Below are 288,358 nucleotides of genomic sequence, written 5' to 3'. Positions count from 1 at the left end.
TCCTTTGGGGGCAGGAGGGGCGGGGCCCAATAGGGGAAATAGAGGTAAATCCTTTAAATCGCTACTAGTCATAGAGTTCTACATGAATTGTAACCAAATTCTGCCACAAACATCCTTGGGGGAAGGGGAACAGAACTTGTATAAATTTTGGCTCTGAGCCCCCGGGGGCAGGAGGGGCGGGGCCCAATAGGGGAAATAGAGGTAAATCCTTTAAATCGCTACTAGTCATAGAGTTCTGAATGGAATGTAACAAAATATGGCCACAAACATCCTTGGGAAAAGGGGAACAGAACTTGTATAAATTTTGGCTCTGGTCCCCCGGGGGCAGGAGGGGCGGGGCCCAATAGGGGAAATAGAGGTAAATCCTTTAAATCGCTACTTGTCGTAGAGTTCTGAATGGAATGTAACTAAATTTGGCCACAAACATCCTTGGGGAAAGGGGAACATAACTTGTATAAATTTTGCTCTGGTCCCCCGGGGGCAGGAGGGGCGGGGCCCAATAGGGGAAATAGAGGTAAATCCTTTAAATCGCTACTTGTAATAGAGTTCTACATGAATTGTAACCAAATTCTGCCACAAACATCCTTGGGGGAAGGGGAACAGAACTTGTATAAATTTTGGCTCTGGTCCCCAGGGGGCAGGAAGGGCGGGGCCTAATAGGGGAAATAGAGGTAAATCCTTTAAATCGCTACTAGTCATAGAGTTCTGAATGGATTGTAACCAAATTTGGCCACAAACATCCTTGGGGGAAGGGGAACAGACCTTGTATAAATTTTGGCTCTGGTCCCCCGGGGGGAGGAGGGGCGGGGCCCAATAGGGGTAATAGAGGTAAATCCTTTAAATCTCTACTAGTCATAGAGTTCTGAATGGAATGTAACCAAATTTGGCCACAAACATCCTTGGGGGAGGGGGAACAGACCTTGTAGAAATTTTGGCTCTGACCCCGGGGGGGCAGGAGGGGCGGGGCCCAATAGGGGTAATAGAGGTAAATCCTTTAAATCCCTACTAGTCTTAGAGTTCTGAATGGAATGTAACCAAATTTGGCCACAAACATCCTTGGGGGAGGGGGAACAGACCTTGTATAAATTTTGGCTCTGACCCCCTGGGGGCGGGAGGGGTGGGGCCCAATAGGGGATTTAGAGGTTAATATTAAAATTTCTTCAGAAAAGAAACAATGAACCTGTATTCAGAACATTACTTGGAATTACAAACCAGGTGAGCGATACAGGCCCTCTGGGCCTCTTGTTTTGTTGTTAATTGTGTTTAAACCATTCGGAACGATTGGCCCAACATTTTATATAAGAACTTATTAAAAATATAGTGATATAGCATAAAATGATGAAAGGTTAAAAATGACATACACAGGTCAGCAGTGAATTGTATCAAGTTTTTTTTTTAAGTCTAAGTCTGTTATTAATGCAATGTTTCAGATATTTAATCCATGAAAATGAAAACAAAAGAAATTCAATAAATCTATTTAACTAAATACATTTCACCTGTCGAAACATGCATGTCTATACCACAGAATGACCTTGAAATTCAAATGATATATCAAATACAAAGGTCAGTTCTTTACTAGTATCTCTCCTTATAATTATCTCCTACATTTGTATCTTGACACACTAAACAAAACCATCCCTTAAGGACACCATACAGGATCTTCTTTACCTCCTATCTAGACACACACAAAACCAACCCTTTCCCCAAGGACACCATACAGGATCTTCTTTACCTACTATCTAGACACACTAAACAGAACTATCCCTTACTCCAAGGACACCATACAGGATCTACTTTACCTCCTACCTAGACACACACACAAAACCATCCCTTAAGGACACCATACAGGATCTTCTTTACCTCCTATCTAGACACACACAAAACCATCCCTTACTCCAAGGACACCATACAGGATCTTCTTTACCTCCTATCTAGACACACTAAACAAAACCATCCCTTATTCCAAAGGCACGATACAAGATCTTCTTTTACCTCCTATCTAGACACACTAAACAAAACAATCCCTTATTCAAAAGACACCATACAGGATCTTCTTTACCTCCTATCTAGACACACACAAAACCAACCCTTAAGGACACCATACAGGATCTTCTTTACCTCCTACCTAGACACACACAAAACCATCCCTTAAGGACACCATACAGAATCTTCTTTACCTCCTATCTAGACACACTAAACAAAACCATCCCTTACTCCAAGGACACCATACAGGATCTACTTTACCTCCTACCTAGACACACTAAACAAAACCATCCCTTAGGACACCATACAGGATCTTCTTTACCTCCTACCTAGATACACTCAAAACCATCCCTTAAGGACACCATACAGGATCTTCTTTACCTCCTACCTAGACACACACAAAACCATCCCTTAAGGACACCATACAGGATCTTCTTTACCTCCTACCTAGACACTAAACAAAACCATCGCTTACTCCAAAGGCACGATACAAGATCTTCTTTACCTCCTATCTAGACACACTAAACAAAACCAACCCTTACTCCAAGGACACCATACAGGATCTTCTTTACCTCCTACCTAGATACACTCAAAACCATCCCTTAAGGACACCATACAGGATCTTCTTTACCTCCTACCTAGACACAATAAACAAAACCATCCCTTAAGGACACCATACAGGATCTTCTTTACCTCCTACCTAGACACACTAAACAAAACCATCGCTTACTCCAAGGACACCATACAGGATCTTCTTTACCTCCTATCTAGACACACACAAAACCATCCCTTAAGGACACCATACAGGATCTTCTTTACCTCCTACCTAGACACACACAAAACCATCCCTTAAGGACACCATACAGGATCTTCTATACCTCCTACCTAGACACACACAAAACCATCCCTTACTCAAAGGACACCATATAGGATCTTCTTTACCTCCTATCTAGACACACTAAACAAAACCAACCCTTACTCCAATGACACCATACAGGATCTTCTTTACCTCCTATCTAGACACACTAAACAAAACCAACCCTTACTCCAAGGACACCATACAGGATCTTCTTTACCTCCTATCTGGACACACTAAACAAAACCATCCCTTACTCCAAGGACACCATACAGGATCTTATTTACCTCCTACCTAGACACACACAAAACCAACCCTTACTCCAAGGACACCATACAGGATCTTCTTTACCTCCTACCTAGACACTAAACAAAACCATCGCTTACTCCAAGGACACCATACAGGATCTTCTTTACCTCCTACCTAGACACACTAAACAAAACCATCGCTTACTCCAAGGACACCATACAGGATCTTCTTTACCTCCTACCTAGACACACACAAAACCATCCCTTACTCCATGGACACCATACAGGATCTTCTTTACCTCCTATCTAGACACACTAAACAAAACCAACCCTTACTCCAAGGACACCATACAGGATCTTCTTCCTTATTGCCTATCTAGACACACTAAACAAAACCATCCCTTATTCAAAAGACACCATACAGGATCTTCTTTACCTCCTATCTAGACACACACAAAACCATCCCTTAGGACACCATACAGGATCTTCTTTACCTCCTACCTAGATACACACTAAACCATCCCTTAGGACACCATACAGGATCTTCATTACCTTCTATCTAGACACACACAAAACCATCCCTTACTCCAAGGACACCATATAGGATCTTCTTTACCTCCTATCTAGACACACTAAACAAAACCATCCTTTACTCCAAGGACACCATACAGGATCTTCTTACTTATCTCCTATCTAGACACACTAAACAAAACCAACCCTTACTCCAAGGACACTATACAGGATCTTCTTTACCTCCTATCTAGACACACTAAACAAAACCATCCCTTACTCCAAGGACACCATACAGGATCTACTTTACCTCCTACCTAGACACACTAAACAAAACCATCCCTTACTCCAAGGACACCATACAGATCTCTTAAGGACACCATACAGGATCTTCTTTACCTCCTACCTAGACACACTAAACAAAACCATCCCTTACTCCAAGGACACCATACAGGATCTACTTTACCTCCTACCTAGACACAATAAACAAAACCATCCCTTACTCCAAGGACACCATACAGGATCTTCTTTACCTCCTACCTAGACACACACAAAACCATCCCTTAAGGACACCATACAGGATCTTCTTTACCTCCTACCTAGACACACACAAAACCATCCCTTAAGGACACCATACAGGATCTTCTTTACCTCCTACCTAGACACAATAAACAAAACCATCCCTTACTCCAAGGACACCATACAGGATCTTCTTTACCTCCTACCTAGACACAATAAACAAAACCATCCCTTACTCCAAGGACACCATACAGGATCTTCTCTACCTCCTATCTAGACACACTAAACAAAACCATCCCTTACTCCAAGGACACCATACAGGATCTTCTTTACCTCCTACCTAGACACACTAAACAAATCCATCCCTTACTCCAAGGACACCATACAGGATCTTCTTTACCTCCTACCTAGACACACACAAAACCATCCCTTACTCCAAGGACACCATAACCTTGGACAATGAACCTTCCCTAATCCCCTATTAACAACAATATAAGACACAACCGAGTTTCGCATGCCCCTGAATATCGACAAAAGTTTAAATGTTGACAGAACTTTCCCAATTATCAAGACACTTTTAGAAAATGTTTCACATGTAAATTCCCTCAGACCTATTCACTGACCTAAAACATCTTGATAATTCCTCAAACCTAGACACCTTACGTAATATTCCTCTCACATACTATTCTAATATTAGACACCTTTTCTACACCTAGATACCTGAAATATAGAGTAGACACACCTTCCCTTCCCCTTAGACACTTAATCATTTTCAATATATTGACTTAAGTACAGGATTTGATAAGACCTTTAAACAAAATTCGATAAAACCTTGATAAATCAATATTTACCCAAACGGATTTTTTATCAAGACTTCAATTGCAAAATATAGATAACAGGGTAGTTTGAAAAGAAAACATTTCCAGGTAAAATGGATACAAATGTGCTTATACACAAAAAGATGTTCAAACTATTGGGCATATCTACCACACAGTATCATATATATATCCAGTAGAAGTTTTGACTGAGAAGACAGTGTATAATTACATAGGAACTCTCCTACTAGGTATAGTTAAACAGTTCAGAGGTCATTTTGTGTAATATAGACCTGGGTCAAAGGTCAGTGTGTGTAATTTAGCCTGAGAGTGAATAGTTCCCCACTGAGTACTGTTTTGTGTCCTAAAGCTCAGGACTGTACTGAACATCAATATGGCCTACACTGTTGGAGGTAAGTTGTGTTTTCCTCTCAGTAGTCAGTTCTGGAAAATAGTTAAAGTTATTTCGATGGAAATAAGGGACAGTTCAAGTATTTTGTAAATTTACCACTAGCCTAGAGTACTGAAGCAGGCATAAGTATATATACAATGCAATCTAGTAATATCAGTACCGTATACTATATAAGTGCCCAGGATACATGAACTAAGCCACAAATAAGTTTGCTAAAACAAAAATGAAATAAACATGATATTCATATTTTAGTCTGCATTTGATTAAATTCAATGAAAGTGACCTTTTGGCCTCTATATGCTTAAAGAATATACAGGTATATATGCAGGTGTGCATATTGTTTCTACAGTATTCACACACAGAGTAACATGCAATGAACTGAAAATAATGCATTACCAGAGTGCAAGTATACTTTAAGTGTTTCTCCATCATCATGAGCACTCCATGCATGGTCAATTTCCAGATTATTCATGGTTGACTGGAGGTATATATTTCTGTATTTTATTGGCCTTAAGTTGGTTTTAAGTGGCCATATACTACACTAATTTTACAGATGAATTCACTGGGTAAATATATACATGTAGTAGTCAGGAAATAGATCCCAGTTATCACCCATACTCATCAGATACTGACAATACTGTACAGTATTTGTTCTGGTGATAAAAAGGTAATAGATTATCTTCTATGTCTTTGAATTCTTCAAGTTCTATGTTTTTGAATATCAAAGAAACACAATTTAACAAAGCATGACAATTTATTGACTCGTGCCCTATCCAGGCCTCGAACTCACGATCTACGGCACCCAATCGCCTAGCCAAACATACCTGCTTTCTACCACTGCGCCACATCCACATCCTTAAAAAAGGATGTTTCTATGACGAAGTGATAGTTGGTTTGATATGCTGACATGGTCACTGTGGAAATTGTCAAATTAATCTTTGGATCAACAACACAAAGTGTATATGATACATTGTGTTTGGTAAATATTAAATATCAAAGAAACACAATTTAACAAAGCATGACAATTTATTGACTCGTGCCCTATCAGGACCTCTATGTTCTATGTTTTTATTTTGAAAGGTGCATGCTTGCATCATTGCCATTTGTATTAGATAAAAAAATCAGATCTAGGTTAAATATACACTCTTTTTCAAAGTGTAAAAATCTAATGGTATTAACCATGCTACCATACATTTTCTTTTATTGAGTTCTCAAGATAATATAAGATTTTACATTCTCATAATTAATAGCTCCCTAACTTCTATTTTTTCATCCTCATGGTCATGACAACAAATTGTGTCATATACAGTAAAAGTTCTGCTGCCATGGAAACCACACTGAAACTGTCACATAGCTTCCTAATTAGGAAATATAGGGTGGCCTTAATCAACGTCTCCTGGGTATGAAAGTTCTATAATTGCCCTGATTGCTCTATTACAGGTTTCTTCGCCTCAGATGGTCACGGCCTCTGGTACCAATGTAAGTGACACTCTAATCACTCAGTAGATGCTGTTTGGCCATTCCACAAGGCCTGCCTCACAGATCTGGTACCACTTTCAGACATGTAATGTGATACAAGGTATGTATAATTTGGTAGATGTTTTCTCACAATATTTATAATTATACGAGTCCATGTGTAGACGAGTCCATGTGTAGACGTGCATACAAGTTTTATTTTGCCAAAATCATGATTGCCATGGTAACCAGGTAACTATATATAGTTTTTGTAAAATAGCCATTTAAGACAAAAAACTCATTAGCTTTTGGATCAATTTTGTTCAAACTTGATCAATTGTTGTAACATGTGGATGTATATAAGTTGACACATCACATATGCTTCAATATAGTTTACCATTGAAACAAAATCAAGAAACATTTGCTTGCCATGCCTTACTTAAATTCACATCTTTTGCTGTTGATAAGAATCAGCTAGGTAAACTTGGCTTTCCTAAGTGTCCAATTGTAAATATTTACAAGTTTCTGTTCTATGTATATTTACGATGTGTTATATAAGTGAGCACCGGATACAACACCTGACAATTCCCTACCTGTACCTATACCTATACAGATAAGGGCAATAGTAAAAGTCGATTTGTCTCCTATCCCAGATCAGACGTTTTTGGTATTTACAGGTATTGATTTATTATACTTTATTAAAATTCACAATATTTATTGTTCTCCATAAAGTTACTGTGTCATAATTCAAACAGTATACAGGTATGTTTTATAAATACTCTTTCTAGATATCTTCTCAATTTGTCTCCTTCATGTAACGAAATAAGAAAAAAAATAGTGTAGCTGTTTCAATGTAGTTAACACTAGCTTTTAATCATTATCTATAATTATAAACATGTTTCTACCACTCACGGAATGTATACCAATATATATGTAGCCGTAACAGCTTTAAAAATATTTTAACGAAATAATAAGGTCAATGACATCAACAAAATAATTAGGTCAATACAACACACATCAACAAAATAATTAGGTCAATGATGGCATCAACAATTTAATTAGGTCAATACAACACACATCAATATAATTAGGTCAGTGATGGCATCAACAAAATAATTAGGTCAGTGATCGTAGCAACAATATAATTAGGTCAATACAATACACATCAACAAAATAATTAGGTCAATGAATGCATAAGAATACTTTTCTTGAGTCAAGTTTCACATTAAGTTTTACCCACTTTACTCAGCAGGCTTTCAATTAGTTTGATTATTTATACATACCAGTATCAGCAGCCACCAAAGGGACTTACAAAAACTAGCTGCTTAAGACAGGTGGCTGATCAAACCAGGTACTGTCAAATCACAAAAACTGGCTGCTGAAGACAGGTGGCTGATCAAACCAGGTACTGTCAAATCATATGATTAATAAACACAAAAACTGGCTGCTTAAGACAGGTGGCTGATCAAACCAGGTACTGTCAAATCATATGATTAATAAACACAAAAACTGGCTGCTGAAGACAGGTGGCTGATCAAACCAGGTACTGTCAAATCATATGATTAATAAACACAAAAACTGGCTGCTGAAGACAGGTGGCTGATCAACCCAGGTACTGTCAAATCATATGATTAATAAACACAAAAACTGGCTGCTGAAGACAGGTGGCTGATCAACCCAGGTACTGTCAAATCATATGATTAATAAACACAAAAACTGGCTGCTGAAGACAGGTGGCTGATCAACCAAGGTACTGTCAAACACAAAAACTGGCTGCTGAAGACAGGTGGCTGATCAACCCAGGTACTGTCAAATCATATGATTAATAAACACAAAAACTGGCTGCTTAAGACAGGTGGCTGATCAACCAAGGTACTGTCAAATCATATGATTAATAAACACAAAAACTGGCTGCTGAAGACAGGTGGCTGATCAAATCAGGTACTGTCAAATCATATGATTAATAAACCAACATACAAAGATTTCTATATAGACTCCAACACAATTTATTACACATGTGTAATGCCAAGTATTTCTAAGTAAACAATGCATACATGTATAGTATATAAACATGTGTTTATTTGATATAAGGTGGCCTTATTAGCTTTAACACAGGTTTAACTGTATAATGTGTCACATCTATTGGTAGGAGATGTAGTATACAGTTGGACAGACGAACAATAATATTCACATATAGATATAGAAACTTCACAGTTAGGATGAGAAACTAAGATTTTGACCACAGGTAGAGGCAGAAAAATGAAAGCAGATGTGTGAAGTTAGGATGATAAATAAACATTTTATGTTTTCCTACACATTTTTTTTTTAAAGATGCTCCACCGCCGACAGAGCATAAAAGACACTAATCATTTGAACAGTAATTGGTGTTTAATTATGTTATGTACATATATGTCTAATAAACACAAAAAATTGATATAAAATAATTCATTTTGCTTTTGGTAAATGTGCAATCAATACTTTATTCCATATAGAACATAGTGCTATGGAATTTTTTCGGGATGCAATTAATTATTTTTAATATTGTTGTCTTGACGTGAAATTAGAAGCTCAAAGTTTTCAATGGTGGTAATGCTCAATCGTCTGCTCCTGTTTTTGATAGAGGAAAAATACCATTTATCAGCTGTATACATCTGTATAAATTAGATACTATAGGTATGAATACATCGCATTAAACCTAATGAATCACATTGTACAATTTACATGTATTGTCAATCACATCATATCGTAACTTGATTTGTACTTGTTGGCAGTCTAGGTACAGATGTAAATGAGAATGGATCTGTTAAAATAATTAGTGACAGAGACAGACATTGAGAAGACAATAATCAATATATATATACATTCTTGTAGCCTTATATAGATGTGTTAATGATAATTCCAGATGACATTGTGTTTGCTATTATTTCAGCAATTTTCACTGCTAATGGAGGGCTGCTGGTGTCATGACAACATGACGTCAGAAAACACTGTGGCTGCTTTTTTTATTGTCATACAATGTCGACCAGAAGGAAAGATCGGAAGCAACGTAGATCTGAAGAAAATGAAACTATCCGACAAACGTGCTGTGTTTGGCCTGAGAATGGATATACAACCAGGGAGAATGTATACTGTCGTCGTCAGTTTGATGAAATGAGGGAACATACTCACATTTCTACAACTTCGTCACTCACTCAACACGACAGACACGACAGACACGACCGACACAGGTTGTCATTAGACTCAAGCATTGTTTCAAATAACCCATTGTTGTCATATCACAAGAGCAGCTATGAGAAGAGATCTAGATCGTTGTCATTGGCTTCTTTAGAACAATCATCAGGTCCTTTCAGTGAAAGAAATTCTTACAATTCTAGTTTAAGTGGAATTGGAGAAGGACATAGGAGACAAGTACCGGGTCATCACAGTAATAGGGGATACTTGTCTGACTACGATTCTCGGAGATGGACAGGGATAACCCCAACTCCAAGTCGTAAGCTTTACATGGAAAAACATATGGCGCAGCATACCAGCCCATCACCAGTTCCCTGGGATACTGGTACGGGGGGCCAAAAACTTTACTCTCATTCATCTCCATTGTCGTCTTCAGGATCATCAACTTTGTCATCCACAGTGCCAATAACGGTGTCATCTCCAATGCCATCGACAGATTCATCGCCTTCTTTGTCAAAGTTTTCATATCAGCCGTTGTCATTATCCTCACTCTCATTGACATCTGACAGATCTTCCCCCTACTCGAAAAATAAATACCAAGAAGCAATAGATACCGACACGGTAAAAATATGTGCCAGTCCACCATTTATAGATTCTGCTAATAACTTAAATAATGATAGTACTGACTTGTCTGAGTTAACTGAAGTCCAGGGTGACAAACTGGAAACAGTACGTTTCAGGGATACAGAGTTTAAGTCTGTATACCGACATAGAGACAGTGATAAAATTCAGGAGGGAAATTGGAGCGATAGTGCAAGTTGTTGGACGGGATATTTAGATCCCGATAGCAACCTCCTGGGCCATGCACTTTTGAGCCCTCGAGGAAGCAGCGGTAGTTTATGTAGTATTCGATCAAGTAATACTGACTCTGCGGTAGACCTTCTCACGCCAGAAGAAGAAGGTCTGGACTGTTCTAGTACAACCATTGAGGAATCTGTGGATTGGTTCAGAACCTCCGATCGGAAGCATTTACTTGTTTCACAACAGGACAAACAGAATAGGCTGAGGCCAAGGGACCAACATCACAACATCAAACTACCATCTGTAGTGATAAGTGACCACAGTAGTGGACCCGTCCCTGAACTGGACAAAGGAAACATTTGTACAATCCATTTTCAGGATGATAAAAGCCAAAATATTGCCATAGACTACTTGACCTTCAATAGACAGAGCTCATGTACTTCCATCAGTTCTAGCGAATCGTTTGTGTCGGATGCTCTCTCAGATTTTGAGGACAGTGTTCCACAAAGCTCTTCACCCAAACCCAAGGTAAGTCAATCTATACAGTTAGATGCTAACTGAAATCCAGATCAAAGAATAATATTTAATTGATGATCCCATTGTTTTGACTTGAAATAGCCAAACAAATGTAGCTGTGATAAAAAAGTTAATAATCAGTGGGAGATAGGGGTTGAATGACACCAACTACAGTATCAATGAAATGTACAATCCATATCAGTACATACCAATACAGTAATATAAGAATTACGAGGACTGCATAATATTTTAAATGGAAGATCTGACAACTACTGCTACGATGAAATAAATTTACTGAAAAAATTAATATATTTTGTACTGGTTTAGAGAAAAAAACATGTTGATAATTGGACTCTGTATTTAAATTAATTAGTATACAGTAAAAACTGCCTTAATGAACACCTGTGTATAAGGACCACACTATCTTGGGGTCCCATTGTAAGTGGCAAATGTTATTACAAATTGACCTTTGTTTAAAGATCATTTGGCTATAAAGACCATTTTTTCTAAGACCCTCGAACTATCTTTACAGCATTGTTTGTAAATGACATATTAAATCAAAGAACTAGACAACTTTCCATAAAATATATCTTTATCATGATGGCATTTAAATCCTTAAAACAGAAAACCAGATTGGTAATTGTTCTTAATTCATACAATAAACAGATAGACAATTGTTCTTAATCTAAATACACTTTGAATGAAATTATTGTCCAGGTGAAAATTCAAAAGTGTAGATCTAGATTAATAACTTAGCTAAAATATAGACAGAGAACAGACACCAGTTGACTGTTATGGCATATGTTCAATTCCTATTTATATGGATGTCACATTGGTCTAGTGATGTTGGGAAATGAGATAGACGTATTTGCTCCAGTATAGATTCTAGTTTCATTTATAGATCTTGTGTAAAAAAGGGTAAAAGTTGGCAAATTTTATCATTAAGACATATATACAGTACATATATATAACACATTATAAAAAAAAAACATCTTCAGTCAAACTTGCTATGTCCACTTGGTGTCCTTTATAGACAGGTTATACGGTATATAAAACACAATGTTACATGATATAGATTACAGGGTAACAAATACTAGAGTCAGATTTGGTTTATTATAGACAATGGATCAGGTAAAGTTTTACATAGATACATTGTAGGTTAGTTGTTCCCTAGCAATTAGCTGAAGAAGTAAGAAAATTTATTCTCTGCATGCACCTGTGTATACCTGGCAGCAGTGTGGTATATGTTGTTGCTATCACATGTACTAACAAATCATTAACTACTTTAATTGTTGGACCAACGTGGATTTGAAATGGATGAGTATAAATATTTCAGCGTATGATTAAAAGAAGACCTATTTATTCTGTTGTATCTACGAGTGTTACAGGACCACTTAGCTGTCACTAACACTTTGTATAAGGATTAATATTGAGGACTGTGACTCTTGTTGGCTGAGATACAAGATCCCAGTAGGTCTGATAGACAGGAAACACGCAAACCTTGAGAAAATCTGGCTCAGGTGACATGTGATATGTGGGCTTTGACATCCTGTTGTGGAATTTAACCTGTGGGACTGGGATCACCTGTATCATCACCCAAATATATGGCATTCTTAGATAATTCACCTGTCATATTATTCTACTTCATCATATAAGGGGCTTGAAAATTCAGTGTCAAATTCAACATATGTACTACCTTTAATTTTGGTTGTGAAATATTGGGGTAACTGATACAATAAAAATTTTGTACAATTTGAAGGACGTGATTATTTACTAATCCCAATTAATTCCAACGTTTTTAAATAATCAAATTTCAGGTTTATAACTATGGTCATATGGACTTTTGAGTTAATGAGATTTGACTGTATACATGTATCACATTGTCCATCACATTGTGCTTTAGTCAAATATGTCCGTTAGAGTAGTAGACACCAGTCATTCAGAGGTGCCAGATTTGATTCCAGCCAGATCATGCTGTAATCATAGATCTATATCAAGACACTCTTAATCATGCAATTCCTCATGTGATTATATATGGACTTTGCCAAAATATGGAACCATTGCTGTAAATCCAGAACTGTAGCTTAGTATTTGGTTGAGTTGGTTGTCTTGAACTCTCCATATCACAAAGGCTATGAGTTGGAATCTTGCTCTATATTGAAGGTTGGAGGTTTTCTTCAAGAATTATGATTCAAGTCGTTAGAACGTATATTAAAAAGAGAAATCAGAATGGTTTAAGTTGATTAGATGTTATTGTGTTCTGTGTTTTACTCTAATCAATATGTATATTTTCTTCATTTTATTGGTAGTATAGGGTTGAGGGAGAATTTCATTTTATTGTTGAGATTTTGTCTTCCATTGCATGAGACATTGTCTTTATGGAAGACAGCCACAAGAAATATTGACTCTGCCAGTAAGGACATGGAAGTCAGCAACACTGATGACACAGACACTTGTTGATATCTAAATATCTGGTTAAAGAACTCATAAAGATAATTCCCAACAACGTTGTTTAATTTGTCAGACTGCAAATAATAAGCAATAGCGTTGCCATTGTTGGTTGACGTTGCAATTGACGGCATGTCATGTAATTAAGTTTCATCCAATCAAAATGTTCTAAATGAAAGTGAGGTATGATAATTGTAATTGTTACTGGACTCTCTGTATAAATGTAAATGAAGTAATTTTGCCTATTAAGCAGTCAATAGCTTGACTGTTGACCGGGGCAGAACTTTTGCTTGTGTTTATTGTTGATGTCATAATCAATTGTTGATGTCATAAACACTAGTGCCTGATCGACCCAAATACTGGTATTCTTTCGGCGAAAGTCTCTCTCAACAGAAGCTCTGTGATAAGTTTAAGATTGCGGTTCAGGTAACAAAACAGTTGTTTCATGCCTTTTCAGTCAACAGTCAAAAGGTTAACTCTTTCCCTCAGTGTTGGGACCAACCCGATAAACTGTTTCCCTCACAGTTCATTGGGTTGGTCCAAACACCACAGGAAAGAGTTTTGATTGTTATACCCCTATAAAATAGTTCCTATATAAACTCCAAAAATGCCAATAAATGAACTGTTTCGTTGAGCGGAACTGTTAAAATCGACTGTTAAAATGTGCTGTTGGACCAGAGTGACGTCACACCTACAATTTGTGACGTCAATGCATTATTTTGAGTCAATGTGGTATAACAAACAGTTATCGACTGGGTTTTCGGGCAACAGATGATTTGTTTGACCCTCACACAAACTCGGGCAACAGTTTGTCTTCAGGTTCAACAAATCATCTGTTGCCCTCAACCCCAGTCGACAACTGTACTGGGTCGCGACCAGTTACCGTGATGTACCAATTACCGTGATTTCTGCACACACTCTATCTCCCGCACATTTTTTTTTTGGATTTTTTTGAACAGCTAAATCACGGTAGCCATTCAAGTGTTCATTCAATAAAAATTTTTCATTTGCAACCGATATTGACAACACATCTACGTTTTCCTTTTGAAAAGTTTGCAACACTAAATCACAGCGGGGGATAGCTTGAAATCATGACTTACTTGCATTTTAATCCTGAAATTTCATAAAAACATCGTTTATTTTGATTGTCAGTCGTTTCCAAAATTCGTCTGCATCAAAGTAGGTCAAAGTATGCAAAATAATGGGTATATGGCAAATTACCGATCGGGCATGGATGGACAGGATCGTAAAACAGAAGGTAGTTTTTACCTGGTTAAGACGTCTTGTGTTTACCTTTTTTTCAAACAAAATAAATTAATATGTATGCATTGAATTTCTGTAAGTTTTAGGTCGTTTACACTTTTGTTTGTCTAATTTTACTCCTTCCCAGAGCTGAATCCTGGTTTAAGTGATTCCCCGGTCACCTATCGAACGCACCTTTAGACAGTCCTTTTTTCCGTGATTCTTTCGATCAGAATAACCATGCATTACGATTATATTATTCCACTAATAGATATCAAATAGATGTTGGTCGCTTTAGTGAAATACAAACTAAGTTTTGGTGCAATAAGCATGTTTTAAAAGCGCATTTCCTTTCCATTTTGAAATCACGGTAACTGGTCCTGTTAAGTCTCGTCAACTGTACCAATTAGCGGTGAAAATAGATAGCGTCTGGTCAAAAAACATATTATCAAACTTAAACAACGACTATTGTTACTGAAGTATCTTGGACTAAAGATAATTCATGTCGATTTTCAACGCCTTCTGTGTGTTGGTTTTGACAAAACCCTTAAAAAACCTCGATAAAATCACGGTAACTGCATGGTCGCGACCCAGTATGCTGTTGACTGAAAAGGCATGAAACAACTGTATATTGTCAGTGTGCCTAGGAATAGCACCTGATTATGTCATTTCATAGTCTTAAGATAGCTGCTGCAATATATTGGCACAAACTACATCACTATTGGGGGTTGTACAGGGCTTTCCCTATCTATAATATAAGCTATATTTATCGGAACGAGACATACAATGGACATGTACATAATTACAACATGGATGATGCTGTAGATGTGTTCATTAGCGTTGTCAGTTGGTTTTGAAAATTGTCAAATTATGTTTATTTTTTAAAATAGATGAAATAATCATCATGTTTATGTTTGTAAATTGTCATTTAGTTTATTTCTAGTAGGTGTCGTTCATTAGGTGTGTACAATATCGAAACCGGAGGATACTGTATGAGATTAAAAATTGAAGGCTGAGAGTGTTTAGTTCAGTGTTATAGGTATGCTTGTGGAAATGTGAGAAAAATGGTATGGTCTTACCAATCCTTTATTATTGACAGTTTGGTATAAATATTTGTGTGGGCTGCAGGTTGTATAAGTGGTTATTTTTTTTTATTAATGAACTGTGACAATATTGCCATTAAGTGATCGACTGATGAACCATGTTCAGTCTACGAAGGTGTGGTTTTATCACTAGTAAATGGGAAATGTTATTATCTATCTATCAATTATAATTACAGATGTACAGATTTTTCTTGGTATGAGAACTTAATAAAGGTACAAATTTAGCCATAGAAGTCACACTTAGTATGGGTGCCACCTCTGGTTGTGGAATAATTGAGCAAATGAACTGTTATTAATTTGTCTTATGAATTTATATATTCTCTCGTACCTACAGGTGCAATACTGGTTTATCTCATGTATTAGACTTATGTCATTTGAGGCTGTATCACATGGGTAGAATCCAAGCAATACAATCTGGTGACGTTACGGCAACATGAAAAGGCTGGTTTCCTAGGGATCACTAAATGTTGTAAATCCTTAGGGGAAAAAAATTGAATATTATTTACAACATTCTGGTACCGACATGTAGAATATCCCTATCCTTTCTATCCACAGATGAAAGGTCTTATAAACTAAAACATGTTCCTTATGTTTCTCAAGGGACATTTGTTTTGGTTTTTATCAATCTGAAACTGAAAGACTCGTTTTATCAAAAGACGTAACTAGCTGTTCAGAGAATAATTAAAACCTATATAATTCCAGGTTTATTATCTCTATCATAACAAAATTATAGGCCATACACATGCCCTGCCACGCATAATGTTCATATAATGTACGTACAGTAATGCAAATAGAACTGAGGAATCCTTTAATTTCTTCCTGTTTATTTCAATTAGAAAGTCAATGGAAGGGAGCTAACTTTGTCAAGATACTTGATACGCATAACATATAGGATTTAAATTAATATTTAGATTTTTAGCAAAATTTTAATACTTTGGTTGAATTTTATTCATACCTTAGGCTTGGAATCTATTATGATGATGAAAGCTATGTAAAGTTAATATGTATGAATTACAGAACTTTTAGTGCCACATGTTTTTTGTTTCCAAGGACAACTAGCTATAGGTACATGTTTCATGTAAATCACAAATTTATGATTAGACAATTATTTATCTAGGAAATAGCTGAGCGAAATTCTATGTAATTGTTTACTATATATACTTCCATCTTGTAGATTGTCAATCTACTTAACACACATACATGTTTTGCATGGAAAGGGAGACAATTCAAATATCCTACAGAGTCTACAGAGTATAGAAGACAAAGTTTTGTTTAATAGACAAGAAAATTCTGTTGTGTTTTATGATTTGTAAAGAAACATTGATTTAAGTTAATTTAATGCTTTCTCAATGAATAAATACTAGACATATCAATAATGAAACTGTATCTTTTTAATGATTGGTAATTTATGGAATCAGTATGGAAACAGTAAAATATGTCTTAGTTGTCACCTGTGTATATATAGACCACCTCCTCAATTAAATCAATATATTTTGGTTTGGAAAACTTTTAACTACAAAATATTTTTAAGACCATTTATCATGAATAGTTCTGACTGTACTAGATTTTTGAAATTCAGTCTCTTTATATTGTATTGAAACTTTTATATTTGTTTGAATTTCTGGGACAGATTTCCATTGATATTATCTATAGATTAAGTTAACCTGTCATGCATTGTGTTTATTTGCCTGATTTGCTCTATCTGGTATTCTGTACTGATTTAGGGATGAATTAACCACACCATTTAGGTGGCTAATATCGCCACTGTAGTTAAATGTCCCTGACTTACTATAAGTAATAGTGGTGTTCACACATGAATGTCTGACAGATTAAGTGAGCTGATCCAACAGTCATCAGTTTATAATACAAGTGATTACTGGTATATGTTGACATGATAGGTTTATACTACTACAGGAGTTGCTGTTGGTTCGGTTATGTAGATTATTGTATTTCGTTAAGAATCATTTAAATATACAAAAAAGGAGGGGGTCCTTAATAGGATCAAATCTTAACTAACCTTTCATAAAATTGTAAAAGGAGTAGGTGCAATAAAGGTCAATTTTGGCCCCAACAGAAATTGCCTTTATTTTGATACTATATATATATCAATATATGGGAATTATAAAATGCACACTTTCAATACATTCTGTTATGTTGTTGCCTAGCAACAGGCCTGGCAACGAGCATACAGTATTGATGCAAAAACAGACACTTGAATTGCTTTTAAAAATTTCTAACGCGTAGATTAAGGTAGAAACTTTAAGAAAGTTAGTACTTTGTGATGTGTATAAGAAATCATCGAAACCATGTCATGTTTCATAACACTTAACCATATTATAGCCCATAGTTACACCATAGCAACCATTTTCTCTCCATAGCAACAGCACTCTAGACACTAAAAACACAAAATAATGAGATTTTAAAGATATTTAATCAATCTAATTTTACGTCTGTTCATTCCATTTCTGTATTTCAGTTGTCGGTATTATTCTGGCATTATTTAATCATCTAATTCTATTTGAGGGTAACGTAGAAATAAAAACAACAGGGTAGTCTTCACATTTCTTGAATTTTATATCAAAGTCCCAAAAGGATAGCAAAAAGGTAATATTATCACAATCTTATGGCACTACTACATATGTACACTACGGTACTACTTTACGATATGTATTACATGTGTACGCTCGCTATTTACAAAAGTAAAATCGACAATACTTTAATTCATGTAAATATTTCCAAGTGCAATAATGGAAGATAAGATTTAGATACATGTACAACAGGTCATGTTTAATTTACAAGCATTTTTCAACCGCGCAAGTGACTTCGGACTTACACCTTTTCAATGTGTTCCAGAGGTTTGTATCCTGTTCTGGGAATTACGTTACGTCACATCTACCCTTTCTTATCGATTAATAAGCTGTTTTTATGTTATTTTCTTTCAAGCATGATCTTTTAATGTAAGAAAATACTTTTGACAAGCAACGCCAGTGTCCTTGCAGTGGTTTATTCCTAAATATTTAGTATTAATACTGGTAGCATTGCAACCATACAGTCTTTTGATTTAAACATAGTTTATTTGTAAATTCATACACAATGCATATGTATATGCATTTTAACATTTTATCACAGTAAAGTCAATGGTTACATGTATCACTACCGGGAAGTATGTACATAGTACATATGTTGACTATGGTAATGGTGTCCTTATTATTATTATTTTTGTAATTCTGTCAACTTGAATAAAGGAGAAAATAGATTGAACAACATATTCACATACGGTTATATAGGTTAAGAATGTTCCTGGTTCAATATTTCTAAATATAATATTTTAAATTGTAAATGGAACTACAGGCCTACTAAAATAACACATGTAGGTATAGGCCTAACATATTATTACTGAAAGGCCCGCTACCTTTCCGAAAGGGCTCTTTATTCTTAAAATTGGAAAGTAAAACGAGATTGATAAGTTTGTAGATTTGCAAAAGTTATTAGCGTTCTGTTAATACTTCAATTGGCAACACATTCTGACCAATTTATTCAAAATAACCCTAATGCTATTTTCATAACGCGGGTCGTATTATGTTTTAGCCGTCGTCCTGACTGCGCCAGACAGCAAAACAGCCAAGTGTACTTCACTGTTAGAATAGATTACGAAGGAAAGCTTGCATTTGTTAAATGTTGAAGCCTTGTGTTAGGTCATCGATAAATATAATTTTCTTACACAATTAATGTTATTGAAATAATATTAATTCTTTATTTCGGAAAGGTAATTGGTCTTTAATATATAAATAGATATATTTTTTTAGGAAAGGATGAGTTGATAATTTCCTTAAAAGTTGGGGTTCAGAAATTAAAAAAATATATATACCGTATTTTCCCTATTAAGAGCGCCTCCTCTAATAAGGGCGCCCCCACGTTTTTTGCTGAAAAAAATCAACTAATTTCATACAATTTTTGTGCCAGATTGTGACGATTTGTCTCTGCAGACGCTAATGAAATATAGTTTTACATCAATCTGATGCCTAACAGATATCTAATCAGCTTGTATAAACAATAAATTTATTGCACTGAATAACTTGCCAAGTATTTACACATAGAAATAGCTAGAACGCCATGTTCAAAACAAAACGTGTCACTTGAATGTCCCACACACGTGTATGGATGAAGACTAACTGGCATCAACATTTTAGCGATGTCTGTACAGGTTTTATGAATACTTACTGTATATCTATGATAAAGGTTCCTAACTAACAGTAATATTATCATTTATAAGCATTTTATTGTGTGCTCTTGTCGGTATTCCCCATCTGCCACAAAACGAAAGTAGCGATCGAAAGCACCGTCCGCCATTTTGTGTACGCAAGGTAAACAAACAGGCTAGCATGAAATACAAAAATTCCGTGAAACAGACATATTTAACCAATGTTTAATACTTCTAGTGCATACATTTCTTCATTATTATGTAATTTCAATACTTACTTGACTTCAAAACGAAAGTTGGTTATCATAAGTTTCAGAAAAATACGAAACTAAAAGCAAGATGACTATAGTCTGTTTCAGAAAAAAACATCTAAAAATGGTCTCAAATAACCGCGCCCCCCTCAGTCATTTACCCGCGCCCGGCGCCCTCATTAGGGAAAATACGGTATGTATAAATGTCGATTCGGACTCACTACCTTCGGAACAGGGGACAGAACGTCACGACTGCCATGCATGCTTCGTAATTAGTTGAAAAAATGAAGATATGTATCCTTAATAATCTGTAGCACTCTAATGTAAACAATTTTTTGCTAGATTAGATTTTATTATATAAAGGTATATAACGCCTTTATGATTACATCTATAACATATAGAGATAAAATAACTACAGTAGTTAAACCCATGTCCAGTGTCCTACCGTATTGCACTACTCTAGCCTAGCTAGTAGGCTTAACTGTAGAATCGCTTTTCAGATTTTCAAAATTAAAAAATGAACATTTTTCACATAAAACACACAGGCTTATACATGAAAATGGTGTCAATGAATAGGATTTACTGTATGACGGAATGATCTATGTTGAACTGAACGTTAACGTTACTGTACTTGGCCTACCAACGATACATGACTTCGAATTTTCAGTGACGTAGGCCTACCGAAATGTCAGGTCATGGACGGGGTCCCATCTATGATCAAAATACCTCTCGTGAGATATACAGTAGTAAATCTATAGACTATATATATCAAGAAGAGTATACTTGATTCTTCATTGAACATCACGATCCATGTTGAAACGACCGGGAAGACAATGTATATAGAAAATCAGCGTAAACATCGCCAGTTACGCCGTGTCAAAACACCGAGTACATTATAAAGGCGGGACCGTAATCCGGGCAAAAGAATACGGACACTATTTTATCGCAACGTTTTCGCTACAGAAAATTGAGAAAGGCGCTTACTGCACGGAGTAATAATTTTATACATCGTCATAAAACTATTCAAAATAATTACTAATATTATCGTTATTTCTTAGTTCGTATATGCAAACTTATTATGTTTCCGATTTATTTTTTCCGGATAAATAATAGCCGTGCCCGATACCGTTTTATGTTATTATTACCGCCGCTGCGATATCTCTGGTTCGTTAATTTCATAGAATTTTCTTTTTTTCGGATTGGCCGCATTTGTGTCCAAATTCGACATTTTGCATAAAGATTTAAATTTTTATGTTGGTTCTGTTGACAAAAAATGGTGTTTGGACAAAGCTGCGGCCAATGTGAAAACTACGCTTTTTGAAGCCATTTTTGCAAGAAAATGTATAAAAATGCATGAAATGGCCTAAATATATCGTTTTTTAACCCATCTACAAATACTATAAGTGGAAAATCATCTTTGATTGCGAAAATATCGATACTCAACTCTTTTGGAAAGCTTTTTTTGTGAGATTTGACATTGTTTGAATTTCTATACATTCTGGGGCCATAATTGCCCCTTATTGTACCTACTCCTTTCACAAAAAAATAAAATCAATCAATTTGCAATAGAAATCAAATAGAAACTAGTGGTTTACATATTTTCGGTCTGCATTTGATGATATAGTATGTGGTGATGAGATATAGTTAGTTGTATGAAATGGCATTAATTATTCAAGATCAATATTAGAGGTTTTTAATTTCCCTCACTGAGTAAATTAAGGTACCGAGTTGTGAGATAATATGTATAGCTAGTTATATATATGGGAATAGAAATGACATGGAAAAATATCACTGATGTTTAGAATGTAAATATTTTTAAAAGATCGGTATTAGTTTGTACCACTTATTATAGACTTGTCTATTACTATATTCATGATGCTGCACCTTCATATACAGCTGGCTAATTGGAGATCACTATCCCCTGTTTGTATATCTATATACCTAGGTATACCTAGGTAGGTATATACATCGTAAGGTAAACATACACAAAGGGTGTCCTCAACTTCTGCTTGTCTTCTCAATCGTGGTGGTCGAGTAGTTAAGATGTCCCATCATATTACCACAAGCCCTCCACCTCTGGGCCGTGAGTTCAAATCCCATATGGAACAGTTGCCAGGTATTGACCACTGATCAGTGATTTTTATCCTGGTAATACGGTTTCCATCCACCATCAAACTTGATATGTCCTTATATGACCATTGCTGTTAATAAGAGCGCAGCTCTCTGCGCGGCCGAAGGCCGTGTTGAGCGAAGCTCTACTAACCATAACATGTGTATAAGCATAAAGATCCAATACATTCCAGTACCCCTTGAACTTTGAAATCGTGTCCTGCGGGAAAAGTCTCTCGCCTCCATGCAGGCAGCCATGTTTTAATTCTCGTTATTAGCACGACGAGATTTGAAATTTTTTCTTAAGACAAAATGTATCACCAGGGTACACTTTGAAATTACTGTAAGTAGTTTTAGATAACTACACAAAGATACGAACGATACAAGAAATGTACTAGTCAAATAATATACTGTCTGTGTGTTGTCAAGCGCACCGTCAGCCGTGACGTCGGGAAGCTTGGTGCCAAAGATGACGGCACATATTCCCGCGCTTTTTTTTATACATGGCATGTTGCCAAGTTTTCCGCCTTACAGAGAAACAAGATGGAAAGGAAATTGAACTATTCCAGTTGAATATTTCTTTCTGACCTGTATATGACGACTGTCAATATATTGCTAGACACAAAACATCAATCTATAGTATTGAAGAATAGCATTTAATAAAAATCAATGATCGGTCTACAAGTTTAAACAGTTTTAATCTCGTTCTGAGGTTACTATCCTAACTATATTTACATTTTACATGTAGCTGCGCTCTTATGAGACTTTGTCTTAAATTAAAATTATTGTATACTGTGTGTATTGCTCAGTGTTAAGTGTAGTTTTATGTCTGTTTACAGAGTGTCTATCTTCATCATCATTATTGACTGTCATTGTCTGAGTGTTGAAGTAAATAAACGAACTGATCACGACCGGGTATTTGCCTCTGTCATTAATACCACTACGGTTACAAGAGCACAGCTCTCTGCGAAGCTCTACTAACCATAACACGTTTGTGAGCATATAGATTCCAATACATTCCAGTACCCCTTGGACTTTGAAAGTGTGTCCCGCGCGAAAAGTCTCGCGCCTCCATGTAGGCAGCCATGCATGTTTTAATTCTCGTTATCAGCACGACGAGATGTGAAATTTCTGTACTAGACTAAATGTGTTATCAGTATACGCTTTTAAATTACTGTAAGTAGTTTTAGTTTACAAATATACAAGAACAGCAATAAATGTACTGGTCCAATATATACTGTATGTTCTCAAGCGCACGGCACCGTCAGCAGTGACGTCACAAAACCTGACGCCAAAGATGACGGCACAGATTCGCCCGTATTTTTGATAGCATGGCACGTTGCCAAGTTTCCTCTGCATCTGATAAAAATAAGATTGAATTTTATTGAACTATTCCATTTGTATTATTTTGAATTCTTTCTAACTATCGATTGCATGTGCATGTCAGTGAAATATTTTATTGTTAATCTCGTAGAAAAAATATAGACAATATAAAGTTATGATGTTATAATCATTTATCAGGTTACCTGTTTACATGTAGCTGCGCTCTTCTGAGGCTTTGCCTTAAATTCATATTAAGATGTAAAACTAAACAAACCAAAATGGATAGCAAGAACCAGACCTGTACTGGGCAATTTATACCAAGCAATACCAGTCTCTGAAATACGCCACCAAAACACTGACTTCAGTTAGTGAGATAAAGCCAAGTAAGAGGTAGAGTCATGTAGCAAACCAGTAAATATAGGCTCTAGAATATCAACATTATCTATAACGTTGGACATACTGATCGCTATCTCTACCATTTGCCATATTAAAGAGTCTTGTTAGCCTATTCCTCAGGGTTTGGTGACCCGTCTCAGGGCAATTGGAAAGTACTTGCTTGAGATGTAGAGGTCTTTGTTTTCTTCTTTTTAATCTTTGTTTTTACACTACAAAACCTGGCACCTTGATCTGTCTGTGGTAGTAACAGATAAATCAGGACATAAAGCACTTATCTCATCTTTTAAAACAGGCATGCCACAGTACTCAGAACTCTTTCTTTATGGAGTTACAAAACTGTGAGGTGCTGGCAAGACACGCAGACCATACCTTAAATAGCAGACACACTTGATACTATATTCATTATCAACACTAATTGGAACTTCTGATAATATTTTGCTATATATAGAATGATCTATATGCAGGCGCCTTTTGATTCTCAAATAACCTGATAGGTTGACCATTCATTGAATCAGACCAACCTTTTGTACCTGGTTGTATTGTTCTGATTGCTATCTGTACCTGGGTTATCATCACTGATTATCACCTTAACTGTTTGTGAACAGCTATATATATACAGAACATAACTAACAGATAACAATATGACTACAGCCCTATATAGACTGTATACTTTAGAAATAGCCATACCTGTGAATTAGGTATATTGGTGCTTTGTGTCCCTACTGACAAATCTCCAACCCTGTGTGTAAACATTATCTTTCTTTTCGGTAGATAGAATCTTGTGTAAAGATTGGAATCATTCAAGTGTAAAGTGTGACCACGGTCACCGCCTTCACACTCGGGGCGGGAGGTGGCATAACATACCTTTATTGTCTTCATCTGACATTATAACAATAGTTGCATGGATATATGGTAAATACCCAACAATTATGTGATTTAAAATTTTAATTAATTCAATTGTAATCATTTTTGATAGGTTTTTTAAAATCTATACTAAATCTTGATACAAATTATGCTTTAATAAAAGAAAGAATACTATATACTTTTCCATGTTGATATGTTCACACTTTATTCACGTAGATTTAAAGAAAGTAAAAATTTCCACACTGCAAATTATGTCACATTTACAGCTGGTATTATAAACAACAAAAAATAAAACACTTACAAAATACCATTGATTATTATTACCATTAATATGAATTAAATGAAAAGTGGGGGAGGGGTATTTTATTTAAGTCCCTACCTATATATGGATCAGGGACAGCATACATCAACTGCTGTACTAGATATTTACCTGGAAGTAGGATGTCCAAGTATACATTGTTGTTACCAGTTAATGATCATTAAGTACTATAACAGAGAAGTCAGTTTCTAATTATATATTTACTGAGGCATCCACAACTTATCATTTTGATAATAGATAAATTACAACACAATGAGGCATTCTATATCAAGATCCAAAGAATGGCTGCCTCATTTCAATAGTCCATTTAAAATTGAACAGCAGAGGTATAGAGAACTTGACAGAAGAATGTGTTGTATATATGTACCCTGCACAGTATATATCAGTGATCAATGTCTACAGTTAATTGTTCACCTGACAGCTAACCTGAACAAATGGTAAATACCAACACCTATTGTTTTATAATTGCCTAAATGCACAGGACTTGTTCATACTTATTGGAATAGCCAAACTCTGGGGATTCAAAGTAATGTATACTGCTAGTGAATTTGAAGACAATTTTGGAAGAAGTGTGATTAATTGAATATTTCCTGGTGGAAACACTGTGGATAATATTTTGGATTTAAAAGGAAATGACCTAAGAAGATTGTTGGATATTGCAATAAGCAGGTGCCCTATTAGCTCAGGTCTGTACAAATATGTATGTGATTTTAATATTTTGGAGTGTTATATGAGGATTTTAATTATCAACAAGATAAGACAGGTCCCATTGTGATTATTAAATGGAAAAAGCAGATTAGGTATATAAGAAACAATGTCGGTTGTTACCACCGACAAAGGTTCATGTATGGGTGAAGGTATAGCCAACGGATTAACTCATGTACTTTGTCCAGATAAAGAGATTTGCTCATGTGAGGGATGTATATTGGGATATGGTAGAAATACCATAACTGAAAATGATTTAGTCAATGAAAAGCTGTCTACATGTGAAGACCGTGAGACCTGTCCTTGTGAAAGGTGCATTCTGGGACAGAGGAAGACGCAGGATATTTGTGAAGAAGTTGATCCACCATGTGAGGATAAGGAGACATGTCCATGTGAGAAATGTATCATTGGCCATACAGTGGTGGTGGTGAAGAAAGCTCCTCACAAGGTCATCAATAAAACAGCTGGCAAGGAAAGTTCTCTTGTACACAAAATTCTGGAGGACATTGATGATCTGAAACGGTCAATCTGGGCTCTGACTCCAGACATGGATATGGAAACTGTGTCCAGAGATACTACGGATAGTGGTCAGTACCATTCACAGCCACAGGACCAAAAACCTCGGCCAAATCAAGGAACACAATCCAACCAAAAACCTCGGCCAAATAAAGAAACTCAACAGAATCAAGAAACTAAACTAAACCTAGAAACTCCCTCCAATAAACTTATAAGAGGTGAGAAGATAGAGAAGTCTGCCTGGCAGCAAGGTAAAACAAGAGGTATACCTTCCATGCCTATTGTGCAGAAAGTCTTCAATGCTGATGCAATCAGAGAACATTTCAAACAACAGCAACAGATGTTTATAGAACTGAGCAATTCTGATGTAAAGCCAATGGAGATCAAACCCAGTCCAGGTCCTGGTGGTGGTACAGACAACGTTGAGGACATTCTCAATAAACAGTATAAACATATTGACTTGGACAGTATTTTATCTGGTTCCGTGGTGATTAAAACTGAACCAGCACCTGTCAAGAAGACAATACCTACAGAGAAACAGACTGTATTAACTAGTGAACATTGTCATGAAAAATTTAAGCCTCAGAAGCAAGAGGTCGTTCATCCGCGACCTCACAGCATTTTAAGTAAGCCAGGTATGCATAAAGAGATGAATCGCTGCAAAAAGAGTGTTCAGTTTTCGTTTGATGATGAGTGTAAAAAGCCAGTAGTACAGTTTTCATTGGAGGAAGAGAGTAGGGAGTCTAGTTTGACAGCTGCTGATGGATTAGGTAGCTGCACGCGTGGGTGTGACAAAGTGTCACCTACGATTAACGAGGCAACCACAACAAGAACTGCTGTGTGTGACAAGTCAAATGAAGGCTACAAACTGGTGTCAGGTAATGAACAGAGCAATCATCACCCACCCTCCACTGGCCCAATAATGAAGAGTGTGCCCGAGTGCCTGGAGGAAGCTACGTGTACTGATAGTTCTGATGGCCAGGAGAACACAGACCAGAACAAAGTACCAGTGACATCACAACATCGTCAAAATCCAACTAGCCACAATGTACTACATAGCTCCGGCAAGGAGACTGTCAGACTGAACACTGATACTGAGGAGAGATGTCGTGATGCTGGAGAAAAAACTCATTTAAAAAGTAATGGGAAGGAATGTCTGGTACAAAAAAATATCAAGGGTATTCTTAAGTATATCCAGCCTCCTTTACAGAGTGGAGAAAGCTGTGACATTAACACAAGTTTAAAATCGAGTGACGCACGGTGGCCTAGCAACAGTAGTGGAGGTACTAGTGTTATTACAAGTCACAAATCAAATCCTGTGATATGGCGAACACACCAGTCAGATAAGCAACAACTGAAATCTCAGCAAATTGCTTCTACTGATGGCACTAGAAGTGGTTTATGGGCTAAGAAGTCGAGCAAACCTTGGCTACAAAATCGAGCTAGACCAGCTCTATCAGACATAAAGAGCAGAGATTCTGGAAACCTCACTCGTCATTCCATCGTTCCGTCAAAGTGGGCTGTGAATTTTAAGAAAAACATTGTGACAGTCTGTAACAGCAAAGATGAGAGTGTATCCGCCAGGAAGGGTGATATACCTACCAAGCAATTAAGCCCATCACCTGAAAATTACCTGGATGTGTGTGGTAGGCATAACAATGTAGATTCTACAGGTAATTCTAATACAGGTGACAAGTATTTACACCTGGTCAAAAGCCTGTCATCAATTGCTGACAAATCGGTCAACTCTTCGCCTCTAGCTTTTAATGAGATAAACCTTTCTAAACAAGACACACCAAAGGAAGCCGAATCTACCTGTCCCAGTGATGAGGAAAAGGACATAGGTGACAACGAAAACACAGGTGATATTAAATCTGTACCATACCCAGAGGTTACTGGCACAATATCAGGAAACACCCAGGAGCATACCAAGCATGAAAAGTGTTCTGATCATATCACCAATCGGCAGGGGGATGGGATAACGTTTTCGGGACTGGGGTATGTTTCATCGCCTAGTTTATCTAAATCTAAACCTAAAGGGGAAATACCTGAAAAACAGAACACGCAATGTCAGGGATTAACTTGGGTTCACGTCTCTCAACCAAAACCTGGAGCTACTCTACCTACTGATGGAATTTCAGCTAGCAGACCTGAGCAGATTGTAGATAAAAAGGATTTACCTGTGGGCAAATTGTCTAAAGAAGGGTCTGGTTTGGACAGGTCAGCTGATAATAGGACAACTTTAGGCCTCCCAAGACAAGCTAAAGTTAATATAGGCACACCGGATTTACTGCAGGTAGAAAACACTAACAGCAGATTAAGTGTGGATAAGTTAGGTAATGACAAAATACCTGTAGCTCTATCTGGACAGGTGGAAGCAATTACAGGTAAAACTGTTCTTCACCTGACGAAACCAGTAAACGGAAATTCAATCTCGTTACCTGTGTCAAATTATTATGGAACTGGTCATTCTGAAAAGGAATTTAATAGTTTTGTAAGAAAGACCTGCCCTATGGTCAGTGGGGCCTGGACTGGACAATCAAACTCACCTAACGCTGATATAATATCAACCGTTACATTAGATACACATAATGAAGTAAACAGACTGAACAATAGACAGGTAAAGGCTAACGGCCATCAGTGTATTGATACACAGGTCAAGGGGTCAGGCTGCATACAATTCACCTCTACTACACATAGGTCATCCTCACCTCCAACCAGGCCTGCCATACCACCAAACCATGTAACACACAAGGATCAGGCAGGAAAAACACCAGCAAAAAGTTTTAGTAGGAAATCCTATTCAAATAGTTTGGAGCCATCCGTTTCTGGTAATAGCTTTAAATACACAGCCATTCAGGGGTGTAAAAAGCTGACGCAGACTAGTGGCCTTGACCTGAAAGGAAGAAAAGCTATAAGTCGTGGGAGTGATATAAGTACAGCCACGGCCCTTTGTACGAGTGTAGGTAAACACCCGGGGTGGAAGATACAACACGAGTCGACTCTCCAATCCGGTGTAAACATGGAGGCTAGCAAAGCCAATACAACAGACAGTGAAACTTCTCAACGTTTAGGTAACGCTGACGACAAGATCAATTTAGTGCATAAGAATAGGCACAGTATTACGAACAGTTCACAGGAGAACACGGAAGGTTTGAACGGAAATGTCAACGATGGTGACGAGACCAGTGATATTGTTACCCCCCTGATGGGGAGTGAGGAATATGGACAGTTTGAGGAAGGGGACCCCCCTCCATGTGAGTGCGATGAATGTCTACTGGACAAGGACGAAGACATGTCCACAGTGAAACACAAGTCTTACAAGAGGGTAAATATATATTGTGTATAGTTATATACATGCATGTGTGTATACACATGTGGTAAAACAAAGTAATTTTCATTTAATATGGCATGCTTGTATACATAATGTTAAAGCTAAGACATGTAAATCTGTAAAGGATATGAGGGTGGGGGCTCAGTCATTTAGAGACTAGATATAATGATGTTACATATTTGGACTAGGTAAGTCTTTGTCCGATTAATACAGCAATAATTCGGTGTGTATATGTACAGGTCCCTGTATATAGCCACATAAAATATGTTACTTATACAGCTTTATTGACATGTAAATAACTCGCCGATCTGTGAAATGACATTCGCTCACATATGAAAATGAGCATAGAAGTGACTCCAAGGCGGATATAGAAATTTGAAAATAGGAGGGGGTTGGGGTGTCCAATTACATTAAATATAGATGAACATCGAAGGTTGATGTGTTTCAGCATGGGAGGTCCAGGGAGAGGGGAGTAATGGGTCATCCCATGGGGAAATTGTAAAAAAAAAGTTGCATCGCTGATTATAACATGGTTCTCAAATATTGATTTTATTTATTCTTGTTTTGTTTAACACAACATGGTTTTTAAATTGAAATCCATCATAAAGATTATTAGTTGATATCAGATACCCCGAAGTAAGCCATGAAGATAAAGCAGCTTACAAGGTATGAAACTCCTACTGGTTTTCAGGAGATACAATTTTAGCAAGAAGTTGTATGACAAGTATTATTACATATATCTACCTATCTTGAATAATTCAACTTTAGAAGCTAAATCTTGTGCAATAAATTAGGTACAAGACTGGAAATCTTGGTCATGATCACAAAAGGAGGCTTCTGATTGGACGATCTAACATTTACCTCAAACTTTTTAGCGATTTTACAATCAGTATAATGTGACCAGATGGGGTGAATATTAAACTATGTTTTTTGCTAGACTGTAGATCTTTTTATAATAATTGTATTGTTCTGTCATACATAAATGCTGACATACAGCGACACCCCAAAACACCCACTTCATCATAATATGCAAGCATCATGAGCTAAAGTTAGTTCATCTTTGATAAATAAAGTAAACTGAATGGCTTATCATTTCGATAATATTTTTATTTCAATTTCTATAAATGTTATTGCAAATAAGATGCAAACGGATTTGGCATCAGCCAAGCCTATATTAGCCATCTCCAAAGTCTGATGCCAGATCCATTTGCATGTTATTTGCAATAAAATTGGTTGAAATTGAAATATTTTTCATTGACCATAACAACAATGAAAATTTCTACAGCACCACATGTGCGTATAAATGTGGAGGAAGGAGAATATTAGTATACATGTAGTTAGGTAGGTTTAACAAGGAAATCGTATACGTACAGGTTATTTGATGTATACATAGCAGTTCAGGGGATCCTACTAACCCTTGTAATATGAAAGAAATGCAGGAAATATATAGGTGACATTATAGTACTAACACAGTGGTAACAGGTCACAGATTTAAACCTGTTGTGTCATGATAATTGTGTAATTATAAGCTGATATACTTAGTGATAACTTATATAATCCAGCAATATGACCTTCTTTGCTAAAACATTCTTTAATATCCACAGATAAATACATAAAAATATAATCAAATAAATTCCAAGCATATCTAGTTAATACTTATTCACCTTTTTGTTATAAAATCCCAATTAAAAGTTGAGCATGTAATAGATCAGTATTGATCATCTCACAAGGATAAAGCAACTGACTTAAGGAATTGCCTTAATTCTCTTTCGATTTCCAGAGATGTCTTTATGCCCACTGAATGTGTATCCACATTTGGTATACCCACAATCGATTTAGGCAAATAATGAACTGTTGATCCCTGCATGAAGACTTCTCTTTTTAATTGGAAAATCTTTTGGCCTGATTCAATTTCCCAATTGTAAAAAGAAAGATATGTAATATTCTTCTTTTGCTAATTAGGTCCAAATTACAGAATTTGTACATGAAAGCTAAATTCTAAGAAACTGCAAAAGGAACCTCCCACATCCCTCCCATCAGATAACACAAACAATGTCCTATTTTCAAGCCATCAATTGAATTTGATAACTACACAATTGCATTAGTTTACTGAATTTTCACAAGTCCACTGTGTAGAATAGTCGGCCAGCTTTATGTATGAATAAACCACTTAGCCTTACAAGTCTGGATGTAGGCCAGTATTGCCAATGGGTTTCCTTCTTCATCAAAGGTCTTCAGTGTATTAACATTACATGTGAATACTATAAATATTCCACCGGGAGAGTGCAGTTTGTATACAACTGCATAATAAGATACATGACGCTATACAGATCTGGCATGATTTAAGAAATCAGAGCTGTCATCATTAAACTGTACATGAATATATTTTCATATGTTGCTGCGGTCAGAAATCATGAAAATTAATCACTGTAGAAAAAGTTTCATACATAGGTAGAGTAAAACCTTATGAGATTGTGAAATTTAATCACATCAGAGAAAAATAAATCACTGAAAGCAAAGTAGATTTACAAAAGTTTGTGCCTGAAGGAGACATGAATGAATTATAGAAAAATATGATAAAATGTCTAATATCATGTTATATCTCCTGTTGGCTGTAGGAGTATTTAATTTTGTAGAATTCTGGGGACATCTCATATTAACTCTGTAGACATCTCATCTGGCTGTAGTTGATAGTAACACTGTAGATATCTCATCTGTCTGTAGTTGATAGTAACTCTGTAGATATCTCATCTGGCTGTAGTTGATAGTAACTCTGTAGATATCTCATCTGGCTGTAGTTGATAGTAACTCTGTAGATATCTCATCTGGCTGTAGTTGATAGTAACTCTGTAGATATCTCATTTGGCTTTAGTTGAGAGTTACTCTGTAGATATCTCATCTGGCTGTAGTTAAGAGTAACTCTGTAGATATCTCATCTGGCTGTAGTTGATAGTTACTCTGTAGATATCTCATTTGGCTGTAGTTGAGAGTAACTCTGTAGACATCTCATCTGGCTGTAGTTGATAGTAACTCTGTAGATATCTCGTTTGGCTGCAGTTGATAGTAACTCTGTAGATATCTCATCTGGCTGTAGTTGATAGTAACTCTGTAGATATCTCGTTTGACTATAGTTGATAGTAACTCTGTAGATATCTCGTTTGGCTGTGGTTGAGAGTAACTTTGTAGATATTTCGTTTGGCTGTGGTTGAGAGTAACTCTGTAGATATCTCGTTTGGCTGTAGTTAATAGTAACTCTGTAGATATCTCGTTTGACTGTAGTTGAGAGTAACTCTGTAGATATCTCGTTTGACTGTAGTTGATAGTAACTCTGTAGATATCTGATTTGGCTTTAGTTAATAGTAACTCTGTAGATATCTCCTGGGAAGAAGGAATTTACTGACCATTGTTGAGATAATGACATACTACAGGTAAAATAATGTTTCTATCAGATGACAAGATCAGTGGACAAACAGTCATTTTATCTTTGAAAACTTGTTATTCGTAAATTTTACAACTTGATAGGGAGGCCATTAATGGTGGAGATCATTTATATAGCCTTGGGACTGTTGAAGACTTGATTAGGATGTTTACATTAAAACAAAGACGGAGCACTGTTATCACCTGAGATGTTTAACTCACCTGTGGGCTAATGTATATATGACCTTTGTACCTACCCATCACAGCTGCTTGTATACAGCAGCCCTAAACACACCACGGGGACAGCCACCTTTGTCGCTGAAACGTAGACTTTGTTTCTGACAGATGAGACGTAAACATAAATCAACCAACAACTGTCTCATCTCCAACATCTTTTTTTTTACTGCTGACTTCAGCAAACTTATATATACGGCCAATCTCTTAACATATACCAAGTTTAATAGCCAATCACATATGAAATTTAAGCAGTCAATTAGTTATCTCATATCAAACTCCTACAGATATTTCAGCAGCCAATCACATTACTCGTATCCTACTCCAGTAGTAAATCACCGCATTTATGCTCTACTTAATTAGCCAAACATTTTACAAAGGAAATTTCTTCTGCAGTCAATCCTTTAACTTAACTTTGGCAGTGTGTCATATTTTTTAGCCCATCATCAACAGATGGTGGGCTATTCAAATCGCTTTTTGTCCGTGGTCCGTCGTCTGTGGTCCGTCATCCGTCGTCTGTCTTTCCGTCCGTCCTTCCGTCCGTTAACAATTCTTGTTACCGCTATTTTTCAGAAAGTACTGAAAGGATGTTTCCCAAATTTTATATGTAGGTTCCCCTAGGGCCCTAGTTGTGCATATTGCATTTTGGGACCAATCGGTTAACAAGATGGCCGACAGGCAGCCATCTTGGATTTTGACAATTGAAGTTTGTTACCGCTATTTCTCAGAAAGTACTGAAGGGATCTGTCTCAAATTGAATGTGCAGGTTCCCCTAGGGGCCTAGTTGTGCATATTGCATTTTGGGACCGATCGATGAACAAGATGGCCGACAGGCCGCCATCTTGAATTTTGACAATTGAACTTTGTTACAGCTATTTCTCAGAAAGTACTGAAGGGATCTGTATCAAATTGCATGTGCAGGTTCCCCTAGGGGTCTAGTTGTGCATATATTCATTTTCAGACCCATCGATGAACAAGATGGCCGGCAGGACGCCATCTTGGATTTTGATAGTTAAAGCTTGTTACCACTATTTCTTAGAAAGTACTGAAGAGACCTGTCTCAAATTTCATGTGCAGGTTCCCCTAGGTCCCTTGTTATGCATATTGCATTTTGGTACCGATTAGTAAACAAGATGGCCGACAGAACAAAGTTTTTTTCCGCTATGTCTAAGAATGTACTGAAGGGATCTGTCTCAAATTGTATGTGCAGGTTCTTCTAGGGGTCTAGTTGTGCATATTGCATTTTAGGACCGATCGGTGAACAAGATAGCCGACAGATAGCCATCAAGGATTTTGATAATTGAAGTTTGTTACCGTTATATATCTCAGAAAGCAGTCAAAGGATCTGTCTGAAATTTCATGTGTAGTAATATGTAGTAAAAGCTTGAAAAGCAGAGAAAAGATCCCTCTTTCCTTTGTCAGACAAAGATCGTGGGCGCCAAGATCCCTCTGGTATCACTCAAAACCTTACTGCAGTAGTGATCCTGGTCACTAAAATCAGCAGCCAATCAGATAGCTTATCCAACTTCAGCATCCAATCAGACAGCTCATCCAACATTAGCAAGCCAGCCAATAATGCAGTTGATCCAACTTCAGCAGCCAAATAGAAAATTTGTACTTAAATATTCAATAACTAAATCTCTGCATCAAAGGCTATATTTCCTACATTCATACATCTACCTTTCACATTGTGATAAAATAGAATCAGGTGATTTTTACCTTGATAACATCAAAAATTGGCTTACATGGAAGTTTAGACCACCTTTTTCTTTTGTCTTTACACATCTTAATTGATAGTTGTGATTTAACAATTTGTCCTTTCCTATTACCTACCCGCTGTTTCATTTAACAATTTTCCTATGACCATTTTATAATTTACTTATTTTTATCATCCCATGATATTTATACTATGCATTGCTCATTTTCATTGTACTGTGATAATTCACAAATGTTCCATAATGATCAGGACCACTACTACATTCTTTACAGTGGCATTTGGAAAATGAAGCCATCATCACGGTTAGTAGCTGCACTTAGATAATGTTGTACCGTTATTACAACTTCTAATGGCTATTGTAATGTGATATCATTGATGGATGATTCTGGTTTTATTACTCCCCAAATACAATTATTTCACATGCAGTGCTATCATGGCAGATGGAAACACCATGTGATTTATATTTCAATCCTAAGGTAATGTCTGGTCTATAGTATGTATTGAGTACACACAAAATGATAAGACTGATTCACTGTTTCCTTAATAACTGCACTAGACAATAAATATAGCCTAACTAAAGCACTATATATGGATCAGCATGCATGCACACCCCAAGGGTAATGGTTGTTGAAATTATTAAAACTGATATTTACATAGGGACGGGCTGTTACCTCCACCCATGGCTCCCTAGGGGCGGGCTGTCTTTCTATCGCAGCAAATGCTTGTCAGATATATGAGATAAGGGTACCGTAGTCAGTATCATTGTATTATATTTTATCTTCATAATCATAGAAATCGATATGGAAATTTATCTATCAAATCAGTGTAGATTTCATATTCAAGTAATTTGTGATTTAAAAAGTATAATATATATACAGAATTACATATTTCCATATTCATCCCGAGATAAATGTGAAAATAATTCTTTGTAATGGTCCCCAATGTATTCCTCAACATATCTCAGTAATGTTTTATATCCAAAGTCTGGCCAGGTGTAAGTTTACACACCTGAGATATCTGATTAGGTAAGCCTATTGTAGGAGTATATGTTAATAGCTCGGAGAGACAAATTTCTGGCTACCAGGTGAATAGGTCACAAGTTTGCGGTTTCTGTGTGTAAATATTAGATCTTCAAAGTCCCATACAGAGTCTACAGTTTATATATGACTCAATCTGTTTTATGTGTGTAATTCCTCTTGCTTTCAGGAATTCAAAATCTATTCAAATATAAATTATGTGATTCATTTTCTTTTAGTTTTAATCTTGGTGCAGGAATAAACATTAAGGTCTATTTACTTTGTGACTTACGTCAGCCAGGCTTTTAATATTAAGGTGTCTCAGGCTAGAACCAGGCCAGATCTGTGGTTTAGACAGACCCTTTGGTACATCTGATAATCCACTCACCTCCTTCAATACTGTAGGGTCTTATACATGATATGACTACCATAGGTTCAATATATGTTAACAAGAGATAATAGGTTTCAAATACATGTTTACTGGTCAATGGTTCTAAATGTTTAATCACTATTTCATCTCAGGTATGCATGTTGCCATGGTTTCCCCAGTTTGTCTTCTCAATATGTTCCATGGATTCCTCAATATATCTTCCCAAAGACTTATCATGGTTTCTTAATATAACTGACCAGGTATATTGCCATGGTTTGCCTAATTTGGCTTCTCATGATGTTTTGGATTCCTCATTATGTCTTCCCAAGTTGTTGCCATAGTTTCTCCAGTTTATCTTCTCAATATGTTCCTCAATTCCTCAATGTATCTTCCCAAGATGTTGTCATTACATCCCATTATGACTTCCCTAGTTGCTGCCATACTTTCCAAGATTCCAGAGAAATTTGTCCATTTCCAATACCTTAATTGTTATAGATTCCTCTGGGAGTTCAGCAGGACCCAATGGCTGCCCGTAAGGTCTTCTACCATAATCCATTCTATATTGTCCTTTAATATATGACTTAATGCCTTTCAACAGGATCATATTATCTATAGCTATTTTACCCTAAATGAATAGGAACCAGTGGTTCCCTATGGCATATTGTTATTACTAATTACCTCCATCCATGGCTCCCTAAGGTTTTACTTTAGTTACCTCTACCCATGGCTCCCCAAGGTGTTACTTTAGTTACCTCCACCCATGGCTCCCCAAGGTGTTACTTTAGTTACTTCCACCCATGGCTCCCCAAGGTGTTACTTTAGTTACCTCCACCCATGGCTCCCCAAGGTGTTACTTTAGTTACCTCCACCCATGGCTCCCCAAGGTGTTACTTTAGTTACTTCCACCCATGACTCCCCAAGGTGTTACTTTAGTTATCTCCACCCATGGCTCCCCAAGGTGTTACTTTAGTTACCTCCACCCATGGCTCCCCAAGGTGTTACTTTAGTTACCTCCACCCATGGCTCCCCAAGGTGTTACTTTAGTTACCTCTACCCATGGCTCCCCAAGGTGTTACTTTAGTTACCTCTACCCATGGCTCCCCAAGGTGTTACTTTAGTTACCTCCACCCATGGTTCCCCAAGGTGTTACTTTAGTTACCTCCACCCATGGCTCCCCAAGATGTTACTATCGTTTCCTCCAATTCTGAAGGACTTACAGCTTCTGAGGGTGTTCAGCATAGTTTACCTAGTTAAAATTGATTTATTATGAAATAAAACGAGAATTAAATAGCACAAGAGATGAGTAAGGACATGATACAATGTATTGTGACTGACCTGTGAAATATCTTGATAATCTGATTTGTATGTAGAATTTTTTGTAGATTAAGGTGACGTCAATACCTGGGGTTTGAAATGGTATGGTCTTTCTATTTATCAAATTTCAATTGCTGGTGAATATAGATATAGAGTATGTGAATATTTATGTCTATCCTTTAGTCGTCATCAAACAAGAGTGATGAAACCCAAATAAGGTCATTATAATTATAATAGCCAGTGATATAATAAAAGAGGTCAGTGATTTCTGTGATATAAACAACAAGTATTATGTTGCATTTTTCATTTATTACCCATCTATTCCCCCAGAACCAACAGAACAGATAATTTCCATTACATAGACGTCATTTACTACAGTACAACAGGCATGTTGTGTTAAACATTTATATTCTACTTCTGTCTGCTGCTTACTCCTGTCCCTTACATGTGAGGGATGTAACTTAATTTGATAATATAGCCATTTTGTCACCATTATGGGCTGTCCATGCAAATGAAGGGGATGTTGTGGGAATCTTTCAGACTGTTTGCAACAAAGTTGTGATATGTGGTTTCATTTGATACCATTATAGTTCCTCTGCCTATACATGGTACAGATTCGTATTAGCATCATGTGAGATTTGATGTTATCTTCATTTGGATACCACAAAGTCAGGGTACATGTCTAGTATGCATGGGGTACTTCACATAAACTTCCTCAATAAAACATGTAGGTCAAATATCAGCAGTATACACAATAACAATGAAAAACAGATTTAATTGTTCTCCATGAGTACAGTATAGTCATGAATTGGTATGATAATCATCTCAAGAATGTCCAATAAGTAGACAACTATTCACTCTTGGCATCCTCCTCTGAAATGTAATATTTAGTCATTTAATTTTTAGTAATTTAGTAACAGAATTTTTTGGGTCTGTATCTACCAAAATCTTACCATGACACTCTAGTACGAGGACTTAATCTGTTGTCTAGCGATTAAGTTGGCTAATATAATGTAAAATTTACCCCCACTACGCCTTACACATGTACTTTGTAATTTGGTCATCCAATAGTACATTGTACACTGGTATGTGATTTAATGTCAAAATACTCGCTGTACTTGTTTTAATTTAGATGACTATGGGAGTTAGTTTTGTCATTTCTTTAATATGTAAAAAGCAATTATTGAATTGACTATTGATGTGTAAGACATTTCTTATAAATGTTGATCATTATCATTGAGGAACCATTAATTAACTTGACATGTAATGTGTAGAGGTTCAAGGTCGGCTGAAGTGATGAAAGTGACCCAGAATTGATAGAACAGTAAAGCTATTGTACCTGAGACATGTGATACAACTAATTAATCTTTGTTGTGGTAAAACAATTAAGGGAGCCTGATACCTGGGACTGATCACCACTGACATTTACAAGCTGATAAATGCTATGAGGGAGTCATTGAGATTCTGTCAATGTAAAATGAAGGTTCATCATCTGTAGACGATGTGACAGACAACATCACACACTTCTGCAGTTCTACGTCACTCTGAACAGGATTTATACCATCTCACGAACCTGATGCCTGACCTGTGTAATAAATTCTTTGATAATTAGTGGACCAGCTTATGTAATAGTTCATTTCACCACTATCTAGTCATCATTTTTATACACCTCCCGTCCCGACCACCACCTCTGGGATATAGTTTAGAAGGCCATGTAGTGTTACCATATCCCAATCTCTGGCTTTGATATAATAATCTTGCAGGAACATTAATGCCTTAAAGACATGTTCTACCTTTTTAATTTTGCTTTTATAAGGTTGAAATAGTTCTGAAATACTAATGTATATGTTTAGTGTGGAATGTTCTGGATGATGTGTTCAACCATTACCGGTATGTAAGAAACCACATTAGAATTTGCTTCATTTAAAGCCTTTGGAGTTATTATCAGATTTAGATTGTTATAAAGAGCAAAAACAGATGCATTTTTTTTCTGGTAATATGTACACAGACGACACATTGTGACATAATATACCTGTCACTCAATTCAACCACACATTTCAACATGAATGTTTACAAACGTGATCTCAAAGTAAATACTCCTTGCACATGGTGATCATTCAACACTGCAGCTAATAACAGTCTGCTCTCCTACACACACAATATTATGTGTATTACCCTACTGACCCTGTATATATGTACACCATGGTGGTATATATCCTGTATGGGGCCTGAAGACCTGTGACCTAAATAAATGTCCACTGCAGATGGCATGTCTCTTTTAAAAATTACCATACATGTATAAAAATAAAATGGACAAATACTTGTGTGTTTATGGGTATAAACTTTTGAAAATAATTTTGAAAACTGAATCATGGTCATCACGATACCTTAAGCATCTGATGTTTGAATAACATGTGCTAGTTTTCTGTTATGGCCACCTCATGGTTCTATGTTTGAATATTTTACAGAGTTGTATCATGCTGAAGAATAAAGATGATGAGCTTTATCAAAACTTATCTCCATGACTGAAAATGAATCAAATACCTTTCACCATATAAAAAAGACAGGAGATATGATAAACCCTGTCCACGACCCAGAAGACAGGTTTCTCCTATATCAATCACAGTGGGTAGCTGTAAAATGAGATCTCTATATCTTAGGAAAGGACAGATATCAGCGTGTTATCAATCTAAGTTTTACCTGAGTTACGATATTCAGTGAAGCAAGCCAATATTAGATTTCTATATTGACAGCTTCACAATTAATTTCTAATGGTATTGTAATATTCATACATGATGGCATATTTGTTACTAATATAGACGTCCGATCACTATATTTTTTATTACCAAAAGCTCTCCTCCTCTTGGTTTGTGAGTTTGAATCCCATGTGGGGCAGTTGCCAGGTACTGATTCGACCGCTAGTCTGTGCTTTTTCTGTGGCTACTCCGGTTTTGCTCCATTTATAAACCTGCTTCGTCCTTATATGACCCTGGCTATTAATATGACATTTAAAACTAATCAAATCAAAGCAAACTATGATTGTTTATTACGCCTGATACTTTATACTTCTTTATAATTATTATTGTTTGCAGGCTAGACCAGGTATTGTTCTCAAACTACATCAAGTAAGTAACAGTGAAAGTACAAATTAAGTACTGGATTCAAACAAACAAAAGGTTGTACAATACATACTACTGTACTGGAAATAGACTCCAGATTGAAACTATTTAGTCTATAAGGTGTTTTGTACTTAAAACTTATTATGTAATTGAGTTGAAAGGTTGAAGGGGGAGTGGTCCCTGGCATGTCATTTGATTGACAGTAAACTTTTATCATCTTCACACATTAATGTGACAATAACAGACCTATAAAATTGTATAATTAGGATTCGGTGCCCTTTCCCAATTTATTATCTAACAATACCTGCACGATCTATTGTACAGATTGCAAACACTGCATTTTAAATTGCTGACAATCAAAAGAGCCTAGATGAAATGATTTATGGTGATTTTAAGAATTATATAGATCACGATGAAGGTAAGATATGGAGCTCGAGGCTGCACATGTCAGCTATAACACCAGAGTGATTTACTACTACAGCAGACAATTTAGTATTACGTTCATGCTATACCCTGTCAATGTTATAGTTGTCATGCTTGCGATGATTGGTATTCCTAATTACAGGAGATGTGATCAGTGCACTAAGGTCAAGGTCACTATGTCAAAGTTTTCATTTGAAAAATGTTGTCTTGTCTGCAACAGTGCTAAAGTGATTAACTGTTCTGAGACATGGCGCCAGTAATAGCATTTATCAATCTAGTAAATCGTTCTGGTGGACATATCAAACATTCATCATAGCATACAGAATTCATTCTGGATGTAGCATTGCTATAACTTACTCCAGTACCCTTCTGATGTCTTACAATATTGTCTGATTTTTCCTTTCTTGTAAAGATGCAGCATCTCCTATAATCTGTCAAAATCAAACAAACCCAGAAGTTTGTACCTCTGATTGCTATGATTCAATAAAACAAACTACTGGGGCTGGCAATAAGCCCATGTCTGATGGGATGACAAACGTTGTCCTAGAACTCGTCCAAATTATAGTCATGTTAGAGGTTCCTATGGTTTTATTCTAGGGCAGATGTAACATCATTATTTTGGCCGCAATGTTGAACAAAATGAAGTTAATGTAACAAGCAATTTTGTCCACAGTGTATATACTTATATGGCATGCTGAGGTAAGAGTTTTGCCAAGTAGGCATCAACTTGTAGGTGTATATACCAGGTATTTCTTTGGTGTAGATGGAAACTGACCTGATATGAACTTTAAAGCTAAAACCTTACATAATGCAATCAATACTAAATCAGGGAAATTAAAGATGGGTCACAACAGAGACTTGTATAGGGCAGATATTGAATCAGGATAGAGGGAGATATAAATAGGTATTCAAATTAGAAGCCTATAGATATTCTTTATACTGTATTAGATATTGTCACTCTGTCGTTAGATTAAATTAGTAGTAATCAATCAGCTGTGGATTTTTATCATTCAATAATTAAGTTAACTAAGGTTATCTTGTGAACCAAATTCAGGACATCATACATCCATGTATCAGTTACTATGATTTGTTCACATTTAAATCTTAAGTCCTTTGCCCTTTTGAACTCATATATGCGTAAACTTATATTGCAATGTATGAAACCCCTGCTTACTTATGTCTGTCAACTTGATAATCTTATGTTTTCTGTTGAGTTTATCTATCAGTGACTCCTTATACTTGGGTAGTAAAAGCAAGACAGTGAAATTCACCTAAAGTAAAGGTTTAAAGATTAAGGAATGAATATTCAACTCCAGCATGTAGTTGAAACTTTCTACCAGCATTTATGTCACAGATTCACCTAAGGTAGCTACATATACTTTATTATTAGGTATTGTTATTTATTAATTTCTTACTAAGTGTTGCAATCTGAATTGTAGAATTGTCTTGTTGGAAATAGGGATATATCAGTAAGGAAAATATCAAAGCTATGGAATTTTGTTTAATTCAAAGGAAAAATGAAGTTGAAATTAGACCAAGAAATGTGAAAAGAAACGAGTCACCAACATATAGTGAATATTGAGGGAGGGTAAAGTTGTGTCAAAATGTTTAATTGCTACTGGTACTCAAAGAGGTTAATGTACTGGATACATGTTTAATTAAGTATTAAATGAACATTTAAACATATTTTACAAAACAATATGCAGGAGATATATACAGAGGACATACGATGGAGTAGGCACACCTGTGTATATCATCGTGTCTGACTAGTACCAGGAATATATTGATACCGTTCTGGCTATTGAAGCTATATTATTATAGACGATAATGAAATAAATCACTGTATTATGATGTTCTGGTGCAAATAGTCCAAGCTTGACCCTATAAATGACAGATACTACTGACGAGCATGCTGTCAGGCTGTACAGGTAGGGGACAAACAGGTAGCCATCAGGTAAATGATGGATGATAGTATATAATATCTACACAGCGCTAGGTGTGTAGGTGGCAAGCTGAGTGACAGCGAGAGAGGCGGATACAGGAGCAGGATAATCGGATCTCACAATACATATACGTTTATACCATCGTATAATGTGACAGTTCTCAGATTTCCAACAACATCACTGATATTGGTGTAGGAGTGATACGAGGAACTGTTAGAATGTCAATAATGGGTGAACACTGACCTGCTCCCATCATTGATAGACAAATACTGCAGGAGAACTGATGGACAAACACAGCAGGAGAACTGTTTCAAGATATGGAATCATGTGTGGACCTTTTTGAAATATTTTGTATGTAAGGATAAATTTTCTGTGATTTCCACTGCACTTAAACTGTGATCAATAGAAACATTACTGAAATATTTATTGGGATGCCATCTGTATATTATCAGAATCTGTCGAACACTATGACTTCAGAACTGGTGTCATGTGGTCCTTCGGAATCTAAATACCAGGTTCATGGTAGCTTCGTCTTGGTACCAATGGATACTAACAATAATTTACCGGAAGCAAGCTCAGACTTTACAAAGGTAATATACGTCTGTGGTAGTTCTCTTTTCTAAGCTGGTTTATAATTAGCTAGGATAAAAGATGATTCTCTCATCCTCAGACAAATTGCATCAAATCACGATTATCAATCTGCATGAGCAGAGTTTAACCCAAATGTATATATATATATATATCCTTCAGTAAATTACCATATATGTCAGTACAGCAATGTTTACATTACTTATGTTAATGTTTGATACATGTACCTTTGTAAACTCCCATTCAATTTGAATCTATACCACATGACAACCCAGACGTATAAAGGTAGATGTAGGACAGAGTTGGCGTCTAAAAGGCAGACGTTTGATCAAAGAAATGTTTCACCTTTCAAATCTTTGTCTACTAATTATATTTTTTACAAGAATTAAGTTAAGAGTTCAGTGGTAATTTTATTCCTGTTCAGCAACAGATTAAGTGTTTATATTCTATCCTGTTTGTTCTCTAGAAAACAAATATTACAATAAGGAAACAAAAGATATGACAGGTAAACCACCTGTTGTTAGATCTTCCAACTGTGACTTCCCTGTTACAATTAGTTATAGCTTACAGGTATAGGTTCTCGATAGCTGACAAATAAAGACATTGATGGCCTCCAGTACTTATTTCAGAAACTTCTAAACAAGTGATCATATCAAAGGTATAACAGTGACCTAGTACTGAGGATTTATTATTGTTATATGAGGAGTATTTTTCTAGGTATTCTGTTACACAAACATGATAGTTTACTGCCCCCATAAACTCTACAGCATGATAGACAAATGTCAAATTTGGCTGATGTATTATTGTTTTTAAAGCCGATTTATACTTCCTGTTCTAGATGTCTTTTAGCTTTCATGTCAAAATAAACGTAATTTAGGTTTTTCCTGCTATATCTTATAGACTTTCACTTCAAAGTTAATTAATTGTCGTATGAATTTCATTAAAGCATAAAAATTAATATATATATGAATGAGAAAAATACAAATTACCTCCCCCCAAATAAATGTGTTGATTTAATAACCTCATTTGCATAAAATAGGACATAATGAGACAAACGAGGGACAAGTGAAGGTCGCGGGGGTAGAGCGGTGCGGGGGAGTGACCTGTGTGAGGGCACAGGTCTTTATAGCACACTAACCGACAAAAACAATAGCCTTTCCATTGTAATGACCAGGAAATATGCCGCAGGATATCGCGGGGACAAAAAACAATACAACGTATTCACATAAAGGGGTAAAAACGTAGGTGAAACGTTGATGTGTGTTAGGAATGATCAATCAAGGAGATGTCAGCTATTTGTTGAAGCTTTACATAAAGACATAAAGTGCTCGTTTGATTTACACATGCTAGAGACTTTATATCATAACAGTCCGATTCAGTGGGTTTTATTATTGGAAAACCAAATTGCTATCAATTTGACTTCAATTACAAGTTTTATATTTGTTATTGAAATGTCACATTTAAATATATGGTGAATATGTTTAAAGGTCGTTTTTTAATTATTTTGAATGGAAATGTATCAAAGCTATTAAAAAAGTTACCAGTACATACTATAATACTGTTAACCTTATCTGATAACGTTTATATATTGTATCAGTATTGGATTTCTTATTGAAGATGGAACACTCTGATTATGATGATTTCTATTTCATCAACAATGGTTGGATTAGTCCTATTAACAGCCAGGGTCATATGCTGTATATTGTATGCTAATTTCACTGTAACGATATGTCACTTAAACATTTGATATTTGAACATTGACATGTAACTTGATGAATTAGCTCCCCAAAAGAATATGTCGGTCTATAAGAGAGCTGAAATCTTGGGATCATATATTCCTGGTTTTGAATAAAGCACCTTCAATCACCGCCATGTTCAGTGACTTCGGGTTTTGTCCGATTTCAAATCATATTACATGACTGAAGTTCGACAAGCCCTGCACGTGGTGAGCCAGGTAATTAGCGTAAGCGTACATGTGTTTGTTTACGTTTTCCTTCTGGCTAATATGAGCAAATCATGCTGGTATATGTCCACAGAATGAGTATTTGAAACATCCAATTCATACATTGCCGTGAAATATTGTGTGTATCAAATATTGTAATGTGCAAGCATTATTTTCTTTGTAGATCCAGTCTGCTTAGGTCAACCTCATATTTTGTTTATGAAAAATTGTTGACATTTTCTCTAGGTTTCACTACTGTTGTGTTACTTCGAGATTGTTGCGATGATGTTCGGAAGAGATCAGAATCTTTCGAGCCTATTTTTCATGTGTACAAGTTTACAGATTTTTTATTTTTATGATTAAAAATACTTCCGGTGCTGCAACTTTATAAAAAGTGGTAAAATTAGAAAGTTTAAAACTGAGACAGATGGAGAAAAATATGTAAAACACTTAAACAGTTTTCACTATGACAAAAAGAGCGAAAGTTATAGACCATACAACTTTAAGGGCAAGTTTAAATAGTGGAGGAAAGCAGGAGTATCCAGAGAAAACCACCAACAAGCGGTCAGTACCTGGCAACTGCCCCATATGGGATTCAAATTTGTGACCCAGAGGTGGAGGGCTTGTGGTGAAATGTCAGGACATCTTCACTACTGCATGGGCCACCGCGGCCCTGTGGTCAACAATAAACCAAAAAACAAAGCCACCTTTGTGTCAGTATAACACCCCAAGGCTTTGTGGTTTGTCAGCCAAATAATATGTCATATATATGTTCTAATTACCTGGTTTCATTTTCCTCCAGTCGCCCCCGCCTTTAATTAAATTTTCTTTGTTAGTTTAATAACAATGTTATTTATCGGCTATTCATTGTGATAAAGTATATTCCCTCCAGCAAAGATGTCATGTTGATATTAATATCTTAATACCTCAAGCTTTATACTAACAAACATCAACAGCTGTTTATAGATGAAAAGCTTCTGTTTGTACAACTTGGCAATTTATCTTCACCAAATTGATGTTACAAACTTTCTACAATCATTGCTTCCTTATTGGTCGCCATGCAATAACCAACACTTTATTGGTAGATCTTGATCTAAATATTGAATTGTTTTATGATTATGATCAGTATAATGACAGCAAGCTGTCCGTGATGTAGCATGGAAGATGTTTGGTATTATGGTGATCAGAGTCTTGATAAGTTTCTCAAAGTTGTAGTTTCTAGTGAGACCAGAGGAAAATTGCTTATGAACCCATAACTGTCATTTGCTGACAGGACTTTAATGGTTATTAGACCACACAAGATTATGGTTTAAGTGTTATTACGTACCACATGTCCTCAATGTGACATTGATTGTCTTTGGTTATTTTTTACTTGATATCAATGCACACCTGACCATTTTGTACCTGTGATACTGATGATCTAATGATTTCATGTATCATAAAAACAAATTCTTTGATGTAGGAAGTATTGCTAATCATTGGATTATGTTTAACATGGATTGCTATAGTGGATGATGTTTGAGAATGTTAGGTTATCATGCAGTAATGCAGAAGATTGTCCCTGGTAGTGGGTGATGTTTGCCCATAGTGGGCCACGTTTAACAGGGTCCCCCAAAGTGGGTGATATTTGATACCGATGGTGTTTGTTGTTGATGGGTGATCACCTGACTTTGACACTCTCTAAATTTGTCTGTACATGGCAGTGATAGTGATAGTCTACTGACTATCTGCCCCTCAGGCTACCACGGTAATTACACTCTAATGATTTGATGATGGTTGTTATAACCAAGTAACCTTTCTTACATATAGGCCTAATTATAGTTGACTTATGGACGTCACACGATCATGTCGCCTAACTACAGAAATAACTCGTCACCATGCACACTGATGTTGTGTTCTACCACAACTGTCGTCAAACATATACCACCTCCGAGATAGTGTAGCAGCACATGTATCAGTATTGTTACTATAGGCCCTCACCTAACTAAATAATCTGTATTGGTACACATTACTATAAAGGTCGTGGAGCTATAGTCTTTTTTTGTAATGAACAAGAAATTGAAGAGTAAAAATGGTAGGTAAAATTCAGTGAGTTCATAAATTTAGCACAAAATATGTAAACTCTTGATTTAGGATCTTAAAATGAAACAGAGATACTATAGTATAAGTTTTATTTTTAAATATATCAAGATGTTGTCAGCTTTCTCTATCTTGTATATATAAAGGTAAGAAATTCCACCAAAGACTTACCATATGGTCAGTTACAGCATGAAAGGTTTGTATGGATAGATAGACTTCAGTATTAACAGTGACTCAAAATGTATGTACACATCATAAACTTTCCGTCTACATTGATAAAACTAAATATTTTTATATCAATATTTATTTGTCTTTACAGCAAAGTTCCTGGCGAAAGATTCGAAACATAGTCCACTGGTCACCGTTTATACAGCAGTTCAAAAAGCATCGGTATCCATGGATACAGTTAGCAGGACATCAAGGTATGACATAAGTTTAGGACTTCCAATTTAATTGTTGGATGATAGTATCATTCTTTGAAATCTTATCAAGTTTATAGTTATCTATTACAGTAAAACCTACGTTAGCAACCACTTCTGTATGTAGCAACCATCTGCTTGATAAAACTGCTTTTTTGGAGTCCAAAATGAACTATTTCAACATAATTTAATTCATGTTTTAAAGACCATCTTACTATAAAAGATCACTTTGTTATGTTCCTAAACTTATATATTAAATTATGAGTGATCAGATAGTGTGGTGATACAAAACTTTTTTCATAACGACAAGTCAAAGTTCCTACTCTGGTAAGAGACAAGGCAGTCACCTTCACCAATAATAACTCAACTAAATATACCTAAATTATCTGCATCACCAATACATGCATACTGTATTTAATTATAACATATATGTAGATATACTTGGTGATACTTGTATGATTGTGCGTGGGAAGGGAAACACTTGTTTACTTAAATCTAGATGATAAAAAATATATGATTTATGTAGTACATGTCAGAGAAAGAAAAAAACCATACATAGTGTTGATAATAAAATGAGAGTGTGGGAGTATAACTGTCCATGGAGGGTAAAAACAATATAGCTGATCAATCAACACATAATAGGGTCAGGAACACAGGTGTATTGTCTGTAATAGGTTCTGATTAGTGACTGGTTTTACACAGGCAATTTCCAAGCTGGTGAACCAGGAGGTGTTTTAAAGAAGTTTGATCCACATGAAGAAAAGGCCCTGGTGAAGTTGATGAAGGATGTGCTGCGACCATATGTACCGGAGTACAGGGGGCATGTGTTGAAAAATAATGACAGTATCCTTTTTATCTGGACAATGACTGGACAGCGTACTGACCACAAAATACAGCGGTCATTCAGAGGAACGCTTCTGTCCATAGTTGTTACACAATGTAAATCTTTTATAAGATATTATGGTTAGTGACATGCTATTTTAAACTATAGGATGTGTATTGACCCTTGTCTATTTTTAAGTTTCCTACAGGAAATGATCCTTCAAAATGAATGTTAGAGCAGACAAATACTTTCCCGTGGAAGATTGGGGAAAAACAGAGTCCAGAACAGTAACCTTTGTCTGGTTAATGTACCAGTCACGATAAAATATTTCCTTCCGAAACCTACTCTGAATGATAAATTATTCCCAAAGTAACTACGGATGCAGTGCCTCATCACTGTTTATGTTATTTCAGTTAGTCGTTAAGATGGTGATGTCTCCTGATTTCTGCTATCATATTGTCTATTTTCAATTAATAAAAACAATGCAATAATTAAAGTTCATAATAGTCAGTTCTATTTTTCTCCTTAGTCTTTTGAATTATCTATTCAAGGTCACCACGGAAAAGAACATTTGTTTACGAGACAGGGTTTTGACTCCTGAATAGTTTTTCTCTCATCACTCTTAATCTTTGATTCCAAAGTTTCATGTCCTTTTGTACTAAACTGTAGAATATCATACCTAGATTATCATTGGCCTTAATCTTATATTAGAATACAACCAAATGCAGGATTTATTGTGCGAGTTTGATGCTCCATGTGTCATGGACATCAAGATGGGTACACGGACATACTTGGAGGAAGAATTAGAGAAAGCCAGGGAAAAACCAAAATTACGCAAGGTGAGAACTTTGTTTCCTTTCTTGTCTTTACCACGCTCAAATCATCCTCATTCCTCTGCTTTCTATTTCTTCCACCTGTCTATCTGTCCATAATTGGTTTTCAAAGATTTTTTCTTAAAGACTGTTTTTGAAATTCCATATATTATGTAAATTTTCTATGTAATCCAAGGATACAGTCACTAAAAACTTCTCAGTGCTTTCTCAATGGGAGAGGGGGTCTCTTTCTGAAGCTTAATGTCAGTTATTTAAAATTTGAAATATGAATCTTTTTGCGAAGTTTACTGAAACTGATATATGAAATCTGACTTGGTGTTACAGGATATGTACCAAAAGATGATGGAGGTCGACCCGTCGGCTCCCACGGAGGAGGAGCACGCCCAACAAGCCGTCATCAAACCTCGCTACATGCAGTGGAGGGACGAGATGAGCTCCTCTGTCAATCTTGGCTTCCGTATCGAGGGTATCATGGTAAGCTTTGTCCTGTAAACATTATATATTTTAATATCGTAATCATCTAATATGTATGAAAAATAATCCAAAAAATTATAGGGAGACACAACTGAAATTGTGTTCAAATTTTTTTTGTTTTTTTGTAACAAATTAATTTTATCAATCTGAAATATTTTATTAATAGTTATTTGCTGATGTATCTTTTCTGTGAAGTATTCTGATTTAAAGTACCAGTATGCTTTTTCTGAGGAATTTTAGTAACAATATAGCTAAAAAGATTCTAAATACAGCAGTAGTCATTAAACAAAATGTGACAAAAGACAACGATTTGGAGGACAATTGCAAATTATGTCATAAAAATGAATGTATTTCTATTAAACAGAAAATAAATGGAGGCTCCAGTAAAAATTTCAAGAAGACGAGAAATCGTGAGGAAGTGAAAGAAGCGTTGAAATCCTTTACTGGAGATAACCAGGAGATTTTGGTGAGTGTGCTAAGGAATTGGAAACATTTTTGAATGGAATATTTTATTTTTCCTGTTGTACATATATCACTTAATGAATCTTCTTAAATCGCATTCATTGGATGTTTTATTTTTAACACAAATGATGTTAATTATTCATGTGTTTAAATGGTTTTGGGGAAAAAAACTTACTGGTACTTTAACCTTGTTTTTTAATTTCCAGTCCAAATATATACGACGGTTAAAAGCAATCCGAGCTACTCAAGAAACATCAGAATTCTTCCGTTTACACGAGGTACATATTTCTTTATTCTGTACTAAGGGAGACAACTTGATTGAGAAGAAAATTTGATATAAAGTTTTTATAAAAAAATCAGAATAAAATGTTGAGAATTGTTTTTGAAATAAGACTGCCATTCTTTATTTATTTATTCTTTTCTAATATTGTGAGACTTTGATCTTAGCAAAAAATTTCTAAGATAGTAAAAAATACCATTAATTAAATGTATGTGTATGTATTTGTTTAGGTCCATTACAATTTTTATAAAGATTTGTGTTAAAGAAACTTTTACCAGAAATAAGTGTCTTAGGTAACGGTATTTTAAATAGACCTTTGAAGTTGCATCTCTATGATTATTTTCAACTATTTGATAACTGCTATATACTCATGCTGACGGACTTCTATATTTCAGATCATTGGCAGCTCGTTATTATTTGTGCATGATAAATCAGAAAAGGCGAGTGCCTGGATGATAGACTTTGGTAAAACAATGCCACTCCCATCTGGTGTGAGTATAGATCACAGATCACGATGGGTGGAGGGTAACCACGAGGACGGCTACACCACCGGGCTAGATAACCTTCTCTCTATACTGATGGAGCTCGCCAGCAACACAGACAATGCAGATATAAAGGAGTCGGAGTGATCCGTGACAGGAATCGTTGATCTACACAATCCTTATAGACTCATACGACATCTGAATCCTTCCTACAGCAATTCTTAAAGTAGTGACATTGGGTTACCTGAAGCTGTAGTAAGATTCCGATAATGATCATTGACATCTTGTCCCATCTTCCGATTAAGGGTTTTGATACTCATCTAATACGCTACCGATACATTAAGAAAGATCTAGGATATATCATTATCAAAGGTCTTCATATTACACTCAAAAGGATATGACAGAAAGCAGCAAGAAATTATAAATTAGGATACTGTTTGACATCCCAGGAAGATCATAAGATGAGGATTTTACAGACTGTATACCAAGATTGATTCAGAAGGAATGTGTTTCTATGGACCAAAATATACTTGTACTATGTACAGAAACAGCATTCCTGACTCTTATGGAGTCTCTTAATGTTACTTAATTACTGTGCAATTTGACTGAGAGAGCTTCACCGTGATGTCTTCTGCTTCTTGAACCCGGTAATCTATTATGACTTTATAAATTTTACTGGTAAAAGCTTCTTTTGTATATGAGTGATTGGAGCAGAAAAAATTATCTCCAAACATTATCGTGTTAGTTGCACTTTATTCTTGCCTGAAACTGAAAGTTTCTTTAAATGCCATGGATACTTGTGCTTTCATACATTTTTGGTGGTGATTTCCACAAGGGGATTTTCTGCTGATTTATATCTAAGGTATATAACTATAATTATTTGCTGTGTTTGTTAAAGAGACTGTTAATTATTTGAGTTACCATTATCATGTAAAATGTGTAGTACTATGTCCGATAAACCATGTATACAGTATATCACAGTCACATTCCAATGAGATGGTAGTTATGTCCCTTAGTGCTGTAGTCACTGCAAATAGTTTGTCCCAAAACATGTTAGAGTTATCTCCCCTAAGTATTCTATGTGCATATGGTTAGGCAATGAATTGCTTACAGTAATGCACATTTGTATTGCTCCATGTTTGTTTTATTTTATTTTTTTTTTATTTAAGAAGGAATCTGAACTCATTTAACAAATGCTTCATTTTGTTTTAAAAAAGATACCCAGGTAAAAAAGTAGGCAGCTACCTGTAATACATTTTTAGAGGAGGTTAATTTCTCTCTGCCTAAAGTATCTTACAGCAAATTGGCAGACTGGATGATATGCCAGTTTGTTATTCCTTTCCCAATAAATACAGGCTTTATTAAACACATAAAATTACAAAATTACCAGTAGTTTATTTTCATGATAGAGTGAATCTCATATTTTCTACTTTCCAAAATATTTCATACTTTTTTTAATATCCATACTATTCTCCATTGAAAGACGACTTTTGGAATTTTTTTCTTGTATTTAACTTAGATACATTTTCTCAACTATTTGTCCTAACTATATTTCTTCACAACATAATTTTGTATTTTCAATTTCCTCATGAAGAAATTATATTATTGATCTGTAATTTTCATTGTTCATCTTAAACTCTTTTACAATACTTTTGACATTTCCTTTCAAATTACAATGAAATGGTTGAATTATCTTTATTCTCTTATTTAATTTAGATCTCTGCATATTTACAAATCTACATTCCTGTAGTTTAAAATCATGTTTTCAAAAGTTAATGCTTAAGGGGTTGTAGAGCCAGCACTTCAAACTACTGTACATCATGAATAATATGAATGTTGAATGAAGTTATTTATTTCTTTAAATGAAAAAAGTTAATTAAGTTGTATATTTTAGTCATGATTTACATAGGTTGACCTGAAACCTGTACTTCTAACTGTGTAATTTGTTATAAAATGGTACCAGGTACTTAGGTATAATGTTTGTAAAATCTAAGAATTCTCACATCGAAGAAATAGCACTATTTGCCTTATTGGTTAACATCTTGATCTTATTTTGTAAATGAATTGTTGCCAGAATACCTCCATGTAAGAATTTATACTGAAGATGAAACAACAAATAAAGCATATATTCTCAAAGAATACATGAATGAAAAGCTAACTTTTAGATTAGATACATGACGCACAAGTATTTTTATTTCTAATTCTATTGTTTAAGTTTATATCTCTGTATATATATAATTTATTATAAAGTACTGTTTATAAAAGTCAACACTTTCTCATTATTCACATCTAAATGTCTCGTTTATATTGACTTCTACCGATACTCATGGTCATTCCAAATCTGTAGATGTACAATTTACTTGTGTATTCATTCCAGGTTTGTAGATATGTACAATTTACCTGTGTATTCATTCCAGGTTTGTAGATATGTACAATTTACTTGTGTATTCATTCCAGGTTTGTAGATATGTACAATTTACCTGTGTATTCATTCAAAGGTTTGTAGATATGTACAATTTACCTGTGTATTCATTCCAGGTTTGTAGATATGTACAATTTACCTGTGTATTCATTCCAGGTTTGTAGATATGTACAATTTACCTGTGTTTTGTTTCCATTAAGTTTGTACCTGTTGACTGACAGGATACGGTATCTCTAACTATCAACAACAGTTGTTACAGTCTTTGTATGTATTTTTACTGTCTACAAAGGCTTGTAAAATATTTTTTGTGAATATAAACAAAGAAAACTTTTCCAATTGTTTTTTTCAGTAAATTGAGAAATGAAACATAATCAAGGTGTTGTTTTTCTTTTTAATCAATATAATTATGACACATATCATTACTTGGAAGATTTTAAGTATTTGAAATTCTTGCACATGTGCTACTTCATGTGCAATTTTCTATTTACATTTGAATCAGATTGTATACATGCACAAACATATTTTGTTTTAAATAATGTTGGTCTCGTCATTACCAAGAAACAAAATGAACAAGTACCTCCTGTCGGCACCAATCAAACGTCAATTTTGTAAGAAACAACAGAACTAAAACCAGTATCATACTTTATGGATGCAGCTAGTTAAAGTGAATAGTCGGGCAAAGAAAACCAGTCTAAATGCGTTCATTGGCCTTCCAAAAGTTCTCACATATTAATACGACGGTCAAGTTCTGCTTAGTTTCCCAGTTCTGACCATTAAAGTACAGAAAAGTTGAAAGCATTGAAAGCGAGGCTGCGTGGAAATGTAACCACGGACATAGTGAGCCGGGAGGACGTTTTAGAATTTCCATACTTTAAATTAATTTCTTCGTACGCAGACAGATTTTGACGAGAGATTTTATTTTTCCATTTCATAAGAAATTATACTGGATACATTCACACCATTTTACCGACTTTAACCATCCTTGCCCGACTGTTCACTTTAAATGCAAAGGAAATAAAATGCAATTCATCATTTGATAGGATAGATATATTGATTTCAACAAAATTCCAACATTTATTTCTAGTGTAGGGGGTTTATTGCCTGTACAATACAGTAAGTAAGAATATACAGAGCATAACAAGAATGTGGATATATGTCAAAGTTTAATGGCAGAACTAAACGCAACTCTTGATGTAGAAATATGGGTCAGACCTGCCCGAGTTTTTTGGAGATCGGAAAAGATACAGTTGTCCGTCCTTCCGTCCCTCCTTCCGTCCCTCTGTCCGTCCGTTAACAATTCTTGTTATCGCTTTTTCTCAGAAAGGACTTAAGGGATCTGTATCACATTTCATATGTAGGTTCCCCTAGGGCCCTAGTTGTGCATATTGCATTTTGGGATCAATCAGTCAACAAGATGGCCGCCAGGCAGCCATCTTGGATTTTGATAGTTAAAGTTTGTTATCGCTATTTCTCAGATAATACTGAAGGGATCTGTCTCACATTTCATATGTAGGTTCCCCTAGGGCCCTAGTTGTGCATATTGCATTTTGGGACCAATCGGTCAACAAGATGGCCGCCAGGCAGCCATCTTGGATTTTGATAGTTAAAGTTTGTTATCGCTATTTCTCACAAAGTACTGAAGGGATCTTTCTCAAATTTCATATGTAGGTTTCCCTAGGGCCCTAGTTGTGCATATTGCGTTTTGGGACCGATCGGTCAACAAGATGGCCGCCAGGCAGCCATCTTGGATTTTGATAGTTAAAGATTGTTATCGCTATTTCTCACAAAGTACTGAAGGGATCTTTCTCAAATTTCATATGTAGGTTCCCCTAGGGCCCTAGTTGTGCATATTGCGTTTTGGGACCGATCGGTCAACAAGATGGCCGCCAGGCAGCCATCTTGGATTTTGATAGTTAAAGTTTGTTATCGCTATTTCTCACAAAGTACTGAAATGATCTTTCTCAAATTTCATATGTAGGTTCCCCTAGGGCCCTAGTTGTGCATAATGCGTTTTTGGATCGATCGGTCAACAAAATGGCCGCCAGACAGCCATCTTGGATTTTGATAGTTAAAGATTGTTATCGCTATTTCTCACAAAGTACTGAAGGAATCTTTTTCCAATTTCATATGTAGGTTCCCCTAGGGCTCTAGTTGTGCATAATGCGTTTTGGGATCGATCGGTCAACAAAATAGCCGCCAGGCAGCCATCTTGGATTTTGATAGTTAAAGATTGTTATCGCTATTTCTCACAAAGTACTGAAGGGATCTTTCTCAAATTTCATATGTAGGTTCCCCTAGGGATTTTGTTGTGCATAATGCGTTTTTGGATCGATCGATCAGCAAGATGGCTGCCAAGGAGCCATCTTGGATTTTGATAGTTGTAGTTTGTTACTCCTATTTCTCAGAAAGTACTGAAGCGATCTGTCTCAAATTTTATATGTAGTATGTTTGCAAAAGTTTGAAAAGCAGAGAAAAGATCCCTCTTTCCATGGTCAGACATAGATCATTCTTTGGTGGGCGCCAAGATCCCTCTGGGATCTCTTTTCAATCTTCTCACCATTTGGCACAGAGACTTTGTTAACAAAGTTTGTTGAAATGACCTTCAAACCCCCTAAACCTTCATTTAGGGCCGCAGATGTCAAATAGGCGGGACGAGTTTTAGACGACTACAAGTGAACAACTGAAGAAGACCAGGGTTTCTATACTGAACCAGTATCATGCCAGGATGAAAGTCTTCCGTGTTTGTTTTTAAATGAATTGCATTGACCTTCATTCTTCCATCTTTTTTCATTTAAAGTACATGTACATTCCCTAGAGAAACCCCCACCTGCTGTGTTTTAACTCTGGGATGATGTTTCCTAATCCAGATCTGGCCAACTCATTATAAGATGTCCTCTTATATAAAAGCATCACCCAAAGAGAAAACATCGAACTTACAATTGTCTAAGCGAGTCTCAAAAATCACTAGCTTTTTCCCCTATTCTGGTGTTTTTAAGTTCCTCCTTCACGTCGCCATTGAATTACTTTACGCCCGCAATGTATTTAACTTCATCTGAAAGGTCCCTCATTTATGCTGATTTGGTAGTTCTGAAGTTCAGTTCCATTCCAGCGGGCTATCCTTTTGTTATTTTCAACAATCTTTTCGTCTCCTCTTGCACCCATTGATTTGAATTAAATGTACAACGAATCTCATATCAATCTTATTACAACTAGACCTTGGCTTACACTCCGATAACTACATTCCAGTACAGATCGAAGTTCTGGTTTTAATTAGATTGAACTCATATGAGAAGCAATTGTCGACCGCCTTACTACTTCGAATATCTACAACCATTAAATACATCACAAAAGTAAAAATAAAGTCTCAAGTCTTGAATCCTCATAGAAAATGGAACGACTAGATATATAAAACACCGTCTGTGACATCTAGGAACATTCTGATCGATGCTAGGAAAAATAAATTTGAAACTAAAATACCTGACTTACATCTTAGTGGTAAACTGATTGTAAAATTGTAAAAACTAAGATTAACATCTAATATGAAGAGCCTCCTTTTGTCAATTATTTAAAGATAACAACATACGAAAGCAACAGGTCTTTGATTGAATATTTATGAATTAAACATCTGTACTGTATAAGTCAAAACATCACAATCTTTGAGAACACCAAACCCAACAAAACAGTTCAATTATCTCATTGAATTCTTTCTATCAATCGCAATTTTTTAATTCTAGCCAATCAGGGCGACCTAGTCCAAGCAGTGAGGTTTATTCAATTTTTTTGTAGTTTACAACGTCAGGTCCTTTCCTGATGTTTAACAAAGTTCACAAGTTCAATCCACGAGATTACCATGCAGCACACTTATTCATAGCTAATGCATTGCGACATGATTTATATGTCAGCGTTAGGTACCCTTCTTTGTTGTTTCTAAGGAGATGTCAGGGATATATGTTTAATTAAGATTTCTTATCTATGTTAGAAAAATTAAGAGGCGGCGCATTTCCTGTCAGCAGTGCTTAGGCATTTTGGCGTGTTACTATGTAAAGGCTATAGAAAAATTGTAAATATTTTGAAAAGCATTTATCAATGGATTGGATATCTATATAGATTAGAAATTTGATGGACTGGCGATGAAATGTATAGAGAAAGCATCAATCTTCCTTTACGTAAGTGGAATGTCTGATATCCGTATATAATAGGGAACACGTCGATACTGGGTTCAGACCTATTTCTCTATGGTTGTGTATGGCGACAGACTGCCAGGGATGTCGACGATGTTGTCTCTTCTAAGCTTTCTTGTGTTGGTGGTGGCAACTCTTGGGCGCCAGGTAAGGCAAGAGATCAGATAGATGTATTCTGGAAGGTAAGAAAAGGGAAAGACACAAATGTTCATGCTCAAGTTTACAATTACGTCTGTATTTTGTAGTGCTATAAAAAGAATATTATTTCTGTTTTTCAGTTCCATGAACAACTGAACAAAGAAGATTTAATGTACTACTTTGGTGTACAGGACGAACAACGGGGTAAGTCATACTATGTTTCTCCTATTTGATACATAACCAAGCTGCAACAGGAGTACGAATACTAATATCCTAGCTAAATCTGCCACTTTTTTTGCGATTAGGACATTCCTTTGTACATTGTATTCCAATTGTCAAACAAATAGCTTTCTGATTCCATATCTTTACATCCGCCTAGTCGCGATGGAAACATGCTTTTTTTAATCTAGATTTAATCATATGTGTGTTATCCAGTGCCTTCATACATGTTCGTTGATAAACCAACCATGACATCGTCGAAAAGAAAGACAAGAGACGTGTTTTTCAACTTGACCGCATTTGGAGAGAACTTTATTTTTGAACTGAGGGTTAACACGAAGATTTTATCTAATGGTAGGTACATCATTCTGCTTGCTTGGAGTTGAAAGCTCTGAGGATAACTTTACACTGTCATGTACACTATTATGTTGATTAAATTTACCTGGTATCATTCTTTATCATCAATCACCCTTTAAAACGTTTGATTTGATCCTAACTAAAACACATAGCCTAATTTAAACATTATTTTATTCGTCGTTCGACAACATTTATATACATACAAAATATTGAATAGTTGGTTTTGCAAAACGACATTAAACTTACATAAATTCCTTTCCCAAATAGTTTACAAATGTTGATCAGCATGTTATGGTTTCAATAATCTAAAACAAAAATAATATATTTATGCAAAATATGTAATTAGCTTTGTAAGTTATGATTGACTGAGTATTAATCTGTATTATTGCCAGATTGTGTCCTACAACAGTTCAACATCAATGGTGTGGTGACATATTCTCCCTGCCATGACCACTACCGGCCATGTAACTATCTCGGTCAGTCCCAAATACGTTCTGACCACTGGGCAGCCGTCAGTTACTGCGATGTACTAGTAAGGATACGTTATACTTAAAAGAATTATCTTCATATCGATGAAAGTTAGTGGAAATAATTTTACTACTTAATTACCTTTAATTATACTAATATTTGTTTTAACAAATTGACTTATACTGTGACCGTTCTAATTTTGGTGCTATTAACTTTTGATGACTTCGAAAATTCGCTTTAAATATGCATTAGAGTTTTTTACACACGTCTTTAAAGGTTGACAGTACAATAATAATACATTACCTTTTCTTGTATCAGGTAGGGGTGATCTCGACCTCAAGCCATGATTTTACTATACTGCCATTAAAAGCGAGCCATTTTCACCTTCTCCATTCTTTAAATTGGACAACACCTTTTGGCAGTACATACATCATAAACAAGTTAACAAGAAAAACACCAGGTAACACAGACGTCATATCACATTGGTTACTATTCTTTGTCAGAATGATGAATAACGTTTTCTGTTTCCGAGCTTGTCCTATCCTCTTTAGACCAAATCATTTCATCTGGTGTTAAGAGTGTTATCAATATGGTTGTTGTGACTGATAAGTTCAGTTGTCATCGATAAAACCAGTATCTTTATTTAGCACAAATTTTGTAACATTTTGAAACTGTGGGAAATTATTTCAAAGCTGAAATAAAATTTTCTTATTTTTCATGCTAGATTTTTTCTATTTCTAATGTTTAAGCCTTTATTTTGTACGGCTTATGATTTTAAACAGTTGTTTACGTGTGTTTGGCCGTACATATAGATACATAATCTGAATTGTTGATTGAGTTAACCTTGTGTTCTACAGGCGACAATACGAACCGTGCTCGGACTCGCCCAGACATACCGGTTACCGTGGAGATTGTGACGGGACCTCAACTGGTGGCTAACCACTCCAATGACGTCAGTCTCTACGGTCTCAACCTCACTTCCTTCATCACCATCAATATGAACATTGTACGGAACCTTACTTCATTAGATTTTGTTTTAAATCAATACATAGATCATAGACATCTTGGTCAATGAATTTCAATTTCAATAGTATCTTAAAGCCTTATTTCATACATGTCTGTGAGGATACTTGTTTCATGTTATCGACGGTGCCTTGCATATTTTGTCTATTTTACGTAACATGATTCGTTTGCCATCTTAATTTCTTTCAATTGCAATGTTTCTGGATGAAATATTTTTCCTTGTCCTAGACCAGACCTAACTTCATATCTGATGCTGCTACCTAGCAGGGTATATTTACAATAGTTAACCTCACCATGTGATGTTGACATTTTTCGTCCCCTTGTATAAATATTGCAACAAGACCTCAAGCTTAATGATATAACAAGTTATGATACTGATCATGTTGACAGGTTTTCTCTTTATTCCACGATAAGACGCTCTGGTACCACCTGACTCCAACTATTTCCCGGATAACAGTACTATCTAATCCACAGGTAGATGCCACACCCAAATGGTCTGTAAAGATGACATAGTAACTATATACAGAAAACATAAAATACATTCGTATATGAAGAATGTTGCGTCCATCGACTTAGTTGTAGACATTTTTAAAAGTAAACAGAGACGATACAAACGCTTCAATGTAATTTATATATTGAAAAAGTTTTATTTTCAATAATTTCTTTATCAGAAATGAGCTAATAGTTGACAAATACCAGGTTTTATTTTGTGTAGTTCCTGAAAGCAGCTACAAGTGATGCCCAGATACTGGAGAACTTTGCTGACTGGTACTCCATCACTTACCCGCTCTACAGGGCGGATCTCTCCATACTCGTTATTGGGTCAGTCAAATGTATCGTAGAAATCTTTTAATGGGGATAAATATTATTTCTTATCAAAGACCGTATGAATTCTGCTTAACTGAATATTAATTATTCTGCATTTTTATAACTGTTGATTCTTAGGTCGTGTGTTTATAGTACGACCTGTTTGTCAGAGACTGTCGTATGTTCGTGCCGTGTTTCCTTGTAACAGTGAAACTCTTTCACATTTTCACATGGAGACATACAGCCAAAGATACCGAACAATACACCCAACACGGTCATATTATGATGATAAGCGGTACACCATGCGTCTCACTTCCTTATGTTGAGTCTGTTCACTTGGAACGAAGTGAGGCTATATCAATGAGGTCGTTCGAAAAATAATGTTATTTACAAGTAGGAACAATTAAAAAATATTAGATGCCAAAAGCCGCGCCTTTTGTAAACAAACGCCATTCCTGCATATTAGTCAATATCTAACAGTATGAACATGTTACTCTGTGTCATGCAAAAATAAATATACTCATATAAACTTCTAATTTCTGTCAGAAAAAATGATGTCGTGAATACAGAGAGAACCGAATATGACATAAATGGTTTTGCCTACACCGAGGGCATGTGTCATGAAAAATACGGGAAATGTATAATGGTCAAGGATATGGGACTAGGGACAGCCTTCACCATCGCTCACGAGATAGGACATACGTAAGTTTTGAGTTTTAGAACGATTTAATTCTTTAATTGATACCATTTTTAAAAAAGTACGATATCTTAGCCATTTAAGAAAACGTTCCTTTTATTCTGGATCAGTGATGATAAATGTTGTATTAATTTACTTTTCAATTGTTATCTCCAGATTGAAGATGAAACACGACAATGAGTTTACCGAATGTCAGGACAGTGGGAATATTATGCAGAAATTCGCAACATATGGTGAATCAAGTTTCCATTGGTCAAACTGTAGTGATAGAGCAATGACGAAGTTTTTCGAGTGAGTTTCTTGGCAGCATATTTACTGTGAAATATTTACTATGGAACAGATAAAAATGATACTTAACGTTATTATATCTCATTTAATTAAACCCTTATGTAAATTAATTCATCTTTCACAATAAAATCATTTGTAGGACTGTATAATAAAATTTCATTTTATTCCATTTTACTGAAGCTGCAAAATTAGAAAACGATCATTATAGTTGAATCAGGAATGTACTAAATATTTAATTACAACAAATTAATCACTAAATAACAGTTTTGAATATTTGATGGATTTGGGGACCAAAAAGGGCATAAACCATACATAGTCCTTTGTTTAAACTGACACAAACCATACATAGGCTTTGTTAGAATGTGTGGATAAACTACCTATGTCATGTTTTATGTTTAAAACGTTGTCCTCTAACACCATAGGTCCGACGATTCCACTTGTCTGAAGAACAAAACCAGACCGCCGCCCAACAATAAAACGTTACCGGGATGTCTATATGACGAGGAGGCACAATGTAAACTGACCTTCGGACAAAACTTCTGGCCAAACAAGTACAGGACGGTAAGCTTCAGACCAAATCACAGAAGAAACATTAGCGTAAGGCAGAAATAGAACGATAAACCTCAGAGGCAATAGAACGATGTATTTCAAGCAATGTCACGATACAATTCAGCCCCAACTACTACAACCGGCAAAACTTATACAGAAAGGCTACACTTTCAATAGAAACGTATAACATTAGAACAAAAGTTATTTGGCACCATTACCATCATTGAAAAGTTCGAGCTTCTAATTTACTTCAAGATGAAAATGTATAAAAATAATAATTGCGTCGCAAAAAAATAAAATAAAAAAATCCGTGGTACTATGTCCTATATGGAATAAAGTACGGATTGCGCATGTACTAGAAGCAAAATATTTTTTTCTTATATTATGTTTGTGTTGATTAGACACATATATATATACATAATATACATATATATAATATACAACACCAATTATTGTTTAATTGATGATTATCAGTTATGCTCTGTCAGTGGTGGAGCATCAATATGAGTAGGCATGGGCACAATTACTTCAAAATGAAATTAATTAATAATCGATTACTTGGAAGAAAATGCTGCAATCGATTAATTAAATTTTATCTTCTATCACAATATTTTCAATTTTTCCTTTTTACGATTTGATAGCATTCCAAGACCAGTTATATTTATATACTTTTTTAAACTGGTGTGTCTTAGAAATGACCATGTGCATTCTTCTAGTGAGAAAGCGGAAATCTGTAGCAGTGTAATTTTTCTTATATTTATAATTTTCATTTACAATGCAATGCATGTTAAATATATAAAAATGAATCAAGTATATAATTTAAGGATTTTTTTAAAGCAAAAGTGTGACTTATGCTTCTGAGCTAAACAGATAAATCTTGGTTTACTGTACAGGTAAAAAGAACAGTTACTGGGAATATCAAACAGAATTGACATATTCCCTGAAACAACTGAATTGATCTTAGTCAATGCCTGTTGAAAACAATGCTTTCCATTGTTTAATACAATATGCTCTTATGCCCATGGGCACACTGGTGAAACTTAAAATTAACTATAAAGTGTACCTGTATAGACAATTCGTTTGTATTCTTTATTTCTTTGAGCCTTACAGTTCATCAGAAAACTAATTATAAAAAAATTATAGACCAATAATAAACACTGTTACATATATCTTCAGTTTTAGTTGAACTACAGCAGACAAGTTGAACTTTACACTTTCTAAACTTAGTAAACTGGCTGCTAAATTCAACTTCATCATAGGTATAATGTAATTGAAAAGTAATCGAAATGTAATTACGATTACATAGTAAATTTTTACTGTAATCGATTACGATTACGATTACAAGTAATCGAAATAGCCTTCGATTACTGATTACTGTCGATTACTTGAGAAAATGTAATTAATTACAATCGATTACGATTACACGATTACGATTACCCCGTGCCTGTAATGAGTTCTGATTGATAAGATGCTGACTGATTCTTAGATTTGCTCTGTGTGTTTCAAAGTGTATATTGAGTTATTCTTCATTTTACAGGGAGATAAATGTGGTAAACTTTCTTGTTGCTATAACCAGAGGCATTGTATCAACATCGGTTATCCCTTGGTAGATGGTACTGAGTGTGGAAATCGCACAAGAACGGTAAGAACAAGTTAGAAACAAACTAATCAAATCCTTGAAGTAGGGAAGCATGGGCATGGTGCGGTCACTGAAAAACGTTTCAAGCGTGCTGTAAATAATCCGGTAGGATTGAATCTAAATTTATGCTCGGATCATGTTTTACAATTAACTAAATTTGTGTTCAGTGGTGTATCAAGGGCCGGTGTGTGGATATTGGACCTGACGGCCCCCCTCCCGTTCATGGAGGATGGTCTACTTGGGGAGTGTGGTCGATTTGTTCTAGAACTGCTGGAGGCGGAGTCCGCTGGCGCAAAAGGCTCTGCAACAATCCAAAGTAAGCCATATAATACTTTAGCTTTAAGAATAATGGAATGACGTTCATCTAAAAGGCATCCCTGTAACATTAGGTTAATGATAATTTATATCTAGCAACAAGTTCTCGTTTGCACATAGACGCCATTTATTGGTAAGTATACTAGGATGTTAAACTGTTTGTGATTTTGTTCTGCAGGCCACGTTACAGTGGAGAAAGTTGCCATGGTAATTGGAGTGAAGTACGCCTGTGTAACATTCAGGTATGATCTGGAATTGAATACATGTAGGACTATAATTGTTAAAACACCGTAATAAACAGTCAAATAACAAATTGTTGGATAAATTTTGAAGTGTTAAAGCATTTTATTTACGTATAGAGCGATACAGGTTTTTATTTATTTCTATTCCAGCCGTACGGCTTGTCTGATGCTGAATACAAAATGCAACAACGACGTCAAAACCAAGCTGTAATAGGTACACTATTGTATATTGCTGTTCTGTTATCTATTTCTGCATCGATAAGTAGTATCTGAATGCTACAGGCGTTTGTGTCTTTTGTACAATTGCATGAAATATTTCACAAAATCTTTTCCTATTCCAATAATAGTTTTAACTCCAATTTTATAACAGTATGTTTAGCAACGTGTTATTGACAATATATTCTCCTACCATTCACTGATTTATCACCGTTTTTAGCCGTGGGAGATTTCTCTGTCAACCCCTAGGGTATGACAGATTGCGCGCGCTAACCTTTTGAACCTGAAGACAATTACGTGACGTCATGACTTCATGTGGTGTGACCGTGGCGTGCATTGTCGATGACGTCATCAATTGACGTGCAGACGATGGAACCATGTTCATGTCGCGATGAAAATGCTTCTGTTTAGGCTTTCATCTCTTCTTTTTCTTTTGTATGTGAGAAAACGAATCATTCCCTACCCATAAGGGTGTGACAACAAAATCACAACCCTCGGGGGAATTCCTGAATGTCCAACCCTCGGCAAGCCTCGGGTCCAATGGACGTTCATGAATTACCCCTCGGGTTGTGATTTTGTTGTCACACCCTCATAGGTAGGGAACGAGTCTATTAGTCTTTACTTTGTAGGCCGACATCCATGCACTATGACCAGAACCGTAGACAACATTACAACATGGCCGCCTTATATCGATGGATCAAACTGTATCAATAGAGACCCAAACCACATATCTAAGTGTTACGAAGGGCGCTGTAAGGTTGGTGTTACCGAGTATGCTGTGAAATAGAGGAAACATAATTTAGACTAACAGAAATGAATCTTATCTTGCGTCAACAACAATTATAGGAATGCCAATATATCAATTAATTTCAACCGTTTATGATTCACATAGCTTCAAAAAAAATTACCACAATCGAGTTGCTATTCCCCATGTCTTCATTTTGCAGTTTTCTTCTGATGGTAAATAAAAGACAATTCTAAGAGACTAATTGCAAAGTTATCAGTGAAAACTGTATTACAATGAACATGTTTCTATGTGGAAGAAAAATCTATTTACAAACATTTTGGTGACGTATGTTTAGAATTTTGGATGTGACGGTTTTTTGGGATCTCCCGCCACATTTGATGTATGCGGAGTGTGCAACGGAAAAGCTACACGGTGTCGCCCTGTCAATAAAGTCTTAGATTTAAAACCAAATAACCACTCTAAAGGTAAACATTTTACCATGACATCATTCTGTCGACTTAATTAAATCATGTTGTTTTTCTTTCATAATTATATACATATATGTGAACAACATTGAACATTGTAGTTAATCATTTCTTACACATTTTTGTAACTGTTTCCTTTTTAAGATAAGGCCGTGTCATTTAGGATACCAGCAAATTCAACGGGGATCCTTATAAGGAATAACAATCGACATATTGTCAAACTGGGTAAGTATTGAGACTTATTACTCAACAATATGATTGCTAATGAGGTTACAAGTACAGATTTGTCTCTTCAATGACATATATAAACAAACCTCGACTCGCTAAACCACTGTACATAGTCAAACCTACCATAGCGACCACCTCTGTATAAAGACCACCTATTTAATAAGACCAGTGGTTCCAAATGGTCAATATAAACACAATTTGATCTACGTCTATCCTGCTTTAAAGATCATTCTTTTTCATTCCATTGGAAAGTCTTTATAGACAGGTTTTACTGTATTTACTGATTACGTTTTAAAGTACAATCATTTCACCTCAAGTCCTAATGATCTGATTTTCTATTCTTTATAGTTAGCCAAATATACACTTTAGTATGCTGTATTTATACAAATGTGGTCAATTGAAGACGGACATTGTAGCTCTGTTATGTAATTCATATCCCATTTCTTGGATGAAACCTGTTTATCTTTATAGCTTACAACAGGCGTTCATACCATGTTCTAAACCAACCAAAGAGAAAATCTTATCAAGTTAAACTGTTAAATTGTATATTTCTTCCTACATAATTATAATCAATAAAGACATAAATAGAATTTACTTATATGTTTGTAGACTCTACCCAACTTCCTATTGGAGACTATTACTACGATCGTTATGATATTGTTCTGAAACGCTATAGCAACGCCACAGAAGACATTCAAATCGTTGGACCACTGAAACAGGATTTTGAATTTAAGGTACTATAATATTCACGAAATAAGTCTATATTTATACATAGATATACAAATGTAAATGTTTTTGATACAAAAGTATAAAAGAACATAATTCAATGAATAATATCAATAACTAGGATACCAATGATATCTTTTGACAAATATATATATTCTTTTACAACCAAACAAAAATATATTTTAATATGCTTGGATTGAAAATGTAATTTGTGAAATATTGGTTTCCAGATAAAAATTATCGTCCAAAACGTCAATGCGTTATACAACCTGACGGTGAACTATAAATACTACATTCCTCTGGACTTTCCCCGTTTCCATCGATACGTGTGGAAGTCCATCTGGTCACCGTGTTCTGTTACCTGTGGTACAGGTGAGGGTGTTGTTATTATAAATAACAAACATTTATCACATAACCCTTCCGATATCCAGTGACTTCGCCAATGATATATTTCTGCATATGTCACTATATAAAGTGTTCTATAATCTGAAGCGCTTTTCATTGACTGTTATACTACTATGACGTCAAAGCCAAATAAGGCTTGTTACACAAAATCTGATATGAAGTAAAAAAATTCATTTCAAAATCTGTACATATGTTTATACAACGTAATTCAAAAAGGTGTCGTATCTTACTGTTTTAATGCCAAAGAATGGCCGCCTTATATAGTTGTCTCTGTTACTGATTCTGTATCTATCAGAATTATAGATAAAGGGGTCCAGTTACAATATACATCCCTAGTTTGTTCAAATCAAACAGGCTACAGTTCCCTCGAACATAAGTGTATAGACAGACAGTTACAGGAAGCTGTAGACGATACCAATTGTGAAGCAAAGGAGTATCCAGCAGACAATAGGACTACATGTGTTATGAAAGAGTGCTCTGTTGGGTAGGTTATAAATTATTCTGTAATTTTAGAAATATAAGCGCTTTACTTTTCTGTTGGCGATGATAAAATTGTTTTGAAAGATTACCGTGTTAAAGGCAATATGTTAAAGTACGATTAATGAGAAATTGGGTTGTCACCGTGGTACATTGTATCCCTCCATGATATTGCTGTAACAAACATAAACACTTTTATAGCCCTTATTTGCATTAAAGTGACTTAACCATATATAGACTCTAAGATTAGCTAGCATTACAGATGTTCTCGAGGGAACTATCAGAGAACATATTTTAGTCTCATTATTCTTTCGGGGCAAATCAACAATTATTTTCATATTTACATTTGATAAGTCGAATTTTAATCTAGGTAATGACTTTGTTAAATATTGGTATTCATTGTTATTTACAGATGGTACACAAGCGCTTGGAGCCCGTGTTCCAAGACCTGCGGTGAGAGTACCTCTAACAGAACAGTGAAATGCGTCAATAATGCTACGGACTGTGAACAGGGTGGTTGTACTCCTCGTCCTTCGTACGAGTGTCGACACCTCCTCCCCAAACCAAACCAGACCAGAGCATGTCATGACCAACCCTGTCCCCCTGTCTGGGTGATAACGCACGTGTCCAATGTATGTAGCTTCTAACTAGCAACACAGAACAAAATTACCTTTATTTTTTTCAAATAGTCTCTATGATTTTTTTTTTTATTTTTTTTTTATCGGTAATAACGATGATCTTTATTATATTTGCAAAAAATATTCCTTTCGAGTTTTCAGTTATTAAAACGTATCCGATAACAGGTTTTGCTTTAATATGAAATGCTTTAATACTTAATAAAAACAGAGCTGTATCATTTCCCCAGTGTTCTGAGCCGTGTGGAATAGGAATGGTTACACGCACAATCAAATGTGTTGATGGAGAAAACGACAGTATTGTGTATAACGACGCCCTCTGTGAATCGGCTGATAGGCCTGCCGAGAATTTCGCGTGTTGTAATAAATACTGTCGAGAAAGTAATGGTGAGTGGATTTAAAATTAAGAAAAACACGCCGAAAACGTTTCCATTTACTTTTATTGAAGTATTCGTTTTTCTGTCTCATTTGTTCATATTTGAAGTCTACCTCGACCATGAGTTATCTAAAATTTGTTATCTATTCTAATTTGTTCAATTTGGTCTTCTGAACTGAAAACCATAAACCTTCACAAACCTATTTGAGCGGGTTAAGATGTACAAAAGGTCATTGAAACTCAATCTATTCAACATTTATGATGAGTATTAGCGTTCCATATACAAGTACTTATGCCATTGCGACTTCTTGCTGTTACAAGTTTTAGATAAAATGGCATATTGTTTGATTTAAGTACAAAGAGATTGTCACGTTACACGAAATAACGTTCTAAATTTTAGGGACATTAATTTATTGTATTTTATAGGTTACTCTCGTTTATTTAAACTTTGAGTAATAATTTCTTTGATGTGTCCACTTGACTCTTATCTAACAGACATCTACAATCCTACGTGTGCAGACGATGAGTGGTTTTGTAGTTACTTCAACAGCAGTGATTGTCGCAATGAGATAATAAGAAATACATGTCCAGAAACGTGTGGAATCTGTAAGTATAGGTCTATAGCGTTTAATATCCATTACCCAATAACGTTGTAAGTCTTTAAGTATCTTTAAAATGGTCAACCGGCCAAATAACAAAAGAATAACAATCTTACGTAAACCCTGTACAAAACTAGAGTCGATTTCAGATGATTATTTAGTAGACTCCGTTATAATGCGCGACACCCGTCATTTCAATTTATGTAGTATCAATTTAAAATACAATCTCAGAAATGAGAATCCAACAGGATTTTTCCTATACAAATCGTTGATAAGACTAACCCATTTTCACTTATTAGGATGATCATGATACAAGCCGAAGATTGCTCCGTCATTATAACATTATATCATGAGAGATCAGTGGCAAAGCAAGTTTAAAAGTTAAATTTAGCCACCTTTAAAATGCTATCAAGATGATTGGTCACTACTGTATATTTTTGCGCGTTAATGAATGTTGATGGCGTGTTATATTGTGTTTAGGTACTGGCTGTGTAGATAAGGTCCCGGTACACTACTGTCAGAGCGTGGGAAGGGATGACTGTGCTAGGTATCGCCAATGGGCTTGGGCAAAATGTCCTAAAACATGTGGACTTTGTGTGGGTAAGTTTATGTTGAAATAATGCTCAATATCCATCACAGCCGTAAACATATTCGCGAGTTATTTCATCCTTATGAAAAATAGCACATGAATACCATAATGAATGGACTAATTCCTGCTTTTTACAAAACTGTTTTTAGCAAAAGTGACTTGCGGACCAGACTGAGCTATCGTCGTTGTCATCAGTGACTTGCGGACCAGACTGAGCTATCGTCGTTGTCATCATCAGCTTGTGAAATAAAATGTTTGGAGAATGACCAGACGTATATTTGGTTGTGGATGTTTCTGCGTTATATTAACCCTATGAAGGATGGAACCGACTGACAAAACCGATAACCGTACATCTGATGAAAATGAATTATGTTTACTTCTAACCCGACTACATACTTCTAACCCGACTACATACTGGATTTGCTTTACAACATCGCCAAGGTTTGGCTACCGTAACTCAACTACTCGATGATTATTTTAAATATCTGCAATATGGTTTTTCCTCAACTATTAACAATATGACGGATGCTTGGATAACCAAGCTGCTCAGTTGAATTGCTTCTGAACATGTCTTTGACTAACTCGATTATAAAACAGATTTGCCAAGTCTTTACATTTAAAACATGGCTCTGATGTCATCTTTTGTTATAGCTTGAGGTATAGTCGGTGCAAAGTCTACTATTATCACCTACTACTTGTGGAATAGTTACCTTTTGCTGTGGAATAGTTTGTGAACTATTCCACGAGAAAAGTTGACTATTCCACAGTTGAAGGTGAATGTAGCGACTGGTGAACATAGCCTAGCATGTAGTCAGAAATACATCATCATTCATTAAATCCTCGGAGAAATGGAATAAAGATTAACCCAGGTACTTGTCAACATTGTTGTGATGTATTTGTAAACTTATTTTCACAATATTTACATACATTTAAGGATTACTTTCTCTTTCTGATGGTTCTATCGAAGGATAAAGTTGAATAGGGTAGCGATATTTGGAATGGCAAGCGGTCCATTCCAAATATCGATACCTACTCAACTTTATCCTTCGATAGAACCACAGGGACGCTCACGTAGTTTAACCATCACCGCCATGTTCATTTTTTTCTCGGAACCCTTCTCGATTTGACATATCGTGACTGCATTATTCATATTATGTAGTGTTGGGCTTGTCAGTAAAATCGAGAAGCGTATCGAGAGAAAAACAAGAGGCCCAAAGGGCCTGTATCGCTCACCTGGTTTGTAATGCCAAGTAATGTTCTGAATACAGGTTCATTGTTTCTTTTCTGAAGGAATTTTAATATTAACCTCTAAATCCCCTATTGGGCCCCACCCCTCCTGCCCCCAGGGGGTCAGAGCCAAAATTTATACAAGTTCTGTTCCCCTTCCCCCAAGGATGTTTATGGCCAAATTTGGTCACAATCCAAGTAAAACTCTAGGACAAGTAGTGATTTATAGGATTTACCTCTATTTCCCCTATTGGGCCCCGCCCCTCCTGCCCCCGGGGGATCAGAGCCAAAATTTATTCAAGTTCTGTTCCCCTTCCCCCAAGGATGTTTGTGGCCAAAATTTGGTTACAATCCATGCAAAACTCTAGGACAAGTAGCGATTTATAAAATTTATCTCTATTTCCCTATTGGGCCCCACCCCTCCAGCCCCCGGGGGGCTAGAGCCAAAATTTATACAAGTTCTGTTCCCCCTTCCCCCAAGGATGTTTGTGGCCAAATTTGGTTACAATCCATGCAGAACTCTAGGACAAGTAGCGATTTATAGGATTTACCTCTATTTCCCCTATTGGGCCCCGCCCCTCCTGCCCCAGGGGGGTCAGAGCCAAAATTTATACAAGTTCTGTTCGCCCTCCCCCAAGGATGATTGTGGCCAAATTTGGTTAAAATCCATGCAGAACTCTATGACTAGTAGCGATTCAAAGGAAATGTTGACGGACGGACGGATGGACGACGGACGCCGCGCCATGACATAAGCTCACCGGCCCTTCGGGCCAGGTGAGCTAATGAACATGGCGGTGATGGTTAAAGTAAGTGAGCTACACGATGTTTAATTGGAGTTTCTACAAAGTACGGGTCATGACACCTCCAAAGGAGATTGTGGATGAACACAGTTATGGGTACTGTTTACCACCACAAGCGTAGATTTTGTGATTTTGGCTTGGTTTTTGAGGTACCCATTAGAGGGGAGACGACATTTCGACTGGACAGGGAAATGTCTACCTAGCATATTTTTCGTAAATTTCCCAATTCATCAAGCCATAACTTCGTCATTACTTGGCCAATTTTGTTCATCAAGCACTCACTGGAAAGATAAATTATTCCTCTTTAAGGTAAGATATAAGTCAACGGTGTACAGAGCCCATTTATCAAAATAATCAATGTTTTGAAAAAATAGATCCGTTTTTCTCGACCGCCGAGTTCATACCCTCGATACTATATATATATATCTATACTGTTGGTTAAAAATTTTCGTGCCAGGTCCCTGTGGATAGAACCATCAGAAAGAGACTTTAATCCTTATATTTACAGTCTTAAATATTATTTTCATAGCTCAAAATTTACCCTTAACCCTCTTGCTGCCAGAGTGTACATATATGTACATTGTCGGCTGGCTGCCAGAGTGTACATATATGTCCATTTCAAGTAATCCCGTGTGCGTGGCGTATAGCTCGCTTGATTTTCAACAGACTATCGTTATATTGGTCTCCAATGAACCTAGAATCACGACTCCATCATATATACAGCGAAAATATTTCATTTTGAAATAATTCATGGTACACAGTGACTTTTTAATGTCCCACTTTGTCAAAAAAAAAAAAAAAAAAAAAAAAAAACACATTTTAACACATGACGTAAAGATTAGGATATATGACGTACGGAACAATATGATGAACAAGGCAATGGTTTTTGAGAAACCCATTTACTTTTCAGCAGAGGATAATTTGTTAAAAATAGCAGAAGTCTTTTGGATTACAGTGATAATGTCATTACGATAGAATATTATAGAAGAAATACACAGCGTATTTGCGGGTTTTAACTCTGCTGCGATAGGAAACGGTCGCAAAATAATGACGTTATTGAAGCGGTTGTTCTAAAATGTATCATTGTATTGGGCCATATTATGTTTCTCATCAAAATAAGATACAGTAGAAACACAAAATGAAAAGAAAAAACTCAGTGCAATTACAAGGTTACTTTGGGTAAGAGGGATCTAATTACTGACGTCTGTATATCGTAAATCGTAAGATGTTGCACAGCGTTACAACTTCGGTACTTTATATAACTTTTTTATCTCAATTAATGTAGTCACTCCGCCGATTAGCACGTAACTACGTAATTTAGATGAGTGACACCATATACGAAACATGTTGATATGGAATATTATTTAGAAAACGATTCTGATATGGAATTTGATATATCAAACGAAGATAATTATTGCTATAGGCGAGGACCGCCAGATCTCGAGGACAATGGACGAGATCTTCGTGACGTATACACTTATGTGAGTTTGTGAAAGACATAAGGTTCATCGACTCGCCAGATATCAAATCGGATTCTATTGACTACTTTAACCTGTTTTCAGTTCCCGGAACGGAAACTCGTTTAAATGAGGTTATGTCCAAGATATTAACATATACAAAAGGAAGTATTTTGATCAAGACAACACCGTGCTATGGATTAAATGCATGAATGGCAGGATACAAATCCAGATAAAGTGACATGTGTATGGCTGTATCTCTTCGTCGTGACCGTCAAAAATGCATATTATCTTATTGAACATGTCCGATGATATGGTTTTTATACCATAATAATAATATTAACTGGAACAGGTAGTAGAACTATAGGTAGGCACATTAACATGTAGATAAATATCTGCTACCCAAGACACCAATTCCCCCAACAAATATTGTAGATTCAGGATATACAAATATTGGTTTGTTTATTTTTACGTCCTATTAACAGCCAGGGTCATGTAAGGACGTACCAGGTTTGTTGATGGAGGAAAGCCGGAGTACCCGGAGAAAAACCACCGGCCAGCGGTCAGTACCTGGCAACTGCCCCACATGGGATTCGAACCCGCTTCCCAGAGGTGGAGGGCTTGTGGTAATATGTCGGGACATCTTAACCATATACAAATAATATATGGGCTACGTAGGTAACTTTTGTAAACAAGCCAATATGTAAAAGCAATTATTATGATTATAGTGTAAATAGTTCATCTAGATCTACATACCTTTCACTGATAGCAATATCCGGTGTAAGAATATGCATACACATCGTGTAAAACACCCCTTTCCCGTTCCACAATTACACAACGGAAGCAGTATATTGTATCATACAATGTAGCACCACACTAGCAGACTTCAAGGCAGATATCCCTATAAAAGTCCTTGAATCCTTTACAACGATTCGCTAGCCATAAGATTTCTTGTTTTCTACATTTTTTCTTCTTTTCTATCTAGTTTTTTTTCTTCATTCTATCACGTTCAACAAAAACCCTTACTGTGTATAACCCCCCTCATCATTTACCAGACTCAAATATCCGTCGATATTGACGGATGGAAAACAATAGCAGTCATACCGATTCATTTCAATTTCTTTATTTCCAACTGCATTATTCAGCATATAGGATTAATGAAGAATAAAAAATCTGGCTTTATTCAATCGGACTTTCAAAATGCGTTATAAAATGTAGCCCGGGATTTGACAATCGACGAAAGTATTGTGAGTTTCAAAAGTAGTGTTGAACTATACGGATTTCCTAACTGTAAATTGGCAAAAAATGTAAAATAGAAATGAAATAAAGACGATAGAACATTTTGATCAGAGGGATATGAGAATTATTAATTGATACAGTATTATAAATTTGGACATTTATATATCCTAGCCTTCAAAGACCAGTTTTAGTCGTGGTTGGGGATATATAAAAGTAGGTAAACATCATACCCTACATGGCCGGATACACAGCGTGTAGAACGCCTAAAAAAAGAAATACAACTAATTCTTAGATTCATATGATTCTGGCGAGAGCATTTTTAATTTAGAATCATTATCCATCACTGTACATTTGAGAATAAATAAAAACCGTACAATATGGTCAGACAAGCCTAGATTCCATTATTTATTTTAACACAGTGTAGTCTAACCACGAAAATACTCATAGGTTAAATCTAAGCGCGTTTGTTAACTTAATTTTAATGTATCCATGCTCATTAGAAAACGCGAGTTTGTTTTGCATAAATGAGAATTATTGTTTTTTATTACAGGAAGACAAAAATACAAAGATTTGACTCGTTTTGGCCAAGTCGGAAACAGGCTATCATACAGCTGTATGTATTTCTCTCAAAACACTTGGAACCTACATAAGTGCAGAAATATATACATGTAATGGTCCTCGTTATTGTGACCCGAAAACTGACAATTTGTTTCCTATGGGCTCCCCACGGTAAATCTTTGAAACTACAAATTACTGTTTCAATAAAAAATAAAAGATTTGATACAAATGTATTCAAAAAGTTATATAGTGTAATGATACAAAATATTGGTTTACACATATTTACGAATATGACGTGACAAGGAGAATCAAAAGATCAATAAATTATTATCGTATTTTTATTCATCGACAAATCGTCATTATTACTTGCGACATAAAAAAAAGAAAAGAAGCTCAATATCCCTGTTGTAAATTTCAATATAAAGTATATGTAAGTGGTAATAATGGGGTTTATTTTAGGCCTAAGACCCAAAAGAAATTTTGTCAGATAGGCCTAAGTCAAAGAAGAATTAAGTGTGTTTCTGGAAAAAATGTTTAGGAAATAGCTCTCTTCGCGAAACTTCAAGCGTGCTTAACCACTGGGATCTGAGAATAAGTTACACATTATGTAATCATGGACCCACCTACCCTCTAGATGAAAAAACGATAAAAATCATACATGGTAGAATATACATTCATTTTTGATTTTTTTTTAATGATTTTTACCGTTTTTTATCTAGACCTCTAAAACGTCTAAAATGGTGTTAGGACACTCTGGTGGGTCAATGAATTCTCAGATCCCTGTGTGCTTAACAAGAATAATAAATAATGCACATTGTACAGTTCCATCTCTTCTCTCTTTTATTGTAAAATATCATCGAGGTTGATGACGTAAATGATTGGGATCGTCAATACTAAACTGGTACTGCACCTGCAGCTGCATGTACATATACAACGTCGCGAACTTGACGTTACGTCATTAGTTCTGGCAGTGACGTCACATATTTCAAACAGAGTTCTGGCAGCAAGAGGGTTAATAGTGTTTATGGCATTTATAAGACTAAATTTGAATTATATCGTTTGGTTCAGACAGGCATTTGGAACAGCCACTCGAAGTGACGGAAATTCCCGCCAATTTATCAATGAACATACAAATAAAACGAGTTCCGTCTGATGAAGCATATATCTTGGGTTTTTCCCTGTATGGAACTATAAATCGTTTTATTTATCTGTTGTTAAAAACACCATGGTGCAAAACAGTTTGGTTTTAATCTTTTGCTTCGTATGATTACACACGCTTACACAATTCATAACGTGGCAGGATATTTAACATAGTTGTGACGCGGCCACCGATTCAAACCGCCTGTGTCAAGAAGGTGTGACAAACAGAGAGTTTCTTCAATTTTGTGATCACTTGAGTTCTACTTAATTAGTTCACGTTTGAAATTTCTTGAATACACGGATGTTTACATAGTTCCATGTCATTATTTCCGGATTTTGGAGATTTTCAAATGTATCGGACGTCGTTTCGAAGAACATGTACAAACACAGGTAGGCCCACTAGTAAACGTTTACCGCTCTCAAAATCTTAGCTTATATTTATATTGTTGTTTCAAACACTTCAATAAATATAAAGATATCTATTACAAGTGTTGTAAAGCTAGAATTGTAGGACTCCGTTTCATTGATATTTCGAAACACCCAAACGTACCTACATTGTATATGTAAGGTTACTCTCGCCGATTCACAGTAGAAAACGTACAGGACTTGTCTGTCCCCCGAGGTGAACAAAAATGCATATTGTCGTGCTAGGTCGTTTTGGTTAAACTTATCCAACTCAAAGACTGATGGTGTCCTGACATATCTTATCCATTTGCGTACAACCAAAGATGTTAAAAATACAAATAGGATGTAGATCTACATGTTGTAGCGAACAACACTGACTTAACACACACAAATTGTAAAAATTGCGACGTCATCGGAATGTGCAAAACTGTACAATGTACAACATTGTTTATCTATCATACGCGAGGAAGCATTGCTCAAAGAGGTACGGTAGTAACATAAACAATGTAACGTTTCTACATTTGCATTTACACACGTACATGTATATGTGTTCAAACCTATTTTGATATATGTACATGTTCATCGAACGTACATTTTTTTGTACGTTCGGTACTGAAAACACCAAAAGATTCTGATTTAGACCATCATAAATTCATTTGCGCGGCTCCAAATTGCGCGTGACATAGTCAATCTATCGAGAAATAAAGTTGAGTAGCCTTTGGTTGAAATCAACGGGTTTTATACTATTAATTCACAACTGACTGTATATATAAAAATATGTATACAATTTTCATCACTTCATTCCAAAAACAAAATCATCAGTTCTTTCACAGCCATTGTATCCATAACCAAGAAAAGAATTATTGAACAAATCCAGAAGAGAGAAGATTAAATCCCATTAGACAAATACTGAATTATCTTCCAAAATGAAATTAAAGATGCTTGACATTCTTTTTCCCATATTTGTACATTGTATATCTTAATCACTTCATATTCCATAACAAGAGATCCCAGAGGGATCTTGGGGCCCACCGAAGAATGATCGTTGTCTGACAAACAAAAGAGGGATCTTTTCTCTGCTTTTCAAACTTTTACTACATATTACTACATATGAAATTTGAGAAAGATCCTTTGAGTAATTTCTGAGATATATAAAAGTAACAAACTTCAATAATCAAATTCCTAGATGACTATCTGTCGGCCATCTTGTTCACCGAACGGTCCCCAAAAGCAATATGCACAACTAGACCCCTAGGGGAACCTGCACATGCAATTTGAGACAGACCCCTTCAGTACTTTCTGAGAAATAGCGGTAACAAACTTCAATTGTCAAATCCATGATGGCGTCCTGTCGACTATTTTGTTCATCAATCTGTCCCAAATTGCAATATGCACAACTAGAATCCTAGGGTAACCTGCGCATGCAATTTGAGACAGATCACTTCAGTAATTTCTGAGAAATAGCGGTAACAAATTTCAATTGTCAAAATCCAAGATGGCGTCATGTCGGCCATCTTGTTCACCAATCGGTCCCAAAATGCAAATTGCACAACTAGGCCCCTAGGGGAACCTGCACATGCAATTTGAGACAGACCCCTTCAGTACTTTCTGAGAAATAGCGGTAACAAACTTCAATTGTCAAAATCCAAGATGGCGGCATGTCGGCCATCTTGTTCACCAATCGGTCCCAAAATGCAATATGCACAACAAGGGCCCTAGGGGAACATACATATGAAATTTGAGTAAGATCCCTTCAGTACTTTCTGAGAAATAGCGGTAACAAGAATCGTTAACGGACGGATGGCAACGGCCAAAAAGCGAATTTAATAGCCCATCATGGTGGGCTAAAATTGGCGTCATTCAAATAAATTTACATCACAACACCTTTCAAGAAGATAAAAATTCCAAATGAATTCTTTAAAAAAACACACTCTTTTGCTACACGATTTCACTATTTTTTGCATATATCCAAAACATTGGGGAGTATTTTGTTGTTGAAAAGATTTTTGCCCAACTCACCTTAAATTTATATCCAAAAATCATCCCTACTGCATATACAGAGCTACATATTATTTTGAGCAGTAAACAATTTCAGTGTGAGTGCCATATAGTACCTGTGCATAGATATTTAAAAAAAAAACACATGCAAATCATGATTCTTGTTCACCAAGTGAGGTAAATAAAAAATTCACAAATAGGTCTCAAGTTTTAAATAGGTGATAAGGGTTACCTGGAGCTGTGGAATAGTTACACAATAGTAATAGTTGAGAGTGACAGTGACATTCAGTGCCATGTTTAAAGTATGAGAAACACCTCAAACTGTGGAATAGTCAAGATAATGAATTGTTCCAGGCCCGTAATTCTCGGCCCTTACATGTACGGGCCTCGAACAATTAATTATCTTGACTATTCCACAGTTTGAGGTATTTCTCCTATACTTAATGCTACAGTATAATTTTATCAAACTCTACAAAATGACATTGCAATGGAATTATACACGTCTTTCACTACCCCAGTTACGTAGGGGTTGTCATAAATATCGCAATAACATGTGTGAGATTAATCCCGAGAAATATTGGAATTGCCGTTTTACAAGATGACAAGAGTTGACATGCCTGATATGATTTGTTGTAAGTTTTAAGTGTGATTGCAATCTTACTGAGCCTACTAAATGATTGTTAATTACAAAGTTGGATAGTTTGTGAAATAAATTTTTTGCTTTATTTTGACAAAAAATTAGTGTAATTCTTTTTCAGAAAGCCGATAGATTACAACATGATTCACGTTACAATCAAGTAGTTCACATTATACAGAATTAATAGGAATTGCTCTCTTTAAAGATTGCGCCCTTACACATTCGCAGTATAATTTGTTTTTGATAATGACAAAAACACATTGATTTATGACAAAGGTTTTATTTACATGGTATTATACATGTCGCGATGTGTTCCCGCTATATACATTTGCACTAGATTAAGTATACATATGGCCTTTAGAATCACCAAATAGAAAGAGAAATATTCACCATTCTGTAACCCCATTACTGAATAGTATATCATCATTTCCAAAGCTAATGCGATATATGAGGTACATGTATATAGATTTTCAAATAAATATGTTTGGATATCCTAAACTGTGATTGATTTTTTTTTCAACTCGCGCTTATACTGAGATTTTGATTATTGCATGACGGAGACTTTGTCATTTATTAACAGAAATAATCAACAAATTGTTTAGTAATACAGTATGTATTCTTTAGTTAAAATTCACCAAAATATCAAGAAAACGATTGTGTATAAATTGTGTATTTTCACAAATTTAACCAGTTATACTTATCTAGTATAAATTTCACTGCAAAGTAATAGGCAATTTCACCTATAATTACAGATCATATTACGCCCACATTAGCATTGTTAAAGCAAAAGAAATGTACTGTATATGATTAAATAGCAATATATACATACAAGGATTGACAGAAGTTATATATACAAAGACTTCCTCTGATGATGGCTCCATACAAATACCACTATTTACACTCCATAAATAAATACAAAGATTCTCTCATAAAGCATTCGCACAATATTTCACTACTCCCTTATAAAGACAGTTACACAACAGCTACCTAATTCCTCACACAACTCCTTTCATGACTAACAGACTATTATTATCAGATGATTAAAGTCGTACACAACCATGTAACTATAGCAATAAAATGATGTAAATTTGAAAGTTGGAGGTCATTCTTCATCTTTTTATCTAATCTTGGCATTCAATACTTGTATTTACAATGTTATCTTCATTGGTTTGATTTAATGTAACGTGTGTAATATGCCAATATTAATATTTTCATGTTAAATACTTGTGAATTTAAGTAAATCCAAAAACCACAAAAATTTACTTCCAGTATGTAATTCAGTATATATGAAAAATCGCTTAATTTACACTCAATCTCATCTAATGACTTGACAGTAAAAGTACTGAGGTCACAAATGAAAAGTTAAATGAGAATAATGTATATAGCACATACACACTCTCTCAACACACACAAAGTATCGCTCAAAGAACATGGTAATGGCTTTTCACTCAATACATGTACACAGTTAATGATGACAATATTAAAATGGCGGTATATTATCTTCCTCTGATGCTGTATCATGATTTCTGTAGACAAACCGAGTTGTCAATTGCACAATCAAATGTTTCAATCATCACGATACATTGACTTCTGTGGTACTATGTGCACAGAACATGTAGAGATCGAGCACTATTTATACGTAAAACACTTAATGGAAAGAAACAATTTGCAGGATGTCTACAAATCAGTTGCCATTATCTATCAATGTATTTATGTGTTTCAAACAAACTTATCAATGTATTTATGTGTTTCAAACAAACTTCTCTTCAACACCAAACATCTAAATGTAATGCAAACATGCCAACTTTCAAACTCCAACTTTATATAGTGTCAAGAGGTCTAGAAATTCATTTATTTTGATGAATTTATCAACATCAATAACTCATAAAAAAATATTTCAAATTTGCATATTGCAGAGTTGTCTGCCATTGAGTAGGTATCGATTGTGACGTCATTACATCATGAAAAAAATTACGTCGTTTTCTCTAAAAAGGACGTGCACACAAACACCTGCTGTAACAATCGATACCTACCTGTAAAGGCAGATAACTCTGTAATATACAGATAAACCATAGGATAAATTAACCAGGTAAGTAGTTTCGATAATTAGCAACCAATACAGATATCCCGCCAAGTGCAGTTACAGTATTAAACAGCTTTGTATAATACTGCCGATTTGACTGAACAACTTCACTCGATTAATTTAAACATGTATGCCCAGTTACTGATCAATCCACAGTACATCATTACCATACAACACAATTCATAACATATGATTATTTAATAATATGATTAAGCTACATTAACAGCAAGTGTCAAAAAAGTTTAATAAAATAATATATTAATTTGCTTTCATTTGAAATAATGATAATTTGTTCATCACATTTAACATCAAATAAAAAAAAATTGGATTGTTATCAGCCAGATATGCTTAAACAAAACAGAAAACAAGTATTATTGTGCTATATGGCACAAAAGAAAAGGTATTGTTTCATTCATATCATAATTATGTCATAATCTCCAAAGCAAATCTTTTGGAGCATGCTCAAGAAAATTTGATGAAACCAATGGAATAAAAAATAATGAAATCTAATTGGAATATTAAAGATATATAATCGTGCAAAATGTACTTTCATTTAAATGATTCCAAAAGGTGTTTCTTTACCTGCTTTCTGCAATTTGCTATATTAGAGTTATTCCTTCCTGAAAAAAAGGTATTGACTGAGACGTCCTATGTGTGAATGTAATGTCATACATGTATTTGCCAGAGAAATAATGTTTACTTACATAATAAACTTTGCTTAAATTGAGACAAGTTTTCACTCCTTTTGTAAACAAGTAAAATAGTGTAATGTTCGTTCAGAAACTAATATTGTAACAATCCAATGTCTATCCTCAAAATAACTAATATGTTAAGATGGAATACAGGTATATGTATACAGTCATTAGTACTAAAGCCAGTACACACCTAGTCTACAATCCTGATATCGACAACCATATACAAAACTGTAATGACTTTCAAGGAAAACAGACCATTTTGATCTGAACTTATTCAACATATCATTTTTCTGAAATGCTTTGTAACAGGATAAAATAATGTATGCTAATAATCCTGCTTAAATTGAAAGCTTAAATGTCTGCACCTTATACAAGGTTTTTTCACTAAGGTTACTGGAACAAAATTCACACAACATGGATTAAAGGAATCTAAATATTTCTTGTATTAAGGTAGTATTGGACCTGTCTGAATTTTGTTTCAGTTTTTGAATTGTGAATTAGATAAAGTTTTGAAACTAAGTGGAACCATGTGCAAATACAACATAATCTTAATCAAAAGTCTAAATTTAAACAGTAATATCAAAACCTTTTCAAGATTCTGACATTGAAATAAGAAAGACTTCATACTTTCTCCAAGACCACATTTGTAAAATATTCTTCAATATCATATGCATGACATTATTTGAATAAGGTGCTGCTCTTTTACAGGGACTCCATAATAAAGGAGACTACCAATTAGGCCCCTATATCTGATACTAGGATTTCTCAGTAATACTGCTACAACAATCATCTGATAAAAAGATCCATGCCAACTGGATCTATCACATGTTTACGATATTAAGCAGCTTCTCATGGTTGAAACAGGTGTTAGATTCTCAGGACACACATCATTTGTAGTGAATTGAAGTTAAAATTCACTAAAACAGTATATTATCTCAATATCACAAAAACAGTTGGCTTAAACGATACGTTACAATTCTCACTATTGCATCTTGTTGACTTCATATTTTGCTGTCATCATTTCTTCTTCTGAGTCATCCAGTAGGCTGGGTAGTGCCCTGAAGAGAAATATCAATTCAACATTATCCTGATGACTTTGAAATCCATGCTAATTTTGCGAAATACAAATTATCACATAATTTGGTGAGACCTCACACACGAGTTAATTTTTTTTAAGGAATTATAATATAAAAAGGGAATTACAAAATTTAAAGATACTTTACAGTCATGAATCGTGAATTAATGTGAAAATAAAGTAATGTAAAGTAACCTATTTAGTAAATAAATTGTACCTCATTACTGACAACAGTGGTGGTTGCAATAGCAGTTGAGATAAATAATTATGTAAAAACGAATGTTTGGTACATTATCAATAAAGCACTACAAGGGTATTTGAAGGACATTAACCCTGGATAGTTTTGGCAATAGGTTATCCTGCTTACAACTAGCTTAATTTATAATTAAATTATCAGAATGGTTCTAATCCTTATAATAAACATGACTCTTACTTGTCAGTGATAGATGTTGGAATGTTTTCTTCCACCCACTTCAGATCATCCTCCTGTAGATAAAATCGGCAAGAGTACATACAATTTATCATGACATTTAGAACTTTGTTATTTTGTCGGTCAAGATGTCAGTAATTAAAGTTTTGTAAACTTATTAAAAACACCAAAAGGTGTAAATCTTACTACATAACATGAGATCCCAGAGGGATCTTGCACCAAAGAATGCTTTTCAAACTTTTTCAAACAAACTACATATAAAATTTGAGACAGATCTCTTCAGTACTTTCTGAGAAATATCGGTAGCAAACTTCAACTATCAAAATCCAAGATGGCGGCCTTTCGGCCATCTTGGTCACCGTTCGGTCCCAAAATGAAATATGCAAAACTAAGGCCCTAAGGGAACCTACATATGAAATTTGAGACAGATCTCTTCAGCACTTTCTGAGAAATAGTGATAACAAACTTTAACAATCAAAATCCAAGGTGGCTGCCTGGCGGCCATCTTGTTGACGGATCGGTCCCAACATGCAATATGCACAACAAGGGCTCTAGGGGAACCTACATATGAAATTTGTGGTCTCTTTGTTTAAATATTGTTAATATTGTTACACTATATACACTTACGATAGTGGCCCTGCCATCTCTCTGCTTCGGTGATCCATTCACAGGACTCTTTACACCCCTCATCTTCATGCCATCTACAGAAAAAACCAAACTAGAAATTTATTTTAGAAGAATAACAGTAACAGGAGATCAATATTACACTCAACAACTTATTTACATATTACAGAACTTCTATAATTTTAAGTCTAAGAAAAAGGACTGCTATTAAACAGGGCTCCTAAGTACAGTATCAAGGTTTTGCTTTATCCCATAATTGGAACACTCACCAAAGGCATCGTTCATCAACGACTCATCATCCTCCTCATCAGCAGCATCTAACAGAGGTGAGAATGCATACCTGTAAAACATAACAAGGATTAGAATATATACCTGTGTAACATAGGGATTCTGATCTGAAGATAAAGGGGTGAAAAGAAAACTCTTAGAGATCATAACAGTAAATTGAGAATGAAATGATGTTGCTTTAATTACTGAATCCACGGTTATTCCAGCTTCAATACTGTAAAAATCAAACCAAGAGTTTACTAGAAGTGGGATTATAAATTATACAGAGAATGTTGATGGACAACAATCCAAAGTATAGTATAGACAGACCATTAGTCTGACAAGTAAAACATGCTGTTGTGTGTAATGTGTACTCAATATTAAAGAATATGTATTGTTTAAATGTTAGCATATATAAATAAGTCTATAAATGCAATAAAGACGTTTGATTTCCACTTGACTACCAGTATGATCTCCACTCAGGTGATACAAACCTCTGGTTGTTGATGGATGGTCGCCATAGCACCATGATCACTAACAGCATCACAGAAAACAGTAAGTGCCAGAAAGCTTCATCCACCCACAACTCTCGCCAGTCCTGAAAGTAGTGTTTACATTGTTTTATCACAAAACTTTTAGTAAATTTTACAACTTTAGTCATCTTTTATAGTGGTTTCAGCATCTTTGCTAACAGCAATTCTACTTGCTGTGTAGGCTGTGTGTGTTTGTGAAAATATTATTTTTGTGAGAAAAACTTTTAATTGGGAGCAAAAGGCAAGGTCAATTTACATTAAAGTAACCAAACGTCATTGGTTCTGTAACTACAGGAGAATACTTACTGTTATACAGACTTTTAACTTGTGTGTTGATAGAGACCAGATCATATACACCACAGAAGCTGAAACACATCAACGGGCAGACCATTGTCAAACATTACCAGATACAAATATGTTAGTGTATAATATGTTATAATGGTATTATTATAATCACGTCAGGGGGAAAACATGGTGTGATTGAAATATCATAATCACGTCAGAGGAAAGCATGGTATAATGGCATTATTATAATCATGGAAAAACATGGTATGATAGTATTATTATAATCGTGTCAGGGGGAAATATCATTATAATCAGGTACAGTGATGTGGGCGTATAACACGGTATAAATGTGCCATCGTCATCACAGATGATTTCCTGTAAATCTTACCTAGAACAGCAAATATGAGTAAGTTTGTAAAATGTCTGTATAAGGACAATTTGACGATGTTCCTCCTCAGTCTCAGTGTCCTTGTAGTCTGGATCAGACTCGCAAAGATGTGATGTCAGTTAAGGATAAAAAAAATTCTAATATGGTAATGTATGATAATCTTTCATTGTTAATACATGTATATCTTATCTTAAAGTGAAAATTTCGGTAGGTTTATCCATTTTTAGGATTCATTGTTAAAAATACCCAAATGACATTATCGAGCAGAAGATCCAATAATTTTTTAGGATTCATTTGTTAAATACCCAGTGATATTATCAAGCAGAAGATCTGATGAATAATAAACATTAAAGGATATCCACCAGCAGATGGAGGCATCAATAACAGCTAGTGGAATCTGTGCTGCCAGGATGTCTTTAGAGTTGTCTCCCTTGGTCTGAAATGCAAAAATCATACCTTGTTTTGGGAACTTTACCTTCAAACCTTTTATATACCAATGAAGTGGCAAATAGACTTATATTTCACATCAAAGGCTGTAAAACTAGACAACAGATTTTTTTTTCAAACAAAATCACTTATTACACATTAGCTCTGCATTATTAATGACCAACCTTAGAATAAGAAAACAGTTATTTTATTTTAAAGGGACAATTCAGTCTAAGAGAACATTAAAATTTGTACATATTTCGGAAAAAACTAGTTCTAATGGAAATTAGATTATTCAGTTTTACTGTGATATGCCTGAAAAGCCCATGGTTGTGACATGTGTGTAGATGTTCAAACTCGCTCGCTGTCCGCCATTACACATTGTGATCGAACTTCTTGTATGCCGAACCCTGTCCCTTGCTCGTAGAGTAATGCAACTTTTGTCTAGAACTGCTCAAATCGCTCTGACAGTAGTGTGTTTACCTTATTAGGTGAATTGTCTTGCCTAAAAACCATTTCATCACCTTCTCAGTGGTTATGTAGTTTATTTGCTTAACGTGCGTGACTTTGGCTCATGCATGGGTACAGCGGCCATATTGTACCTACTTAATCGTATTGATCAACGATTTGATATTTCAACGATATTAATTGAAATACTAAACAATGACGTGGAATTTGTCAATATTTTATGTTATATGTTTCATAAGAAATGTAGAACAATACATTTATGCCATATTTTGCTTCTTGGTTATGTAAAAGAATTAGCCTGAGCGAATTGTCCCTTTAAATCTTTGTTATTGGGCAAAACCCTAGTAGATCCATACAGCCTGCTGTATAGCAACAATATATTGTATTCCCCTTTTCTAGAGAGAAGCTGAAGAGTTGAATGCCCCCTTTCCATGGATTTAACAATGTTTTACAACATGTGATGCCTCTTAACATCAGAATTGTATCCCATATTACATCAACTTGCGAGTCTTTTACATGTGAATCATGACCTAGTAATGCATCTCAAAGGATAAAAGACATAGTAATGCGTCTCAAAGGATAAAAGGCATATGCATGTTTTACTGTAACAGATTATTGTACCTTGAGAACAGAAAGATTTAAAATATGGCTGACTTTTTTGTCCAAAACTTACATTTTGGTTCATTAATATGCGACCCCTCCTTTGTTACAATTATTTAAGCGGTAAGTATAGTAAGTTAGAGGACTACCTGAGAGTATCTCCTAAAAAGAAACAAAATTAAATTAGAGGATTACCTGAAGTTGTCTCATACAGCCCTCAATCAAGCTGACAAAGAAGTAGAGTGCTCCCACACCTATCACTTTATGGAATGTAGGTCCCAGTCTAGGTCTGAAACACAAGTCATTCCATTTCATATCAAATGACTCAACTTTAACAAGTCCTTAGTGAGTGTTGAAGATATTCAGTATAGTTTCAGAGTGCCACTTTAACAAGGCATGTGTTATATATACTGTATAGTTTGAGTGTGTCACTTGCCCACATTAACTTACTTCACAATACCAAATCCTAGACTGACTATGATCACCAGGATTCTAGCCAATGTCCTCTTCATACATGACACAAACTCAGCAAAAATCACAGCTCCTTTTACTGAAAAAAAAAATTCTGTCATAATATGCAGTAATGCTATGCTAAATTTGGAACATATCAAAGAACAAGAATTCCACGGAAGTGGATGTGTTGCCTGCACAGCAGTTTAAACCATCACAAAAAAGTTATTTACAGTTGAAAATATTGTTAATAACTAAGTGAAGTTATCAAGTCCTGTAACTCTTGCAAATATTGACGGATTTTGACCAGTATCAAACCATCTGAGATCTCATTGATACAAAGCAATATACCAAATTTAGTTGAAATTGAACAATAAATACTAAAATCATCAAGCGGAAACCATGGATTTATCTGTTTAGACGATTTCAAAGTCCCGTAACTATTGCAAATATTGACGGATTTTGACCATTGATCTCATTGTTATAAAGCAATATACCAAATTTGGTTGAAATCAGACAATAAATACTTAAAACGTTTTCCAGATGCCGCCGCTGACATAGTGATATCAATGTGTCACCCTTGCGTTGCAGGCGACACAAAAATTGAAAGTCTTCATTTAAACTTGAGCTTTATCTTAAAGATGCTCCACCGCCGACAGAGCATAAGTGATACCCATCATTAAACAATACCTGTCAAATGTTTAATCATGTATATATATTTCTAATCAACACAAATAATACTTTAAAATTTTGCTCTCGGTGCATGCGTAGTCAGTACTACATTCCATATAGGACATAGTGCCACAGATTTTTTTCGGGATGCAATAAATTATTTTTAATATTTTTATCTTGAAGTAAAATTAGAAGCTCAAACTTTTCAATGGTGGTAATGGTGTTAAGTAACTTTCGGAACTGAAGAAAAATGCTAAATCGTCTGCTCTTGTTTTTGATAGAGAAAAATTTCCATTTGTCAGCAGTGGAGCATCTTTAAATTCAGATAGTGCTATGTAGAATTTCTAACTTTGTATATTCCTGTACATCACAACATAGCTATCCAGTTATGTACCATCAACACTTTACATTTAGTTTTCATGAAGTAAAACTATTCTATAAGTTATATTGTAGCATTAAAGAAGGTAAGACATGATATAGTGAAAAACACAGGCACCTTTGGACATAGAATATGGGTGATAGCATTATACTGTAAATTCTGTCGAAATATCTCCAGTGGTTTGAATGATATAGTCTGTACAGTTTAAGTTTGTCTCCCATTTTTCGAGGGAAGACACAATACCATGGACATTATACAATGGCTGATATATTATCTACATTTTTATGTTTTATTTACCTGATTGGCCTGTGCTTGAAATGCTTTGGAACTCGGCATAGAACACAGCCTTCTCCAGCATACCTGTAATGTTACAATATAACACAGTAACCAGACAATCAGTGAAACAAATATCCTACATTAATTGTGGTTTGCTTTTAGCAGTTTGGCCTTATATATATCCTTACTATACATATTTAAACATTTACAAATCAAAACACTCCAGTTATATCAAACCTTACCAAATGATACAGTATAGTTAAGGCTGACTGCTCCAACAGAATAATTCACCCTAGTTTTTACAGAAAAACAACATTATATATTTAACTTGTGTACACCTACCCAGTGCAATGACAGCTCCGATCCAGAACTGTACTCTGAGGAGGTCCCTCCAGCTGCAGGCCAGCATGATCAGCCAGGCAATACCGTATGTTATATATACAAGGCCCATCACACCGTAGAACTATAAAACCAGAACCACAATCTCAGGACTAGCATCACAATTAAATATCCCACACTCATGACAGCATGGATAGTATAACCAGTATAATGTAACCTTCTCAATTAATGGATTTTATCCATACCACATCATAACATCAATCTCTCTACCAGATTTGATTTTCATGGTTTTTAGTTGTACTTTAAAATCAAATAAAAAGCTTTGTGAATAAAGTATACTTACAATCAATAGCGGCCAATCCTGGGCAGAGATATACTCATGGTCCCCGATCATTTCAATTGTAACTGTATACAACAAAACATTTAACCATTCAGCATCTTAATACTACATTATATCTTATCAATTCTATAATAACAGGTTTAAAACTTTTAGTGGTATGAGACTAGGCATCTTGACATGGAAACTCAAAACACTTTTCAATATTGTATTTTTTATAAAATGATATGTTTAAGAGTACTTTCTTCAAAAGTAGTATTTCACGTTATGCAATGAAATCTTGATAACCATTGGACTGTTGGAAAATTTGTTTTGATAAGTTTCAACAATAATGTGCCTCAATATACTAAAATGCAGTTGTAGCAGATACCTTTCATCACATCCTATAAAGATATTATATTCTATATGTTACATTGAAACATGGATTGTGTAAAGTGTTAGCTTCACATATCTGTTAAAACATTTTTTATAACTGCCTTACCTTCTACATGGAATGGTTTTGGGGGTTTGGGGGAGGCGTTATCAGCAGTGTCTAATAAGCTGTCGGCATCTTTCCTCTTGATGGAGAGGATATAGGCATACACACCATCCTTCCAGGCACTCAGATAGAAATGTCTGTCCACCTGAAACAACATTAGGTCATATATAAATCTAAATTATAAACAATTGTAATGTCAAACTGAAACAACATTAGGTCATATACAAATCCAAATTATGAACAATTGTATATGTCTATGTAAACCAAAGAATCTTCAACTTGTTTTAAGCCATATATTCTATCCCAAAAGGTCTGAATGCATGAAAATAAGATTTTTTTTATTTGAAAACTCTTCTGAAGTATGTCTAATAAAATAATAAAATTGAACAATTATAATTAGATTGACAATGTCTTAGTTTTAGTATTTGTGTTGACAGAATTTCCATTACCTTTTCTCCTGCCTTTAATGTGGATGCTCCAGATGTTTTGTTTACCTAATTTAAGGACAAAAAATGTTTTTTGAAAAAATAATATTATCAAGAAAAGTAACTGATGTTACAAATAAGAATTACATATTCATTATCTGTCTCAACCATTCTGTGATAATAGTGTTAGTTTTCTACTGATTGCAGATTCACCGATTCTATATTTATCCAAACATGGATAAATCAAAGTCTAAGTGATTTCCTGTAACTATATTGAATATCAGATTCTAGTCTGATCACTTTTAACAAATTTATCTAAAAACAAAACTTTAAAAATTTTGTGTGGTTCAGCATCTCTAATTATAAGTCTCCTTGCATCTGATTCCCCCACCTAGGATCAAATCCTACAACCTCTGGGTGTGTTGATGTGCTGATGTTGTCAATTTCTACAGAAAACCACTCTAATTTTCAATTACGATTTCAACAAGATTTTATTGATATTATATACATCAAATGGATTGGACATCAGGATATGCCTATTAACCTCCTTTCCACTCTAATTTTCAATTACGATTTCAACAAGATTTTATTGATATTATATACATCAAATGGATTGGACATCAGGATATGCCTATTAACCTCCTTTCCAAAATGCTACTTTATGTCCACTAACTATATTCCAAATTAGGTAAATGTCAAATTACCGGGGTATATGCAATTCAATCAAAGTCATTTGAAAAAAAAATACAAATGTACAATTGAATCGGAAAGTATTAAAATTTTAAAATGTATTAATGATTAAATGTGTCAGCAATACAGTATGTGAAAAAAATTAGTCAATATGGAAAACAAAGTAAATATCAAAATATGAGTAAATCTGTTAGCACCAGACTTAAATCCCTATAAATCACAAGAATAAGAAGTAGAAATCATGATGTCTTGCCAAACAATTTATGATCAAAGTAGGTTAAAATGGAAATTAAGACTTGACTAAAACACAAAAGAAAAGCTATGACTCACTCAGTGTTATGTTACAAACATCAAAATATTTCTCATTTTCAAATAACATGACATTTAGCTTATTCATGTGATGTTTTGGCCTATCAACATTTTAGCTTAGTAGCTTCCTCAAAAGGAGCTACCTTTTATGAGTTGATTATATACCTGTTTTACAGGAGAAGCATTCTTGGTGATCTCTCTCTTCCTCCTGGATGCTGGTTTGGCTGGGGTTGGAGATTTGGCTGTATCTCCAGGTGTGGTTTTTGTTTTCTCGGTATCAGAGACCTCTGGTGTTTTATCAGATTTGTCATCCTCAATTGCTCCTGTCTGAGCAGAACTATTTGTTGCCTTGAAAGTCAAAATTATATTTTGATAAGTTCTAATTCTAAGAAATTACCTCAATCTTATGATGTACATTGAATCTTACTTATTTGATGAGCGCACTTTTGTGATGTTTTCTATTGGATTTAATTAATACAAGTACCAATAAGCACAATGTCCAAGAGGAATTGGAGGCTTTTCAAAGCTAATCCTTTAAGGGTTTTTACCCTTTATGTGCAAGTAGTGGGTTCTAACTCTTAAGCACAGACTACTATTGTGGATTAATGTTTAGATAAGTTAACTCACAGATTTTTAATGTAGATTGTAGTCTATATGCAGCTAACTCACACATGGATTATCATTAAGATTATTGTCTAGACACAGCTAACTCACAGATTATCATTGTGGATTATCGTCTAGATACAGCTAACTCACAGATTATCATTGTGGATTATTGTCTAGACACAGCTAACTCACAGATCATCATGGTGGATTATCGTCTAGATACAGCTAACTCACAGATTATCATGGTGGATTATCGTCTAGATACAGCTAACTCACAGATTATCATGGTGGATTATCGTCTAGATACAGCTAACTCACAGATTATCATGGTGGATTATCGTCTAGATACAGCTAACTCACAGATTATCATGGTGGATTATCGTCTAGATACAGCTAACTCACAGATTATCATGGTGGATTATCGTCTAGATACAGCTAACTCACAGATCATCATGGTGGATTATCGTCTAGATACAGCTAACTCACAGATTATCATGGTGGATTATCATCTAGATACAGCTAACTCACAGATTATCATTGTGGATTATCGTCTAGATACAGCTAACTCACAGATTATCATGGTGGATTATCGTCTAGATACAGCTAACTCACAGATTATCATGGTGGATTATCGTCTAGATACAGCTAACTCACAGATTATCATGGTGGATTATCGTCTAGATACAGCTAACTCACAGATCATCATGGTGGATTATCGTCTAGATACAGCTAACTCACAGATCATCATGGTGGATTATCGTCTAGATACAGCTAACTCACAGATCATCATGGTGGATTATCGTCTAGATACAGCTAACTCACAGATTATCATGGTGGATTATCGTCTAGATACAGCTAACTCACAGATTATCATTGTGGATTATCGTCTAGATACAGCTAACTCACAGATTATCATTGTGGATTATTGTCTAGACACAGCTAACTCACAGATTATCATTGTGGATTATTGTCTAGATACAGCTAACTCACAGATTATCATGGTGGATTATCGTCTAGATACAGCTAACTCACAGATTATCATGGTGGATTATCGTCTAGATACAGCTAACTCACAGATTATCATGGTGGATTATCGTCTAGATACAGCTAACTCACAGATCATCATGGTGGATTATCGTCTAGATACAGCTAACTCACAGATTCATGGTGGATTATCATCTAGATACAGCTAACTCACAGATTATCATCGTGGATTATCGTCTAGATACAGCTAACTCACAGATTATCATTGTGGATTATTGTCTAGATACAGCTAACTCACAGATTATCATTGTGGATTATCGTCTAGATACAGCTAACTCACAGATTATCATGGTGGATTATCGTCTAGATACAGCTAACTCACAGATCATCATGGTGGATTATCATCTAGATACAGCTCAGTATGTGGATTATCTCTAATACAGTAACTCACAGATTATCATTGTGGATTATCATCTAGATACAGCTAACTCACAGATTATCATGGTGGATTATCGTCTAGATACAGCTTACTCACAGATTATCATAGGGATTATCGTCTAGATACAGCTAACTCACAGATTATCATTGTGGATTATTGTCTAGAACAGCTATCACAGATAATCATTGTGGATTATCGTCTAGATACAGCTAACTCACAGATTATCATTGTGGATTATCGTCTAGATACAGCTAACTCACAGATTATCATTGTGGATTATCATCTAGATACAGCTAACTCACAGATTTCATTGTGGATTATCATCTAGATACAGCTAACTCTCAGATTATCATTGTGGATTATCATCTAGATACAGCTAACTCACAGATTATCATGGTGGATTATCGTCTAGATACAGCTAACTCACAGATTATCATGGTGGATTATTGTCTAGATACAGCTAACTCACAGATCGTCATGGTGGATTATCGTCTAAATACAGCTAACTCGTCTAAATACAGCTAACTCACAGATTATGGTGGATTATCATCTAGATACAGCTAACTCACAGATTATCATGGTGGATTATCGTCGAGATACAGCTAAATCACAGATTATCATTGTGGATTATCGTCTAAATACAGCTAACAGATTATCATGGAGGATTATCGTCTAGATACAGCTAACTCACAGATTATCATTGTGGATTATCGTCTAGATACAGCTAACTCACAGATTATCATGGTGGATTATCGTCTAGACACACCTAACTCACAGATTATCATTGTGGATTATCGTCTAGATACAGCTAACTCACAGATTATCATTGTGGATTATCGTCTAGATACAGCTAACTCACAGATTATCATGGTGGATTATCATCTAGATACAGCTAACTCACAGATTATCATTGTGGAATATCATCTAGATACAGCTAACTCACAGATTATCATCGCGGATTATCGTCTAGATACAACTAACTCACAGATTATCATTGTGGATTATCGTCTAGATACAGCTAACTCACAGATTATCATTGTGGATTATCGTCTAGATACAGCTAACTCACAGATTATCATGGTGGATTATCATCTAGATACAGCTAACTCACAGATTATCATTGTGGAATATCATCTAGATACAGCTAACTCACAGATTATCATCGCGGATTATCGTCTAGATACAACTAGCTCACAGATTATCATTGTGGATTATCGTCTAGATACAGCTAACTCATAGATTATCATTGTGGGTTATATACTTATTACAGCAGCAATCTTGATATCATTTGAAGGTGTTAATACAAATAGTTAGATTTAATAACAGATTTACTAAACTAAAGGGTTACTTACAAAAACAAACTTTAGTCTATTAACAGCCAAACAGTTCAGTCCTTTTACATTGTTTACTTACTTTTTTCTTAGGACCAATTACTGTAGGTTGGGTCTTCCTCAAATCCTAAATAAAGAATCACAGTGCTTGAAAATCGTTTCAAAAACCCAATAAATACACTATTAGGAAAATAAATAATTTAATATTATCAAAATAAACACTTCACTTCAGATATATTTTTGAAAATATTAATGTTGTTCTGTACAATTTTTGCATAGTTTATTAAAACCATATAATGAATAGATTTAAATAGTTGGAGAGACACAAGCTTAGCTTTGCCCTTAAAAAACTGTTGTCAACTGCAGATTGACTGACAATATTGATGTGTACGGATGCTGCCATGTGGTGATCGTGAATCGGTCTCTTGCAACCGACAGTCCAACAACACACACTTTACATTACTGTGAGTAAATTCATTGTGCATTATATAAATTTACCATTGTTTATAATATTTACAACAATTATTAAAATTACTGAGATATTTTTCATGTCATACTCACTGGTAGTACAATCACACCATCTTTACAACTTGTAACATTTTGGCCATAAAAAAATTCAAAAGTATCATATTTGTTTTGGAACTCTTTGATCATCTGCAGGTCTGGAAAATCCAAGTATTGCTGTTGTAATGACTGAAACAGATAAATATGTACATGTATACAAATATTTTAATATGATAAAATCAAAGCTGTTATATCAATTCTCAGTATTTATATCTCATTACCAGTTATGGCTACAGTCAGCAAATTATGGTGCATGTAACAACAATATATATGTAATGTCATAGTTTCAGTTGTATAAGAATGAATTGAACATCTAACTTCATTTTAATCAAGAAAAATATTTAAGTTATTAATTACAATCATGTTTGAAATTAAATCACTAACACTTAATCTTTATACTGAATCAGTATTAAGTATTCTTTCTTGTTTTAGGAAAAAGTCTAATTTTATTTAAAGCAAAACATTTGCAATTAAAAAATGTTGTCCTTACTGGATTAGACTCAAGTCCGATGTATTCTTCTGAACATGGCGAGTACCTCAATAGCCAGCGAATTTCAAGATCACCCTCTTCCTCTCCTTTACAATCAACTGTTGTATAAGAAAAAAGTATTGATTCAATCTTCCGTGCAGCACATGCTTAATTTCACAGTCACTTAAAAATTAAGTTATTTTCTTTTTGTTATAAAATTATATAAAATAGTATCATAATTATATATATGATATGTACAATATTTATGAAATTATTTGGGTTGATAGGCAAACTTACTTTTCACAGCAACATCTGTTCCTTTGTACATGCTCTTCATTACTCCAAATACTTGATGATCCTTTAATACAAATAAAATAAGCAATTTCAGTTAAACATTAGACACTCAATGTTTGTAATATTTATACATACCAGACTGCCGGTGTCGCTAAAGCCTTACAGGTAAATCGGTACTGATGCTACATTCAAGATGTTTAAGGCCTTATAACTGTCATCTAACAACTTGGCTAAGTAGTATATAGGAAATATATATTAGATAAGGTATCATGGTTGCTATCTTGGATCTAAAAATAATAACACTTAGTCGGGACTAGAACAAATTATCATACCCTGCCTAGGTCTCCACTCTGTTCCCGGCAGGGTATGAATTCCACCCCGTTGCTGATAGTGTAGCAAGCCCCGATGTTTTGCACTCTGAGGCTGATAAAAATGTATTGTTTTGACAACTATGATCAATATTCATATCACAAACCTGCCGATTATAATGTTTCCTCAACTATTAGTGGTAATTATGAAATCCAAGGTAAACACAACACACATATAATTCTGTTTATATATGCCGCCATGTTTGATTTTCCGGAAATTGTGACATAAATAAAACACTAAGGTAAAATGATTTGCAGTTAAAAAAAAAATCAACAAACTAAGAATAAACTTTGAGAAACTGATCATATGTAAGGTTATATTTAGAAATTACCAAAATTTTCAATTCAGGTTAAAACCTCTTTGACATTATCTTTCTGTCGTAGTAAAAATTTGTAGGACATTCCATATATGGTACTAGTTGCCATATTAAGAGCGTGAGACTTTCTAACGAGAAGCATCATGGCCGCCAAGTGAGCCGTATTGGAGATGTGAGCCATTGAAATGTGCCTAATTTAGACAAGTTAGTGGGTAAGTAAATAATCAGCTTATGTAAGAAATGTTTGAAATTGTTGAATTGAATTACAAATTTACTTGACACTGGTGAATAATATCATTTTCACAGCTGAATGTTTTGCAATACTATGGTCAATGGGACGGAATCGTAGCTCTGAAGACAAGCAACCTGCTGTTGGAAATTGTCCATCAATTGTTCAGAGCTATGTCATCGCAGCTGGGTCGGGATTATATCACTCAGGATCATTTCATGCAAAATTGCACTGGTAAAACTTGGCCATCTTGAATTTCGAATCAAGCCAAAAAATAACAACAGTTGGTCGCAATTGGGAGTCCCGGACCCATGACAGGATTATTTCAGGCAAGATTCAGCCAAATCACACCAGTAGAACTTAAAAAGAAGTTCAAAATATGTTTTCAAGATGGCGGCTGTGACGGCCATCTTAGATATCAGATTGACCTGGAAAATTTTAACAACACTTGAGGTCAACTTGATTTGCGCTCTTTTATGAAGAGAAGTATTCTCAGAAGATCATCCACATCATTGATAGAAAAACTTCCAGAAGCAGAGAGCTACAAATCGAGTTTCCGGAAGTTATATTCTAGTAGTACATGTAGAAGAGGGCAAAACGAGTTAACAGGATCTGGTCGGGCAGGTTGGGCACATGTACGTTTATTGCTATTATAGCGATATATAGCTATAATAGCTATTTATAGCTATACAAAATTGACGGTAAATAACATTTTTAAAGATAAAAATGCTTCCGCTCAAAACCGACCCCTGAAACTTGCAGCAGTTGTTTATAACGATCATTCAAACATATTGAAAGCAGTTTTGATGAGGTATAATTAAGCTAATTAAGTTAATTATTGCTCTATTGTTTCGAACGAAAAGTGGTTGCATGGTGATCAAATTATCCTTATATACATTCCCTGCACGTTTCAGGAGTCGAATTTGAGCGCAAGCATTTTTATCTCCAGAAATGATGTTTTTCGCTAGTTTTGTATAGCTAGATACTGTATTAGCTATTATAGCTATATATCGCTACAATAGCAATAAATTTACATGTGCCCAACCTGTCGGGACCATGTCAGGATCATATCAGGCAAGTTTCAGTTCAATTCCTTGAAGTTTATTATGTGAAAAGTTAACTGACAACAACGAACGAAGCACGACCACTTTAAAAAACATAACTGGGTTGCCGACCGTCTATCTATTTCGATAGATGACAGGTCATCATCCGACGTGACATGGCAGTTGCTATGGACGTCCTAAATAAATGTTGCATACAGCACGAAATTTTAAATCATTTTCATAACAAAGCAGTTCATTGATACCTGATCAAACGGGACAACCCATTTTCCTTGTTCTGGGATGCATAAAACACCTGTTACAAGAAAAAGTAAAGGTACGCTGAGTCGCAACATGATTTCCGTCATGCTGGAAACTGAAAGTGCAGGGCGGCAGTAAATAAAGTTTGTTTACGTGTAAATTAATAATTACGATTCAAAGAAGTACTGGGCATGAACTCAGAACTATTTAAGTTTTATTTCGGTAATTCGTTAAGATGGCAAAATTTTCAATGATCAACTGCAAAAGATATTTTTATTTTCACCAATCAACAGCATCCACGATCTCCTTACTTTGTTCCTGATTACAAAATGGCGGCCTCCATCGTTTCATTTTCGTCTGCTTGCTTGCAACACGTCATCTAAAGTTGTTTCGTTAAATCTGCACCCTTCAGACGCATATTTTCATCCGTCACTGTAGACACGATATATTCACCGTTACACTTAAATATGTTTGGAATTAATATGGTTGCTATTGTATTGTTTTTAACTGTAACATTTACACTGTCTGTTTTGACAACTCTGGCCTTCAATCCTTTCATGGACAGTGATTTACACTCAATCGACTGGGCTGGCCATGCGCCAGTCGATCAGGTATGTCTGCGAGAAAACACATACATGGTATGTGTTATTCAAATACAGTGATTAAACAACTGCATTTTAGTTTTTGTTATAGCTATTACAGCTGTACATGTGTAGCCTATACAACAGTATGAAAATGTAGGTATAAAAAGTAGGCTAAATAAAATTTATTTTTTTCTAATCCTGATAAGTTAAGAATATGCTTGTACTTTACATGGATTTGGTTCCCAGCAGATTATTGGTGTCTAGATCTACAGAGTTTGTACCAAAATTCCTGATTTTGTGAAAAACCAAACAAAAATACATGTTGTTATTTGTTAGCCCGAGAGACTCTGGCCCTGACACCAGACTTAGACATTATTCTATCTGTCATAATTTATACCGTAATATATCGTCCCACGGTTTATAGTTGCAGCACTAAATCATAACACTATCACACCACATTATATACACATATCACATCTATCATACTTTTCTTTGCTTATATTTATACAGATTGAAAGTCATAGTAATGTTGTAACTATGAAAACAGCAGCAAATGAAAAGTACAAATGTGTTCTGCCCAATACTAAGGATTATGAGGATGATGTAAGTGCAAAAATTTACCATGATGATTAATGTAGTTCATCTATCATTGAATATAGATGAAATATTAACTGAATTGTCATTCAAGATTCAAATGTCCTAGGTACTTTATGACTTAAAAGTGCATGTTTTAAATTAATTCATATAGTCATATAACTTTCTTTCGCATGCAATATACTTTAATGAATTTCACGATCCAAGTACATTCGCGTTCATTTCTCCCCACGAATTAGTATTTATATCATTGACACTGATAGGCATGTCCAGTCAATTTTCAAATCCGCAAATGTTAATTTTCGCGAACTTCTTTTAAAATAGAAGTTGCAAAATTTTGTAGTCGCAAAAGAAAGTTGGTTTACAGTTATATATATAATATAACAATAAAGAATATTTTACTGAAAGCTTGTACTTTATATGGTAATGGTCAACATTTGCATATATTTTTATTACAGTATATATTGGTATAATTTTCTAAAACGAAATTGCAAAAGGTGTTCCTACCAGAAAATTTTTGTTTTCCTATTGATTGAATGCCACATAGTTATTTTGTTTGACTTTTGACCCATTACAGTCTGCTAGGAAGAATTACGCAGGCCCTACACCAGATGAACTAATGGAATCTCTATTTCAACAGAAAACTTGTTCATATAGGGTGAGTTGTATGACTTATTTATTTTTCATTTGCTTGATTTTAAGTACATATATTATACAGTATTCTCTGAATTAAACATAGTAAAATTGTAACGCACATGGCTTTTGTAACTGAAGAAAAATACAAATTCACTTGTTCTTTTTTTTATTGATGAAAAAGTATATTTGCCAAGAGTACTTGTGTAGCATCTTTAATTTGATATCCTTGTGATAATAAGATTAATTTAGGCAGCATATGTCTCTGTATTATAATTATATATCCATTATAGATATTGATGTTATAAGTTCTGCCATTTCAGATAGAAAGTTACTGGACATATGAACTTTGCCATGGTAAACACATGAAGCAGTATCATGAAGATAAAGAATTAAGTAATGTGAGTAAAATTTGTAAGTCTGGCCTATTATAATTGTACAATGCATTGAATAATGTTTGGATTAATTACTACAAACATGGACAAGGAACATGGCAAGAGACATGAAATACATTGACAAATATTACAGTTCATCGGTACATGTGTAGTTCTTTTGATAAATATCATGAAATTGCATTCAAAGGAAAGTATTTGTAAAGTTGTACTTATCGGTAATCATTTATTTTTGAGGCTTCCACTTCTCAACTTTTTTTTTCTCCACAAAATATTATTTTTTACCCTCCTTATGACACTTATCTACATTTGCAAATGTAATTGTTTATGGGACATGGTATCATGATGTTTCCTCCTTTTTTTCCTAGAAAAAAGCTCCCCCACAGGAGTACTTTCTAGGATTTGCTAAACGAGGTATGTTCAATTTCAGATTATTGAGTACTAATTTGTTTAGATCATAGTCTTCATTTGCATATTACAGAGTTACCTGGTATCTGTCATTGCGGATAGAAAGCGTTATGTCATATGAGATGTCACAATGGATACCTACCCACAAGGAAGGTTACCTGTAATGTGCAAAGACAATTAAAATAGACTTTTAGAAACCATTTTCCAAATACCATAAATATATATTTAATTCAAGTGTGATTAGGAGTTCTTTAAAAATATCAATAGTTGACAAATGAAAGGCTTTATATAATTTAGATGTGTAATATATTCAGGTATTTCAAACTCTATATCCAGGTAAAACGAAAGAGGGTGAAGAGGTGAAAGAAGAAGTAAAGAAGCCAACAGAGGTAAGCTTAATTCACTCTGAAGCTTGTACATTTTACTAGGTTTGTTATGAAATAGATTCTGTCATATTTTACTGATCATGTGATAACAGATTTTAATCCTTTAGTATATTGAATTAATTGATGATGTAGTCACATGTGATTATTGAGTAAATTGTATATTGGTAATATTATGGAGATATGTAGATACTGACATAACAATGATACTGTATTGATTAACTTGTACTGAGATTGAATTATATGTACATATTGGAATCTCGTTCCACCTTATGATATTTTTCAATTTGTGCCTTATTTATCAATTATTACCTTTTGGGAAGACATTTATCTTTAATTTATTTAATCCATTGTCTTTACATTCTGTTAAACATTTGCTTCTAGCTGGTAGCAGGTACTAGTTTTCACAACTCAATTACTCTTCTATCAAACAATATAGACAGGGATTGAAAATCTATTTAGCTAATTCCATTAGATGCAATCTGGCTGTTTCATTATCAAAAGGGTTTGTAAAATATTAATGGAAGATATTTGTTTTTCCAGATTAAGATAAAGAAAATTGACAATATTGATCTACCATACTTTGAAGTAAATATGACAGATGGAACAACATGTGACCTGACACAACAGCCTCGGAAGAGTCGGTTCCTGTATGTGTGTCAGCCTGACGGTCGAGGGGAAATCTACGAGTTTAAGGAGGTGTCTACTTGTGAATATGAAGTTGTAGTCCTCACTGCTGTATTGTGTTCAAATCCAATGTTTAAGTGAGTGGAAACTTTAATTTTTAAATGGATTTTTATTTAAAATGGATTCTCATTTGACAGGTTTTAGGTCCTTATTTATCTTTTTTTCCTTTTCCTCTTTGAGACACTGTATTATGATGCCAGGAAGATGATGCATACTAACATCAGCTGTAATAGTAGTATGATTGTTTTTGCAATTAATGAAGCGAAGATATATTTTACTTTTGGTTTACACAAATTAGGGAAAGAATGGAGATTTAAATCCTTCTAAAAATTTATTTTAACTTTCTTACTAAATGGTGTAATTCAACTCATAGAGTATATATATATATATATTATATTTCAAAATTCTATTTTTAGTACATTTAGAATTGTATTACTGACCTTTAAATGATATTGCAAGATTTTGTTTACAAAATCTGTTGCCATGTAGCATACCGGTATCATTGAAGTTGAGATGAAATAAATGATGCATTTTAAATTTTGACCAGACCGAAAAACCCACCAGTGTCTAAGATAGCATGTCATCCTATTGATGGCTCTCCGGATAAACCAACAGTCTTAAAACAATGGGATAACGAACGAAACAAACTGCTGCCTGTAAGTAAAATTATCAAGTGTAAAAAAACCACTGATATTTTAGTTCCCCCCAATGGAGTGGGGAACTTATTGTGAAATTTTGCGAGGTCATTTCTGGTGACCTGCAGATGAACTTAGAGTTCAGCAGGGATCCATTTTAGGTCCAAATTTATTATTGTTGTATTTTTCTGATATAAATGATGTTGTTTCCATTGATATAACACTATATCTATTTCTGCGAAACAGAATTTATTTACCGGTAAAATGATGTCACATCATCATTCAGGGGAGGCCACTCTTGTCAAATTAGGCTCTGTGGAGATTGGGGGAACTTTATAAATGATGTTGTTTCCATTGATATTACACTATATCTATTTCTGCGAAATAGAATTTATTTACCGGTAAAACAATGTCACATCATCATTCAGGGGAGGCCACTCTTGTCAAATTAGGCTCTGTGGAGATTGGGGGAACTTTATGTGACATCACCCGTCACAATTAGATCTTGTTAAAATGAAAATAAGATGTATTCATGGTAATACACTTACGGATACAATACCTATATACCGGTAGTTTTGTTTATGTAATGTTTCTTCTAACCAAAAAACAATGTACTTTAAATCAAGGACTCTTGAATGTCCTACAACTTTTTATTTTATCAGAGTAAAGACAAACTTGTAGTGAAACCTGAAATTATCCCAGATGATGCTGAAGAGGAAGAAAAGACTGCTCCAGAGCCTCAAATACAGCCTCCAAAGTTCTCAGTACCAGACAAAACACTAGGAGACACCACGGACAAACAAGTCCTCCGGGAGTTCCTTTCTGGTAGTCACTGTCTGCAAGGGGTAAGGTGTCCACTGGTTTGTGAGCTCCAAAATGTCATGTTCTGGACCAATCATTAGGATTTTATGAAATAAAACTGGAAGCATTCCTTTATGGTTGGGACTCAAGATTGTATAAACCATCTCACAATTAAAGTGACTTTCCTAGGACCTGAAGTCAATTTGGCGATATATAGTATATTTCTGTTCATTTAAGAGCTTTTTCCAATAATAAAATTAATTATGTGTCTGTACATTTTTTAATTTATAGTTCTGTATATTTTAGAACCCTTAACAAATACTCCTCATAGATAGAAAGGTCTCAAGGCCCTCTACAAAACTTATGAATTATAAGACCCTGGGGTCTCCAGTTTCCCCCTGGGGAGGGGGTCACTATTATTATAGTTTATATAGGGAAACACATTTATGAACATTATTTGCTTAGTTTTCATAGAAAATCAGTCAAACTGGTTTAGAATTATTAGTCTAAAATAGCATTTTAACACCATATCAATATTGATCCTGGCCAACCCCCAGGGGCCAGAGCCAAAAGGGGTCAAAATGGCTAAAATTTCAAAAATCTTCTTCTGAATATACAGATTTGATGTAACCAAATAATCTTCATAGATTAAAAAGTCAAATTTATAAAATCACTGACTGACTTCAAGGCCTAATGGGCCAATATACAGTGTGTATTATACAGATGTTTCATGCCTTTTCAGTCAACATTAAAAACTCTTTTCCGGAGGCGTTGGGACCAACCCGATGAACTGTTTCCCGAGGCTGGAGGGGAAAGAGTTTTGACTGTTGACTGAAAAGGCATGAAACAACTGTTTTGTTACCTAAACCGCAATTTTAAACTTATCACAACATCTGTCGAGAAAGACTTTCACTGAAAGAATACCGGTATTTAGTCTGGTGCACCGGTGTTTATGACATCAACAATTAATTATGACGTCAACAATATAAAGCACATACAAACGTTCTGTGCCGGTCAATAGGCGAAATTACTTCATTTACATTTATACGGAGAGTCAGGCAACAAATGTCTTTGTTTCATTCTGTATCCGAACTCATGTGACTGTTAAGGCCCGTGGGCCTCTTGTTTTGCTCAATCTGTGCATCGTCTGACCCTTTACAGTCTAATGTATATTCCTGTACATTTCAGGGCTCAGGCTGGTGGAAACATGAATTATGTTACGGGAAATATGTTAAACAATTTCATGAGGTAAGTGCATTATCCTGACTACTTCCTGACTAGAGAAGCCATTTCCTGTTTACATCCACAACAAGCACTTTCTTGGAAAATATCATTGAACGTTTCCCGTCGAGTTACTATCTTACAATGTCATACACTATACTTAGTTTAATTTGGTATCAGAATTTAATCTTCAAATTCAATATTTTTAAATTTCTGATTTTATGTAGTATTTAAAAAAATATACAGAATGTTAAAATACAATGGATTAAGTGGAGAAATTTGGGGGTTTTGAGAATAATTATGTAAAATGATTTGTAGGATCCATCTGGAAGAACTGATGTTTTCCTTGGCTATTGGAATGAGGAAAAACATCTAGAATGGTTAACCAATCATCCTTCAAAGAGACCAACAGAGATTGGAAAAAGAAAGTAAGACACCTTCACATATTCTCTCTTTCCTCAAATAAAGAAAATTAGATGCAAAGATTTAGCACTGCTTCTGATTGTTACAGATATATTTTAGTACTAAAAGTTAAGAAATTATTGTTAATCTATTAATTGTTATGCTGTATATTAACTACTAGTAATTTCCCACCCTTCCCTGCAACAGAGTAAGGGGGATACTGGATACAGGTTGTCCGTCTGTAGACACAATGATCAACAGACTATACAGCTACTACTCCTAAACTACTGGAAGGATTTAAACTTTGTGGCAATAATCCTTATACATTGTAGATTCTTGACATATATAATCTATAAATCTAGTATATCAAAACAAGATACCTCCACCTTTTTTCATAGTTGTGCCATTTATTTACAAAATGATAAATGACTACTCCACCTAAACTACTGGAGGGCTTTCAACAAAACTTGGTGACAATAATCCTTATACAGTGAAGATGTGTGTAATTTATATTAAAATTGCGAGGATGGGGAGTATGATTTGGCCTCCTGGACGATAGTTCTAGTTTTATGTTGTGTTGTATCATACAAACACTATTTACAGGTACATGTATTTTAACATAGCAGGCATATCATCAAAGTCCATGTTGATACAATCTGCAAAATATGAAGCAATATAACATCATTCACTTTCCTTTCTTTAATATACAGAATCACTACATAGATTTGTTATACATGTAATGTCAGATAAATTGTGACAAAATACGGTTATCTAAATAATGATGACTTTTTTGTTCTGACTTATGAAACAATAACAAAACTTTATGATTATTAGATGATGCACATCATTATCGTTAGAACACAGAGTATTGGAAAGATACGATAATCACTAACCATATCATTTACAGATCTTTACATTACCTTTATGTGGATGGAGAAGTTTGTGACATTACTGGTAAAAAAAGATTAGCAGAAGTTAGATTAAAGTAAGTATCATATAGCATATCCAGCTATTGTCACATCAACATGATTTATTATTCATTACAGCAAGATAAACATTCGTTGACATCATTGCACCCATTTGCCTTTGCTTGTCCTTGCACAAGATTTCAAACATTTGCTGTGTAAAAAGTTCACATATGATTTTATGTTAGAATAACCTTTGTATCACAGAGCTCCACAAACAAAAGCAAACAGGTTCTAATTGAGGTGACTTAATATATATTATGTTTTGTCTGTTTTACAGATGTGTACCTAATCCTGGTCAGCCCCATTCTGTCTCTATCTACTTAATGGAACCTAAAACTTGTGAATATATTTTAGGGGTGAGTATAGTCCCTGTTGTCTGTATAATTTGTAATGCTATTCATAAAAAGAAAAGAACTTAACATCTCTATACTGTAAACCAATTTATTTTCACATCTGATTAAATGTTGCGTATTTTGTGATTGATAAGAAATTGTGAAATTTAATTGCTGCTAAAATGTTCACAGAGACAAAGAACAAATTTCGCTGGGATTTTATTTTCTTCCTGTCATAGCAGTTGTTTTGTAACACATGTAAAATTTAATATTACATTTAATTAATACCTAAATACAATGTACATATAAACTACAGAAAACCCTTTTGTGAAGCTAGATTATTTTAATAGTCCAGAATGCAAGAAACCTTGTGAAATATTGACCTTATATGGTCACTGTGATAATTAATAAACAATTCATTTGATTGATGTGTTTTTATTATTATTTACAGATTGAGTCTCCACTGTTCTGTAGTATACTGGATCGTGCTGATGAAAATGGTATAATTAAGGATAAAATCAACGTTTAACCGGACACAGAATACAATAGATGACAAATGGGATCTTATCTTCAGGACTATAGCATTCCTTAATCCTTAATGTGTGTTTGTGGAAGTGTTCAACACCTTACCAGAGAACCCCCACATTATACAATCAGTTCTTAATGAAGTCAAAGAAACATAAACAACGAAACTCACAGAGAGGAGGTGTGTCATTATAAACAGATGTGTTTCTATTGATGGAAATCAAGTGCCTTACAAGTGATCAGACACTAGCTTTGTGATGTTGTGAACACGTACAGGTATTGAATCAGAATAGATGCTAAGATGTTTTAGTTGGCACATTGGTATCACTGCTTGACCTTCCTGCTATAAAAGTGTATGTAGTGGTACTGGATAATTTGATACAAATACAATATATAGACCAGTGTTTGTTGAATCCTAGCAGTTTTTAGGGAGGAATAAGATATTCATCAAAAGTTATTGAATTATTTTCACATTAACTTGAAAAGAAAATGAAACAAAAAATAAAAACCTTGCGTTATTTTTTTATAATTTGTAGAATGTGGCAGAAAACAACAATCATCTGAATAATTTTCAGAATCTAAGGCTTTACTTAAATTGTTTATACATATGTATCAGTCCTATATTTGATAATTCATACTTGTATCAAACAGCGATCTGAAAATGTTTACATAAATATATTTGTTTGTGAGTGGCTAAATATTACTGAAACAGTCTCTTATTTCAGGCTAGGAATAGATTATCTAAGTAGAAAATCTGTACTGTAATATTCTCTTCAATTTTTTCTTTATTTAGAAAAATAATATGTTTCTATAATATAGTCTACATACATAGATCAATTAAAAACAGACAAACATTTACTACAGACTGTAATGTTTTAATGAAATGAGGTTACAGTTTTATGACAGAATCAAGACATTTGTATAAGAAAATTGTACTAGGTAGATTATATACATAGCTTAGTTTTCTTTGAAAATAAAATATTGAAGAACATAATATAAAAAAAAATTCATATTTCCATACAGATTTAAAATTGGTTTCAATTTCATGTAAAATATATAATAACATACATTTAAAGATGCTCCATTTTTTCACTATTAAAAACAGGAGCAGAGGATTTAGTATTTTTCTTCAGATAAAAAAGTTACTTACTTTACACCATTACCACCATTGAAAAGTTTGAGCTTCTACTTTTACTTCAAGTTAAAAATATGAAAAATAATTAATTGCATCCCGAAAAAATTCTGTGTCACTATATCCTATTTGGAATGAAGTACTGATTGTGCATGCACCAAAGGCAAAATAAATTATTTTAAATTATTTTTTGTGTTAATTAGACATATATATATATATACACACTATTAAACACCAATTATTGTTCAAATGATGAATATCATTTATGCTCTGTTGGCGGTAGAGCATCTTTAAATGACAAATACCTGTATTTATTTTCGAGGATTTAAGCCACCAACAAAATCATCCCTAAAAAGACTTATTTTCACTAATGATATCGTTTTTCATTATCTAAATCAAATACACATCGTAAGTCAGATTCAATCATTGGTAAACAGTTAATGTGACAATGAAATGCTTCTGTGATATCATTGACTGAACAGTTAAGTTTGAATGTTAAATGGTATAATTTCCTTTGCTTCCTTATTTTGCTGTAATTGATCCAAAATTGTTTCCTGTTTTTGAAAGCACTTTGAAGATTTTCTATGCAATACAATTGTTAAATGATACACTGTCACAAAAAGTGTTATTTTTGTATTGTTATATAGCCATTAGTGGTCCACATCTACTGATGTATCCAACACTTTGTAAGTTTGTGTTAGGCAATATCAGTCAATGTTTCCTCTGGTCCTGAGTTTGTTTACAATACAGTACCTACATACCTTTCTTTGTTGTGTTATGTTAAGGTCAGGTATAAAACTACCGCCAATGTAATAACAAATCTGAAAAAGAAAATGTTGAACAACTTCATAAGAAATTTTTTACAAGGCATAGCGATAAGTATAATACAGACAACTTAATTATCAAAACATGTTTTATCACATAATCCGCCAGATATCCAGTGATTTCGCCCGTGTAATATTTTTGCGTATGTCACTAGTGTAACTAAGGCTCCTAAAAATAAAAACTTCTTAGACTCGTTTCATTGAAACCTCATATGAAATGAACACTCATGTAAGATCCTATATATATGAAATTCAGACAAGATCTAGCACTTGGGCTGGAGGAAAGCAATAATAATGATACATTGGCATTGTCAACAATTTCTTGAATAGAGCATATATATATATAAAGCTGTATATCTTTCAGTGAAGAAATTCTACAGAAAATTTGTTAAATCAAACATTGTTAAACAGTCTTTATGGATTAAATAAGTTCATGCTTAAGATATTGCAATTGGATAGCTACCTTAATTTGGAATGAATGGGATATATTGTAGAGAACTGTGGTGTTTTCCATGTATAGTAAACTTCAGTAAAGCCCTAATAACTACCCCAGGTTGGATGGTGTGTATATATCTGTATACAGAGTAAGGGTGAATCATTGCTTTACCGGGTATTTGCATTATGTCTTTTTGACAGTAATGCTTATTTAAGTAGTTTAAATGTTCAATCATGTTTCAAAGTTTGGAAATCCACATTTCATTTTTTTTTAAATAAATTGTGTATTTTAAGACAATATATCAGTCTACATCTATTTATATTCTTGTTTATTAAGCTTTGTGATTTCATCATTAACAGTTTCAAGTATGTAATTCAGGGATGAGCCCAGCTATTGCCTAATTTACCAATGCATAGATCATTTCTGTCTTGACTAGCTAATGACTTTCATCATTCATGTAAGAGTTTCTTCAGTCTCTAATATAACCTCCTGTTTGACATTTAAATAAAAACAATGTACTGGTATAAACAGATATGTACAATTGTACTAATAAATGTAAAAGCACTTGCAAAATATGACTTGATGTTAAATTATTTACAGTACTATAAAATTCTATATGTCCCCGATATCTGTAGCAGGATCAGATTAATTGCATATTATCCGATGTGATCGTTTGTTCCTAGATGCTAAAGTGTATACCAGGTATATGAAGGGCACTTGTAAAATTATTTCCCTTAATTGATATGAATAATTGTTGTATATTTTATAATTATACTCATAGCAGTTTGAGTTAATTTTAGTTCAGATTCATAGTATTCTGTTGTACATAACGTTAGGTTTCAAACTTTTTACAAACTTACACCTTGAAAGCATTTTTAGATATCCCATATAACTAAATCCAGTGTAATTTTTATTTTTTTGTTTGTTCTTTGATTATGAGTATGATGTTAAAGGTTTTTTTTATTATTATTATTTTCCATCCTTGCAAACCATAGTCACCTTCCACGAACTGGTTATAGAGTAAGATATAACACAAAAATGTAATCATCTGTTGTTTGGAATATCTTCACAAATATTTACCAAAAGGTCAATCAAAATTATATTCTTCACATAGAAAATCTAAATAACAAAATAGTTCTCCAGGTTTGAAAAATATGTTTTATTCATTCATATAAATATAATTAACAAAACATCATATAATATTACATTCCTGTATCAAAAGATTAAAAAGTTAAAAACAAAATGCTTGTACTGTGCTCATTAGTTTTGAACAGGTGCTGTTTGTTACAATATTTGACACACTGCATTTTAACAAGTAACATTAACAAATTGTGTTTTAAGAATTAAATTAACAAATGTAAATTTCTGCACATAAAGTAATGACATACAACACACATGCTGTGGATCCATACAGCTGATAACCCTTCACTATAAAAGGGTAATACAGTAATGTATATGTAAAATCAATGCCCTTCCTTAAACTGTTGCTGTTTGTATCACATGATCATTGTATAGGTGAGGACTATATTCTTGTTGATGTTATGTACAATGTATAATTTTCATTATCATGCATAATACAATCTACTCCTACTGGGACAACAACAGGCTTCCATTTGTGTTCACCTAAATGTCTCCTAATGTCACACTGAGGGTTTTGTAATCTAGATATTGCTTCAGTGGAATTTCTGTATTTGAGATTGTGAGGACATGTGTGTATAAATTATATTCTTTCATACCTACGGGTGTAATACTGGCTGGTCTAGGGCAATACACTCATGCCGCCTGAGGCTGTATTGCATGGCTACCCATGCAATAAAGCCTCGTTATGTCAGGGCGTCAACAAAATTACTATTTCCTCGGTAAAACGTTTCCATTTTTTTCACAACCTTGACTGGTTTTTACTATAAAAGATGCAAACAATGTAATTTGTGTTGAAATGTTCACATACTTTTTCATGTATGGAAAATCGACTTTCAGTCTTGGATTTCTTCGAATTTATTTCAAAATGGCGGGATATTATAGTTGTAAAATTGCAATAGAACGTCGAGGTATGAAAGAAAAGTACTCTTCCATAAGTGGATATGAAGGATAGAGATATTCTACCCTCGGGATCACAAAATGTTGTAAAATCCTTGGGTAGAATATCCCTATCCTTCATATCCACATATGAAAGAGTCTTATATTCCAATATTTATAAAAATCTATTGTATGTCAAAAATATGATAAAAACATGTTCACAAAATTAATAAATATGGAAACAAATACAGTTTGTGTTTGAGTGTTCATCAAATACTAGAGTAAAACCTGTGTATCTCGAATAGCAGGGGACCAGGTCAATAGTTTGAGGAATATGGAGTATTCGACTCATCTGAGGTTGGTCACGATCGACTGTCAAAATGTCCGGTCTCAAACTATGACAATGCATGGCAATGAGATTTTTTTACCCCATCTTTCAGCATTTTGGATTTCTTTATTCAAGTGTTTTATTGATAGCATATCAAGTTGAAACTAGAAATATGTCTGTTAGTGCTCGCTAAATACTTCCTAACCTTAATTTCCGCTATATGAAATCATCCTCTGCAACAGGTGTAAGTAGCACTTTCGCCATTATCCTTGGGACTTTTGCAAGGAGATGGTTTACGCCCTTGGTGCATTGTAATAAATACTTTCCTTTACGCCATCAGAACTTAAAATGTGAAATTACTTTGAAGTTCTTTGTTACATAAAAGTGTGTTTATTATCATATTGATATTGACACAATAACTTGTTTCATTGTTCAAAATAGTCGTCCGCTAGAACACGGTCCAGTCTTTGTGCACGTGCCCATGGTGTCATGCTTGAACGCCTTTCTGGGGTACATTGGATCTAGAGCTCAGACTGATATTTTATAATGTGTTTTTTTTATTCTGTTTCTCTCATGCAAAGCTGTCTAATTTTATAAATATTAATTAGAACTGCAGCAATATATATATTTTTTTTATTAATTGCTGTCTATGGTCACAGGGTTTAGTAAGCGATAGTATAATGTACACCTTAGACCTAGGATGATGTGAAATAAATTGAATAATATATTAAACAAGAGGCGGACGGTGGACGGTGGACGGTGGACGACGACGGACGAAACATGATGACTATAGGTCATCAGGTCAGATGACCTAAACAAGAGGCCCAAAGGGCCTTAACGGTCATCTGACTACCTTGGCAATAGTAAAATTAATTATATATGGTGTTACTTTGTCAGGACCATGTCAGGATCATTTTCAATTTCTTTCAACAAATTTTATTTCAAACAAGAGGCCCAAGGGCCTTAACATATAGGAAATTAATTAGATATAGTGGCATGGTAGCCATCTTCGATTTGTGATCAACCAGAGATGTAACAATACTTTGTCTGGCCTATGTCAGGATCATTTCATGCAAGTTTCAGCCAAATCGCAACGGTAGAACTTGAGAAGAAGTTCAAAATGTGTTTTCAAGATGGCGGCTGTGGCGGCCATCTTGGATTTCGGATCGACCGGAAAAATAACAACACTTTGTCGGGACCATGTCAGGATCATTTCATGCAAGTTTCAGCCAAATCGCACCGGTAGAACTTGAGAAGAAGTTCAAAATGTGTTTTCAAGATGGCGGCTGTGGCGGCCATCTTGGATTTCGGATCGACCTGAAAAATAACAACACTTTGTCGGGACCATGTCAGGATCATTTCATGCAAGTTTCAGTCAAATCGCACCGGTAGAACTTGAGAAGAAGTTCAAAATGTGTTTTCAAGATGGCGGCTGTGGCGGCCATCTTGGATTTCGGATCGACCCGAAAAATAACAACACTTTGTCGGGACCATGTCAGGATCATTTCATGCAAGTTTCAGTCAAATCGCACCGGTAGAACTTGAGAAGAAGTTCAAAATGTGTTTTCAAGATGGCGGCTGTGGCGGCCATCTTGGATTTCGGATCGACCCGAAAAATAACAACACTTTGTCGGGACCATATCAGGATCATTTCATGCAAGTTTCAGTCAAATCGCACCGGTAGAACTTGAGAAGAAGTTCAAAATGTGTCTTCAAGATGGCGGCTTTGGCGGCCATCTTGGATTTCAAATCTACCCGAAAAATAACAACACTTTGTCGGGACCATGTCAGGATCATTTCATGCAAGTTTCAGCCTAATCGCACCGGTAGAACTTGAGAAGAAGTTCAAAATGTGTTTTCAAGATGGCGGCTTTGGCGGCCATCTTGGATTTCGGATCGACCCGAAAAATAACAACACTTTGTCGGGACCATGTCAGGATCATTTCATGCAAGTTTCAGCCTAATCGCACCGGTAGAACTTGAGAAGAAGTTCAAAATGTGTTTTCAAGATGGCGGCTTTGGCGGCCATCTTGGATTTCGGATCGACCCGAAAAATAACAACACTTTGTCGGGACCATGTCAGGATCATTTCATGCCAGTTTCAGCCTAATCGCACTGGTAGAACTTGAGAAGAAGTTCAAAATGTATTTTCAAGATGGCGGCTTTGGCGGCCATCTTGGATTTCGGATCGACCCGAAAAATAACAACACTTTGTCGGGACCATGTCAGGATCATTTCATGCAAGTTTCAGCGAAATCGCACTGGTAGAACTTGAGAAAGTTCAAAATGTGTTTTCAAGATGGCGCCTGTGGCGGCCATCTTGGATTTCGGATCGACCCGAATAATAACAACACTTTGTCGGGACCATGTCAGGATCATTTCATGCAAGTTTCAGCCAAATCGCACCGGTAGAACTTGAGAAGAAGTTTAAAATGTGTTTTCAAGATGGCGGCTGTGGCGGCCATCTTGGATTTCGGATCGACCCGAAAAATAACAACACTTTGTCGGGACCATGTCAGGATCATTTCATGCAAGTTTCAGCCAAATCGCACCGGTAGAACTTGAGAAGAAGTTCAAAATGTGTTTTCAAGATGGCGCCTGTGGCGGCCATCTTGGATTTCGGATCGACCCGAAAAATAACAACACTTTGTCGGGACCATGTCAGGATCATTTCATGCAAGTTTCAGCCAAATCGCACCGGTAGAACTTGAGAAGAAGTTTAAAATGTGTTTTCAAGATGGCGGCTGTGGCGGCCATCTTGGATTTCGGATCGACCCGAAAAATAACAACACTTTGTCGGGACCATGTCAGGATCATTTCATGCAAGTTTCAGCCAAATCGCACCGGTAGAACTTGAGAAGAAGTTCAAAATGTGTTTTCAAGATGGCGCCTGTGGCGGCCATCTTGGATTTCGGATCGACCCGAAAAATAACAACACTTTGTCGGGACCATCTTGGATTTCGGATCGACCCGAAAAATAACAACACTTTGTCGGGACCATCTCAGGATCATTTCAGGTAAGTTTCAGCTCAATCCCACTGGTCAAACTTGAGAAGAAGTTCAAAATGTGAAAAGTTAACGCACGGCGGACGGCGCACGGCGCACGGCGCACGGCGCACGACGACGGACGAAACATGATGACTATAGGTCATCCTGACCCTTCGGGTCAGATGACCTAAAAATGTACTAAAAGTTATCTGTTTCGACACTTTCTTTTATTGACTATATAAACCTGAATTGCATTGTATTGTTCCGGAAGTTTCCAAAGTCAATCAAATGCATAGAATACCGTGCCGAGGCAAGAGTTTGTATGATACGCCGCTTGAAATTTACACAAAACGAATGTGTTTATCACTGTTTAATGTCACTGTTGTTAATTTACAGAAGAACATCGCTGATAGGTATCTCTTATTTTTTAAAAGGTTGGTGTCACTAAATCACTAAACGGTATAAGAAAGTGACTTCCGGTTTCACGTGCACAGTTGGAACCTGTGCATAGCGGATGTACACAGATATCTCAAGGGCCGGCGGAACACCTGTTCGACAAATACATAGGTAAATACTATGTACATGTATTTGATGAAACGGGGACATTTGTCTGTTTGAGGAATGAAGGGTATTGGGCGAATAGCTGTTCGAGCTATCCGGTTTTTTTTTTACATAGATTATATAATGACTCGGTCGGGACCGTGTGACCAGCTCGACGAATAGGGGGTATTTGAGGGTTCGAGTTAGAGGGGTTATACTGTATATCATATGGACATGCATAGCCATACTGTGTACAGTCAAACCTACCTATAAATCCACCAAAGAGACAAAGGAAAATGGTCTTTATACACAGGGCAAATTGTGGTGAAATTGACTGTTTAGGACCTTGAGAAAGTGACCTTTCAAGAAGGTGGTCATTATAGAGAGGTGGTCACAAAGGCAGGTTTGACTGTCAATACTAAAGAGCATGTCAATGGAACCTATATCTATCAACCTGTATTCCCAGCACACGTATCCACCATGATTGTTTCAATAAGTCAGTGTTACTATAATTGACTATGTCGTTTCCCCTGATCCAATCACTGATACAGGGAAGATTAATGTAATACATCTGTGGCTGTCCAACACACAATTTGTTTTCCTGTATACAAAATGTATTTATATTTGTTAAGAATATGCGACTCGGACAAGTTGTTTTCCTATATTCCCTCCCTTCATCATGGAAACAAAGGCCTTGCCAGCATTCTCTAATCCTTCCTCTATGGTTTCTCTCACCTGTTGATCAATAAAATATAAAACAGTTACTGGGTAATGAATATACTTGTTAACACGGTAACCACTCATCATTATTACTTGATCTGTTGATTCCTTGAATGGATACATGTGAATCTTATGTTACATTATCTGATTAACTGTGACAGATTGTTTTAACACGTACATATCAGTCCAGTGATGACTTCATGGGATGATGGTAAAACATCATTTCACTAGAGTAATAACTGTTGAGGCTATAAAAGGAGACCACTGTACACAATAAACAAGCAAAAATGGTTCAAACTTTCAACAAGTTTCATCACTTTGATGTTAAAAACAAACTGTAAAATATATTAGGTGCACACTGAATGTCTAATGATCTAAGCTTATGATGATATATACATTGTATAGAAGTATTTCTGGTGATCGATGCTCACCTTGATCTTCCCTTGGACAGTCCACTCCACAAGCTGTTTCATACCCGACTCAAACTTGTCTTGGTAGTTAAGTACCAGGTATCTGTCCCTACAGTAATGATACAAGTCAGCAATGACAGATGATCATAATAAATCTCTGATAAAATGGTTCTGAAGATAGTTTTACTGGTAAAAATGGTTCTGAAGATAGTTTTACTGGTAAAAATGGTTCAGAAGATAGTACTACTGGTAAAAATGGTTTTGAAGATATTAATACTGGTAGAAATGGTTTTGAAGATAGTATTACTTGGAGAATCAACCAAGTCTTGCAATTGAAATACTCCAAGCAGATGTAATATAGTTGGATCGTTTGTACCATAACCAATTTTTAACTAATGAATTTACTTAAGACACATGAAGATATTATTTAAAAGAATCACTTTAGCTTGCATGCACATTTTACATTGCAACAGTTGTACAATCCCTACACATGACAAATTTCATGGTATCAAGGGGAATTTTGAAGTTACTGAAGAATGTAATGTGGGATCAATGGTGAACCGATGGTAACAGGTGGTAGATTGTGATGGATTAGGTACCTTGTGATGTTTTTGTCAGTAATCATTCTCTGTATATCGTCGGGTATAGGTGGAGGGTAGGGTACATCCTTGTTGTACACAGCTATCTGACCACACAGTATCACATGGGAATTGGTATTCATCTGAAAAAATCAACAATTTAAATATATGGTATACTTGACAAAGGCATCTTCATTCCAAAATTTTAATAGGCATAAAAATGCAAATGCATGAGAACAATCTATTACTAAGTACCTGAGAAAAGTATTTATAAAAATATACAAAAAGGGGAGAAAATGAAGGGCTAGACTTGGATTTGAACCAAACACCCTTGCATTGTCGGAAACCCACGAGTCACTGCTCTACGTAGAGCGGTGACTTGTGGGTTTCCGACGATGACACCCGTGGAACATTAGACAGAGGCTCTACAAAATGAGAAGAGATTCCCCATCATTTGACTATAGTTGGAGTTTTAAAGGTTACAGTTTCTATACAGTAGCAAAAGCAAAAACTGCATGAATAGTACTAAACTGAAGCTCTAAAAAGAAGCTCTACTTATTGTGCTATAGCTAGTCACTGATGGTTGACCAGGTCCAGTACCCAGTAATACCATGATGTAGGTTTTTACCTGTTTTATAACAGTGTTACTGAGATCGCCTCCCACATTATCAAAGTACACATCTACCCCAGAGGGACACAGTTTCTGTAACTCAGAGGAAACATCCTGCGTTTTATAATTAATGGCAGAATCAAAGCTAAGCTCTTCTGTCAGGAAGCTACATTTCTCTTCAGATCCACAAATACCCACAACTCTTGAACAGCCTTCTAGTTTTCCAATCTACAAAACATAAAGAAGAATTTTTAACATTTGATATTCTTAAAACAATATTTTTGTATAAATAATACTTAAGGTTCAATAAAAATATTATCTACACTTTAATTTTGAAAACAGAAAAAATATCTTCGAATGCTTAAAGTGAATAGTCAGGCAAAGAAAACCAGTCTAAATGCGTTCATTGGCCTTCCAAAAGTTCTCACATATTAATACGATGGTCAAGTTCTGATTACGTTTCCCAGTTCTGACCACTGAAATAAAGAAAAGTTGAAAGCATTGAAAGCGAGGCTGCGTGGAAATGTAACCATGGACATAGTCAGCCTGGAGTACATTTTAGGATTCCTATACTTTAAATTAATTTCTACTTACGCAGGCAGATTCTGACGAGAAAGTTTATATTTCTATTCAATAAGAAATTATACTGGATACATTCACACCATTTTTACCGACTTTAGTCAACCTTGCCCGACTGTTCACTTTAATTACCTGGTGTCTTACTTTGATGTACATTATTTTAGTAAAAAATTAGGAAATTTACATAACACTAAATATAATTCTAACTAGTGTTGGAAATCGGTTGTAAAATCACAATCGATGATTAGTTTAGGACAACCTACTAATTATCAATTTTATAATTGGATAACATTTATAGAAAATTTTCCTAGTATATTTATGTATTTAACTTAATATTTTCTCTGAAGAATTATAGAAAAATATCCTTTGCAAACAGTACAAAGAAGTGTTTTTGTTAATTCAAATTATTGATTATCTAACATGTCTAAGACATTTTGAAATGTGGTTTTTCATCAATATACACTTAATAAAGGTTCAGAACAATATAAGATAAGCACAAGTTATCTCCCATTTTCATAATCAATTATTGACTTTCATAATCGATGGTCTTTAGGAAAATCATAATCGATCATCAAAATCGAGAATTAGTCTAACACTAATTCTTTATTGTTCCCCTCACCTGTCCAGCCAAGGATCCACAGGCACCTGCAGCTCCACTCACAACCATTGTCTGATTGGCTCCTTGGGTTATATGACCTTTCTCTTTGACCCCAATATAAGAGGTCAGACCAGAGGTCATGGACAATATACTCAGGTATAAGGAAATATGTCCATTTACCAGTGAGGAGTCAATCTGAAATAGAACGAGTCATTTGGTTTGGTTTAATTGTTTAACATCCTATTAACAGCCAGGGAGATGTAAGGACATGCCAGGTTAACAGGTGGAGGAAAACCAGAGAACCCAGAGAAAAACCATGTGCACTGACCAGTGATCAGTCCCTGGCAACCGCCCCACATGGGATTCAAACTCGCGACCCAGAGGTAGAGGCTTGTGGTAATATGTCAGAAAATCTTAACTACTCTGCCACCACGACCCAGAACAAATCAAAGAGGGTTTAAAACAACAGATTCACTATACTGTATAACAAGAATTATTTGTTGTGTAGAAATTGTCATTGCTGTTGTGGTTAATTTGGAAACTGTACAGCTATAAAAACCAGGAGTTTGTTTGATACATTACTGGATAATAATATTCCACCAGCTAGCCATGGTTATTTCATTTTATTTTCATATTTTATGTTACACAGTATACCTAGAGAACTTTTAATGATACTTATTAATGGTCTACCAGTGCGGTTGATAAGTACAGTATATGTTATTGTCACATGAAAGAACATCGACCATCTGTGATGAAGGTGACAGTGTACACATCGTTCTAGTCATAGTAATGACATCATTTGTAAATGAAATATTCACCGGTTGTGTGACATTACATAAATCAACCATCTCTGTGCTGAACACTTAGATCTCAAAATATTCACAGAAGCAACTATAAACAAGGAGCCGCAAAGTGTGGCATTATCCCCCGCCCCCTGCAGTTGGTATAAAAACCCAAATACATCAGGGTCAAAGTAACAATTATTCAAGTATAACTTTTAATGTATGCATGTATTGTAAAACTGAAAAAAAAATGAAACAAAAGGATACAGTAATTTGGTATTTTTGATTAACTTTCCATGGTAACAGGAAAAATTCCAAAAAAGAAAGGTCTGCTATAGCAAAAGGCACAACTAGGGCACTTGTCTGATGTATACAGAAAGTTTCAAGGAGCTGCGTTATAGCCTAGAAAAGAATCTCAAATAGACGGTTGGACGTAGGGAGCCCAAATTAATATCTCAAGCAAACACATTTCGCGGGGGATAATAAAGTTATAAGTTTTCTTGAGATCTCAACTGATATACTCTGGGTATATATTTATCTGTTGACAAATTAGACCTTTCAAGTATTAAACAAGTTACCTTCTGTAGAGGGAATAGTTCTCCTGGAGTTCCTAGGAAGAATTTTGTCCACTGCCAGTTAAATACAGCGGAGACTACATCTCCTTCCTGGAAAGCTGAGTTTGCTGATTTTACCACCAGTCCCACTCCCCCAAACCCTCCAATACAGTCTCCAATCTGGAATGGTCCGATGTAAGTAACTCCAGTCTCAGGATTCATCCGACACCTCTGTATAATATAATGTTTAATACAAGATCTACATAGACAGCTTATCATAAAGCTAAGGTCATACAGTTCTGCCATATTGATCATGTTTACAGTATAAAGTTCCTATGGATCTTGTCCAAGGCAGTACAAAAGATTCAAACTTATCAATGAGGACCACCCAAGGGATAAACACAAGAGGTCTTTATACACAGGTGAACATCAAAAAGAGGTCTTTATACACAGGTGAACATCAAAAAGAGGTCTTTATACACAGGTGAACATCAAAAAGAGGTTTTACTGACTGTATTATGCGTGGCTAAAATGACACCTTATTGCTGGATTATGGAAGATTATGTGCAGTCCTACAACTTAAATCTAGCTTAATAGAAGGAAATGAAACTATACTTTTTTATCTATTAAAACTTTCTATAGACCTGCTGCAATGAAATAGTACTTAAGTCTTAAATTTCAGACTATATGAAATAGTTAATCAGATATTACAGCTTTATTACTAGCCCAAATGCATAATCACGATTGCACACAGTACAGGGTTCTTACAGGGTTCTTACAGTATATAACTTATTAAAATGTTTCAATATGTCCCTTACCATGGCTGGATCAATAGATAAGTATAATGTTTTCAGGAGAACTTCCCCAGTGTTTGGATCACTAGGATAATCACACTCTTCATATCCAAAATTATCTTCAGCTGGCTCGCCATTAACACCTGTTAAGGTCAATAGGACATAACTATAATTAACACAGGTGTGGCTCAATAACATCTTCAGGATTCTTGATTAGATAGCTATATATAGAGTCAGACTGATGATGATTGGAGAATCAATCAACTACCGTACTAGACATAGATAAACCTAAACCAATCAGATCGTTGATTCAAATGTTTCATAATTGATTATTGGGTGATTAATTAAATATAACCCTAAATAAGAAAATCCTCTTTTAATGGTTAAATATTGTCTGATTGAATCATTCATGTCTCTAATTTAAACATTTCCCCAATATCTTTTTAAAATATTATCAGAACAAAAATGATTAGGCCTTTTAACAAGAGGCCCATGGGCCTTAACGGTCATCTGACTCATTGCACAAAACAACAAAGTCACAGTAAAAAGTATTAGTTAACGATTAATATAAACAATACTAGGAACTCCTTAGTTGAATATGTAAGTTTCTGAAATAGGTAAATGTCATTTGTTGAACAATCTTGGTAGCCCTTCATCCATATATGGTTGTAACCTATTCAAGGATTAATATAAAGAGGAGTCAGATTTTAAAGCCAAATTTCAGCAAAGCTTCCGTTTTGGACATCCGCCGTACTATCCCCATGGGTCTTAGCTTTGTCCTTTATAAAATATGATTGTCCTCACCTAAAGTTCCCCATTCTGAATCAATAAAAACCCCTATCAGACCAATTTTCCTTGAGATCGGAGACTGAAACCTGAAAGCAGGAAGTGGGCCAGCGGCCATCTTGGAATACCAAAATCTTTACGAAAATGTTTGCATGTTGTTTGGCATCAATTTAAACCCCTATAGACCAATTTTCATTGAGATCGGAGACTGAAACCTGAAAACAGGAAGTGGGCCAGCTAAAATTAAGAAAATTTGCCTTTTGGGGCCCCACCCCTCAGCCCCTAGGGGTCGGACCAGACTAATTTAAATAAAATATGATTGTGTTTCCCCAATGATGTTTCACAACAAATATGGATGAAATTCATCCAAGGATGAAGGAGGAGTAGGATTTAAAAGCTTAAATTAAGAAATTTCCCCTTTTAGGACCCTGCCCCTAGGGGTCGGATCTATCTCATTTATATAAAATATGATTGTCCTTTCCCAATGATATTTCACACCAAATATAAATGAAATCCATTCAAGGATCAAGGAGGAGTAGGATTTTAAAACTAAAATTAACAAAATTTGCCCTTTTGGGGCCCCATCCCTCAGCCCTTAGGGGTCGGATCTAACTCATTTATATAAAATATGATTGTCCTTCCCCAATGATGTTTCACACCAAATATTGATGAAATTCATCCAGGGATGAAGGAGGAGTAAGATTTCAAAGCTAAAATTAAGAAAATTTGCCCTTTAGGGCCCCGCCCCTCTGCCCCTAGGGGTCAGATCTATCTCATTTATATAAAATATGATTGTCCTTCCCCAATGATATTTTACACCAAATATAGATGAAGTGCATTCAAGGATGAAGGAGGAGTAGGATTTTAAAGCTAAAATTAAGAAAAATTGCCATTTTGGGGCCCCACCCTTAGCCCCTAGGGGTCGTACCAGGCCCATTTATATAAAATGTGATTGTCCTTCCCCAATGATATTTCACACCAAATATAGATGAAATCCATTCAAGGATGAAGGAGGAATAGGATTTTAAAGAAAATTTGCCCTTTTGGGGCCCCATCCCAAAGCCCTTAGGGGTCGGATCTATCTCATTTATATAAAAAATGACTCTCAATCCTCAATGATGTTTCACACCAAATATGGATGAAATTCATCCAAGGATGAAGGAGGAGTAGGATTTAAAAGCTTAAATTAAGAAAATTTGCCCTTTTAGGGCCCCGCCCCTCTGCCCCTAGGGGTCGGATCTATCTCATTTATATAAAATGTGATTGTCCTTCCCCAATGATATTTTACACCAAATATAGATGAAATCCATTCAAGGATGAAGGAGGAGTAGGATTTTAAAGCTACAATTTAGAAAATTTGCCCTTTTTTGGGCCCCTTCCCTCAGCCCCTAGGGGTTGGACCAAGCTCATTTATATAAAATATGATTGTCCTTCCCCAATGATGTTTCACACCAAATATGGATGAAATCCATCTAAGGATGAAAGAGGAGTAGGATTTGAAAGCTTAAATTAAGAAAATTTCCCCTTTTAGGGCCCCACCCCTCAGCTCCCAGGGGTCAGACCAGGCTCATTTATATAAAATATGATTGTCCTTCCCCAATGATGTTTCACACCAAATATGGATGTAATCCGCTCAAGGGTTAAGGAGAAGGCTTTTGTATAAACAGTCTTACGCACGATGCACGGCGCACGGCAACGGACGAAACAGGATGACAATTAGGTCATCCTGACCTTCGGTCAGATGACCTAAAAATATGTTCTACATTCCAAGGATTTATAAGCGAAAAGGATTTGTCACTCAGGTTTGGATGAATTTATTGCGAGCGCTTTTGTGTTTATCCACTGACAGTGATGTTGAAACAGGCAGTCATTTCATGAAGTGTCGTATTTTGTCAATGAAAATTTAAGTCTTTTCTTCTTAATTTTCCGTCCTTAAACCAAGGACTAGACATCATGAGATTGATTAAACTTTACATCCAGCGTCTTTCGACTCAATAAGACATGTATTTGTTGAGAAAAATGGTTTTAATTCCGGTTCATAGGCGTCGTGTGTGGTGTTTAGTAATGTAAAGACAGTGACAAATCCTTATCACTTATATCTGTGGTAAATTCGTGTACATTCTTAACATTTACTGTCACAAACTACATGTCATTAAATGCAAAATGACAGGAAAATCCAACTGCAATCCTAAATTTGGTAACTCAAATGCAGGTCTGTTACTCAAATCCAGGACTATTCCCCATATGGCATTATGCGGGAGTGTGCTCAACCTATAGTGTAGAAGTTACATGCACATTCTGTAGGCTTAAGTACTTAATACCATAATTGTCTTATTTTATCATTTCACACGCGGCATATTACGATATACATGACAAATTAATTATCTTCAACATAAATTAAGTGAATGATATAGATGTCATTATTCTTAGGAGGTACAGACCTGGTCTTTTCTTAAATACAACGTGATGATTCTTAGCCATTTTGCCTTTTACTTCTACTTTCACTTTACAATCTAAGGGCAGATAACTCGAAACTGAAAAATCGAGGTCATTTGGAGACTTGAATGATCGTGCCCAAAAACTCTTTTGACAAGCGTTCTATCGACCCTTTTAACAAGCATGGCTTCCAACGTGCCAGTCAGGAAAAACAGACTGGGGAAAAACAAGAAGAAAGCATGGAAGGCAATCGATATATCAGAAGTGGAAGAAGTCTTAGAGGACGAACGAATGCAAGAAAGAACAGGGTAAGATTTGAAAGGCCATTTCCTTTTAGAAATGTTGTTTATCATAATCAGTGCCCAGACTGTTGTCAGAGTTGTGCAATATAACGTAATTTATTGATATTGGTTGTCCTCTGTTGGCACATCAATATTTTGCAATAAAGAAAATATGTCTTATCTTCTTCTTCTTGTTCTAAGATCAAGCTGTCAATAGTGACGTAGGGACGTGTGAAATATTATGTACAGTGCTGAGGTTAAGGATTTTTTTTATTAGTTTTTGTGCAACTTAAGATAAAAGGTATGGAGTTTAGTTTGTTGTGAAGGCTTCAAGGACTGTGTATCAGTATGGAATGTGTGCCGTGAAGTTGTCGAGTGTTGTGCTCTGTATTGCTGCTACCGGTAAGAGGTTCCATTGTGTGATTTTATGTGGAAAAAAGTAGTATTTGTATGTGTCATTGGTAGTAGATATGTAATGGTATGTGTGTGGGTGTACATGTCTAGTTCTACAGTCTTTTTTTTATAAGGAACAGTGTATTAACTATGACTTGTGATTTTGAACAAGAGTGTTAGTCTTGACTGTAGTCTGCGTGTGAGTACTAGTGATGGTAGTTTGAGTTCGTATATCATGTCAGTAAGTGCAGCTTGTGTAGTGGTATCTATTTTGGATGTATCATGCTGCTCTGCGCTGTATTTTTTCGCTTTGTTTGATCTGATTGGCACAGTAGGGTTCCCATACGGAAGAGCAGTATTTCAGTTTGGGTAGTGTAAGTGCCTTGCATGCGTGTTCTATGATGTGTGGTGAGTTTATTTTAAATTGCGTTTCAGAAAGCCTATTGATTTGTTTGCGTTTGATGTTATGTTGTTTATGTGTTTGTCCCAGCAAAGGTTGTGTTGTAGTGTTACGTCTAAGTATTTGCTGGACTGTACAATTTCTAGTGTATTATGTTTAGCAGGGTGTAGTTGTGTATGTATTTTATTACATTAACACTGTAGTGCACTGGAGTTCACATCATTGTGAACTATAGTGCACTACAATGTTTAGTCTAGTGCACTACGTTGTTCACTACATGTGCACTACAACATGCTCTAGATACCAAGTTTAGTTTGCTCCCAACTGTAGGTGTGATGCTAATAATGTTGCATTTGTCGGGGTAGAAGGACATGAGCCAATTCTGCGCCCAGTGTTCTGCTGCATGTTGGTCTTCTTGTAAATGTAGTGTGTCTTGCTGGTTGTGTAATTTTTTGTAAATGATGCTGTCATCTGCAATATAGCATATGGTCTTGATTTTGTTTTCAGTGGTCTTGTTGCTGAGAAATCGGATGACCAGCTGTTTATGTTTGATAAAGATGCATTTGATCCAAAAGAAAATGGTAAATATGAAAAAGTACAGTCACGTACATACATATGTATAATAAAATATGGGTATTAAAGTCATATTAACAGTCACAAAATGGTGTATTATCCTTAATAACGACAACAAACAACAACACGTTAAATAGGTAGAAAAGTTAGTGACAATTTCACGATATCAACCTATCCAGCTGCTGATCTTGTAACATTCAAACTGCTATAAAGTCTTCATTTTACTCCAATCTTCATAAAACTTGGTAAAAATGTTTATTTTAATGTTTTGAATAACATATCCTGTGTTGTCACTAACTTTTCTGCATATTAACGTGTTGTTGCTTGTTGTCTTTTGTTGTCGTTATTAAGGGTGAACCATCTCGACTGTAATAATCGCATACAGAATGCTCTCAAACTGTGTTGAAAAATGCAATTGACCACCGTTCTTGTAATTATAGCATTTACCAATAATAATCGGGTGGGGAGTCACTAGTTCAATCGGACTACATGTAGTTCATTACAGTTTGGGCTAGTCTGCCATAAAATTATTAATCATCATGACATGGGCATTAGACTAGTGCTTAAAGTCGCAGACTTAAAAGATTTGTGCAGCCAATTTTTTTTTTTGATAATACGTCAGGATATTGCTTTGAATGAATGAAAAATTAGGTCCCACCGAACGAATCGCCTATGTTTTAGTGCTATCGGTTGGTTTTGGTTGTGATTTACGTGTAGTGTCAACTACGGTTTAGAGATAATGAGCTAGGCAGTCACGTGGTCTTGTGATGTCTCAGTAGTCCGCGGCTACACAAGGTAAGCCTAGTACTATACATCTATATACAGCACATATACATATACGTTAGATCTACAATTTGAGTTTTTCGAGTAAATGGTTATTCTAGTTATTTATGGTGTAGATATTTTCAGTTTCAAAACATTCCATTTACACCATTTTAAACATTCAAACAAGCATATGTCTAACTTTAGATTAGATAATCAGTCCAATTTGATAGCGATATCAATATGATGTTCGGATCAGTCTTGACTGAGATTTAAATAGCATGTAATGTAAATTTCTGTGTAATAAAAAAATAGTATAATGTAACACTATCTTTTTACGAGTAAAATCCAAAACTTTAACATAAATATATCTAGAATCCGTGCCTTTGAAACTTTGTCCATAACGTTTACTAAAAAGCAGAAATACATCAATGATATTTCTGATATATGTTTCTAAATTACAGTATAAGTGTAGATTTAAATTCATTATCTCAAACTTCTGCTATAATGATGCAAACACAACACAGTTTTTGAGTAAAAATAAAATGTGGACGGTTATCAGTTATGTGATATTGGAGTAACAGCTAGTGCCGAACTAGCTTATACCGAAAATAATATGTATATTGATATTGTTGCCTTTGAAACTTTGTCCATAATGTTTACTAAAAAGCAGAAATACATCAATGATATTTCTGATATATGTTTCTAAATTACAGTATAAGTGTAGATTTAAATTCATTATTTCAAAATTATACTAAATCCTTAAAATAGTATACTCGTTGTCGATCCTTTTGTATATCATACCGAGATTTGATAGTATGATATATGATCATTTATCGTATAATCCAAAAAGTAACCAAATATAGTGTTCAAATGAAAAATGAAATTGCTTATATACAGGCATTATAAATAGATATAATATCTTGTACCTTTTTAAAATTAAACTTAGTGATATTTAGATAGTATATTTAGTGTGGTAATGTTGTAAACCTTCTTGTATGACTATACATGTACATGTAGATTCAAAACGGTGAAAATACATGCTTAGAATTTTTACTAATACCTTAGAAATTACGGAAGATTGCTATATGCCACGATTCTGTAATTACAGTACTAGACTGGAATAATTTTTAAGGTTAAACCTTTAGTTGAAATAGTTCTTAGAACCATTTTTATTTCTGAATAAGTCAACTTCCATTATTGTTTTACCTGTGTATGACATATGTATATATGCAATACATATTCCTAGGTATGATCAGTAATATTTTATTTCCATTTGCTTTTACATCTTCAATGCTGATGCTTTAATCAAGGATTTCTTAAATTGTTACGTAAAATTTCATTTTACAATCACAAACTTAGCAATTCACAATATATTAAAGATATATATACAGACTACAGGAAAATATTATCTTATTAAAGCTACTGAACTCCTCGACACAAAATCCGAAACTTTTGTTTTTGTGTGGATTTTCTTTAATAATTACTCGAAGATACCTGCTATTAGAGCATAAATTAGAGTATTTCGAGTCAAAGTTATTGTACGATTAACTTCACTCAAAAATAACCATAAAATATCGTTGATCGGCTTTTCCTGTGACCGTCAATGTAAGTGATAGCACATCAGTTATAGTACAGCTATAAGCCACGGACTTAAATGACGTCACATGGTTTAGAGCTAGAAAATATGCATAATCGGGTGGTCAGAAAATTTGACCTCGATATCGGCGGCTTACAAGTTATTCCGGTGGCGCTTGGCACGGAGAGATTTCTACTCATGCTAATAAAGCCATTTCCAGCATAACTGAAATTGTCATTTTTGACTGCACAAATCCTTCAAACTATGATCAAATGACAGGAGTGTGAATTATAATCTGTATGATATCTTTCACTTATCTGAAAGCTCTTGAAAGCTTGCACAGTTAATCATTAAAACATCTTTTGGTGTTTTTTTGTATAGGTGTAATTATGTGTGTAAATATGCTAAGCATGACAAATTTAAAATGTGTATATATATATATATATAGATACTATTATTACATTAAAAAAAATAGCTGCCTCAATGTTTGAAACAATGATGATTTCTCATCCATTTATAGAATTATACAATATCTATAATGATTAATTTCAGATGCCAAATATCAAAAGAAAAACAGAAAAAGAGCCCTCAAATGCCATGCAAATCTGGAACCAGACCCAAAAATTAAGCCTATATCCATGTGAGTTACTGTCTGTTTAAATAAGAACAAATTTTTGTCAATAATGAAAATATCTTTACTTCGCATCATCTCTATATATAGCACATGTCTACACTGTTTGATTTGATGTCTGTAAACTACATTGGAACCAAAGCTAATCTTATAGTCCTTCTAGTTCACTAACGGGAATACACTACCCAATATGTCATTGGATATCTATGTATTAATAAAAATTGAAATTTAACAGAATGGAAAATCATGCAATTCAATATTAAATGTTACAATAAATAAATGCTATCTATATATCTTAAACAGAAAATATTTTTGATTGTAGATGTACATATTATTTTAGATAGAACCCCCCTTCCCATTAAAGAGAAAACAGATTAACTACCGGTAATAAGAATTCACTGTATCCATATTTTCAGTTCTCACAATATCAGAAAAACACAACCAGAAGTTGAACGGCTGACAAGAAAAATAAAAAGTGGTAAAAAGACACTGACAGAGAGAAAAGCAGAAAAACAGCGTATAGCAAGAAACAAACAAAGGGCACAGACAAGGAGAAACAAGAATGTGTTGCCTGAAGCTAGCTTCGACTTATGGGAGACAGGTGTTGTTGATTATCTTTCAAGATGATTTAGATTTGTTTTATGTTCTACTCACTGGCAGGTTCATTTACACCCGGTCCACCCCAACTGCGAACGATGCGTGTATATAAACCCCTACCGCTCTACCGCTGACTTGTATCGATGTATTGAATGAGTGTAGTTATTTATAGACTCCAGTACTGTCGCCAAATCCACAGGTAAACTGGTACTGGATGCTACGCTCGGGCCTCTCATCCAGCTTAACGAAACTGAATGGCTAGTTAGCTTAACCGATCTATATATCATCAACAATGCGTCTGTATCTACTTAAAAACAAAACAAATATTCTTCAAATTGCATAAAAATTCACTTGACTAGTATTTCTTTATTTTAGATATTTTAACAAATCTTCATATTTCTAGTAAAATTGCATATGAAACTCCTTATAGATCTAGCTATGCTCATTACGTAGGAAACCGCCATAACATGTCCCGGCTGCAGGCCGTGTGCAAAAAGTCAAAACACACGTGGGATTTATAAGACGAGTCCTAAACTGTCCTATATTTAGGATTTTCAATAAGTGGTTTGTAATATTATTACAGCAAAACTGACAAGCTAGAAGGTTAGTGGCATTTTAACCGTACTGTTATATATAATTAGCCATCAGCTTGGATCTGGTGCCGTACAGATAGTGAGTTCACTCACGATGTGATTATTGCAAGCCAACGTAAATGCTATCGGAATGCTCTTTAAAGTTTGTTAATGATCTCAAACACACTTAAAACTTATTGTGGCAATATTAAAGTAACTAAATTATAATATTTTCAAATAGTTCTGATAACTATTCATGTGTAATATCTCCAGACATTGACATGTGTACGGATCGAATACGGCGGACTGCCAATGTTTTTGACATGTTCTGCAAGATATATTTCACTGTTTCAGTTACGGTGGCCAATAAAAGAAAACAAGCACAGTGCAATTATATTATGTTATTTCTTCTAAATACAACACTTTTTGTGCAAGTTGTCAAGCATTTATTGTGAATGTTTTGCAATGAAATTACCACCTTTATAACACTGAATTTGTGGTTCCCCGGACATCGTTTTCCCCCAAATTTTTGAATGCGCAAAATATACCGATAGTAGATTTTTTTCAGTATTTAAAGCCATAAGAAAAAATACATGTGCAAAGTACACTGGTGTGTAAGTAACACAAGATTTTACGGTATTTGTAACATTTACGATTGTGTTTGGTATAGCTGATGTAGCCAGAGCGCCCCGCGATTTACCTGTGGATTTGGCGACAGTACTCGAGTCTAAAAATAGCCACGTTGTGTCGGTAGAGTGTTAGCGTTTATCGCTACACGGTACAGAATTTCTCGCTGTGTTACAAATCAATCGATTGACGGTAAGGAACTTCATAATATTTATCATTCGCAGTTGGGGTGGACCGGGTGTAAAGACAACAGATTTAGGAAGAAAGAAAAATTGACATATAGCCAACCAGATTCCCTATTTGTACATGTAATTTGTGGTCAAGTGATTGAAAGCTATGGATAGAATGTTCTACTCCTGAACCACTAGGTCATGACAGTTCTAGAAAGTGAAAACTTATTGTATTTCTCTTCTTTGAAGAACAATAGATAGAAGCTATAGATGAAAAAAGAAGTACCAGTATTACTAATTGAAATGATATCATCAAATGTTAACAACTAATGGTATACTATCTTTAATAGTACTTCTTTGATTCAACTCTAAAAGATCTCACTAGAAAATATATTGATTATTTTGATTGTGGTTTTTAACAGATGTAAATGCAGATATCAGGAACGAGGACCCTCACTACTGTGTGGTAACAAAGAGAAGGAGAATTAATGTGAGTACATTTAGTGGTATTAAAACTACATTTCCATTTAGCTACACTCTATCTTCTTATGTACTGTAATGATGTTTTGTATGGTTATTTAAGATAATGATCACTAAACACTTTCTCCTGATATGTAAACATTTAGTTTTACATTAAGGTGTTCTTACCAATTGTTCATTGCAGGTTCCGAAACATTACAACCAAAAACCGTCAGAGATCACAGGTGTTCAGGTCCCGGATCCTGGAGCATCTTATAATCCTTCATATGATGATCACCAGGTGAGACTTTGTCCGTACTGACCTGGTAACCCATAGATTTGTATACAGGTAAAGGAAAAAAACATGTCCTAATTACCACAGTGTGTTGAAAAATGCTTATTACAATGTGACCAAATATTGTCACAATATTGATGAAAACAGGGAAAAAACTTGTCCTTACCACAGTTTCTTGAAAATGCTTATTGCCATGTGACTGATTTTGGCCATTTGCAAAGGCGTTATACATAAGAAATAGAATTGTTTTTTATCCTCAGAATTTACTAGCTAAAGCTCATGATATAGAGGTGAAGCGTGAAAGGAAGGAAAGGAAACTCTACAATGCTGTTGAGGCCCAGTTTAGGAAAGTGTCTGCAGAGGAGCTAGAGGTAGGTCACTTAATACCAATACCCAAATATATTCCTGTATGCTTCCTTAAAACACAGAAAAATGAAACAAAACAAAGAAAGTTTGCAAATTAATTTTTGTTTTATCAAGATAATGCGATGCTTTATCATTTAATGGGCTTGTTAGTTTAGGTCAAACAAAGACGATCTTGGAAAGGTATTTTTTACTTAGCTTCAAGCACTGTAATTACTCCTGATTATTTTTTTATAAACAGGCAAATCTTGAAGCAATTCCTCTGTATTGTAATATATGACCCATTAATAGTGAATCTTCAGTTATCTCTCCTTTGGCTTGTGTTATATATATACGACTCATTTACAGGCGAATCTTCAAGCAGAGATGTCCGCAGGACTGAATCAGGAGGATGAGGAGAGGGTCGAATTCACAGAGGAGGAGCTGGAAAAACTGTCTGTAGCTCCTCCAGTCCGCAGGGAGGACAAGAAAACCAGAGTTCAGAGAAACAAGGAGAAAAATATTAAAGACAAGGTATGAAAACAAGTATTACTGTGGATTTCTGTAAATACAAAAACGTTGCTATCATTATCAGTGACACATAAGTCAATGTGATTTCTTATCATTAATGAGAATTTAAAAAACCAAAAACAAATACACTATGTTCACATTAATTTAATATTTTCTTTCTGTATAGGAGTTTCTATAATATCTGTGAATAATGTTCTTTCTGGTATGTTCATATATACAGTATACTGGTAATACTGTTCTCTTTCAGGAACATGGTAAAATGAAAGAGAAATTTGCTAAAACACGAGAAAAGGATATATTCAGGTAAGAAATTATCAGATACAACAATCAGGTCAGGGATGATGATGCTCCTCAGAAAATACATATTATAGAGGTCAAGGTAGTATTTGAGCTTTTCAGTAAACAAAATCATGATTCTTTCATTTATGGGCCATGTTTTCCTTAAATGAATGAAGTTTAGTCAGGGCCATGGATGATTTAAGGTGCCCGATATTTAATCAATAACTTTTGACTAAGTGGTTAATTTGTCTGGTGTTCAATCAATAGCTCTCCATCTTCAGGTCATGTTGGCTAAGTGGTTAATCCCAAGACTACCAAAAGTTAGTCCAAAACCTGTCATATCCTTATACATGCTATACTTACAACACAGGTATATTTGCACATCAATTTTTGTGTATTTCTCGTTGCAGGTTAAAAACAATTAAAGCTGAAATAAAAGCCCGTGAGAAGGATTTATCACAGAGGGCGAGACTGAAGAAAGAAAAGTATGAAAAGTCGGGCATGAACACGAGGAAGCTGGGGAAAATCAAGTATCCTTTACAACACTTTCTCATAGAAGTGATAAACATTAAGATAACTTGTTGTCCAATCTCAAAAATCTACAAATTATCCTAGCATTTTCTGAATACATTGTTGCAGTTAATTACCTGAAGAATCATGGTCAAATTTAAGTAATCCATGTATTATTTAATATGCAAGATAATTACCAATTTTATCAGTCAGTGTATGTTTGAAAAGGATGTGTAACTTCAAGCATTATATATAATACATGTAAGTCCAGATGACATAAACTGTTGATTCTTGCTACTGTTAGATGTTTTTGTAAAAACAGGATCTCAAATGTCCTGAACAAAATCATGTCATATTAGTTAAGTGACCTTGACCTTGTTCAGATTTGAAGAAGCAGAAATTGAACTGAAGTTAAGTGATGAGCTTCCTGGATCACTTAGACTGTTAAAGGTAAGACATTTAAACTTTAACACCCTTGTACACTGGAGTTAACACTGTTTTGTAGTAATACCCGGTATGTACTTGTGTCAATGTCACAATGCATTCCACAGGGGTCTGGAATATTTTTTTAAACAACTAGGCACAGGTCCGAATCATTAAATTAGTCAATTATTTTAAATGAATTTCTGCAGTTACTACATTTTCTTGTAAATGGAATTACTTGAATTTTAGGAATTAAATCATTAGATGTACATATTCCTTATGTCTCTCTAATTCAATTTGTAACACAACTTTGTTCTATTCTTTTCATTTGTGCTGCTAGATAAATCAGGAAATTCTGTAACAGTTTGTCACTAAGTCATAGGCCTATTGCAAAATCATACAACTCCAAGACTGCATTTAGTCAACATGTCCATTCTCATAATTTATTTTTTGTCCATTCTCATAATTTATTTTTTGTTTTTACTACAAGAACATCTGTTCATACATTATTTTATTTTATTCTGGAACCCCTTGCCCAGTTCTGATGAAGACTTTCTGAGTAACTTTTTAGGTCATCTGACCCGAAGGGTCAGGATGACCTATTGTCATCATGCACCGTCCGTCGTCGTGCGCCGTCCGCCGTCCGCCTACTTAAACATTTCATTCAAAGGACTTCTTCTCAATAACTGAAAGGCCCAGGGTGCTGATATTTGGCTTGTAGCATGCTTGGATGAAGGGCTACCAAGATTGTTCAAATGAATTACCTTGACCTTCATTTAAGGTCACAGGGGTCAAAAAGGTTAAAATCCTTTAAACAACTTCTTGTAAATAACCAAGAGGCCTAGAGACCTGATATTGGGCCCCTGACATGCTTGGATAAAGGGCTATCAAGTTTGTTCAAATCAAAGACCTTGATCTTCATTCAAGTTCACAGGGGTCAAAAAAGCTAAAATATTGAAACGACTTCTTCTCATTAACCAGAAGGCCCAGGGAACTGATATTGGGCATGAAGCATTCTGGGATGAAGGGCTACCAAGTTTCTTCAAATGAATGACTTTGACCTTCATTCAAGGTCACATGTGTCAAATAGGCTAAAATCTTTAAATGACTTCTTCTCAAGAACCGAAAGGCCCAGGATACTCATATTGGGCTTGCAGCATGCTGGGATAAAGGGCTACCAATTGCAAGTTTGTTCAAATGAATGACCTTGACTTTCATTCAAGGTCACAGGGGTCAAATAGGCTAAAACCTTTAAACAACTTCTTTTCAAGAACGAAAGGCTCAGGATACTCATATTGGGCCTGCAGCATGCTGGGATGAAGGGCTACCATGTTTGTTCAAATGAATGACCTTGACTTTCATTTAATGTCACAGGGGTCAAATAGGCTAAAACCTTTAAACAACTTCTTTTTAAGAACGAAAGGCTCAGGATACTCATATTGGGCCTGCAGCATGCTGGGATGAAGGGCTACCATGTTTGTTCAAATGAATGACCTTGACCTTCATTTAAGGTCACAGGGGTCAAATAGGCTAAAAATTTTAAAAGACCTCTTGAGAATAAATAGGAGGCATAGAGAACTGATATTGGGCCTGTGACCTGCTGGGATGAAGAGCTACCAAGTTTTTTCAAATCAATGACCTTGATCTTCATTCAAGATCACAGGGGTCAAAATGGCCAAAATCTTTAAATGACTATGTTGTATTGTGCAAATAGTCAGATGACCGTTAAAAAAATTTCTCCGGGTTGACCCGTTTTTTTAGACATTTTAGAATGCATAACCCGATTGACCCAACGGGTCATCAAATAACCCGGTTTTCAGCACTTTGACCAAAGTGTCAAAAAAACTCACAAAAATTACTCCAGATCAAGCCATTAGCGCAATTTTACTCAGGGCTTAAGACTCATATCAGCTCCTTGTATAACGCAGGTAGCTATGTTTGTGTTTACACAAACTTAAATAAAGGTGTGAAATTGTAGCAATTACTCTATTCAGTCATGCATCACGATGTCCATGATCGTTTTTAGCCAGAGCAAAATTAGACATGGCCAATTAATACTGTTCAAAATCAGAAATAATATTTTCAAAATTCTACAAAAGCACAAACACTTGTGATCTCAGACAAAGATTTACTCACATGAATAAAACATAGTCAACGTGAATTTTATCCTGTTGCCGGAGGCATGCAAGCCAATCATAATGGCCGCCATTTTGTTTAGTCAAAGATAATAATGAAACCGGACATGTGTAGAACAAAAAATCCGGATTTTATTAATTTTTTTTGTTTTTAAATTTATGATATTTTTATTAATTATCATATATTAATTATATTATTACAAAAAACATCATAATATTATTGAATAACAATATGAAAATAATAAATACATGCATATTTAAGGCTTTTAAAAAGTGTTAAAAATTACACTAAAATGTTGTTTCGCACATGACCCTTTTTTGTACCCTTTCACCCGTTTTTTTAAGGGTGATCACCCGATTTGACCTCATCAGAGGTTGGCAATACTGTGACATTGACCTTTATCCAAGGTCACAGGGGTCTAAAAAATGACTTCTTCTCAAGAATCAAAAGGCCCAGGATACTCATATTGGGCCTGCAGCATGCTGGGATAAAGGGCTACCAAGTTTGTTCAAATCAATGACCTTGACCTTCATTCAAGGTCACAGGGGTCAAATAGGCTAAAAAAATTTAAACGGCTTCTTTTGAAGAGCCTAAAGGCTCAGGATACTCATATTGAGCCTGCAGCATGCTGGGATGAAGGGCTACCAAGTTTGTTCAAATGAATGACCTTGACCTTCATTCAAGGTCACAGGGGTCAAATAGGCTAAAATCTTTAAATGACTTCTTGAGAATAACTAGGAGCCTAGAGACCTGATATTTGGCCTGTGACCTGCTGGGATGAAGAGCTACCAAGTTTTTTTCAAATCAATGACCTTGATCTTCATTCAAGATCACAGGGGTCAAAATGGCCAAAATCTTTAAATGACTATGTTGTATTGTGCAAATAGTCAGATGACCGTTAAGGTCCATGGGCCTCTTGTTTGTTTTTTAGCCCACCATCATTAGATGGTGGGCTGTTCAAATTGCCTTTCGTCCGTGGTCTGTCGTCCGTCCGTCCTGCCGTCTGTTAACAATTCTTGTTACCGCTATTTCTCAGGAAGTACTGAAGATATCTTTCTCAAATTTCATATGTAGCTTCTCCTAGGACCCTAGTTGTGCATATTGCATTTTGGGACCGATCGGTCTACAAGATGGCTGACAGGCGGCCATCTTGGATTTTGATAGTTAAAGTTTGTTACCGCTATTTCTCAAAAAGTGCTGAAGGGATTTTTCTCAAATTTCATATACAGGTTCCCCTAGGACTCTAGTTGTGCATAATGGATTTTGGGACCGATCGGTGAACAAGATGGCTGACAGGCGGCCATCTTGGATTTTGATAGTTAAAGTTTGTTACCGCTATATCTCAAAAAGTGCTCAAAGGAACTTTCTCAAATTTCATATACAGGTTCCCCTAGGACCCTAGTTGTGCATATTGCATTTTGGGACTGATCGTGAACAAGATGGCCGAGGCGGTCATCTTGGATTTTGATAGTTAAAACTTGGTACCGCTATTTCTCAAAAAGTACTGAAGGGATCTTTCTCAGATTTCATATATAGGTTCCCCTAGGACCCTAGTTGTGCATTTTGCATTTTGGGACCGATCGGTGAAAGAGATGGCCAACAGGCTGCCATCTTGGATTTTGATAGTTAAAGTTTGTTACCGCTATTTTTCAAAAAGTGCTGAAGGGATCTTTCTCAAATTTCATATACAGGTTCCCCTAGCATCCTAGTTGTGCATATTGTATTTTGGGACCGATCGGTGAAAGAGATGGCCAACAGGCTGCCATCTTGGATTTTGATAGTTAAAGTTTGTTACCGCTATTTTTCAAAAAGTGCTGAAGGGATCTTTCTCAAATTTCATATACAGGTTCCCCTAGCATCCTAGTTGTGCATATTGTATTTTGGGACCGATCGGTAAACAAGATGGCCGACCGACGGCCATCTTGGATTTTGATAGTTAAAGTTTGTTATCGCTATTTGTCAGAAAGTACTGAAGGGATCTTTCTCAAACTCCATGCATAGGTTCCCCTTGTACCCTAGTTGTGCATAGTACCTTTTAGGACTTATGCATAATGCCTTTCGGGACTGATCGGTAAACAAGATGGCCAACCGGCTGCCATCTTAGATTTCATTGTTGAAGTTTGTTACCACTATTTCTTAGAAAGTACTATAGCGATCTGTCTCAAATTTTATATGTAGTGTGTTTGAAAAAGTTTGAAAAGCAGGGAAAATATCCCTCTTTCCATTGTCAGACATAGATCATTTTTTGGTGGGCGCCAAGATCCCTCTGGGATCTCTTGTTACCTCATGTGTTACGTGTGAAACGATAGATACTGTTGGTCTTACTGGTTGGATTTTGTCATGTCATTATTTTTATCATCACTATTATATCTTGAACAAGGTTTAATATCAAATTAACAAACTGTCAGTGCCCAACCTGTATGTCATTATCTTCTTTCACTTTGTTGTTATAACTTTATCAGCAGCGCTTTCGTTTTTGACCGCATTTTGTTGTTACAGATTCGTTACATTAACCCGGATGACCATTAGGAAATACTCTGTTGTCATTCATGGGATAGATGATAAGCATGGCTGTCATAATCATCTGTGATGCAGGCGCAACTTCCGCTTCGCTTACACAGAAAATTGGAGATTTTGCTTCAAATTTTTCATTTAAACAACTTCTTCTCAATAACCGAAAGGCAAAGGGTACTGATATTTGGCATGTAGCATGCTGTGATGAATGTCTGCCAAGTTTGTTCAAATCAATGACCTTGACCTTCATTCAAGGTCACAGGGGTCAAAAAAGCTAATATCTTTAAACAACCTCTTGTGAATAACTAAGAGACCTAGAGACCTGATATTGGGCTTGTGACATGCTGGGATTAAGGGATACCAAGTTTGTTCAAATGAATGACCTTGATCTTCATTCAAGGTCACAGGGGTCAAATAGGCAAAAATCTTTAAACAACTTTTTGTGAATAATTAAGAGGCCTAGATACCTGATATTGAGTCTGTGATATGGTGGGATGAAGGGTTACCAATAGGAGTGTAACAATACATCGAACTACCGATATATTGCGATTGCATGCCTCTCAACTCAATCAATCGATGTCAATTTCAAAAAGTCGATAACAATCGCTGATAGTATGCCAACCAATCAATAGTTTCAATTGTCAGATATTTTCTGTAACTTGAACTAAAATCATGTACTCACATAGGATTGACAAACAAACTAACAGTATGATAAAATGTTACTTTTTCCATGATATTTAATCAAAATGCAAACACCGACAATGTTCTCAATCATGATCTTCATTGCGTTTGAGTTGGTACTGACGTTAGCAGGTAAAGGGAAGTAACTTTAAACCAATACTGGGCTAGATATACGTCATGGCGGCCAATTCATCGACTGGATTTTAATATAATTCAGAATGCAATACTATCTCAATACTATTGCAATTGAAGTATGCAATAGTTAAACTATCACAATAGTGTTTTCCCTGATAGCAATAGTATTGCAATAGTTAAAATTGTAGGCGATACTCACCTTTAGTTACCAAGTTTGTTCAAGTGATTGACCTTGATCTTCACTCAAGGTCACAGGGATCAAACAGGCTAAAATCTTTAAAAAAAACTTCTTATAAATTACTTAGAAGCTTAGAGTCTAAGTTACTGAAGTTAGAGACTGGATAATGAATTTGTAGCATGGTGGGGATCAAGGGTCATGGTCTAATTCATCAAATATATCAGAACCTAAACTTCTTCTATTAAAAAACTTCTTTTTTAATGCCTTAATTGTTTGCCACTACTATATCCTTTGAGGTGTGGTATTGTGCCAATAGTCAGATGACCATTAAGGCCCATGGGCCTTTTATTTCAAAACATTGTCTAATTTTAGTTTGTGTTCATATGTTGAATACTTGGGAAAATATCGAAGTCATTTAAATGTAAAAAAGTACACCTATAATTAATAGGCACGATATATACTATTTATCTCAATATGATAATATTATTTAGATAAAGATTTGTCGAATTTCTGCTCTTATTCATACAAATGAAGATCATGGTAGCTACAGCATAATGCTTGAAAAATTGAAAAAAATCATGAATTTTGGCCCATAGTTGCAGACAATGTGCATAACACTTGTTCGGTTTATGAGTACACTTCAAACGTTTTTTTTTCTAATTTCAGCACTTAACATGAAGCAAAAATAAAATAATTGTTGTTGCAGTGGCTTTTAATGTCATACTGACATAATTCTAGTTTATCTTTAATTTGTGTCGAAATATACTTTAATAGAATGTATTTCATTTAGTAACATATTCAGTTTTTGTTGTGTGATTGGTCTATATTTGGGGAAAAAATTGAAATAAATTGTTTATATTATAGCTTAAAAATTCCTTTTCGAAATCAAGTGATGGATTAATTCAGCAGTGTCAGAAACCCCTCATCTACACACATCTCTTTCTTTAATAATACACCATACATGTACTCCTATTTATCTTACCATATCCTAATGTTGTGTCTGATCTTACAGCCAGAAGGACACCTATTAGTGGACAGATTCAAAAGTTTACAGAAGAGAAATGTGATAGAGCCAAGACTTGAAGCAAGGTAAGACTGAAAATGTGATGTTTTAATATAAACCATAAACAAATACCATGAATGAATTGTGTTAAAATTTTATTTTAGTTTCTTATATCAACTTACATTATGATTATTTTTGTTCTAACAGCAAGAAGAGGAAATATAAGCCGAAGGTGTTCATGAAAAAAGGATACGAAATCGAAGAGTAAGTCTAAAATTCTACCTTTTCAAAAACCCATACTTGAATGTAATGTAGGAAAGTTGGCAATCTATCCCAGAGTTTTTTGCTGTCTCCAGATTTCACCTCTGTGATTGGCCCAGAGAAATTTCAAGATTATCAAAAAACTTATTTCAGAAGCATAAAATCTTAGATATGTATTTTAAGTTTCTTTTGTGTCATTTGCTTATAAATAACTGTTAGTTATGACAAAATGTAATTTGATCATTCAATTTAAAAAAAAACCCAAACCAATATGGATTGTTTGTGTTGTGTGTAAATTGTCACAATTTGTATACAATGCTTGCCATTTTATAAGACAATTTTAGATAGAAGCTTACACAGAATATGCAAATTAGTGCTGTTAGTACAAAAGTTTTAAGGCCAGACTTTTAATTTATTTGTTTATAACAGCTACCATGTAATAACGTTTTGAAAACAAATTTATAATTTCCCATTTTGTTTCATTGCAGGGTGGGAAAAAGGTGAAACAAAGACAATTCTAATTAAAAAAAGAGATAATTAAAAATGTTTTCTCTTGTGTTTTTTTCTTGTCAAAGTAGGAAAAATTAATTTGAAGATGTTTTATATCAAGAAATCTATTAATCTAAATAACAAATCGTGCATAAAATATTTCAATTATGAGGAGGCAATAGTAAAGCAATTACATCCGATTTCCTAATTTAGGTGGGGAAGGGGCATGGTATATAATCACATTAATTTGATATCCTAATTCAGGGGAGATAATACATCTTATATGACATTGTTTAATATATAGATGAATTTCATTTGATATTTTAATTCAGGGGATTTTAATACATCCTGATTCAGGGAGAAAACAACCAAAATGTTTCATTAATCAAGTTCACATTATGCAGGGGAGACAACCAAATTCATTGATATCCTGAACAAGTGGAGACTACCATGTATATTCAAAGTGAAATCGGATGCGTGCTATGCTTTTGATACCCTTGATCATGAGGTTGTGAATGAGCAAACTTGTTGAAAAAGGAAATAAATGAAACATCCAGTCTTCCTTTTATAGTACGTGCCTCTTTAAGAAATTCCATGCGGGCATATATCGTTTATAAATATCATCTCCAGCTGGTAAAAAGAAAATAGAGCACCTACCAGTCAAATAGGGGTTCCAATATTACCTTCCAAATTCTAGTGGAAGCTCTCCCTGGTCACTGATGATAAAACTCCTTACTACCACCATGGGTATTGAATTTGTTCTAGTGGAGGCTCTAGATCTCCCTGGTCACTGATGATAAAACCCCTTACCACCACCATGGGTATAGAGTTTGTTCTAGTGGAGGCTCTAGATCTCCCTGGTCACTGATGATAAAACCCCATACCACCACCATGGGTATACAGTTTGTTCTAGTGGAGGCTCTAGATCTCCCTGGTCACTGATGATAAAACCACATACCACCACCAACATGGGTATTGAGTTTTTTCTAGTGGAGGCTCTAGATCTCCCTGGTCACTGATGATAAAACACCATACCACCACCATGGGTATTGAGTTTGTTCTAGTGGAGGCTCTAGATCTCCCTGGTCACTGATGATAAAACCCCATACCACCACCATGGGTATTGAGTTTGTTCTAGTGGAGGCTCTAGATCTCCCTGGTCACTGATGATAAAACCACATACCACCACCAGGGGTATTGAGTTTGTTCTAGTGGAGGCTCTAGATCTCCCTGGTCACTGATGATAAAACCCCATACCACCACCATGGGTATTGAGTTTGTTCTAGTGGAGGCTCTAGATCTCCCTGGTCACTGATGATAAAAACACATACCACCACCATGGGTATTGAGTTTGTTCTAGTGGAGGCTCTAGATCTCCTTGGTCACTGATGATAAAACCCCATACCACCACCATGGGTATTGAGTTTGTTCTAGTGGAGGCTCTAGATCTCCCTGGTCACTGATGATAAAACCACATACCACCACCAGGGGTATTGAGTTTGTTCTAGTGGAGGCTCTAGATCTCCCTGGTCACTGATGATAAAACCCCATACCACCACCATGGGTATTGAGTTTGTTCTAGTGGAGGCTCTAGATCTCCCTGGTCACTGATGATAAAACCCCATACCACCACCATGGGTATTGAGTTTGTTCTAGTGGAGGCTCTAGATCTCCCTGGTCACTGATGATAAAATCACATACCACCACCATGGGTATTGAGTTTGTTCTAGTGGAGGCTCTAGATCTCCCTAATCACTGATGATAAAATCACATACCACCTCCATGGGTATTGAGTTTTTTCTAGTGGAGGCTCTAGATCTCCCTGGGCACTGATGATAAAACCACATACCACCACCATGGGTATACAGTTTGTTCTAGTGGAGGCTCTAGATCTCCCTGGTCACTGATGATAAAATCACATACCACCACCATGGGTATACAGTTTGTTCTAGTGGAGGCTCTAGATCTCCCTGGTCACTGATGATAAAACCACATACCACCACCATGGGTATACAGTTTGTTCTAGTGGAGGCTCTAGATCTCCCTGGTCACTGATGATAAAACCCCATACCACCACCATGGGTATTGAGTTTGTTCTAGTGGAGGCTCTAGATCTCCCTGGTCACTGATGATAAAACCACATACCACCACCATGGGTATTGAGTTTGTTCTAGTGGAGGCTCTAGATCTCCCTGGTCACTGATGATAAAACCACATACCACCACCAACATGGGTATTGAGTTCAGTATTAATTTTGTTATTGGAGAGGGCATATAATTGTAACAGGGTGCAGGATTTATCATAAAATCACTACCTCTGCCAAGGATCAAATTCAGGATCTCCGGATTACTTGTCTGACGCTCAACCAATCAAGCTAAAAAGAAGTTCACTCTTGTCGAGTGTATATTACAGCTATTATTGACCAGGGTTACATAATGACTAGAATTTGTCAAAAACCTGGAACCCTATGACTTTTAGATAGAGACTCTACTCAATCAAGCTGTCTGTTGGCTACAATGTTTGACCAGGTCACAATTTCATTGTTATTTTGTATTTGCTAATACAGAGTTATTAGTTATTGCATGTAAGTATTCATTTTGATTTCATGTTTTTACAAGCTAAAGGTCATATTTTTAAGAGAAAACGATGGGTAATGTACAATTTACCGTCGATTAGTCCCACCTTTCAGAGATTGTGACGTCACAAAATTCATGTCGAAAGATGACTTCACAATCACCAGAAGGACTAATTGACGGTTAATTGTACTTAATCCACATCGTTTTGGGGATCTCAAAACCCCTGCATTGTTGCACACAAACTAATTATGTTAAACTATTTACCCACAAGGGCAGATAACTCTTATATGCAGAGAAGGGATAATGCATTTTTCTTGTTTATCGACAAGTAAAAAAAACCAAGAGGCCCATGGGCCTAAAGGGTTATCTGACTATTGGTACAATACAACATAGTTATTTAAAGATTTTAGCCATTTTGACCCCTGTGATCTGAAATGAAGATCAAGGTCATTTTTTAAAACAAATATGGTAGCCCTTCATCCCAGCATGTCATACGCCCAATATCAGGTCTCTAGGCCTTTTAGTTATTCACAAAAAAGTTATTTTAAGATTTAAGCCTATTTGACCCCTGTGACCTTGGATAAAGGTCAATGTCATTGATTTGAACAAACTTGGTAGCTCTTCATCCCAGCAGGTCACAGGCCCAATATCAGTTATCTATGCCTCCTAGTTATTCTCAAGAGGTCTTTTAAAGATTTTAGCCTATTTGACCCCTGTGACCTTGAATGAAAGTCAAGGTCATTCATTTGAACAAACATGGTAGCCCTTCATCCCAGCATGCTGCAGGCCCAATATGAGTATCCTGGGCCTTTCGGTTCTTGAGAAGAAGTCATTTAAAGATTTTAGCCTATTTGACACCTGTGACCTTGAATGAAGGTCAAAGTCATTCATTTGAAAAAACTTGGTAGCCCTTCATCCCAGAATGCTTCATGCCCAATATCAGTTCCCTGGGCCTTCTGGTTAATGAGAAGAGGTCGTTTCAATATTTTAGCTTTTTTGACCCCTGTGAACTTGAATGAAGATCAAGGTCATTCATTTGAACAAACTTTATAGCTCTTCATCCCAGCATGTCAGGGGCCCAATATCAGGTCTCTAGGCCTCTTAGTTATTCACAAGAAGTCGTGTAAAGATTTTAGCCTATTTGACCCCTGTGACCTTAAATGAAGGTCAAGGTCATTCATTTGAACAAACTTGGTAGCCTTTTATCCCAGCATGCTACAGGCCCAATATCAGTACCATGTGCCTTTTGGTTCTTGAGAAGAAGTCTTTTAAAGATTTAAGCTTATTTGACCCATGTGACCTTGAATGAAGGTCAAGGTCATTCATTTGAACAAACTTGATAGCCCTTCATCCCAGCATGTTGCAGGCCCAATATGAGAACCCTGAGCCTGTTGGTTGTTGAAAAGAAGACGTTTAATGATTTTAGCCTAATTGACCCCTGTGACCTTGAATGAAAGTCAAGGTCATTCATTTGAACAAACTTGGTAGCCCTTCATCCCAGCATGCTACATGCCCAATATCAGTACCCTGGGCCTTCTGGTTCTTGAGAAGAAGTTGCTTAAAGATTTTAGCCTATTTGACCCCTGTGACCTTAAATGAAGGTAAAGGTCATTCATTTGAACAAACTTGGTAGCCTTTCATCCCAGCATGCTACAGGCCCAATATCAGTACCATGGGCCTTCTAGTTCTTAAGAAGAAGTCGTTTAAAGATATAAGCTTATTTGACCCCTGTGACCTTGAATGAAGGTCAAGGTCATTCATTTGAACAAACTTGATAGCCCTTCATCCCAGCATGTTGCAGGCCCAATATGAGAACCCTGAGCCTGTTGGTTGTTGAAAAGAAGACGTTTAATGATTTTAGCCTAATTGACCCCTTGACTTGAATGAGAAGAAGACGTTTAAATATTTTAGCATTTTTACACCTGTGACCTTGAATGAATATCAAGGTCATTAATTCGAACAAACTTGATAGTCTTTCATCCCAGCATGTCAGGGGCCCAATATCAGGTCTCTAGGCCTCTTAGTTATTTACAAGAAGTTGTTTAAAGGATTTTTGCCTTTTTGACCCTTGTGAACTTAAATGAAGGTCAAGGTCATTCATTTGAAAAAATTTGGTAGCCCTTCATCCCAGCATGACACAGGCCCAATATCAGTACCCTGGGCCTTTCGGTTATTGAGTAGAAGGTACCCTGGGCCTTTCGGTTATTGAGTAGAAGTCATTTGAATGAAAAATTTACGCACGGCGGACGACGACGGATGGTGCATGATGACAATAAGTCATCCTGATCCTGCGGGTCAGATGACCTAAAAATTACTATAACACATGATACAAATAAATATTGCGACGTTTATTTTTAAAAAATCGCTTCAACAACAACATTGTCATCAACCAACAGTACAATGATATGTCATAGTGATCTCCTTCACAGTGATTTCGATGTAACAGCAATTTTGTAGACTTTTATAGATTTAATGAAACTGTCTGTAACTGAAAGTATTCTTTAATTATCTTATAATGACTAGAACTAAGAAATCCAAAATTATACTGAACCAAATAAGTTGCATTAGAAATTGTCATCAAAACAGCGTAATATCTCATTTTAAGTTTGGAGATGTTTAACTATACACACATTTTTGTAGAAATTCAACTTTATACAAGTACCAACATATTTTCATGTGTGATTCTTTTGTCTGCGCATAATTCAATTTCAATTAATAGAATTAAGTAAATTATTGTACAATTGTACGTCAGGCCCTTTAAACAAAACCTATCTGGATAAAGATAAAATCTGGAATCTAAACCATTCTGAACTGTTCAGCATGAAAATATATTGGTTTTTACAAGATTTTTGTGTCATTTAAAGGTTTATAAATAAAGTGTAAATGAAGTAGGAATCTGGATATATCTGTAAATTTTCTATACCAATTAATTTTGTAGGTTTAAAATGATACAATAAACATTAAACAGATAGATTTAGGGAAATGTGTTCTATACAATAAGGTTTGATTTTTAGGCCACTCTCTCACTGAACAACTCCAATGTTTTGTGTCACTAGTTTTATATCTTTTAAAAAAAAATGTGAAAATAAATTTGTGTATTTAAACAAGAGATCCCAGAGTGATCTTGGCGCCCACCAAAGAATGATCTATTTCTGCCATTGGAAAGAGGGATCTTTTCTTTGTTTTTCAAACTTTTTCAAACATTCTCAACATAAAATTTGAGACAGATTGCTTCAGTACTTTCTGAGAAATAGCGATAACAAACTTCAATTGTCAAAATCCAAGATAGCGACCTGTTCGCCATCTTGGTCACAATCAGTCTTAAAATGCAATATGCATAACAAGGGCTCTAGGGGACCCTGCACAAGAAACTTAAGACAGATCCTTTCAGTGAAACATTCTGAGAAATAGCGGTAACAAATTTCAATTACCAAATTCCAAGATGGGAACCTACATAAAAAATTTGGAAGAGATCACTTCAGTCCTTTCTGAGAAATAACGGTAACAATCCTCAACTATCAATATCCAAGATGGCGGCCAGTCGGCCATCTTGTTCACCTATCAGTCCCAATATGCAAGATTAGGGGGCTAAGGGGAATCTGCACATGAAATTTGAGACAGATCTCTTCAGTCCTATTTAAGAAATAGCGGTAACAAACTTTAACTATCAAAATCAATTCGGCCATCTTGTTAACTGATTTATCCCAAAATGTAACATGCACTAGGGTCTAAGGGAAACCTGCATATGAAATTTGAGAAAGATTCCTTCAGTACTTTCTGAGAAATAGCGATAATAAATTTTAACTACCAAAATCCAAGATGGCGGCTGGTCAGCCATCTTGTTGACCGATTGGTCCCAAAATGCAATATGCACAACAAGGTCCCTAAAGGAACCTGCATTTGAAATTTTAGAAAGATCCCTTCAGTACTTTCTGAGAAATAGCTGTAACAAACTTTTTAACTATCAAAATCCACGATGGCAGATGGCTGTCTGGCGTCCATCTTGTTGACCGATTGGTCCCCATATGTAATATACACAACTAGGGCCCTAGGGAAACCTACATATGAAATTTAAAAAAAGATCGCTTCAGTGCTTTCTGAGAAATAGTGGTAACAAGAATTGTTAAAAGACGGACCACAGACAAAAGGCAATTTGCATAGCCCACCATGCTAAAAATCCAATACTTCAGTTATGCTATTTTATGTTGATTAAACTACTTCTGAATTCTGATTTTATAAAAATAAGATATCTAAGATATCTTCATAAGTAAAGAATCAAAATTATAAGAGATTACAATCTTGATTCAGATAGTTGTATAATGAAGTGGGTAAGATTCAATTGTATAACATATCTAGATAGAATTAACGAATGGAATGTCATAAACTGATTAAATAAAAAACAAAAAAAACCAGCCTAACAACACTAAAAGTTTATATAACTATCACAAGAAAACGTATATTGGTATCACATAAAGAATACAAACTTAAATACAACATATGAAATAGTATGCATCAGTCAATAGACAATATCTATATGTTTACATGTAATATATATAGAGACAATCAAAAGCTTTACTTAGGAGGAAATTCTCTTTCTGGAATAATATGAAGATAGCTAGTCATCAAATAATCTTTCATTTCTTTTAATTCATATCAAGATTGCAATCGTAATTAGAAAACATTTATACTTGCAAATGGATAATTAGAATGGAAGAATCGTGTATAGTTTACAACTTGTCTTGGGGAGATTACATATTTCACCCACTATGTAATTTCGTCATCCCCACATACACTTACCAATACAAACCAGGATAAATCTCTATAACTTAGCTTTATTTGTCGATATAAATAGTGGAGTCAAGGTATTTTTTTTCATAGACTTGCCAATCTCTATTCCATGATTGCACCTATGACCAGCAAATTTTCATAAAATTGCCATAACACAATATAGTTCACTTGCCCTTTGCTGGGGTGGTGAGCTGAAATGTAAAGACATTTTGATGTGCCAAAGTAATTTCCCTTTGTGATGTTATATCAGGTAACCTGAATGTCTGAAGTGACCAGTAAGTTTTTTGAAAAGAAAAGTGAGCTAGAATCAAGATATCTATATTTTGATACACTACAACTGATTACCAAATAATAATTCCAAATTGTACATATGCCCCACTCCGTAATGCAAGTTTACAGGTGGTGTCCTTGATAGGCTCGGTTATAACGGGAAGTAAGGATGTTAAGCTCCATCAATCAATCAATTGATTTAAATGTTTTCTGGTATTGAAATAAAATAACACATCAGAAATAAAACATTTTAACAAATAAATTTGATATCTTGATTTGTTCTGAAATCTCTCTCTCTTATCTTTGTGATTTCCAGCAATTAAATAATACTACATCAAGGAAAACATTCATTTTTCATATCCTCACATTCTTCCCCATTCATACCAATCATACTTAACATTTATACAAGAGTACAGGACTTTTACCTCTGTACGAGTCAGGAGACATACAACTTTTGGCCAATAGCATTTCCCCATGTCTTTGTTAACAGGAGCATGGACTCCCTCCTAGTCAATGGAATATTGCATTGAGCACATATTTTTCACATAATAGTCATAATTGCATCTTTTAAGGACCTGTCTTTGCCAGGCCTGACCATCTTTGAAGGCTGCCACATGGTAACCAGAACACAGCTTTTTCACACTTTGAGGTCGGTTAACTAGTATCACATTTTATCAGGTACCGTTATGTAAATCACCAAAGGTTGGTGGACTGGACCATGTCCGATCTCAGTGAACTTTTAGGTCCTAGTACATGAGGTAACCAAGGACAAATAAAGTGTGACCAGTGCCCAGATAGTTATGTAGTCCATTATTTTACCCCCCTAGTAACTGTCAAGTTCTACGTGGCTCTAACTTGTATGAGAACTGTGTAAGTAATCTTTGGTTGTCAATCACATTGAGGTTCCTGAAACACCAAACAGTTTTATATTAGTACACGTACTTGTACTTTACAATGGGACGTTATTTGTTTCACTCATAAAATAATAAGAGAGATACATGTAACTATATTAATAATAGACAAAAACGGAATAGCCTGCTGATAACTTGTTATCATGTTGTGTTGATAGAATAGCCTGCTGATAACTTGTTTTCATGTTGTGTTGATAGAATAGCCTGCTGATAACTTGTTATCATGTTGTGTTGATAGAATAGCCTGCTGATAACTTGTTACCATGTTGTGTTGATAGAATAGCCTGCTGATAACTTGTTATCATGTTGTGTTGATAGAATAGCCTGCTGATAACTTGTTATCATGTTGTGTTGATAGAATAGCCTGCTGATAACTTGTTACCATGTTGTGTTGATAGAATAGCCTGCTGATAACTTGTTACCATGTTGTGTTGATAGAATAGCCTGCTGATAACTTGTTACCATGTTGTGTTGATAGAATAGCCTGCTGATAACTTGTTACCATGTTGTGTTGATAGAATAGCCTGCTGATAACTTGTTATCATGTTGTGTTGATAGAATAGCCTGCTGATAACTTGTTATCATGTTGTGTTGATAGAATAGCCTGCTGATAACTTGTTACCATGTTGTGTTGATAGAATAGCCTGCTGATAACTTGTTACCATGTTGTGTTGATAGAATAGCCTGCTGATAACTTGTTATCATGTTGTGTTGATAGAATAGCCTGCTGATAACTTGTTATCATGTTGTGTTGATAGAATAGCCTGCTGATAACTTGTTTTCATGTTGTGTTGATAGAATACCTGCTGATAACTTGTTACCATGTTGTGGTGATAGAATTCCAGGAAGCAGATTTTGTTTAATGACAAAGAGAAATACTCTCATTGTTAATGAATAGAATATAATGAAAATAAAACAAGAGGCCCAGAGGGCCTGTATCGCTCACCTGGTTTTTTGTTAGTAATTATCACAAGACTCAGACAATTAGAAAAATAAGCAAAATTGACTCCCAAAGTTTAATTTTGAATCACAACCATACAATGATGCTATTGATACCATACAAATATGCTATCCAATACATAGGTTCAGAGACAAAGTAATTTATATGAAAATAGCAGCCTAATTGACCTTTTGACCTCGCATCTATTGCCGTCTAAGACCCCGGGGGTCAGCCCTATCATTTGTACAATTTCAAATCCCAACCCTATAAGGATGCTACCATTGCATTATAAGTGCTCTTCCATTCTTAGTTGCAGAGAAGAAGTCGTTTATATGGAAATAGCTAAATTAACCCCTTTTGACCCCACCCTTCAGGCCCCCAGGGGGTCAGCCCCATCATTTGCAAAATTTTGAATCCAAACCCTATAAGGATGTAACCATTGCATTATGAGCGTAATCCCATGTTAAGTTGCAGAGAAAAAGTCATTTATATGGAAATTGACCACTTTTGACCCCGCCCCTCAGGCCCCCGGGGGGTCAGCCCTATCATTTGCACAATTTTGAATTCCCACACTATAAGGATACTACCATTGTATTATGGGTGCTATACCGTGCTTAGTTTCAGAGAAGAAGTCGTTTATATTGAAATAGCCAAATTGGCCACGTTCGACCCCGTTCGACCCCGCCCCTCAGGCCCCCTGGGGGTCAGCCCCATCATTTGCACAATTTTGAATCCCCACCCTATAAAGATGCTACCATTGCATTATGGGTGCTATACCATGCTTAGTTTCAGAGAAGAAGTCGTTTATATGGAAATAGCCAAATTGGCCCCTTTTGACCCCGCCCCTCAGGCCCCCCGGGGGTCAGCCACATCATTTGTACAATTTTGAATCCCCAACCTATAAAGATACTACCATTGCATTATGAGTGCTATCTCATGCTTAGTTTCAGAGAAGAAGTCGTTTATATGGAAATAGCCAAATTGACCCCATTTGACCCCGCCCCTCAGGCCCCCGGGGGTCAGCCCCATCATTTGTACAATTTTGAATCCCCACCCTATAAGGATGCTACCATTGCATTATGGGTGCTATCCCATGCTTGGTTTCAGAGAAGAAGTCGTTTATATGGAAATAGCCAAATTGACCCCTTTTGACCCCGCCCCTCAGGCCCCCGGGGGGTCAGCCACATCATTTGTACAATTTTTAATCCCTACCCTATAACGATACTACCATTGCATTATGAGTGCTATCTCATGCTTAGTTTCAGAGAAGAAGTCGTTTATATGGAAATAGCCAAATTGACCCCATTTGACCCCGCCCCTCAGGCCCCCGGGGGGTCAGCCCCATCATTTGTACAATTTTGAATCCCCACCCTATAAGGATGCTACCATTGCATTATGGGTGCTATCCCATGCTTGGTTTCAGAGAAGAAGTCGTTTATATGGAAATAGCCAAATGGACCCCATTTGACCCCGCCCCTCAGGCCCCCGGGGGGTCAGCCCCATCATTTGTACAATTTTGAATCCCCACCCTATAAGGATGCTACCATTGCATTATGGGTGCTATCCCATGCTTGGTTTCAGAGAAGAAGTCGTTTATATGGAAATAGCCAAATTGACCCCTTTTGGCCCCGCCCCTCAGGCCCCTGGGGGGTCAGCCCCATCATTTGTACAATTTTCAGTTAGTAGCCCATAAGGATGCTACCAGCCAAATTTTGTTGAAATCCGACCAGCGGTTATGGAGAAGAAGTCGATTGTTGACGGACGGACGGACGGACGGACGACGGACGACGGACGACGGACGACGGACGACGGACGGACGCCACGGTATGGCATAAGCTCACCTTGGTCCTTCGGACCAGGTGAGCTAAAAATGAAAGTACTTATTGAAGAAAATACATGAAACATTTTATAATTTAAGGGTTAGAAGATTAGCATGCCTCCTATTGGATAGGGAGAATACATGGATACATACCTGATGTACTCAATAACTTCTGACGAACACTTTAATGAGGTGGGTGCTTCCAAATCTGTAGATAGTTTAGATAGGAAAATTAACAATATTATAACTACCAAACCTCAAATTACATCAAGAACACCAGTCTATGTCAGGCAGGACTAGAAGACCTGGCAATAAAATCTCTAATGATTGCAATGAAACCTTATAGAGTTTTATATATCACGTAGGTTCATTTGGGAAATCAGAGGAAATATAATGTCACAATTATTTTACTATTTGTGAATGACAAAGATTACGTTTTAAGTTAGAGCTTAATTAGACAGAAGATTAAATATCTTATGCTAGAAAACTTGAATAATTAAGAAAATGCACAATTGAAACATACCTAAATGTTGACTTTTACAGAAACGAACTGTCCTCATGGTCTGGGCAATCATATGCTGTAAAATAAAATTTGTTCAAGTAGTTAACAACCCTGATTTTTAAGTCTGGACTTCCTAAAACAGCCTTCTATTTTATAATCGTTTTTATCATAATTTTTCTGCTTGTTTGTTTGTTGCTGGGGATGATTATAACATACAATTAAAAGCAATAGATTCTACTATTTTTATCGAGGAAACACTTTTTTCAATATCTTAACTATTGCAGACTACCTAGTATTGGCAAAGCATTGCTGCAATTCTAGCACACCAGTAGATAGAATTGTCTGACATGCCATCTATTTAAAGCATTTTTGTGTTACTTAGTGATGCCTTAGTGATAATGACTGAATTATCAATGTTTATTTTGTTAATTTTTAAGCATCCTGTTATCCTGTTATCATTTCTGTACTCCATTTTGGTCCAAAGTAACAGAACATATGGACTTCATAGATTGACATACAATCAACTATTGTTACTGACCTGTTGAATTTGAGGCATACCATTGCAATTCAAAATTTATTGTTACTTACACCATTATTTTGTTGATTTTTTTTCCTTCTCTTTTTTATTTTTGTAAACTTTAGGCTTACCATTTTTTCAAAGTTAACCAGTTCATCAAAATAAGTTTTGTTTCCTTCGTGGGTAAAGGTCAAATCTGTAAACCAAAGAGTAAATGTTTTCAATTAAGACAGAGTCACAATGTAGGTCACATTGACCTACTTGTGTTACATAGTACATTATATCATCTTGATGCAAATATTGTATCCAGATAGACCATTTTTCAGCTTTGGTGTAAGACAAAGGTCAAAATGTATATCCAATATGGTCACAGTGACCTACTTTTGATACCATACACACTACATTATCAACACGAACGTGAACCTGTGACCAAAAAATGAAGTTCTACTGAAAATATTATCAAAAAGAAATCTGGCAAACATAATCTGTATGATATCATGCAAAGCTTACATGTTTCACCCAAGAAATGATCAGAGAATCAAAATTAATACAAGCCTAATCAATTTAAAAATTTTGAAAATTGACCCTCTATCAGTAACAAAATTTAGTATTCAATAGTAAGACTTTGAGTACACTGAAGGTAAATACATCTACCAGCACAGGTCGTACCTTTCATGAGGAGAGGCATAAAGGGTATGATCGGAGCAGCCAGTTTAGCCACTATCAGTCGGTATACATGGTGATTTCTAGACGGGTCCATCAGTGTCTCAAACTCTGCAAACATCTTCTTGAACTTACTAGGTAGTTTCTACAGGAGATAAAAAATCACATGTTTATTAGATATGAAAATTACAATAAAACACATTCATAATGTACATACTTACAAGGAATTCATGGCTATAAGGTAGTAATTTTTATTCCCAATCAAGGTTTCTACAAGATGTTTGTTACATGTGTATAACAAACTACTGTATGTCTATAACAGTGATTTTGCTGGTTCCCAAAAGTTTGTTATAACCATGTTTTACTGTATAATTTACCATACCCTGATTTATAAATCAAGCTAATATTCACTTCAAGTTCTAGCTTGTATAAATTTTCTCTATTTAATTCTACTCTTAACAGAAAATGAAATAAAGCAGTTCAGTACATGAAACATTAGACTGGCCACTAGACCCTAAGTTGTTGCTAAGACTTTTCTCAGCAGAGCTCACTAGATTATCTACCCCTAGTTTGAAACCTAGAATCAGAAATGTAGTAGCGACAAAAACAATCACGCCAATATTTAGCGATTATTCTTTTCAACATTCTAGAGACTGGAGGCCAGTCTAATGAAACACCTGCTATTGTATATATCAGTAATCAAAGTGTGTTAAGAAATGGAGTTACCTCCCATGTCTGTGACAGTCTGCTCACAGCGATGTTACTCAGCCCCATCACAATAGCAAAGAAAGAGTTCAGGTTCTGGTACTCTTTACAGCTGGAAAACAAGGTAAGTCTTACCACACAATAATCACCCAAACACAGATTTCTATCTTAAAATAGCATTTTAACTCCCCTATACAGAATATGTTAAATATGGATTCCAATATGGGGTTTTTTTTTCAAGTACCGGTAAGTAATTAATGGAAATTGTACATCATCATTCTCTAACAGGTGTTTATTTGATTATTTTTCATGATTTGTGCATTGCTACCAGATAGACAATTACAATGGAATAGAGTTTAGGCATATAGGCTTCTATCAAGTAAGGGACATAACTCTAGTATACAGACAAATAGAGAAGGCAAACAAATGTAGAATGACTATAAAATTAACAAACATGTTTTTATATTCTATATATTTACTTCAATTTGGCTAATACTGTAGTTTATAAACTTAGTGAAGAATTATGATATGACCACTTACTGCGAAGCTAGCTTGATAAACTTCCTCAGCAGCTGTACCCGTTTACTGACATTCTGAGCTAGCACCATCTCCGTGATTACCCAGAACTGGACCTCGTTAAAGCGACGAAGAAGCATGTCGAGATTAGAGGTAATCTTTCCAAAATTGTGACGACCAAGTACTTGATAGATCAGCTCATACTGCAAAACCAAGTCACATTAGCATCAGTTAAGCATTTTTTTATATAAAATAAATGATGATATTCCAAACTAAAAACATCTATAGACATTATTCCCACTTCGATATGAAACAAGAATTGGACAGGACAGTGCAGGAGATCATTAAATATGTGTGTATGTGTGTGTTGGGGGGGGGGGGGGGCATAAAATCAATTTACCAGTTACTTTGATACACTAAACTCAACTTAGACATAACATTTGGCCAGGTGTATCGACATTATGGAACCACCATTTTATCACATATATATAATATACCTACCTCGTCCACACAGACGAGCAGTTCCCAGTCATACAGCGTCATATAGTAAGCCACTTCTTTGGTACTCATCATCTCAAACATGGACATAGTGCCAGTCGCTGGCCCGTCCTGTTCTGGTAATGGAGTCTGAAATACAAACATTCAACTTCACATCCACACTCAGTTTCTCTACATCTTAGCTTTAGAAATCAAAGTCTTGTAAGATTTATGTATGTCTAACCATCAAAGGGTCATTTTCTTTTCATCATTACATCATTTGCACATACACTGAAGTAAAAAAGGTAATACAGTTAAAACGAACACTCTTAAAACATATTCATGGTTATGATAATGTAGTATTTGTATTCCCCGTCAAGGTTCATATAAAATATCTGCAATTTGTATATAACAAACCTTGCTTACCACAAATGGTTTTGTTGGTCCCCAGAGGTTCGTTATAACCGTGTTTCACTGTATACTAAAGCAATAAGGAAACCTACATGATTTAGCCTGTATTGCTTTCTAAAATGACTCCTCTTCTAACATTACACAAGTTAGTTTTATTTTTGTATTACAGAGTTATCTGCCATGCAGGTAGGTATTGACTGTTTTTGTGAGCCTGTCATGTGTTTTTAATGTTTTTCAGAATAATTGGGGTCAAGTTTCCCTTACAAAATGGATACCTAGCCACAAGGGCAGATAACTCTGTAATATACTTATATATAGACTAGTATCTTTGCTACTTACTAAAGCGTCGATGTGTTCCCGAGGAGCAATAAACAGTTGTCCATTGACACTGAGAGAGGTGGTGATACAGAGGTCGTTGTCTTTCAATATAAGACGCTCTGGAATATAATCAAATATTAGTCGTCATCATCATACACCTTCATCTAACACAGAAAGTTGTATAAAACATAAATGCCCTTGGCTACTTTATCAACTGGGATGAGACAGGAACTGAAATTATACTACATATGAGATTTTGCTTAATTAAATGGTTACTGTTTATATCCTGTGTCCTCTTAGCATTTTGTTTCATATAGATCTATAGGATGATTTACTAGTACGGCCATACTTGATTCAAATACAAGCGCAGACTGCTCCAGAGATAACACAACCCTTATATGAAGTTATGTACATTTATTGTAACAGTAGAAACAATCCGACAAACAATATGCTTGGCATGTTGGTTCTTAGTTGAAATTTAGGCTATAATACTAATCCCGCTTGACCATAGTTTATGAATCGCGCACGCAAGCGATTGTATGAGAAACGTGGGAAACGTGGGTTTCTTAAGGTATTAAAAAATATCCATAAAAGTTAGAACCATACTTGCTGCACCATAGAAGTAAAGTCCAATTAGGAACACAGTCTTATGTGATCGTAGTTGAAAGAAGTAATAAGGAAATAAAAACGGAAAGCACGTCAATCTCTTCACAAAGAAATTCTGTAACTGAAGCTGACCCCCAGACTACTAAGTCACGTGGTACGGCTGGACGTTTTGATTGGTCAGTACAGTTTAATGATATCAATGCCTAAGGGCAAGGGTCATCTATATATATACAAAAATAGCATCTATTGAAAACATCTAAACCTCACAGGAAACACCAATAGTTCTGAAACAGTCTGTGCTTGTATATTGCAGTTCTATTTATATCTGAACAGTATACATTATTGAGAGAGATGTACATGTAGAAGACTAGAGAATATACACACAACATATAAACAAAATTATACGAAAACATATAATCAAAAATTTGTCTCAATTGAATTACCAGCTATGTTCATTTATAAGTACCTGCCAAATTCTGGTGGAGAAGGAATTTTAAAGACGAGAATTCAGTAGTGCCTTGACTATTTGGGCAACAAGGCCATTTATCTTAACATAAATATGCGAAATATTTCCAAGATAAGAAAAAAAAATTATGCATGACCATCATATTTTATTGAAAAAGGAATGAAGACTTACAATAAGGTATAACTACACTATAGTATTCAGGTTGGAAACACTATCATGTTGTACACCTACCTCCAGTAGACTTGACCTCACAGAGGACAAGATCATTTCCAAGGCACAGCTTATCTCGGGCTTGTAGTATAATGTCCTTAACTGTACTATACATTGGTAGTCGTAGCGTCGTGTATGTATGGTCAGCACAATATACTTTAAACACATCTGAAACACAATTGTTTGATTTAGAAAAAATACCCAATGCTGAAGGGATGCTACTGGCCACATTTCAGATAAATTGTAATCTGAGGTAATGAAGTTCATTAAACTGTTGTGGACACCACACTAGGCAAGCTTAAACTGAAAGTATATATTTGTGAATCTTAGTCTCAGGTATGTCAACTTGATTTCTTATATCAAAGGAATAATCATTACTATGTCGTAATCAAGAAAATTTCTTTAAACTTTGCAAGATAGGGATTTTATAGAAATGGGTAATGACAAAACATTATCATTTCCTACTTTCATCATCGGCTTTGATTGGTCGACGTCGGGTCAGTGTCTCCACCATATTCTCCTTAGAACATCTACGCGTGATAATGACAGTCGGTGAGGTTCTCTTCTTACTAGCCTTCTCAACCTGTATCTGACTGTCAATGGAATACAAATACTTTTTATATGTGGGAAGATTTGCATATTCTAGCCAATGGGTTTCAATATGTGATAAAACCTAAATGAGTTTGCTAAATGTTTTATCCCTGTTTTGATGAGCTCAAGATTACAATACAACTAACCTTCATATCCGCGACTTAAAAGTGATTTCATCACTTTCCTCTTTCAAACATAGAGCTATAATCTAATTTTGAAATTTCTCATTTAATCAATCGTTCAATTTTCAGAAAAGCCTGAATGGCAATGATATACTGCTAACACCCTTTACAGTAAACAAACCAACACTTACTGAAATCTGTGTAATAGCTGAGAGAGTGTGGAACAATAAAATTATCTCTGTTAATTAAAATACATTGATTAATAAATAAAATACTATACTCTTTGTCGTATTTCATAATGTCTTCAAGTGATGTAAGCTCTTGTAAAAGGGACGGATATTCAGAACTATCAGCTTTCAGAGAGGCATATAATTTCTGAAATGAAAAGAAATATGTTAAATTTTACACTTTTTATAGCTAAGAAGCTTGTCCAGACATCCCTGATAGTGACTTTTTTGGCTTCCCTATCATCAGCTCATATTCACGTTAGGGTATTCATGTCAGACATCCCTGACAGTTACCTCCCATGTAATAAGTTAGTATTCACATCCCTGACAGAGTAATCTCCCCGATCTTAATAATTTATTTATCTTTTGTGTTGTAATTCATGTTCAATAGTTATTTATCTCCCCTCTTGTTATTTATAATATTTTCAACTTATCTCCCCTATTGCGAGCTATTATTTACCGGGAAGAAATCCCTGATGGCAGGGTCCTCCTTAAATCCCTCAGGTGCAATATCAAACCATTCTTGTACAAACTGGACCACACACTTGCGTTGTGTTACAGCATAATCAACCATGTCCTCTTCCTCAGACTTCTGGTTGACCTTAGCATGGTAACTGTTCTATTGTCAAGGTCAAATCTATTATGTCATGTTCTCCAAGAAGTTAAATGATGAGGTTTAAAAGTACCTGTACATGCTTACGTTGTTTTTTATGATTGCTAAGATGATCTAGATATAAACATGCAGCTATCATACTGCCCTGATAAAGGATACTGGGCCAGGAGGGATGGACAGAGCTGGTCACTTGGCATAAATATCACATGTGTAAGTAGGAATACCTCCAGGAAGTTATCTATAACATAAAATTATTAACGAGGTTATCTAAGTCATTTACATACAAATATCAGAAATAAAACTGAAGATGTTGTTTGAAGCTAAAAGACCAAATGACTATGATATGATTTTTTAATGAAATAAAACAATTAAAGAAACAAATCTACAAGTAACAAGTAAGGTATCTGACACGTCTTAAATATGTATTTTACTCAAATTTACATGGTTTATTTAGGTTCGTGTCCCTTTAACGATATTACAACAGCAATGGTTTAATGATGAAAATCGGTGTAGAAATGGAGCTTATAGAGTTATGACAGAGATTTTTCATAAATATTATAATGGTGAACTCAGTTTTGATTGTAAACATTAGAAAACCGAATTGATCAAGATGTTCAGGTAAATTTATTTTTATTTTTATCAGACAACAAAACATAAACAAGAAATTCATGTACTGATGACACATTTGAAGGTGGATGATAATTGACTGAAAAATTAAGTTGCTTGAGTGACATAACAAGAAAAGCAATTGTTCACATGCGCACCTGAATACCTTATATCCCCTGTGTGGTGACTAAGAGGGTACTGTAACGATCCAAGTTAAAATGACAAATTTGAAAGTAATTCATGTGGCTCTGTTGCTTTTTATTTAACTAATGTTTTCTTTAAATCCAGTTATAGGCCTTAGGTCAGTCTATTGAAGCTATAATATAGGTTTGGTGCCTCCTTTGGGAGTAAGAACACAAATATCACCTGTGGCTTCTTCTGTTTTACTCTCAAGACTTGTCTCTAGTAGATGTTCTAACATCTTCTCTGGCGTCCCAGCCATAACGGAGTACCTACAACACAGCATGAGGACATACCAACATATTCATTTTAAATGATGCATTGCTAATTGTTTGGACTTTAGAATTATTTTACAATTTTTCTCAATATTGAACCATTTTATCGTACTGATAATAAGTGTCTTCACTTAATCATATTTATTATATCACTGCAGAGACATCTTAAATTGTGCCACAAATCTATAATGGGCTATTGGGTATTCAGTATCTTTCCATGTGAGAGTCTTTTACAACACTTTGGAGAGTATGCATCAACAACTGTCATTTTAGCTGCGACAGCTTTGACGTTATCTAACAGCTTCTGACTACGGTATTTACTATAATTAGTGCCTAGGGCCCTTAAAAAATTGTTGCAAAAGAGATGCTTAAGACTGTAAAACATTCTTTAATTCATGTAATAAGAGGCATTTACATAACTTCAACTCCTTCTTTAGAGGGAGGGGGGAAGGGTGATTATAGGGGAAGGACGCTAATCATGTCATATTCGTTAAGTCATGTCACCTTGAACTAAGGAAGCCGAATATGATGCTAAAGGATAACACAAAGTGACAGTGCAGAGATTTCACAAAGCCCAGACTCCACATTTCTCAATTCTCTCTGTACCTGTAGTGGGTTTGAGTCGTGCCATCAGGACCTTGACTGTTCATTGGAATCTTCTCCAGAACCAACACATCCTTGCCATGTTCTTTTAGTCGTACTGTATTAGCCTCCACATCCTGTTAGATTAAAATACATGAAAAATGTTGCCAATTTAATCAGCATTTCTAAAACATTTTTATTCAGCAGTTCTACCAGATAATTAGTAATTTGTTAAACAAATATCTAAATGACAGAACTGTTGGTGATGGTGTAGTTACTTAGCAATTTTCCCTTCGGTGTTACCTACCCTAAGTATCCTGTTGAAGTCATCTTTATCTACCCGGAGGAAGTGACAGTTGTCTTCTCGGAGGACAATAGTGGCTGCTCTGTAATACACAACGTTAACAAAGGGCATAATAACTTAGCACCAAATAGAACTACCACAGTATCCATTGCCAAAATAGGACAGTGAGGTACATCTTCTGTAAAATTTCACTTTCTAATTTGGATCAAAACTTTATTATCTCTTACTTTTGACTAACTAATTTTATCTTTGATACTAAGGAAATATAAGAAAGAACCTATAAATTTTCAACATCAAAATCCCAAATTGCCACCATTTAGCTTTTCTTCAACTAATCTAACATGAAAAAGAAACCTACATAGGGAATTTCAAGAAAACTTTCTGTACTTTCTGAAATAAAGTGGTCATAAACTTAAATTGCCAAAACAAAATTGTGAATAATAATAATTTTGTTATGAAATGGAAGTACGTGTACACAACTGCCATATATTCAACACTTTACATAGGTTTTTTAATGAAACAAGCATTTTTATGTAGAACAACTAATACCTAGGAGCATCGTTCAGCAAAGCCAGCTTTCCAAAGTCATCTCCTTCATGTAATGTGCAGACAACTCCCTGCAATGTTTTAAATGTTAAAATATGATTTCTTTTTCAAAATTTCAGCTTTGCTAAATAGCATCATTATGTATATTCTTGGAGAAATGAGTTCTCCAGATGATATGATAAATGAGAAGTTGTTTTTATTTGGGGTAAAAGTATGACTTACAGTTGATAAGTCCCACTTTCAGGTGATTCAATACATCAAAATATGAGGCCACATTTTACCTACATCATTTTGATATCTTGAAACTGATGTATTAAAACTTAAACATCTCACATCTAATCAGTCATTGTTGTGAAATAGAACATTTAGTACAATCATTGTAAATCTAATGCCAAACAATTCATCATGAAAATCAATCACATCACACAATTTCATATATAACTCCAAAAAAATGTATTATAAATATCCACCTAAATAAAGCACACTGATACTTACTCTCCCATATATAACAACATTTACTGATCCCTTCAGTATAATATACCACGACTTTCCTTCATCTCCTTGATTGAACACTGAAAGAAATAAAACAATTAAAGAAACAAATCTACAAGTAAGAATTAACTCATATGTAACATTCCTGAATGTTTGACTCAGTCAAAACTCTAGGTTGTTCTAGTATCCAGGTCTTCAATAGCACAGTAGGTTGTGGTTCTTGTAGTTTTATGGTGAACATTGTTAACCTTACAAAACACCTCTAGTACATCTATTTTATTGAATCTAAACAGTGCAGAATTAAGATGACAGCCCCAAATAATGAATTTATGAAAATCAATTTTAAAATGAAATTGCTACACAGATTAGAAAGATTTTCTATGAACAATAAACAGGGGACATTGGTACCAAGCTTGGAATGCTGAAGGTTATTTGTTAAAGATATTACAATGCCTAACAGCAATAGTTTAATGACGAAAATCAGTGGAGAAATGGAGCTGCTACAGTTATGACAGAGATATTTCATAAATATTATATCGATGAACTCAGTTTTGACTATAATTGAACCAAATTAAAACCAAATTGATCAAGATGTTCAGGTTTATTTATTTTTATGCATTTTCAAACATCAGACAACACAACATGAATAAGAAAATCAGGTACTAATGACACATGTGAAGGTGGAAGATTAATTGACTGAAAAAAAAGTTGCTTGAGTGACATAACAAGAAAAGCACATTCACATGTGCACCTGCATACCTCATATCCCCTGTGTGGTGGCTGAGAGGGTACTTTACCAACCCAGGTTAAAATGGCAAATTTGAAAGCAATTCATGTGACTATGTTGTTTTTTTAATTTTAACTAATGTGTTCTTTAAATCCAGTTATAGGCCTTAGATCAGTCTACTGAAGCTATAACTATCGGTTTGGTGCCTTGCTCGACCTTTGGGAGTAAGAACACCTATAAACTTACAGATGGAGTTAATAGGAGTTTATTACCATGTGACACCGACTCAGTAGACCCTACATTGCTGAAGAAAGGTCAGAAGTACAAGGCTAAAATAATCATTACAGACCAACATCTGAACTAAAAGTGGGACTATAACCAGGTTCCCCTGGAATAAACATGTTAGCATATATATTGTACAGTTGATACAGCTATTACTTCAGGTTCAATAGTACAGGTAACTATTTTGAGATATCTGTAATTTGTGAAAACTGTTTCAAAAGGGAACATAATTTACAGTTTGTATATATTTAGCCAAAACTGTTCCAAAAGTCAATTATGCTCCCTTTGGAATAGTTTTGGATGATGGAAACTTGAAAAAGTAGTGGAAAATGTTTCTTTGCAAAGGCTTTGTAGCCAAAAATTTAGAAAAAAATTGTTATACCTTGGTAATATACCATGGTATAATATCTTAAGATACAAGGTTTATTTTGGTGCGAGAAATAAAACTTTTGTTATATTGGAACTAACAGTGTGTTCTCTTTATCGTACAACCATTTGATTGCAAACATAAGCAACTTCTGTAATTACCCATTTCCTTCTTATATCATCTTATATCTTTGAATCATGTTTTTTTTTTTTTTTTTTTTTTTTCAAGAACAGAATTATTTCTGCTGTAATCATAACACACAGCTTCAACAAAGTTCATTATTTTAGAAATCAAATTGTTTATTAACTTCGTTTGTACATCACGATCTTTCAATATTGTTTTAACAATTTATCAAACTACCAATGATCCTCAGAAATATTTCAAACATATGATTATGCCAGTGTAGTAACACAAAAGAAACTGATTGAAATTTTTATCATAAATTTCAGAATGAATCACCAAACTTTCCTATTTTGTATATACAATACAGTTACAGTCATAACATTTCAGATCTAATAAGTAAACAGAGCAGTGCTGGTGTCCTGGGAGGGACCAGTACTAATTAATATTGGAATTACTATGCCATCACAATCAATGATGTGGACTACATTGTCAGAGGTCAGTGTACTAACTAATATTGGAATTACTGTGCCATCACAATCAATGATGTGGACTACATTGTCAGAGGTCAGTGTACTAACTAATATTGGAATGACTGTGCCATCATTATATTGGTTACTGTATTAACCAGCCATGTTTATATACTTCTGGTGATCACAGCAATTGTCAAATTAGTGGTTCTGGTCGTATATATTGGTCAGGTCTGGTCAATTGTCCAGTGTGGGGAGGTCCAGTAGGGCAATGTCTGATGAACTGACACAGAAACCCTGCTGTGACTTCTGTAAACAATCCTCTTACTTGGTCAGTTTGAATATGATTTCATAGTTTGTCTAGATGCAAAACTTTTACTTTAACCAAAACACACACACATCAACTCTACACACACATGTTTACTTTGTTCACATATACATACATTTTTATACAGATTCATACAGCTTTTGAATGCTTACAATAGAACAAAATCATATCTTACCTCATCTAACTATACTATTTGTTTTGCTTTATTGATGAATCTATAATTTGTCCACATTTTATCACTTTATTGTCAAAGGTTCAGAAGTTAGTGCCCAAACAAGACCTTGACCTTAGATGTCCTTCATGTTCCATCAAGTATATTGAAATAGGAAATTATTGTAAAATTTGGCAATTATTTGACATTTGACCTTGAGGTCAAGGTAAGTGACCTGAAGGTAGTGCATTGTATATCAACTAATGATGCAAGTATCCATCAAATATTATGACCATATCTTGAATATTAATGTCCTGAACAAGAAATGATTTGAGAGATCTAGAGCAGGAAAAGCGAAGGAAAAATAATCAGTATAAATACCCTATAATGTCCCCATTCACAATCATTTCATATAATGGAGAATAAGCTCATTATCTATAGACAGCCTCGTGACAAAAACAAACAAACAGTAGATTTATTTGTTTTGAAGCACTTTTTAGTTCGAAATTCATGGAAAATTTGTGGTAGCCTTCTAGGACTGCATGTTCATCTTCATTAAGAATTGAACATACACTTTTATTTTGATGTTGGATTCTTCAGGCAAACTATCAGCTCTCCAGAGAACCATGCCATGTTTGTTTCCATTTCAAGGATAGCTCGCTTGTTCTTTTGATTGATTCTCTTCAGCTCAAACCAACAATATCCAAGTCTGACACAGACATTAGTCAACTTCTCCAGATAAATAATTAAATGTTCTTTGCAGACAGAAAATAATTACAAATGATTAAAGAGATATTGTTGTAGCTTTCATCCCAGAGGCCATGGCCAATATTCGCATACCCAACGATATTGTTTTCCACTTAGCAGGTGGAAATAACAGATAAATTTACTGACTTTTATAGTCAAGAAATTTTAACCCTCAAATGCATTAGTCTTAGAATGATGTCTTCTCTTTATCTACTAATATTTACATTTTGCCACAGCGACTCCCATTACTCTAATGATAATTGTGATCTGCATTATGAGCCAATAAATGCAGCCTAGACTTTGTGTTGTGTAGTAATATCTAAATAAATGGATGTGTGTCTTGTTTACTGACACCATGTTAGTCCGCGCGGAAAAATTGACATTGTAGTTGAATGAACCAGTTTCGTTATGAATCTATAAAAATTCTTTTGAAAGTCTGGATAATTGAAAGTAAACTGAAAAGCAACTGAAAAACATTGAAACTTTGTTGTCTTTTCATTTTTTATAGGGACTATTTTTTATCGCATTGAACTTGGCTGACTAGGTTAAATGTAAATATAACAATTAAAGGATAATTAGATTGCATTTATTGGAGATAGAAATGCAATTTGGGTGGCAGATAAATAGGGCGCTATGAATATTTATCTGCCACCCAAATTGCATTTATATCTCCAATAAATGCAATCTAATTATCCTTTAATTGTTAAATGACTGCAGACCACATAGGATATAGACAACCATTTACTCTGTGTCCTCTTTATCTACTAACGACTGCAGACCACATATGATATAGACAACCATTTACTCTGTGTCCTCTTTATCTACTAACGACTGCAGACCACATATGATATAGACAACCATTTACTCTGTGTCCTCTTTATCTACTAACGACTGCAGACCACATATGATATAGACAACCATTTACTCTGTGTCCTCTTTATCTACTAACGACTGCAGAACCACATATGATATAGACAACCATTTACTCTGTGTCCTCTTTATCTACTAACGACTGCAGACCACATATGATATAGACAACCATTTACTCTGTGTCCTCTTTATCTACTAACGACTGCAGACCACATATGATATAGACAACCATTTACTCTGTGTCCTCTTTATCTACTAACGACTGCAGACCACATATGATACAGACAACCATTTACTCTGTGTACTCTGTGTCCTCTTTATCTACTAACGACTGCAGACCACATATGATATAGACAACCATTTACTCTGTGTCCTCTTTATCTACTAACGACTGCAGACCACATATGATATAGACAACCATTTACTCTGTGTCCTCTTTATCTACTAACGACTGCTGACCACATATGATATAGACAACCATTTACTCTGTGTCCTCTTTATTTACTCTGTGTCCTCTTTATCTACTAACGACTGCTGACCACATATGATATAGACAACCATTTACTCTGTGTCCTCTTTTAGTCCTTAAAGGTCATTTATGGGCTGGATACCACCATAACAAAATCATCATCATTGGAATTACCGATAGCCTCTTGACTTGAGAAGAAGTTGTTTTAAATATTTTAGTATATTTAACCCCTATGACCTGGATGAAGATCAAGGTCATACCTTTTCACAAACTTCTATTCAATCTTACTACAGGCAATGATTTCTTAATCTCTTGTAATCCTTTAGTAAGTTATTCAGAAATAGTTGTTAAGAGAGAAAATTTGATGTTGACTGGCCAGCCATAGGTAGACATATGCTCACTAAATAGCTCTCAGGTGAGCATATAAAATTGATCTGGTGACATTTTATATTGGTTAGAATGACATTGACAAATTCAATTTAACAAAATGAACAACAAGAGATATAGGTTTTGCTGCCTCATTATGATTTATATTCATCTTTCAGGAGTTAATCAGAGTAGCTGTCTTAACGTTATTGTTCTTGCTCCTATGTCCATTAATTATACTCACATGCTGTGCCTGACTTGGTATGAGATTCAAAGATCAGTACGCTGGCCAACTCCCGCTTCACCATTGTAGACAGATGAGATAAGGCCTTTATATGTAGGAGCTCTTCAAAGATGATCTCAAGATCTTCTGTAGTCCGATCATGTGGTCTGTAAGTAACAAATCAAAACAATGTTAGCTATGATCATGTGATATGCAAACAGCCAATCAAGATAATGTTAGCTATGATCATGTGATATACAAACAGCCAATTAAGATAATGTTAGCTATGATCATGTGATATACAAACAGCCAATCAAGATAATGTTAGCTATGATCATGTGATATACAAACAGCCAATCAAGATAATGTTAGCTATGATAATGTGATATACAAACAGCCAATCAAGATTATGTTAGCTATGATCATGTGATATACAATCAGCCAATCAAGATAATGTAAGCTTTGATCATGTGATATACAAACAGCCAATGAAGATAATGTTAGCTATGATCATGTGACATACAAACAGCCAATCAAGATAATGTTAGCTATTATCATGTGATATACAAACAGCCAATCAAGATAATGTTAGCTATGATCATGTGATATACAAACAGCCAATCAAGATAATGTTAGCTATGATCATGTGACATACAAACAGCCAATCAAGATAATGTTAGCTATGATCATGTAATATACAAACAGCCAATCAAGATAATGTTAGCTATGATCATGTGATATACAAACAGCCAATCAAGATAATGTTAGCTTAGTCATGTGACATACAAACAGCCAATCATGATAATGTTAACTACGATCATTATGGTTATTATTGTGGAGGTGATATTTTTGCAATGTTTTTGGGGGTTAACATCGAACTAAGGACAACTAAAACAGATACGGGTATAATTCAGTAGGGGACATTCAAGGGACCTATTAACACTTTCAACATCATTTTTTCTGTTATGATAATGATGTGACCCCTAAAGATGTCATCAAGTATAATCATTTTTTATCTATTGGCCCAGTAAACTGACATATCGTTGGGAGTAAGACAACCCAGAAAACATAAAGCTTTTAACATAAGAAACATTCTGTACATATAACAAACATTCTTACTCACAAAAGACATGATCTGGCAGCAATTTGAGCTGTCAGGATCCAGTATATATGAGGAATCACAGGTAAGGAATATGTCAAATAAAAAAATAAATCCTTGAAATTGATGATACCCCCGAGACACATAAATATACAGACTGACAATAGCTCTTCTAATGCAGTTAGACTGGTATAATGTACCAGGCGAACTCCGCAAAATTGTTGGAATTTGTACAATATTTCCAGATTTTTGTAAAGCACAACAATTTCCTGTACACAACGATTAGGATACTTATCGTCACCAGTGGTCTTCTGCATATAAAGCAAAAATTAGGCTTGTCAAAATCATAAAAATTACATAAAATCCATTGTATTTTTTTTTATACAATTTTTCATCAGCTTTCTATATGTTTTAAGTTTGGTATATTTTAATGCTCATCATTATGTTAAGTAAATTTGAAAATTTAAAATATTCATTTTTACAACCAATCTCTCTGATATAGGTATATGTTAAACATATCATCAATGTACTGTGTACATTACTGGTACATCTATATGACTCACAGTGACAGCTAGTGCACACGTACATGTACTTTAATTACACTGTGTATAAATCTATATGACTCACAGTGACAGTGCACACGTACATGTACTTTAATTACACTGTGTATAAATCTATATGACTCACAGTGACAGCTAGTGCACACGTACATGTACTTAAATTACACTGTGTATAAATCTATATGACTCACAGTGACAGTGCACACGTACATGTACTTAAATTACACTGTGTATAAATCTATATGACTCACAGTGACAGTGCACACATACATGTACTTTAATTACACTGTGTATAAATCTATATGACTCACAGTGACAGTGCACACGTACATGTACTTTAATTACACTGTGTATAAATTTGTATGATTTAGTGAGAGTGCACACATACATGTACTTTAATTACACTGTGTATAAATCTATATGACTCACAGTGACAGTGCACACATACATGTACTTTAATTACACTGTGTATAAATCTATATGACTCACAGTGACAGTGCACACATACATGTACTTTAATTACACTGTGTATAAATCTATATGACTCACAGTGACAGTGCACACGTACATGTACTTTAATTACACTGTGTATAAATCTATATGACTCACAGTGACAGTGCACACGTACATGTACTTAAATTACACTGTGTATAAATCTATATGACTCACAGTGACAGTGCACACATACATGTACTTTAATTACACTGTGTATAAATCTATATGACTCACAGTGACAGTGCACACGTACATGTACTTTAATTACACTGTGTATAAATCTGTATGATTTAGTGAGAGTGCACACATACATGTACTTTAATTACACTGTGTATAAATCTATATGACTCACAGTGACAGTGCACACGTACATGTACTTTAATTACACTGTGTATAAATCTATATGACTCACAGTGACAGTGCACAGGTACATGTACTTTAATTACACTGTACGTGTATAAATCTATATGACTCACAGTGACATTGCACACGTACATGTACTTTAATTACACTGTGTATAAATCTATATGACTCACAGTGACAGTGCACACATACATGTACTTTAATTTAATTACACTGTGTATAAATCTATATGACTCACAGTAATTTAATTACACTGTGTATAAATCTATATGACTCACAGTGACAGTGCACACGTACATGTACTTTAATTACACTGTGTATAAATCTATATGACTCACAGTGACAGCTAGTGCACACGTACATGTACTTAAATTACACTGTGTATAAATCTATATGACTCACAGTGACAGTGCACACGTACATGTACTTAAATTACACTGTGTATAAATCTATATGACTCACAGTGACAGTGCACATGTACATGTACTTTAATTACACTGTGTATAAATCTATATGACTCACAGTGACAGTGCACACGTACATGTACTTTAATTACACTGTGTATAAATCTGTATGATTTAGTGAGAGTGCACACATACATGTACTTTAATTACACTGTGTATAAATCTATATGACTCACAGTGACAGTGCACACGTACATGTACTTTAATTACACTGTGTATAAATCTATATGACTCACAGTGACAGTGCACACGTACATGTACTTTAATTACACTGTGTATAAATCTATATGACTCACAGTGACAGTGCACACGTACATGTACTTTAATTACACTGTGTATAAATCTATATGACTCACAGTGACAGTGCACACGTACATGTACTTTAATTACACTGTGTATAAATCTATATGACTCACAGTGACAGTGCACACGTACATGTACTTTAATTACACTGTATAAATCTATATGACTCACAGTGACAGTGCACACGTACATGTACTTTAATTACACTGTGTATAAATCTATATGACTCACAGTGACAGTGCACACGTACTTACTTAAATTACACTGTGTATAAATCTATATGACTCACAGTGACAGTGCACACGTACATGTACTTTAATTACACTGTGTATAAATCTATATGACTCACAGTGACAGTGCACACGTACATGTACTTTAATTACACTGTGTATAAATCTATATGACTCACAGTGACAGTGCACACGTACATGTACTTTAATTACACTGTGTATAAATCTGTATGATTTAGTGAGAGTGCACACATACATGTACTTTAATTACACTGTGTATAAATCTATATGACTCACAGTGACAGTGCACATGTACATGTACTTTAATTACACTGTGTATAAATCTATATGACTCACAGTGACAGTGCACACGTACATGTACTTTAATTACACTGTGTATAAATCTATATGACTCACAGTGACAGTGCACACGTACATGTACTTTAATTACACTGTATAAATCTATATGACTCACAGTGACAGTGCACACGTACATGTACTTTAATTACACTGTATAAATCTATATGACTCACAGTGACAGTGCACACGTACATGTTCTTTAATGACACTGTGTATAAATCTATATGACTCACAGTGACAGTGCACACATACTTTTAATTACACTGTGTATAAATCTATATGACTCACAGTGACAGTGCACACGTACATGTACTTTAATTACACTGTGTATAAATCTATATGACTCACAGTGACAGTGCACACGTACATGTACTTTAATTACACTGTGTATAAATCTATATGACTCACAGTGACAGTGCACACGTACATGTACTTTAATTACACTGTGTATAAATCTATATGACTCACAGTGACAGTGCACACGTACATGTACTTTAATTACACTGTGTATAAATCTATATGACTCACAGTGACAGTGTACTTTAATTACACTGTATATGAATCTGTTAAGGTTTTAACACATGTTACACAGCTATCTAACCATAGATGTTTGTCAGCTTGTCCTTGTATGTTTTACAGAGTCAGAATATCATTATCTATTTTACAAACATGTGTATTAGGGTGAGCTTAGTAAAACTCTTCAATCCTCATTAGATGTTTCTGAAGCTTATTTTTGCCTGACAACAAAACCCAGCCTTCAATTAAACCATCGACACCTCTAATGAATTAAGCTATTTCTAGGATGGTTGGCATTCTCAACAGAATCAATGTCAACTGACTTGGATCCTTAACACAATGGAAAAACACACAGCTACATCACTAGATCCACACATCAATGACAGTAAAAATACATATTTTATTTGAGGTTATAGTGTCAATTTAAATTATCAATATTTATAACAAATTATTTTTACATATCTACCAGATCTTCTACATACTGCACATCTACTTAAATCATTAATGTTTATAAAAAAACAAAAAAACATTTGGTTTACACCCTTACCTTCAAACTCTCAACACTCTGATTTTAATCAATGATATTTCAAATAAACTCAAATATTTCTAACGTTGAGCAAGTGATCTATCATTCTAATCTAGGCTGTCGATTATAATCATAGCAACATATGGAACTGTTAAACTACTTCAGAGGGGAAAACAATATCAACATTTCAGCTGTTATCGCATTTATTCATGTATACACAACATCCGTCTATATAGCAGTCATATTTGAATATGTTTAGCTGTTCGTATGTTTTATATGTGTTAAGTTGTCCATATCTAAGTGTAAAGCTATATCCATCATTGTAAATAATACAATATATCTCTACAAGCTTTTTTGGCTTTCCAATAATGTTGGACTGATGTGAAACTGATGAGAAATACATGTGTTTAAATGTTCAAGTAATAAGATATATTTGTGATAAGCTGCCATCTAATAAACAATGCCCATGTGTAACTAGCTGTTCATATGTTCAGATACTCCTATGTTAAGCTATTCATGATCATCTGTTCAGATACTTCTGTGTTTAGCTGCCCATGTGTTTAGCTGTTCATTTGTTAAGATACTCCTGTGTTTAGCTATCCATGTGTTAAGCTGTTCATCTGTTAAAATACTTCTGTGTTTAGCTGTCCGTGTGTTAAGCTGTCCATGTGTTAAGCTGTTCATCTGTTCAGATACTCCTGTGTTTAGCTGTTCATCTGTTAACATACTCCTGTGTTTAGCTGTTCATGTGTTTAACTGTTCATTTGTTAAGATACTCCTGTGTTTAGCTGTTCATCTGTTCAGATACTCCTGTGTTTAGCTGTTCATTTGTTAAGATACTCCTGTGTTTAGCTGTTCATCTGTTCAGATACTAATGTGTTTAGCTGTTCATCTGTTCAGATACTCCTGTGTTTAGCTGTTCATTTGTTAAGATACTCCTGTGTTTAGCTATCCATGTGTTTAGCTGTTCATTTGTTAAGATACTCCTGTCTTTAGCTGTCCATGTGTTAAGCTATTCATCTGTTCAGATACTCCTGTGTTTAGCTGTTCATCTGTTCAGATACTCCTGTATTTAGCTGTTCATCTGTTAAGATACTCCTGTGTTTAGCTATTCATGTGTTTAGCTGTTCATTTGTTAAGATACTCCTGTGTTTAGCTGTTCATCTGTTCAGATACTAATGTGTTTAGCTGTTTATCTGTTCAGATACTCCTGTGTTTAGCTGTTCATTTGTTAAGATACTCCTGTGTTTAGCTATTCATGTGTTTAGCTGTTCATTTGTTAAGATACTCCTGTCTTTAGCTGTCCATGTGTTAAGCTATTCATCTGTTCAGATACTCCTGTGTTTAGCTGTTCATCTGTTCAGATACTCCTGTATTTAGCTGTTCATCTGTTAAGATACTCCTGTGTTTAGCTGTTCATCTGTTCAGATACTCCTGTATTTAGCTGTTCATCTGTTAAGATACTCCTGTGTTTAGCTGTTCATGTGTTTAGCTGTTCATCTTTTCTGATACTCCTGTATTTAGCTGTTAATCTGTTAAGATACTCCTATGTTTAGCTGTTCATCTGTTCAGATACTCCTGTATTTAGCTGTTCATCTGTTCAGATACTCCTGTGTTTAGCTGTTCATCTGTTCAGATACTCCTGTGTTTAGCTGTTTATCTGTTCAGATACTCCTGTGTTTAGCTGTTCATTTGTTAAGATACTCCTGTGTTTAGCTATCCATGTGTTTAGCTGTTCATTTGTTAAGATACTTCTGTCTTTAGCTGTCCATGTGTTAAGCTATTCATCTGTTCAGATACTCCTGTGTTTAGCTGTTCATCTGTTCAGATACTCCTGTATTTAGCTGTTCATCTGTTAAGATACTCCTGTGTTTAGCTGTTCATCTGTTCAGATACTCCTGTATTTAGCTGTTCATCTGTTAAGATACTCCTGTGTTTAGCTGTTCATGTGTTTAGCTGTTCATCTTTTCTGATACTCCTGTATTTAGCTGTTAATCTGTTAAGATACTCCTATGTTTAGCTGTTCATCTGTTCAGATACTCCTGTATTTAGCTGTTCATCTGTTCAGATACTCCTGTGTTTAGCTGTTCATCTGTTCAGATACTCCTGTGTTTAGCTGTTCATTTGTTAAGATACTCCTGTGTTTAGCTATTCATGTGTTTAGCTGTTCATTTGTTAAGATACTCCTGTCTTTAGCTGTCCATGTGTTAAGCTATTCATCTGTTCAGATACTCCTGTGTTTAGCTGTTCATCTGTTCAGATACTCGTGTATTTAGCTGTTCATCTGTTAAGATACTCCTGTGTTTAGCTGTTCATGTGTTTAGCTGTTCATCTTTTCTGATACTCCTGTATTTAGCTGTTCATCTGTTAAGATACTCCTATGTTTAGCTGTTCATTTGTTAAGATACTCCTGTCTTTAGCTGTCCATGTGTTAAGCTATTCATCTGTTCAGATAATCCTGTGTTTAGCTGTTCATCTGTTCAGATACTCCTGTATTTAGCTGTTCATCTGTTAAGATACTCCTGTGTTTAGCTATTCATGTGTTTAGCTGTTCATTTGTTAAGATACTCCTGTGTTTAGCTGTTCATCTGTTCAGATACTAATGTGTTTAGCTGTTTATCTGTTCAGATACTCCTGTGTTTAGCTGTTCATTTGTTAAGATACTCCTGTGTTTAGCTATCCATGTGTTTAGCTGTTCATTTGTTAAGATACTCCTGTCTTTAGCTGTCCATGTGTTAAGCTATTCATCTGTTCAGATACTCCTGTGTTTAGCTGTTCATCTGTTCAGATACTCCTGTATTTAGCTGTTCATCTGTTAAGATACTCCTGTGTTTAGCTGTTCATCTGTTCAGATACTCCTGTATTTAGCTGTTCATCTGTTAAGATACTCCTGTGTTTAGCTGTTCATGTGTTTAGCTGTTCATCTTTTCTGATACTCCTGTATTTAGCTGTTAATCTGTTAAGATACTCCTATGTTTAGCTGTTCATCTGTTCAGATACTCCTGTATTTAGCTGTTCATCTGTTCAGATACTCCTGTGTTTAGCTGTTCATCTGTTCAGATACTCCTGTGTTTAGCTGTTCATTTGTTAAGATACTCCTGTGTTTAGCTATTCATGTGTTTAGCTGTTCATTTGTTAAGATACTCCTGTCTTTAGCTGTCCATGTGTTAAGCTATTCATCTGTTCAGATACTCCTGTGTTTAGCTGTTCATCTGTTCAGATACTCGTGTATTTAGCTGTTCATCTGTTAAGATACTCCTGTGTTTAGCTGTTCATGTGTTTAGCTGTTCATCTTTTCTGATACTCCTGTATTTAGCTGTTCATCTGTTAAGATACTCCTATGTTTAGCTGTTCATTTGTTAAGATACTCCTGTCTTTAGCTGTCCATGTGTTAAGCTATTCATCTGTTCAGATACTCCTGTGTTTAGCTGTTCATCTGTTCAGATACTCGTGTATTTAGCTGTTCATCTGTTAAGATACTCCTGTGTTTAGCTGTTCATGTGTTTAGCTGTTCATCTTTTCTGATACTCCTGTATTTAGCTGTTCATCTGTTAAGATACTCCTATGTTTAGCTGTTCATTTGTTAAGATACTCCTGTCTTTAGCTGTCCATGTGTTAAGCTATTCATCTGTTCAGATACTCCTGTGTTTAGCTGTTCATCTGTTCAGATACTCGTGTATTTAGCTGTTCATCTGTTAAGATACTCCTGTGGTTAGCTGTTCATGTGTTTAGCTGTTCATCTTTTCTGATACTCCTGTATTTAGCTGTTCATCTGTTAAGATACTCCTATGTTTAGCTGTTCATTTGTTAAGATACTCCTGTCTTTAGCTGTCCATGTGTTAAGCTATTCATCTGTTCAGATACTCCTGTTTTTAGCTGTTCATCTGTTCAGATACTCATGTATTTAGCTGTTCATCTGTTAAGATACTCCTGTGTTTAGCTGTTCATGTGGTTAGCTGTTCATCTGTTCAGATACTCCTGTATTTAGCTGTTCATCTGTTAAGATACTCCTGTGTTTAGCTGTTCATGTGTTTAGCTGTTCATCTTTTCTGATACTCCTGTATTTAGCTGTTCATCTGTTAAGATACTCCTATGTTTAGCTGTTCATCTGTTCAGATACTCCTGTATTTAGCTGTTCATCTGTTAAGATACTCCTGTGTTTAGCTGTTCATGTGTTTAGCTGTTCATCTGTTCAGATATTCCTGTACTTAGCTGTTCATCTGTTAAGATACTCCTGTGTTTAGCTGTTCATGTGTTTAGCTATACATCTTTTCGGATACTCCTGTATTTAGCTGTTCATCTGTTAAGATACTCTTGTGTTTATCTGTCAATGTGTTTAGCTGTTCATGTGTTTAGTTGTCCATTTGTTCAGATACTACTGTGTTAAGCTGTATCTGTTCTGATACTCCTGTGTTTAGCTGTCCATATGTTTAGCTGTTCATCTGTTCAGATACTCCTACTCATGTGTTTAGCTGTTCATTTGTTCAGATACTCCTGTACTTAGCTGTTCATCTGTTAAGATATTGCTGTGTTTAGCTGTCCATCTATTTAGCTGTTCATTTGTTCAGATATTTAGCTGTTCATCTGTTAAGATACTCCTGTGTTTAGCTGTCCATGTGTTTAGCTGTTCATGTGTTTAGTTGTCCATTTGTTCAGATACTACTGTGTTAAGCTGTTCATCTGTTCTGATACTCCTGTGTTTAGCTGTCCATGTATTCAACTGTTCATCAGTTCAGATACTCCTGTGTTTGGCTATCCATTTGTTAAATTGGGTTGTCCATGTGTTAAGAAACTCCTATGTTTTAGCTGTCTGTGTGTTTAGCTATCCATGTGTTTAGCTGCTCGTCTTTTCAGATACTCCTGTGTTTAGCTGTTCAGGTGTTTAGCTGTTCATCTGTTCAGATCCTCCTGTGTTTGGCTATCCATGTGTTAAATTTGGCCGTCCATGTGTTAAGAAACTCCTCTGTTTTAGCAGTTTTAGCAGTCCATGTGTTTGGTTGTCCATGTTTTTTAGATGTTCATGTATTTGGCTGTCCATGTGTTCTGATAATCATGTATTTAGCTGTCCATGTGTTCAGAAACTCCTGTGTTTAGCTGTCCATGTGTTTGGCTATCCATGTGTTTAGCTGTCCATGTGTTTAGCTGTTCACGTATTTAGCTGTCCATGTGTTTAGCTCTCAAAGTATTTAGCTGTCCATGTTTGGCTGTCTATGTGTTTGGCTTTCCATGTCAGACTTACTAGAGAGGACACTAAAGGTGACAGACATAAGTCAGACTTACTTGAGAGGATGCTGTAGTTGACAGACATAAGTCAGCCTTACTAGAGAGGACACTGAAGGTGACAGACATTAGACAGACTTACCCGGTACTAGAGAGGACGCTGAAGGTGGCAGCAGACATTACTCAGCCTTACCAGAGAGGACACTGAAGGTGGCAGACATAAGTCAGCCTTACTAGAGAGGACACTGAAGGTGACAAGACATAAATCAGCCTTACTAGAGAGGACACTGAAGGTGACAGACATAAGTCACACTTACTAGAGAGGACACTGAAGGTGACAGACATAAGTCATACTTACTAGAGAGAACACTGAAGGTGAACGACATAAGTCAGTCTTACTAGAGAGGACACTGAAGGTGACAGACATAAGTCAGCCTTACTAGAGAGTACACTGAAGGTGACAGACATAAGTCACATAAGTCACACTTACTAGAGAGGACACTGAAGGTGACAGACATAAGTCAGCCTTACTAGAGAGGACACTGAAGGTGGCAGACATAAGTCACATAAGTCACACTTACTAGAGAGGACACTGAAGGTGACAGACATAAGTCAGCCTTACTAGAGAGAACACTGAAGGTGACAGACATAAGTCACACTTACTAGAGAGGACACTGAAGGTGAACGACATAAGTCACACTTACTAGAGAGAACACTGAAGGTGACAGACATAAGTCACACTTACTAGAGAGAACACTGAAGGTGACAGACATAAGTCACAGTTACTAGAGAGGACACTGAAGGTGGCAGACATAAGTCAGCCTTACTAGAGAGGACACTGAAGGTGAACGACATAAGTCACACTTACTAGAGAGGACGCTGAAGGTGACACACATAAGTCACACTTACTAGAGAGGACACTGAAGGTGAACGACATAAGTCACACTTACTAGAGAGAACACTGAAGGTGACAGACATAAGTCACACTTACTAGAGAGAACACTGAAGGTGACAGACATAAGTCACACTTACTAGAGAGGACACTGAAGGTGGCAGACATAAGTCAGCCTTACTAAAGAGGACACTGAAGGTGGCAGACATAAGTCACATAAGTCACACTTACTAGAAAGGACACTGAAGGTGAACGACATAAGTCACACTTACTAGAGAGAACACTGAAGGTGACAGACATAAGTCAGCCTTACTAGAGAGGACACTGAAGGTGGCAGACATAAGTCAGCCTTACAAGAGAGGACACTGAAGGTGACAGACATAAGTCACACTTACTAGAGAGGACACTGAAGGTGACAGACAAAAGTCACACTTACTAGAAAGGACACTGAAGGTGACAGACATAAGTCAGCCTTACTAGAGAGGACACTGAAGGTGGCAGACATAAGTCACACTTACTAGAGAGGACACTGAAGGTGACAGACATAAGTCAGCCTTACTAGAGAGGACACTGAAGGTGGCAGACATAAGTCAGCCTTACAAGAGAGGACACTGAAGGTGACAGACATAAGTCACACTTACTAGAGAGGACACTGAAGGTGACAGACAAAAGTCACACTTACTAGAGAGGACACTGAAGGTGACAGACATAAGTCAGCCTTACTAGAGAGGACACTGAAGGTGGCAGACATAAGTCACACTTACTAGAGAGGACACTGAAGGTGACAGACATAAGTCAGCCTTACTACACTGAAGGTGACAGACATAAGTCACACTTACTAGAGAGGAAGCTGAAGGTGACAGACATAAGTCAGTCTTACTAGAGAGAACACTGAAGGTGGCAGACATCAGTCAGCCTTACTAAAGAGGACACTGAAGGTGGCAGACATAAGTCAGCCTTACTACACTGAAGGTGACAGACATAAGTCAGCCTTACTAGAGAGAACACTGAAGGTGACAGACATAAGTCAGCCTTACTAAAGAGGACACTGAAGGTGGCAGACATAAGTCAGCCTTACTAAAGAGGACACTGAAGGTGACAGACATAAGTCAGCCTTACAAGAGAGGACACTGAAGGTGACAGACATAAGTCACACTTACTAGAGAGGACACTGAAGGTGACAGACATAAGTCACACTTACTAGAGAGGACACTGAAGGTGACAGACATAAGTCAGCCTTACTAGAGAGGACACTGAAGGTGGCAGACATAAGTCACACTTACTAGAGAGGACACTGAAGGTGACAGACATAAGTCAGCCTTACTAGAGAGGACACTGAAGGTGGCAGACATAAGTCAGCCTTACAAGAGAGGACACTGAAGGTGACAGACATAAGTCACACTTACTTGAGAGGACACTGAAGGTGACAGACAAAAGTCACACTTACTAGAGAGGACACTGAAGGTGACAGACATAAGTCAGCCTTACTAGAGAGGACACTGAAGGTGGCAGACATAAGTCACACTTACTAGAGAGGACACTGAAGGTGACAGACATAAGTCAGCCTTACTACACTGAAGGTGACAGACATAAGTCACACTTACTAGAGAGGAAGCTGAAGGTGACAGACATAAGTCAGTCTTACTAGAGAGAACACTGAAGGTGGCAGACATCAGTCAGCCTTACTAAAGAGGACACTGAAGGTGGCAGACATAAGTCAGTCTTACTACACTGAAGGTGACAGACATAAGTCAGCCTTACTAGAGAGAACACTGAAGGTGACAGACATAAGTCAGCCTTACTAAAGAGGACACTGAAGGTGGCAGACATAAGTCAGCCTTACTAAAGAGGACACTGAAGGTGACAGACATAAGTCAGCCTTACTAGAGAGGACACTGAAGGTGACAGACATAAGTCAGCCTTACTAGAGAGGACACTGAAGGTGACAGACATAAGTCAGCCTTACTAGAGAGGACACTGAAGGTGACAGACATAAGTCACACTTACTAGAGAGGACACTGAAGTGGGCAGCCAAGAGTAACCTCTATAGAAGAACCTGTCAACCACAGGTGTAAAATATTCACCTGTCAACCACAGGTGTACAATATTCATCTGATACTTATACCTGTCTTCATTCTTCAAACTCCATCATTGTTTTGATGATAATGTAAATATGATATCTACCCTATTGTAACATTGTGAACTGTATAGTTATGTATGTCTCTTTGTTATTGTTTATTACTTGACACCAGTTTCACCAGGAGTATGACTGCTGAGGTGTCAGGTCACTGAGAGAGGGAGTGAAGGATTATGTGTTCTTAGTCTATTTATTTCAAGTTTTTAAAAGCCTTATAAAAGCCCAAAAATCACCAAAAATAAAGCCAAAAGCATTCTTATACAAAGACGCCACCCTTCTAGTTAACACAGATGTATATATGAACGTTTATCATCAATTTTTCCATATTTTCATAAATAATACTGATTTATCTCATGCAATACACTCATGTCACTGTATTACAACCTTGTGTCAACAAAAATGTTGTTTTCTCAATAAAATGTCAATGCCAAATTAAGAAATTATGCTTATATTATTCTAATAGATGCAGTAAAATTTCTGTTAAAAATATCAAACTATTGTCATGTTTTGAAACTTGATTTGGAGTGGCGTCTTCCTTAGAAAGTTTGCTTTTTATCTATCCTACATTACAAATCTTTAAATATAAACTAAAATGAAAACTGGGCATGAGTCATTATTATAATGACATATACTCCTGTATGATAAGGGTACATGTAGATCTGTTGGTTTTGATACAGAATTGAGGTCAGAGGACCCATTATGTTGATCAGGCTGAGCTGACATCACTCCATTATAGATCTATGGACATATTAAAATCATTTTAACATTAAACCAGTTGAGTACCTGTCCTGAGCTTTTCTACTACCAATGTAAAATTTAAATCCATATTTGAAGAAAATACTGCACTTCTTTAACTTTGTGATCTTGGAAAGCCATTGGCATTATAACAAAGACAATACCAAACCATTCATGTATCAGCTACATGTACAATGTATGTAAGAAATGGCCTCGTAAAAGTAGCAATAATATATGACTCTTTCATATGTACATATGTAGGATAGAACTATTCCACCCGAGGGTACAGAATTTTGGGTCAGAACCGAGGCTTGCCGAGGTTTCTGACCCAAAATTCTGTACCCGAGGGTGGAATAGTTCTATCCAACATAATTTACATATGAAAGAGTTATTTTCTCACATTGCTTGTCGAATTACTTGCACGAAAGGTGAGGCAGCCATTTTGTGACAAAATCTTAACTTCTTAAATAATCGATCGATTTTAAAAATAAGAACGCCATTCGAAAGAGCTCATCAAAGTTTGGTTTATATTGAAAATATAAACAAGAAATCTTAGGTAAAACGGTTTGAAATGCAAATTAAACAAATGAAATGGTAAATAAATCCGACAAATCAATCGAAATAGAAGAAAATGACGTCAACTTTGGCTGACATGACGTCAACTTTGGCTGACATGACGTCATCTTATTGTTTTTACAATATTGTGACGTCACAGCTATGTAAGCTAGATTTATCTTACATAGCTGTCTTTCATGGGACAACTCTATCTTACATGGCTAGCTATGTGAGAATATTAGTCATATGTACATAAAAAAGAAGTTCTTCCATAGCTCCTAAAAGACCAATAAAACAGGTCTTTATTTGATTAGGATCTCCTTATAAAAAGACTCAGAGGTTCAGAATGGCCATAAGTTAATTGTTTTAAGTTCCCTAATCTTTGTCTGCTTTCCTCTAAATTTTGACCAACGTAAGCTTTTCAACAATACATTAGCAGCATTATTACATCTTTGATATAATTGTCTCTATCATTTAGTAATCTACCGTTTAAAAACCTGCTTTAGTGACCACCTCTGTATGTGGACCACCTGATTAATAAGACCATTTTCTTGAGGTCCAAAATGGTGAATTTCACAACTTGACCTGTGTTTCCAGGCCACTTGGGTGATCTTAATAGACAGTTTTGACTCTGCCGTGAATGACTTATTTTTGTAAAACAAAAAAAAATTACGTATAGGTAAATATGGATTATTTCTAGTCAACTTTAAATGAGGGTTTCAACATACCAAAGTGACGTGGGTAAAGTATAACTCACTGTTAGTGATTAGTCCAACATTCTAGTGATTGTGATGTATGTATATGTGTGATTTTCGTGATTTCAAATTCATCGAGAGGTGGGACTAATCAATAGTAAATTGTAAATCACTTATGTCAATTTGATATCTCAAAGTCAAAGTATTAAGCAGTTGATATGATCTTCAAGCCAAATATATCAGGTTTAGGTTAGAATAAGTTTGTTAATGTAATGCACATGTTTTTTGTAACAATGTGAATTTGTTTTGGTAGATTAATACATTTTGTAATGTGATGAAAGTCTTGATCATTTTTTAACTGGTATAAATTGCTACATAAATCTCGAAAATATAATATGACACAGAGCGAAAACACTAAAATACAGTACAAAGCACAATACGTGTATGATAAACCATACATTGAACATATTTGATTATGGCCCAAAATTTTCAAATAACACATTTTCATTGAATTTACGTAGTATGTTCTTTTTACAGGACAACAATAAGTAGCACACATGTAGCACCAATTGGCTTCAAACTGCTTTTCATAGCAACTCATCCTTTACAAACCAGTATTTTATTAGGTTTGCGACATTATACCCGTATCTATGAAGAGTTTCCATACAAGCACTTGATTTGCACAATCACACATTTTATACCAACCCATCCCATAATTAAACCCTAAGGATTTACCACCGACTGTTGCGGGTTTTAATGGAATAGCTATAGCATTGATTCCTTCCCATCTATAAGCTTTCTGATGTCTTCTTTACAGATAAACACTCAATATTTTACGCATTGAATGCGAAAAGATGCATATTTTTTAACTTTGATAATTGATTCGTTCTGACTACAATTTGGTTGAGGTTGTGAGACTGTATAATCCACATTGAGGCGTTGTTAGAACAAATGTGTGGATGCCATGCCCTTCTCCATCTCCAGCAGCCGAAACAACAATACCTGTTTTACAAATTGAAATCCATTACATGCGGCACCTAATCGCAGACAAGGATCTGTCTGAGACTGGGCAGCTATTACCAGGGATTTTATAATCCCGGAGATACTATCTGGGTCAGCTTACTATCAGCACACCCACTAACGACAAAGTACACATACCATGTCAAGCTATAGCAGGTGTCCTGTCAAATATGGCATGCAAAAGCGGCCATTTATTGCATGCTCTCAAAGAGACAAATGATTTTGATTTTTATCAAAGCAATCATAGCGAGACCTTTTCATTTCCCAAAAGGATTGGAATGTTGTCATCAGAGTAATGTGTCCTTGTCAGGAAAGGTCGGTCTGACCTGCAGCATGGCTCGGCCAATTCACAGCACACAACCATCACTGGCTTTACAAAACAATAATGTAATTAACTCTCTGTATTTCAGAGTGTTAATAATGTTTAAAACTGAGAAAAAATAAACCATTCTCAGGCTTTAATTGAGCAACCAATGATGGATTAATCTTGTGGTCGTAAGAAATGTGTTAAACAACTTCCATTTATTTATTATTCATTGATAATTAACTTGAGTTGTATGCAAGATGCCCCAAAGGAATTTCAACACCTACCCCATTCCCTAACCTATGTTAATTTTTTCCTCGTTTTTTTCCCTCTAATTATTACAGTTGTTCCCATTTAATTATCTGCAGTTTTCCCGTTGCTAACAAAACAGATCATCATTTGTTATTGCGATCACAGTTCTTAAAATGAACATTCTGTAATTACAGCCCTACACTGGATGAAAAATTGTTTGTAAAGAATATTCAGACTCTGGGATCATGTAGAAACCAATTCTATCAATGCATGGATTGACAGCCCTACACTTTAGATATAAATGTAATTATAATCTGTTTTCAAAGCAGGAACTAGAGTTTTAGTGTATTCTCAGAAATGTTTATCAAAAGATTTTGAAAAGCTACCAGCCAGGTTTAGTTCATTTTTGGTTTTATAACACTGCATGGTGATTTAAACTTGATCCCCCCAACACTTTTTTCCTAAATCATGTAATAATTTATGTTATACCGAGGTATGTATCCACACTCAACCTGAGAAAAACCTTCTAGTACCATAGTTAAAAAGAAAAAAAAAGTCCCCACAATTCTTTTTTTTTTTTTGACAGAAGTTAACAGAAAATTGTTCCCATTGACCTCAAAACAAAACAGCTAGGTTACATCTAGAAACAAGAGGAAAATAAAATAAAGAAATTAATAATAATGACCTTGTACAATGGGCTGTACAGTAGGGCTACCGAGATCTTGTATGATAATAGGTGTAGCCAGGTGGGCCATTATGTCATAAATATCCCCTGGAAATAATAGAATTAATATGGATTCAGTATAGATAGACAAGATAAATGCTTTAACAATGGCTGTGCCTAATGGGAGTGGGTGTTCGATACCTGTGTATTAATGATAGGATATGGTAATCAGGACGAGCCGCGGGTATTTACAGTAAATGATGGGAGGCTGAATGTCTGACTTAATTGTTTAATCAATTTACGGCCAGAGTCATAACGATGAGTTCTAACTCAAAGAGACTACTGTCATGAGCAAACAGAAGCATTTCCATGTTTAAATTAATAAATCACTTCATATTTCTTTCCTCTTTTTGAAATATTGCACATACCGTATTTGACACAATAAGTGCCTAGGACGACTAAAAACTTGAAAAAAGAGGACACTTAACAGAACCAAATTTGGACTAGATTTTAATAAAATAATAGCATGAAGGAAAATATAAATCAATTTGCAAAAGAAATCAAATAAAGAAATCTACACAGTTCTCATATTTTCAGTCTGCTTTTAATTTGAGGTAAGTGAAATTAAGGCCTCAAAATGGGGGAGTGGAGCTATAATAAGGATGGGGCGCTTATTGGGGGAGTGGAGCTATAATAGGGATGGGGCGCTTATTGGGGGAGTGGAGCTATAATAAGGATGGGGCTCTTATTGGGGAAGTGGAGCTATAATAGGGATGGGGCGCTTATTGGGGGAGTGGAGCTATAATAAGGATGGGGCTCTTATTGGGGAAGGATGGGGCGCTTAGGGAGGGCTATAATAGGGATGGGGCTATGGGGAGTAAAGGATGGGCCTTTGGGAGGGAGCAATTATTGGGGGAGTGGAGCTATAATAAGGATGGGGCTCTTATTGGGGAAGTGGAGCTATAATAGGGATGGGGCGCTTATTGGGGGAGTGGAGCTATAATAAGGATGGGGCTCTTATTGAGGAAGGGGAGCTATAATAGGGATGGGGCACTTATTGGGGGAGTGGAGCTATAATAAGGATGGGGCTCTTATTGAGGAAGTGGAGCTATAATAGGGATGGGGCGCTTATTGGGTTGAATACGATACTTCATAAAATGAAATGCAGATTCAATAAGGTTAAGTCTCTATATCATTGATATGTAAATAAGAGTGCTATTTTGTACACAGGTAGTCATCTGACTTTATTCCAGTAACAGCAGGTGTTACAGTGTTAACAATCACTGTACCACCCTCCCACCTACTCCACGTAATTTGTAGGTCTGGATGTTAATCACACCCGTACTGTAACTGTTCAACTGGAAACCATTCACTGGTCAGGTCCGAGGTAAATATTACCTATATATCCCCAGGTAATATACAAACAGCCTTTCAAATCTCATCAGTTATCACACAATAGTTATACTTCAGGAGTAAAGAATAACAAACCTGCAAACTTTCACTTCCTCACTCAAAATTTTAATATACTCAACAAATGGTGCATTATAGTATTCTAGCATTCAGTTTTACAAATCAATTCTTATAATACATTCTTGAAGGTTATCTAAACCCTAATTCATTCACATGCACTTGCAGTAATTAAGTTATTTTGAGCATTTGTCTATCTACGGAAAATTCTGGGTTGTATTTTTCTCTTCACAATCAGCAAAGAGAAAGAAAGGAACTCTTTGCTCTTTGCCAGTAAACTAGCCGTAACAAGGGTTCATGAGTGTTTATTTAATATATTTACAGCCGTCTCCAAAAAAAACCCACACTTGCAGATCACAACAAAGAAGGCTACTCCTTATAAATGACCTCGTCTATTGATAAAACAGCAGTAGGTTAAAAGCAGCTGAAGTTTTATTTCTGTCTAACACTTTCCAACAGTAGCTGTCCTCCCCTAGAAGTTTACTAGTGTTAGTCCTCACAACTCACAAGCCCAGTGTAGTGTTTAACTTCCAGTCTCATCACAAACTCCCTCGCTCGCCTGACGCTCAGCCAACGCCTTAATTGTTATTTAAGGGTATCTAGTTAATAGGATTCTGTCACATCTTCTGACATCAATGTAAACAATAGCAGGCAGAAGGCATCAATAACAAACAACAATTATGTCAATGTTAACAGGCAAACAGAAAGTAGAAAATTACATTAAAAGTCAAAAATGGTAACAGGGAAATGGTAAACAGAAATAGCATCAGCTTCTGTTGATGATGGTGACAAACACACAGTAATGATACATCAACAGCCAGCCATTGATAGTGTTGATCTAGTGAGAACAAACGGTAAACAGTAAATACATCAGTGGCCACACACCGACACACCGACGTGTGATAGAGTTTGAATGATATATGCTATGATGGTGTAGCAATGGTCATCTCCCTCGCGTGACTTCCTGGCCAGTTTGTGGGAAAGACTATAATGTATTAGACCTCAAGTAATTACTAAATGTATTAATTGCACAGTGACTAGGTAGAGTAGCCTAGTCTTCAATAGGTTCAACATTTATATTTAATAAGTGCATTCTGGTTTGATGTGGAAGTGTAAGCCTTTCACTATGACAACTAGGGTTTAATTCCTGATGTGAATAGACCTAGGTATGAAATCCCCGACCCTCACTTCATGGGTTTTCACACCAGGTATGAAATCCCCGACCCTCACTTCATGGGTTTTCACACCAGGTATGAAATCCCCGACCCTCACTTCATGGGTTTTCACACCAGGTATGAAATCCCCGACCCTCACTTCATGGGTTTTCACACCAGGTTTGAAATCCCCGACCCTCACTTCATGGGTTTTCACACCAGGTAAGAAATCCCCGACCCTCAATTCATGGGTTTTCACACCAGGTATGAAATCCCCAACCCTCACTTCATGGGTTTTCACACCAGGTATGAAATCCCCGACCCTCATTTCATTGGTTTTCACACCAGGTATGGAATCCCCGACCCTCACTTCATGGGTTTTCACACCAGGTATGAAATCCTCGACCCTCACTTCATGGGTTTTCACACCAGGTATGGAATCCCCGACCCTCACTTCATGGGTTTTCACACCAGGTATGAAATCCCCGACCCTCATTTCATTGGTTTTCACACCAGGTATGAAATCCCCGACCCTCACTTCATGGGTTTTCACACCAGGTATGAAATCCCCGACCCTCACTTCATGGGTTTTCACACCAGGTATGGAATCCCCGACCCTCACTTCATGGGTTTTCACACCAGGTATGAAATCCCCGACCCTCATTTCATTGGTTTTCACACCAGGTATGAAATCCCCGACCCTCACTTCATGGGTTTTCACACCAGGTATGAAATCCCCGACCCTCACTTCATGGGTTTTCACACCAGGTATGAAATCCCCGACCCTCACTTCATGGGCTTTCACACCAGGTATGAAATCCCCGACCCTCACTTCATGGGTTTTCACACCAGGTAAGAAATCCCCGACCCTCACTTCATGGGTTTTCACACCAGGTATTTTTACTCCCACATTAACTTGTTCACCCTTGAAAATTCCTAAAAAAGTTTTAACAGAGTTCAAATGAGTCTTCAGGACTGAAGGAGTTAAAATCATTTATATGTATGCTTCCATCACGGCCAGCAAATCAACATTGGAATGTGATTTGTACAAATGAGTATGATTATATTGTACAATTGAATTACTGGTACAATGTATCTTTATATACGAGTTAATCGTAAATGTTTCTACTTTATAGTGGTATATATAGTAACACATTACCCAGTATATCATCCTCTAAATCAAGTTTGCTAGCATTACACATCATATTGCACTGGTGTATCAATCATTTATTTTTCTCTCAAACACCTTCAAACTGTCATTCACTCTATTATACAGACAGATGACATTGGTTTATGTCAAAGGTCAAGGACTGATTAACACCAGCAATGATATCACAATAGATTACATACAAAGATGGAATACTGATTTACTGTAGTCTGTATACAGGTGTACTGATTACATGTAGCCTGTATACAGGTGTACTGATTACCTGTAGTCTGTATACAGGTGTACTGATTACCTGTAGTCTGTATACAGGTGGACTGATTACCTGTAGTCTGTATACAGGTGTACTGATTACCTGTAGTCTGTATACAGGTGTACTGATTACCTGTAGTCTGTATACAGGTGTACTGATTACCTGTAGTCTGTATACAGGTGTACTGATTACCTGTAGTCTGTATACAGGTGGACTGATTACCTGTAGTCTGTATACAGGTGTACTGATTACCTGTTGTCTGTATACAGGTGTACTGATTACCTGTTGTCTGTATACAGGTGTACTGATTACCTGTAGTCTGTATACAGGTGTACTGATTACTTGTAGTCTGTATACAGGTGTACTGATTACTTGTAGTCTGTATACAGGTGTACTGATTACCTTTAGTCTGTATACAGGTGTACTGATTACCTGTAGTCTGTATACAGGTGTACTGATTACTTGTTGTCTGTATACTGGTGTACTGATTACCTGTAGTCTGTATACATGTGTACTGATTACCTGTAGTCTGTATACAGGTGTACTGATTACCTGTTGTCTGTATACAGGTGTACTGATTACCTGTTGTCTGTATACAGGTGTACTGATTGCCTGTAGTCTGTATACAGGTGTACTGATTACTTGTAGTCTGTATACAGGTGTACTGATTACTTGTAGTCTGTATACAGGTGTACTGATTACCTTTAGTCTGTATACAGGTGTACTGATTACCTGTAATCTGTATACAGGTGTACTGATTACTTGTAGTCTGTATACAGGTGTACTGATTACTGTAGTCTGTATACAGGTGTACTGATTACCTGTAGTCTGTATACAGGTGTACTGATTACCTGTAGTCTGTATACAGGTGTACTGATTACTGTAGTCTGTATACAGGTGTACTGATTACCTGTAGTCTGTATACAGGTGTACTGATTACCTGTAGTCTGTATACAGGTGTACTGATTACCTGTAGTCTGTATACAGGTGTACTGATTACCTGTAGTCTGTATACAGGTGTACTGATTACCTGTAGTCTGTATACAGGTGTACTGATTACCTGTAGTCTGTATACAGGTGTACTGATTACCCGTAGTCTGTATACAGGTGTACTGATTACCTGTAGCCTGTATACAGGTGTACTGATTACCTGTAGTCTGTATACAGGTGTACTGATTACCTGTAGTCTGTATACAGGTGTACTGATTACCTGTAGTCTGTATACAGGTGTACAGATTACCTGTAGTCTGTATACAGGTGTACTGGTTACCAGTAGTCTGTTTACAGGTGTACTGATTACCCGTAGTCTGTATACAGGTGTACTGATTACCTGTAGCCTGTATACAGGTGTACTGATTACCTGTAGTCTGTATACAGGTGTACTGATTACCTGTAGTCTGTATACAGGTGTACTGATTACCTGTAGTCTGTATACAGGTGTACTGATTACCTGTTGTCTGTATACAGGTGAACTGATTACCCGTAGTCTGTATACAGGTGTACTGATTACCTGTAGTCTGTATACAGGTGTACTGATTACCTGTAGTCTGTATACAGGTGTACTGATTACCTGTAGTCTGTATACAGGTGTACTGATTACCTGTAGTCTGTATACAGGTGTACTGATTACCTGTAGTCTGTATACAGGTGTACTGATTACCTGTTGTCTGTATACAGGTGTACTGATTACCTGTAGTCTGTATACAGGTGTACTGATTACCTGTAGTCTGTATACAGGTGTACTGATTACCTGTAGTCTGTATACAGGTGTACTGATTACCTGTAGTCTGTATACAGGTGTACTGATTACCTGTAGTCTGTATACAGGTGTACTGATTACCTGTATTCTGTATACAGGTGTACTGATTACCTGTTGTCTGTATACAGGTGTACTGATTACCTGTAGTCTGTATACAGGTGTACTGATTACCTGTAGTCTGTATACAGGTGTACTGATTACCTGTAGTCTGTATACAGGTGTACTGATTACCTGTAGTCTGTATACAGGTGTACTGATTACCTGTAGTCTGTATACTGGTGTACTGATACCTGTTTTCTGTATACTGGTGTACTGAATACCTGTTTTCTGTATACAGGTGTACTGAATACCTGTTTTCTGTATACAGGTGTACTGAATACCTGTTTTCTGTATACAGGTGTACTGATTACTGTTGTCTGTATACAGGTGTACTGATTACCTGTAGTCTGTATACAGGTGTACTGATTACCTGTAGTCTGTATACAGGTGTACTGATTACCCGTAGTCTGTATACAGGTGTACTGATTACCTGTAGTCTGTATCCAGGTGTACTGATTACCTGTCTTCTGTATACAGGTTATTGATTACGTATTCTGTATACAGGTGTAAAGATTTCCTTTAATGTGTATACAGGTGCAAAGATTACCTGTAATCTGTATACTGACATAGGTATTACCAGGTATAATGTTACATTTGGTCATTATACCGGTTTGGATAACTTTTTTATTAGGAACTTGTGCAAAAACTGATGATAGTATTCAAAACTTTTTGGAAATCCTCTGAGCTTCATCATATAACTGTCCTCACACTAAATTTGCACCAGATTTATGTTGCATTACATGCATTCTAAATCCATATGTTAGTATAATAACATAAATACATTATCTTCTTTACACTCAAGTTGCTAAACTTGGCTATCTGACTGATGCTTATGAATGGATTTTAAATACTGATGATAAAAGTTGATTTGGACATCTTAATTGACTAAAATTTAAAAAGCAATTAAAGGTGTTTTTGTACCAAAACAAACAAGACCGAACACTTTGGTAGCAGCACACATGTGTTTGTGATGGTTACTCAATCTTACTTACCTTTTACCAAACGCCAGCTGCAGCAGCGTATCCTGACTTAACACTGGTGACAACATTAGATTCCTAATGCCACAAGACATGGCGCTGACGGCTAAGGCAGCCATGTCCTCATCTACAGCACTGTCTAATCCAACAACACATGTGTAGTGACTTACGATTTACGGAGGATCATCCTCATCATGGCATCAGGCCCTATCTGAGCCAGCGACAAGAGTGTGTCCTGAAGCTCCTCATCACACTCCTTCCTGTCAGCGTGACTTGGCGTCGTGCCAACCCCTTGGTCATCCTGGCGGAACCGATAGAACAGGTACCTATCCTTGAACTGGTGCTCATGGCATACTGTGGACAGGTGGAAATGGCATAGGTGTATCAAAATTTGGGAAATAATAGGAGTGTTAACGTTTTATATATTGAGAGTTAATTATGTCAGACATATCAGGTTTATTTATACTCAACAGGTATGCTTTTCGTCAGGTAGGAATATTAATTATACCCAGAATAGGACCATTTCAAGTCCTGAATAAGAGGCAACAATATTTTTCACTTTAAATACAAGTAAAAGGTAGTAATTTGTTCACACCATATCAACCATGTCTATTGAACTTTCCACTTCACTGACTCTATCCCCTGTTGACAGTTATAGCAATGTATGTAAAGCTACTTGTATCTGAAGTTATAGTTCAAATATATTTAACCCAAGTCACTTAACATCTGAAAATATTTACATGCAGAATTAAGTTTGAATACCATTATCTAATTTTAAAACTGCATCAACCAAAGAATTGAGTGGGGCACACGATAGTTAATCTTAGATAATCCCACTATATAAAGGAAACTGGGAATTACAACATATCAAACTTCTATACCAAAGGTATATATCAATCTTTCATATTTTCTTTCACAACTTTGTTAGAACTAATTAAAGTTGTCAACTGACACCTCCAATAAAAAAATGTTAAATCGGTGCTGTATAGAAATAAAGCTATCTGAAAAGGACTGATGATGACTGAAATGTCAGTTCTCCAGAGGGAACACCCCTATATATACCATAGACAGAGTGGATCTGATGGCTCATCTTACTGTAGTTCACACTGTGGGTAACACTTGTATGGCAGAACCAAAATAACAAGCACAAGTAGTATTGTGTTGAAGGAAAAGAAGGGGAAAATCCCTGGAGTGTTTAGTCTGACAAATCCACACATGAAAATCAATATGTTAACTATGCTTGTTAGGCATTAGGATAATATCTATCTACCTACCAAAAACCAACAATACTTACAACATCACATACAGCAGGAAATCATACTAAAACTGTCTTAGTGACCACCTCTACATAAAGACCATCTGCTTAATATGACCACTTTTTAGTGTGTTTGGTTTTATTAGTTTAACGTCCTATTAACAGCCAGGGTCATGTAAGGATGTGCCAGGTTTGTTGGTGGAGGAAAGCCAGAGTACCCAGAGAAAAACCACCGACGAGGGGTCATTACCTGGCAACTGCCCCACATGGGGTTCGAACCCTAATCTCAGAGGTGGAGAGCTAAAATGTGGTAATATGTCGGGACATCTTAACCACTCGGACACCGCAGCCCCTACTTTTTAGTGTCATGATTCTTTTCAACAAACATGACCTGTGTATAAAGACCACTTGGCTATAGAGACCAGTATTTCCATGTACCTTGGAACCTCCCGAAACCGAACCTTCTCAAAACCGATCACCTCTAGAAACCGAACATGGATGTCATGTACGGAATGAATTCCTCTTTATTAATAGTATATAAAACTTCCCAAAACCGATCCCTCCCAATTCCGAATACCGGACCGATTTTGAGATCGGAATAGTCAAATGTAACTAAAATACACTTCTGAAAACCGGCCTTACCTGAGCGACACCGATAGATTGCATTGAGGTCTGAGCAACCGACCGTGAAATACACACGTACCTGTACAATAGTTGTCGCATGCCATGTCCTGGGGCATGTATACAGATGTGAAGGCTATAGGTACACGGTAATTATACCCGAGATAGTGGTGAAATTATTTAATCATGTCTATTGTTTAGATATTTAACAAAAGTCTACCACGTGCACGCGGTTTGTTTACTGTATGAAAACAAGCAGAGCTAGTAATAAAGAGATAGTTTCGTATTCAAATCACACGGGTTTTTTTATTTACATATGTCGTAAATTATCTGTATGAAGAAGCCAAAGCCATGTAATTGTTTTTAGAAAATGACTATGTCATATAATGACCGACATCAACTGATCATCATGTAATTAGACTATTTAATTTGATTCTTGACGTAACCGGAAGCGATCGGCCGTATGTAGGTTAGTGCAGACGAGAACATCCACAAGAACATTCACGCAACTAACTAACTAAACTACGTTTATAAAACGGTAACAAAATCAAGATTGTTGTAATCCATTCCTTTTAAACGTATGATTCTCTCTTTTGTGATAACATTCACATTAACAATCAATATCGGTCGGTTTTAACGAACACTAGGCATACATGCGGTACACTAGTGTAAAAAACGACTTCCAATCGATTAAATCCGGATCGTAATGATCGGTATTCGGTTCACTTCTCCAAACCGAACCCTCTCTAAACCGGCCGAAATTATGTGCACCGACCATGATCGCTATAGAGACCAGTATTTCCATGTACCTTGGGTGGTCTTTAAAGAATGGTTTGACAGTACATCACCAAAATATCACATATATGCATCACATACATGGACACAAAAATTAAAACACACAAATATGAAACATCCCTATCTCACTAAAATGTCCTCACCAAAACATCTCATTCTCACAAAAATGTCCTCACCAAAACATCTCACTGTCAATAAAATGTCCCCAACAAAACATCTCACTCTCACAAAAATGTCCTCACCAAAACATCTCACTGTCAATAAAATGTCCCCACCAAAACATCTCACTCTCACCAAAATGTCCCATCAAACCTCCACACTCTCACCAAAATGTCCCATCAAACCTTTACACTCTCACCAAAATGTCCCCACCAAAACTTCTCACTCTCACCAAAATGTCCCACCAAAACATCTAACTCTAACAAAAATGTCACCACCAAAACATCTCACTCGCACCAAAATATCCCACCAAAACATCTCACTCTTACCAAAACGTCCCACCATAACTTCTCATTCTCACCAAAATGTCCACACCAAAACATCTCACTCTCACCAAAATGTCCCACCAAAACATCTAACCCTCACAAAAATGTCACCACCAAAACATCTCACTCTCACTAAAATGTCCCACCAAAACATCTCACTCTCACTAAAATGTCCCCACCAAAATATCTCACTCCCACTAAAATGTCCCCACCAAAACTTCTCACTCTCACCAAAATGTCCCCACCAAAACATCTCCCTCTTACCAAAACGTCCCACCATAACTTCTCATTCTCACCAATATGTCCACATCAAAACTTCACACTCTCACCAAAATGTCCCCATCAAAACTTCACACTCTCACCAAAATGTCCCCACCAAAACTTCACACTCTCACCAAAATGTCCCCACCAAAACTTCACACTCTCACCAAAATGTCCCACCAAAACTTCTCACTCTCACCAAAATGTCCCCACCAAAACTTCTCACTCTCACCAAAATGTCCGCATCAAAACATCTCACTCGCACCAAAATGTCCCACCAAAACATCTCACTCTTACCAAAACGTCCCACCAAAACTTCTCACTCTCACCAAAATGTCCCCAACAAAACATCTCACTCTCACAAAAATGTCCTCACCAAAACATCTAACTCTCACTAAAATGTCCCCACCAAAACTTCTCACTCTCACCAAAATGTCCCCACCAAAACTTCTCACTCTCACCAAAATGTCCCACCAAAACTTGTCACTCTCACCAAAATGTCCTCACCAAAACATCTCACTCTCACCAAAATGTCCCACCAAAACTTCTCACTCTCACCAAAATGTCCCACCAAAACTTCTCACTCTCACCAAAATGTCCTTACCAAAACATCTCACTCTCACCAAAATGTCCCACCAAAACTTCTCACTCTCACCAAAATGTCCCACCAAAACATCTCACTCTCACCAAAATGTCCCCACCAAAACTTCTCACTCTCACCAAAATGTCCCCACCAAAACTTCACACTCTCACCAAAATGTCCCCACCAAAACTTCACATTCTCACCAAAATGTCCCCACCAAAACTTCACACTCTCACCAAAATGTCCCCACCAAAACTTCTCACTCTCACCAAAATGTCCCCACCAAAACTTCACACTCTCACCAAAATGTCCCATCAAAACTTCACACTCTCACCAAAATGTCCCCACCAAAACTTCTCACTCTCACCAAAATGTCCCCACCAAAACATCTCACTCTCACCAAAATGTCCCCACCAAAACTTCTCACTCTCACCAAAATGTCCCCACCAAAACTTCTCACTCTCACCAAAATGTCCCCACCAAAACTTCTCACTCTCACCAAAATGTCCCCACCAAAACTTCACACTCTCACCAAAATGTCCCCACCAAAACTTCTCACTCTCACCAAAATGTCCCCACCAAAACTTCACACTCTCACCACACAAAATGTCCCCACCAAAACTTCTCACTCTCACCAAAATGTCCCACCAAAACATCTCACTCTCACCAAAATGTCCCCACCAAAACTTCTCACTCTCACCAAAATGTCCCCACCAAAACTTCACACTCTCACCAAAATGTCCCCACCAAAACTTCACACTCTCACCAAAATGTCCCCACCAAAACTTCTCACTCTCACCAAAATGTCCCCACCAAAACTTCACACTCTCACCAAAATGTCCCCACCAAAACTTCACACTCTCACCAAAATGTCCCACCAAAACATCTCACTCTCACCAAAATGTCCCCACCAAAACTTCTCACTCTCACCAAAATGTCCCACCAAAACTTCTCACTCTCACCAAAATGTCCCCACCAAAACATCTCACTCTCACCAAAATGTCCCCACCAAAACTTCTCACTCTCACCAAAATGTCCCCACCAAAACATCTCTCTCTCACCAAAATGTCCCCACCAAAACTTCACACTCTCATTCACACAGTCAACAGAAACACCACACTTTATATCTCACTAAAACATCTTCTTTTCATCCAAACATCATGTCACCAAAGAAGAATAAAAAAGATTCACATCAAAATTGGAAAAGAGAGAAAGCAACAAAATCTTAAACAGACATTTAAATGTTTTCAAATTAAAAAAAAAAAAAACACAGAAAAAAAAGTCTTTAAAACAAGATATGGATAGATCAATCATAGCAGAACTACACGGTCAGTTAGGTGAGTGCTAGAACACAAGAATACAGGTGAGACACTTTGAAAGCATGACTATGGCAGAACCCAGTGGTAATATGGTAAAGTAATTAAACTCTGTAATAATACACATCCTGATAATGACCATTCTATCATCAGTACTAATTCTCCATGTAAAGAGATGATTACTGTTACAGATCAAGATTTATTGTCATCAATTAACACCCAATTATTGATTTGTGTTGTGGTAATACACTTGTATGTACCTAGAACTAAACCACAGACATGGAAACAAACGACTGACAAAGAAACTACTGACAAAGAAATAAACAACTGACAAGGTAACAAACAACCGTTGACAAATTAACAAGGGACTGATAAATAAATAAACGACTGACAAAGAAATAAATGACTAACAAAGAAATAAACGAATGGTAAAAAACAAAGTCAACAAGAAACCAACTGGCTGTTGAGAGAATAAGCGGACGATGAAAGGCATTACTGATGAACAGCAGCATAGAGTCTATTAAAATCTTGGTAATTAATTAAAACCTGATCGCTGGAGGTGGTTCTGTAGATAAGAGCCCGGTGTGCCTTGTGTGGGCTGCAGGGCTGTGGTGTTCTACCACTAATAGTTATTAACTACTGTCGTGGTGCTGTGACCTTTACTAGACCTTCAACATCAATACATGTATAACATATGACCGATGGAAGCAATTCTCAATACCAGCTCATCATTGGTGCATCACTAAATTTTTCTGTTTTTTAATTGAACTAAAGGTCAAAGCAAAAGAGCACATTGTCTTTAACTTCCATATAGTCGCCTTTGTTTCTTAATAAAAAATCATGAGTTTGCATATTGGTTGAAATTGGTATGCAATAAATACTGAACCTTGTAGCAAGGACCCCAGTAAAGTGTTCTTTTTGGGTGATTACAGTAATTAACATTTCCTTATTCTGAAACATTCAATTCTGCAGTGTAAGAGTTTTAGGTCCTGCTGTCTATACATTATTTAACAAGGTATTTGGAGGTTTTTTTTATCAGATTATAAGGGCGCAGCCCTTCATGCCAGAAGGGCACAAAGTGGGAAGCACTTCTAAATAACACATACATAAAAATATAAGCAAAAACACAATTTTCAAAATTCAATCCTAGACACTGACAGCTTTAGTTTGCGGCCGCCATATTTTTACCCACTGTGAAAAAAGCCATCAGCCTGAATGCGATGCTTTGAAGTCAGCTCATCATATAATCAAGCAATTCAAACGCTTTTATGATCCATCGAACGTAATCTTCATCAGACAGAAGCTCAGTACTATTGCTCTTTATTTGCAAGCGTTCAAGTGATAGACCACCTTCCAATATAATCAGCTGACCAAAAACGGAATATCTGTTACGGAAATAAAATTTCTTCTTTCTCTTATGTGGATTCCTTCTAAAATGGGGGTTTTGGAACAAAGATAGAGTGTGAATATATGCATAAAAAATAAGCAGAAAATTTGGCCCCTTTATTTCCATAAATTGAACTTTTTAACATTGCATAATTAATGATTACTGAAACATCTGGCTGCGTCCTTTAAGGCCTTGCCTTCAGTCATATTAAGGTCAGTCACTCTGTGCCTGGTTATGAATGGACAGAAATCAAATGTCAAACTTATGAAAACTTAAGGATGTATTCTTCTGAGGTTTCAGTCCCGTTGAAGTCTCGTTTCGACATAGATTAAAAAAGTTATGAGATTTTCAAATACTAATTATCAATATCTGTAGCAAGTTGGCAGTTGCAAATTTTATCAAATAATTACATTTCTATTCTTAGTAGATTCTTTTATATAGGGATTTTAAGAAACGGCCCATTTGGCGGCCATTTTGAAATTGTCTTTTTTTTTCGCTTTGAGTAGAGCCACAGTTTTACCATTTCTACTTCAATTGTTTTTAGTTAAATCATCACTGTGCCAGCATTTTTAGCTGTATCGAGCTGATTTTTGCTGTAAGTCTTTTCTAGGTTCATGGTTATTAAAATATTGAGCATTGAGGTGTGAAATGATATATTTTGGCCAACTTATCTTAACATTTGATGGTTATTTGGGCACTTTTATTTTTCACTCTAAAATATTGAAAAATAACAAATATTAAAATTGGACAAAAAAGTAAGCACATGAACCCCCCCCCCCATTTTTCTGCCTGATTTAGAAAGAAAAACCCTTTCCCTATTGATATGCAAAATTTTGACAAAAGTTTAATACTAGAACTTTTTCTATAAAGGGTTGGCAAAAATGGCAGTAAATGTTGCAATTGCAATTTGTAGCTCAAAATTAAGGGGTTGGGGTAGGATATGTTGTTATTCTGAGAAAAAATATGAGTCTTATTAATCATAACTGTTATATTTTTAAAGAAAACTACTGGAAAATAAATTTTACAAACATCCATACATATCAAACACATCATTAGGAAATTTTGGCTTTAGTCTCTCATGTACATGGTCAAATGGCAAAATTCCCATAAAATCCAATATTTTGTCAACTAGGTATCTTTGAGTGACAATAGCTCAAAAACAAGCACACGGACATATGTTTTTTCTCCCATTTTCTTTTATGGTATGAACTCCTATTTCCAAAAATCTATATGAGAACAAAAGTTTAATACAAGAAAATTTTGACTTCTCAGAGGAGTACATCCTTAAAGTCTCTTAAAGTCCAAGTGCTTATAGTTCAAACTTATATTATAGTCAAACCTGTCTTATGTGATCATCCAATGGAAGTTCAGAAAAGGTCACATAAGACAAGTGGTCACTTATCAGGGTCAATAATGAAAATAATTATGGTTAATCGTAAAATGCTCCTTTGGGGACGCATAATTATGTCTTGATTTACATCAGAATAATCTAGGTAAAAGTGTCTAAAAGAAATAATATCAACTGGAAATATAATAAAGATGAATATAATTATGTACCAGAAGCATGATCAATCATAAATTGTTATAATTCATGCAATATCATGCTACTGAATCGGAGCTGTTTATATGGCAACAAATGCTGGACTCCATTTGGCTTCAGATTTCTTGGAGATCATTTTCAAGAAAACAAATTTATAATACCATCAAAAATGATGAAATATCAATACACAAGCTACTTATATTATTTAAATATCACATGCATTGGTGAAATGTTTGCAGACAGCTAAAAAAACATTATTATGAATGACTGCTAAAATTGTACATATGTGGCACATATGTTGGTCAATAGGTTATTTCCAGGGATTCTATCAAAGAATTTCACTGAGTTTCCAATGAAATAATTGGAAATCAAGTTCATATGCGTACATTTCAGATAATAAAGGATACAATAGCCACGTTGTATTCATCAGTCAGTCATAAAACATCACCTAATCAATCTCAATCTCTCCCACAGTTCATTGCGGTCCCCACATTCACCTCTGTCAACGGCTCACAGACTGACCGTCTGTTGACCTCACGTCACAGAATATTACGTCATGACGATTGTTCAATTCATTGCCCCCCACCCCTAACCCCCACCCCCTGTACATATGACGTCACAGTGATTGTTTTTGAAACAGCAGACATCGTATGCAAATCGTGACTATTTATTTACAAATAAATCTAGTGTATCTGCAAAAGAATCAGTTATTGGTTTGTTTAAAATTAATGATCAAATTATATTATGTCAGAAGTGACAGTCATTTACAGGAAAATGATACAAAAGGAAACTTACAATATGCATTAACAAGAGATCCCAGATGGATCTTGGCGCCCACCAAAGAATGATCTATATCTGACAAAGGAAAGATGGATCTTTTCTCTACTTTTTAAACTTTTTCAAACATACTACATATAAAATTTGAGACAGATCACTTCAGTACCTTTTGAGAAATAGCGGTAACAAACTTCAACTATCAAAATCCAAGATGACTCCTTGGCAGCCATCTTGTTGATCAATCGGTCCCAAATCACAATATGCACAACTAGGGCCCTAGGGGAACCTACATGTGAAATTTGAGAAAGATCCATTCAATACTTTCTGAGAAATAGCGATAACAAACTTTGAATAACAAAATCCAAGATGGCTGCCTGGCGGCCATCTTGTTAACCGATCGGTCCCAAATCTCAATATGCACAACTAGGGCCCTAGGGGAACCTACATATGAATTTTGAAACAGATCCCTTCAGTACTTTCTGAGAAATAGCGATAACAAACTTTGAATAACAAAATCCAAGATGGCTGCCTGGCGGCCATCTTGTTAACCGATCGGTCCCAAATCTCAATATGCACAATTAGGGCCCTAGGGGAACCTACATATGAATTTTGAAACAGATCCCTTCAGTACTTTCTGAGAAATAGCGATAACAAACTTTGAATAACAAAATCCAAGATGGCTGCCTGGCGGCCATCTTGTTAACCGATCGGTCCCAAAATTCAATATGCACAACTAGGTCCCTAGGGGAACCTACATATGAAATTTGAGACAGATCCCTTCAGTACTATCTGAGAAATAGCCATAACAAACACTAACTATCGAAATCCAAGATGGCGACCTGGCAGCCATCTTGTTCACCAATTGGTCCAAAAATGCAATGTGCACAACAAGGGCCCTAGGGGAACCTACATATTAAATTTGAGAAAGATCTCTTCAGCACTTTTGAGAAATGGGGATATCAAACCTAAACTATCAAAATCCAAGATGGCCGCCTGGCGGCCATCTTGTTTTTCCTATCAGACTCAAAATCTGTATGACACAAATAGGGACCAAGGGTATCCTCCATGTGAAGTTTGAACAAAATCCCTTCGGTAGTTCTCAAGAAATATCGATAACAAACTTCAACTGCCAAAATCAAAGATGGCTGCCTGGCGGCCATCTTATTTTTCCGATCAGCCTCAAAATCTGTATGGCACAACTAGGGACCAAGGGTAACCTCCATGTGAAGATTGAACAAAATCCCTTCAGTAGTTCTCAAGAAATATCGATAACAAACTTCAACTGCCAAAATCAAAGATGGCTGCCTGGCGGCCATCTTGTTTTCCCGATCAGCCTCATAATCTGTATGGCACAACTAGGGACCAAGGGTAACCTCCATGTGAAGTTTGAACAAAATCCCTTCAGTAGTTTTTAAGAAATAGTGAGAAATTTTGCTGGGCCGTTTACAAAGGTGAAATTGTGGGGAACGCAATGCACCCTGGGAGAGATTGAATCAATCTCTGTAGAGACTTTGCTCAATGCAGTAAAACTCTTGTTGACTAAGCTTGGCGTAATGCATTGTATCAAGCGTCTGATTGACTAAAACACTATTCACAACAGTCACACAAAATCTCGCAAGATTTCATTCCAAAACTTCTTATTTCAGTTTCAAAATAGTCGCTTGAGACAGGTTATGAACATGTTATGGTGTGAATTTTTATGATTGTTAGTCGCGTTAGGCAGGTGGTTGTTGAATACAGGTTTGACTATATACTGTATTCGACCTAAACATGGCCCTATCCCTGTAAGCATTCCCTCCCCCTTTATGTCACCTAAGTTTGGAAGTACTGTCAGGTTTGGCTATTAGACATTTCCACCAACTGAGCGGATGTGAGAATGAGCTGTGAATGTGAACTCTGACGGGGGTCATCTCAAAATGTTATTTGTTATTCTTATGCATTTAAAAGTATATTATGTAATGTTGTTGTTCGAACTTAAAAGCGCGCTTAGCTCAGTCGGTTAGCCAGCCGTTCAGTGACACGAGGGTCCCTAGTTCGAAGCACAGCTTGTGGGGACGATAAATACTTTTTTTATATAATACATTTTAACAAAATGAATATAAAACAGATAACCGATTTATTTTATTAAGGACAACGCACAATTTGGACTTGTCACACTACAATATACATATAAAAGTATGGACACCTTTTATTGGTTAGTTAGCGATCTTGTGTCCAATGTACAGTGAGTAATTCAGGCAAGGGACTGATAGAATAGATCACACTCTTTGGGGCGACACAGAAAAATCTAATCATCCCGGGGGGGGGGGGGGGGGGGGGGGGGTGGTAAGATAATCGTAAGTTGTCAAACACGAGGCTGTACACCGAGTGCTTTGCAGAGTTGAGGTTTCCTGTCGTAGGCTAGTCCGCTAAAAATGCCTATATTATTAGGCTTTTTTAATTTTTTTATTTTTTTTGCCTAATATATATTTATTATATATATATTAGGCAAAAAAGAAAAAAAAAAAAATAACAAGAGGCCCATGGGCCTTAACGGTCACCTGAGTTAGAATATATAATGAAACAAATAATGAAACAAATTAAAGACATATAAACACTATATGCTGGGCCTTGAAGTTGGTCAGTGATTTATAAATTTGACTTTTTAGACTATGAAGAGTATTTGCTTCCATCAAACCTGTGAACTTCAAGGTATTTTTTGAAATTTTAATCAATTTGACCCTGTTTGGTCCTGCCCCTCTGGTCCCCCAGGGGGTCATCGTGGGCGGATATGGATGTTAAAATGCTATATCTTAGGCTTATAATTCTAATCAAGTTTGACTAATTTCCTACGAAAATTGGGCAAATAATGTTCACAAATATGTTTTTCCTATATAAACTATAGTAAACTTGAGCCCTCCCCAGGGGGAACGTGAGACCCCAAGGTCATATAATTCACAATTTTTATAAAACACCTGAAGACCTTTCTATCCATAATTATTTGATTCTACTATATCCACAATTTTAGAAGATTTTTGAAGTTTTAGCCTATTTGACCCTTTTTTAGTCCCGTCCCTCTGCCCCCAGGGGGTCGGCCAGGACCAATGTGGATATGATATTAAAATGCTATCTCAGGCTAATAATTCTAACCAAGTTTGACTCATTTCCTATGAAAATTGAGCAAAATATGCTCATTAATGTGTTTTTCCTATATAAACTATAGTAAACTTGACCCCCTCCCCAAGGGGAAACAGGAGACCCCAGGGTCATATAATTTACAATTTTTATAAAGAAACTTTAAGACCTTTTCATCTATAAAGTGTATTTGATTATGCCATTTCCAGACTTTTAAAAGAATATTTTTGAAGTTTTAGCCTATTTGACCCTTTTTTAGTCCCGCCCCTCTGCCCCCAGGGGGTCGGCCAGGACCAATGTGGATATGATATTAAAATGCTATCTCAGGCTAATAATTCTAACCAAGTTTGACTCATTTCCTATGAAAATTGAGCAAAATATGCTCATTAATGTGTTTTTCCTATATAAACTATAGTAAACTTGACCCCCTCCCCAAGGGGAAACAGGAGACCCCAGGGTCATATAATTTACAATTTTTATAAAGAAACTTTAAGACCTTTTCATCTATAAAGTGTATTTGATTATACCATTTCCAGACTTTTAAAAGAATATTTTTGAAGTTTTAGCCTATTTGACCCTTTTTTAGTCCCGCCCCTCTGCCCCCAGGGGGTCGGCCAGGACCAATGTGGATATGATATTAAAATGCTATCTCAGGCTAATAATTCTAACCAAGTTTGACTCATTTCCTATGAAAATTGAGCAAAATATGCTCATTAATGTGTTTTTCCTATATAAACTATAGTAAACTTGACCCCCTCCCCAGGAGGAAACGTGAGACCCCAGGGTCATATAATTCACAATTTTTGTAAAGGACCTTAAGACCATTCTATTTATGAAAAGTATTTGATTCTACCATTTCCAGAATTTCAGAAGAAGATTTTTGAAGTTTTAGCCTATTTGACCCCTTTTGACCCCGCCCCTAAGGCCCCTGGGGGTCAGTCATAGAAAATTTGTTAATAGGATTAAATGGCCATCTCATACTGATAATTCTGACAACATTTGACTCATTTCCTATTACAAATGACCAAATAATGCGCAAAAATGTGTTTTCTCAATATAAAGTATAGTAAACTTAACCCCCTCCCTAGGGGGAAACTAGAGACCCCAGGGTCATATAATTCACAATTTTTGTAAAGGACCTTAAGACCTTTCTATCTATGAAGAGTATTTGATTCTACCACATCTGTGAGTAGAGAAGAAGATTTTTGAAATTTTACTCAATTTTACCCCTTTTGGCCCCTCCCACAGCCCCCTGGGGGGTGGGGACCATATAATTCACAATTTTGATTGGCCTTATGCCTTAGAAGGTTTGTGCAAAATTTCATTGAAATTGCTTCAGCAGTTTTGGAGAAGAAGTCGAAAATGTAAATTGTTTACGGACATACGACGGACGACGCACGACACACGACGCACGACGCACGACGACGGACAAAAGGCGATTAGAATAGGTCACTTGAGACTTCGTCTCAGGTGACCTAAAAAAGCCTAATAATATAGGCAGGTTTAGCGGACTAGTCGTAGGCCTACACAAATGAGGGTGAAAGATACTTTTTCTCTTACCTTGTGCGCCACGTCGTTGTCTCTAATAGGAACGGGTCAGCAATGCAAGTACTGATGATACTCATAATTTTTTTGTTATCCCAGGACGAGATAGATAAATCGATAAAATTAATATCATATTAATAAAAAAGAAAATCCCAGCCGAGGCGTTAGCTGATCACTTACAGGTAATAGATTTTATTAATCTTTCCTTTAGCAACCATGGAATATCCTTGAATGATTTAATTTCATTTGTTACGCTCATTTCTATTGCTTAGATCTTTGAGGTTATTTTTCCATAGACCGAGAGAGTATAAAAATTGTTTCGCGGGAAATTTTAAAAGCGGCAGTCATTAGCCAAATTGAATTATTGGATAAGATATCACTGCGCCACATCTCAATTTGTTTTACTGTAAAAGTAAGTAAATTCACGGAAATTTATGCCTACAGATTGAAATATCCTCCATTGCTGAGATATGCGCTGCTCCCTGCTGTACGGCGACAATTTCTCTTCAATTTATTGACACAGAAGTCAAAAATAAAAGTTGAAGTATGATTGATTTTCTTTTTTTACGTAAGCTACACATACGTATGTTTTTTCTTAAATTTAATTTGTATTACATCTACTGACTGCCCTAGATTGATTCATGCATTGTGTAAGTAAACGACCAATCCGTATGTTTTTTCTTAAATTTAATTTGTAATTCATCTACTGACTGCCGTAGATTGATTTGTAAATTGTGTAAGTAAACGAACCAATTAACTAACGTGGCCCTATAATATTATTACACTATAACGTATAAATTTACATTGATGATTTTTCAATAGATGTAAAGCGTATTAGTTTTAACAATTGAAATGAGGTTGGGATAGCACATATCAAACTTTATATTACATGATTAACTTTTGAGACGACCCCCGTCAGAGTTCACATTCACAGCTCATTCTCTCATTCGCTCAGTTGGTGGAAATGTCTATTACTATTGCTAGTATAGCTAGAATACTAACAAGTCCAAACAAGAGGCCTATTGGCCTTAACAGTCACCTGATATTTAATACAATTAGTAATGTAATTTACTAGCCAACTGATGTCTTTTGTTCAACGAAATATGAAAATATATTTAATAGGTCTACATACAAAGTTTCATTAAGCTTGGTGCATATTTACTCACATTACTGTGTTCACAAGGTTCAATAATTATCATTGCAAAGGGCAAAATTTCCGTAAGTTACAATTGAATAAAGCTGTTCTTCAAACTCCTCTGAGATCTTTCTGATGTTACTCTACATACAAAGTTTCATTAAGCTTGGTGCATAAGTTACCATGTTAACAAGATTCAATAATTATAATTGCAAAGGACAATAACTCTGTAAGTTACAATCTAATCAGGTAGATTTTTCGAACTTCTCAAAGATCTTTCCAATTTTAGTTGAAATACAAAGTTTCATGAAGCTGAGTGCATATTTATTCAAGTTATCGTATTCATGTTATTGTGTTCACAAGGTTCAATAATTATTATTGCAAAAGGCAATGACTCCATAAGTTATGATCAAATCAGGTCAATCTTTAAACATATCTAAGATCTATCCAATGTTAATAATAATAGTCTACATACAAAGTTTCAATAAGCTTGGCTTATATTTACTCCAGTTATCGCCTTCACAGGGCCCAAAAATAATTATTAGTGCAAAGGGCAAAAACTCAATAAATTACTGTCGAATCAAGCTGATTTTCAAGCTCTTCCCAGATCTTTCCTATGTTAATCTACAAACAAAGATTCATTAACCTCTGTTTATATTTATTCAACATATCGTGTGCACAAGGTACAATAATAATTACTAGTGCAAAGGGCAATAACTCCGTAAATTACTCTCGAATCAAGCTGATTTTGGAATGTGTCCCAGATATTTCCATTGATAGTCTACACACGAAGTTTTCTTTAAGCTCTGTTCATATTTATTACTAAAGTTGTCATGTTCACAAGGTCCAATAGTAATTATTAGTGCAAAGGGCAATAACTCTGCAAATTACCGTTGAATCAAACTGATTATCGAACTCGTCCCAGATTATTCCAATGTTAGTCTGCACACAAATTTCCATTAAGCTCGGTTTATATTTACTAAAAGTTATTACGTTCACAAGGTCCAATAATAATCATTAGTGTAAAGGGCAGTTACTCCTTAAATTAATGTTGAATCAAGCTGATTTTTTAACTTGTCCAAGATCTTATCAATGTTAGTCTACATACAAAGTTTCATTAAGTTCAGTTTATATTTATTCAATTTAACGCGTTCACAAGGAAATGTTAACAGACATCGCACGAAGGACGACAGAAGACGGACGATGCACGATAGACGAAGACGGACAAAAGACTATCACAACAGGACACAATGACCTATGGTCAGGTGACCGAAAAACTATAAATCAGTGATCTTGGCCTACCATGTTATAAGAACCTGTTTGATTCTAAGCAATAGTTTAGTAACGGAAGAGGAATATAAATCAAAAGATGATAAAAATTTCCCAAAATGTTTGACATAATGACCTTGTACCCTGACTCAATATCCTTGACATATTGTCATTTAACTTCACTTATGAAGTCATAAAAACAAGAGTTCTAGAAGACTTGTATTGCTCATTGTTAAAGCCAAACAAAGCAATGTTTATAGTATTATGGTAATCTTCTTAAACAAAACTAAAACTGTCGCCAGAGTGGGCGACTAATACCCCCTGCTGCACAAATTTAGTAATTACTCCATTAATAGGGGACATTGCGGTCATTAGGAGTTGGAGATACAAATCTCGCACACATACAAATCTCACACACATAAAAATCTCACACATATACAAATCATCACACACATACAAATCATCACACACATACAAATCTCACACACACAAATCATCACACACATGCAAATCTCACATATACAAATTTCACATACAAATCTCACACACATACAAATCTCACACACATACAAATCTCACACATACAAATCTCACACACATACAAATCTCACACACATACAAATCTCACACACATACAAATTACCACACACACACATATCTCACACATACAAATCTCAAACACAACCAAATTTCACACATACAAATCTCACACACTTACAAATCATCACACACATACAAATCATCACACACATACAAATCATCACACACACACACATATCTCACACATACAAATCATCAAACACATACAAATCTCACACACACTAAAACAATACAAGTGCCAAATATAATAACAGAAAAGCATTGCAATCAAAAACACCTGATTCTCACAGAAACTTCTCAGACTTACATCACACTCTCATCAAAACACAGTACTCTAGCTATTACATCTCCCTCTAAAACATCATTTTTCTCATTCTCGATACTCCAGGAGTTCCGATCACTTACAATCTCTAAAATAACCCCATATTGTCAACATATCAGCAACAAACTGAATATCTGAAGCCATATAAATTTTGGTCTTCAAGGTTACGTAAAGTACAAAAGTTCAGTATATTTACCATGTACAATAATGCCATCCTCTAGCAGTGCCTGCCACATCCCCACTGCCTGGTTCCGCGAGTGGACCAGCGGACCCTGCTGTAACAACCAATCCACCATCTCACTTCCCACCATGCATCTGCGGTAAGTTCGTAAATGATACTTCCTGTCTCTTATCATATGAGCAGCTCGACACATGAGAATTGTACGCAAGACATGACCAGCTCGGGACAGCTTCACTGATGGGATCTGTAGTTAAAGAAATAAGAAACTAGAAATCTGTAAATCTTCATTCCCAAATCCTGAATAAAAACTTTAACAACAGTTTTGTAGAACAGAGCAATATGTATTTGTCACATATTAATACAGTCCAATCTGTATGAAGAGACAAACCAAGGGAAATTGAAAAGCGGTCACTTAATAGAGAGTGGTCTCTTAATAGAGAATGGTCACTTAATAGAGAGTGGTCTCTTAATAGAGAGTGGTCTCTTAATAGAGAGTGGTCACTTAATAGAGAGTGGTCACTTAATAGAGAGTGGTCTCTTAATAGAGAGTGGTCACTTAATAGAGAGTGGTCTCTTAATAGAGAGTGGTCACTTAATAGAGAGTGGTCACTTAATAGAGAGTGGTCACTTAATAGAGAGTGGTCACTTAATAGAGAATGGTCACTTAATAGAGAGTGGTCACTTAATAGAGAGTGGTCACTTAATAGAGAGTGGTCTCTTAATAGAGAGTGGTCTCTTAATAGAGAGTGGTCACTTAATAGAGAGTGGTCTCTTAATAGAGAGTGGTCACTTAATAGAGAGTGGTCACTTAATAGAGAGTGGTCACTTAATAGAGAGTGGTCACTTAATAGAGAGTGGTCACTTAATAGAGAGTGGTCACTTAATAGAGAGTGGTCACTTAATAGAGAGTGGTCACTTAATAGAGAGTGGTCACTTAATAGAGAGTGGTCACTTAATAGAGAGTGGTCACTTAATAGAGAGTGGTCACTTAATAGAGAGTGGTCACTTAATAGAGAGTGGTCACTTAATAGAGAGTGGTCTCTTAATAGAGAGTGGTCTCTTAATAGAGAGTGGTCTCTTAATAGAGAGTGGTCACTTAATAGAGAGTGGTCTCTTAATAGAGAGTGGTCACTTAATAGAGAGTGGTCTCTTAATAGAGAGTGGTCACTTAATAGAGAGTGGTCTCTTAATAGAGAGTGGTCTCTTAATAGAGAATGGTCACTTAATAGAGAGTGGTCTCTTAATAGAGAGTGGTCTCTTAATAGAGAGTGGTCACTTAATAGAGAGTGGTCACTTAATAGAGAGTGGTCTCTTAATAGAGAGTGGTCTCTTAATAGAGAGTGGTCTCTTAATAGAGAGTGGTCTCTTAATAGAGAATAGAGAGTGGTCTCTTAATAGAGAGTAGTCACTTAATAGAGTGGTCTCTTAATAGAGAGTGGTCTCTTAATAGAGAGTGGTCTCTTAATAGAGAGTGGTCTCTTAATAGAGAGTGGTCTCTTAATAGAGAGTGGTCACTTAATAGAGAGTGGTCTCTTAATAGAGAGTGGTCTCTTAATAGAGAGTGGTCTCTTAATAGAGAGTGGTCACTTAATAGAGAGTGGTCACTTAATAGAGAGTGGTCTCTTAATAGAGAGTGGTCACTTAATAGAGAGTGGTCTCTTAATAGAGAGTGGTCACTTAATAGAGAGTGGTCACTTAATAGAGAGTGGTCACTTAATAGAGAGTGGTCACTTAATAGAGAGTGGTCACTTAATAGAGAGTGGTCACTTAATAGAGAGTGGTCACTTAATAGAGAGTGGTCACTTAATAGAGAGTGGTCACTTAATAGAGAGTGGTCACTTAATAGAGAGTGGTCACTTAATAGAGAGTGGTCACTTAATAGAGAGTGGTCACTTAATAGAGAGTGGTCACTTAATAGAGAGTGGTCACTTAATAGAGAGTGGTCACTTAATAGAGAGTGGTCACTTAATAGAGAGTGGTCACTTAATAGAGAGTGGTCACTTAATAGAGAGTGGTCACTTAATAGAGAGTGGTCACTTAATAGAGAGTGGTCACTTAATAGAGAGTGGTCACTTAATAGAGAGTGGTCACTTAATAGAGAGTGGTCACTTAATAGAGAGTGGTCTCTTAATAGAGAGTGGTCTCTTAATAGAGAGTGGTCTCTTAATAGAGAGTGGTCACTTAATAGAGAGTGGTCACTTAATAGGAGTGGTCACTTAATAGAGAGTGGTCACTTAATAGAGAGTGGTCACTTAATAGAGAGTGGTCACTTAATAGAGAGTGGTCATCTTAATAGAGAGTGGTCACTTAATAGAGAGTGGTCTCTTAATAGAGAGTGGTCACTTAATAGAGAGTGGTCACTTAATAGAGAGTGGTCACTTAATAGAGAGTGGTCACTTAATAGAGAGTGGTCACTTAATAGAGAGTGGTCTCTTAATAGAGAGTGGTCACTTAATAGAGAGTGGTCACTTAATAGAGAGTGGTCACTTAATAGAGAGTGGTCACTTAATAGAGAGTGGTCACTTAATAGAGAGTGGTCACTTAATAGAGAGTGGTCACTTAATAGAGAGTGGTCACTTAATAGAGAGTGGTCACTTAATAGAGAGTGGTCTCTTAATAGAGAGTGGTCTCTTAATAGAGAGTGGTCACTTAATAGAGAGTGGTCTTAAAGATGGTCACTTAATAGAGAGTGGTCACTTAATAGAGAGTGGTCACTTAATAGAGAGTGGTCACTTAATAGAGAGTGGTCACTTAATAGAGAGTGGTCACTTAATAGAGAGTGGTCACTTAATAGAGAGTGGTCTCTTAATAGAGAGTGGTCACTTAATAGAGAGTGGTCTCTTAATAGAGAGTGGTCACTTAATAGAGAGTGGTCTCTTAATAGAGAGTGGTCACTTAATAAAGAGTGGTCTCTTAATAGAGAGTGGTCTCTTAAATAGAGAGTGGTCACTTAATAGAGAGTGGTCACTTAATAGAGAGTGGTCACTTAATAGAGAGTGGTCACTTAATAGAGAGTGGTCTCTTAATAGAGAGTGGTCACTTAATAGAGAGTGGTCACTTAATAGAGAGTGGTCTCTTAATAGAGAGTGGTCACTTAATAGAGAGTGGTCACTTAATAGAGAGTGGTCTCTTAATAGAGAGTGGTCACTTAATAGAGAGTGGTCTCTTAATAGAATAACTCCTACTGATCAGAATTGAGATGACCAGTCACCAATGTTTTACTATGGATGTCTTTCACATGTGTTCTAACTTCTAGAATAAATAAAAATATTATAGAATTAAACAGTGTTTTTTTTATATTGTTTTAATTTATTTTAATTCAATTTTATTTTGAATTAACATTAAACTCTGTTATATAAATTAAAGATAGGTGTGTACATTCAGAACTCCTCCAATTATTATGTTTGTATATGGCAAACACTGGAATGGGGGTCATTTTGGAAATTTTCTGGTCGCCACATGCAGATTTCGGCATCTGCAGGGAAAGAAAAATGTGTTCACTGTTCCCTTAAAAGAAATTGTTTGTTAATGGAGTTAAAATATAGAGGAAAAACGCTTGGGGGGGTCTACTGTGTTCACTAATAGACACAATAGACCTGCACAAACATTATCAGATATTAGGTGGTACATGAATAGACACAATAGACCTGCACAAACATTTATCAGATATTAGGTGGTACATGAATAGACACAATAGACCTGCACAAATACACAAACATTATCAGATATTAGGTGGTACATGAATAGACACAATAGACCTGCACAAATACACAAACATTATCAGATATTAGGTGGTACATGAATAGACACAATAGACCTGCACAAATACACAAACATTATCAGATATTAGGTGGTACATGAATAGACACAATAGACCTGCACAAACATTATCAGATATTAGGTGGTACATGAATAGACACAATAGACCTGCACAAACATTATCAGATATTAGGTGGTACATGAATTAGTCCCATTTGATAAGATTGGGTAGAAGTGGATGCAAGCCACGCAGGGGACTATGTAGAAACATATTTTCTATCTTTAGTAACTGTGACCCTGACCTTTGGCACATGTATCTGAAATAAATCCTAAACAAGCACTTTTGGTAAGGATGACCTGCTTGAAGTTTGACCAGACCTTTGTTCATTTAATTAACATATGGAACATATTTTTTTATTTTTAATAACATTGACCTTTTACACCAGAGCTTAAAAAGCAATGTCAAATACTTTACAAAACAAGGAATCAAAGACGATGATAAATGATAACAAACGATAAGGAGTAATTGACAAATTATCAAATTACCATGGAGATGGGTGCTGCAGGGTTTGGTGGGGTATCCTCTACAGTGTTGTGGGACTGACTTCCTCTTCGTAACTTTGATGTCTGGTCAAACCGAGACTGGGTACCGCCTATAAAAAATCAACAGGATGAAAAAAGTACAATACATTTTTTTCTGATTGTTAGCATTTATTTCATTTCTTGTTTTTGCCTTTAATGCTTACAAACTTATAAACGTAAAACCAAGTAATCTAAAAAGACATAGATCTCCATATATAAACAGTCTGTAAAATACATGATATTTTGAATTTATAGAAATGGTAGATTTAATGTCAATATACAACTTTCTTCACTTATTAATCAAACATCAAAACTTATTTTTAGATTTTGATTTACATAATTTAACTAGAAAATGTACTATGCATTATATCAGTGGAAAATCTTAGCATATTGAAATTTAACATCTGGACACCACTCAGTATGTCTAAAAGGCTGACCTGGTTATCTCCCTTATATCTAGCTAACAGACACACCAATGTGTGTATACCAGGTTAACTATACTTACCCTGAGCAGTTAGAGAACCAAGTGATGTTAGAACACTTTCCAGGAGTTTCTTATTTCTCTGAAATAGAGATCGGATGATATACAAATCAGGGTTTTAATGAAAGATAATAGAGATTATTTAAATTAACAAATATTCCAGGAATGGGGAACAAAATGTGAGCAGGGATAATCTTTTTGAGCAGTATTTCATAAAATCAAATAAATCATCCTAATGTAACAGTATCAAGACTGGCCGACAGGATAGATGCAGCAAGTAGTTTCCTGGTGTCTTAGGAAATATTAAAATTGGTGGAATATATAATGGATTTACACTATAGGCACTCAGCCATTTAGATCAAAAGCATGGGTCACTTACAGTTTTAGCTTCAACTGATTGTAAAGCTTATGCTAAACTTGGGTCTTCAATTTAGCGAGATTATCTGTAAGTTTTCGTTTTTCTTATCTATTATATATTCCATCAATTTTAATATTTCCTAAGATTAGGAACATCTCTGCTGCATCATACACATGTAGCTGACCCACCTCCCACAGTATTTTGAAGTCTCGTTGTTCCACCCGAATAAGTTCTGTGAACTCCCTCGTCATGACGGTGGCTTGGTGAGGTTTACTGTGTAGTATAGATTCTCCAAATGATGTCCCCATACCCAGGGTACAAATTACCACTGCATCCTGTATACAGCAAGAAAGCATATGTACTGGAAACAAACACTGCATTAACTAGTAAAGACTAAAAGTATTTTACCTGGGTTTGTCAGGTGCACAGGGATATCTCAACCCAAGTGAAATATTTTGGCTTGAGACTTGCTGTCTACTTGACACATTCCTGTATGATTTTTTTTCTCCTATACTTAAAAGAAAAATATATTTCAGTTGCTTTCCAACTTTTTCATTGCGCCATTTTCACAGGAACATTGTTATGTGACCAAATTGATTATGTCATCGACAATATACACTGCAGTTATGCCACATGATGACATCACATAATTATCACATTAATTAGAAGTAGTTTTGGGCGATTATGTGATAACAATTACACAGGTAATTATTATATCTACGTTATTTACCGACATCTTATTCATGTTTAAAGTTTAAAAATTTGAATTTCTTTTTCTCTATTTAAGGATTAGCTTGAACAAGAACTGTAGCCAGATGTCAGACTAATATCCCCCACTTGGACTGACTAGGATGTAGTTGGTAATAACTCCATAAATAGGGGACATTGCAGAACTCTATACAGTTTACTCAACTCCCCTTTATGTTTGGGCACAGGTATGACCTTACCTTACACATGTATGACATTACCTTACACAGGTATGACATTACCTTACACAGGTATGACCTTACCTTACACATGTATGACTTTACCTTACACAGGTATGACATTACCTTACACAGGTATGACCTTACCTTACACAGGTATGACCTTACCTTACACAGGTATGACCTTACCTTACACATGTATGACATTACCTTACAAATGTATGACATTACCTTACACAGGTATGACATTACCTTACACAGGTATGACCTTACCTTACACAGGTATGACTTAACTTCACACAGGTATGACCTTACCTTACACAGGTATGACCTTACCTTACACAGGTATGACCTTACCTTACACAGGTATGACCTTACCTTACACAGGTATGACCTTACCTTACACAGGTATGACATTACCTTACACAGGTATGACATTACCTTACACAGGTATGACATTACCTTACACAGGTATGACCTTACCTTACACAGGTATGACCTTACCTTACACAGGTATGACCTTACCTTACACAGGTATGACCTTACCTTACACAGGTATGACCTTACCTTACACATGTATGACATTACCTTACAAATGTATGACATTACCTTACACAGGTATGACATTACCTTACACAGGTATGACCTTACCTTACACAGGTATGACTTAACTTCACACAGGTATGACCTTACCTTACACAGGTATGACCTTACCTTACACAGGTATGACCTTACCTTACACAGGTATGACCTTACCTTACACAGGTATGACATTACCTTACACAGGTATGACATTACCTTACACAGGTATGACATTACCTTACACAGGTATGGCATTACCTTACACATGTATGACATTACCTTATACAGGTATGACAGTACCTTACACAGGTATGGCATTACCTTACACATGTATGACATTACCTTATACATGTATGACAATACCTTACATAGGTATGACATTACCTTACACATGTAAGACCTAATCTTATAAATGTATGACAATACCTTAACACAAGTATGACCTTACCTTATACAGGTATGACCTTACCTTATACAGGTATGACCTTACCTTACACAGGTATGACCTTTTCTTACACTGGTATGACTTAACTTCACACAGGTATGACCTTACCTTACACAGATATGACCTTATCTTACACAGGTATGACTTAACTTCACACAGGTATGACCTTACAAAGGTATGACCTTACCTTACACAGGTATGGCATAACCTTATACAGGTATGACCTTACCTTACGCAGGTATGACCTTACCTTATACAGTTATGACCTTACCTTATACAGGTATGACCTTACCTTATACAGGTATGACCTTACCTTACACAGGTATGACCTTTTCTTACACAGGTATGACTTAACTTCACACAGGTATGACCTTACAAAGGTATGACCTTACCTTACACAGGTATGTCATAACCTTATACAGGTATGACCTTACCTTACACAGGTATGACCTTACCTTATACAGGTATGACCTTACCTTATACAGGTATGACCTTACCTTATACAGGTATGACCTTACCTTACACAGGTATGACCTTTTCTTACACAGGTATGACTTAACTTCACACAGGTATGACCTTACCTTAATGTTAGTGGTCTCCGACACCTGTACTTCTAAACAGCCAGACAGAACAGTATACCAGTTGGTGCCAACATCTCCTTGCCTGAACACTAACAAACACAAACAAAATAGAAGAATGGATTAGGACTTGCATCTGTTCAACATCAAAAAGACTTTATTTTTCCCACTGCTTTGGAAAATAAGTGACAAATCAAGATTAGCATAAAAATTATGCAGCTTTCTGAAGCAAATGAATATAAATTTAAACCCTTCTCTGACTAAGCTTGACCAAAAATTTTTGATAAATTTCAAGTTGCTTTGATTTAGAGAAATTAAAGACTTGAATTAGAAACAAAATACCCAGGGACCTTAGCGACCACCTTCGTTCTGATACAGAATGCCTAATACTGTAGTTCTGATACAGAATGCCTAATACTGTAGTTCTGATACAGAATGCCTAATACTGTAGTTCTGATACAGAATGCCTAATACTGTAGTTCTGATACAGAATGCCTAATACTGTAGTTCTGATACAGAATGCCTAATACTGTAGTTCTGATACAGAATGCCTAATACTGTAGTTCTGATACAGAATGCCTAATACTGTAGTTCTGATACAGAATGCCTAATACTGTAGTTCTGATACAGAATGCCTAATGCTGTAGTTCTGATACAGAATGCCTAATACTGTAGTTCTGATACAGAATGCCTAATGCTGTAGTTCTGATACAGAATGCCTAATACTGTAGTTCTGATACAGAATGCCTAATACTGTAGTTCTGATACAGAATGCCTAATGCTGTAGTTCTGATACAGAATGCCTAATACTGTAGTTCTGATACAGAATGCCTAATACTGTAGTTCTGAACAAATTTTACCTATTTCCTGAGAAAACTTACAAAATTAACAACGCAAAAAAATTTTCCTACAAAGGGAAAATTTTGAGCAAGGGCCATGAAATTCACAGGTAAAGTACTTCAATACCCTTAGATCTATTAAGATCATTTGTCACATATGTGATTAAAGAGAAGATTTTTGAAGTTTTAGTCAACCTTTCGTCAGCTCCAACAGCCCCCTGGGGGTGGGACCATATAATTTACAATTTTATACAAGAGGCCCATGGGCCTAAACAGTCACCTGAGTTTGGATACTGAATGAAATAAAGACATTTGAACACTATATATTGGCCCATCAGGCCTTTAAAGTTAGTAGTGATTTTATAAATTTGACCTATCATTAAATCTTTGTTTGGTTCCATCAAATCTGTGAATTCAGAAGATGATTTTTTGAAGTTTTAGTCATATTGACATTGTTTGGGCCACCCCTCTGGTCCCTGGGGGTCAGCGAGGATCGGTATGGATATGTTAAAATGCTATATCTCAGGCTAATAATTCAAACAAAGTTTGACTCATTTCCTACAAAAATTGGACAAATAATGCTCATATAAAAGTGTTTATTTCAATATAAACTAAAGTAAATGAGACCCCCTCCCCTGGGGGAAATCTGATAACCCCCAGGCCATGAAATTGAATTCAGAAGATTTTTGAAATTTTAGCCCTAATTTTGACCCCTTTTGGCTCCATACCTATGACCCCTAGGAGTCAGCCAGCAACAAAGTGGATAGGATGTTAAAATGATACCTCAGGCTAATAATTCTAACCAAAAGTGACTCATTTCCTATGAAAACTGAGCAAATAATGTTCATAAATGTGTTTTTCTTATATAAACTATAGTACAATTAACCCTTCCCCAGGAGGAAATGTGAGACCTTAGTGTTATATAATTTACAAGTTTTGTAAAGGACCTTGAGACCTTTCTAGCTATGAAGAGTACTCCCTTTGGCAGTTGGGGACCTATAATTCACAATTTTGATTGGCCTTTAGGGCTGGATCAATATATTGATACGTATCAGTTTTCAGCAGTGTATCGAATATCGATACTCAAACATGCTGTATATCGCTGTATCAATTTAACAATCCACCCTACTGTTTTCGTTATAGACATAGGAAATTTCAAACAAAATTTATTCTTAAGCATCATTCAAGTAACAGCATTTCAATCAAAATGAAGTTTTTAAAGCATCTGTGTCACCTAGATGGATTACAAAAGCCTTTTCATAACTAAGAATATGAATTGACAGAAATTATGTCTTATATTATCACAATATTCAAAACACAATGGTCAACTGAATTGGAAAAAGAGGTCCACTGTATCGTCAATATGTATCGTGTATTGTTTCAATGTATTGTCAATACGTATCGTATTGTTTTAGACCTTCCAATACCAAGCCCTATTGGCCTTATGCCTCAAAAGGTTAGTGGAAAATTTCATTAAAATTGCCAATCAGACAAAAGGTGATTAGAATAGGTCATTTGATCTAAAAATCTGATGGTCTCTTATCCTAGAATCTTATGTTTGATTTTGCTTTATAAAACGTCTTAGTGAGAACTGTCTGTACAAAGGGAGATAATCATTAAATGACTGCAAGTCTCTAAATATGTAAAGCATCATTTATTGATTTCACTCACAGCTTTTGATAGCTATAAGCTTTGTGAAGCATTACAAATTACATATATAGTATATACATGACAGGACTATCAGAATACCAGTATCACTCTCTAACTATTTAGTGTCTATACTCATAAATTTCAACATCAAGATATTTTAATTACCATTTCTATTACCACATTTGTCCTATATCTAGATAATATATAAATGCTCGGAATATACAGTAAACCTGTGTTGTCTGAATACTTATTGCCAGCCTATTTACATTTTGTATTGCCATATTATATAAATCCCACATTATAATGACAATAATATGCCGTTTCTAGACAGCATTAAAACAAAGCACAGTCCAACAGACATATGACAAGTCCTTTGGGACCAATCAGATTTCTTTATCCAATATTGGTTTTGAGTGTTAAGGATAGTGAATATTTCCTTTTTGTATTAGGCAAGGCTTTGCTGATGTGGTTTATTTTTGTTTCCTACTGACAGCCAGGTTTATTTAGAGATACGCCAGGTTTTAGTGGTGGTGGAAAACCATAGTACCCCAAGAACAAGAGATCCCAGAGGGATCTTGGCGCCCACCAAAGAATGATCTATGTCTGACAATGGAAAGAGGGATCTTTTCCCTGCTTTTCAAACATTTTAAAAAATACTACATATAAAATTTGACACAGACCGCTTCTGAGTACTTTCTGAGAAATAGCAGTAACAAACTTCAACGATGAAATCCAAGATGGCAGGCAGTTGGCCATCTTGTTGACCAATCAGTCCAAAAAGGTACTATGCACAACTGGGGCCCAAGGGGAACCTGCATATGGAATTTGAGAGAGATCCCTTCAGTACTTTCTGAGAAATAGCAGTAATTATCAAAATCCAAGATGGCAGACACTCAGCCATCTTGTTGACCGATCGGTCCCAAAATGCAATATGTACAACTAAGGTCCTAGGGGAACCTACAAATGAAATTTGAGAATGATCCCTTCAGTACTTTCTGAGAAATATCAATAACAAGCTTTAACTATCAAAATCAAGATGGCTGCCTGGCGCCCATCTTGTTGACCGATCATTCCCAAAACGCAATATGCACAACTAGGGCCCCAGAGGAACCTACATATGAAATTTGAGAATGATCCCTTTGGTACTTTCTGAGAAATAGCGATAAAAAACTTTAACTATCAAAATCCAAGATTGCTGCCTGGGGGCCATCTTGTTGACCGATCAGTCCCATAACGCAACATGCACAACTAGGGCCCCAGAGGAACCTACATATGAAATTTGAGAATGATCCCTTTGGTACTTTCTGAGAAATAGCGATAAATAACTTTAACTATCAAAATCAAAGATTGCTGCCTGGGGGCCATCTTGTTGACCGATCAGTCCCATAACGCAACATGCACAACTAGGGCCCAAGAGGAACCTACATATGAAATTTGAGAATGATTCCTTTCGTACTTTCTGAGAAATAGTGATAACAAACTTTAACTATCAAAATCCAAGATGGCTGCCTGGCGGCCATCTTGTTGACTGATCAGTCCCAAAACAAAATATGCACAACTAGGGCCCCAGAGGAACCTACATATGAAATTTGAGAATGATCCCTCCAGTACTTTCCGAGAAATAGCAATAACAAGAATTGTTAACGGACGGACGGACGGAAGGACGGACGATGGACCACGGACGGAAAGCGATTTGAATAGCCCACCACCTGATGATGGTGGGCTAAAAACCAACAACCTACATTCACTTCCAGGCCACTATTTCCAATTCTTGGCCTAGAGGAAGAAAGCCATATATACCGATAAGTAGAGTCTGAATTAAGGGTATCCTACTCAGCCAGACATACTGTATACTATACATTTCATCAAGGGAAGGACTGTAATGCTACTACAAGTATTACAATGTATCTTACAACTTTGAAATGACAAAGGAGAAGCAGCCAGTTATGTGATATTTAGTAAAAAGGGAATATATAAATCTTCAGCTGACCTCTGAGGTCACAAGAAAACTGAAATCAATACAAGATTATACAAATGTGTGTTTGTCCTAATACATCTCCAATCTATTTGGTCTGAAAGGTTGGTTATCATACGATTACTTTATGTGGTCCATAAAATCTGAATGTGTTCATAGACTGGTATAGGGTCTACAGAATAAGGGAAAGTTATCAGGTTTTACAAACACATCACCATAGACCCAAGGGACATGATGGTCATCACACCATATTTAGTACATCATCTATGTCTTTGATATACTTAACATGTATAGTAGTGCTAGAAATAATAAGGAATCCATGATGGACAATTGAGAAGAGATATCATGTGATAGTGATGTTAAGTCTAGAAATGTGGCACATATACCTGTCCATTATTTACTTAAGTTATCGCATTCACAATGTCCAATAAATTATTATTAGTGCAAAGGGCAATAGCTCCCTAAATTACTGTCGAATCAAGCTGATTTTTGAACTCATTCGAGATATTTCCAATGTTAATCTACAAACAAATATTCAATGAGCTCAGTTCTTATTTATTCAAGTTATCCTGTTCACAAGGTCCAATAATAATTATTAGTGGAAAGGGCAATAACTCTGTAAATTACTCTAGAATCAAGCTGATTATCGAACTCGTCCAAGATCTTTCCAGTGTTAGTCTATACATACAAAGTTCGGTTTATATTTACTAAAGTTATCGCGTTCACAAGGAAATGTTAACGCGCGCACAACAGACAATGCATGACAGACGACCCACGACGACAGACAAAAGACTATCACAATAGGTCACCATGATCTTTGGTCAGTTGACTTAAAAATCTCCAGTTTCTACTGATTATGGGAGAAGATTAACAAAAACACAATTTATCTAGTATTTTATTTTATCACAAAAATACTGAAAGGTTTACCTTTTGATAAATAATTTATTTAAATAGCATTTTGTTTTAGGTAATATGTATAAAAAAATTAAAAATAAAGTGATTTTCACATCCATATTTTCATATTTCTACCTATGAGTATGCCTTGATATGGTAAACATCTTGCTGTACATAATCTCCAGTCTGAGAAGCTCAGTAAGCTGGAGATCTCCAGTTTGTCGACAGGGATGTGGTTGAAATCCTGAATCATTAAATATTATTTTTCACAGATTTTGATCAAAGCTGTGAAATTTTAGAAAACAAAGTTCTAATATATATTTAAATGTGGGTCGATCCTTAAATAAAGAATGTTGATCAGTTGATTAAGTTTGTCTCACACTGGGGGACATAACAAGAGGATTCCTTGAGTTCCCTGGAGAAGGCAAACTCCCAAGTACAGGTGGAGGTGAGATGATTAGTTACAACCAGGCAGTAGGTAAAATTCTTATCAGTGATTAGTTGCCTCATACAACCAGGCAGTATGTAAAATTCTTATCATTGATTAGTTGCCTCATACGATCAGGCAGTATGTAAAATTCTTATCATTGATTAGTTGCCTCATACGATCAGGCAGTATGTAAAATTCTTATCATTGATTAGTTGCCTCATACGATCAGGCAGTATGTAAAATTCTTATCATTGATTAGTTGCCTCATACAACCAGGCAGTATGTAAAATTCTTATCATTGATTAGTTGTCTCAAACGATCAGGCAGTATGTAAAATTCTTATCATTGATTAGTTGCCTCATACGATCAAGCAGTATGTAAAATTCTTATCATTGATTAGTTACCTCATACGATCAAGCAGTATGTAAAATTCTTATCATTGATTAGTTGCCTCATACATCCAGGCAGTATGTAAAATTCTTATCATTGATTAGTTACCTCATACATCCAGGCAGTAGGTAAAATTCTTATCATTGATTAGTTGCCTCATACAACCAGGCAGTATGTAAAATTCTTATCATTGATTAGTTGTCTCAAACGATCAGGCAGTATGTAAAATTCTTATCATTGATTAGTTGTCTCAAACGATCAGGCAGTATGTAAAATTCTTATCATTGATTAGTTGCCTCATACGATCAGGCAGTATGTAAAATTCTTATCATTGATTAGTTGCCTCATACAACCAGGCAGTATGTAAAATTCTTATCATTGATTAGTTACCTCATACAACCAGGCAGTATGTAAAATTCTTATCATTGATTAGTTGTCTCAAACGATCAGGCAGTATGTAAAATTCTTATCATTGATTAGTTGCCTCATACAACTAGGCAGTATGTAAAATTCTTATCATTGATTAGTTGTCTCAAACGATCAGGCAGTAGGTAAAATTCTTATCATTGATTAGTTGCCTCATACATCCAGGCAGTAGGTAAAATTCTTATCATTGATTAGTTGTCTCAAACGATCAGGCAGTAGGTAAAATTCTTATCATTGATTAGTTGCCTCATACAACCAGGCAGTAGGTAAAATTCTTATCATTGATTAGTTGCCTCATACATCCAGGCAGTAGGTAAAATTCTTATCATTGATTAGTTGCCTCATACAACCAGGCAGTATGTAAAATTCTTATCATTGATTAGTTGTCTCAAACGATCAGGCAGTATGTAAAATTCTTATCATTGATTAGTTGCCTCATACATCCAGGCAGTAGGTAAAATTCTTATCATTGATTAGTTGCCTCATACAACCAGGCAGTATGTAAAATTCTTATCATTGATTAGTTACCTCATATGATCAGGCAGTAGGTAAAATTCTTATCAGTGATTAGTTGTCTCAAACGATCAGGCAGTATGTAAAATTCTTATCATTGATTAGTTGTCTCAAACGATCAGGCAGTATGTAAAATTCTTATCATTGATTAGTTGTCTCAAACGATCAGGCAGTATGTAAAATTCTTATCATTGATTAGTTGTCTCAAACGATCAGGCAGTATGTAAAATTCTTATCATTGATTAGTTGCCTCAAACGATCAGGTAGTAGGTAAAATTCTTATCATTGATTAGTTGCCTCAAACGATCAGGTAGTAGGTAAAATTCTTATCATTGATTAGTTACCTCATACAACCAGGCAGTATGTAAAATTCTTATCATTGATTAGTTGCCTCATACAACTAGGCAGTATGTAAAATTCTTATCATTGATTAGTTGTCTCAAACGATCAGGCAGTATGTAAAATTCTTATCATTGATTAGTTACCTCAAATGTTCAGGCAATAGGTTAAATTTTGATCAGTGATTAGTTACCTCAAACGATCAGGTAGTAGGTAAAATTCTTATCATTGATTAGTTACCTCAAATGTTCAGGCAATAGGTAAAATTTTGATCAGTGATTAGTTACCTCAAACGATCAGGTAGTAGGTAAAATTCTTATCATTGATTAGTTACCTCATACATCCAGGCAGTAGGTAAAATTCTTATCATTGATTAGTTGCCTCATACAACCAGGCAGTATGAAAAATTCTTATCATTGATTAGTTACCTCAAACGATCAGGCAGTATGTAAAATTTTTATCAGTGATTAGTTACCTCAAACGATCAGGCAGTATGTAAAATTTTTATCAGTGATTAGTTACCTCATACAACCAGGCAGTATGTAAAATTCTTATCATTGATTAGTTACCTCATACAACCAGGCAGTATGTAAAATTCTTATCATTGATTAGTTACCTCAAACGATCAGGCAGTATGTAAAATTTTTATCAGTGATTAGTTACCTCATACGATCAGGCAGTATGTAAAATTCTTATCATTGATTAGTTACCTCATACGATCAAGCAGTATGTAAAATTCTTATCATTGATTAGTTACCTCATACGATCAGGCAGTATGTAAAATTCTTATCATTGATTAGTTGCCTCATACATCCAGGCAGTAGGTAAAATTTTTATCAGTGATTAGTTGTCTCAAACGATCAGGCAGTATGTAAAATTCTTATCATTGATTAGTTACCTCATATGATCAGGCAGTAGGTAAAATTTTTATCAGTGATTAGTTGCCTCAAACGATCAGGCACTATGTAAAATTCTTATCATTGATTAGTTGCCTCAAACGATGAGGCAGTAGGTAAAAGTTTTATCAGTGATTAGTTACCTCATATGATCAGGCAGTAGGTAAAATTTTTATCCCTTATACCACCAAAATCAAATCGGCACAGGACATAAGGTGGTGGTATAACAAGGGACTACTGTGCATCATGTACTCGAGTGCATGATCATCAGAAAGTATCACTGTTGGCAGATTTATATATTTAAGACTATGTTGAAAATTATGAAGACAAGAAATGATGATGAGAAATACATTGGTTGACAGTACATATGACAGGCTATATCAGAATTATCTACACATGTAATTACCCAGCCATAGTTGGAAAGACATGCAGGTAAATGCAATTGAGCAATTAACTATCCACAGATCTGCTATCCCAAAGGCATTAACTATCCACAGATCTGCTATCCCAAAGGCATTAACGAAAGTTGAATATATATATAATACAAATTGACATCAATTGATAACTCCCTTTTCAATTACTAATCCCTCTTTCCAGCATTTTCCCATTCTTTTCTACGCTTTCTTGCTCCTTTGCATATGCTGCCCAGTAAAAGGCGACTAAATTTAAGACTTTGCTCCTTTGCACACACAGGGGAGAAAGACAACTAAATTTGTATCCTATACAAATGAGCACTACATATAAATTTGACACACATTTGACATCACACGTGGCACGCTTTCCAGTCACTGCTCATATTGTAGCGTTCTGCCAAACATCATGACTACATTTTGGTAGATCCGACCTTCATCTGCCACTTGCCAAAGTGTTAATTGCGCTCCATTGTGCTGCTATATATTTGTCTACTTTGATTGTCTCGTATTACTGTTCATATCATATTATGTACCTAATCATGTTCGTTTTGTGTGTCTTTACACAAATTGCCTCGAGAATTTAAAAAAAAAAAAAAAATTGTCAACACGGTTGGAATTACTTCTTTGTCCCATATATATATATATGTATTCAAACAATAAAAGTATGCAAGAGCTACAGATGTTCATCTAACTGAGGAAGAGGTGTTACACATATAGGTACAACTGTTATCAAAGAAGAGCTGTATTCAAATTCTGTATACTAAAGTTCTATTACCTTCAAGGAGCCTCAACAAATGTCCAATAAAGGTTTATCTATCTAGACAATGAAAATGTAGCAATTCATAGCTGACAAAGACGATGATTGTCTTTGTATGATGATCAAGGTTTATGAAGGCTTTAAAGGATTTCAGGAGATAGTGTGTCAGGTATAAATAGCACATCCTTCTGTATCGGTGTCAGCCTCTTGTTCATGTCTCCGTGGGGACCAAAGAGCCACCACTGCAGGCAAACATTACTTTTTGATGGCGAGAGTAATCACATTATACAATGGGACAGCTTAACAAGTCTAGTCAGCTTTACAAATCCTAATGATATGGCAATTCTTATAAACAAAACAAAATATCTTTTTCTTTAATCAATATTTTCCATTGCTAATCCTGCTTTAATTGCTGCAGGTTTTTGAGCAGTGATTGCTGCGACAAACTTACATGTAATCCCCTTCTCCAGGTCTTCGTAGTAACCATAGTAACAGATCTGCTGCAGAAGAGACGGGTGGAATTTATCGAAGGCTTTCACACTTTTCAGTCGAGAATAAATGATATCCAAATCTTCTCTGCTCCGGTCACATGGTCTGTAGAATCAAAGCAAAAAGATACATTCAGATTGATAAAACTGCATTGTTGGTTTGTATATAGGACAGTGATAAATTTTTAGTCTTCACTTGAATTTCATGCTCAGCACAAATGTCCTTTGATCTCTCAACACATCCCCAACAAATATAGATCAAATTGAATTCTCATCAAAATGCTGAAAATTACTCATCATAACTATAATAAATTACAATGTAAAACTTGCCTCAATGACCACTTCTGTGTAACTTCCACCGCCTCATTAAGACCACTTTCTCAGACCACAAATGATTTATTTCTAGACAATTTGACCTGTGACCAGTTGGTTATAAAGACAATTTGTTTTCTTTGTCTTTTGAGTGGTCATTGTAGACATACAATACTAAGTTGCAGCACAGTAAACCTGTGGTTGCAGGGTAAAATCATTCAAACTTGGGGCACGGGTGGAATTTCTCCCATCCTGATAATTAATATATTAACATTAACCATTAAAACAATACTTAAACATTTTAATCACTATAGTAAAATACTGTAAACAAACATATTCTCAAGTGTGATTTATTTTTCTGTATTTTCTCCATCCTAAATAAGTATTTTCCCCATCCATCTTAAATAAGTATTTTCTCCATCTTAAATAAGTATCTTCCCCATCCTAAATAAGTGTTTCCCCATCCATCTTAAATAAAGTGTTTTCTCCATTCTAAATAAGTATTTTCTCCATCTTAGATAAGTATTTTCTCCATCCTAAATAAGTGTTTTCTCCATCCTAAATAAGTATTTTACCCATCCATCTTAAATAAGTATTTTCTCCATCCTAGATAACTTTTTTCTCCATCCTAAATAAGTGTTTTCCCCATCCATCTTCAATAAGTATTTTCTCCATTCTAAATAAGTATTTTCCCCATCCTAAATAAGTATCTATCATTCAAGTAATTATATACAGTCAAACCTGTCTATAACGACCACTGAAGGGGAGACAGAAAAGCGGTCACTATAGACAGGTTGTCTTTATAGACAGGTTGGGGCTTTCGTGCCAACCAACGAGCCAGTAAATAAAACAGAATTGAATTAATACAAAACAGACCTGCTACTGGATGTGTATGTATTTATTGCCATGCATTATTTAAGAAATAATTGTGTCATTACATTTCCGTGATTTGTGTTCGTTTTATTTTAATGCAATCGGAAATTTCGATCATAACAAAATCAACTCGTTTTGATACATAGTATATTTTTTCAGCTATGGACATAATTATTACCTAATTACTGACTTAACATGGCCTATCTGTGAACGATTATTTTCAGACAATGTATGTGTGTAATATCTTTTTACAACACATTCTCGCTGGCAAGTCGTATGGAATGTTGCCGTGTAACCAGTTTTGACGGATTAATCTCGGAACATGAAAGATCGATTTGGAGGCGTTTTCTCACAATATACAGCTTCAAAACTATTAAAATCACAATGCAGGTACACATATTAACTTTCAGTAACATTTCTACCAAGAAATTGGACCTTATTTTATTTATAAACCCATCGAGAATACCCGGGTTACATCAGGCGATAATCCGACTGACTCTAATCGTAAAGAAGAACTTAAATTTATAGGCCTAATTTGAAATAGCCTAAGTACAGGCCATTTCTTAGTAATAAAACAATGCTAAATATCGACAATGAATAACGGAACACATTAAATAAATCGGCATGTTTTATTTTGCCTACCGTATCATCCGAGTTGTGGCTTCAAAATCACGCTTTACGAGTGATTTTGTCGTGCACATGGCGTTCGCGACCAAACATAATTTCAGTCTTTGATAGGCATAAACGGTCGTTAAAACTTCCATCCTTAAGTTGGCAACCATATTTGTACCTCAAATGTTACGACCGCTTGGTTATAAACCAAACAGTACTGTATAAACAATTCATAGCTTGGGCTTCAGAAATGGCTGCCATTTGCTTACAAAGGGAGTTAATTACCGGAAGTAGGTCAAAGGGACGCTACTACACACACATTGTACTCGGTTCTCGAAAAGTCGATCTCAGCGACCAGTCGTTATATAACTTTGACGGGGCTATAACGACCGGTCGTTAGCCAGATTAGACAGGTGGTCGTTATGCAGTGCCATTATAGAGTAAAAACGCACGGGGAATCTAACAAGAGGCCCATGGGCCTTAACGGTCATCTGACTCATGGCACAAAACAACAAAGTCACAGTATAAAGTATTGGTTAACGATTAATATAAACAATACAAGGAACTCCTTAGTTGAATGTGTAAGTTTCTGAAAAAGGTAAATGTCATTTGTTGAACAAACTTGGTAGCCCTTCATCCAAATATGGTCGAAACCCATTCAAGGATTAATATAAGGAGGAGTCAGATTTTAAAGCCAAATTTCAGCAAAGCTCCCATTTTGGACCTCGGTCATACTATCCCCATGGGTCTTACCTCGGTCCTTTATAAAATATGATTGTCCTTACCTAAAGTTCCCCCTTCTGAATCAATTAAAACCACTATAGACCAATTTTCATTAAGATCGGAGACTGAAACCTTAAAACAGGAAGTGGGCCAGCGGCCATCTTGGAATACCAAAATCTTTACGAAAATGTTTGCATGTTGTTCGGCATCAATTAAAACCCCTATATACCAATTTTCATTGAGATCGGAGACTGAAACCTTAAAACAGGAAGTGGGCAGCGGCCATCTTGGAATACCAAAATCTTTACGAAAATGTTTGCATGTTGTTCGGCATCAATTAAAACCCCTATAGACCAATTTTCATTGAGATCGGAGACTGAAACCTTAAAACAGGAAGTGGGCCAGCGGCCATCTTGGAATACCAAAATCTTTACGAAAATGTTTGCATGTTGTTCGGCATCAATTAAAACCCCTATAGACCAATTTTCATTGAGATCGGAGACTGAAACCTTAAAACAGGAAGTGGGCCAGCGGCCATCTTGGAATACCAAAATCTTTACGAAAATGTTTGCATGTTGTTCGGCATCAATTAAAACCCCTATAGACCAATTTTTATTGAGATCGAGACTGAAACCTTAAAACAGGAAGTGAGCCAGCTAAAATTAAGAAAATTTGCCCTTTTGGGGCCCCACCCCTCAGTTCCTAGGGTTCAGACCAGACTCATTTATATAAAATATAATTGTGTTTCCCCAATGATGCTTCACACCAAATATGGATAAAATTCATCCAAGGATGGAGGAGGAGTAGGATTTTAAAGCTAAAATTAAGAAAATTTCCCCATTTGGGGCCCCACCCCTCAGCCCCTAGGGGTCGGACCAGGCTCATTTGTAATATGATTGTCCTTCCCCAATGATGTTTCACAACAAATATGGATGAAATCCATCCAAGGATGAAGGAGGAGTAGGATTTTAAAGCTAAAATTAAGAAAATTTGCCCATTTGGGGCCCCACCCCTCAGCGCCTAGGGGTTGGACAACGCTCATTTACATCAAATATGATTATCCTTCCCCAATAATGTTTTACACTAAATATAGATGAAATCCATCCAAGGATGAAGGAGGAGTAGGATTTTAAAGCTAAAATTAAGAAAATTTGCCCTTTGGGGGCCCCGCCCCTCTGACCCTAGGGGTCGGACCAGGCTCATTTATATAAAATATGATTGTCCTTCCCTAATGAAGTTTCACACCAAATATGGATGAAATCCATCCAAGGATGAAGGAGAAGTAGGATTTTAAAGCTAAAATTAAGAAAATTTGCCTTTTTGGGGCCCTACCCCTCAGCCCCTAGGGGTCGGACCAGGCTCATTTATATAAAATATGATTGTCCATCCCAAATGATGTTTCACACCAAATATGGATGAAATCCATCCAAGGATGAAGGAGGAGTAGGTTTTTAAAGCTAAAATTAAGAAAATTTGCCCTTTTGGGGCCCCACCATTCAGCCCCTAGGGGTCGGACCAAGCTCATTTATATAAAATATGATTGTCCTTCATCAATAATGTTTCACACCAAATATGGATGAAATCCATCCAAGGATGAAGGAGGAGTAGGATTTTAAAGCTTAAAATAAGAAAATTCGCCCTTTTGGGGCCCCACCCCTCTGCCCCTAGGGGTCACACCTATCTCAAATAAATAAAATATGAATGTCCTTACCTAATGATGTTTCACACTAAATATGGATGAAATCCATCCAAGGATGAAGGAGGAGTAGGATTTTAAAGCTAAAATAAGAAAATTTGCCCTTTTGGGGCCCCACCCCTCAGCCCCTAGGGGTCGGACCAGGCTCATTTATATAAAATATGATTGTCCTTCCCAAATGATGTTTCAAACCAAATATGGATGAAATCCATCCAAGGATGAAGGAGGAGTAGGATTTTAAAGCTAAAATTAAGAAAATTTGCCCTTTTGTGGCCCCGCCCCTCTGACCCTAGGGGTCGGACCAGGCTCATTTATATAAAATATGATTGTCCTTCCCCAATGATGTTTCACACCAAATATGGATGAAATCCATCCAAGGATGAAGGAGGAGTAGGATTTTAAAGCTAAAATTAAGAAAATTTGCCCTTTTGGGGCCCCACCCCTCAGCCCCTAGGGGTCGGACCAGGCTCATTTATATAAAATATGATTGTCCTTCCCCAATGATGTTTCACACCAAATATGGATGAAATCCATCCAAGGATGAAGGAGGAGTAGGATTTTAAAGCTAAAATTAAGAAAATTTGCCCTTTTGGGGCCCCACCCCTCAGCCCCTAGGGGTCGGACCAGGCTCATTTATATACAAGAGGCCCATGGGCCTTAACGGTCATCTGACTCATTGCACAAAACAACAAAGTCACAGTATAAAGTATTGGTTAACGATTAATATAAACAATACAAGGAACTCCTTAGTTGAATATGTAAGTTTCTGAAATAGATAAATGTCATTCGTTGAACAAACTTGGTAGCCCTTCATCCATATATGGTTGTAACCCATTTACGGATTTTAAAGCCAAATTTCAGCAAAGCTTCCATTTTGGACATCCGCCATACTATCCCCATGGGTCTTAGCTCGGTCCTTTATAAAATATGATTGTCCTCACCTAAAGTTCCCCTTCAGAATCAATTAAAACCCCTATAGACCAATTTTCCTTGAGATTGGAGACTGAAACCTGAAAAAAGGAAGTGGGCCAGCGGCCATCTTGGAAAACCAAAGTCTTAATGAAAATGTTTGCATGTTGTTCGGCATTAATTTAAACCCCTATAGACCAATTTTCATTGAGATTGGAGACCGAAATCTGAAAACAGGAAGTGGGCCAGCTAACATTAAGAAAATTTGCCCTTTTGGGGCCCCACACCTCAGCCCCTAGGGGTCGGACCAGACTCATATATATAAAATACGATTGTCCTTCCCCAATGATGTTTCACACCAAATATGGATGAAATCCATCCAAGGATGAAGGACAAGTAGGATTTTAAAGCTTAAATTAAGAATATTTCCCCTTTTTAGGCCCCGTCCCTCTGCCCCTAGGGGTCGGACCAGGCTCATTTATATAAAACACGAATGTCCTTCCCCAATGATGTTTCACACCAAATATGGATGAAATCCATCCAAGGATGAAAGAGGAGTAGGATTTTAAAGCTTAAATTAAGAAAATTTGCCCTTTTGGGGCCCCACCCCTCAGCCCCTAGGGGTCGGACAAGGCTCATTTATATAAAATATGATTGTCCATCCCCAATGATGTTTCACACCAAATATGGATGAAATCCATCCAAGGATGAAGGAGGAGTAGGATTTTAAAGCTAAAATTAAGAAAATTTGCCCTTTCGGGGCCCCACCCCTCAGCCCCTAGGGGTCGGACCAGGCTCATTTATATAAAATATGATTGTCCTTCCCCAATGATGTTTCACACCAAATATGGATGAAATCCATTCAAGGATGAAGGAGGAGTAGGATTTTAAAGCTTAAATAAAGAAAATTTCCTCTTTTGGAGCCCCGCCCCTCTGCCCCTAGGGGTCGGACCAGGCTCATTTATATAAAATATGATTGTCCATCCCCAACGATGTTTTACACCAAATATAGATGAAATCCATTCAAGGATGAAGGAGGAGTAGGATTTTAAAGCTAAAATTAAGAAAATTTGCCCTTTTTTGGGCCCCATCCCTCAGCCCCTAGGGGTCGGACCAGGCTCATTTATATAAAATATGAATGTCCTTCCCCAATGATGTTTCACACCAAATATGGATGAAATCCATCCAAGGATGAAAGAGGAGTAGGATTTTAAAGCTTAAATTAAGAAAATTTGCCCTTTTGGGGCCCCACCCCTCAGCCCCTAGGGGTCGGACAAGGCTCATTTATATAAAATATGATTGTCCATCCCCAATGATGTTTCACACCAAATATGGATGAAATCCATCCAAGGATGAAGGAGGAGTAGGATTTTAAAGCTAAAATTAAGAAAATTTGCCCTTTTGGGGCCCCACCCCTCAGCCCCAGGGGTCGGACCAGGCTCATTTATATAAAATATGATTGTCCTTCCCCAATGATGATTCACACCAAATATGGATGTAATCCGCTTTAGGGTTAAGGAGGAGTAGGCTTTTGTATAAATAGTCTTTACGCACGACGCACAACGGCGCACGGCGCACGGCGGACGGCGGACGGCGCACGGCCGCACGGCGCACGACGACGGACGAAACACGATGACAATAGGTCATCCTGACCTTCGGTCAGATGACCTAAAAATATGATTGTCCTTCCCTAATGATGTTTCACACCAAATATGGATGAAATCCATCCAAGGATGAAGGGGGAATAGGATTTTAAAGCTTAAAATAAGAAAATTTGCCCTTTTGGTGCCCAACCCCTCAGCCCCTAGGGGTCGGACCAGGCTCATTTATATAAAATATGATTGTCCTTCCCTAATGATGCTTCAAACCAAATATGGATGAAATCCATCAAAGGATAAAGGAGGAGTAGGCTTTTGTATAAATAGTCTTAAGCACGACGCACGGCGCACGGCGGACGGCGGACGGCGCACGACGACGGACGAAACACAATGACAATAGGTTATCCTGACCTTCGGTCAGATGACCTAAAAATACGATTGTCCTTCCCCAATGATGTTTCACACCAAATATGGATGAAATCCATCCAAGGATGAAGGACTAGTAGGATTTTAAAGCTTAAATTAAGAAAATTTCCCCTTTTTAGGCCCCGTCCCTCTGCCCCTAGGGGTCGGACCAGGCTCATTTATATAAAATATGATTGTCCTTCCCCAATGATGTTTCACACCAAATATGGATGAAATCCATCCAAGGATGAAGGAGGAGTAGGATCTTAAAGCTTAAATTAAGAAAATTTGACCTTTTGGAGCCCCGCCCCTCTGCCCATAGTGGTCGGATCTATTTCATTTATATAAAATATGATTGTCCTTCCCCAATGATGTTTCACACCAAATATGGATGAAATCCATTCAAGGATGAAGGAGGAGTAGGATTTTAAAGCTTAAATTAAGAAAATTTCCCCTTTTGGAGCCCCGCCCCTCTGCCCCTAGGGGTCGGACCAGGCTCATTTATATAAAATATGATTGTCCTTCCCCAATGATGTTTCACACCAAATATGGATGAAATCCATTCAAGGATGAAGGAGGAGTAGGATTTTAAAGCTTAAATTAAGAAAATTTCCTCTTTTGGAGCCCCGCCCCTCTGCCCCTAGGGGTCACCAGGCTCATTTATATAAAATATGATTGTCCTTCCCCAACGATGTTTCACACCAAATATGGATGAAATCCATCCAAGGATGAAGGAGAAGTAGGATTTTAAAGCTAAAATTAAGAAAATTTGCCCTTTCGGGGCCCCACCCCTCTGCCCCTAGGGTTCGGACCAGGCTCATTTATATAAAATATTATTGTCCTTCCCCAATGATATTTTACACCAAATATAGATGAAATCCATTCAAGGATGAAGGAGGAGTAGGATTTTAAAGCTAAAATTAAGAAAATTTGCCCTTTTTTGGGCCCCATCCCTCAGCCCCTAGGGGTCGGACCAGGCTCATTTATATAAAATATGAATGTCCTTCCCCAATGATGTTTCACACCAAATATGGATGAAATCCATCCAAGGATGAAAGAGGAGTAGGATTTTAAAGCTTAAATTAAGAAAATTTGCCCTTTTGGGGCCCCACCCCTCAGCCCCTAGGGGTCGGACCAGGCTCATTTATATAAAATATGATTGTCCATCCCCAATGATGTTTCACACCAAATATGGATGAAATCCATCCAAGGATGAAGGAGGAGTAGGATTTTAAAGCTTAAATAAAGAAAATTTCCTCTTTTGGAGCCCCGCCCCTCTGCCCCTAGGGGTCGGACCAGGCTCATTTATATAAAATATGATTGTCCTTCCCCAACGATGTTTTACACCAAATATAGATGAAATCCATTCAAGGATGAAGAAGGAGTAGGATTTTAAAGCTAAAATTAAGAAAATTTGCCCTTTTGGGGCCCCACCCCTCAGCCCCTAGGGGTCGGACCAGGCTCATTTATATAAAATATGATTGTCCATCCCCAATAATGTTTCACACCAAATATGGATGAAATCCATCCAAGGATGAAGGAGGAGTAGGATTTTAAAGCTAAAATTAAGAAAATTTGCCCTTTTGGGGCCCCACCCCTCAGCCCCAAGGGATCGAACCAGGCTCATTTATATAAAATATGATTGTCCTTCCCCAATGATGTTTCAAACCAAATATGGATGTAATCCGCTCAAGGGTTAAGAAGGAGTAGGCTTTTGTATAAATAGTCTTACGCACGACGCACGGCGGACGGCGCACGACGACGGCGGACGGCGGACGGCGACGGACGAAAACACGATGACAATAGGTCATCCTGACCTTCGGTCAGATGACCTAAAAATCTTTACGAAAATGTTGTATGTTGTTCGGCATCAATTAAACCCCTATAAAATCATTGAGATCGGAGACCGAAACCTGAAAACAGGAAGTGGGCCAGCTAAAATTAAGAAAATTTGCCCTTTTGGGGCCCCACCCCTCAGCCCCTAGGGGTCAGACCAGACTGATTTATATAAAATATGATTGTCCTTCCCCAATGATGTTTCAAACCAAATATGGATGAAATTCATCCAAGGATGAGGAAGGAGTAGGATTTTAAAGCTAAAATTAAGAAAATTTGCCCTTTTGGGGCCCCACCCCTCAGCCCCTAGGAGTCGGACCAAGCTCATTTATATAAAATATGATTGTCCTTCCCCAATGATGTTTCACACCAAATATAGATAAAATCCATCCAAGGATGAAGGAGGAGTAGGATTTTAAAGCTAAAATTAAGAAAATTTGCCCTTTTGGGGCCCCACCCCTCAGCCCCTAGGGGTCGGACCAGGCTCATTTATATAAAATATGATTGTCGGTCCCCAATGATGTTTCACACTAAATATGGATGAAATCCATCCAAGGATGAAGGAGGAGTAGAATTTAAAAGCTTAAATTAAGAAAATTTGCCCTTTTGGGGCCCCGCCCCTCTGCCCCTAGGGGTCGGACTTATCTCATTTATATAAAATATGATTGTCCTTCCCCAAGGATGTTTCACACCAAATATGGATGTAATTCACTCAAGGGTTTAGGAGGAGTAGGCTTTTGTATAAATAGTTTACGCACGACGCACGGCGGACGGCGGACGGCGGACGGCGGACGGCGGACGGCGCACGGCGCACGACGACGGACGAAAACACGATGACAATAGGTCATCCTGACCGAAGCCTAAAAACCGGTCGTTATAGACAGGCGGTCGTTATTTACAGGCGGTCGTTAGAGCAGGTTTGACTGTAACTATAATCACTAATTATCCGAAAAATATTGCAGTTAAATACAACATGGATCTCTGTTTGCCATCATTTTACTTTTAAAATCTATGTGATCGGTGGCCTACATTTCAGAACTGTGTGCAATTGTAATTAACACTCATGCCCATAACCTAATTTTATGCTTTAATAAATCATGTCTCGTTCTGAATCACTGGTACAAACTTGATTTATACTTCTAATTAAAGATGAGGATCTCAAATCAATGACTTCAGTTCAAGGCTGGTGATATTAAATGAACACATTCCATGCATTACTGAAATTGGCATCACTGGAAATGACGAGTCATAATGAAGGAGTCAAACTCGATACTTGGCAATAAGCCTATAATTCTTCCTCATAACCAGTACAGGTATACGTATGGTTCAGTTACACATCAGGCCATTTTATATGTACACTTTGAAACATTTCCCTGTCAAATTAGAGTCTTTAAAATCAATGACAAAGCCTCCAGAAAGACATCAGCTATAAATCTTGTCTGCGAGACCTTGGCTGCAGGCAGGCAATGCTCCTGAGGAACTAGGGTCCAAACCTTAAAACAAATGACAATTTTGGCATCCATTTCTGAGTTCTTTTATAGTGAAAATCCCTGGATACAAGGTTTCTCTAGTGTATGACATTCAAAATTCTATATTACAATTAAACATATCTTCAAAGCGGTAAATATTAGGCATTAAAGGTAAACTGGTTGATTTAACATTAAAAACTTCAAAAGTCATATATACCAGGTAGTCATAATCTGCATAGTAGTTCATAAATGTAAATCTTTCTAGTAGGTTATAAATTTAATGCCATGATTAAAGTTAATTATTTAAATTATTTATATCAAAAAATGTAATAATGCCCACATGTATATATATGTATTGTGATGGGTTATATATATTTACAATGTAACTTCCTACATTTTGTATGTCTAAACACATATGTACATGTACATACATTTGTACCCACAAAGACGGTCCACACTTCATATACACATATAGATTTTTTCTCTTACTGATAGTGTTAATATTTTGCATATTTCTATTGTAGCAATGTATACTGTTCTATAAAAATATGTCTGTGTCACAGAATCGCATGAATGCATGTATAAACACAAGTACTATGATTACCACAGTCAGCGTTTATTATATAACAGCTGATTTTATACTGACTCTCACTGTGGATAAAAGATAACAGCTTATTTTATACTGACTCTCACTGTGGATAAAAGGTAACAGCTTATTTTATACTGACTCTCGCTGTGGATAAAAGATAACAGCTTATTTTATACTGACTCTCACTGTGGATAAAAGATAACAGCTTATTTAGATAACAGCTTATTTTATACTGATTCTCACTGTAGGCAAAAGATGACAGCTTATTTTATACTACATCTCACTGTAGGCAAAAGATGACAACTTATTTTATACTACCTCTCATTGTAGTCAAAAGATGACAACTTATTTTATACTTCCTCTTATTGTAGTCAAAAGATGACAGTTTATTTTATATTGAGTCTCATTGTAGGCAAAAGACGATAGCTTATTTCATACTGAGTCTCATTGTGGACAAAAGATAACAGCTTATTTTATGCTAACTGTAGGCAAAAGATGACAGCTTATTTTATACTGACTCTCATTGTGGACAAAAGATGACAGCTTTTTTTATACTGACTCTCATTTTAGGCAAAAAATGACAACTTATTTTATTATAACTCTCATTGTAGGCAAAAGATGGCAGCATATTTTAGATGACATGATTTTTATAAACACTACTGGGTTTGCTATGCAGGCTTCAGTTGTGAGAAAAAATGATATGATAATGGTATTTTATATTATTGATGAACAGATGATGTTTCATACAGACTTCCATTGTTGGTATAGTGACCTATTATTATCTATAAAGACTCCAGTAGTGAGTAAACGACTCACAAGGTCCATTTTAGATCATACTAATTAAGGTGACTTGACATCCTACAAGACCACCCCTCCATCGATTACCCACCAAATCCATGTGGAGCAGCTGCCATGTACAATAAACCGAGAAAACAAATCAGTCAGTCTATTCAGATTAAGATTGACAAGCAAAACATTCAAATCTTTTACCCTTGTGTTCAACTGGATGACTTATACAGTACATTTAAACTCTGGATGATAAAAATCTAGTTCTATTTTCCCCCAACCCAACAAACACAATCTGACATGATAAACTGTTGTTACGTTAAAAGCCTTTCCCTAACCCAGAAACTTGTATCGTTAGCGACTTCACATCCTCTGCCATTCTAATGAAGTATGTGTGACACTTCCTTATAAGGTAAATGGTTGAGATTGGGACATCAGATTAAATAGAAAATCAATGCTAGTGGCAGGTGAAGAACGAGACACTAGTTGGAAGATAACAAAGTCAAACATTGTATCTCTTCTATATTGTCTCGGTTCATCTCTGAACAGGTGGAGTCATTCTTCCTTAACGCTGAACTCGTCCTCATCAGTTAACGAGCACTTTGAGACATCACATACATCAATATGAAATATAACCATGGACTTGAGTGTCCTGCGTGACAAAAATAAGAAATAATCCAAGCTGTCCATTAACCGGTAAGATTGCGATGGTCCATTACAAATATTTGTATTGTACTTTCTTCTGCACTGCGGGATATCGGATTACAATAATAGCGTATCAGAGTAAGCCATTATCTATCACGGTAGTTGGTCGTACAGAGCTGCGATCCGGACATAACCATTTTGTGATGTATGTGTTACTTAAGGAGCTTAGTGTAAGTGATTACCTCTATACATACAGATCATGACTTTATTTGGGAATGTAAAGTGTAACAGTCCACAACCATCTCTATACCATTAACAGAGCCCAGCTGTAGCTCAGCATCAGATCATTATAATTCTGTATCATTTTTATGCATGCATTGGATATATGGATATACTGTTTTTTCTTTCTTTTTATTTTCTGAAAACCAAATCGATAGTTTAAATTTTCTTCATAGAAAGCAACTGTATGCTTGTTTGATTAATGTCTACTAATTAACAGCTAAGTTCTGCTTATGATGTGACAGGTTTTGGAGGTGGGGGAAAATTTGGAGTAACCAGAGAAAAGCCACCGACCCATGTACCATCAGCTGACAGCTGCACACATATTTCTAACTCACAAACCAAATGTATAGCTAGAGCCAGTGGTTTAAAACATTGGAATACCTTATCCACAATACAAATACTAGAACAGCATTGGAATTACGTATCATCAAATTTTATATTTTATGATCTCTCTACCAACGACCAATGCAATATTTATGGTAAATATACCGTACCCATGGCAGCATGCATTGTTCACGAATTTGCACATAGAAAGCTCTACCAAACACAAAAACAGTAAGAATACAGAAACAACTAATTGTTTGCTGGTACCAGTATGTCCCGTGAACAGCACATAGTAACTTCAGCTGTAAACATTCTCATTTTTAAAACTTAATCAGGCATTTCTTGTTCGCATCAATATTAATAAGGCAAATTCCCTATGGAATCTGCTGACAAATAAAGTATTGGAGCTACAGGAATAACAAAACATTATCCAATATCTCAATGTTTGTGTCAATCCAGATTAAAAACAATGCATCTTCCATGCAGCTAATTCTCAGCTAAACAGTTTCTCTATGAATGGTTATACAGTGAGATATTACATTGAAGCTTTGCCGCCAGCTTTAAGTGTCAAACAAATTATGGTTAGCTATTTAAAAATATCTAATTGTGAAGATTTAACAAGAGCAATGATGAAACAAGAAGAGAATATTGATCTTTGAGTATGCCAAATGAAGTCAAAACAAGGTTTTTTTTCCTGAGCTCTTGAGGTGAACACATGCAATTGATCTAGGTATGAAAGGCCCATCCTTGCAGGTAGAGAGCTTGAGTGCTTGACTGTTCCCAAAATAAACTGCTACAATATACAGAAGCTTCCCAGTAATAGGGTTAAGATTTCTCAGCAAAGAGATTTGTAGAAACCTTCCTAAACCTGTATTTCCTAATTTCCTAGTTTGTCTTTTGTGTCTGCAGGTGTTGTTTAAGCCAAATATAAATTTCAATGAACCCGAGGGAGAACCAACCTATATTGGTGCTTTGATACATTAAGGTGGTAAATAAATTTCCCAAAGGAAAGTGGAACAGTATGGTTAGCATTTTACTGATCAACAATAGACTATATATGGGCCTATTATTATAACTGATATGATCTAACGGCAAAACATCTCAATATATGGAATTTCAAAGGCATTTTCTCATACTTCTGTACTAGGTTACAACCTCTTATGTCATTGAGACAGATGGCTTTTTACAGGACTATACTTATCAGATATTCCCTAAAATCTATTGACTTAATTAATGACCTTGGCTTTTTATGTAATGGATAATTTCCGAAAACCTGTCCATTATTAGAGAGAATGGATAGTACCGAGCCCGCAGGGCGAGGTACAATCCATTCTCTCTAATAATGGACAGTTTGAGGAATTTATCCTACTTAAAACCCATCATACCACTACTCACTACCTTGCGTACCCTGTTTGAGAAATGGGACATCCCATTTCAGGAATTGCACAGGTGTTCACTCACCTGTGACAAATAATGGACTAACAATGTTGAGATGCATGCACAGTCATTTAGTTTTACACCTTTGGAGGTACAACAGTGTTTTTGAACATGTCGGATAGTGATATTTTCCTTACTCGGCCATCATTTACATGTAGGGATGTACGCAGCTGTGATTCAGATTGTTTGCCTGTTTGAAGTGACCTATTTATTCGCACAAGGACAGGTGCATTGTCTAACTTTACATCAAATACATACAAGCAAGGTGAGTTTTCGCTACAATTTAAACATAACTTTTTTTCCTAAAAAAAATCTACCATACGCATGTTATAGATATGATAAAAAAAAAACCCATATCTGATTGCTATGATAGCATTGCACTGGAATACAATGAAACCTGTCTAATCCGACACCACGTGGGTGTTTGGTCAGATTATTCAGGGTGTAGGAAAGTCAGATACTGTTGTATACTATTGTTGCTATTGTTGAATACGGAACAGTTACAGATAGGATAGGGAAAGCAGGTGTCAGATTAGACAGGTTTCGCTCTTAAGTATATTATGTTTAACCATAATCATCAGATTATATGTTATAAGGGTTGTGAGATATCTGATCTAAAAGACTGCATATTATCCCACCTCAGTCAAGAATCTAGAGTTCCTATTCCTCGTCAATTACAAGTTTTAAAAAGATGTAACAAATAATAATGCAAGAATCTAATTAAGTTTTTTTTTTTATTTTCAGAACAGTAACAGCTAGGAAGGGGAAGTAATAAGTAAAATTTTGGATAGTCAAATAAACATGTTTAGTTTTCCATACAGCAGCGTTTTTTTTTCCTTTGTTCAAAATAGACTGTCCATTATTTTGGGGGAATAATGGACAGGGGCCCTATAATAATGGACAGTGAGTTACATAATGGACTCCTAGGTGTCCATTATGTAATATAATGGTCATATACAACAAAGGAAATTAATGACCTTGGCTTTTTATTGGCTGTTAAACCTAATAAAGTAAAACAATAGTAAATGAACAAAACAGTATACTCTGTGCAGCATGTACAATTTGACTCGACTAGCTCTCCACCTCGAGTTTTGAGTGTTGCCAGTTCTGCTGATTATATATACTTAAGTTAATGGTTTTTATCCTGGTACTCCAGCTTTCCGCCACCTGCTTAACCTGGCCCATTCTTTAATGACCTTTAAAGCCAGTATGATTTTACAGGGCAGTATAGGTTGTAGTGTGGTTAATACAGTAGGTGATATTCTGTTATACAACCCTGAACACTGAGGTTTCCACTAAATTGGTATGTATTACAATCACCTTCATCACACTTAAGTTCAGTCAAACGACCATCACACGGCAATTAGGTCGACTCTCCACAGACTGTCTGTAAAGTTATAGATCTATCTATCATGAATAAATGCATTGCCTCTTTGTGGCATTACCCACTAATTGACTACTGGTTTAACATTTGAAAACCAATCGGAGTAGCCACCAAGACGGAAGATTGTAGATGTCAACTTCCATTAGAGTTTCCCGAGGGCAGTTTAACCCTTCACACGTCCAGCATTACACGACATTCTACCATTGATCTGGACCCCACCATCAGGAGTTTTGACCACGACTGAAATGAACCGGAAAAGTTCCATATTCTTTGCAGTACATTTTAGCCTGATAATACAGATACATGATTTCAGTCCAACTTCACTACATAGACCTATAATGATCCTTTATAGATGTTCCAAAAATTTATCTATCTTTTTCCGGAATGAAAGAGCGGTCTATTAATCCCGATATAACAAAGCAAAGAATTGTTAATCATTTCATCCTAACAAAGAATTGTGAATCATTTCATCCTAACAAAGAATTGTGAATCATTTCATCCTAACAAAGAATTGTGAATCATTTCATCCTAACAAACAATTGTGAATCATTTCATCCTAACAAAGAATTGTGAATCATTTCATCCTAACAAAGAATTGTGAATCATTTCATCCTAACAAACAATTGTGAATCATTTCATCCTAACAAACAATTGTGAATCATTTCATCCTAACAAACAATTGTGAATCATTTCATCCTAACAAACAATTGTGAATCATTTCATCCTAAAAAACAATTGTGAATCATTTCATCCTAACAAAGAATTGTGAATCATTTCATCCTAACAAACAATTGTGAATCATTTCATCCTAACAAAGAATTGTGAATCATTTCATCCTAACAAAGAATTGTGAATCATTTCATCCAAACAAAAAATTGTGAATCATTTCATCCTAACAAACAATTGTGAATCATTTCATCCTAACAAAGAATTGTAATCAACAACAAAAAAATCAATAATGATCTTTGTATAGAAAATCACAATACTTAATACATATTGGCTCTATAGCAAGAACATTCTCCATACAAAGTTTTTGTTTTATTTCCTTAGAAGTTTATGTTTCCAAATAGATCTATAAGCGCCTTAGTGCGCATTATTCACTACCATATACATTTTTTAGTTAAGTAAAAATCTATGAATAAATAATGACAACCGACTATGAGATGTATAGTTACAAATTAATTCCAGAGAGAATACTACTAGATTTATGTATGTCTGTGTTTGGTTTCTATATATCCTTCCAAGGTCATTGCAGCAAGTAGTTTACACATTGGATCTTACCATTAAAACATACCCCACGCAGATCTGTAGGCTTAATGAGTTAGCTTTATTCTCTAACAACTCAACTTATAACAGACCAAGGGCTGTTAAACCAGAGGATGGGGCATAACTTTTTCAAACCTTCCTTAAAAGGCAATCAATATTCCAATAAAGGCAAAGGGACAAAACTCAGATTCTTAAACTTTCAAAGGGGCAACCATTCAACTTAATGTCAAGGCCAAAGTCTTCCTCACAGGGGAAACCATTCAACTTAAGACCAGGAACATAACCCGAAGCCTTTCTCACAAGGGTATATAACCACTCAACTAAAGGCCAGGGACATAACAAATAGCCTTTCTCACAAGGGTATATAACCACTCAACTAAAGGCCAGGGACATAACACAGAGCCTTCCTCACAAGTATAACCACTCAACTAAAGGCCAGGGACATAACACAGAGCCTTCCTCACAAGGGTATATAACCACTCAACTAAAGGCCAGGGACATAACACAGAGCCTTCCTCACAAGGGTATATAACCACTCAACTAAAGGCCAGGGACATAACACAGAGCCTTCCTCACAAGTATAATCACTCAACTAAAGACCAGGGACCTAACACAGAGCCTTCTTCACATGGGTATATAACCACTCAACTAAAGGCCAGGGACATAACAAAGAGCCTTCCTCACAAGGGTATATAACCACTCAACTAAAGACCAGGGACATAACCCAGAGCCTTCCTCACAAGGGTTTATAACCACTCAACTAAAGGCCTGGGACATAACACAGAGCCTTCCTCACAAGGGTATATAACCACTCAAGACCGGGGACATAACACAGAGCCTTCCTCACAAGGGTATATAACCACTCAACTAAAGACCTGGGACATAACACAGATCTATCCTCACAAGGGTATATAATCACTCAACTAAAGACCAGGGACATAACCCAGAGCCTTCCTCACAAGGGTATATAACCACTCAACTAAAGACCTGGGACATAACACAGAGCTATCCTCACAAGGGTATATAATCACTCAACTAAAGACCAGAGACATAACCCAGAGCCTTCCTCACAAGGGTATATAACCACTCAACTAAAGGCCAGGGACATAACACAGAGCCTTCCTCACAAGGGTATATAACCACTCAACTAAAGGCCAGGGACATAAAACAGAGCCTTCCTCATAAGGGTATGTAACCACTCAAGACCAGGGACATAACCCAGAGCCTTCCTCACAAGGGTATATAACCACTCAACTAAAGGCCAGAGACATAAAACAGAGCCTTCGTCACAAGGGTATATAACCACTAAACTAAAGGCCAAGGACATAACACAGAGCCTTCCTCACAAGTGTATATAACCACTCAACTAAAGGCCAAGGACATAACACAGAGCCTTCGTCACAGGGGTATATAATCACTCAACTAAAGACCTGGGACATAACACAGAGCCTTCCTCACAAGGGTATATAATCACACAACTAAAGAATAGGGGAATAACCCAGAGCCTTCCTCACAAGGGTATGTAACCACTCAACTAAAGAACAGGGGAATAACCCAGAGCCTTCCTCACAAGGGTATATAACCACTCAACTAAAGACCAGGGACATAACCCAGAGCCTTCCTCACAAGGGTATATAACCACTCAACTAAAGACCAGGGACATAACACAGAGCCTTCCTCATAAGGGTATACAACCACTCAACTAAAGACCAGGGACATAACACAGAGCCTTCCTCACAAGGGTACATAACCACTCAACTAAAGACCTGGGACATAACACAGAGCCTTCCTCACAAGGGTATATAACCACTCAACTAAAGACCCGGGACATAACACAGAGCCTTCCTCACAAGGGTATATAACCACTCAACTAAAGACCTGGGACATAACACAGAGCCTTCCTCACAAGTATAATCACTCAACTAAAGACCTGGACTGAGTTTCACTAAAGGTCGTAAGTCTACACGTAGACGTAAACGTAGACGTAGACGTAAGTTACGTCTAAAACGTGTTTCACTAAAGGTCGTAACTTTACGTGAAGTGAAGTTACGATTAATTTTACACGTAAATCTACGTCTACTTTGGAGTACACGTAGAATTAAACGTAACCCACTTCACAACAACATTGCGCTATTTTTCTGACTGAGAGAACATCGAATAAGTTTCCAGTCGAGTAGAAATCGATATTTTAGATACTTAAGCCGGTCATTTACAACACTGACCGTTCAAACAGGTTTAAAATCAGCAGCAGACGTCTTTGTTGATTACGGATGCAATCACGTCAAACTAAAGGAAAAACCAAGTGACGGATCTTTGATCCGGATGCATTATTCACCCAACACTTCGAAAATGCGAAATAAAATATAAATAAATAGAAATACCCATGTCCTATGCAGCTGTAATAAATGGTATTTTTTCAGAACAATAATATTGTAATGGGACCAAAAAGGTTTAAAACTATTTAGAACTAATTCGCCTGTTATGAGTATTGTACATGTGCATATGTACATGTAGATGTACATAATGTATCGTTACTCTACCGAAGAATACATAGAGATATAAGTAAATCAAACTCTCTCTGTTGAATGTTAGCCGAAAATGTGTAGTTTATTATTGCATTGCATGATGTTATAACAAATACACATTGTACATTTTCTGAATTGAATATGAAACTGATTGAAACGATAACGAAGTAAGTCTTCTCTAATAATGAGTGCCATACATGACCCAAGAATCTGTTATTTTTATCATTCTAGCATTGATAGAAGTTTATATTATAGTAATCTGTCTTAAAATTATAGATTACATAACATCGGAGACACGCATTACCTTCCGCGGCTTAATTCTTACAATAAATATCAATCAGAGATTGCTTCTAAATTACATTTATTAGTGGTCAGTTGAAAAAACATGTAAACAGCAAGATTAAATTTACCATGCTTTTTAATCACATAAGAGCGAATATCTATTCTATTTTTGAATATATCAATTGGTATACAGGTGTCTTGTTGATTTCGATTATTAGTCAACGATTTGCCGATTTGTCATAATTTAGATTTTAGAATGGCAGACATGAGTTAAACGATGCCTTTTGTTGAATTTGCGAGCGCCGAAAAAGTACGATTTAGAATGGCTGAGATGAGTTTTACAATTCATTTTGTTGAATTTGCGAGCGCCGTAGTTCGTGTCACGTATTGAATTTTCATTATTAAAAATTTGAACATTACGTGCTTGAACGTTTTAGGAAACGCGCTGCGCAGCGGAAAATGTTCTAAATGAAGCAGGAGGACCCTTTTTTCTTTAAATGTGCATTTTTAAAACAATTCACTCGGCAAAAAAAAAGGGGGGGGGGCAATGCCCCCCATGCTCCCCCGCTTCTTACGACCCTGTCAAATATTAGGATATCCCGATAAATGGTCGATAGGTAATTATATATCCGTTACATGGTGACCAAATAGTAGGATAATTCCGATAAATCTCTATCTCTTTTTAATAATAATTAACGATTTTTTAATACATGTTACATACATGTAAATTCAGTCCTACAAAAATCATCTCCTGGCAATTTGTAAAAATGGAGTAAGCATCGATTTTTATACAAATATTTTTTCATGTCAAATATATGGCATGTTTAGTTTTGTACACTATAAAACATATCAAATAGATAACAAGCCGGAATACAAAAAGTTTTAAAACACCCGCCAAATTTGATCGGGCACCAAGTCGCATCAGCCAATCAGACGTGATGTTACAAATTGATTTTCAGACGTAAGTTACGCAAAATCCTACGTCTACGTTTACACGTACGTGCAGAGTTACGCCCTTTAGTGAAACACATCTTACGCACACGTAAGTTCGGACGTAAGGTCTACGTTTACGTCTAAGTCTACGTATAGACTTACGACCTTTAGTGAAACTCAGTCCAGGGACCTAACACAGAGCCTTCTTCACATGGGTATATAACCACTCAACTAAAGACCAGGGACATTACACAGAGCCTTCCTCACAAGGGTATATATATAACCACTCAACTAAAGACTAGGGACATAACCCAGAGCCTTCCTCACAAGGGTATATAACCACTCAACTAAAGACCAGGGACATAACACAGAGCCTTCCTCACAAGGGTATATAACCACTCAACTAAAGGCCAGGGGACATAACCCAAAGCCTTCCTCACAAGGGTATATAACCACTCAACTAAAGGTCAAGGACATAAACCAGAGCCTTCCACACAAGTATAATCACTCAACTAAAGGCCAGGGACATAACACAGAGCCTTCCTCACAAGTATAACCACTCAACTAAAGGCCAGGGACATAACACAGAGCCTTCTTCACAAGTATAACCACTCAACTAAAGGCCAGGGGACATAACCAAAAGCCTTCTTCACAAGGGTATATAACCACTCAACTAAAGGTCAAGGACATAAACCAGAGCCTTCCTCACAAGTATAATCACTCAACTAAAGGTCAAGGACATAAACCAGAGTCTTCCTCACAAGTATAATCACTCAACTAAAGTCCAGGGACCTAACACAGAGCCTTCCTCACAAGGGTAACCACTCAACTCAAGACCGGGGACATAACACAGAGCCTTCCTCATAAGGTTATATAACCACTCAACTAAAGACCAGGGACATAACACAGAGCCTTCCTCATAAGGTTATATAACCACTCAACTAAAGACCTGGGACATAACACAGAGCCTTCCTCACAAGTATAATCACTCAACTAAAGACCAGGGACTTAACACAGAGCCTTCTTCACAAGGGTATATAACCACTCAACTAAAGACCAGGGACATAACACAGAGCCTTCCTCACAAGGGTATATAACCACTCAACTAAAGACCAGGGACATAACCCAGAGCCTTCCTCACAAGGGTATATATATAACCACTCAACTAAAGACCGGGGACATAACCCAGAGCCTTCCTCACAAGGGTATATAACCACTCAACTAAAGGCCAGGGACATAACCCAGAGCCTTCCTCACAAGTATAAAACCACTCAACTAAAGGCCAGGGACATAACACAGAGCCTTCTCACAAGTATAAACACTCAACTAAAGGCCAGGGACATAACACAGAGCCTTCTTCACAAGTATAAACCACTCAACTAAAGGCCAGGGACATAACACAGAGCCTTCCTCACAAGGGTATAATATACCACTCAACTAAAGACCAGGGACATCAACCCAGAGCCTTCCTCACAAGGGTATAAACCACTCAACTAAAGGACATACCAAGGACATAACAAAGAGCATTCCTCACAAGTATATAATCACTCAACTAAAGGTCAAGGACATAAACCAGAGTCTTCCTCACAAGTATAATCACAACAAAGGCCAACCCTACTCAACTAAAGGACCTGGGGACATAACACAGAGCCTTCCTCACAAGGGTATATAACCACTCAACTAAAGGACCAGGGACCTAACACAGAGCCTTCCTCACAAGGGTATATAACCACTCAACTAAAGACCAGGGACCTAACATAGAACCTTCCTCACAAGGGTATATAACCACTCAACTAAAGGCCAGGGACATAACACAGAGCCTTCCTCACAAGGGTAACCACTCAACTAAAGACCTGGGACATAACACAGAGCCTTCCTCACAAGGGTATATAACCACTCAACTAAAGACCTGGGACATAACACAGAGCCTTCCTCACAAGGGTACACTCATAAAGGCCACTCAACTAAAGGCCAGGGACATAACACAGAGCCTTCCTCACAAGGGTATAAACCACTCAACTAAAGGCCAAGGACATAACCCAGAGCCTTCCTCACAAGGGTATATAACCATTCAACTAAAGGCCAAGGACATAACACAGAGCCTTCCTCACAAGGGCAACCACTCAACTAAAGGCCAGGGACATAACACAGAGCCTTCCTCACAAGGGTATATAACCACTCAACTAAAGGCCAGGGACATAACACAGAGCCTTCCTCACAAGGGTATATAACCACTCAACTAAAGGCCCTGGGACATAACACAGAGCCTTCCTCACAAGGGTATATAACCACTCAACTAAAGACCAGGGACATAACACAGAGCCTTCCTCACAAGGGTATATAACCACTCAACTAAAGACCAGGGACATAACACAGAGCCTTCCTCACAAGGGTATATAACCACTCAACTAAAGACCAGGGACATAACACAGAGCCTTCCTCACAAGGGTATATAACCACTCAACTAAAGACCAGGGACATAACACAGAGCCTTCCTCACAAGGGCAACCACTCAACTAAAGGCCAGGCACATAACCCAGAGCCTTCCTCACAAGGGTATATAACCACTCAACTAAAGACCAGGGACATAACACAGAGCCTTCCTCACAAGGGTATATAACCACTCAACTAAAGGCCAAGGACATAACCCAGAGCCTTCCTCACAAGGGTATATAACCACTCAACTAAAGGCCAGGGACATAACACAGAGCCTTCCTCACAAGGGCAACCACTCAACTAAAGGCCAAGGACATAACCCAGAGCCTTCCTCACAAGGGTATATAACCACTCAACTGAAGGCCAGGGACATAACCCAGAGCCTTCCTCACAAGGGCAACCACTCAACTAAAGGCCAAGGACATAACCCAGAGCCTTCCTCACAAGGGTATATAACCACTCAACTAAAGGTCAGGGACATAACACAGAGCCTTCCTCACAAGGGTATATAACCACTCAACTAAAGACCAGGGACATAACACAGAGCCTTCCTCACAAGGGTATATAATCACTCAACTAAAGACCAGGGACATAACACAGAGCCTTCCTCACAAGGGTATATAAACACTCAACTAAGACCAGGGACATAACACAGAGCCTTCCTCACAAGGGTATATAACCACTCAACTAAAGACCAGGGACATAACAAGAGCCTTCCTCACAAGGGTATATAACCACTCAACTTAAGGCCAGGGAACATAACACAGAGCCTTCCTCACAAGGGTAACCACTCAACTAAAGACCTGAGACATAACACAGAGCCTTCCTCACAAGGGTATATAACCACTCAACTAAAGACCTGGGACATAACAAGAGCCTTCTTCACAAGGCAAACCACTCAACTAAAAGGCCAGGGACATAGCCCATAGCCTTCCTCACAAGGGTATATAACCACTCAACTAAAGACCAGGGACATAACACAGAGCCTTCCTCACAAGGGTATATAACCACTCAACTAAAGACCAGGGACATAACACAGAGCCTTCCTCACAAGGGTATATAACCACTCAACTAAAGACCAGGGACATAACACAGAGCCTTCCTCACAAGGGTATATAACCACTCAACTAAAGACCAGGGACATAACACAGAGCCTTCCTCACAAGGGTATATAACCACTCAACTAAAGGCCAATGACATAACCCAGAGCCTTCCTCACAAGGGCAACCACTCAACTAAAGGCCAGGGATATAACCCAGAGCCTTCCTCACAAGGGTATATAACCACTCAACTAAAGACCAGGGACATAACCCAAAGCCTTCCTCACAAGGGTATAACCACTCAACTAAAGACCAGGGACATAACACAGAGACTTCTTCACAAGGGTATAAAACCACTCAACTAAAGACCAGGGACATAACCCAGAGTCTTCTTCACAAGGGCAACCATTCAACTAAAGACCCAGGACATAACACACAGAGCCTTCCTCACAAGGGTATATAACCACTCAACTAAAGGCCAAGGACATAACCCAGAGCCTTCCTCACAAGGGTATATAACCACTCAACTAAAGGCCAGGAACATAACACAGAGCCTTCCTCACAAGGTAACCACTCAACTAAAGGCCAAGGACATAACCAGAGCCTTCCTCACAAGGGTATATAACCATTCAACTAAAGGCCAAGGACATAACCCAGAGCCTTCCTCACAAGGGCAACCACTCAACTAAAGGTCCAGGGACATAACACAGAGCCTTCCTCACAAGGGTATATAACCACTCAACTAAAGACCCGGACATAACACAGAGCCTTCCTCACAAGGGTATATAACCACTCAACTAAAGGCCAGGGACATAACACAGAGCCTTCCTCACAAGGGTATATAACCACTCAACTAAAGACCAGGGGACATAACACAGAGCCTTCCTCACAAGGGTATAAACCACTCAACTAAAGGCCAAGGACATAACACAAAGCCTTCCTCACAAGGGTATATAATCACTCAACTAAAGACCAGGGACATAACACAGAGCCTTCCTCACAAGGGTATATAACCACTCAACTAAAGGCCAGGGACATAACACAGAGCCTTCCTCACAAGGGTATATAACCACTCAACTAAAGGCCAGGGACATAACACAGAGCCTTCCTCACAAGGGTATATAACCACTCAACTAAAGGCCAGGGACATAACACAGAGCCTTCCTCACAAGGGTATATAACCACTCAACTAAAGACCAGGGACATAACACAGAGCCTTCCTCACAAGGGTATATAACCACTCAACTAAAGGCCAGGGGACATAACCCAGAGCCTTCCTCACAAGGGTATATAACCACTCAACTAAAGGCCAAGGGACATAACCAGAGCCTTCCTCACAAGGGAAATCACTCAACTAAAGGCCAGGACATAACACAGAGCCTTCCTCACAAGGGTATATAACCACTCAACTAAAGGCCAGGGACATAACACAGAGCATTCCTCACAAGTATATAACCACTCAACTAAAGGCCAGGGACATAACCCAGAGCCTTCTTCACAAGGGTATATAACCACTCAACTAAAGGTCAAGGACATAAACCAGAGCCTTCCTCACAAGGATAATCACTCAACTAAAGGTCAAGGACATAAACCAGAGTCTTCCTCACAAGTATAATCACTCAACTAAAGACCAGGGACCTAACACAGAGCCTTCCTCACAAGGGTAACCACTCAACTCAAGACCGGGACATAACACAGAGTCTTCTCATAAGGGTATATAACCACTCAACTAAAGACCAGGGATATAACACAGAGCCTTCCTCACAAGGTTATATAACCACTCAACTAAAGACCAGGGACATAACACAGAGCCTTCCTCACAAGTATAACACTCAACTAAAGACAGGACTAACACAGAGCCTTCTCACATCAATCCACTCAAAAGACCAGGGACATAACACAGAGCCTTCTTCACAAGGGTATATAACCACTCAACTAAAGACCAGGGACCTAACACAGAGCCTTCCTCACAAGGGTATATAACCACTCAACTAAAGACCAGGGACATAACACAGAGCCTTCCTCACAAGGGTATATAACCACTCAACTAAAGGCCAGGGACATAACACAGAGCCTTCCTCACAAGGGTATATAACCACTCAACTAAAGACCAGGGACCTAACACAGAGCCTTCCTCACAAGGGTATATAACCACTCAACTAAAGACCAGGGACATAAACACAGAGCCTTCCTCACAAGGGTATATATACCACTCTCAACTAAAGACCAGGGACATAACACAGAGCCTTCCTCACAAGGGTATATAACCACTCAACTAAAGACCAGGGACATAACACAGAGCCTTCCTCACAAGGGTATATAAACCACTCAACTAAAGACAGGGACATAACACAGAGCCTTCCTCACAAGGGTATATAACCACTCAACTAAAGACCAGGGACATAACACAGAGCCTTCCTCACAAGGGTATATAACCACTCAACTAAAGACCAGGGACATAACACAGAGCCTTCCTCACAAGGGTAACCACTCAACTAAAGGCCAGGGACATAACACAGAGCCTTCCTCACAAGGGTATAACTAAAACCACTCATAACAAAGACCTGGGACATAACACATAGCCCAGAGCCTTCCTCACAAGGGTATATAACCACTCAACTAAAGACCTGGGACATAACACAGAGCCTTCCTCACAAGGGTATATAACCACTCAACTAAAGACCTGGGACATAACACAGAGCCTTCCTCACAAGGGTATATAACCACTCAACTAAAGACCAGGGACATAACACAGAGCCTTCCTCACAAGGGTATATAACCACTCAACTAAAGACCAGGGACATAACACAGAGCCTTCCTCACAAGGGTATATAACCACTCAACTAAAGACCAGGGACCAACACAGAGCCTTCTTCACAGGGTATATAACCACTCAACTAAAGACCAGGGACATAACACAGAGCCTTCCTAACAAGGGTACATAATCACTCAACTAAAGACCAGGGACCTAACACAGAGCCTTCTTCACATGGGTATATAACCACTCAACTAAAGACCAGGGACATAACACAGAGCCTTCCTCACAAGGGTATATATATATAACCACTCAACTAAAGACCAGGGACATAACACAGAGCCTTCCTCACAAGGGTATATAACCACTCAACTAAAGACCAGGGACATAACACAGAGCCTTCCTCACAAGGGTATATAACCACTCAACTAAAGGCCAGGGGACATAACCCAAAGCCTTCCTCACAAGGGTATATAACCACTCAACTAAAGGTCAAGGACATAAACCAGAGCCTTCCACACAAGTATAATCACTCAACTAACGGCCAGGGACATAACACAGAGCCTTCCTCACAAGTATAACCACTCAACTAAAGGCCAGGGACATAACACAGAGCCTTCTTCACAAGTATAACCACTCAACTAAAGGCCAGGGGACATAACCCAAAGCCTTCCTCACAAGGGTATATAACCACTCAACTAAAGGTCAAGGACATAAACCAGAGCCTTCCTCACAAGTATAATCACTCAACTAAAGGTCAAGGACATAAACCAGAGTCTTCCTCACAAGTATAATCACTCAACTAAAGACCAGGGACCTAACACAGAGCCTTCCTCACAAGGGTAACCACTCAACTAAAGACCTGGGACATAACACAGAGCCTTCCTCATAAGGTTATATAACCACTCAACTAAAGACCAGGGACATAACACAGAGCCTTCCTCATAAGGTTATATAACCACTCAACTAAAGACCTGGGACATAACACAGAGCCTTCCTCACAAGTATAATCACTCAACTAAAGACCAGGGACTTAACACAGAGCCTTCTTCACAAGGGTATATATATAACCACTCAACTAAAGACCAGGGACATAACCCAGAGCCTTCCTCACAAGGGTATATAACCACTCAACTAAAGGCCAGGGGACATAACCCAGAGCCTTCCTCACAAGGGTATATATATAACCACTCAACTAAAGACCAGGGACATAACCCAGAGCCTTCCTCACAAGGGTATATAACCACTCAACTAAAGGCCAGGGGACATAACCCAAAGCCTTCCTCACAAGGGTATATAACCACTCAACTAAAGGTCAAGGACATAAACCAGAGCCTTCCTCACAAGTATAAACACTCAACTAAAGGCCAGGGACATAACACAGAGCCTTCCTCACAAGTATAAAGACTCTCAACTAAAGGCCAGGGACATAACACAGAGCCTTCTTCACAAGTATAACCACTCAACTAAAGGCCAGGGGACATCACCCAAAGCCTTCCTCACAAGGGTATATAACCACTCAACTAAAGGTCAAGGACATAAACCAGAGCCTTCCTCACAAGTATAATCACTCAACTAAAGGTCAAGGACATAAACCAGAGTCTTCCTCACAAGTATAATCACTCAACTAAAGACCAGGGACATAACACAGAGCCTTCCTCACAAGGGTATATAAACACTCAACTAAAGACCAGGGACCTAACACAGAGCCTTCCTCACAAGGGTATATAACCACTCAACTAAAGACCAGGGACCTAACATAGAACCTTCCTCACAAGGGTATATAACCACTCAACTTAAGGCCAGGGAACATAACACAGAGCCTTCCTCACAAGGGTAACCACTCAACTAAAGACCTGAGACATAACACAGAGCCTTCCTCACAAGGGTATATAACCACTCAACTAAAGACCTGGGACATAACAAAGAGCCTTCCTCACAAGGCCAACCACTCAACTAAAGGCCAGGGACATAGCCCAGAGCCTTCATCACAGGGTATGTAACCACTCACTTAAAGGCCAGGGACATAACACAGAGCCTTCCTCACAAGGGCAACCACTCAACTAAAGGCCAGGGACATAACCCAGAGCCTTCCTCACAAAGGCAACCACTCAACTAAAGGCCAGGGACATAACACAGAGCCTTCCTCACAAGGGCAACCACTCAACTAAAGGCCAATGACATAACACAGAGCCTTCCTCACAAGGGCAACCACTCAACTAAAGGCCAGGGACATAACCCAGAGCCTTCCTCACAAGGGTATATAACCACTCAACTAAAGGCCAGGGACATAACACAGAGCATTCCTCACAAGGGTATATAACCACTCAATTAAAGGCCAGGGACATAACACAGAGCCTTCCTCACAAGGGTATATAATCTCTCAACTAAAGACCTGGGACATAACACAGAGCCTTCCTCACAAGGGTATATAACCACTCAACTAAAGACCAGGGACATAACACAGAGCCTTACTCACAAGGGCAACCACTCAACTAAAGACCAGTGACATAACACAGAGCCTTCCTCACAAGGGCAACCATTCAACTAAAGACCAAGGACATAACCCAGAGCCTTCCTCACAAGAGTATATAACCACTCAACTAAAGGCCAAGGACATAACCCAGAGCCTTCCTCACAAGGGTATATAACCATTCAACTAAAGGCCAAGGACATAACCCAGAGCCTTCCTCACAAGGGTATATAACCACTCAACTAAAGGCCAGGGACATAACACAGAGCCTTCCTCACAAGGGCAACCACTCAACTAAAGGCCAAGGACATAACCCAGAACCTTCCTCACAAGGGAATATAACCACTCAATTGAAGGCCAGGGACATAACCCAGAGCATTCCTCACAAGGGCAACCACTCAACTAAAGGCCAAGGACATAACCCAGAGCCTTCCTCACAAGGGTATATAACCACTCAACTGAAGGCCAGGGACATAACACAGAGCCTTCCTCACAAGGGCAACCACTCAACTAAATGCCAATGACATAACCCAGAGCCTTCCTCACAAGTATAATCACTCAACTAAAGACCAGGGACATAACACAGAGCCTTCCTCACAAGGGTATATTACCACTCAACTAAAGGCCAAGGACATAACCCAGAGCCTTCCTCACAAGGGTATATAACCACTCAACTAAAGGCCAAGGACATAACCCAGAGCCTTCCTCACAAGGGTATATAACCATTCAACTAAAGGCCAAGGACATAACCCAGAGCCTTCCTCACAAGGGCAACCACTCAACTAAAGGTCAGGGACATAACACAGAGCCTTCCTCACAAGGGTATATAACCACTCAACTAAAGACCAGGGACATAACACAGAGCCTTCCTCACAAGGGTATATAACCACTCAACTAAAGACCAGGGACATAACACAGAGCCTTCCTCACAAGGGTATATAACCACTCAAGACCGGGGACATAACACAGAGCCTTCCTCATAAGGGTATATAATCACTCATGACCGGGGACATAACACAGAGCCTTCCTCACAAGGGTATATAACCACTCAACTAAAGACCAGGGACCTAACACAGAGCCTTCCTCACAAGGGTATATAACCACTCAACTAAAGACCAGGGACATAACACAGAGCCTTCCTCGCAAGGGTATATAACCACTCAACTAAAGGCCAATGACATAACCCAGAGCCTTCCTCACAAGGGCAACCACTCAACTAAAGACCAGGGATATAACCCAAAGCCTTCCTCACAAGGGTATATAACCACTCAACTAAAGACCAGGGACATAACACAGAGCCTTACTCACAAGGGCAACCACTCAACTAAAGACCAGTGACATAACACAGAGCCTTCCTCACAAGGGCAACCACTCAACTAAAGACCAGGGACATAACACAGAGCCTTCCTCACAAGGGCAACCACTCAACTAAAGACCAGGGACATAACACAGAGCCTTCCTCACAAGGGTATATAACCACTCAACTAAAGGCCAAGGACATAACCCAGAGCCTTCCTCACAAGGGCAACCACTCAACTAAAGACCAGGGATATAACCCAAAGCCTTCCTCACAAGGGTATATAACCACTCAACTAAAGGCCAGGGACATAACACAGAGCCTTCCTCACAAGGGCAACCACTCAACTAAAGGTCAATAACATAACACAGAGCCTTCCTCACAAGGGCAACCATTCAACTAAAGGCCAGGGACATAACCCAGAGCCTTCTTCACAAGGGTATATAACCATTCAACTAAAGGCCAAGGACATAACCCAGAGCCTTCCTCACAAGGGTATATAACCATTCAACTAAAGGCCAAGGACATAACCCAGAGCCTTCCTCACAAGGGCAACCACTCAACTAAAGGTCAGGGACATAACACAGAGCCTTCCTCACAAGGGTATATAACCACTCAACTAAAGGCCAGGGACATAACACAGAGCCTTCCTCACAAGGGTATATAATCACTCAATTAAAGGCCAAGGACATAACCCAGAGCCTTCCTCACAAGGGTATACAACCATTCAACTAAAGGCCAAGGACATAACCCAGAGCCTTCCTCACAAGGGCAACCACTCAACTAAAGGTCAGGGACATAACACAGAGCCTTCCTCACAAGGGTATATAACCACTCAACTAAAGGCCAGGGACATAACACAGAGCCTTCCTCACAAGGGTATATAATCACTCAACTAAAGACCAGGGACATAACACAGAGCCTTCCTCACAAGGGTATATAATCACTCAATTAAAGACCAGGGACATAACACAGAGCCTTCCTCACAAGGGTATATAACCACTCAATTGAAGGCCAGGGACATAACCCAGAGCGTTCCTCACAAGGGCAACCACTCAACTAAAGGCCAAGGACATAACCCAGAGCCTTCCTCACAAGGGTATATAACCACTTAACTAAAGGCCAAGGACATAACCCAGAGCCTTCCTCACAAGGGTATATAACCACTCAACTGAAGGCCAGGAACATAACACAGAGCCTTCCTCACAAGGGCAACCACTCAACTAAAGGCCAAGGACATAACCCAGAGCCTTCCTCACAAGGGTATATAACCATTCAACTAAAGGCCAAGGACATAACCCAGAGCTTTCCTCACAAGGGCAACCACTCAACTAAAGGTCAGGGACATAACACAGAGCCTTCCTCACAAGGGTATATAACCACTCAACTAAAGACCCGGGACATAACACAGAGCCTTCCTCACAAGGGTATATAACCACTCAACTAAAGACCTGGGACATAACACAGAGCCTTCCTCACAAGGGTATATAACCACTCAACTAAAGACCTGGGACATAACACAGAGCCTTCCTCACAAGGGCAACCACTCAACTAAAGACCAGTGACATAACACAGAGCCTTCCTCACAAGGGCAACCACTCAACTAAAGACCTGGGACATAACACAGAGCCTTCCTCACAAGGGTATATAACCACTCAACTAAAGACCCGGGACATAACACAGAGCCTTCCTCACAAGGGTATATAACTACTCAACTAAAGACCAGGGACACAACACAGAGCCTTCCTCACAAGGGTATATAACCACTCAACTAAAGACCCGGGACATAACACAGAGCCTTCCTCACAAGGGCATATAACCAAAAACCGGGGACATAACACAGAGCCTTCCTCATGAGGGTATATTATCACTCATGACCGGGGACATAACACAGAGCCTTCCTCACAAGGGTATATAACCACTCAACTAAAGACCAGGGACATAACACAGAGCCTTCCTCACAAGGGTATATAACCACTCAACTAAAGACCAGGGACATAACACAGAGCCTTCCTCACAAGGGTATATAACCACTCAACTAAAGACCAGGGACATAACACAGAGCCTTCCTCACAAGGGTATATAACCACTCAACTAAAGACCAGGGACCTAACATAGAACCTTCCTCACAAGGGTATATAACCACTCAACTAAAGGCCAAGGACATAACTCAGAGCCTTCCTCACAAGGTCAACCACTCAACTGAAGGCCAGGGAAATAACCCAGAGCCTTCCTCACAAGGGTAACCACTCAACTGAAGTCCAGGGACATAACCCAGAGCCTTCCTCATAAGGGTAACCACTCAACTGAAGGCCAGGGACATAACACAGAGCCTTCCTCACAAGGGTATATAACCACTCAACTGAAGACCGGGGACCTAACACAGAGCCTTCCTGACAAGGGCAACCACTCAACTAAAGGCTAGGCACATAACCCAGAGCCTTCCTCACAAGGGTATATAATCACTCAAGACCGGGGACATAACCCAGAACTTTCCTCACAAGGGTATATAACCACTCAAGACCCGGGACATAACACAGAGCCTTCCTCACAAGGGTATATAACCACTCAACTAAAGACCAGGGACATAACCCAAAGCCTTCCTCACAAGGGTATAACCACTCAACTAAAGACCAGGGACATAACCCAGAGACTTCTTCACAAGGGTATAAAACCACTCAACTAAAGACCAGGGACATAACCCAGAGTCTTCTTCACAAGGGCAACCACTCAACCAAAGACCAGTGACATAACCCAAAGCCTTCTTCACAAGGGCAACCACTCAACTAAAGGCCAAGGACATAACACAGAGCCTTCCTCACAAGGGTAACCACTCAAGACCGGGGACATAACAAAAAGCTTTCCTCACAAGGGCAACCACTCAACTGAAGGCAAATGACATAACCAAGAGCCTTCCTCACAAGGGTAACCACTCAACTGAAGGCCAGGAACCTAACACAGAGCCTTCCTCACAAGGGTAACCACTCAACTTAAGTCCATGGACATAACACGGAGCCTTCCTCATAAGGGCATATAACCACTCAACTAAAGGCCAAGGACATAACCCAGAGGCCTTCCTCACAAGGGAATATATCCACTCAACTGAAGGCCAGGGACATAACCCAGAGCCTTCCTCACAAGGGTTTATAACCACTCAACTAAAGGCCAAGGACATAACCCAGAGCCTTCCTCACAAGGGAATATAACCACTCAACTGAAGGCCAGGGACATAACCCAGAGCCTTCCTCACAAGGGTTTATATCCACTCAACTAAAGGCCAAGGACATAACCCAGAGCCTTCCTCACAAGGGTTTATATCCACTCAACTAAAGGCCAAGGACATAACCCAGAGCCTTCCTCACAAGGGAATACAAGAGGCCCAGAGGGCCTGTATCGCTCACCTGGTTTGTAATGCCAAGTAATGTTCTGAATACAGATTCATTATTTCTTTTCTGAAGGAATTTTAATATTAACCCCTAAATCCTCTATTGGGCCCCACCCCTCCTGCGCCCAGGGGGTCAGAGCCAAAATTTATACAAGTTCTGTTCCACTTCCACCAAGGGTGTTTATGGGCAAATTTGGTCACAATCCAAGCAAAACTCTAGGACAAGTAGCGATTTATATGATTTACCTCTATTTCCCCTATTGGGCCCCACCCGTCCTGCCCCCGGGGGACAGAGCCAAAATTTATACAAGTTCTGTTCCCCTTCCAAAAAGGATGTTTGTGGCCAAATTTGGTTACATTCCATGCAGAACTCTATGACTAGTAGCGATTTATACAATTTGCCTCTATTTCCTCTATTGGGCCCCACCTCTCCTGCCCCCGGGGTGTCAGAGCCAAAATTTATACAAGTTCTGTTCCCCTTCCAAAAAGGATGTTTGTGGCCAAATTTGGTTACAATCCATGCAGAACTCTATGACTAGTAGTGATTTATACAATTTGCCTCTATTTCCCCTATTGGGCCCTGCCCCTCCTGCCCCCGGGGGATCAGAGCCAAAATTTATACAAGTTCTGGTCCCCTTCCCCCAAGGATGGTTGTGGCCAAATTTGGTTACAATCCATGCAGAACTCTAGGACAAGTAGCGATTTATACAATTTGCCTCTATTTCCCCTATTGGGCCCTGCCCCTCCTGCCCCCGGAGGGTCAGAGCCAAAATTTATACAAGTTCTGTTCCCTCTCCCCTTAGGATGTTTGTGGCAAAAATTGGTTACATGCCATTCAGAACTCTATGACTAGTAGCGATTTAAAGGATTTACCTCTATTTCCCCTATTGGGCCCCGCCTCTCCTGCCCCCGGGGGGTCAGAGCCAAAATTTATACAAGTTCTGTTCCCCTTCCCCCCATGGATGTTTATGGCCCAATTTGGTTAGATTCCATTCAGAACTTTATGACTAGTAGCGATTCAAAGGATTTACCTCTATTTCCCCTATTGGGCCCCACCCCTCCCGCCCCCAGGGGGTCAGAGCCAAAATTTATACAAGTTCTGTTCCCCCTCCCCCAAGGATGTTTGCGGCCAAATTGGTTACAATCCATGCAGAACTCTATGACTAGTAGCGATTTAAAGGAAATGTTGACGGACAGACGGACGCCGACGGACGACGGATGACGGACGCCGCGCCATGAAATAAGCTCACCGGCCCTTCGGGCCAGGTGAGCTAATAACCACTCAACTGAAGGCCAGGGACATAACCCAGAGCCTTCCTCACAAGGGTTTATAACCACTCAACTAAAGGCCAGGGACATAAACCAGAGCCTTCCTCACAAAAGCAACCACTCAACTGAAGGCCAGTGACATAACACAGAGCCTTCCTCACAAGGGTATATAACCACTCAACTAAAGACTGGGGACCTAACACAGAGCCTTCCTAACAAGGGTAACCACTCAACTAAAGGCCAGGGACATAACCCAAAGCCTTCCTCACAAGGGTATATAACCACTCAACTAAAGACCTGGGACATAACCCAAAGCCTTCCTCACAAGGGTATATAACCACTCAACTAAAGACTGGGGACCTAACACAGAGCCTTACTCACAAGGGTATATAATCACTCAAGACCGGGGACATAACACAGAGCCTTCTTCACAAGGGTATATAATCACTCAAGACCGGTGACATAACACAGAGCCTTCTTCACAAGGGTATATAACCACTCAAGACCGGTGACATAACACAGAGCCTTCTTCACAGTGGCAACCACTCAACTAAAGACCAGGGACATAACCCAAAGCCTTCCTCACAAGGGTATATAACCACTCAACTAAAGACCAGGGACATAACCCAGAGCCTTCTTCACAGTGGCAACCACTCAACGAAAGGCCAAGGACATAACACAGAGCCTTCCTCACAAGGGTAACTGCTCAACTAAAGGTCAAGGACATAACCCAAACCCTTCTTGCAGTGGCAATCACTCAACTAAAGACCAGGGACCTAACCCAAAGCCTTCTTCACAGGGGCAACCACTCAACTAAAGACCAGGGACCTAACCCAAAGCCTTCTTCACAGGGGCAAACCACTCAAATAAAAACCACTTAACTAACGGTAAGAAACAAACTCTGGAGCCTTCTTTACAGGTGTAACCACTCAACTAAAGGCCAGGAGAAAGAACCAGTTAAAGGCCTAAGGGGACAATCCCCAGAGCCTTCTTCATAGGATTATCATTAAACTACTTTAGTTAGGATCAGGGAACAAAAAACACCAAAGTCTTCTCTACAACCTTATAATTAATGGTCATCTGATAACATTGCCAACTGCCATATAGGAAATTGATTAAATATGGTGTAATGGTGGCCATAAAGTTCAAAATGTGTTTCCAAGATAGTGGCTGTGGTGACCATCTTGGATATCGGATCAACCTGAAAAATAACAGCACATGGTGGGGACCATGTCAGGATCATTTCAGACACGTTTCAGCTAAATCACACTGGTAGAACTGGAGAAGAAAGTTCAAAACGATAGACGAAAAATGATGACTTAGAATATATATAACTCATCCTGACCATTGGGGTCAGAAGATCTTAAAAAGGAGAGAAAATATTATCTTCCTCATTAATTCAACATTACAATTATAGAGACAACAAGAACAAGATGATCCTATAAGCAACATTTTTTTAGTTTTATATTAATTACTTTTATAAATCAGGGATTTCTCAGAAAATAGGATTGTCTAAGAAAACAATCAATTGGATCACCTCCAGAAATTTCTTTTTATTTGATGAAGTTGAGTCACAGTTGCCATGCGAACAACCTGTAGTGAATCTGAGATGGACTCAAGTAATGAATTGATTAATCTCTGTATTTTCAACACAAAAAATACTTTATGAAAATCACATGTAAAGGTGAATAAAGCAAATTGCATACATGATTTCTAACATACAATTTAAATTACATACAGTACCAGCTGAGATAGAAAATAGTATCATAACTTAAAGGATAAAGGAAAATTGAATTCCTTACCTCTTGTCGAGACATGCAATCCACTCGGACACCATGTTGGGGATTTTGTATGGAATCTGAAACATACCCACTTCTGTAAGACATAATATTACACAATTCCTTCATTTTGTTGGGAGAAGAAACAAATTATAGGAGCTCAGTGTTTCAGATTGATTTAATATTTTTTAGGACATTTTGGATTTTTTTGGGAGACTGTGGTATGTTCGTGTTGTGTCTTCTTGTATAGTGGAACTGTTGCCCTTTTTATAGTGCTATATCACTGAAGCATGCCCCCGAAGACACCAAACAACACACCCCACCCAGTCACATTATACTGACAACGGGCGAACCAGTCGTCCCACTACCTGTATGCTGAGCGCTAAGCAGAAGCAGAAACTACCACTTTTATAGACTTTGGTGTGCCTCGGCCAGGGGACAGAATCCAGAGCCTTCCTCACAGGGCAAACGCTCAACTCAAGGCCAAAGGTGAGGCAGTGCCAAGGGAGGCATTAGGAAGGATAAAGTCAGTTAGGAAGAAGAGAAAAGATAAGATCCTAAATTTAGTCCCCTTTTACGATCATGCAATAGGGACAGCAGGCACATTTCTAATGCTGTACCTGTAGGACCCAAAACGTTAACACTACAGAGCTATACATCTGTTGTATATTGTATTCCCATAATGTTTTAAGCATCACACCACTGTGAAACCTTATTTTATCAGTGTCTGCAATGAGTTGAGATTTATCAGCATAAACGTGGGGGAGGGGGCCTGTTAAGAGGAGGCGTCCTCAATATAAAAATACGGTATTATACATCAAGCTGATTCATTTGTACACATAGGTCGCTCAGATGACCTAATAAAAGGTGTTCTGACTGTCTGACCCTTGGTTTGAATATCCATGCATGCATACAACAGGAAAATACAATAAACTTTGCAATATATTGAATATAAATGTGAAGAAAAATAAAGTTATATGCTCTATTATATACATATTGATTGAGACAGACATTGAATTGGATCCTTTACAATGTGAATGTGTACCAGCCTTCTAACACCTTCTTAAACAACTTACACAGAACTTGTCAGCTCAATAATTTATGAAAATTGCTATAAAATCCATATAAACATATGTATGCAACTAAATGTATTGTATTTGCTCAAGTAGAAGCTTTGCTGGCACTGTATAGGGTTATCATGCACTTGGAACATTTCAATTCATGCACTTGAACATTTCCAATCCAAATTCTCATTATCAATTAGCCTCATAAACATAATCAAATTCTAATATTGAAATATCCTGAAAGGCCCACTACCTTTCTAAAACGGCTTTTAAAAGTCATTTAAAGATTTTAAATCATTTGACCCCTGTGACCTTGAATGAATGTCAAATGCACAGAAAAAACTTTTTTAACAAACTTGCAGCTGGTAGCCCTTGACTTCATCGCAGTATGTCACAGGCCCAATATATGAGGTCTCGAGATCTATATGGATTTTTTTGACAATAAGCTGTTTAAATACTTCATTCTATTAGAACCATGTGATGGTTAAGGTCATTCTTTTGAACAAACTTAGTGGCCCAAGTTCCCAACATAATATATTAGATAGGCCCAATGTCATTTAGGTAGGCGTCCTTCTTTTGGAGAAGTTTTTTGAAAGGAAGTTGACACTGGTCAGATAGATGGATGGTCAAATGGACAGACAACAGATGTGTACACACTCACTTACCATATTTAGGTGAGGTCATTTCGACTTTCAAAATAGGAGATTTTTCGTTTGATAAGCATTTCCTTCCTGTCATAGGTATATAATCTAACTAATGTTCTCGTCTGATAATCATTTTAGTCAGCTTAAAATTTAAAGCATTTGAATGGAAATTATACTGGCAACAACAATTCATCCCCCACCACTGAGCTCTCTTACGTCTCTCTTGGTTTAATTTTGAAATTTGAAATGGGCCTGGAATTTTATAGCAAGTAGGGCTGCCGCGATACGGCAGAAGCGTACCACGATATATTGCGATACACAACAATTGTATTGTGATATGTATTGCAATATTTTGACCTTAACATATGTGTTGTCTATTTTGTATATATTCCATAATAAAAACACCCATTACATTATACAAACATACAGTGCTATGTTATGTAGTTTTACATCGATTTGAACCATGTTGTTGAGTAACAAAAATGTTCAAATGTGTTCTTGTTTTAAAAAAATACGAGTCTGTTTGTGAAAACGCTAGGCTAACTGTTACAGACGATCGTAACCTAATAATGCAATAACTAAACATGATAGTGTCTGCAAATATTTACACTTTTGAACCTAAATGATGAACAAATTTACGTACAATTGTCCTGGCAAAATAAGCTTACGATCGTGATTAAACTTCAAAGGGCTGACCGGCTTGCAGTGTTGTTTTGACACGTGTAGGAAATCGAAAATGGCGGCGGACGATGAAGCCTGAAAAAGCTGGCAAAATCCCTGCAGCCATGTATTCACCGGGCCTTAAATGTGTTTAGAGAATTAGATATTCCGGTATTGTTGATTGATGGAGCGAATCAGCTTGATAATATTTCAGAAACTAGCCTAATGTCATATTGTTTATATTCAACGTCATGCAAATGTTTGAATCATTTGAACATTATACACGTTAGTTACAAACATTTGACCGACATCTGAATCGAATGAAAACGAAAGGGATACCCACATGGCTTCATATTATCGGAAAGGAAAACAAATACAACTTGCTGGTTTTGTTTTAATGACAGGACGTTTTAATTATATCAAATTAATGAAATTATGATACTAAGAAAATATATCGTAAAAAATCGGTACAGGTAAACTGTATCGCGGTACAATATTTTTTGGTGGTGTATTGCAATACCCCAATATACCGGTGAACCGCGGCAGCCCTAATACCAAGACTTTCCTTATCCTTTCCATAGCATCCTTCTCTCTCATTAAATGATAGTGACTTAATTCCTGTGGGAACAAGTAAGATGAAGCAGAATTGTAATTTGATAATTTAGGTGTCATACCAGAGAGGGAAGAAACTTATCCCTGCATTAGCAATAGTCAATGTCCTGTGACACCATGTCATATGTACAGTTCTGTAGGTCAATGTATTTTCCATTTATTAAGTTTTAGTCTGACATACAGATGAGCACCCGGCAGTGACATATTATATCTAGGTCTCTGGCACTGGTAACTATACATATACGGTATGGTATACTGTAGCGGACCCTTCTGTACATGTTTGATAACTGTGATCTTAAATATCTTGGGTCAACTTTATGGAGATAGTTCTCTAAAATGAATCACAAATACCAAGGATTTATAAGTGAGAAGGATTCGTGGCTGTCTCTTTACATTACTAAACACCACGCGAGATGGCTATGAACTGGGAATAAAAACCGTTTTTCTCAACAAATACTTGTCTTATCGAGTCAAACGAAACACCAATGTAAAGTTTATTAAATTTTACAACGTTTATTACGTGCTTTTAGGATGGAATATTTAGAGGATATGTCTTCAATTTTCGTTAAAAAAATCGACAGCTCATGAAATGATGGCCCGCTTCAGACAGTAAGACGGTAACCCTCGCACCTCAAGCTACATCAAAGGATGCGCCGGTGGATATCAAAGGAAAATCAGTTGTCATCCAACGTCACGGTCAGTGCACAAACACAAAAGATCCTGACTTGTACTTCTCCAAAACCCAGTGTGACTTATCCTTCTCACATACGTCCTTGCAAATATACAATACAATACTGTGTCTAAAACCTTTCAGTATAACATGTATACAAACCTGTTGTTTTCACTACAACTGTACCACAAATCCAAAAGAATCTGACCATGCAGGTCCATATAGACTTGGTGGCTACTGAGACACCAGACTGACCTCCTGTATGTGAGAGGGAGTACTAGTTGTAAACACTTACCCCAGGGCCTTCGCTGATCTGTCAGGGTAGACACACGAACACTGGTAAACAAACCCTTTTCTACACCTTCTGTATAGTAGACATGTAACCATAGTTTCTATGTGTGATGCCAGTTATCACCTGTCGCCGCGCTAATGTAAAGGTCATTTAAATGTAATGTTTATAGCGCTTTACAAGCTGTGCTTTAGATTTATAGAGAAAATCCATGACACGTGAAAATCTATTAATATCACATCGCACACCGTCTTGTGACGTCACTCGTCAATCTGACCATCCGGAATGTGTCGTGTTTCATGCGCCTCTAATAAATGTCGTCTGTCAGGAATAACGTGTGAAGATACAAAAGGATCAATAAATTCGCTTTGTGAAATTTTGCGTCACTTATAAATAAGCTGGTCTGTACTAGTCTATGTGCACACAAAGAGAAACAGAAGAGGCACTTGTACGTAGCCATGCAATGTTCAATATCTCCTCAGTCGCCACGCGGTGATAAAACGAACCAGGTGTCCTCTCCTAGCGAGTGACCGCTGTCGCTTATCGACCGATGTCGGCTTCGTCTGACAGACAAACTGGATCGTAACCTATTGAACATACTACACCTAGTTCTGTCCTCCTGGCTCTCCACAGCAGCCGCCATAAATCTGACGGTACAGGTACAGAAGGGGACACCGCGCGCTTCCCATTGGTCGATATAAACCAGATTACCACTAACGAAAGTCCCGAGTGCGCCAAATATAGAACGGGGTTTCCACGTGGATACACGCGTGTAGCATCCTTTGATCATGTCGTTGCAGATTGCGATATCGTCGAAAACGATGTGACAAAAATTGTCAAATTATGTCTATATATATGCGATGGGAGTTTGTGACCATCATTGGTAAGGGTAGCATGGGTCCGAAATGCGTTACATTTGTAGGCGATATCTCCCCTCTGCCGCCCCTCGCTCATCAGTGGATGTCTCTCAATCACAATTCGGTCTGAGAATTAGTAAGTACAATTTATATCAGTTTGGATCCAACAAAGTTCAGATTTTTAATTCGTATCTTTTTCAACTAGACCTCTTAGCGTCTTAAATGATCTTTGGACGCTAGGATAGGCATATATATATACGATGTTTATAGTTCTATATACTTAATTTAAGATACTGGAAATTGACATATGATTTACCAAAGGTGACACAGGATTTAGGCTCACTTATGTATAATGTAATACACATATCTCTCTTACCGGTATATGATCCTGTATTTTACAAATGTTTTTTTTTTTTTTTTTGTACTTTAATGTAGCCAGTTGAATATCTGTAATGGAATATTCTTTCCTTTCATTACTGCTTCAGTTGATTTTTTTCTCCAGATTTTGTTTGGTATAGAACCCTTTTGTAGTATAACATATGTTTACAGATTATTGATATAATTTACATCTAAAATAGTAAATCTCTGATAGTAGTTTGATACCCGTCCATTGACGCCCAAACCAAGGACGTATATGAGAAGGATAAGTCACACTGGGTTTTGGGCAAAGACAGCGCAGGCGCTTTTGTGTATGTGCACTGACCGTGACGTTGGGCGACGACTGATTTCCTTTGATATCCGCCGCCGCAGCCTTGATGTAGCATGGGGGGTGCGAGGGGTACCGTCTTACGAAGCGTGCTGCCCATTTCATGAGCAAACATATACTTTCTGAACAAACTGAACATGTGTGGCTAAGTACCTGTTGTTTAAGTGTACGGGTGTGTGCCACCTCGGCCACCCCAGGTGTGATTTCCTCCACTCTCCCAGTAGATTTCACACCTTCAGCGTACCAGGTGTTCTGTCCCAGGGGGGTCCGTCCCTGCCTAAGGGATTACAGTCAAGAGAGTAAAGTGGTATACCAGATCTAACTAACAACCACAACTAAACCACCAATACCCCCAAGGGTGCGACTTCGATTCCAGGTTCTCTTTTCTCATCAGGAAAACAACAAATAGAAACATATATATAATTTTCTGAAAATACGAATCCATAATGTGTACAATTTAAACATTTTGCTGATTTCTTTTATAAACTGACTTATTTTGTCAGAAACATGTTTAAGACCAAGGGCGTATATTATACAAATATTTTATGGGTTACTGTGCTCTAGTATACAAATATTTCATGGGTTACTGTGCTCTAGTTCATAATATTTAACCCGAGGTGATGGTAATCAACAAATGTTATATTGCACGAGGCCAAAGGCCGAGTGCAATATAACATTTGTTGATTACCATCACCGAGGGGTAAATATTATGAACTAGAGCACAGTAACCATGGAATATTTGTTTTATTACATAATCACCAGTTTTTCAGTTGAATATTTTTTTTATAAAACGAATATGACAATCACTTAACAAAATCATCAACACCGTACCGGGGTCGTACGGAAAAAAACACTTAATATCCTATTGAAGATTGACGTATAGCCCACGTACGTCACGTTGTAACTCCGGTTTGGATGTCTTATTGTCTGTTTTCACATTATTAGACCTGCTTGCAGCCTTTTGATCTAATACATTCATCGTGTCCGTCCTTTACTCGATACAGTAAACGTCTACATGACGTGCTTGATTCGGGATCTATAAATCCAGCGCGAAATTGAGCGTGAACCTTTGTGACGTCATAATAACGTAACTCACTGTTACTCGCAATTCCTCGGAAGTTTTCTACAAAACTAGACAACAACAGTGAGGTGTTCCTAAAGCCGTGCAATATAACATCTCGAACCGTGCAATATAACGTTTCCATGGAAGCGTGCAATATAACTTCGAACCGTGCAATATAACAAGGTTTTATTGAACGGTCGGTGTAATAGTTGAAAATATTATATTTCTTCATATATAGATTGGTATATACAAATTATGTAATAATTCATAATATTTAACCCGAGGTGATGGTAATCAACAAATGTTATATTGCACGAGGCCAAAGGCCGAGTGCAATATAACATTTGTTGATTACCATCACCGAGGGGTAAATATTATGAACTAGAGCACAGTAACCATGGAATATTTGTTTTATTACATAATCACCAATTTTCAGTTGAATATTATTTTTATAAAACGAATACGACAATCACTTAACAAAATCATCAACACCGTACCGTACGGAAAAAACCTTAAAATTCTATTGAAGATTGACGTATAGCCTATGTACGTCACGTTGTAACTCCGTTTTGGATGTCTTATTGTCTGTTTTCACATTATTAGACCTGCTTGCAGCCTTTTGATCTAATACATTCATCGTGTCCGTCCTTTACTCGGTACAGTAAACGTCTACATGACGTGCTTGATTCGGGATCTATAAATCCAGCGCGAAATTGAGCGTGAACCTTTGTGACGTCATAATAACGTAACTCACTGCTACTCGCAATTCCTCGGAAGTTTTCTACAAAACTAGACAACAACAGCGAGGTGTTCCTAAAGCCGTGCAATATAACATCTCGAACCGTGCAATATAACGTTTCCATGGAAGCGTGCAATATAACTTCGAACCGTGCAATATAACAAGGTTTTATTGAACGGTCGGTGTAAATAGTTGAAAATATTATATTTCTTCATATATAGATTGGTGTGTAGACAAATTATGTAATAGAAATATATATAAATCCTTGTTTAAGACTTATATTTCTATCGTACCATTTTTTCCATGCTTGGAAACAATACAATTATCAAAAGTTAAAGGATTTGTGCAGCCAACTTTGATTTTTTATTTAAATAGTATGATATATGAACAGTTATCGTATAATCCAAAAATAACCACATAAAGTGTTGAAATGAAAAATGAAATTACTTGTATACAGGCATTATAAATAGATATAATATCTTATACCTTTTTAGAAATATACTTAGTGATGTTTGAATAAGTATATTTAGTGTGGTAATGCAAGGATTTATAAGTCTCATATACGTCCTTGGGTAATGCTTCACCCTTCGTGTATGACTATACATGTTTATTCGAAACGGTGAAAATAAATACTTAGAAGTCTTACTAATTCCTTAGAAATTACGGAAGATTACTATATCCCACGATTACCTAATTACAGTACTTGACTGGAATAATTTTCAAGGTTAAACCTTTAGTTGAAATAGTTCTTAGAACCATTTTTGTTTCTGAATAAGTCAACTTCCATTATTGTACGACACCTAGGTATGATCAGGGATGTTTTATTTCCATTTGTTTTTACATCTTCAAAAAAAACCTACAGCATAGATGTACGAGGTTTTCATAATTCAAATCACAGTCCAATTAACCGTTAATAACGGATACCCTAACCTGGTTTACAGTAAGACAATAGCAAATACCCGATATAGTCCACCGAATAGCAAATTACTCGCGGCCAGGTAACTAGCGAAATCTACAGCAAATTTATATTCGCGGGTGGCATGTCGTTTGGTGTTTTTAAGAACCTTTATGAATCGTTAGTGGGACATACATATATATAATATATAAATTCCTAGGTATGATCAGGGATGTTTTATTTCCATTAGTTTTTACCTCTTCATTTTAAAAATGGTGGTGACAATAAAAAAAAACCTACAGCATAGATGTACGGGGTTTTTATCCCCCGCCCAACGAAGTTGGCGGGGGATATACAAATGGGTTCCGTCCGTCCGTCCGCACGAATGGTTTCCGGAGCATAGCTTTAAAACCAGTAGAGATATTTCCACGAAACCTCATACACACATTGGTCTTATGGTCTAGTAGTGCCTTTTGCTATTTTTAGGTTTTCATTTTTTGCATTTTTTTCCGTAACCATGGAAACATTGCTGAAAATATCATATTTTTGTACCAGGTTCGTTTCCGGAGCATAACTCTAAAACCAGCAGAGATATTTCCACGAAACTTCATAGACACATTGGTCTTATGGTCTAGTAGTGCCTTTTGCTATTTTAAGGTTTTAATTTTTCTGTAACCATGGAAACATTGCTGAAAATGGCAGATTTTTATGTAAGAATCGTTTCCGGAGCACAACTCTAAAACAAGCAGAGATATTTTCACGAAACTTCATAGACACATTGTTCTTATGGTCTAGTAGTGCCTTTTGCTATTTCTAGGTTTTCATTTTTTGCACTTTTTCCGTAACCATGGAAACATTGCTGAAAATATCGTATTTTTGTACCAGGTTCGTTTCCGCAGCATAACTCTAAAACCAGCAGAGATATTTCCACGAAACTTCATAGACACATTCTTTTTATGGTCTAGTAGTACCTTTTGCTATTTTTAGGTTTTCATTTTTTGCACTTTTTCCGTTACCATGGAAATATTGCTGAAAATATCATGGTAAATGGTAAATGTTACTTTGCAAAACTCCACCCATCTGTGTGTATATAGTCCATATAAATGTCAAGGCTGTATACCTGATTCAACAATTGCAGCCCCGCTCTACTTGAATTATACTCCATCTTTCTTTAGCTCAACTTCCTTTTTCCTGGGTTTTTTTCACACACATAAGTCTCCACAATCAAACTTACTTCATCTTTGATATCTCCATTGGCGGGGAATCTGAATGACTATGTCCTTGTCATAATTCAAATCACAGTCCAATTAACCGTTAGTAAGACAATAGCAAATACCCGATATAGTCCACCGAATAGCAAATTGCTCGCGGCCAGGTAACTAGCGAAATCAGCAAGTCGAGCACTCGGCGCACTATACAGCAAATTTAGATTCGCGGGTGGCATGTCGTTTGCATCCTCTATACTCCAGGGGTTCCGATCACTTACGATCTCTACACCCCTGGACTATCTCATAGTGAAATTGAAGGCAGCTCAGCTTAAAATATTTGACCAATCACAGACCAGCAAAGATTTCCTTTGAAGACTACAGAGAGAGCGACTCCCTACTTCAAAGCCACATAACAAACCACAGTGTACCGTTATGCGGCTCTTTTGATGTACATCAAAGGAATAAATTACCTGTTCTGTTCTGTTGCCTCCAGTTTTACGATGAGATAGTCCAGGGGTGTAGAGATCGTAAGTGATCGGAACCCCTGGAGTATCGAGGATGGTCGTTTGGTGTTTTTAAGAACCTTTATGAATCGTTAGTGGAGCCTGTACTTTTCTACTGTGCCGGTATATGGGGAATTAACTCTTACCGTTTTGTTCAAACCGTGCAAAACAAGGCCGGGCGCTACTTCCTTGGCTCCGGAAAAAATGCTTCAAACGTGGCGACAAGAGGCGACCTTGGGTGGAACTCGTGTGCAACGAAACAGAAAATAGAAGTATGTAGACTTTGGCTAAAACTCAAGTGTTGTGAACCCCGGGGTCTTGGTCACTCTCTCGAGGAAGAAGCTGGGATAAACGAGTGGAATCCATGTTAAATATACGGAACTTGAACTCTCTATTAGAACCTACCCCTTGTTATATATCAGGTCTCAATAATGCAAAACTAGTATTCAAACAGGAGGATGTAACTAACTGGTATAGACAAATGTGGAACGACTCTGGTCAAGACAACAGAAATAAACTTAGGACCTACCGAACGTATAAAAATAATCTTGCTCCGGAACCATATTTATTATTCACACGCTTATATCATCATAATTTTCTAATAATAAAACAAAACAATAACCTATGTTGACTTATTAGAGACATCTTTAAATACCATATGGAGGGATGTTTTATGGGAAAATAAAAAATCGTAAAAATGTTGCAGGTTTTTCTATTATCAGAAATATGTACATGACTGTGTATGAAAAATGATAAAACCGAATTATATTCTTGCTTTCTAGGAGTCAAGCAAGGTGAGAATTTATCGCTATTCCTGTTTCGTATTTTCCGGCGTTATAAATTACCTCAAAGGTAATGACGTATACGTACTTTTTCTAGTATAAATTCAGTCAGAGCTCATAAAATAATGCTGATGACACCATTTTTATGTTGAACACATGCTAACGTTTAAAAAGACGCTCGACGGTTTTTTTTCAACATATTGTAAAACACCAAAGCACTAGGTAAATGTGAAAAAAGTGTAATATATCCTAAACGCAAGTCTAATAATCATCACGCATTTAAGTTCAGTTGGCCAACTCATAGAAGAGGTGGATAGTCGATCGTAGTTATGTACAATTTGGGTGTGACCTCCGTTACAACGGTAATTCATAATGCAAACAGAACCTACATTGTACATGTATATGTGAGTAAGCGAAAAAACTCATTTTCCAGTTTACAGCAAGATAAAGATATTAACCTGTTGATTAACAGTTGAAACAGTTTCTTATACATAGTTAGGTTGCTGAACTTCTAAAACTTATTTTTATAAAATTAATCAAAACTAAGTAGATAGCATGTCTATTTAATTTAAGTTAATTGCTTTTAGGACGTGTTTCATTTCATGTAAACACAAACCGAAATGAAAACTAAAGGTATCGTTTCAAACATTTTACGCAGTATTTCTAAGAGCTTGGACACAAAATAGTCAGTTTGGTTTTTCTGGGATTGCCTCCCTTCGCCCATAGTCGGTTACCCACGTCATCAGCCTATACGTGAAATAGCCAATATAGACGCACGAATTTCAACTTTCGTGTAACTTGAATACTGTTACCTTGCTATTGACTTTAACATCCAAGAGATAAGTTGTTGACATTGATGATTAGAGTATACCATTGCCTGACGTTAAGGCTGTATCGTTGTCTGACGTTTAGACTGTATTATAGGGATTGGATTTCGTTTGTATGTTAACCATGCTAAGGTTCATGTAATGGCTTTAAACAGTGATATTTTGCAAGCCTAAAACTCATTACTGTGCTGCAATTGAACAGAACTAATTTCATTAATTGTTGGTATATACCCTGGCTAACTGTCAGTCTTACTGTTGATATGTAATTTGTGAAGCTGCGTGTAAAATACAGTAAAATATGAGAAAAATGTATATTTCTGGAGAAGACATAGAACTCGTGTGAATTGCATTGATGGAACCAAATAATCATGCCATTGTGTTCAGTTGTGAATATGCCAGGTACTCCAACAGTTTGTTTGGCAAAATCGGACCAGCAAATAGCGCAGGAGCCTAGTGTAGTAAATGCAAATGGCTGCTATAAATGGCGGATCGAAAATATCGCATATAAGAAGCCATCTCAATTGATACAAATGTTTTTATAGATACCATAAGGTACTCTGAACATAACAAGAAGACTCTTCACGAAAAAAATAGTTCAAACAATCTGTTTGGGGCGAAAAATGCAAATTTCCGGAAAGAGCCTCAAAGTCCACATTTTAACTATTTTTTTTTCGTAAATATTCTTCTTGTCATGTTCAGAGTACCTTATAGTGTATATAAGAGCACTTGTATCAATTAAATGTCTTCTTATATGCTATGTTTGTGATCCGCCATTTAAAGCAGCCATTTGCATTTACAACAATAGGCTCCTGCGCTATTCGCTGGTCCGATTTTGCCAAACAAACTGTTGGAGTACCTGGCATAGTCACTACTGAACACGATAGCATGTTTATTTGGTGCCATCAATGCAATTCACACGAGTTCTATGTCTTCTCCAGAAATATACATTTTTCTCTTATTTTACTGAAATTTACAAGCAGCTTCACAAATTACTTATCAACAGTAAGACTGACAGTTAGCCAGGGTATATACCAACAATTAATGAAATTAGTTCTGTTCAATTGCAGCACAGTAATGCGTTTTAGGCTTGCAAAATATCACTGTTTAAAGCCATTACATGAACCTTAACCATGCTTGTATATAGGGATGGAGCAATTCCTCTAAGAATATATTCAATATTCTATGGGGCCCCATATTGAATATATTCTGAGAGGAATTGCTCCATACAAGCATGGTTAACATAAAAACGAAATCCAATCCCTATATTTACACTCACACGACTTTTTATTTATATTTTATGCAATAAAATCGTCATTTGAAAGTGACGTAATTATTCAATAAAAGTCGGTCAAAAGTGGGAGGAGCTTACTCGATTTAACAGCGAATGATGACTCTTCACGTAAGATAGAATTATTCATCCGCGACGAAAAAAAATTCAATATTTTAATGTAAAATTATATAAACATGACAAACAGAGTAAATTTCAGTGATAATTTTATTTAATCATATCAGAACTTTAAATAGGTATTCAATTTTGCTAGAAGTTAATATATAGCGTAATTACATATTTTAGTATTTGTACTCGGCCACATGTGTGAACTCGGTGACCGTTATTGTGAAGCGAGGCGAGGCTGACGCACGCTTACACACTCGCTGTGGGTACCCGTACACGGGATATTGGTATCGACGAGGCGGTGGCCTGTCACAGCAAGGGGAAGTTTTGCAATATTTTCACAGTTTTAATGTAATTAATGTATCTTAAACTATTGGTCAGTTCAAGCTAAGTATATATCGCGTCCGTATGCGATCTGTCAACCCCCAGCGTCATATATTTATGGAGGAATAGACAGGAATCCAGGGTCACCTGTAGGGGGTACCGCAGTGAAAACGAATGTGAACTATTGTTCGTGATATTGAATTACTAGATTGTTCCAGGTTATCATTTAAGGGTTGTATAGACGGGTTATGATATGGAAGTTTATGTTTAGGCCAATTTCATATTGTCGTGGCCATGGATGTTTCAACAAGAAGACTGAAAATTTAGCTTTTGTACGGGGGCTTGCTAAACTGGTGTACGGGGACTTGGTTTATGTGATAAAAATGGTGTACGGGGGCTTGGCATAATTAAAATGACAAACTTCACAATATATTTAAAACAAATAGCGTCTAGTCGTCCAAAAGACATATGTAAAGTTTTCTTCCGACGTTTATGTCTTCGTAGATCTCATGTAAAGATGTCAATGGAATAGTAGGCCTTCCAGACAAAGATGATGAATGTTGGTTGGTCTGTAGATTCTATATACAAGATCAGTTTGTTTGTTTTGTTAAATTCTTTAACGAAGGGGATCATTTTGAGGAAGGAATTCCTGTACTTGTATTGCACAACCATATAGCGCCGATTTCGATAAGAAATAACTTCATCTGGTGGGATTCAAGTAATTTTACTTTTGAATTGTAAACCATGGATACGAATACATATTTGTCATTGCGTTGTTTTGACATCGCGTTTGTACAAGAAAAACTCCAATCAGGTATTTTCCACAATGCTCCAACACAACGAAGGTAAGTAGTATATTTTAGCATAGTTAATTGTAATATGTAATGATATTTACGGTGCAATGTTTGACGGAAAGTCTGTGACTCTCAGCAGCTGCAAAACTCGTAATTACAGTTTTAAATATTGACGATGTATCATGCCAAAGAACTCTATAATTCGAGAATACAACACGGAACTTCAGTTTAATGCACACTTGTCCAAATGTCACCCTTTACTGATATGGTTCCGTTTCTTACATTTTCCGTTTTAATTTTGCATCCTATCCTTATTTGTCAGATTTATTGTTTATCATTTGCTGTTATTTATTTTTATCTGAAGATAATGTTTTAATACGTTAATACTTTTAGTTGCCCAGACTAAAAAATTAATTGAAAAGATCAGTTTTTGCCTGAATTGATCAAAATCAAAATGATTAATCATTCTACATAGCGTATCGTTCCAATCAGTTATTTGATAATCATATAGAACGCTATATATTGATATCTAGAAAGGAATATTTGGCTTAAAAAGCTGCGTTTATCAACTCATCAACCAATTCGCCGTACAATCTTCAACCATGCTGCCGTACAATCAACATCCAAGCCCCCGTACACTTGATTTTTAACAACAAGCAAGCCCCCGTACACAACGTGATTTTCACTGATTTATTTCGCAATCTTCATGACCACAAAATTTGTCATCGGGACGTGAGTTGCTTTCCTATGTTGTGAATTAGCCATAGAAAATGAATTCCGTTTTCAGAAAAGCATTAAATATTTATATCAGTGATTTATTTTGAACCGCCTTTTTCACTGCGGTACCCCCCTGCATGTGACCCTGGATTCCTGTCTATTCCTCAATGACTATATGACGCTGGGGGTTGACAGATCGCATACGGACGCGATATATACTTAGCTTGAACTGACCAATAGTTTCAGATACATTAATTACATTAAAACTGTGAAAATATTGCAAAACTTCCCCTTGCTGTGACAGGTCACCGCCTCGTCGATACCAATATCCCGTGTACGGGTACCCACAGTGACACTGGAGTTTTCCGAAGTTGTCAAAACACCGATGTTCAAGTAACTAAATTTGTTTGAGATTGTCGTCTGACTTGACGATATTACATCCTTCGGAGCCATATGATTATATAATCTACGCTTAGATCCATCGCCATCTATAGATTGTGTTCGATGGATACAATGTATTTGTGGTGACGTGTGACTGTCAACACGTGGATTACTAGCGGTGCATGTTTTATAATACACATGATTAAATTCTCAAAGAACAAAGACAAGAGAATATGTTTATAACTGACCTAGCTCTGTCATAGGGTCTCACGCCCGTCAACCCCAAAGACACGATCGTAGGACACAGACACAGAGGTAATGTTTACATTTGACATCCATCATTTTTAACAAAAATGAAAGCGCTGCACGTCGCCCCGGTCGGGATATTTTTCCCGTTTCTTTATACAAAAATTGTTAATTTTAAAAATGTTTGTATCATATATAAATATAAAACATATATGTATTGTTTACATTTTCCCCAAATTCTATGAAAAACAGCAATATACACGTAATGTTACGTCAAAATGTAAACAAAGCCATGTGTTTCTTTTAAAAAAAAGTAGCTCCTTTACGTAGCATAAAATATTTTCATACGCAAGTTCAAAGTTCAATGTTACCATGCAGTTATGGTAAACAAAATCGGCTAGTACTTACGTATAGTGATCAAGCCTAGCAAGTGTAAATATACCATTGTATGACGTATAGACTGTACCCTTGTCTGACGTTTAGACTGTACCATCGCCTGACGTTTAGACTGTATATCATTGTCTGACGTTTAGAATTTTACCATTGTCTGAAGTTTAGACTGTACCATTGAAATTGTCAACATAACTGACGTTTAGACTGTATATCATTGTCTGACAGTAAGACTGTATACCATTGCCTGACGTTTAGACTGTACCATTGAATTTGTTGACGTTAAGACTATGCCATTGTCTGACGTTGAGACTGTATACTTTTGCCTGACGTTTAAACTGTACCATTGCCTGACGTTTAGATTGTATATCATTGCCTGATGTTTAGACTGTGCCATTGTCTGACGTTTAGACTGTACCTTTGCCTGACGTTTAGACTGTACCTTTGCCTGAAGTTTAGACTGTACCATTGTCTCACGTTAAGACTGTATACCATTGCCTAAGGTTTAGACTGTACCATTGTCTGACGTTTAGACTATACCATTGTCTGACGTTAAGACTGTTCCATTGTCTGAGGTTTAGACTATATCTTTGTCTGACGTTTAGACTGTACCATTGTCTGACGTTTAGACTGTATACCATTGTCTGACGTTTAGACTGTACCATTGAAATTGTCAACATAACTGACGTTTAGACTGTATATCATTGTCTGACAGTAAGACTGTATACCATTGCCAGACGTTTAGACTGTACCATTGAATTTATTGACGTTTAGACTGTATACCATTGTCTGACGTTTGGATTGTACCATTGAAATTCTGGACGTTTAGACTGTGCCATTGTCTGACGTTGAGACTGTATACCTTTGCCTGACGTTTAAACTGTACCATTGTCTGACGTTTAGACTGTATATCATTGTCTGACGTTTAGACTGTATATCATTGCCTGATGTTTAGACTGTATATCTTTGCCTGAAGTTTAGACTGTACCATTGTCTCATGTTAAGACTGTATACCATTGCCTAAGGTTTAGACTGCACCATTGTCTGACGTTTAGACTGTGCCATTGTCTGATGTTAAGACTGTATCAATTGTCTGACGTTTAGACTGTATACCTTTGTATGACGTATAGACTGTACCATTGTCTGGCGTTTAGACTGTACATTGTCTGACGTTTAGACTGTATAACATTGTCTGACGTTTAGACTGTATATCATTTCCTGTCGTTTAGACTGTACCATTGTCTGACGTTAAGACTGTATCAATTGTCTGACGTTTAGACTGTACCATGTATGACGTATAGACTGTACCATTGTCTTGTTGACGTTTAGACTGTACCATTGATGTTGTTGACGTTTAGACTGTACCATTGATGTTGTTGACGTTTAGACTGTACCATTGATGTTGTTGGCGTTTAGACTGTAACATTGAAGTTATTGACGTTTAGACTGTACCATTTAAGTTGTTGACGTTAAGATTTACCAGTGAAGTTGTTGACGTTTAGACTGTAGCATTGGAGTTGTTGACGTTTAGACTGTATTCTCGTTTTCTGACTTGAGACTTTATTACCATTAGATGTCAATGTTAACGTCGACCTGATTAATGGGATTAAAGGTTATCACTATCCGTTCTACTGGCAAAAATGACATATTTTGAAATTTCCAGGAATTTCTAGATCTCCGATGAATGACCATTTTTAACCTATTTCAAAGCGCAATTGATCGTTGCTTACTCCTATACATAATATTATATGTCGAGGTAAATTTACAAAAGAACATTTTCAGACAAAGTATCTAGGATACAATTTCGAAGACTTTGCCATTCAAGTCACATACACTCTTGGGAAATCACAAGTCCCTAAATCCATTTAAATATTAACTACTGATGGTGAACCAGAGTATGTTTGTGTCAAGTAAGTAAATAATGTTTATCGTGGAGCCCAAACAAAGATGTTTCCATCCTCTATACAAATACGCGAATGTGTGGTAATGGGTTCTCCCTGAGTGAGTCCATGCTGTATTTAAGATTACTCGACCTGACAACATTACATCTTGGTAAAGTTCACGCCGAATGGCCACGCCACAAAAACGCCATATATGGATAGGCGGTCACTGCCAGAACACAAGAGGTCCAGCTAGCTATAGGGTTACGTTCTAACTGCTATTAGATGACGTTTATACAATCCGACTAATTGATACGGTAGTGTTTGTTGTATAAAATTGTGTTACTAATCATACGATCCTATTTCTATTGACTTTTCTTTCAATTACGAGTACACAGACCGTATGTATATATTAACAACCCCACAAGTCTTCGCGAGGCTTCCAATGGGAGACACTACACAAGGACATGACTGGGGATTCCATAAGGCTTCTTGGAGGATAACATTGAATGCATTGAAAGAGGGTATCAGGAGCCTATCGAAGAGGGGTTGATACGAGGCCACCGAGACATTGGCAGTAGCAAATATGAGCCATTTTTTCAAGGCAATGGACGGAAGGCTCCATAGGGCTTCCTTGGAGAACGAGGGCTTCCCTCAACATAATTCAGCCATTTAATTTTCCACCATGAGGAACCAAAGACAGGTATAGCCGACGTCTATTGTTATCAACAGGATTCACGCTCGCCGTGAAAATGAACCAGATATAAATTCCAATTTTAAGAGTAATCCTCTGGAGTTAACAGTAACCTTTCATTATTTGATATAATTATCCCAAACTGTATCAAATTCAAATAATAAAACATCACTATTGCATTTTATTACTGAATTAGACATTTCTTGAATCCTTATACTATTTGTAAGTTTGCTTGGTTGCCATTTTTACTCGGTAGGTACAAATTCAGAACATCGACATCAATTAAAAAGTATATTACAAAATTTCCACATGTTTATTGCATGTATTACTATTTTCAAAAACGCAACGAGATTCATAAAGTTCATAAAAGTGTCATGCTTATAAACAACTAGGACAAAAATTGCGCTTACCTTTTGATACATATTCCTATAATTTGATTCACCGGAAGTGATTCAATTTTGAATGGTTACGATAGGTCAGCTCGAACATTTGAGCTTTTTTAGATTGATTCATGTTATTTCCAATCATTTCTTGTAGCTTGGGATGTTCATGGATGATAGGTGATTTACGCAATACATGTTCAATGACGTTTTGGGAATGTTTTAGTTTGCAACTCTTCCCCAACGTCAATAACCCATTTAGTTGTGATGAATTGAGTAACATCGTATCGCAACTACCAGTGCCATATATTATCATGGGTGACTTTAACGGTCATAATAGCCTATGGGGCTCCCCAGGCACTGATGATAGAGGTAGACGTATCGAAGAGTTTATTGATAAAAACAGCATATGTCTTTATAACACCAATGCCCCAACATATTTACACCCTGCCTCTGGCTCGCTTACCCTCATTGATCTATCGTTGTGCCATCCATCAATTCTTCTGGATTTTGATTCGAGGGTCAACGATGATCATTGTGGGAGCGATCACTTTCCCAATTATACTAAAAAAAACATAGGGTCACCTAAGCTTGAGGAGCCCATTCGTTATAATTTACAAAAGGCGGACTGGGCTCAATTTAAAAACTCATATACAGAGGAGCTCATCGAGGATAGATTTTTGAACCTCGATGACCCCATTAAAACTTTCACAGAAGCGCTCACTTCTATCGCTACAAAAAACATCCCAAAATCCATGCCAAAACCTACAAAGTTCCTTCTCTCAAATGATTCATTTATCAATAAATCTGGTAGAAATGCAGCTCTGAGGCAGTACTTGGCTTCGCCAACTGTCTCAAACTATAACAATTTTAAAATTTGGAGAGCAAAAACTCGAAGATCTATCAAATCCGACAAGAAAAACACCTGGAAAGAGTACGTCTCAAAAATTAATTCCAATACATCCTCGAAGAAAGTTTGGAAATGATTGGTAAAATCAGTGGGCAAAGAAAAACAATACCATCCTCCCATCTCATTAACAAAAATAACCAAAATAACCTCTTTTCATCAAAATACGAAATAGCTGACGCCTTTTTCAAAAATTTTGCTGGAAAAGAGAGAGAAAGAGAGAGAGAGAGAGAGAGAGAGAGAGAGAGAGAGAGAGAGAGAGAGAGAGAGAAGAAAAAAAGACGTCTTAATTTTAAACCCTCCAATACTGAAAATTATAATAGGCCTTTCGAGTCCCTTGAGAAATCAAAGGACTCGGCAGCTGGACCAGGCGAAATTTCATATATGTTTTTAAAACAATTACCAGACTCTTCACTGAAATGTCTTTTAACTATATTTAACAAAGGTTATTCTTCTGGCAAAATTCCCGAGTCTTGGAAGGAATCTACTAATATACCCCTTACGAAGCCCGGGAAGGATGCTACTGATGCCAATAACTATCGCCCTATTTCACTGACGAGCTGCATTTGTAAAACTCTTGAACGTATGATGGATACTAGATTAGTTTAGTTCCTAGAATCAAAAAACATTTTAAGTCCTTTGCAAAGCGGCTTTAGAAACCGCAGTGGAACGGTATACAACTAAGTTAGACTAGAAACATTTATACGAGAAGCCTCTGTCAAGAAAGTACATCTTGTGGCCGTATTCTTTGACCTTGAAAACTTGCCAATATGGAATCATGAACGATCTCCATGATATCGGTATACATGGTAATTTGCCAAAGTTTATTTCAAATTTTGCATCTGACAGGCTTTTCAAAGAAACAGAAAAAACAGTAGATGGGTGTCCCTCAGTGTGGTATCCTATCTGTTACACTTTTTTGAGTTAAAATTTAACAGCATAACTTAATGTCTTAGCCAATCTACAGAAGGGTCTCTATTTGTGGATGATTTCTTGATCTGTTACAAATAAAAAAAAATCATGCACACTATAGAACGACAACTACAACAATGTTTAGGCAAATCACAAAATTGGGCTGACGAAAATGGCTTTAGATTTTCAAGTTCAAAAACTGACTGCATGCAATTTTGTCAAAAACGAAAACAACACAACGATTCAGACGCCACACTCAATGGAATAAAAATTCCAGTAGTTGAAAAAACTAAATTTCTTGGACTAATTATTTGATTCGAAACTGTCCTTTGTTCCACATATAACATCTGAAGTATAAATGCTCGAAGGCGCTGAACAATCTACGTGTTCTTTCTCACGCTGATTGGGGTGCAGACCGTGAAATGCTTCTGCGTGTCTACCGGGCACTTATCAGATCAAAACTTGACTACAGTTCGATTATCTATGGATCGGCTCGATTCTCCTATCTACAGATATTTTACCCTATCCAGAATCATGAACTGCGTCTCGCACTTGGAGCATTTCGAACAACACCCGCAAGTCCAGTGCATTACCCGAAGAACATAAATACTCCTTTCGGAAGTGCATCAGGACTTTCCCTGATCATGTTCAGATCTACACTGACGACTTAAAAGATGGCGAAAAAGTTACAGCAGCATACTATACATCTAATCACTGTTCCTCTATCCGACTTCCAAATGTTGCCTCCATTTTCTCTGTGGAAGCATGTGCTATCGGTCTGGCTCTTGACCACATTCGAAGAACATCGCATTGAAAAGGCAACATCTGTTCCGACTCTCTTTCAGTTTTCAGGGTTTAAAAACAAGAAACCATAGAAATAAATTAATCCAAAATCTTTTGATCCGAACATTTTGATTATCTTCTAGACTCAAATTACTTATCTCTGGATTCCCAGCCATGTGGGTATAAAGGGGAAGGAAAAGGCCGATAAAGCAGCTAAGACTGTTCTTCGCCTAGTACAAAAAGATTTGAAACTACCATACACTGACTTCAAACCTTCAATTCAGTCAGCCATCAAACACCATTGGCAACAGATGTGGTCTACCGAAACAAACAATAAACTGTTTAAAATACAACCTACACTAAATACTAAACTGTCCAGTCGGAGAGACCGCAGAGAAGAAGATGTTCTCTCTCGGCTCCGACCTGGACACACATATTTTACACATTCCTATCTATTGAGAGGGGAGGATCCTCCCACATGTCATGTATGTGATTCTTCTCTCTCAGTGGAGCATGCTTTATTGCACTGTATTGATTTTAAACACATACGAGATAAGTATTTTCAATTATCTCATATATATGTTTGTTTATATCCTGATAATAATACCTGCCTTTTAGTTAGGCCCTAAATGACGTAAGTTGTCGATGGGCCGTAAAACTTAAACAAACAAAATGTTTTAGTTTGTTATAAGTCGTCATATTAACGCCTTGAAATCGGCGTGCACACGAAGACTGGAATGCAGCCTGGAATCATGAAGCCAATGACCTTCCAAATGAGACCCACTGATCAGAAAGCAATTTGGGCGTATGCGTCGAGAGAAAAGAGCCATGGGCAGCAGGTTGCAGGCCTTGGATAATCGAAACAGTTCATTATGACATCTGATGTGTAAAATACAAAGCGACCAAAGAACGACATTACAAAAGGCAACAGACAGGTTATTTCCAATGAAGAAATATCTCAAGACAGTTTAGACAGAGGGAGTTCTGAGCATCTGAGCAAATATGGACAGTTTCACGGACATTTCCATGGGACACATGAAGATCATAGATATATGTACAAAAATGTAGTTTCAAGAGGAGATACCTCTCAAAATACCACGTCGGGGCTTTCGTGGTGAACATTTGACAGAGTGTGTCACGAGTATTTCGGGGTTGAAGCCTTTCAAGGTTTTGAAAAAAGAGAGTTTCACAGGACTTTCGAAAGTAGTCATCTCACAAAATTATGAACCAAGGACCTCAAGTAGCTTTCGAAAAAAGGAGATTTTACGCATTTCAAGATTATGAACAGGTTTCGCGGACTTTCGACGAGAGAGACACCATCATGTTATACTATCAAGGCTTCTTGCTGGAAAACTTGACAGAAGACTTAGCGAGCTTTTCCGTGGAAAGACACATGGTTATGACAAAACCAGGAACTACCCAAGTTTTCTTGAAGAATAGGTCGATGTCGATACTAGTGGCATATACATACGAACTGCTCTTGAAAGATACTATAACACATGAAATGCTCGTAATTAGACATTAATACTACAAATATGGGTATGTGGGATAGACAGTAACATAACATGTGTTAGGTCGGGTAGAAGTTTCATCTCAGGGAGCTTTCCACCCTAAACGTGCGGTACAATGCACAAGGACCTGGCAAGAAATTTTTAATATATATATATATATATGAATACTGTTGATTAAAAAATCGTGCAAGGTCCCTGTGGTACAATGTTTATGTAGAAAATATTTTTTACCGATTTTTGATCTAGACACCTAAAACGCCTAAAATGGTCTATGGGCAGTCTGGTTGGTCGATATTGATATAAACTAATTCTCACATCCCTGTGTTTTGTATAGTATGCGATAATGACATTTTACATTGTATTTGAATTGAGATGGAGTCCCAAAAATAAATGCCTTTTAGCGGATTCAGAACTTATGTAATGGTAGGCATAGTAACCCCATATACATATGTAGAGCAGATAGGATCCTTATTACGATATAATTGATTGTTTATTTGTCCACAGAATGGACCGCTGTATCCCTTGGTACATTTACACTATATTCACTCTGAAGTTCAATCGATCTAGGACGACGGGTGTTATTCAGGTGTTAATTAAACAGTTTAGCTTAATATATTGTAAGATGAATGATGAATACCTTTTTTGTAGCAGTAGTGACTTATGAATGTTTTATTAGAAAAGTCGTCATGCGTTACACGGTGTGTAGGTTGGTTCGCCTTCGGTCTCACGTATCGTCAAGGTAACTGTTATGGTAA

General features: G+C 36.5%; 7 protein-coding genes across 9 annotated transcripts; 4 read left to right on the top strand and 3 right to left on the bottom strand.

Moving 5' to 3' along the window:
- Nucleotides 1-26,031: 26,031 nt before the first annotated feature.
- Nucleotides 26,032-54,825, top strand: LOC138318918 (uncharacterized). Its single transcript, XM_069261732.1, has 8 exons — nt 26,032-30,091; nt 48,579-48,681; nt 49,381-49,521; nt 50,213-50,340; nt 50,659-50,808; nt 51,173-51,274; nt 51,477-51,548; nt 51,946-54,825. Exons 1-8 carry the CDS (start codon nt 26,357-26,359, stop codon nt 52,177-52,179), a joined length of 4,665 nt encoding a protein of 1,554 aa, XP_069117833.1. The 5' UTR covers nt 26,032-26,356; the 3' UTR covers nt 52,180-54,825.
- A 3,609-nt stretch (nt 54,826-58,434) lies between these two features.
- LOC138318917 (A disintegrin and metalloproteinase with thrombospondin motifs 18-like) lies at nt 58,435-71,034 on the top strand. The gene is made up of 25 exons (XM_069261731.1): nt 58,435-58,977; nt 59,209-59,346; nt 59,742-59,881; nt 60,136-60,277; nt 60,675-60,823; nt 61,231-61,314; nt 61,556-61,662; nt 62,194-62,349; nt 62,501-62,635; nt 63,055-63,193; nt 64,719-64,823; nt 64,988-65,136; nt 65,314-65,377; nt 65,528-65,591; nt 66,223-66,350; nt 66,676-66,805; nt 66,950-67,030; nt 67,643-67,767; nt 67,990-68,131; nt 68,519-68,648; nt 69,054-69,273; nt 69,507-69,663; nt 70,148-70,258; nt 70,732-70,851; nt 70,990-71,034. Exons 1-25 carry the CDS (start codon nt 58,944-58,946, stop codon nt 71,013-71,015), a joined length of 2,976 nt encoding a protein of 991 aa, XP_069117832.1. The 5' UTR covers nt 58,435-58,943; the 3' UTR covers nt 71,016-71,034.
- A 9,531-nt stretch (nt 71,035-80,565) lies between these two features.
- LOC138318916 (transmembrane protein 87A-like) lies at nt 80,566-99,580 on the bottom strand. The gene is made up of 21 exons (XM_069261730.1): nt 99,438-99,580; nt 97,221-97,281; nt 96,945-97,042; nt 96,452-96,583; nt 95,973-96,017; nt 92,696-92,878; nt 91,556-91,600; nt 91,110-91,251; nt 90,635-90,696; nt 90,295-90,415; nt 89,974-90,036; nt 88,626-88,725; nt 88,371-88,464; nt 87,040-87,117; nt 86,682-86,790; nt 86,315-86,373; nt 85,970-86,073; nt 85,478-85,548; nt 85,212-85,285; nt 84,588-84,640; nt 80,566-84,137 (listed from the first exon to the last, which is right to left on the bottom strand). Exons 1-21 carry the CDS (start codon nt 99,537-99,539, stop codon nt 84,062-84,064), a joined length of 1,872 nt encoding a protein of 623 aa, XP_069117831.1. The 5' UTR covers nt 99,540-99,580; the 3' UTR covers nt 80,566-84,061.
- Nucleotides 99,581-99,753: 173 nt separating this feature from the next.
- LOC138318912 (endoplasmic reticulum lectin 1-like) lies at nt 99,754-110,688 on the top strand. The gene is made up of 14 exons (XM_069261726.1): nt 99,754-100,043; nt 100,527-100,619; nt 101,188-101,268; nt 101,567-101,644; nt 102,004-102,049; nt 102,380-102,432; nt 102,970-103,190; nt 103,661-103,769; nt 104,411-104,593; nt 105,738-105,797; nt 106,089-106,198; nt 107,080-107,157; nt 107,418-107,496; nt 107,924-110,688. The coding sequence occupies exons 1-14, from the start codon at nt 99,900-99,902 to the stop codon at nt 107,999-108,001; spliced, it is 1,413 nt and encodes a 470-aa protein (XP_069117827.1). The 5' UTR covers nt 99,754-99,899; the 3' UTR covers nt 108,002-110,688.
- A 1,240-nt stretch (nt 110,689-111,928) lies between these two features.
- Nucleotides 111,929-125,186, bottom strand: LOC138318914 (prostaglandin reductase 2-like). Of its 2 annotated transcripts, XM_069261728.1 has the most exons (8): nt 125,114-125,184; nt 121,911-122,029; nt 121,117-121,323; nt 119,778-119,951; nt 118,598-118,807; nt 117,991-118,112; nt 117,413-117,500; nt 111,929-116,996 (listed from the first exon to the last, which is right to left on the bottom strand). In XM_069261728.1, exons 1-8 carry the CDS (start codon nt 125,151-125,153, stop codon nt 116,889-116,891), a joined length of 1,068 nt encoding a protein of 355 aa, XP_069117829.1. In that variant the 5' UTR covers nt 125,154-125,184; the 3' UTR covers nt 111,929-116,888. The 2 variants fall into 2 exon arrangements, with proteins under 2 accessions (XP_069117829.1, XP_069117830.1); XM_069261729.1 differs by lacking the exon at nt 121,911-122,029 and having other exon boundaries at nt 125,114-125,186.
- A 73-nt stretch (nt 125,187-125,259) lies between these two features.
- Nucleotides 125,260-141,986, top strand: LOC138318913 (ribosome biogenesis protein NOP53-like). The gene is made up of 14 exons (XM_069261727.1): nt 125,260-125,416; nt 126,690-126,763; nt 129,649-129,736; nt 130,144-130,328; nt 132,116-132,183; nt 132,358-132,453; nt 132,708-132,818; nt 133,159-133,323; nt 133,568-133,623; nt 134,010-134,129; nt 134,493-134,559; nt 141,189-141,265; nt 141,387-141,443; nt 141,929-141,986. Exons 1-14 carry the CDS (start codon nt 125,292-125,294, stop codon nt 141,942-141,944), a joined length of 1,305 nt encoding a protein of 434 aa, XP_069117828.1. The 5' UTR covers nt 125,260-125,291; the 3' UTR covers nt 141,945-141,986.
- A 4,846-nt stretch (nt 141,987-146,832) lies between these two features.
- On the bottom strand, nt 146,833-269,397 carry LOC138318911 (rap guanine nucleotide exchange factor 4-like). Of its 2 annotated transcripts, XM_069261725.1 has the most exons (29): nt 268,718-269,397; nt 264,797-264,852; nt 227,417-227,559; nt 217,447-217,535; nt 215,101-215,247; nt 214,579-214,636; nt 214,038-214,144; nt 209,748-209,976; nt 192,717-192,900; nt 168,304-168,449; nt 163,166-163,242; nt 162,674-162,741; nt 162,128-162,206; nt 161,845-161,957; nt 161,150-161,235; nt 160,337-160,415; nt 160,025-160,178; nt 159,618-159,712; nt 159,090-159,217; nt 158,646-158,792; nt 157,364-157,461; nt 156,638-156,763; nt 156,161-156,339; nt 155,642-155,732; nt 154,922-155,060; nt 154,384-154,448; nt 153,757-153,811; nt 153,387-153,441; nt 146,833-150,469 (listed from the first exon to the last, which is right to left on the bottom strand). In XM_069261725.1, exons 2-29 carry the CDS (start codon nt 264,829-264,831, stop codon nt 150,397-150,399), a joined length of 3,045 nt encoding a protein of 1,014 aa, XP_069117826.1. In that variant the 5' UTR covers nt 264,832-264,852; nt 268,718-269,397; the 3' UTR covers nt 146,833-150,396. The 2 variants fall into 2 exon arrangements, with proteins under 2 accessions (XP_069117826.1, XP_069117825.1); XM_069261724.1 differs by lacking the exons at nt 264,797-264,852; nt 268,718-269,397 and adding an exon at nt 229,281-229,436.
- Nucleotides 269,398-288,358: the final 18,961 nt, after the last annotated feature.

This window comes from Argopecten irradians, chromosome 3 (genome assembly GCF_041381155.1).
Source record: "Argopecten irradians isolate NY chromosome 3, Ai_NY, whole genome shotgun sequence".
Lineage (NCBI taxonomy): Eukaryota > Metazoa > Mollusca > Bivalvia > Pectinida > Pectinidae > Argopecten > Argopecten irradians.
The sequence above is the reverse complement of the archived record's forward strand: the minus strand, read 5'-3'. Positions and strand labels throughout refer to the sequence as shown.

Excerpts from the sequence above, each read along its gene's own strand:
- LOC138318918 (XM_069261732.1), top strand. The coding sequence starts at position 26,357 with ATGTCGGTTGTTACCACCGACAAAGGTTCATGTATGGGTGAAGGTATA. Across the intron at positions 48,682-49,380 it reads ACAGTTAGCAGGACATCAAG|GCAATTTCCAAGCTGGTGAA; the intron begins GTATGACATAAG and ends GGTTTTACACAG. Across the intron at positions 50,809-51,172 it reads TCCGTATCGAGGGTATCATG|AAAATAAATGGAGGCTCCAG; the intron begins GTAAGCTTTGTC and ends TCTATTAAACAG.
- LOC138318917 (XM_069261731.1), top strand. The coding sequence starts at position 58,944 with ATGTACTACTTTGGTGTACAGGACGAACAACGGG. Across the intron at positions 67,768-67,989 it reads AACAGGATTTTGAATTTAAG|ATAAAAATTATCGTCCAAAA; the intron begins GTACTATAATAT and ends ATTGGTTTCCAG. Across the intron at positions 69,664-70,147 it reads ATACTGTCGAGAAAGTAATG|ACATCTACAATCCTACGTGT; the intron begins GTGAGTGGATTT and ends CTTATCTAACAG.
- LOC138318916 (XM_069261730.1), bottom strand. The coding sequence starts at position 99,539 with ATGACGGAAATCATGTTGCGACTCAGCGTACCTTTACTTTTTCTTGTA. Across the intron at positions 90,037-90,294 it reads CGGAGCTGTCATTGCACTGG|GTATGCTGGAGAAGGCTGTG; the intron begins GTAGGTGTACAC and ends GTAACATTACAG. Across the intron at positions 88,726-89,973 it reads TTCAAGCACAGGCCAATCAG|TAAAAGGAGCTGTGATTTTT; the intron begins GTAAATAAAACA and ends TTTTTTTTTCAG.
- LOC138318912 (XM_069261726.1), top strand. The coding sequence starts at position 99,900 with ATGTTTGGAATTAATATGGTTGCTATTGTATTGTTTTTAACTGTAACA. Across the intron at positions 102,433-102,969 it reads AAGTAAAGAAGCCAACAGAG|ATTAAGATAAAGAAAATTGA; the intron begins GTAAGCTTAATT and ends TTGTTTTTCCAG. Across the intron at positions 106,199-107,079 it reads ACAGAGATTGGAAAAAGAAA|ATCTTTACATTACCTTTATG; the intron begins GTAAGACACCTT and ends TATCATTTACAG.
- LOC138318914 (XM_069261728.1), bottom strand. The coding sequence starts at position 125,153 with ATGGCTAAGAATCATCACGTTGTATTTAAGAAAAGACCAG. Across the intron at positions 122,030-125,113 it reads TGTATTTAAGAAAAGACCAG|GTGTTAATGGCGAGCCAGCT; the intron begins GTCTGTACCTCC and ends TGACCTTAACAG. Across the intron at positions 117,501-117,990 it reads ACTGACAAAAACATCACAAG|GGACAGATACCTGGTACTTA; the intron begins GTACCTAATCCA and ends TCATTACTGTAG.
- LOC138318913 (XM_069261727.1), top strand. The coding sequence starts at position 125,292 with ATGGCTTCCAACGTGCCAGTCAGGAAAAACAGACTGGGGAAAAACAAG. Across the intron at positions 132,184-132,357 it reads CAAAGAGAAGGAGAATTAAT|GTTCCGAAACATTACAACCA; the intron begins GTGAGTACATTT and ends TGTTCATTGCAG. Across the intron at positions 133,324-133,567 it reads AGAAAAATATTAAAGACAAG|GAACATGGTAAAATGAAAGA; the intron begins GTATGAAAACAA and ends GTTCTCTTTCAG.
- LOC138318911 (XM_069261724.1), bottom strand. The coding sequence starts at position 229,420 with ATGGTTGCCAACTTAAGGATGGAAGTTTTAACGACCGTTTATGCCTAT. Across the intron at positions 160,179-160,336 it reads TGTCCATCCCTCCTGGCCCA|TTACCATGCTAAGGTCAACC; the intron begins GTATCCTTTATC and ends ACAATAGAACAG. Across the intron at positions 158,793-159,089 it reads AATCAAAGCCGATGATGAAA|ATGTGTTTAAAGTATATTGT; the intron begins GTAGGAAATGAT and ends ATTGTGTTTCAG.